The sequence below is a fragment of the Aedes albopictus genome, chromosome 2 (assembly GCF_035046485.1).
Source record: "Aedes albopictus strain Foshan chromosome 2, AalbF5, whole genome shotgun sequence".
Classification (NCBI taxonomy): Eukaryota; Metazoa; Arthropoda; class Insecta; order Diptera; family Culicidae; genus Aedes; species Aedes albopictus.
The window spans coordinates 249,477,101-249,765,458 of record NC_085137.1 but is presented as its reverse complement, the minus strand read 5'-3'; the positions used below and the strand labels follow the sequence as shown (position 1 = coordinate 249,765,458).

Sequence of the window (288,358 nt, the reverse complement as noted above, 5' to 3'; positions counted from 1 at the left end):
TGGGTATTTTTAAAGAAATTCCTGGATTAATTTTTGAATAACCTCTAGTAAAATTTTCTGAAAGCGTTTCTGGGAGAAATTCCTGCCGAATCACTTCGAATAATTCCAAATGGATCTCCTGCGAAATTCTGGAAGGAATATATGAAGAAATCCTCAAAGAAATCTCTGAAGGAATATCTGCAGAAATATCTTAAAGGATCTCTGGAGAAATTCCTGAAGGAAACATCAAAAACAGCACTTCATCAATCACTTGAACAATCACTGGAGGGACCTTTAAAGATATCCCAGGATAAATTCCCGTAGAAATGTCTTGTGAAATCCATAGATGAATTCCTAAAAGAATCTCTGGAATGGAATTTTATATTTTTGAACCGAAAGAAAAATCGTATGTAAAAAATCGATTCGGTCGATTTTGTGGGCCTTTTAACATCGATTCAAAAAATCAATTAATCGAAAAAAAAACATCGATGTTGCGAGCATCGATTTAAAATTGCCCAACGCTACGGCGTACGGCAGTTTCGACCGCACAGAGCTATGGGAAATCATAGACTAGAACAGCTTCTCCGGGAAGCTCAGTAGACTGATGAAAGCAACGATGGACGGTGTAAAATACTGCGTATGGGTTTCGGGTGATCTGTCTAATTCGTTCCAACCTCGCCGGGGACTACGATAAGGTAATGAACTCTGATGCCTGGCTACAAGCCGGGCTCAACAGCCGAGGCACGATTTTCACAATTTGCCAATTTCTCTGTTTGCAGATGATATGAACATTATTGCTAATACATTTGGAACGGTAGCGGAACTAAGTATACAACCGACTGAAAAGTGAATCAACATAGGTCAGAACGGTGTTGATTATAAACTTACCCCAAAAACCCAATTTAAGGCATTGCGCTAAGAATAAGAAGCAAACAAAAAAAATACAATGACGAGAGCTATTTCTTTTGAGAGCTAAACAGTCAAAAACCCCTAATAAATTCATTCCAAAATTTGAGTCATTTCAATCCCATACATTTTCATTTGGATTAGTATGGTTTTGAGAGCTGCCAGCATCGACGGGAAATTTTGCTTCTGAAATAATTATGGATGCCACCCGATAAGCCTAGCTTATGGCAACGGTTTGATACTCCTGTCTGAAGCTTAGCATTGCATTCGTCAGTTTGTTGGCTGGGTGCAGTCGATAAATCTATCGATTCGCTAGCGGAAATGAACAGGCACTAAAATAATGAACACTAAGCTACCGTTCCAACTAATATTCCGGATGGTTTCGAAAAGCCTGCCCTGGAAGTAAAATGTTTCACATTTGAACACCATGGCACAAACTGATTAAAACATACGCAAAGGGTCAAGTACCCATGTATGAATCCGAACGGTAAAACTAGCTAAAATCCAGTCCTGTGGTGCAAATTCGCATCTGTTTCACCCAAAGCAAAATGCTAGCGCTACTGGTTCGACTTATCTGTCTGCCTGCGGTAGATTTTGCTAGCATCAGTGTGTTTTTAATTAATTAATAGTGATGAGCGATAGTACACACACCCCTCTCATGATGGTTCTGAGTTGCTGAAGATGAAACGAGACCGTATTACCACCGACGACCGGCTAAATTCAAACTGCATTGACTGGTTTCCAAATAGATATGTATGTACGTGCTGCTACATGCTGTAAGTTACCTACAAGCTACAAAGTAATCTGCATTCTGGTTACAGCTTACTCGTAGGTACGGCTCAAATACAATGGATCAAAATTGATTGAAATTTGAAATCTCGTATGATTTTATCTGTACGTACATCACCTGTCTTTATGCTACATCTGCAGTAAATGCTGGCTCATGTGTTGCACATTTCCACCATATTATAGGACGGAGTCAACGTCTTCTTTCTCTTCCAGACTCTACATACCTTATGAAACATTGCATTTGCATTAGACTAACGTGTTCTAATGAGTATCTCCACATTTGTCAACTGAAAACCTTGCTTCGGACCATGGATCGAACCCACCATCTTTGGATAGATAATCCGATGTATTCAATCTCATGAGCCTAACGAAAAATCCCGAATACACGTAAATGCATCAGGTATTTGGTTTAAATTTGAGAGAATAGATCGAGCGTTCAAATTACAAGGAAATGAGAATTCTGGCATTGAAGCCTGAAGTCTGAAATCGATGCGGTTGGAATGGTATATGTTCGAACCGAGCATTGAACGTTGTTAAACACCGGAATGCAGAAGAATGATCAAATCCCAGAAATTGAACAAATCAATTTAGAAAGTGAACATTAGTTATTTAGCATAGCACACTCACTTTCACTGTTATTAACTAGAGCCTTATCTGCCGATGACCATTTTACTACATGTGTACATCGTGTGGCAGACACGAAGATACCTTTTTCATTACGAGGAAATGCTGAACCGACCAGAAATCGAACCCGTCACCCTCAACATGATCATGCTGAATACCTGTGCGCTTACTGCATCGGCTACCCGATCAGAAACGCATATCAAAATTATAACCGATTAAGTTATTTATTTCAAAGATTTTTCATAACAGAATGAGTTATAAAATTCGCCGGTTAGGTGTTAAAATAACAAAAATTATAACTATAATTGCTCTAGCCATAACATAATTATAACATATGTGGAGCGGACCTGGTGTGGTGGTTAGAACACTTGACTATCACGCCGAGGACCTGGGATTGAATCCCACTCCCGACATACTCACAAAATGTGGGTTCTTCCTTCGGAAGGGAAGTAAAACGTGGGTCCCGAGATGAACTAGCCTAGGGTTAAAAATCTCGTTAATACAGACAAAAAAATAATTATAACAGGTCTTGATACAATTATAACAAGCTTATAACAAAATGAGATATAAGAATCAAGAAAGAAAAATCATATTATTATTATATTATTGATCATATTATCATATTATATATCACATGTTGTTATAAAGCAGTTATAAATATATTGGGTAAACATTAAGTAGTGTAAAAATTAACTTATTTTTGGGTAATCAATTTCTAAAGTGACATTTTATTTTTAGTAAAAAAGTTACTGGCATCAAAAAACTTCACCACATATTTATTTAATTGTGAATTTTGGTTTGGCAGATGCTTCTACCAGCTTCTACCCTATAGCATGAGCATGAGCATGAGCATGAGCATAGATGACCGCACAATTCGTAGTTGCTACTCCGTGATTGACCAGAGCAATCGAAATTGCACAAGGAACCAATGAATAGGGCTTGGGACTAGCTTACTATTCTCAATGTACACAGGTCGAGAGCTCTCAACTTTAATAAGGTCAATAACGGCGCCGGCCACGTCCTTACGGTCATCGAGGATGGAAGGGAATGTTAGTAAGACAAACGTTGTTAAAAAGACCGCGAATCGCTGCATCTCCACGTTTGTCTCAGGAAGGAATTTTTTGTTAGTAGGGTAAGGTACATTGTCAGTCCGGGAGTCACCTATGGTTGGTGATATGATTTGACAATGGATCAATATACACAAACCGCCGTTAACAACCGACCACTTTTCGACGCAAGAACTAGCCAAAAAGAAAATTCTATCGCGCGTCTCCACTCCACTAGGGAGCAGAAACCTTTAGTCTATTCCACACAGAAATACACTGAACGCGACTCACTTGTCGGCGCCCGGATTTTTTCTCGACCGGCGAACCCGAACTAACATTTTTCACTCTTTTGTGTAAATGCAAAAAAATGAAAGAAAATATTTATTATCAACTGGAAACTAGCGCCGAAGGGAAGCGAAAAATTCGGAACCGACTCAACCACGGCGCGCGCACACTCGTCCCGTCGTCGGAGCCCCGCAGAGAGAAGAGAAAAAAAAAATCGCAAAAATCTAGCAAAGCCAGCGCGCGAAACTTTGCTGCTGCCGAACTACCGCACACTACTGACTGCTTGGCTTCCCGTCGTCGGTGCCCCGCAGAGAAGAAAAACAAATCGCAAAAATCTAGCAAAGCGAGCGCGCGAAGCTTTGCTGCTGCCGAACTACCGCACACTACTGACTGCTTGGCTTCCCGTCGTCGGTGCCCCGCAGAGAAGAAAAACAAATCGCAAAAATCTAGCAAAGCGAGCGCGCGAAGCTTTGCAGCTGCCGAACTACCGCACACTGACACTACTGACTGCTTGGCGTCCCGTCGTCGGTGCCCCGCAGAGAAGAAAAACAAATCGCAAAAATCTAGCAAAGCGAGCGCGCGAAGCTTTGCTGCTGCCGAACTACCGCACACTACTGACTGCTTGGCTTCCCGTCGTCGGTGCCCCGCAGAGAAGAAAAACAAATCGCAAAAATCTAGCAAAGTGAGCGCGCGAAACTTTGCTGCTGCCAAACTACCGCACACTGACACTACTGACTGCTTGGCTTCCCGTCGTCGGTGCCCCGCAGAGAAGAAAAACAAATCGCAAAAATCTAGCAAAGCGAGCGCGCGAAGCTTTGCAGCTGCCGAACTACCGCACACTGACACTACTGACTGCTTGGCGTCCCGTCGTCGGTGCCCCGCAGAGAAGAAAAACAAATCGCAAAAATCTAGCAAAGCGAGCGCGCGAAGCTTTGCAGCTGCCGAACTACCGCACACTGACACTACTGACTGCTTGGCGTCCCGTCGTCGGTGCCCCGCAGAGAAGAAAAACAAATCGCAAAAATCTAGCAAAGCGAGCGCGCGAAGCTTTGCTGCTGCCGAACTACCGCACACTACTGACTGCTTGGCTTCCCGTCGTCGGTGCCCCGCAGAGAAGAAAAACAAATCGCAAAAATCTAGCAAAGTGAGCGCGCGAAACTTTGCTGCTGCCAAACTACCGCACACTGACACTACTCCTTCTACCAGCTTCTACCCTATACACGACAAAGTATGCTATGCTTTCTGTAGTCAATTTGATAAAGCTTCAAACAAGAAGATGTCATACCCAGAGTTGGATTGGCGCACGTCCTTCCAAGAGCAAGTCAAAACGAGAAAAAGTCTCTTTGAAATTGCCTTAGCACCCCGGAAATCAGTGAGACCTTCGCAAGAATCAACCGCTTCAAGTCAAACGGTAGGCTCACGGTAATAGTAGTTGGACAAATTCGCAAACTAAAGCTAGGGTCTCTTTTAGGAAATATGTCTCCCGAAAACATTCAAATTTCAATTTATTCAAGAACTTCACGTTTACCTGCGGGAGCCGAAAGAACTTGAAGCGCTACTTCAGGAGGCTCATATCAAAATTGATCATTTGCACGAGCTTGAATCGCGTCCGCAGCTTATTTCAAGCAAATCCTTCCTACCGCTGGAATGGTTCGACGACTTTGAGTATGATCCAATGTCGCCGGAACGGTGGCTCTCCATTGAAAACCTACAAGGATTTGCGCTGGTTCAGGACAGCGAATCGCTACAATGGGCATGGAGGTTGGTAACAGTGGTTGATTATGACATAAGTGCCTTCCTGTGGACTGTTCAGGGCAGTTTTGAAACCTGGAAGGTTCCACGTATCAGATTGTACATTGTCCATGAGGACCCGGTGTGTTTCTGTGAGCGAATCGGTTCAGCCCTAAACAGTCGGAGTGACGCCGAAAACCGTCTTAGATTCTACTATCTGCGGCAGTTGGTGGATGTGGAAGGGTACTTTGACCTCTCAAGTGACATGGCAGAACGCTTCTCCAAAAAGTCCAGCGAGGATGCTTTGGCAGCATTCAAGTTCCTGTTCCGAAAGTTTCAAATCATGCTGTCGTTGAACATATGCCTGGTACAGAATGAGTGGCTGAATATTAAACCTATTCCGGGTGTAGTGGAGCGGATTCCACCATCACGCGTAGACAACGTTCGCAACCTATACAGCTTCGAGTCGTCGTTCAGCTTAATCAAGAGAATTATCATGTTCAGTCATCCGGCAGTTTCAAACGCGCTCGAACAGGTCCATCGTGAGTGTGAAAAAGTGCGGGAGCTGTCCCTGTTCTCGTTAGATTCCAGTGATCCCATCACCCTTGCTGAGTTCAAAACTACCAATGAAGCCCAGCTGGTGAAGACGATGCGGTATTTAAAGAACAACTGGATCGAAAAAACTACAATGCAGGTTTGTTGGTTTTAAGGTAACATTCGCTCTTGGAAAAATGCGACTTTTCAACTTGTTGAGTTCAAAGACTGCGTGAGAAGGTTCCGTACAATTTGTAACTACCTACTAACCATTATCATTGCATTCATGCTTCGGAAACGGCTAAGCAGTCTCGAGGCTGCTTAGCCATTTCCGTAACATATTTATCTTAGTCGAATTTTCAAACCATTCTCATATTTGCGTAAGGTCCCAGATTTCAAATTGCAAACAATCAGGATTATTCGGCGCGGCGTGTGAGGTTAGACGAGTCGAATGAGGTGACAAAAGTCGACTCGATCCCATTTGATGAGCATCAGTCGTCTCACGTCACGTGAGATAAAACTTATCGTTTCATCTCACCGTCACGCAGAATAAGCCTGAATGACACCAAACATGCCCTTTCGGTCATCGGAAAATAAAAGAAATATTCGTGTGATCATTATTGTTGCTACTAAAATCTTTAAAATTCTAAATCTTCTCATTCCCCTAAAACATTGCGTTATTATTGGACTGTCGTTCAGGCGTTTCAGACGTTTCAGTGCATTTCCATGCGCTTCATGAGGTTTCTGAGGCGTTACATGAGGTTTCAGAGGTCCGAAGGGGTTTCGAGGCTTCAATGGCGTTTTAGGGGTTTCGGAGGCATTTCAGGAATATTCCGAGGATATTCATCAGGTTACATGGTCATTTTGGGGGGTTTCAGAGGGTTTTTCGGAGGGTTTTCGGATGAATTTCAAAAGGATTGAGAGCATTTTCAGTGAGTTTCAAATGCGTTTTTGGGTTTTCGCATGGTCTCCGGTACGTTACAGTGGGCCCCGGCCCAAGGTAGTTTAAGGCGATATTTCAGGAATTCTGAGGATTCTCAGTAAGTTTCAGACAAGGTTTCAGTGGCGTTACTGGGGCATTTTCGGGGTTTTCAGATGCGTAAAAAGGCGTCCGGGGATTTTCGGAAGCATTTCAGAATAATTTATAGCATTTTTAGCGGGTATCGGAGTATTACATGTGCATTGTTGGACGTTTCAGGATTTCAGAGAATTTTTATAGACACATTTCAGGTAGATTCATAAGATTGTCAGTGAGTTTAAGAGGGGTTTTTGGGGTTTCGGAGGGGCTCCAAAGAGTTACAAGGGGGTTTGAATGAATGCAGTGATCATCAGGGGTTTTCAGCAGCGTTTTTAAAATGTTACTTGACCTGCCGGTATTTGATAGTCGTGCAGGATGTTCCACGAATCTTGTGCCGATGCTGCATTCTTGATTAATTGTAGGTGTCTACGTTCCACCAGGTAGCAACATCACCAGGTAGCAACATCACGCTTGTCCTCATCAATTAACGCTTCAGTTCTTTCATCTTTTGGAGAGAGATCGTGGACAACTACATGCCACAGTCCTTCTCGAACAAGAATTTGTTTGGTCCTTTCTTTCCACAGGTCATAGTTACCGAACCGTCTTTAGTCTTCAGTTCCATGTCCATTCTGTTTCTCTTGTGCCGCTGAAGCAAATTATCTTCAAACTGCTACTGTTTCTTTCGGGCATCACACACGCTTTATTTTACTTCGGGGAGATACAAAAATTATGTCATGCAAAAATCGACTTTTTTCAACCCCCCTCCCCTCTATATAACACTTATTGTATGGGACCTCACCATTTTTTATGGGTCGTTTCGTTCTGCAAACAACCCCCCCCCCCCTCCACCACTAAGCGCCACGTAGTTTGTGCACGGCCGCTTCTCTGAGCCCATAACCTGTTGGGCTATTTATCTTGGAAGCGAAGTAAAAATACAAATTTAAGCCATGCGTCTTCATTGGCGGAAATGAAAAACGAAAGTGAACAACAATCTTATGTCGAATTCGTTTTTGAACCTGGGTTGGAACTGGATTGGCGGAAAATGTGTAAACAAACAAACGTCAAACAAACTCAAACAAACTTTAGTACAAGCGAAACCGAAGTCGGGTTGGGGTTGAAACTGTGATCTGATCCAGTTCCAACCCAGGTTGGAACTGGATAATAAAGAAAAACGGCATAAGTGAAACGAGTATCGTAGTACTGTTCCTTTGAATTCCGCTAAGAATTTGCATCCTTTAACAGATTCGTATTTCGACCTCAACTTTTTGAAATGTTTTAAACCATCACAGAAACCATGACTATTTCTTGCCCCCGTAACATGAGTAGATCACCTCAGAATGGTGCGTTGCGGCGTAAGTTCTACCAAATCCAATTTTGATATTGAAATTTTCCTGCCTAAAGTAATCAGGCAGTAGTTTAAAAATATTCCAGGATCAAAGTTTGATGCACTTTTATGATGTTTATGTAATATTTTTGTTTCAATTTTGCTGCTCATCCATATTGTATTTCAGCAGGGTTCAGGTAAATTTATTGAATGATGCAAATTATATTGTAAAAATATATAAACTTTGGCGAACGTATCACTAATATGTAGCTTATTCGACGTCAATGATAACATCATGTAGATTTTCAACCGAAAAATCAAGTGATACAAATAAATGCCATTAAGATGACGAGGAAATCAGGACGTATTCGGAGCAGTCTAATAATGGTGTACCTGAACGTTGACCAACCGCATCCTTTGGAGTACCCTTCCACTAACAACACCTGTTGTGGTGGTTATTGTCTATCTGTGAAACTGGCAACACGGTTCGGCTCCGTAGATCAGATAGGTAAATGTTGTGATAAGAAGTGGAAGCAGTGCGAGAAAGATACCATAACGTAAGTGAATTATTGTAATTTTAATAGTTAAGTGTAATAATAAATAATGGGATTACAGCATTGAAGCTGCTCCAAAAAGCTGCTTTCAATTTGTGTGTATTCGTGCTGCAGAACGTTCCACTCCCCAACAAACTTCAATGGTTATGATAACCGCCTAAACGCCAACAATGGAGAGCAAAGATTGGCGAAAATATTATGAAGATGATGAGCGCCGCATCGAAGATGAGTATCAGCGGGAAATGGCAGCAATTGATGAAGAGTTTAGAAAAGCCAAGGAGAAAATACAGTTGGAGTTTGCTGCCCAGAAAGACGCGGTAATAAAACAGTTTGGTGCTAAAAATGCTCAAAAAGGTTCAACAAAAGAATCGCAATCGATCAATGCAGTATGTTCACCATCTGTTTGCACTACCTCTGGACGCAAAGCAAACGACCAACGGCAGGTCTCTATACGGCAGCCGGACGTTCAATTGCGACAAACTGCAAACAAGCAGAACAATAGCGAAGGGAAAAAAATTAGCTTGTGGTACCATTCCAAACGTATCTGTGGTCGGATGGTGACGACAAAAGTAGAACATTGTTTTCGACAAGATAAGTGCGAAGCCGCTGCAGATCGTTGCAAACTATGCGAGGTGATGATATTAACGGCATTGATGCTTGTATTGTTCGATCCCGGTGGGATACGCTTGAATAAGTACGGTAATCACACGCCAGTGCACAGTGGTCTAGAATGATATTATTCGCAGTGACCAGTTACCAGTTTCACGGGTGGGGGTATGTTGTGGTGGTTATTGTCTATCTGTGAAACTGGCAACACGGTTCGGCTCCGTAGATCAGATAGGTAAATGTTGTGGTAAGAAGTGGAAGCAGTGCGAGAAAGATACGTAAGTGAATTATTGTAATTTTAATAGTTAAGTGTAATAATAAATAATGTGATTACAGCATTGAAGCTGCTCCAAAAAGCTGCTTTCAATTTGTGTGTATTCGTGCTGCAGAAAGTTCCACTCCCCAACAACACCCATATCACCTTGACACCTAGGCCTGAGAGGTCGTAGAACTTTCTACATGTTTCTTTAGGTGTCTAACTAACCATACTTTCATATTCCTCAGCAGTCGCAAGGACGAGGCCAGGACAACTCTCAACTGTTGGAGGATTGCGTCAGTCTTGTCGAGAAGTCAGAGATAAGTCTCCAATCTTTGTGTTTGGGTATCAGACGGGAAATACGCAATCCTCACAACTGTGGTCTATAGCTGTACTACCTACGAAATTTGTGCGACTTGATTAATGCTTACTTTTACTTTTTCAGTGGTAACCAGGTAAATGATTAAACCATGACAACTTCTCGTACGCTTTTTCGCCAAGGAAAGCAGACCAATAAACCCTATCCAATTTCCAACTCCAGATATCTATGAAGTGGGCCAAGTTCTTGGACAAATTCTGAGTAGATATCGAATCAACATTTCCTTCCTACCCCGCTGATCGTAAGGACCTGGCCAGGTGTCGAGAGTTCCTTAAATGAAAGGTTTGTCAAGTCCCAGGCAACTTTTCCGGCGCATTAAACTTCTCTATCGACAGCCACCCCAGGATGTGTACGGTCGGCTATGCTATGCTATGCTATGCTATGCTATCACAGAAACCATCTCTATTCCAATTCCTACATTCTTCATTACACCAACAAAGCTAGTCATGAAAATGTTTGACACTTCTCAGGTCATTTTGCTACACCACATACATGCACGAAAAAGACGGATCATATATTCTACTTTATCGATCTTGTTGTCGTCCTTTTCATGCTCATTTTACATCTATCAAAATGACCTGAGAGTTGTCAGTAATTTTGATGTTAGATTTGTTGGTGTAATAAAGAATACTCAAAGAAGTTCTTGGTTATTCCTTAACAAACACTGTACTCACTTCTTGAAAGCATAAAGTAGCATAAGCCAGTACAAGTAGGGTAGGTAATCAAAATTTGAACCAAATTGCGGCTTTCTGAAGCAGTGCAAATTTTAAGTGATTTTTTCTCCCACATGGAAATAATTTACTACGGCAAAATCGTATGTACATGAAAGCCACGGGTATAAGCTTTCTGTTAAATGGTAAAAAGTTTGTATTTGCACCGAATTTCATTGAAATACAGTGACCCCACACCGATGAATCACCTTAATTTTGTACACTATTTATGAATCACCATGCTGATCAAATGAGAGATCCATGAACTGTGATCATTTTTACCGATTCATAAATTGTGGGGTCACTGTATTTGATGTTTCATCAACAATGGTTTTAATCTTAATTTGAACCATCGTAATCCCTGGGCTTGGATTATATCTTCCTGGAAGCTTTGATTTCAGGCATGTTAGCCGATGTGCTTTGCAGTTATGATTGGAATAGCTGAATGCATAATCAATGGCAAACAATTCTGTAAAAATCAGACCTTCAAGTCATCTGATATTGTTATACTGATCATAATGCTGCATAGTATATCGAACATTTGTCGAAGTCATTTATGTGCCGGGAAAATATAATTCCAAGTTGGTGAGAATATTACAAACTGAGGGAGGGTAATAGGCCCAGTCAGACCCCTGAATGGGCAATGTGGGTTAGTGTATGGGAATGCCATTGAAGGTTTGTAATATTCTCCGAGGCTTTCGAAATCCAACAGGGCGCGTCCCCGGGTTGCGGATAGGGGAAAAAGGGAGATTTTTCGCATTAGTACTGTAATCAGCCAATGTGATATTATCTTCTATGGTGTTGTAGTGCGAATGAATGATCTCATTCTATGGGAATTCGAACCTTGTAATGTATTGTTTATTAACTCCAATTTTCTAAGCTTGACAAGGTTTTGAAGACAAACATGTGATGAGAGAATTGCCTAATAGGAAAGTCACATCAGCAAAGCTTTTACATATGCAAATGCTATCCATGGGGTCATGTCTAGCATTTAATATGTATGGCAATGACTGGTTCTTACCTAGCAGGGGTACTACAAGACCACGCGGACAATTCAATTAAAGGCTTAATTGGGTATAATATATTTTTTGCAATTTCTCATCGTAATAGGCTGTTTTACCTCACGCAAATCTGACAGGAAAAGGCCTACTTTCCCACAACAAATTAACAGTGCTGTAATGGTTCATTACAGCACTGATTTGCGTTGCGTACAATAGCAAATTTATTCTCGCTAAGCGCAACACGGTAAAATTACTGAAGGAATATTTGGATAAGTTCTAAAAAAAATGTTAGAGGAAACTCCCGAGGCATTCCCGGAGGAATTTCTGAAGGAATCCCTTGAAAAATTTTTGGAAGAATCCCTGAAGGACTCTCTAAAGGAACACCCTCTAAACACCCCTGAAAAAGAACCTAGAGGATTCTCTGGTGTAATTTTTGAAGAAATCCATGCATAACATGTTGAAAGATTTCTTGAAGAAATAAACCTCAGGATATATTTCTGAGAGAATTACATGAAGAATCGTTTTTCTAGGGGGTATTCGTGGGTTAATTCCTGTATAAATCTGTGGATGAACTTCTAAAGGATCTCTTGGAGAAAATTTCAGAAAATATTTCTGGATGACTTCTTGTACAACTTCCTACCCATGTATACATTAAAATTATCTAAAAGAATTCCTATACAAATCTCTAGAGTAATTCCTGTAGAAATTCTCGAAGTTAAAAACGGCAGGAATTATGACGAGTGCTGGAAAAATCGTCATTCTGCACCGAGTTGCGTACAACGTTTTTTGCAATTTCATTAATTACCCTTGAGGATAGTTTAAAACAAAACTTTTTTCATCAATGAGCACACTGATGTTCATAGCCATGTTTAAGAAAATCTGAACATAACAGGTTATACTGTGCAGTTGTCACAATTTTTCAAAACTGCGTCCAGAAAGCATCAAGAAGTTGACCAAAACTGAAAACAGTGCTGTAATGGTTCATTACGCAACGCAAATCAGTGCTGTAATGAACCATTACAGCACTGTTAATTTGGTGTGGGAAAGTAGGGCTTTTCCTGTCAGATTTGCGTGAGGTAAAACAGCCTATTACGATGAGAAATTGCAAAAAATATAATTCCAAGTTGGTGAGAATATTACAAACTGAGGGAGGGTAATAGGCCCAGACAGTAGAATAACTAGCCACAGAAGTCCAATGTCGCGACTATTCATGTGACTAAAATCTAGTTTGCCACGCCCTTACAGCGTCAGCAGCGGTACTAGAAGTGTCAAGTTAAGTTTGTTTACCAAAACAAAAGGTCCTCTACAAGATGGCCTCTTAAAAATATGTAGTAAGTTATTGCAATTAAAGTTATTAAAATAATTAAATGAGAAAAGTGACTATAGCACCATTGGAGTTCTAGTGTATTTCTATTGCTCAGTCAGACCCCTAAATGGGCAATGTGGGTTAGTGTGTGGGAATGCCATTGAAGGTTTGTAATATTCTCCGAGGCTTTCGAAATCCAACAGGGCGCGTCCCCGGATGCGGATAGGGGGAAAAGGGAGAATTTTCGCATTAGTACTGTAATCAGCCAATGTGATATTATCTTCTATGGTGTTGTAGTGCGAATGAATGATCTCATTCTATGGGAATTCGAACCTTGTAATGTATTGTTCATTAACTTCAATTTTCTAAGCTTGACAAGGTTTTAAAGACAAACATGAGATGAGAAAATTGCCTGATAGGAAAGTCACATCAGCAAAGCTTTTACATATGCAAATGCTATCCATGGGGTCATGTCTAGCATTTAATATGTATGACAATGACTGGTTTTTACCTAGTAGGGGTACTACAAGACCACGCGGTCTATTCGATTAAAGGCTTAATTGGGGATAATATATTTTCCAGAATTGAAGGGACACTTTTCCGGGGTACAAGTTTCCGTTTGATATATTTCAAAAAATAAACAATCGGGCGCTTTTTCTTTCTATGATTTGCTTGCCATTTTGTGGATTATTGTTTTTTAGTTTTGGAAGGTATGCGATTCACTATTAAGCCTTAAAATTATTTTGCATGGCATTGATATCGTCAAGTCTGTACCAACACCCTAACCCCACACCAAAATACCCCTTTCCTATCCCATGGCGTTTATGTGGTCAGCAAAGACTATTCAGCCATTACCCCTCCTTATCATCGGCTTTGGACTGACTTGCGTTCTCATAAAAAAAAGTTTTTTTTAATATGCGTTTATCCGAACTCCCCACACTGAAATTATACGCCTACCATTGAGCGTCAACAAAATTCAGTTCGATCATTCAAAATTCGTATTTAAAAAAAAATCCTGCTTTTTGCAATATAAATATAATCTTTATATTGATTTACTGTTTATCACTTCCGACAATTCTACAACAGTCCACAATATATCACATAAATATTATAATTTTGAGTTACATTAATATAAACGTTAGAGAAAATATACGCCCTTTTCAAATGTTAGTCCAGATAAATGTTAGATTTTTCAAAGTTGATACATCCATAAAGTTTCATTGGTTGACGAGAGGCTTCTGAGGCTATATATGGCTATTAGACCGGCCCAAATACAAAAATGTCGAAAAATTCCACGGGGCACCCTCTAGAATCGTACCTTTGGATGAGAAGAACAATATGTGAAAGATTCAGCTCAATCGGTTGAAAACTGAGCTGGCGCAAATGAGTTGAAGGTTTGTATGGGATGTTCAGTCCAAATATATGGGAAATTGAATGACCTCCCGTCTCTCATACAGCACGCCGGTTTGGCGAGTTTGATTTGGCTCAGAATTGAAAGAATAACAGTTCATACCCTAATGAACAACTTTGTAGAAGATCATATCATGATAAAACTTAATTTAGTTGCGGTTTTAGCCAAAGAAACCAGGATGAGGATATGTTCCCCCGTTTACTCTCGGTTGTTATATGCAGCACGTGTTGGTCGGCCGTAGCTTGCGCGCTACATCATAGGCAGCTATGTAATTCTACATGGTCTCGAAACTCACCCACATGTGTGAGAAATGAAAATGAAGAACAACATAGCCGCCTATGATGTAGTGAGCCAGTTTCGAACGGCAAGCACGTGCTACATGTAACAACCGAGAGTAAACGGGGGAAGATGGCCTTATCCTGGTTTCGTTGGCTAAAACCGCAACTAAATTAAGTTTTATCATGATATGGTCTTCTACAAAGTTGTTCATTAGGGTATCAACTGCTATTCTTTCAATTCTGGGCCAAATCGAACTCGTTAAACCGGCGTGCTGTATGAGAGACTGGAGGTCATCCAATTTCCCATATATTTGGACTAAACATCCCATACAAACCTTCAACTCATTTGCGCCAGCTCAGTTTTCAACCGATTGAGCTGAATCTTTCACAGATTGTTCTTCTCATCCAAAGGCACGATTCTAGAATTTCGAAAAACAAAGTATGCAAAGTTGCTTAGAAACACGTATTGTTTATGTCCATCAAGTTTCATTCGATTCTGAGAGGGTGCTGTCAACCGTTGATCGAGTTGGCGCGAAATTCGTCAATAGCTCTGTAAAATATTCCGGGAAGTGGTATTCCAGGAAATGTGAACTCACTAGATGTATTCTAAGATGTATTTAGAATAACCCAACTTTTCGCTATTTGACGAAGATTTAATCATTCGCGTAGTCGCTGTCGTCTTTACTTTTGAGCATCATTTATTTGTTCGTTTTCAATAGCAATGTTCTTTAATCATCAACCAGGTCCACCAAAATCTCCTCAAAGCCGGAAGAGGCTGGTTCGACGTTGCAGTGGACGATTGGACAGTCTACCAGTCAATGAAGCTTTATCGGCTCACGGAACAGATAAAGTACAGAATGCAAACCGCTCTACGGGACTTGGTTCTAAGCTCAACCGACGCGTACTTTCATCGCTTGTGTGATCCCTGCGTGTTGGCTCTAACGATTGAGGAAGACTACATTTGGGAGGAGAATTTGATAGATTCTCCGTTTGATTCTGGACTTCGGCCAGTGTTTTACTTGCTGTTGGAGATGGGAGATGACGTTCCTTATTATTCCACGGATCCGGACGAATTCGAACCATGTCTGAAAATACTGTTTGAAGAAGCCGTCGCATGTACCCATGATGTACACCAGATCGAACCGTCTCTTCTTGGATCGTTAATTTTTGATCCGTACATATTCCTATCTTCAATGGGGCTGATGGATCCCGTCATTGAACAACGGAGGGTTTTCCTAACGCTAGCTTATCAGAAAACTATCATTCCATTGAAGGCCTACGCTGCTCGATACCTACAATTCAAGGAACTGTTCTTCACAAATGTAGTGGAGTACGTAGAAGACGTTCGAACGAATAAGACATCACTGCAGGTCAAGGAAGAGATCTCTTTTCAAATACGTATGCGTGAAAGCTTGGAGCGAACTCTACCCTTGAGTATAGTTATTGGATCGTTTTGGATCAATGTACGGCCACTTCGTGAAGCACTCATTCAAAAACGTCAAGATCTTACAGCTGCACTGCTGAAAATGCTCACCGAACGGCTTTGCACCAAAACGTCTGATGTCGTTGGCGAATATAATGAAATTAATGAGAAAATGTGCGAAAAACCTGTTTCCATCGAACATATTTACGATATCCGCGAGTTTATGGAAAATATACCGGATTTGCTGCAAAACCTAGAAGATCGCATGAAGACGATTGTGTTCGAATACGAAATCTTGGAGTTTTTCCGTCACGCTCTTCCCGATGCAGATTTCTATCAAAAGTGGCACGCTTTGGCATTTCCGCAAGCAATTATGAAGCAGATGGTCGCTGTTCAAGAGTTCCATGAAAGCGAAGTGGACCGATTCAGAAAACAGCAAGTCAGCGATGAGGTGGAGTTTGGCGGAAAAGTTGAAGGAGTTAATGTGTACATTTCAAAGTTCACGACAATCTACGACGTTGCTAAGGTGGCGGAAATTTCAATTGAAGTGAAGAAACTTTGGAAAACGATCAATGAATTGATTCAGAACGGAGAAACACTGAACAAACGTCAAGAGCTGTTTGAACTGGCTGCAATTGATTTGTCCAATTTGTTTGAGTTGAAAGAAAGTTTCGAAAGCTACAAAAAATTGTGGACTTTTGCAGCCGAGTATATCAATGTGGAGGAAAGTTGGAGAGAGAATCCATTATCCAGCTTGGAAGTTGGTACTATCGCCAAAACAGTAGATTATTATAGAACATCTTTCCAGAAACTGTTGGATTCATTCAATGAGCAACCCCAAATAGGAGAAGTAGTGCAAATATTCTTGGAAAGAGTTCAAACATTCGAACCACATCTGAAAATTATCGAACTACTGCAACATCCACTATTGGAACCGATTCATTGGGCTCAGCTTGCTAGAGCTGCTGGTATCAAAGTAAAAGTATCACTGGCCACCAATTTTCAATTATTCTTAGAACACAACATCCATCAATATTTGGAAGTACTTTGCGACCTTATCCAGAGGGCCCAGGAGCAAAAAGAAGAAACGGAAAGGATTGAAGCCGAACAAGAGGAAACCAGACGCAAGGAACAAGAATATCAGCGCAACAGGGAGATGAGACGCTTGCTAAGGACGGAAATTTGATTTATTGTTTCACTTCAGTTGAAAATAAAAAAGGCCCAAGTTATGAATAATCGATTCTCTGTCTGATTCTCAAATAACAGCCTCAGGTCAGGTACGTGAACGAACGCAAATATTTGCAAACTTAAGTTCGAAATACTCCTCCAATCGACGAACGCAACAGTTACTTCCCATTCGGCAGAATTCAATTCATAATTGAATCGTTATTTTCTCATAACTCTAGTCAAACTTTGTTCGTTTATCCGGGGCAAAACTTTGCGGCACAAATCGTTCACCGAGCAACGGAACTTAGCCTATTCATGCGAAGCGAGCAACACTGCTGGGGAGCTCGTAATATCTCACAACATTTCTATATCTCTTCATTTCCTATCGAATCGTCGATTTTCGTCGGTCGTATATCCGTTCAGAAATTTCCCCCCTCTTCTGCCTTATCAACTTTTCCATTCATCGATGAGATCCGGGCTTTCATATCTTCATTCTATCTGCTCTGGGCCACGCGCGCTCCATGGGAAAACGAAATGCGTTCTCTCCATCATATCCCATCCTAATACGAGGTAGAGGATCCTAATAGGAGGGTAGAGAGGTACCCTCCGAACAGGATTGGATACCTACCTATGTTGGGTTGTGGATTGTGAATAGAGAAGGAAGCCCATAAATGATATGAGAAAAGTTAATAAAACGAATTTTCCAACTTGAATCGAAAATCTTATCGTTTCTATGGTCGCTCACCCGACGACGATGGTAAACTAGAGATGCTTATGCTAGAAATTTGGACTGCTTTACTAATCTAGTTAATATTTAAAGTATCCTTTAAGGACAAGGTATTTGGAGTACATACCTCAAAATTTCTAGAGCACCGTTTTTTAGAACCGTTGAACGGATTTGGATGAAAATGCATCACGTTAATTGTTCAGTGGTTGTCAACAGCGTGATGCATTTTAATCCAAATCCGTTCAACGGTTCTAAAAAACGGTGCTTTAGAAATCTTGAGCTATGTATTCCAAATACCTTGTCCTTAAGAGCATAGCAGTTTGTTAATTTACAATGGATCAATTCTATAGTCTTACGTATTGATATCTATTGTTTCAATTGTTGACTTAAAAAAAAGGAAAAAATAAACAACTTGTGTAAAGCAAATGATTATGACAGCCTGTTCGCACGACAAGCCATGTTTTGTAGTGCGGGTACTTTCCGCATATGTTTTATTTAGTCCACTTAATACTAATTGGGATTTCAAATTAAATTTTAGAAAATTTATTGAGAGCCTGAAGGATCGCGCGCCGTCGTTTGCCCAAGTTCTGTTGGAGTGAAAAAGTTCTGTGATACCAGCAGCAGCGGCCATCCAGTTTGCATTGGACCTGGAGAATAGGGCACTGCATGAAATTCTCTCCTTCTCTTTCACTTTTACAGAAATTTTGTAAACAACAAGGCCAAGAAACGTCAAAATCCCATACAAGATCAAAACAGTGCAGTGCCCTATAGACGCCCAGTAGGGTGGCCCACGCTTATATGAAAAACAAAAAAATTGAAAAATGCCAAGCCTTACCTGCTGAATCGATTGTTTTGGACTCCCAGTAGCTACGTTCAAAATTTGAGCAAAATCCGTTTAGCCTAAGGGGACGCTCAAAGTGCTTGAAGTTTCTATGGGAAAACGTTGCCAAATGTATGCCAAATCTTAATTTTTCTATTTTTGCCGCTAGGTGTCGCTGTAAGCGTTTAATGATTAAACTCTTTGGTGTTATTTTAGGTGACTAGGGTAATTCGCCAATTGTTGAACGGTTAGTACCGGCATTTTGGTTTTCGTTTGTTTTTCCGTACATAATTCCACTTTAGTTGAAAAATATCCAGTGAACGTGCGTCTAGATCTACTTATTCCTTATACTGCCCATTGAATTTGTATTCCCTTAAATTCCATTTTCTAAGAGAAAATAGAACATTTGTATGGGAAGTCTGTAACCCAAAAGTTGAACGCTTCCTTAAGCTAGCTCATCCTAATGTTGGACGATTCTCGCCAATTGTTGAACGGTTGAAGCTTTGTTCGTAATTGATGACGTATAACCCGACATCAACCTATCATTCACCTGTTTTTATTTTGGCCACCAAACCCAACATAGACACGACAGTTATCCGATGGGGGTCCAACAGTGGTCCAACATTTGATAAAAATTGTTCCGACTTTGACCCGACATCCGATATTTTTTTCACCCTGGCGGATTTTTTCCGGTTTTTTTTTGTGTTTTGTGCCCAGCTAGTCCGAGCTAGTGACAATTCATTTAAATGACAAAGAATCGAACATTTGAGGAGAGCTCTAGTGGACTGAAATCGGTTTAAAGATGACTAGATGCAAAAATGGCTGAAAAGATTTGATTAGAAGCGAAAACGACAGAAGAAAAGTACGCCTTTTAAAGCCCCTGAAACTCTTATGGAAACCCATGGGACCCACTCAACCCCCAAGAACACTCATGGAACAACCCTGAAATCCCTTGAAAACCCTTGGATTGCTCCTGAGCCTCCTGGAACGCCTTGAAATACTCCTGGGACCCCCTAACACTCTGAATTTCTCTTGAACACCTCTGAAACGCCCTTGAAACCCATTGAAAACCACTGGAATCTTTCTGAAGCCCACTGGAACACCCCAAGAACATCCCTGGAACGCCTTTGAAATTCCACGAAATGTACGGTTAGGTAAACTGAAAAAAAATCTAGCAGTCATGCTAACATCGTAGGTTATGCCAGTGTTCAACAATTGGATCATGGATGCATAATGATAGTTTGATAAGAAAAATATTTTTATGCAATTCAGTATCATAATTTACATTTTATTTAACTCATTTCGATATCATAATGGCCATTTTTTCTAAACTTGCTCATTATGCAACTGAAATGAGTTGCATAATGAAAAAATAGTTTTATAATGTTCATAATGCAACTCATTTGAGTTGCATAATGAACATTATGCAACTCAAATGGGTTGCATTATGAAAAAATCATTGCATAAAATTTTGTATGGAACTCGTTGCAAAACTCGAGTTTTTCAGCACTCTTCGTATTTATCCAACTCGGCAAGCCTCGTTGGATAAATGTACGACTCGTGCTGAAAAAATCAACTTTTTGCAACTCGTTACATAAATAACTATTATGCAATTCAGTATCATAATGTACATTTTATATAACTCATTTTGGTATCATAATGGCCATTTTTTCCGAACTGGTCCATTATGCAGCTGAAATGAGTTGCATAATGAAAAAGAGTTGTATAATGCTCATAATGCAACTCATTTGAGTTGCATTATGAACATTATGCAACTCAAATGGGTTGCATTATGAAAAAATCATTACATAAAATTTTGTATGGAACTCGTTGCAAAACTCGATTTTTTCAGCACTCTTCGTATTTATCCAACTCGGCAAGCCTCGTTGGATAAATGTACGACTCGTGCTGAAAAAATCATCTTTTTGCAACTCGTTACATAAATAACTATTTTCAAATTAACTTACAATGAAAATGTAATTTTAAACAATGTTAAACTATGAAATTCAAATAACTCAACTTACATATGTACAGATGGGTAAATTATTGGTTAAATTGGGAAAAAATCCACAGCTCAGGTGAGATTTGAACTCACGACCCTTATTCGCTAGACAAGTGCTTTACCAACTAAGCTACCGAGCCAATTAATGACCCGACAACTTAGTTGTCATAAGGTTCAATTCTAATCTCATCGATCTATATCATCTTCCCCTAAACCGCAAATATAACCATCTCTGTTGTACATATGTACGAGGAGCGAAAGCGATTTGTTTATTGTAAAGCACTTGTCTAGCGAATAAGGGTCGTGAGTTCAAATCTCACCTAAGCTGTGGATTTTTTCCCAATTTAACCAATAATTTACCCATCTGTACATATGTACGTTGAGTTATTTGAATTTCATAATTTGACCACACGGATTGGTATTACCGAAAAATTTGCACTTCAAGTGAATGTTAAACTGTTAGTAACATCCTTCCAGTTCTTGTAACTATGGTGTGCCTTTGATATTTAGGGTCGATTTGCCCGCAAAGCTTAGTTCGTAACAGCAATTTCTTAAAATTAATCTTAAGAATTGTGCAGTTTTCGTGTCACCAGCGGTACACAATTTTCAATCAATTTTTTTGATGAAAAATATGTATAATTTTGTATCTTAATTAGAGCAATATCGTGACCCACATGTATATGCATCTACATCATACGTTTACGTTGGATGAAAATTACTTAAGTAAGATTTGTAATAATATATTCAGAAAGTGTTCAACATTTGGGTAGTGTTCAACAATTAGCCCCTTGGGGCGAAAATCAGGCACAGGGGGGCGAAAATTTGAGAAATCAAAATTGGGGGGCGAAAATACTAAAAAGGGGGGGCGATTTTTTCAATGATTGGAAAACATCAAAAGTATTGAACTAGGGTAATTCGCCAATTGTTGAACGGTTAGTACTGGCATTTTTGTTTTCGTTTGTTTTTCCGTGCATAATTCCACTTTAGTTGAAAAATATCCAGTGAACGTCTAGATCTACTTATTCCTTATACTGCCCATTGGACTTGTATTCCCTTAAGTTCCATTTTCTAAAAGAAAATAGAACATTTGTATGGGAAGTCTGTAACCCAAATGTTGAACGCTTCCTTGAGCTCGCTCATCCTAATGTTGGACGGTTCTCGCTAATTGTTGAACGGTTGAAGCTTTGTTCGTAATTGATGACGTATAACCCGACATAAACCTATCATTCACCTGTTTTTATTTTGGGCACCAAACCCAACATAGACCCTACAGTTATCCGATGTGGGGCCAACAGTGGTCCAACATTTGATAAAATTTGATCCGACATTGACCCGACATCCAATATTTTTTCACTCTGGCGGATTTTTTCCAGTTTTTTTTTCGTGTTTTGCGCCCATTTAGTCATTTGAGTGACAATTCATTAAAATGAGGGAGCGTTCATAAAATACGTCACGCAATAATTGTCCATTTTAACCCCCCCTCCTCCTATGTCACACTTTTTGTATGGGGCCTCTGATTTTTTGTACGGGTCGTCACACTTTGCTGAACTCCTCGAACATTGACTCTCAGTCGTTGAAAAAGTCCTTTTTGCAATTACGTGCTATATTATTGCACTTTTCAATCGCCGCAAGTGTGACGAAATGGCCTACTTTTCTTCACTAGCTCAAAGGTGCCGAAAAGTAGAACTTTTCGGCACTGTTAAGAGTGCCGAAAAGTACTACTTTTCGGCACTGTTAAGAGTGCCGAAAAGTACTACTTTTCGGCACTTTTGCAAGGGTTCACTTTTCACAAGTTTTCTGACGCGCTTATGGTCTTTCCGGGTCTTTCCTGTTTTGGCCAGATTCGATGCCAGCTCTATGGCTATTCGGCAGATCAAATCCGAATAGAAGCTACTTCAAAATCCGATTTGGTCAGCCAGATAAACGTAGAGTTTGAAGCAGCAGCAGAAAAAAACAACAACGCTCGTTGACGACGCGACTCCGAGTACTTGTGACGCTTATAAACAAAGCCTACCTGATTTAAAAAAAATCGGACTGGTGTGCATGGATGCTCGCACGTGGTTTCTCTTGAGATATGTTTGAACAGTCAGAAAAGATCGTACTCAAGTATTTTGTTGTAATCGCAAAAAATGTTGTATGCAACTCGTTGCAAAACTCGATTTTTTCAGCACTCGTCGTATTTATCCAACTCGGCAAGCCTCGTTGGATAAATGTACGACTCGTGCTGAAAAAATCATCATTTTGCAACTTGTTGCATAAATAACTATTTAAGGACAATGATAAAACATCTGGTTGGGAATATCGAATGTTCATATGTGTTCACAGTTTTTTTTCTATTTCGATTAAAAAATGTTCAATTAACAACGGTTTGAGATGTAGGCATATACACGATTTCAATATTTTTGTAAGTACGATTTAAATTCACTATATTTTCAAATGCGGAAAATCAACGCATTTACAAAACAATTTAATGAAAATGAGGGTGACACAGATTTAGATACACTGAATGGCACTGCAAGATTTGCCACAGTAGCGCTTTTAAAGGCATTAGCTAAGCACAGTTTCAGCCTTCTACTATAGAAAAAATAAAATCTCACGTAGGGGGGCGAAAATATTTTTATGAAGCTCTAAGGGGGCGATACTTCCTAAAAGTTTGGGAAACATTGACCTAGACGGACACGGTCGTGTTCGCTTCCACCTACCAGCATCTACTTTGTTTTTGACGCATTCACGAACCTTTGCTGCTTCGCGTTTCAGGCGAGTGTACAGTTCTGCCACCGTTCCAAATGTTCTGGCGATAATGTCCATGTCGTCCGCATAGCACACAAATTGACCAGATTTTGTAAAAAATCGAACCCCGGCTGACGAGCCCGGCTCGTCGCATCAGACCTACCAGAGCGATGTTGAAGAGTAGGCATGAGGTCCGTCATCTTGTCGCAGTCCCTGGCGAGATTCGAATGAACTGGATAGTTTACCCTATACTTTTACGAAGTTTTTCACACCGCCAATCTTTGCTGTAGTCAGCTTCCCAGGAAAGTCGTTTCCGTCCATGATTTTCCATAGCTCTGCGCGGTCGATTATGTAGATGCCGCTCTAAAGTCGATGAGCAGGTGACGCGTTAGGACCTGGTATTCACGGTATTTCTGGAGGATCAGCCGTACGGTGAAGATCTGGTCCGTTTTCGACTAGCCGTCGATGAAGCCGACTTGATAACTTCTCACGAACTCATTCGTTTTAGGTGACAGACGAAGGAAGATGATCTGGGATAGCACTTTGCAAGTAGCATTCAAAGTGGTGATCGCTATGAAGTTCTTACATTCCAAAAGGTCACCTTTTTGTGAATGGGGCAGATTACCCCTTCCACTCCCCGGTAGCTGTTTGGTTTCCCAGATCTTGACTCAGACAGATGGCCAATTTTTTTGGGCCCGTCTTGATGAGTTCAGCTGCGATACCATTCTTACCAGCTGCTTTGTTTGTTTTGAGCTCGTGCATGGCATCCTCAATTTCGCTAAGTGTGGGAGTTGGCTCATTGGCGTAGTCGTTCCCTTGGTTGTCATAGTCTCCCGTGCCATCGTCCTCCACGCCATTAAGGTCCTCGTCAAAGTGCTGCTTCCACCTTTCGATCACCCCACTTCCGTCCGTCAGGAGGCCTCCGTCCTTATCCCTGCATATTTCGGCTCGCGACACGGAGCCGTTGTGAAATGCGTTGAGCTTCTCGTACAACTTACATGTTTCATGGAAACAGCACAACAGCCCCATTTCCACACACTCCACTTCTTCCAGCCGGCGTTTTTTTTTTCCGAAAGAGACGGGTCTGCTGTTTCCGCTTCTGTTTGTAAGGTACCACGTTCTGCCGGGTTCCTTGCTGCAGCATTACCGCCCGTGTTGCATTCTTCTCCTCCAAAATCGCTCTGCTCTTCTCTTTCAAACATTCGTTTCATCGACTTTTTTCACGTAGAGTATTGCGATTTTTTTTTCGACTTAGACTTTGATGCAATAAATTTCGTCGTACTCATATTTCGCTTTCGATTTCGCTGTCACTCTCAGTCGCAGGGTTTTTGCAACTCGCCCGATAATGTGACAGTTTTCGCCGGCCGTCTCAATGTTTACCATTAAGGTCTTTTGTTCTCGGTTCACCAGCTGGTCATGTTTACACAACAAAACCAGCTGGTTCACCGATGTTTACGTTCATCCTTATTGTTCTCGGCTACCAGCTGTTTATGTTTTCATAACAAAATCAGCTGGTTTCGCCTGAATCGGGGAAAGAAAGCGAAAATGTGTCATAAATGTTAGGTTAGTACCGTATTAGGGCGAGTTCAATTTCGTCACCAAAGTCTGATTATTCGTAAAAAATACAATAATGCGGGGCAAAAGTTCGCAGTGGGTCTTTTTCTGAGCACGAGTTAACTGCCGTGAATCGCAAGTCAGTCCCATCTGTATTTTGGACAAAAATGAGTTAATGGCCGTTTTCGACCTTTTTTGGGATGATCTTTCAGCTGCGTGAATAAAAATATATAGTTTGTTCAGTAAAATTAAAAAACAACACCAAGTCAGATTGTCCCATAATGAAATGTAATCGCAAGTCAGTCCCATTACGAACTTGAGTACCCTGCAATACAAAACTTAACACTGTTTTAGCCAGTTTTATATTTTTCACTGTTACGTTTTCACGTTTGAAACAATGTGTGAATGTTTCATGATGATCGCAGAATTTTTCAATTCATGGAGATTTTTTTAAGTTTCACATAGAAATCGAATTTGAAAAATTCAGAGTCCATTTTCTCAATGCCTGCTTTTTGCAGATGGGACTGACTTGCGATTCACGGCAGTTAAGAACCCATACAGATTGGTAATAATCAGGTCAGCTATTCGTCAATAAAATTTGGAACGATTTCATTATGGTTTGGCAGAATTATGCGAAAAAATGTGTTTCTGATAAAATTTTTGGACCTTTTGGAATAAGAATTTGTAGGAACAGGAAGAAGAAGAATCTCATAACCTCTTTATGTCGTAGAATTGTTATTCCATAGTTGTTCTCGAAGTGCACTCGAATAAACAATAAACTACTAGGGGCTGTCCATACGACGTTAACAATAAACTACTAGGGGCTGTCCTACGACGTTATCGCTCTCACCGAAACCTGGCTCAATGACGACATCGGAAACGCCGAACTTTCTTCTGAGTACACTATATTCCGCTGTGACCGCAACAACCTAACAAGCACACTTAAGCGTGGAGGTGGAGTCCTAATTGCGGTTAGAAACAACTTGAAGGCTTCCCAAGTTCAACTAACGAATTGCGAATCACTTGAGCAGGTATGTGTCCGCGTTCAACTGAATTCCCTAGCGATATATATTTGTTGCATCTACTTGCGACCAAATAGCAACCCCTGCCTATACTCAAATCACGCATCGTCAATTCAAGAGATGCTTGAAAGCTCCGATAGCTCAGACAGCATCGTGGTGGTTGGCGACTATAACCTACCTCGTTTGCAATGGCAACTTGACACTGACCTCAACAGTTATATTCCTTTGAACGCTTCTTCTGAACAAGAGATCAGCCTGTGTGAAACTGTCCTGCCATGCAGCCTGCATCAAATCTGTTCTGCATACAACGCAAATGGAAGACTTCTTGATTTAGCGTTTGTGAATGATCCTGTCAACGTCGAACTACTGGAACCCCCAACACCAATCCTGAAAGTTGATATCCATCACAAGCCGTTCATTATTCGTTTAGATTATCTGCCTGCTAAGCAAATTGTGCATCGTGCTAACCGTGGTCTTCCTGATTTTGACTTCCGTCTCTGTGACTTTGACGATCTCTCGACGTCTTTAGAGAGGGTCAACTGGTCTGGCATTCTACAGACCGATAACTTAGACGATGCCGTCACCAATTTTTACGACACAGTATTTTCAATTTTGAATGAAAAAGTGCCATTCAAAAGAAACCTACGACACTCTAAGACGTCTTCTCCATGGTGGACTGCAGAAATACGCCACAGTCGCAACGTTCTCCGCAAGGCCAGGAAAAGATACTTCAAGCAAAGAACGCACATAGCCAAAATGAATCTGCAACAATTGGAATCCAGTTACCAGTCATCCGTGGATTCCGCCTTCAAGGACTACTTAAATCGTACCGAAACTGATTTGCAAGCTAATCCTTCCTCGTTCTGGTCTTATGTCAACTCGAAAAAACGTAATAAGTCTATTCCCAGCGACGTAACCTACAACAACATAAGGTCAAACTCAACCGATGAGGCTGCGAATCTAATTGCTGACTTCTTCAAAGATGTGTATGAAACAAACGATGTCTCCGCAACAGGCCCGTACATCGACAGTATTCCGTCATACAATATGTCCCTAGCACAACCCGCTCTAAGTGAAGTCAACATCCATGCTGCCCTCAGTTCAGTGGATCCTTCGAAAGGGCCAGGCGCGGATATATTGCCTCCAGTTTTTGTTAGATCGTGCGCCGCCCCTCTCGCTGTCCCAATGACGATCATTTTCAACCGATCTCTTACGAGCGGTAAGTTCCCGACCGCCTGGAAAACTGCTGCGATCATCCCGATACACAAATCTGGTAACGTTCATAACGTTGAAAACTACCGAGCTATTTCGCTTCTACCATGCTTAGCTAAGGTATTTGAACGTTTGATTTATGATGTCATGTTTCCTGTCGCGCTTCCAATCATATCGGAGTGCCAGCACGGGTTTGTTAAAAATCGGTCAACACTTACGAATTTGATGAACTACTCCAACTTTCTGTTTCCGTGCATGGACAAGCGCGTGCAAGTTGACTCGATCTATGTGGACTTTGCAAAGGCATTCGATAAAGTTCCTCACAATCTTGCGATTGCGAAACTTCAACACTACGGATTTCCCGCCTGGCTGACCAATTGGTTAAAGGACTACCTCACAAACAGAACGGCATTTGAATCGTTTGGGAACGCTTCTTCAATAGGATTCCACATTCCCTCAGGCGTTCCGCAAGAGAGCCACTTAGGGCCGCTGATTTTCGTGCTGTTTATTAACGACTTGTGTCTTCGTCTCCGCTCTGGAAAGCTCTTCTATGCAGATGACTTGAAAATATTTCGTTCTATCTCGTCTCTGCTGGACTGCGTTGCGTTACAGCATGATATCGACATCCTCAGCGAATGGTGTAACAATAACGGAATGCATGTGAACGTTAAAAAATGCAAAGTAATTAGTTTCAGTCGGGTACAATCGCCAATCTCTTTCGACTACGCATTGAATGGTTCTCCCCTTGAACAAGTGGAATGGATCAAAGACTTGGGTGTGATTTTCGACAAAAAAATTGACGTTTGCTAAGCACATTTCGACGACGATAGCCAAAGCATTTGCCACATTAGGATTCATAAAACGCAACACGCAAGAGTTCAATAATATATATACCTTGAAGACCCTCTACTGTACGCTCGTCCGCAGTATTCTAGAGTACGCCGTTCAAGTTTGGTCACCATACCACGCAACGCACTCTGAACGCATCGAACGTGTTCAACGGTCGTTTCTAAGGTACGCCTTAAGGAAACTTCCTTGGAATGACCCTCTGAGGCTGCCTCCTTATGAAGACAGGTGCAAGCTCATTAATCTTCAACCATTGACAAGTCGCCGTGTAATGCTCCAAAGGTTGCTGATATACGACATTTTATCTGGTAAGACTCACCGTTGCTAGCCGACATTAACATCCATGCACCGTGCCGCCGGTTAAGAAACAGAGGTTTCATCGCTTTACCGTTTCGCAGAACACTATACGGGCAGAACAATCCTTTCAGCCGCTGCTGCCAACACTTCAATGAAGTTTTCGACGTGTATGATTTTGGGATGTCTAGGAATACATTTAAAATAGCTATTAAGGACCTGTGATAGTTTTTAAGAATCAGTCTGTGCAGCATTTGCTGGAGACGTAGTGAAATAAATAAATAAATAAACCACGTGGTCAGGAGGGGGGGGGGGGGTGGGGGGGGTTCGGCCAATGACCATTTTGTATGGACAAATAAAAAAATTTGTATGGGCTAATGACCACGCGGGGGGGTTGAAAAGTCCCAAAAAAATGACCACGTGGTTTATGGACAGCCCCCTAGTGCTTCTTGCAGAAAGGAACATTGTTAAAACCCCGACAGTGGGGCAAAAGTTCGCACTAGATTTCTGAGTCTAGTACATAAATATAATTACATAATCTTTGAAGCAATGATAATTTCGTATAGAAACTACTATATATGCATAATATGAGTAGTATGCACCCTGAAATCGTTGCGACAGAGGGTCTGAACTTAGTTTTGTAGGAAGATTGATTGTAAAGCAAACATTATGTTCACGCATTTAAATCAATAAATGAAAAATGACTAAAAAAACATTTTAAAACATTTTCTTCGTCATCCTCTTCGTGTCTTTTCGGATGTTTCTGAATGTCTTATGTTCATCTACTTTACCGGGGTCTTTCATAGCTTAGTTTTTAAATTCCCAGTTATAATTCATCGCCATACTGGCGGGGATAAGATTCGATAACAGTCCCGTTCAACACTTTTGCTGCATGTTTGATTTTTTTTTTTCATGCATTTTGTGCAACACGTATCTCTATGATTACCCCACAATGAATTTTGACAACTTCAGTAACGCTGTAAAGGACAGCTCTTAGTCAATAGTTGTGGAAGTCTTCATAAAACACAGACTATACAAATGCTGAACACCAGGTCGTATTCCAGTTGGGTCGTAATTCTAAGAGCAGAAAGAAACAGATTTCATGGCTAGAGTGAAAAGATGAACATGAATTAACATGAAATAAATGAACATCACACAAATAAACTACCCTGTACAAGGTGCGAACTTTTGCCCCCACTATGGGGCACAAGTTCGCATTGGAGTACTTGTTTTGAAAATTGTATTACTAAAACTACAAAAGGAACGCGAAAAAATCTAGTACTACGTTTTGAACATGTTGGACCCGTTTAACGAAGAAAAACGATATTACTTTCTATTCGTTCAATAGTTATTTTGTGAAGTCTGTTAAGTGCGAACTTTTGCCCCGCATTAGGGTTCATTCAAATATTACGTAACGCAAAATTTGACCATTTTAGACCCCCTCCCTCCCCCAAGTAACAATTTTTGTATGGGAAATTTTGAAATTTTGTATGAATCGTAACACAGCGCTACACCCCCTCCCTCCCCCTTCAGCGTTACGTAATATTTGAACGAACCCTTACTCTACCCGTTGGTACTCTCGGATGCGTCGTTGTTTGCTGCTATAACTGTTCTCCAGCAGTCCTCCAGCTCAAGCTCATCCTTATCTGGCAACACTGCATCGAGATTCTGCGCGTATGCTGAGGAGACATCCGGTTGCCTTAGTCGCTCTAGGTTGTACCATGGCGGTCGCCGGTACTGTGGCATATCAGTTGAGCACCCTATGGAAAGAGATTTAAGTCGTCAGCATTCGCGCATCATCGAACATCGCGACCCACCGCGACAACCATATCCGCGCTCAATCAGACATCTCGACTCTGCGACGTCGCGACACACGACCGCGAACGGTCGTCGGTGTCACGAACGCACGACAGAGTCGGGCACGAGAGCTTCTCGGTAAGTTGCAGCAGTCGGTCAAAACTGTAGTGCAGAAATTTACAGCTACATTGATGATGACGGAAAGTTTTGGGCGTAGTTTGACAATCACTAGATAGTGGTCGGCAAGGATGGGAACACTCACTTGCAGAGAGTTACACTCACTTGATGTTTTCTCAGCTCAGAAACGTGCAATCATGAAATGATGTACGGACGACTTTTGCCTTGTGGTTTTGTCTAAAAGTTTGCCGAATAGAGTAGGAGTCGTATATGCATACCGAAGTCGTGAAGGAGCTGCGAAGGCAACTCTCCACGAGGTGCACGTAGAAAAATGACGCATGTTTGAAACAATAAAACGCATGGTTGATTTTCAAACTGAGAATTTACTCATTCCAAACTTATATTCCAAATCTATCAAATTTGATTTGATAAAACGATATATTTTGCATAGGTCGTTAATTTAGATGTTAATGGGGAACGTTCGGTGTAGTACTAGATTTGTAGTAATGAGCTGAATTTTAGTATGGTGAGAAGGTCAATTCTCCGTTTCTGCAATGAAATGGTGCAAAAAGCGCGGGTATTATGATTCCTTGCCTAATTTGATGCTGTTTGAGCAAAACTTTGGATAACTATGTTGTTTATGTTGCAAGAAATGGAGAAAATAACAACACTGTTGCCCAAAGTTTTGCTCAAACAGCATTAAATTAGGCAGGGAATCATAATACCCACGCTTTTTGCACCATTTTATTGCAGAAACGGAGAATTGACCATCTCACCATACTAAAATTCAGCTCATTACTACAAATCTAGTACTTCACCGATCTGTCCTATTGACCTTTTATCTTTTGATTGCTTAAAAAAATATGTCCATGCCTAATGGCTTGCAGTCAAAAAAGCCCAAAATCGCATATTTTTCCCTATAATTTGAGGTAAGGACTGTTCATTAAAGAAAGTGGACATCTGTTTACCAATAGTTTAGAGTTAAAACTAAACAAAAAAAATGTGAATTTTTGCACAGTGTGTAAAAATATTGTTCACTTCGGCAATACACTCAAAGAAAACGGAAAAAGTAAGAAATTTCGAGCGATACGTCGTATTAGCTTTGCGACTAGCAAATTAATTCTGCACAAATGGTGTTCCAAAAAGTTGTCGTTTCGAGAATTGACTTAGGTACTAATACACTTCCGGGACCGCAATTTTTTAACACTAAGCAGGGGACAGATGTGCCGGATGATGTAGAGTACATCAGAGCTGAAAAATTTGGGAAAAAGATTTTGGTGTGGCAAGCCGATTGTTCATGTGGCTTAAAGAGTTCTTCGTATTTTACAACGGGAACAATTAACGGTGAAAATAGCAGAAAGAAATGCATCAAAAAACGACTTCTACCCATCTACCGAAAACATACGGATCCTCTTTTGTTCTAGGCGGTTCTAGCATCCGCTTATTACGCTTCTTCTACACTAGAGATGCTCAAGACGGAAAAAGTCGATTTTGTCGAAAATTGGCAAAATCCACAAAACTTCTCTGAACAGCGTCGTGTGGAAAGATACCGGACAATAATTAAGTGGCATCTCAAGAAAGATGGAAGAGAAGCAAGCTCTGCTGATTGCTTCAAAAAAAATTGGTCTGCGGCACAACGAAAAGTTACGGAGAAAGTTGTGCAGAATCTTATGGGAGGTATAAAGAAGAAAGTCGGGGCCCATATAGCCGAGGCGGTAAACGCACGGGTATTCAGCACGACCATGCTGAGGGTGACGGGTTCGATTCCCGGTCGGTCCAGGATCTTTTCGTAAAGGAAATTTACTTGACTTCCTTGGGCATAGAGTATCTTCGTGCCTGCCACACGATATACACATTCAAAATGGTCATTGGCAGAGGAAGCTCTCAGTTAATAACTGTGGAAGTGCTCATAGAACACTAAGCTGAGAAGCAGGCTTTGTCCCATGAGGACATTACGCCAAGAAGAGAGAGAGAGAAAGAAGAAAGTCCGAGCGTTCTTCCGAAAAGCGAAGTAAATGTTCAAACTCACGTGAATTCGGCCACATGTATGTTGATTGTCATTTATAAAAAATAAACTTATCAATTTGTTCAAAAATACATATTTTCTATTGAAAAACAGGTCTCCACTTTCTTTAATGAACAGTCCTTATAGCTCAAAATTGTGACGTGCTGGAGCAAATCTGAGTCCAGATTCAGATTCAGCGGCCCAAAATCTGTCAGAGACACATAAATTTGCTCTTGAGACTAAAAAATGTTGCGCTGTGTTATAGATTATAGAAGCAAAGGACAAACCTCCAAATAGTCAACACACATTTTGCTACCAAGTTATGTAGATATGAGCACCCCGAGCTTCACACATCATCAGTAGATAAGAGACATACAGACGAAGCATTAGAAAAATGTTGGAAAATTTGGAACATAATTGCCATTTTGCTAGTCTAGTAGGTCATTCTATGTATTGCGCTTTCGTATCTTTTAGACCTAGTAATTTCCTCAAGTAGCTAAACATAGTGTTTAATCTATTTGTCAGCCCCTTAACTTTCATCATCACACCCCAAATGATAGTGTCTTGCCACATTTCTAGGCGCCATCAGGCGCACAGCCATTCGACCAAAACCATCAATGGGGAGCAAAGACTTTCCCACCATCCAGTCCAAAGGTATGTAAAACGAAGAAAAGAGAAACATTTGACTGGAAATCTTCCGATTCTTTGAGCAAAACTTTCCCCCTGAGTACTAAAGCGAGAGCAAATCATCACCATCACCGGATCGATTTGTTGGAGATTCCTCCACGGTATGGCAAATAAGTGAGGATATTAGGAAGACCACACAAAAGCCTCACCGTAGCACCACCGCATTGGTTGGTTATCGACTTTGCTATATCAAACCGGAAATACCTTTGCAAAAAGACACCTCCCTTGGGGTTGCTACCATTTCCTTGCTGATGACAGTTTTCGTTCGGTGGTAGGTATCGATTGAATGAGGACACTTCCGCTGCCAATCATTGCCGCAGTTATATCGGCATTACTTTTGGATGGGTCTCAAGTTTATCATTAAGTGAATATGGGCTTGAATGCCATGACTAGATTCAGATTTAAACAGTGGAAAAAGCGTGGCTAGATTCAATGGATTCCGTACCGGGACAAACAAGTGAGTGAAAAGCATAAAAAATGTGATGCGCAATTAGCGAGCAAATGATCTAGGTACTGCTGCTAAATACCTGAGACGAGACTCGCGAAGACGGTCTTCTTTTTCTCCAGTTTGTTATTTTTTTTTTCTTCCTATCTGTGTTGACATTAGTCCTATTCAACGACGTAGGTTGAACTTGCTCGAAGTTGCTGCATCCTACTCCTACCCATTTGTCAACAAACGGGAAAGAGCGGGATGGAGCAATTTCGAGCAAGTTCAACCTACGTCGTTGAACAGGACTATTATGTTCTGGGCTGGTGTTTCAAACACGTACATGACCGCATCATCTCACATGCAGTGTGACAGAATCCCATTCACGCACAAAATCATGTTGAGGTGAAATTTTGCATCGCCAACAATCGCCGAGCAAAGTAATCATTGAAATTGTGGGGTATGAACAAAGCTGAGTAGCATTTCCCATGCGTGTATTTCCCCTAGCAAGCATCAGTGACAGCCAGCACCATGACGGGGTCGCACAGTGGGACCATTCTGAAAAAAGACGATCAAAACCTCTAGATGACATTTTAGCATATAGGTGTCTTTGAAAGATATGTTCAGAAAAATCTTCTCTATTTTTGTGCATATTCACTGTATGGTAAAACTGTAAGGTGAACCCGAGCAAAAAAATATTTTTTCAAAATAATTTTTTAGAGGGTAGATGTCTTCAGCAAAGTTGTAGAACAAGTAATTTCACGTAACTTTGCTGAAGACACCATATAGCTTGGACTTCATTTTTGGGGAGAAAATATGAATGTTTTAAAACATAAGCTCAAAATCAGTTTTTTGAACTTTTCCATGATTATATCGTAAAATTTTAACGTGATATGTTCTACAAGTTTGTAGGTACTACTAAAATACACTATCTTGCCGAAGACACCGACTCTGTAAAATTGAAAACTGCTCCAGTAAACCAATATTTTTGAAAACTTTACACTATTTTCACTATTGAATATTTTTTGAATAGGCACTTTTTGGCAGCCGTGCTGTCAAAATTTCAATACTTCATTATGTCCAGAATAGACCAAAAGTGACTTAACAATCGGGTCTGATAAGGCACTTTGATTTCTGATGCTATTTTAATAGTCATTTTTTAAAGAAAATATTCGTAAATTTCATACAAATCATTCAACACAAACTGAAAACTCACGAAAACTTTTCGACATCATTACTAGTTCATCCAAATAGTATTCTTGTTGAAATAGTCTACATTTCTTACACTGTGGTTGACTTTACATTCAATACACGACAAAAAATATCGCTTATTAAATTTTTAGATGAATTTTTAACACCAATTAAAAACCGTGTTTTTCATCATTTTTTTTTATTGCAATTCTCTTTGTTTATGTTAAAATACGTACATTAATCATTCAACTAAAATAATGATACCATTTTTTTTCCTTTGCTATGTTAACATTACAATTTTGGTTAAAAAAATAAAAAGGTGAAAACATAATGAACGCCTCTAAAAGTTGTGTGTTAAAAATTAAAAATAAAATAAAACGATTGAAACATTGTTAATTTATATTGAAATAGCCCGTATCTGTTAGAGATATTCTAGGTTGTAAATCTTTCGTCATGATGAAAATTCTTTATATTCTATTGAAATTGGTTATGTTGTTTGATACTGTTTAAAAATTTTTTTTTCAGTTTTCAAGAACTGCGTCCGTTAGGTCGATTCCTGTCCTTGATGTTCAAAATTTCTTCGTCGTAGACATGTTACTTTGGCTCATCCCTTGACAAATCCGCATCAAGATCACGGCTCGATTATGGATACTTTTCCAGAGGAGCCATTAGTTTTAAGTTTATATTATAACGATTTTTTGAAAAGATAAAGAGATTTTGTGCCTTTTTGAGAAAGATTTCGTAGTTGAGGAAATCACTAAAAGGGGCTTTTCCCTCTTTAAAAATTTTTAGTTTAAAATTAATAACACTAAGGCCGTTCGCAATGCTGTTTTATTTTGTATGGCGAGTTTTAAAAATTTTAAAACTCGCCATACAAAATAAAACAGCATTGCGAACGGTCTAACAATTCAAATAGCCTGCATTTATTTAACTTGTTTTTCTTATTTAGAATTACTACTCGGATGATTCTAAAATAATATCGAAAAGTTGTATGAGATTCGCGAATATTTTTTTTTTGAAAATGGCTGTTAAAATAGCATCAGAAATTAAAGTGCCTTATCAGACCCGATTGTTAAGTCACTTTCGGTCTATTCTGGACATAATGAAGTATTGAAATTTTGACAGCACGGCTGCCGAAAAGTGCCTATTCAAAAAATATTCAATAGTGAAAATAGTGAAAAATTTTCAAAAAAAATGGTTTGCTGGAGCAATTATCAATTTTACAGAGTTGGTGTCTTCTGCAAAATTGTGTATTTCAGTGGTATTTACAAACTTGTAGAACATATCACGTTAAAATTTTACGATATAATCATGGAAAAGTTCAAAAAACTGATTTTGAGCTTGTGTTTCAAAACTTTCATATTTTCTCCCCAAAAATGAAATCCAAGCTATATGGTGTCTTCAGCAAAGTTACGTGAAATTACTTGTTCTACAACTTTGCTGAAGACATCTACCCGCTAAAAATTATTTTGAAAAAAATAATTTTTTGCTCGGGTTCACCTTACAGTTTTACCATACAGTGAATATGCACAAAAATAGAGAAGATTTTTCTGAACATATCTTCCAAAGACACCTATATGCTAAAATGTCATCTAATGGCTCTTAGAGGTTTTGATCGTCTTTTTTCAGAATGGTCCCACTGTGGGTCGTCGTCAGTATGATGCTGCCTCATTGACGAGTGGACTGTTGGCGGAGGAAGACGCCATCACCGTGAGGTTCCGTATTATGCCAAGTGATTCTACTGCAGTTTGCTAAGATGGCTGGGAACGGATTGTTCCAGTGAGTTGCCCGGTATTCACAGAAATATTTTGTTTTCAATTTATTTTTGACAATACAGGAGAAGAAAATGCTGCTCGGAGTGAATTTTGGCTTCAGAATTTATGTCAGATAGCAATACTTTCCTCGTTTTAGGTAACGTAATCAAACGGGCTACATCTGACAGCTCAGTTGAGCTACACTTGACGTTGCTTTTTTTACTCTTCGCGGGTCTCGTCTCAGCTAAATACCTAGTGCTGTTTTACGTAGAAATGGAAACATCTCGGGGCGAAAGTTGCCATCATCCGACGAAATGGTACTTTGGTGAGATCTTTCCGATTTATTCATTGCACTTTTTATTGTTAAATAGTCATACTTCTTTCGAAGATTCGCTATTGCTGTTTGAATTGTTTCTTAAAGGAAATGCACTCGTCACGGTCTAACGGTATTCGTTAATAAAATAGATGTTATTCTCATTTAATCAAATATTGACCAACAGCTGTTGTTGATAGGATACAATCATTCAAAAAAAAGTCCACAAATTGATGATCAGAATCAGATGTTCACTCACATGCCCTAAAAAAGAGCAGCCAATTTCTATGAAACCTAGTTGACGAGTTGATGACCCGAGTGGTTTCATGATAAATTATGATTTGTGCATAAAAATCCTGTACGCCACATGTGCCACTCTCCGCTGCTCCATTCCGATGCGGTTAGGCATATGGGTGCGCTGTATGGGGCTGCAACTTTCACATATGTAAACCGAGAACGTGGAAATAGGACACATATCGGAAGTAATTTTCATATTCATGACGTCAACGGAATTTATAGCTTATTTTGAATGTCAGCTATTTACATGGAGTGCATGATGGGGTTGACGACTACTAGGCTGAGTGTATCCGTGCGGAGGGCGACTCTGACAACCCCCTTCTTCTGATACTATGTGTGCATTTCGCGAAAAATATGAAAATTAATTTAACATGTTTCGTTGGGGAAATTTATTGCTGGAGGGGGCAAAACCGCTGCAATTCACGAGACATGGAAAGCGGCGGGACTTTCAACCTATCATGGCTCATGAGCTTGAAATAATTTAATGGCGGAAGAAACTTTTCGATGGTTAGGAATGACGTCGAATATACCTAATTAGTGAAAGGCACAAGTTTTGCAGAACAAGGCAAACTGCAGATACTGATACTGTATTACTGCGTTAGTTCGACCAGCAATTGTGTAACTTTATTTAAATTTTCAAAATAAAAAAAAACTCTGAGAAACGTAAGTAACTGTTAATTTTACAATAACAAAAAAAATCAAGCCCAGTTCATAGATATTCTTTAAGAATTGACTGGACATGATATTTCTGCTACTCTAATCATAAAAATAAGCTTATGTCAGTTTATTTGGATACATACAAATCGCTAAAACGCGTGAGGCTGAAATTACGGAAGACAGAAAACATTAGCATGAGCGAGAATGCCGCAACACCGTACGAGAGTGATTACATTATGTTACAGACAGGCACGGAACAGGCAGAACTCAGTCTTCCGGATGAAGAAGCGCCAGCAGGAAGAGCTGTTCCGCGCTAAGAACACACGAAAGTTCTACGAGAAGCTGAACCGCCCGCGCAGAGGCTTTGTGCCACAAGCCGACATGTGCCGAGATAATCACGGGAATATTCTCACGAGCGAGCGTGAGCTGGTCGAGCGGTGGCGGCAGAATTACGATGAGCACTTCAGTGACGACGTAGCAAGCACCGTAGGTGACGTGGTAACAGATCTAGGAGATTCAAGAGGAGGTTAGCCGGATGAAAACAACAAAGCCGCTGGAGCAGATCAACTACCAAGCGAACTACTAAAATACGGTGGAGAAGCACTGGTGAGAGCACTACACTGGGTCATTACCAAGATTTGGGAGGAGGAAGTATTACCGGAGGAGTGGATGGAAGGTATCGTGTGTCCCATCTACAAAACGAGTTGGATTGCAGGAACTGTCGCGCGATCACACTACTGGGCGCTGCCTACAAGGTACTCTCTCAAATTTTATGCCGCCGTCTATCACCGACTGCAAGAGAGTTCGTGGGGCAATATCATGCTGGATTCATGGGTGAACGCGCTACAACGGACTAGGTGTTGCAGAAATGCCGCGAATACAACGTACCCACACATCACTTGTTCAACGATTTCAAATTGGCGTATGATACAATCGATCGAGAACAGCTATGGCAGATAATGCACGAATACGGATACCCGGATAAACTGATACGATTGATCAAGGCGACGATGGATCAAGTGATGTGCGTAGTTAGAGTATCAGGGACACTCTCGAGTCCCTTCGAATCTCGCAGAGGGCTACGGTAAGGTTATGTATTTCGTGCCTGCTGTTCAACATTGCTTTAGAGACATACGTAATGCCTGAAGTTCATAGGCACAATATGTGTTGAAAAATGGACAAATTGAGTGGAAAAATTGCGAAAAAAAATCTTCTGGTGGGATTTGAACTCACGTCTCCCAAGTTCACTAGACAGGGCGCGTTAACTAACTCCGCCACAGAACAAGTAACAATTCTGTGAAATAGAAAGCCAACCTGAATCCAACGCCTACCTCACCTCACGTTCTTTCCTCGCAATTCACCATCTCCTGACACTGACGGTCTCATTCTCAAGTTGTGGATGAGCACGTGCTGTGGATAGGCAATAGTCTCGACACTAAAAATAACATGTTCTCACTGTTGTTCGTAGGCACGCTCAGAGAGTGTTGGAAGTGGACATCTAAGGACCGAAGGAGATGGTGAATTGCGAGGAAAGAACGTGGGGTGAGGTGGGCGTTGGATTCATGTTGGCTTTCTACTTCACAGAATTGTTACTCGTTCTGCGGCGGAGTTGGTTAACGCGTTCTGTCTAGCGAACTTGGGGAGACGTGGGTTCAAATCCCACCAGAACTACGTGGATTTTTTCGCAATTTTTCCACTCAATTTTTCCATTTTTCAACACATATTGTACCTATGAACTTCAGGCACTACGTATGTATGTCTAACATACCATTTCGGTTGGTTATCCGAAAAACAACTACATTCGTGTTGATTGTTTTAGAGGCTGTAATTAGGAGAGCGTGGATAAACACGAGTGGAACGATTTTCACAAAGTCCGTTCAGCTGCTCGGTTTCGCTGATGATATTGATATTATACCTCGTGAATTTGAGACGATGGCAGAAACATCCTCTCTCCTCTTCTTGGCGTAACGCCCTCACTGGGACAGAGCCTGCTTCTCAGCTTAGTGTTCTATGAGCACTTCCACAGTTATTAACTGAGAGCTTCCTCTGCCAATGACCATTTTGCATGTGTATATCGTGTGGCAGCCACGAAGATACTCTATGCCCAAGGAAGTCAAGGAAATTTCCTTTACGAAAAGATCCTGGACCGACCGGGAATCGAACCCGTCTCCCTCAGCATGGTCATGCTGAATACCCGTGCGTTTACCGCCTCGGCTATATGGCAGAAACATACATCCGACTAAATAGTGAAGCAAGGTGAATCGGATTAGTCATTAATGTGTCGAAGACAAAGTACATGATGGCAAAGGGCTGCAGGGAGGAATCACCGCGCCCGCCACCCCGATTTTCTATCGACGGTGATTGTGGCAGGAAATTGAACTTACATTGGACTCCGCAGAACTCTACGATCGAATAAACTTCGTCGTCACACGAAGTTAACTACAGGGGATAGACAAAATGATCGGGACTGGCAAAATTTTCCCCTCCCCGTAAACAAATTTCAAATATTTGTAACATTTTGAAAAGTGCATCAAATATTCTCAAATTTACACTGTAAGTCGTTCAACTATTTGTGTATCAGTGGACAAAATTTGGAAAAGATCGGACTATTCTGCACGAAGTTTTAAAGATTCTAAAAAAAAGTATAATTATCAGATAGCCAACTTTGAGCTGTTATATCTCCGGATTCAATAAACCGAATGCAATGAAATTTTGACCATTTATGACCATTTATGACTATGAGCTTTGAAAAACTTTTAACTTAACTTTACATTCTTAACACGGAAGAGAATTATAACGATTAGATTATTTCTCCACTAAAACACCACATTTCCTTAAATTTCAACGTCGTTTCAAAATTCAAGATGCTAACACAGCGTAACAAAAATTAACTGTTTGTCTGTCTCAAGAGCAAACTTATGTGTCTCCAAAGGATTTTGGGCCGCTGAATCCGAATCCGGGTTCAGATTTGCTCTAACACGTCCTAATTTTGAGCTATACCGCAATTTATAGGGCAAAATATGCGATTTTGGGCTTTTTTTACTGCAAGCCATTAAGGAAGGAAATATTTTTTTCAAGCAATCAAAAGGTTAATTGGTCAATTAACATCTAAATTAACGACTCATGCAAAATATTTCGTTTTACCAAATCGAATTTGATGGTTTTAAGCGATTTTTGTTCGGTACGATATTTCCCATACAAATCATCCTCCAAAAGTTGCATGCAAGTTTTCATACTAACATAAAAATATTTTGCATGAGTCGATAATTTAGATGTTAATTGACCAATTAACCTTTTGATTGCTTAAAAAATATATTTCCTTGATTAATGGCTTGCAGTCAAAAAAGCCCAAAATCGTATATTTTGCCCTATAAATTGAGGTATAGCTCAAAATTGTGACGTGTAAGAGCAAATCTGAGCCCGGATTCGGATTCAGCGGCCCAAAATCCTTCGGAGACACATAAGTTTGCTCTTAAGACAAAAAAATGTTGCGCTGTGTAATTATAGTTCATTTAAATTCCCTCTGATTGTCTTGAATACAGATATGTTTTGAAAGAAAGTAACAACATAGGCGGCAATTCTTTGGAAATGTAATGGGATGCATATTAAAAATAGACCAATTTACTAAAAAAATCATAAAATAATGAAATCGCTATAACTTTTTCTCTTGTTAATAATTTCAAGTTGAGTTACACGTTTTACAGATCTCATTATGTAAATCATAAATGGTCAAAATTTCGTGTCATTCGGTTCATTGAATTCGGAGATATAACAGCTCAAAGTTGGCTATCGGATAATTCTACCTTTTTCTAAAATGCTCATAACTTCGTGCAGAATAGCCCGATCTTTTTCAAATTTTGTCCTCTGATACACAATTAGTTGATCAACATACAGTGAAAATTTGAGAACATTTGATGCACTTTTCGAAAAGTTACAGCTAAATGGACATTTTTTGAAAAGTGAAAATTTGTTGCGTACCATCTACGGCGGAGTGCAGATGGAAGACGGGGCTTGGAGAAGACGAATGAACCACGAACTGTATCAGCTGCTAAGAAACCAACCATCGTCCATACCGCGAAAATCGGGAGGCTGCGGTGGACGGGTCACGTCATCAGGATGTCGGATAGCAACCCGACTAAAATGGTTCTCGAGAGTCATCCGACCGGTACAAGAAGACGTGGAGCGCAGCGAGCTAGGTGGGTCGACCATATGGAGGACGATCGACGGACCGTACGCAGAGTGCAGAACTGGAGACAAGCAGCCATGGACCGAGAGGAATGGAGACGTCTACTATGTTCAGCAGAGGCCACCCCGGCCGTAGCCTGATCGGTAAGGTAAGAAAACATAAACTGAATCTTGTATGGCTAAAACTATCAAAGGCTGACATAAGGTTAATAGTGATTTAAATAGTTTTCAAAAGACTTAAACTTTAAAGCAGTCATTCTTAAAATCATCCCATTACTCTCGATATTCAGCCGCATATTGGTATTCCCAATTATTGACTTATTCTGGTTTTAACACGGTTTGCGAACATATTAACAAATACTACAGAAAAAACTTTTTCAAACAACTGAATGCTAATATGTACATGTAAATAATTAATAGGGTGTTCTGCGAGAATTTTGAAAGTATTTTAATGGAGATCTACGTCTAGGAAAAAAATGTATCTACAACTCAGAACACCTTATGACCGCAGTCCATTAGTATAGTCCGAACATCCGAAGCCCCCGCCAGGAAGTCGCCGACCAACGGTAAAAGCATATTTAAATATTCACCACACACTCATGATGTATTATTACTGCTTTGAAAATCATATACACGGAGTAAGGCCACCTATGCCAGAGCGGAAAGCGAGCAAAATTATTACTTCCAACTGAGAGAGAGATGCGCTACTGCTATTTCCGGCATCGGATACCGCTGTTCAACTGTTGATGGGAAGGGAATATGGGTAAGGCACCCCTGGGCAAGATGGAAAACTCTGAGAGCTTCAATGCAGGCTATTGCAGCGTTGTTAATTAGCCTGAACGGTAAACATGGAATTCATAAATCAATCAAACTTTTAGCGCAGGAAAGCATTTCAAAAATTGTTGGTGCCATTCTGAAAACCATTAGTCCATCATTTGAGTTCAGCCCAAATCGTCTCATTCAATTTACCCCGGTGTACCTTATTTGATGCTGGTTCATACAAATGATAACTGTAAGATCGCGATGGTAACTACACTTTGCTAAGAGCCAACACCGTATTTGGTTGTGATGGGAACTGTTGGCGTGGAACAGACCCATCGAAACACCGAGTTGTGAGCAGCACATTAAAATGCTTGAAGTTGACGATTTCATGCAGCTTTAAACTGCAAAAGGCGATTTATTATCCTTCCTTAGTCCCTAAAAAATTGTTACAAATAAGACCCTGGGGTCATTTTTGACCCCAAACTTTGAACGGCTCTCAAAAATCAGTGGCTGGGCCGATTTTGATTTTCTTTGGCCCAAATGAAAGCCACACATGTCTAGTTTTCAAAACCACCGGAGAGTTCCGGATTTGGTCACTGTGGCCACCGGGAACCTGCTTCAACTGAAAAATGCCGCTTTGAAGACCCTAACTTTGGCAAGCTATAACTTTGCAACCAAACAAGTAATCAGGACCGTTCAAGAATCGTTGGAAAGGTACTCACGTGGACTTTGATTAAAGACATTAATATTGACTAATTCTTAAGAACCGGTTCCGGAAATCCGGAACATCCGGAAAGTAATGTTTTTCACGATAATGTGCTACAAAGCACATTCATATTATTTACAAAATAGAAGTTTTTGCATCAAACTTCTTTAGGCCATAATACAATCTGTCGAGAACTATTTCTGTATGTTTTTGGTTATGTCCCGTCCTTCTGGAACCGGTTCCAGGGATCCCACAAGATGGCCAACGAGTTAACTGTAACGAAATTGAACGGTTTTCCGCGCTAAACACATCTGCGTTGGTTAACTCATGATGAAATCTCAATAATTTCACATGCTCCATATTGTTGTGATAAGTAAAAACATTGTTGGACATTGTGGTCCTATGTGGCCGCCGGAGTGACCACCGGTGAAACCCGTATTGAGGGACTTCCATGTTTTTGCAACAAAGATAGGCATTCGACGGCTCTAACTTCATGATTTTTCATGGCCATGTGGCTTCTGGCATTAAATAGAAGAATTGACCATTCTGGTCTGTTTTGGCCACCGGAGTGACCACCGGAGAAACCCGTATTGAGAGAGTTTCATGTTTTTGCGACCAAGATAGGCATTCGACGGCTCTAACTTCATGATTTTTCATGGCCATGTTACTTCTGGCATTGAAAAGAAAAATTGACCATTCTGGTCCGTTTTGGCCACCGGAATGACCACCGGAGAAATCCGTATTGAGGGAGTTTCATGTTTTTGCAACAAAGAAAGGCATTCGACGGCTCTAACTCAAAGGTTTTTCATGGACATGTTTCTTCTGGTATTAAAAATGACAATTAATTATTTAGTCCACTTTGACCATCGGAGTGACCACCGGAGAAACCCGTATCGAGGGACTTCCATGTTTTTGCAAAAAAGATAGGCAATCGACGACTCTAACTTCATGATTTATCATGGACATGTTGCTTCTGGCATTAAAAAGAACAATTGACTATTCTGGTTCGCTTTGGCCACCGGAGTGACCACCGGAGAAATCCGTATTGCGGGAGTTTCATGTTTTTGCAACAAAGATAGGCATTTGACGGCTCTAACTTCATAATTGGCCATTTTGCTTCTGGCATAAAAAAGAAGAATTGAAATTGACATGTTTCTTCTAGTATTAAAAAGGGCAATTAATTATGTTGGTCCACTTTGGCCATCGGAGTGACCACCGGAGAAACCCGTATTAAGGGACTTCCATGTTTGGAATTAACAATTATCAAGAAGAAACAGCTACAATATCCAAAATAATCTCACAAAAATAGGCAAAAAAGTCCCACATTTTCCCAATTTTTCTTCACATGAATCGGGTTGTTATGTGAATAAAATGTTTATATTTTCTTCTCTAGCCTAATTGAAAGAGCTCATTTTTCTTAGTATACCACATTTTTAGTACGATTAATTTTCTTTATAAACAAAAACAGTTTAAATTTTCGTGAATGAAATAGAGAACAGTTCAATTGATAGAATGACAGCTAAAAAAAATGAATTTTAAAAATTGTTCCACGTGCACCAAAAATGATGAAATATTTTTGGGTTTCCGATTATGAATAATCTGAATCAACTATTTACCCAATTGTACAATGTTCATAAAACTCACTAAATGGATAATATTTGTGACTGAATTCCATTGTTTGTCTTCCTAAAGAAAGCCCTTCTCCTACCAACTAAGACAAATTTTCATTCTGAAAAAGCTGACTTCACGTATAAGGAAATAGAGCCAGCAAGAAAGGTAAAGGAGAAAGCACATCAAGTACTCACAAATAATGTGGACAAATCTAAAAAGATAAAGAAAAGAAACGATGTGATTTTCAAGAACAGTGAACATAGACGACCAAAACGTTAAGTGGTGTTAACCAAAATATACGATGAAAGGTTTGTTTGTAAACCGAAGTAAAACTATCCTCAATTCTCGAACTAACCATATTACCATTGACAGTACAGTATCAGACTACAAGAATCGCAGTATATTTTAACATGAATTGCCTCTACTACAGAATAACCTTGTTGAACAATAAGAATAACAACTGAGCATAAAGATAATATGTCGCGTGTCGAAGCATGAAAATTGAGCCGTCGAAAGACTGCTTCTGGTCATAAATCTAGATAATATGAGCATTTAAAAATAAACATAGAAGTTTCCTAGTATGTGTTTCTCCAGGTGGTCACTCCGATGGCCAAAGCAGACCAGAATAGTCAAAATTGTACAAAATCATGAAGTTATAGCCGTCGAATGCCCATCTTTGTTGCAAAAACATGGAAGTCCCTCAATGCCATTTTTTCCGGTGGTCACTCCGGTGGCCAAAACGGACCAGAATGGTCAATTTTTCTTTTCAATGCCAGAAGCCACAGGGCCATGAAAAATCATGAAGTTAGAGCCGTCGAATGCCTATATTTGTTGCAAAAACATGAAACTCCCTCAATACGGATTTCTCCGGTGGTCACTCCGATGGTCAAAGTGGACCAAATAATTAATTGTCATTTTTAATACCAGAAGAAACATGTCCATGAAAAACCATTGAGTTAGAGCCGTCGAATGCCTTTCTTTGTTGCAAAAACATGAAACTCCCTCAATACGGATTTCTCCGGTGGTCATTCCGGTGGCCAAAACGGACCAGAATGGTCAATTTTTCTTTTCAATGCCAGAAGTAACATGGCCATGAAAAATCATGGCGTTAGAGCCATCGAATGCCTATCTTGGTCGCAAAAACATGAAACTCTCTCAATACGGGTTTCTCCGGTGGTCACTCCGGTGGCCAAAACAGACCAGAATGGTCAATTCTTCTATTTAATGCCAGAAGCCATATGGCCATGAAAAATCATGAAGTTAGAGCCGTCGAATGCCTATCTTTGTTGCAAAAACATGGAAGTCCCTCAATACGGGTTTCTCCGGTGGTCACTCCGGCGGCCACATAGGACCACAATGTCCAACAATGTTTTTACTTATCACAACAATATGGAGCATGTGAAATTATTGAGATTTCATCATGAGTTAACCAACGCAGATGTGTTTAGCGCGGGAAACCGTTCAATTTCGTTACAGTTAACTCGTTGGCCATCTTGTGGGATCCCTGGAACCGGTTCCAGAAGGACGGGACATAACCAAAAACATACAGAAATAGTTCTCGACAGATTGTATTATGGCCTAAAGAAGTTTGATGCAAAAACTTCTATCCTGTAAATAATATGAATGTGCTTTGTAGCACATTATCGTGAAAAACATTACTTTCCGGATGTTCCGGATTTCTGGAACCGGTTCTTAAGAATTAGTCAATATTAATGTCTTTAATCAAAGTCCACGTGAGTACCTTTCCAACGATTCTTGAACGGTCCTGATTACTTGTTTGGTTGCAAAGTTATAGCTTGCCAAAGTTAGGGTCTCTAAAGCGGCATTTTTCAGTTGAAGCAGGTTCCCGGTGGCCACAGTGACCAAATCCGGAACTCTCCGGTGGTTTTGAAAACTAGACATGTGTGGCTTTCATTTGGGCCAAAGAAAATCAAAATCGGCCCAGCCACTGATTTTTGAGAGCCGTTCAAAGTTTGGGGTCAAAAATGACCCCAGGGTCTTATTTGTAACTTTTTTTATGGGAGCTCCCCTAGGGGTCGTCTAATGTTTTGGATGAATGGAAATGATAGATTTCCACAAAAAAATAATTGTCTGAAAATTTCAGATTTCTAGGCCTTTCAAAACAAAAGTTATAGCGAATTGAAATTCGGAAAAGGTCAAAAAAGACCCCAAGACCTTACTAAGGTTAATGAATGTTTGCTTATCATATTGAGAATTCATGTTTCTTACACTTTAGGTGTCATTATGCAGTACCATTGGGGTCTGTTCTACCGACACTACATTTAATCTAATCTTCTGCTCACTGTAAATAATTCAATTTTCATTAGTTCTAAGAGTTCACTAGTATTGAAGATTGTGCCACTTACTCGTATAGTATCTTTAGGTAGAATAACAAATTCAATTAGATATAAGTAGAATAGTAAATTTATGGAACTTGCACTAGCTCCTTCCTCTCTTAGTTCTAACTTTATACTTTGACAAGTGTTCTTCCCTATCAGCTGTTGTTCTAATTCTATGGGGCTACATGTCGGATCGCTGGCAGTCCTCCTAGCGGCAACAGGAACATTCTCACATATTCGTAAAACATATCTTGAATGTAATGTAGTCTCAAACACTCAAACAACATCTCAGATAAGAGCCCACTGCGATGCCAACAACGAGATGCTCGAGGAACAGAAAGGGTGTCGAAAGAATACGCAAGGATGCTAAGATCAGGTCATCATAGATACAGTCATTGCGGGTCAAACCACCGAAAAGCAGAGGAACCTTAGCATGGCGTACATCGACTACAAAAAGGCGTACGACGGTACAACTCAGTACCGCACTCGTACCTTCCTAAGGTACCTACTGCAGTTGTACAAGGTAGAGGGAAACGTCAGCGGGTTGATGCAACACGCGATGGGGATGTGGAGCACGTCCCTGCAAACTACCGATGGAATAGCTGTGTTGCGATCCAGAACTCTTAGCATCAGGAGGGGAATATTTGAAGTCGATACCATTTGTCCGCTATTTGCGGAATCAGTACAGAGGCAACATCAACTGTTACAGTTTGTGACGGTGTTCAGTAACAACACGCAGTAGAAGGAAGAGACGTCACTTATATCCAGGCACTATATGCCTCCCAGATCCAGCAGTTGCGGGCATATTTCGTAGAAAGCCAGAACCGCCATCACATACCACACTGTATGTGAAGCTGACCACGGTTACAGTGCCCTGCATCTGACGCAGGGAGATTACCAGCTGAACTGCGACATCATGACGTGATGATCGTAGCGTTGAAGCCGAAAGAGTTGCATGGGACGCATCCGCATCAACTGGAGCTCCAGCACATCGATAAGGCGGCGTCGAACGCGTGGCTGGTGCGGGGTGACCTCTTCTCGGAATCAGAAGGTTTCATGGTAGCCATCCAGGACCAGATAATTGCGGCGAAGAACTACAGTGACGATTCGCTCGTTGAGAGCTCGTTAGATGGGCTGTCTCGATGGTTGAATGTTCACTGGTTGGGGCAAAACCCAACTAAAAAGCACTGTCAATGTCAAAATAGATGTCAAAACGAGTTTGACGTCTGACCGCCGTCGCATCACAGCTCCTGTATACAGAACGTTTGCGCAAGTATGTGAGTGTTCCGTGACGTATTTCTCGTCACTTGCGTGTGTCTAGAGCATTTCGATCAGTTGTCAGTTGCCCCAACGAACGAACACGATTCGCTAATCGGGGCGCAGTCGTGACCCAACCAGCGAATCCGGACTGTATCGGCGGTTCATATTGCACGAAAACGTGGAGGACTGCTGTAGGAAGTGCAATTCAATAGGGGAAACGATCGAGCATGTCGTTGCAGGCTGTTCAGTGTGAGCTGGATCAGCATACCTCGGTCGTCACAGCAAAGTTACCAAGATTGTGTACCAACAGCTTGCTTTAATGCGCGGTTGACCACCAGCGCTAATGCTTAGTACAAAAAGCAAGATTTTTCCAAAGTGTTGTACAAAATACAATAGCGCGATCGATCGAGGATTAAATCACAACTTGGTCTACAGATTTGTAACCTACTACAAGTACCAGCCGGACCCAGATCTGGAAAATAGTTGCATCAAGCTGTACTGGGATTGCGAGATCATTACGGACATCTTCATTCGTGCCAACCGGCCTGACATTGTGGTTTACGAAAAAAAAATGAAGCGGATACCCTCATCGACATCGCTGTACCTTTAGACCATAATGTCCAATCAAAGTGCTCCAGCAAGATAAAACCAAGTACCACGACCTAGCGGAGGAGTTGAAGCAGATGTGGCACTTGGAGGACGTCCGTATAGTTCCGGTTATCCTCTCGGCAACCGGAGTTGCCCCTAAATCTCTCCTAGGGCCCCTAGACGAGCTGGAATTGAAGAAGGACCTGAACAGCATCCAGATCGGGTAGAGGGTTTGGATGAAGGATAGGGTAGAGGGTAGGATACAGGGTAGGGTATAGGGTAAGGTAGAGAGTTAGAATAGACGGTGGGAGTAGGGTGAGGGTGAAGAAATAAGATGAGATTATTTTGAGATTCCTTCAGGAAATCTTTCCTGGATTTCTTCAGACATTCTTCTCGAGAATATTTCCAGGATTCCACCAGGTATTACTTCCGGAATGCCTGTACCCAACTAACAATTACTCTTTTTACAAGCACCTTTACGACGAATTAATTCAGCATGGTGCTGAATAACATTTGTATAATTTTCAGGCACAACCTTTGTTCGGGTTTTGTTCACACAAATTTGGAGAAACAATAAAGCATAGTGTTGTGTACCAACTGAACTGTTTGTTGTTTAAAACATTTTACAAACTGATAGTAAATCTGTTATTCAGCTACTGCAAAAATGATATAAAAAAATAAAATGCAAAATTTTTCAATTTCTACGAGAGTTTATGATTGACACTTTATGCTGTGAACAACTATTGTGAAATAATAACTACAAATACATTTACTTAAATCAAGATTCGAACTCGAGACCCATCGATTGCCAGCCGCTTGCCTTCCTATCTGCGCCATCCTAGAGATGATGAATGACGCGCTCAAATCAAAACATAAACTTCCCGTGGTTGTATAATGATTACACTTTGACTCCTATTCAGCAGTGGTGAATAATGTTCTGTTTATGGTTAACAACTGAAGAACACGTTAATTCAGCTGCTGTTCAGTAAAAAACACGTGTTTTTCATCATGTACACTGAGTTGAAGTATGATGAAACGAAAGCGCTTATTTGACTTGTGAAAAACACATTGTACAGATACATGTTCTAATTTTTGCATGTACTTAACAAGAAGCAGAAAAAGGTCTTGTTAAACTATTTTGTAAAGAAATAACTGCAAGTCGAATAAAAATATTATTAAACGCTTGAAAAGTGTTTAAATTTATAATTGTTGATACCGATACGAAAGGTTGAACATTGGCTACTTTTTCAATTGAAAAAACATTTGTACAGTAGCAATGTGTACAGCATAATTTTAGTTCAGCTATCATAACTATTATAAAGCAACAATTCAGCATGCATGCTGGTTTGCGGCTTGCGATTGTTAGTTGGGTAGTGAATGCTCCTGAGATGGGATTGCTTTAGAAAATCCTGAAAGGAATCTTTTAAGCATGCCGAATATCATTATTTCAGGGATTCTTGCTGGAATTCCTTCAAATATCCCTTCCGGGATTGGTCCTGTGATTCTTTAAAGGTATTCCTCCCAAAATGGAATATGAAAGAACATAGATTTCTGCCAAGATTTCTTCAGGTAATCCCGGATTTTTTAGGTACTCCTGCCGGAGCCTTCTAAAATTTCTCCCAAGTTATTGTATCGATTTCTTCAAAAAACCTGCTGGGTTTTGTTCTATGGTTTTTTCAGGGATTACTGCTCAGCTGCCAGCCGGGGTTCCTACTTCCCGTAAGGATTTCATTCTGGAATAACTTCCTGAATAATTCCCTGAATGGATTCTTGCAGGAATTCTAGCCGGCATTTCCTCAGGGAATCCAACTTGGATCAAGTCCGTACACAAGGGGGTAAGGGGGTTAAGCCCCCCCCCCCCACACACACACACATTACCGACGCTTTATATACTAGGCGCCCCTCCGCCTTTTGCCGAAATTGTGAAAACCTCTTCCTTGGCGTGCACAGAGGACCTGGCTTGTATTAGGGTAACTCTCGCTGAGACCGTCCCACTATTTACACCATGTCTTCAAAAATGTTTGAGGTGGCGATTTTCTGAAAGTCCCCCGCAAAAAAGCAAGAAAAATGCATTTGGTTAATCAATTTGATGAACCTCCCGTTAGTTTAGAGCCACAACCATTTTTGCGGACCCCTCGATTTTGATCAATTGTTGGCTCATTTAAACCGTTATAACTCAAAAATTTCTCCAAAAACCACCGAATAACAAAATGTTGTTGAAAAGAGGAAAGATAGGGCTACTATTTACAATTACAAAAAGTTGGGTCGGCCATATTGATTTTGGCCGCCATCTTGGATTTTTATACCAAAACTGTTTTTTCACCATGTTGGCAACTACCGATTTTCAAAATTTTCGCGTCAATTGAAAGCGGGACATTTTTACGCAACATATCAAAAATTTAGAGATGTATCTTTTTCCTATCAAAAGTTATCTGCACTTTTGTTAATCATGACACGTTTTCTTCATACATATCCATGCGCACCGGCAACGACACCCAACAGCATCGAAGAGTACGCCTGCGCAGGCACCAAAATTATCTCTATCAATTATCATTATCAGTCCTATCTTTTGATAGTATCAACTGATACTATCAGTAGCGGCACTGATAGAGATACCGTCAAAGCGCCATTCACCGTGGGGGCTCCATTCACCGTGTGCCTTCGAATATTTTTTCATTATTTCCATATTATGATTGAATGATATGACAATTTCCCTTCAATTGCACCAATACAACACTAATGTATTGTTACCATGTCAAAACGCTCATTAAAAACATTTAAAAGTATCATTTTGACACTAAACTGTGTTTACATGAAGCGGGTTTCTGCTCGTTCACTGCATTCATAGTGAAAAATCGAAAACTGCGCTAAGGTGATTTAAGCGATAAACTAAATGTAGTAACGTTTTTATTCCACCAAGAAGCAATTAAATTCACATATCAGGTATGTATTTTGCATTACCGAAGTAAGTTTAACAAGAAAGTACGATTACTCGTACTTTTTAATTGAAACAAAAAGGCACGGTAAATGGGTACCCTAAAAATCAATGGTCTCCATTCACCGTGCCCCATATTGTCCCATATATCTAGAAAAAATCGAAAATTTAAACATTCGTTTTTCTAATAAAATCTTGCAAATTATTACTTGAAATGAATTTAAATGAAGAAAATTCCCTTGGCTGGGTTGTTTTGATCATTTTTAAACAAAGTAGAATAAAATTTCTCATACACGGTGAATGGGTCCCTACTACCACGGTGAATGGTGACCTACCACGGAATTAGGCGACCCTACTACCCTTTACTAATTGTACTATATCACCAAATTTTGTGAAAAATTTTCTACTTCTGTGGATATTGCTTTAATTTTAACCTATAATGAAGGCAATTAAAAGCGGCACCAACAATGTTTATGAGACTGGTGTCAAATGACAGCCCTTATTTGCCCCGAATCCTCGTAGATCCACGGTGAATGGTGCCTTGACGGTACTATCAATTTTTTTAAACTGATGGATAGAAGATAAAATAATTATCTCTATCAGCTGATAGAAGGTTACTGATACTATCAGCATTTTTACTATCAAGGATAGACGTGGTCTATCTCTATCATCTATCTTTAGAAAAAAGATACTATCAGAAAAATTCTATCATTATCTCTATCTATCCTATCATTGATAGCAAATCCGGAACATAAATCTTCCGCATAGTGGGAAAAAATTGAATAGAAAAATATTAACTTTAAATGAAATATTGGTTTTAATCAACAATTTTTATCTTCCGGATACCAAATAACGAGCTCCGCCGCCATTTTGAAATCCAAGATGGCGGCCATTGGATTTCACAAACTGTTGTGAACCCATGCAATATGGGTATTTTCGGAACGGGCTCGAAGAGTAGAAGCCAAAAATCGATGTCCGCCGCCATTTTGAAATCCAAGATGGCGGCCATCGGATTTTGAAAATCGATAGAAACCCATGCAATATGGGTATTTTCGGAACGGGCTCGAAGAGTAGAAGCCAAAAATCGATGTCCGCCGCCATTTTGAAATCCAAGATGGCGGCCATCGGATTTTGAAAATCGATAGAAACCCATGCAATATGGGTATTTTCGGAACGGGCTCGAAGAGTAGAAGCCAAAAATCGATGTCCGCCGCCATTTTGAAATCCAAGATGGCGGCCATAGGATTTCAAAATCTGTTGTAAACCCATGCAATATGGGTATTTTCGGAACGGGCTCGAAGAGTAGAAGCCAAAAATCGATGTCCGCCGCCATTTTGAAATCCAAGATGGCGGCCATCGGATTTTGAAAATCGATAGAAACCCATGCAATATGGGTATTTTCGGAACGGGCTCGAAGAGTAGAAGCCAAAAATCGATGTCCGCCGCCATTTTGAAATCCAAGATGGCGGCCATCGGATTTTGAAAATCGATAGAAACCCATGCAATATGGGTATTTTCGGAACGGGCTCGAAGAGTAGAAGCCAAAAATCGATGTCCGCCGCCATTTTGAAATCCAAGATGGCGGCCATCGGATTTTGAAAATCGATAGAAACCCATGCAATATGGGTATTTTCGGAACGGGCTCGAAGAGTAGAAGCCAAAAATCGATGTCCGCCGCCATTTTGAAATCCAAGATGGCGGCCATCGGATTTTGAAAATCGATAGAAACCCATGCAATATGGGTATTTTCGGAACGGGCTCGAAGAGTAGAAGCCAAAAATCGATGTCCGCCGCCATTTTGAAATCCAAGATGGCGGCCATCGGATTTTGAAAATCGATAGAAACCCATGCAATATGGGTATTTTCGGAACGGGCTCGAAGAGTAGAAGCCAAAAATCGATGTCCGCCGCCATTTTGAAATCCAAGATGGCGGCCATAGGATTTCAAAATCTGTTGTAAACCCATGCAATATGGGTATTTTCGGAACGGGCTCGAAGAGTAGAAGCCAAAAATCGATGTCCGCCGCCATTTTGAAATCCAAGATGGCGGCCATCGGATTTTGAAAATCGATAGAAACCCATGCAATATGGGTATTTTCGGAACGGGCTCGAAGAGTAGAAGCCAAAAATCGATGTCCGCCGCCATTTTGAAATCCAAGATGGCGGCCATCGGATTTTGAAAATCGATAGAAACCCATGCAATATGGGTATTTTCGGAACGGGCTCGAAGAGTAGAAGCCAAAAATCCATGTCTGCCGCCATTTTGAAATCCAAGATGGCGGCCATCGGATTTCAAAATCTGTTGTAAACCCATGCAATATGGGTATTTTCGGAACGGGCTCGAAGAGTAGAAGCCAAAAATCGATGTCCGCCGCCATTTTGAAATCCAAGATGGCGGCCATCGGATTTTGAAAATCGATAGAAACCCATGCAATATTGTGCCTTGCAAGATAAATCCGCGAAACGCGTTAGTCTTCTTCTTTTCCATCAAGTTGCAAAAATATGACCGCACCACTATGAGCGACCTGATGGTCAGAAATTCTACATGCGGCGCTTATATCAAATCCACATGAGGCTGCGGCGATATGGCCGCGAGAAGATGCACGCGATACAGACGCAATGTGGAAATGGAAAAGATGAAGCCGTATCCCCCTGCAGCAACATTAAATAACATCCCGATTATTAAACACAAAACCGACGAGGTGATGCGTGATGCGTGTGCATATAAGTGAATCAATGTCGCGATAAATATTATTACGATTTCTGGCCACCTGAGTTGCCATTGTGTCAACTTTTGTTTTGATATGAACGGCCTGAAGGCTGCTGCGATGCTGCTGGGTGGGTGACAGTATCTGTTCGATTTTGACATTGCGTCTGTATCGCGGGTATCTCCTTGCGGGCATATCGCCGCCGCCCAATGTGGATTTATTATGAGCGCCGCAATATGGGTATTTTCGGAACGGGCTCGAAGAGTAGAAGCCAAAAATCGATGTCCGCCGCCATTTTGAAATCCAAGATGGCGGCCATCGGATTTTGAAAATCGATAGAAACCCATGCAATATGGGTATTTTCGGAACGGGCTCGAAGAGTAGAAGCCAAAAATCGATGTCTGCCGCCATTTTGAAATCCAAGATGGCGGCCATCGGATTTCAAAATCTGTTGTAAACCCATGCAATATGGGTATTTTCGGAACGGGCTCAAAGAGTAGAAGCCAAAAATCGATGTCCGCCGCCATTTTGAAATCCAAGATGGCGGCCATCGGATTTCAAAATCTGTTGTAAACCCATGCAATATGGGTATTTTCGGAACGGGCTCGAAGAGTAGAAGCCAAAAATCGATGTCCGCCGCCATTTTGAAATCCAAGATGGTGGCCATCGGATTTTGAAAATCGATAGAAACCCATGCAATATGGGTATTTTTGGAACGGGCTTGAAGAGTAGATGTCGAAAATCGGTGTCCGCCGCCATTTTGAAATCCAAGATGGCGGCCATTGGATTTCAAAATCTGTTGTAAACCCATGCAATATGGGTATTTTCGGAACGGGCTCGAAGAGTAGAAGCCAAAAATCGATGTCCGCCGCCATTTTGAAATCCAAGATGGCGGCCATCGGATTTTGAAAATCGATAGAAACCCATGCAATATGGGTATTTTCGGAACGGGCTCGAAGAGTAGAAGCCAAAAATCGATGTCTGCCGCCATTTTGAAATCCAAGATGGCGGCCATCGGATTTCAAAATCTGTTGTAAACCCATGCAATATGGGTATTTTCGGAACGGGCTCGAAGAGTAGAGGCCAAAAATCGATGTCCGCCGCCATTTTGAAATCCAAGATGGCGGCCATCGGATTTTGAAAATCGATAGAAACCCATGCAATATGGGTATTTTCGGAACGGGCTCGAAGAGTAGAAGCCAAAAATCGATGTCTGCCGCCATTTTGAAATCCAAGATGGCGGCCATCGGATTTCAAAATCTGTTGTAAACCCATGCAATATGGGTATTTTCGGAACGGGCTCGAAGAGTAGAAGCCAAAAATCGATGTCCGCCGCCATTTTGAAATCCAAGATGGCGGCCATCGGATTTTGAAAATCGATAGAAACCCATGCAATATGGGTATTTTTGGAACGGGCTTGAAGAGTAGATGTCGAAAATCTGTGTCCGCCGCCATTTTGAAATCCAAGATGGCGGCCATTGGATTTCAAAATCTGTTGTAAACCCATGCAATATGGGTATTTTCGGAACGGGCTCGAAGAGTAGAAGCCAAAAATCGATGTCCGCCGCCATTTTGAAATCCAAGATGGCGGCCATCGGATTTTGAAAATCGATAGAAACCCATGCAATATGGGTATTTTCATAACGGGCTCGAAGAGTAGAAGCCAAAAATCGATGTCCGCCGCCATTTTGAAATCCAAGATGGCGGCCATCGGATTTTGAAAATCGATAGAAACCCATGCAATATGGGTATTTTCGGAACGGGCTCGAAGAGTAGAAGCCAAAAATCGATGTCCGCCGCCATTTTGAAATCCAAGATGGCGGCCATCGGATTTCAAAAATGGTTGTAAACCCATGCAATATGGGTATTTTTGGAACGGGCTTGAAGAGTAGATGTCGAAAATCGGTGTCCGCCGCCATTTTGAAATCCAAGATGGCGGCCATTGGATTTCAAAATCTGTTGTAAACCCATGCAATATGGGTATTTTGTACTGCCAATGGATGAAGACCCTTTTTACGGTAAGGGAGCTGCCAGATGAAAATCGGTTTAAAACACCCATACTGAATGCTATGGCTAAGCGCGAGAGTGCTTTAACAGGCAGCAGTGCGTTTAAGGCTTCCATGTTTCTCGATCCAAGGTTCAGTTATGCGGGATCTACGTATTTTAAACCCGAGGAAAGCGATGCAGTTGTGGTAAGTTATATATATGAGGCTTAACACTAAGAGTAACCATATATTTTATTTCCAGAAATTTCTCATGGAAATAACAAAGTCTATCGACCGCCGCTCCACAACAACGCTGGAGTCTAAATCTCCAACTCCAACAAAATCGAGCCTATCTAATTCATTCGCCGAAGAATTTGGAGAATGCAGCTATTCGTCGATTGCAGATCCGAATGTGCCGAAGTTGGAGAAAGCTCTGCGGAATGTTCAGCTGCAGGCGCGGCAGGACCCAATGAAAGAAAACTTCAACATCTTGGAATACTGGAAAATGCTACGACTTCAGTACCCGGAGATCTGGGCTGTTGTAAAGGTTGTATATGCAGCTCCAGCATCTCAATGTACGGTCGAGCGAGATTTCAGCACGTATAATAACCTCTACACATCCAGTCGAACAAATTTGTCTGAGGAAAATCTCAACAATACGCTATTCGTTGCTTTGAATAGCAATTTAATAGACAGGGTTTCGATGCCGGCAACCAAAATTTTGGAGGACGACTGCTAGAACATGAGGTGTATGACAAAACACATGTATAATAAGTTAAATTTCCTTTTTTTTTCAGAAAACCTATCATTCTCTTTTTGAAAAATACAGCATCTACGATTAAAACCAGAAAAAAATGCCGCGATGGCCACCATTTCGGAATTCAAAAAGGCGGCGGACATCTATTTCCTTCTACTAATCGAGTCCATTCCGAAAATATCAATATTGCATGAGTTTTCATCAATTTTCAAAACCAGACGGCCGCCATTTTGGATTTCAAAATGGCGGTGGAATTCGATTTTCGACTTCTACTCCTCGAACCTGTTCCGATAATACCCATATTGCATTAGACTTCATCGATTTTCAAAATCAGACGGCCGCCATCTTGGATTTCAAAATGGCGGCGGACATCGATTTTCGACATCTACTCTTCGAGCCCATTCCGAAAATACCCATATTGCATGACTTTTCATCGATTTTTTAAATCAGACGGCCGCCATCTTGGATTTCAAAATGGCGGCGGACATCGATTTTCGACTTCTACTCTTCGAGCCCATTCCGAAAATACCCATAGTGTATGCGTTTACAACAATACCCGAAAGCCGATGGCCGCCTTCTTGGATTCCAAAATGGCGGCGGACATCGATTTTCGACTTCTTCTCGACGAGCCTGTTCCGAAAATACCCATATTGCATGGGTTTCTATCGATTTTCAAAATCCAATGGCAGCCATCTTGGATTTCAAAATGGCGGCGGACATCGATTTTTGGCTTCTACTCTTTGAGCCCGTTGCGAAAATACCAATGTTGCATGGGTTTCTATCGATTTTAAAAATCCAATGGCCGCCATCTTTGATTTCAAAATGGCGGTGGACACCGATTTTCGACATCTACTCTTCGAGTCCATTCCGAAAATACCCATATTGCATGGGTTTACAGCATTTTTGGAAATCCGATGGCCGCCATCTTGGATTTCAAAATGGCGGCGGACTTCGATTTTTGGCTTCTACTCTTCGAGCCCGTTCCGAAAATACCCATATGGCATGGGTTTCTATCGATTTTCAAAATCCGATGGCCGCCATCTTGGATTTCAAAATGGCGGCGGACATCGATTTATGACTTCTAATCTTCGAGCCCATTCCGAAAATACCCATATTGCATGGGTTTACAACAATTTTTGAAATCCGATGGCCGCCATCTTGGATTTCAAAATGGCGGCGGACATCGATTTATGACTTCTACTCTTCGAGCCCATTCCGAAAATACCCATATTGCATGGGTTTACAACAGATTTTGAAATCCGATGGCCGCCATTTTGGATTTCAAAATGGCGGCGGACATCGATTTATGACTTCTACTCTTCGAGCCCATTCCGAAAATACCCATACAGTCATACCTCGATATAACGTAACCTCGATATAACGTAACCTCGATATAACGTAACTCGATATAACGTAACTTTTACCTCGATATAACGTAACTTTTTTTTGGTTCCAACTTTTCACTATTTAAATAATTAGAGTGATTTACAAAATTTTCTATATGATATTACACCCCTCCTGGAACCCAGCCTGCTATCCAGTTATGGGTTATACGACCAATTTCAAAGTTTTATAAGAATTTTCGGTGTCACTGTTTATGAGAAATGTTATATAGCTCTTCACGGAACAAACATTACATCTTCTACTCATTACTCCAAACGAGATGACAGTAGACAGCATTGGTAGTGAACTCGATTTCGTGTGATACTGCGTGTAAGAACGCCAGTAACGGTCCGCTTTGTCTTAGAGTAAATTTTGCAGAAAATCACTAGAGAAATTCTCTGATAAATCCCTGGAGGAACTTCTTGAGAAATGACTAGAGAAATTCGCGAAGAAATCCTCAGAAGAACTCTTGAAGGAATTTCTAAAGACATTCCTGAATAAATTGTGGAACTGGTGGAGGAATGCCTGGAAAAAATCGTGCTTTATCATCGGAGGAATTTCTATCACAATAAACACAGTTATTCCTGGTAACATTCAGGGGCAATCTTTAATTATATAAGGAACTTCTGTATAAATCTCAGCAGGAACTTCTGGAGAAATTTGTACACTGGTGGAATCCTAGTTGGATTTTCAAGAAGGGTCACAGTGAGAATCTATGGAAAAAAAGAACTCAGGTTGAATTCCTGAAGTAATTTCAAAAAAATCCTCGATGCATTCCAGGAAGAATTTCTGGAAAAATCAAATGAGGAATACCTGGAGGAATCTTTAAAAAAGATTCTAGTGGAATTCTATCTGTTATTCTTGGAGAAATCCTTACAATATTTTTTTAAATAATTACTTCTGCATCTCAGAAGGAAATTTCCAAGAAATCTCTGGAGAAATCACAGAAGTTTTTCTAGCGGAACCTGAAATGGAAATCTTTTGGAAACACCGTCAAATTGTGCTGGATGAGTTGCAGCAAGAATATCTGGGTGAATCTTGGCAAATACCCCAAGTAACACACTTGTCATAGAAGACTAACAGCGGCGCAGGTTTTTATGACGCAGAAGTCACTGCGATTTACTTCTAGCAAGTAAGAATTCATTTGTTGGAAGTAAGTCACAGTGACTCCAGCGCACAGGGTGAGTTGGGTGAGTCTTCTGCGACAAATGTGTTACTTGGGACTCTTCGAACAGGAATAGTTGAAATATTGGAACTTTTTGGAGGATCCTTGCAGGAGTGACTGGAGAAATCCTAGTAGAAATTTTAAGAGGAAGGACAGAATTAAACCTTGGAAAAATCTTGGACAGAATAAATCTTGAAAAGCAAATCTCTTTGGGAAAACAGAAATCTACAGAATCTACAGAATCTACAGAAAAACCTACAGAAATCCCTTGAGAAACCACATGGAAAATTCGTGGAGGAATCATATCAAGAACATCTGGAGCAATTAAGGTAGGCGTTCCTAAAGATATCATAGCAGATATAAAACTCAGTATGAATTTATGGAGGAATCATACACAGATCGAAAAGTGAGTGTAAAATTCTGTGACATATGATGCACATAATTGGAGCGTGGGATATCACGGAAGTTTACATGACATATCATGTAAAGTTCATGAAATATCATGTAAACTTCCATTATATGTCATGTAATTCAGCATGACTCTGAGAGTTTACATGACATATAACACAAATTTACATGATATATCAGGTAAATCATCATAACACTAAGTTTACATGACTAAAATGAAGTTTACATGACGTGTAAATCTCATTATTTTTATCTGTGTAGAAGATTGAAGGATCCTTGGTTAAATATTCTTAAAGAACTTCAGGATTAATCACATGAGGTATTTCATGAGGCACTCAACCAGGAACTCCTGGGTGATTTCCCGAATTATTTCTAGAGGAATCCCGAGAGGAATTCCTGGAGGCATCATCGGATTATAATTTTGCCTGCGTCACATAGATTTCTTACTTATAATCACACCAATAAATAACGCTTGACGTTTGATCAGTTCTAGATGCAAAAGAGGAGAAGAATCTTGATTTATGTGGCATTGGCTTAAATAGTTAAACATAAATAGACATGCTAAGTATTCGACTTATGTATGATCTTACAAACTTTTAAAAATATATAAAATTCAATGATGAAAAAAAAATATAAGAAAGGCTGGAAATCACTGTTGGGTGATTAATATAATCTTTTTGGCAATTTTATTTTCAAAATATGTATGTAAAACGAAATTCGTGAAATTTTTTTTTTGCTTCGATATAACGTAACTTCGATATAACGTAACGAAAATAAAATTGCAGTTACGTTATATCGAGGTATGACTGTATTGCATGGGTTTACAACAATTTTTGAAATCCGATGGCCGCCATCTTGGATTTCAAAATGGCGGCGGACATCGATTTATGATTTCTACTCTTCGAGCCCGTTCCAAAAATACCCATATTGCATGGGTTTCTATCGATTTTAAAAATCCGATGGCCGCCATCTTGGATTTCAAAATGGTGGCGGACATCGATTTTCGACATCTACTCTTCGAGCTCATTCCGAAAATACCCATATTGCATGGGTTTCTATCGATTTTCAAAATCCAATGGCAGCCATCTTGGATTTCAAAATGGCGGCGGACATCGATTTTTGGCTTCTACTCTTCGAGCCCATTCCGAAAATACCCATATTGCATGGGTTTACAACAATTTTTGAAATCCGATGGCCGCCATCTTGGATTTCAAAATGGCGGCGGACATCGATTTATGACTTCTACTCTTCGAGCCCGTTCCAAAAATACCCATATTGCATGGGTTTACAACAATTTTTGAAATCCGATGGCCGCCATCTTGGATTTCAAAATGGCGGCGGACATCGATTTTTGGCTTCTACTCTTCGAGCCCATTCCGAAAATACCCATATTGCATGGGTTTCTATCGATTTTCAAAATCCGATGGCCGCCATCTTGGATTTCGAAATGGCGGCGGACATCGATTTATGACTTCTACTCTTCGAGCCCATTCCGAAAATACCCATATTGCATGGGTTTACAACAATTTTTGAAATCCGATGGCCGCCATCTTGGATTTCAAAATGGCGGCGGACATCGATTTATGACTTCTACTCTTCGAGCCCGTTCCAAAAATACCCATATTGCATGGGTTTCTATCGATTTTCAAAATCCGATGGCCGCCATCTTGGATTTCAAAATGGCGGCGGACATCGATTTTCGACATCTACTCTTCGAGCTCATTCCGAGAATACCCATATTGCATGGGTTTCTATCGATTTTCAAAATCCAATGGCAGCCATCTTGGATTTCAAAATGGGTGGACATCGATTTTTGGCTTCCACTCTTCGAGCTCATTCCGAAAATACCCATATTGCATGGGTTTCTATCGATTTTCAAAATCCGATGGCCGCCATCTTGGATTTCAAAATGGCGGCGGACATCGATTTATGACTTCTACTCTTCGAGCCCATTCCGAAAATACCCATATTGCATGGGTTTACAACAATTTTTGAAATCCGATGGCCGCCATCTTGGATTTCAAAATGGCGGCGGGCATCGATTTTTGGCTTCTACTCTTCGAGCCCATTCCGAAAATACCCATATTGCATGGGTTTCTATCGATTTTCAAAATCCGATGGCCGCCATCTTGGATTTCAAAATGGCGGCGGACATCGATTTTTGGCTTCCACTCTTCGAGCTCATTCCGAAAATACCCATATTGCATGGGTTTCTATCGATTTTCAAAATCCGATGGCCGCCATCTTGGATTTCAAAATGGCGGCGGACATCGATTTATGACTTCTACTTTTCGAGCCCATTCCGAAAATACCCATATTGCATGGGTTTACAACAATTTTTGAAATCCGATGGCCGCCATCTTGGATTTCAAAATGGCGGCGGACATCGATTTTTCGCTTCTACTCTTCGAGCCCATTCCGAAAATACCCATATTGCATGGGTTTCTATCGATTTTCAAAATCCAATGGCAGCCGTCTTGGATTTCAAAATGGCGGCGGACATCGATTTTTGGCTTCCACTCTTCGATCTCATTCATATTGCATGGGTTTCTATCGATTTTCAAAATCCGATGGCCGCCATCTTGGATTTCAAAATGGCGGCGGACATCGATTTATGACTTCTACTCTTCGAGCCCATTCCGAAAATACCCATATTGCATGGGTTTACAACAATTTTTGAAATCCGATGGCCGCCATCTTGGATTTCAAAATGGCGGCGGACATCGATTTTTGGCTTCCACTCTTCGAGCTCATTCCGAAAATACCCATATTGCATGGGTTTCTATCGATTTTCAAAATCCGATGGCCGCCATCTTGGATTTCAAAATGGCGGCGGACATCGATTTATGACTTCTACTCTTCGAGCCCATTCCGAAAATACCCATATTGCATGGGTTTACAACAATTTTTGAAATCCGATGGCCGCCATCTTGGATTTCAAAATGGCGGCGGACATCGATTTTTGGCTTCTACTCTTGGAGCCCATTCCGAAAATACCCATATTGCATGGGTTTCTATCGATTTTCAAAATCCGATGGCCGCCATCTTGGATTTCAAAATGGCGGCGGACATCGATTTATGACTTCTACTCTTCGAGCCCATTCCGAAAATACCCATATTGCATGGGTTTACAACAATTTTTGAAATCCGATGGCCGCCATCTTGGATTTCAAAATGGCGGCGGACTTCGATTTTTGGCTTCTACTCTTCGAGCCCATTCCGAAAATACCCATATTGCATGGGTTTACAACAATTTTTGAAATCCGATGGCCGCCATCTTGGATTTCAAAATGGCGGCGGACTTCGATTTTTGGCTTCTACTCTTCGAGCCCATTCCGAAAATACCTATATTGCATGGGTTTACAACAATTTTTGAAATCCGATGGCCGCCATCTTGGATTTCAAAATGGCGGCGGACATCGATTTTTGGCTTCCACTCTTCGAGCCCGTTCCGAAAATACCCATATTGCATAAGTTTACAACAGTTTTTAAAATCCGATGGCCGCCATCTTGGATTTCAAAATGGCGGCGGACATCGATTTTCGACTTCTACTCTTCGCGCCCATTCCGAAAATACCTATATTGCACGGGTTTACAGCATTTTTTAAAATCCGATGGCCGCCATCTTGGATTTCAAAATGGCGGCGGACATCGATTTTCGACTTCTACTCATCGAGCCCATACCGAAAATACCCATATTGCATGGGTTTCTTAATGTCTATTCAGAACATAACGTAATATTTTATGACGGCTTATGATGCGCCTTGCTCATTGTCCAACAATTTTCTTTCTATCAGTCTATCAATTGATAGAGATAGAACTTCTATCTCTATCAATTGATAGAAGTTTTACTGATAGTATCTCTATCACTATTTTTACTGATAGAGATACTATCTTTATTTTTTCTATCCCTGATAGAACTCGTTCTATCAGTGATACTATCACTGATAGAAAAGAACTGATAGTATCAGTAGCTCAAATTGATAGTATCAGTGGTCTATCAGATAATTGATAGTATCACCTTCTATCAGATAATTTCGGTGCCTGCGCCTGCGTGTACATATACACAACGGCACCTGCAGCCAAATAAGGGAAAATTGGAAGGTTCGTTCCCGTTTTAACTGTTTCTCAATGATGCGGACATTGCTTTTTAAACTTTCTTTGGTGTTTTGAAAAGCTGAAACTTTTAACTTTTCTTTAGTGGATTCAGATTTTAAATAAACAATCGTAAACACTGTGAAATAATGCTGCATTTATGTGTAAACAAGCGACACCTGGCCCAGTGCGCTAAATCGAAAAGGAATTCTTTTAGGTATAAATGCCGAAATACTTGCTGGTATTCCTTGAAATATTCTTTCCGGGATTTTTTCAAGCATTTCTCTCGGAGTTCCTCCCGGGAATGCTCCACTAATTCCTTCCGGGTTCCTTCTGTAATACTTTCAGAGATTCCTGCCGAGCTTCCAGCCGAGAGTCCTCTCAGGATTTTTCCGGATATTTCTCCCATAATTCCTGTAGGAAATCCTCCAGGGATTCTTTCAGGTATTTCTACCGATATTGTTTTAGAAATTTTCTATATTTGAAATTGTATGTGAAGTGTACCACTGCTCCTCAATGGCGTTACGTTGTTTATGAAGTATCTCTTAATGATTTTGACAGAGGAGAAAGAGAAGTATTAGAACAGAGCGTGAGCTAAACAAAGTGGAAGAAGTCAATTTCTTATTCTTCTTGAGTAGCTATCCTCTCTTTCGCTCATTAAGGAGCCATTAGACTGTTTGTCATAATGACAAATATTTGCCATTGTAGTCCGACTTTCATCCGAGGTTGCCATGATTTACGTTGTGTTGGTCATTTCTTGGGCTTGTTTGGCCAAATATTTGTCATGTCTAATGGAACCTTTATAGATACATTGTATCTATACGGATAAGAATACAACGAAAGTATAAAAGTTGGACTAAAATAGATTTTGAAAAAAAAAATCAGATGGTGAGGACCCTCATTTTTTCGGAACAACACAATAGACTTTCATTACACTGTTGAAATTGCTTTGCCATCCATGTGCACAGCAGAACATGTACTCGATGAACAAATTGAGATTTAAATTATGAAAAGAAATCCACGTACTCCGGTGAGACTCGAACTCACGACTCCCCGACTTCGCTAGACGGGCGCTTCTATTCCTTCAAGCTACGGAGTCACTCGACTATTTCCGTCGCCAGCAGGCCTAGAGCTGAACTCGATTCCAAGTCGCACATGGTTATCTTCTTTTCACAATCCAAACCTCCTTCGGATGGGATTAGATGAACATCTAACACATACACTGTTGTGCACATGAATGTCAAAGCGGGAGAGGAAATTATGTTTAGACTTTCATTATTTTTTTCGTGAAATCATGTTTATTTCATTGAGTCTCGACAGTTGATAACACATTTTAAAGATACAGTTTGAGCGTTAGCTGGTTAAAACAACCCGAAATCAGTTTTGACAACTAAAATTTTTTTCATTTTCCGAACATATCATTTCTCTGTAGTTTTACAGTAAAATAGAGGACGCTGTCGCCACCTGTACTTTTACTGTTGCAAAAGAGCAAATATCTCAAAAATACCAGAAAAATTGCTTTCCACATGTTGTTTTTAGCCTAGTTTTGCTTTGTATTTGCTGTAATTTTCTAGTTGCGATTTTTTGCGCATGCGTAGATATTTCAGTATGAAAATTGAACTATTATTATCATTTTTATTTCGTTTCTTCTCTTTGTTTTAATATTGCCTTTAAAAAAAATTGTTTATGACCAACACATCTTAAATTATCATAGTTTCCAGTAAAAATGTTAAAAAATGATAGGCTGTGCAGTAAGGTGGCCCACACTTATATGAAAGACAAAAAATTCGAAAAATGCCATGTCTTACCTCCTCAATCAGTGGTTTTGGACTCCCAGAAGCTACGTTCAAAATTTGAGCAAAATCGGTTGAGCCTAAGAGGGCGCTCAAAACGCTTGAAGTTTGTATGGGAAAACTTGGCCAAATGTATGCAGGAATTTAAAGTTTTCGAATTTTGCCGCTAGGTAGCGCTGTAACCGTTCAATAATCAAACCCTTTGGTATTATTGAAGGTGACTATATGCCAAACAACTTTGTCGAAGACCGCAAAGTGATCCAACGTCTGTGAAAAAAGTTATACCCTAGGAAAAGTGAGGATAAACTTTATTGTTATTTTTCCAATACATGTAAAGGAATAATATCAATAATAAAATCTCAATACCTTGCCTCACTTTGCCTAGGGTATAACTTTTTTCATAGCCGTCGGATCACTTCGCGGTCTTCGACAAAGATCTCTGGCATATAGTCACCTACAATAATACCAAAGGGTTTGATTATTGAACGCTTACAGTGCCACCTAGCGGAAAAATTCGAAAACTTAAAATTTCTGCATACATTTGGCCAAGTTTTCCCATACAAACTTCAAGCGTTTTGAGCGCCCCCTTAGGCTCAACCGATTTTGCTTAAATTTTGAACGTAGCTTCTGGAGTTCCAAAACAACTGATTTAGGAGGTAAGACTTGGTATTTTTCGAAATTTTTGTTTTTCATATAAGTGTGGGCCACCCTACTGTGGAGCTTGGACGCCTAAAAATAGTTAGATATTTTGTCAAAATAAACAACTTTTCCGGAAACGCGTCTCTAGTATGTAAAAATTCAAAGGTGGCACCACCTATGCGAATGAGTTGCGAACTACAATGTTCTTGCCAATGCATGCCCCTGATTGTGTTAAAAAAAACTGCCGTAAACACCACGTATCAGGAATACTTTGTTTCGGAGCACATAATTAATTTTGCAGTGCAGTGCTACATTGTGTAATTATAAATATTGTAATTTCGGCACATTGCTTAAAATTTCATGTGTTATGTACAGAACTACATGATTTGAATCATCCTGGTTGTTCACAGAAGAGTGACAACTTGTCGTGGCAACTTACCGATTTCCATCACAATCCATCAAAAGTGACAAATGCAGATCTCCTGCAAAAAGTTGAGCACGAAAAGCTATTAGAAAATTGAATTTTAAACAGAATTTTGTCAGCAACAACCAACGGAATCCTAATGAAAAAGTCAAACAAAAACTTCAATCCACCTTTCGTAGTCGTTTCCTTTGGAGAGTTCTCGTCCAACTTTGGGACAGGAATCCTCTCCGCCCGCCCAGTTGCGGTCACTTCATTGAAAAACTTGTGCAAATGCAGACGACAACTTCTACAGCAGTGGGTTGTTGCCTTCGTGGAAATTTAAAGATTGTGCAGGTTTCTTCTCCAAAGGCTATAACATTTACAGTTATTTGATTCCTTTTCGAGGAACAACTCCATGCAACTGGATTTCAACGTAGACGATAGAAACTTGTTCCATGGAAATAAAATTCGGAAGTTTGGCGGCACGTTTGTAACTTTTTTTAAGATCTGAAGAAGATGTCAATTAGCAGTGTCAAGAATGCAGGCAACAGAAGAGGGAAATTGAATCGTTAATTTGAGAATACACGTAAGTCTAAACGCAACGCATGGAAATAATGGCTTGTGATTTTTTAAAGAATTCTAGCGCTTGACTTTAGAACAAATATGTATGTTGTTCAATATTGTGCATGAATGCTAACTAATTTTGTTCAGAAATGATAACTTTACGAGGTTCACTTCTGTATTCGCTTATCTTACATTCGTGTATATTTTCTGGCAGGCAATGATACTCTATTCTTTAAATACCGTCGTATTTATCAATTCACTATCATTGCTTATATCATACTCGTATTCCGCCTGGATGTAGGATAATCAGGCAGTGTAAATACCAGTTCCTAGACATTTGATAAATTTCTTCAACTATACATTTATTCCCCTTCTGGACTTAGATTTTCAAAATTAAAACAAAATCTGTCTTGAATCTAAATTTCTTTCAAAAACATCCTTAGAAATTCAATCAGATTTGTTCCGTTTAATTAATATTCAGCTCACACTTATTGATTAATTTATGGAATCACGAATTCTGCCTCTGTCGCGCTAAAGCTGGATCCTTCTTTCACTTATAAATCGGAGCTATTCATTAGAACCCTCCCACACGGAAGGCGACAAATGCTTTTGATATTTATTTTTATTCCATCCACCCAACCACCACTGACGCGATTCCTCCCGAACCACGCGCCGCACCTTTGGAAGATTTCGTTCAATCTGAAACGGAACAAGCAAAGAAATGGCTCGTTTCGTTAACGTAAACTGGGAGGTGGGTGGGGATTGGTATGAACACTTTGGATCGTGACACTTTTGCAGGAGAAATAATTTCACATTTTCTTACAGCAACAGCAGCAGTAGCAGCAGGTCCCTTTTTCAGTTATGGGTGAGCAGCGGTGGAACGAGATTGGAAAGCGCAGTGCGGGAGCGTGATTTCATGATTTTGCCTTGAAATACTTTTGTGCTTTGCAGAAGTGGCCTCTCCGCCCACCGCCGGTACCGGGGACATCATCCGTCCAGAGGGGAAGGCGGGTGAAGTACGACGACGCACGGTGCAAGACGGCAGAGGCATCCTTGCTTTGACAGAGCAAATATTTAATTAGGTTTGACAGAGCAGCTGTTGCGATTATATAATTATATAATTATTGTTACGAGTATGGGAGATTTCCAGCACTTTGTGCGCTTATAGCCATTTTTATTGCAAATGCTGGCTTCGTTCACACTAAGATTTACCCAATGTACTAAAATAGAATAGCCTTCTTGGCATTGGATGCTGGACATTGGCACAGAAGACTTTGGCTATATTAGGCTTTCCATTCAGGAAAATATCTTTGAAATAGTTTTCAAACCAAAAGCTATCCGATTGTCTATATTAGGAAATTGTTAAATCTTAAACATTACTAGATGGTTTTAAGGAGAAACTTCAGAGAATACAAACATGGCTGCCACAATGGCCGACTTGGCCCCCTACTCACGTTTTCAAGAGCACCAATCTTGAAAATTCGTAAAGAAATGCTCTTGGTTTGGAAAAGCTGCCTCTTTTTACAAGTGAGCAAAGCCAGGATTAACAAATGCGGCTTGATTTGATGATTCGTTCGTCAGTTTTGTGCTTTTAAAGTTTGTATGGAAAATTGCAAAGGGATTTCTTGATGTTTCACCTTAATATTCTACCAAAGATTTTTAAGTACTATTACTGCCGTGAATCGCAAGTCATCTGCATTTTGGGAAAAAATGAGTTAATGGCCGTTTTCGAGCTTTCTTTGGATGATCTTTCAGCTGCGTGTAAAAAAATATATAGTTTGTTCAGTAAAATTGAAAAACAACACCAAGTCAGATTGTCCCATAATGAAATGTAATCGCAAGTCAGTCCCATTACGAACTTGTCCACCCTCTAGTACAAAATCTAACACTATTTTAGCCAGTTTTATATTTTTCACGTTACGTTGTCATGTTACTTGAGGGTCAGACGGACCCTCGGCTACCGTTTTTGATCACCGGCGAGCCAGAGCTTGGGACCTATATACTCAAGGTCGGCTAATCGGGAAGCTAATTAAGGAACAACTGCACGGATTTAACTACTAGGTTTTTATTCACGATTACCTTATTATGTGGGTGTGTGTAGGTGTTTGGTGGGCCGGCCGGCTGGAACTGCTGTAGGGACGAAGCCGAGGTTAGGATGACTTGCGACTGCTCCTCGGAGCACATCCACGCTTGGTTGGTCGTACTCGGGGTAACGACAGGCAGATATCTCGGGAGCTCGTCAAGGGCTGGGGTTCTACTGTTGGCTGGGGCTCGTCTCTACACCCAGGAACGGTCGTCTGGGGAGTCGAGTCGTAGCGAGTTTCCTTGAGTCGTCGCTGTCTGCAAGGATTTCTCGACCTTAGGAGGGTTTTTGTGGTCACTCAATCAGGTCCTAAATGTGAACATGGATCCTGAGTCCAAAGGTCTTGGGTCCTGGTTGGAAAGAGTGTTATATTTACATGTTAGGGTATTTGCGTGCTACTGGGTCCAATTTCAATTGAGTTACAGCGTATAGATCAGGCATACCTGGTTCTATCTTAATTCTCGGCGGAACGATTAACTTTTCCACTCACTCGAGGCTTCCACAATGTGGGTAACGTCCGAAAGTAGGCACTAAGTTTTAGCTTTCCGTGTTTGTGACTATGCACTTCGACTGTCGGTGTGGAAAAGAGACCTCTTCTCATCAGAATACCCAGTAGCTTACCCTTTTTCTTCAATTTCCCTTTTTCTCTTTGCTCTGATGGTCCTTTTCGTAGCTCGCGACATCCTCGTTTAATGCCCATGCAGCAGTTAGGTGTGTGTTTTGTGTTATGTTCGAAAAGTGTTTTTACAAACTTTGTTCTTAGAATAGTGTTTTATACAATACTAGCTGTCCCGGGCAAACTTTGTCTTGCCTACTGCGTTTTTTGACGTTTCAACTTTCTATCCAAGACCAAGTCCCCGGTCACAAAATGTATGGATGATCGATTTTCAAAAACTCTAATTTTTTCCATGTTTTTTGCCTCATAAACCTTCCTTGGGTGAAAACTAACAGAACAAAATTTAGACGATCAAAATCGGACCTTCCATTCGCAAGTTATGCGCGGTCCCACGTATGCCACTGCATTTTTATATATATAGATTATTATTATTTTTTAGTATTTAGATGTGCATGCGTATAGGATACTTTTTAAACTAGCTATTTATTTACCTCTAAGGCATGAACTGAACACAATATATACTTTTTACAGACAATTAAGGTTTGACAATAACTGACAGTTTAAATTTTTCTTCTTCGGTATTTTTACTCGGCAAACCAATAAAGGATTTTGTTCCCCAACGGTAACAGTCACGTTTGAAACATTATGTTAAAGTTTCGTGATGATCGCAGAAGTTTTCAATTTATGGCGATTTTTTCGAGTTTCACATAGAAATCGAATTTGAAAACCTTAGAGGCCATTTTCTCAATGCCTACTTTTTACATATGGGACTGACTTGCGATTCACGGCAGTATATACTATATTTAATTCAACGGAACACCTCCAAGACTGAGCCTATGTGTAATAAAAACAAGGAAAGACTTAAAATTGCAGAGATACAGCTACTAACACTCTAACTTACAAATTTGATTAAAATCATGTGAAGATTTCGGTCTATTTTCTTTAATGTTCACGCTTAGTGATCGTAGAGGGCCATCGAAGGAATCAGCGTCGTATATTGTCTATAAAAGAGCGAATTGCATTTGCGTTTGAAAGTTACGGGATCTAAGCTGGTTCGCAAATCCATAAAATACCCTATTCGCAGCTGTAATACATAAGTACGCCTATTTACTTTACGGGAAATGTCAGTACCACGTGTCACAAGTGTTCTAAAATAAGGTCCACCGGAACAAGATGAAAACGCACAGTTTTGATCCCAATACGGATCCCAATACGGTTTAGATAATTTTCCACTTCCAAGAATTGTTTGCTTCAAAAACAATGTGAGGGACGGGGCCCCTGGCGCAGTGGTCACACGTTCATTTTATAAGATGATGGTCATGGGTACGATCCCAGCCCCGGTACTTGCAATATTTCGTCAGCTGCTCTTCCCCCCGAGAGCGGCTGGCTCTGGCCCTCTTCTGAGCTAAGAGCTCTAACGGACCCGGATAGTTGGATATCGGAGAACGGCAACTCATATTGAACCCTCAATCGGACTGGAAAAAGAACACGAGCCACATATCATCGTGCTCATCCTTCTACCTCTATTGACAGAGTTTAAAAGGTGAAAGCAGCACATAGGCAACCAATTCGATATAGTAGAATTGGAATAGAATTCATTTAAACACTATAGAAAGCATAAATGCAGCTGTCAATTATAGAGAGATGGCGGCAGCATTACAATGAGCATCGCGCTACAACGGACCAGATGTTCGTCATCAACCAGGTGTTGCAGAAATGCCGCAAATACAACGTGCCCACATAGCACATCGATTTTCAATCGGCGTATGATACAATCGATCGAGACCAACTGTGCAGATAATGCACGAGTACGGATTCCTGGATAAACTGATACGATTGATCAAGGCGAATAACATCCCGAGTAAACTCTAACAACAAAATGATAGCAAATCGAAAACACGATTTGTAATCAGCAGCAAACTGATATCACATTTTGATATCAGATTGTCTTGATTTAATTTGATTTCAAATTTTGATTTCGTTTTGCTGTCACTTCAACTTATTATAAATATTGAGGTTTTTAAGTAATTTCAAAACTTCTAGGCGACCTTGTATAATACAGCTAATGCTATACCATCAGTGCAATTAACATATTGCATTTTAATTTTCATATGATTCGAAAAACTCTACATTTACGATTTTTCCATTTTTTCGCACTAATAGCAAAAACAGTTATCAATTTGATATCACTGATGGCAGGAATTGTTTTCAACTTGCTGTTACGGGAACATTTTTCTGCTCTCATTTTTGATGTTTTAACCGTTAAAACGACCAAAATGATAACAACCTGAGTTATCATAATTTGCAATATCACAACATCAAAATTAGTTTTCAATTTGCTGTCAAGCTTTGCTCGGGATAGGATAAAATACGACTCGATACAATCGGCAAAGACCCACGCGACGAAATAAGGACTACGATTGGAAACTTGGAACATGGAATTGCAAGTCACTAGGTTTCGCAGGATGTGACAGGATAATCTACGACGAACTACATCCCCGCAACTTCGACATCGTGGCGTTGCAGGAACTTTGTTAGACTGGACAAAAAGTATGGAAAAGCGGGCATCGAGCGGCTACCTTCTACCAAAGCTGTGGCACCACCAATGAACTGGGAACAGGATTTATAGTGTTGGGCAAGATGCGACAACGTGTGATCGGGTGGCAGCCGATCAACGCAAGAATGTGCATGTTGAGAGTTAAGATCCGTTTCTTCAACTACAGCATCATCAACGTCCACTGCCCACACGAAGGGAGACCCGATGACGAGAAAGAAGCGTTCTACGCGCAGTTAGAGCAAACATACGATGGTTGCTCGCCGCGTGACGTGAAAATCGTTGTCGGCGACATGAACGCGCAGGTAGGAAGGGAGGAAATGTACAGACCGGTAATCGGGCGAAACAGCCTGCACGCCGTATCGAATGATAACGGCCAGCGATGCGTAAACTTTGCAGCCTCCCGTGGTATGGTAGTCCGAAGCACCTTCTTCCCCCGCAAAGATATCCACAAAGCCACCTGGAGATCACCCGACCAACAAACAGAAAACCAAATCGACCACGTTCTAATCGACGGTAAATTCTTCTCGGATATAACCAACGTCCGCACATACCGCAGTGCGAATATATATTCGGATCACAACTTAGTCGCTGTATGCATGCGCTCAAAACTTTCGACAGTTATCACCACGCGTCGAAGTCGAACGCCGCGGCTCAACATCGAGCAACTTCGTAACGTAGAAGTGGCTTAGGACTACGCGCAGCAGTTAGCAGTGGCCCTACCAACGGAAGAGCAGCTTGACGCAGCTACACTTGAAGATGGCTGGAGGGACATTCAATCCGCCATAGGTAGTACCTCGGCTACAGCACTAGGCTTCGCGACTCCGAATCACAGAAACGACTCCGACACAGTACGACGGCGAATGTGAACAGTTGAAAAACGAGAAGAATGCAGTATGGGCGAGAATGCTGCAACACCGTACGAGAGCGAATGATGCACGTTACAAACAGGCGCGGAACAGGCAGAACTCAGTCTTCCGGATGAAGAAGCGCCAGCAGGAAGAACGAGATCGCGAAGCGATGGAAGAGCTGAACCGCGCTAAGGACACACGAAAGTTCTACGAGAAGCTGAACCGCTCGCGCAGAGGCTTTGTGCCACAAGCCGACATGTGCTGAGACAATCACGGGAATATTCTCACGAGCGAGCGTGAGGTGGTCGAGAGGTGGCGGCAGCATTACGATGAGCACCTCAATGGCGACGTTGCAAGTACCGAAGGTGGCGCGGTAACAGATCTTGGAGTATGTGCACAGGACGAAAGACTTCCGGCCCCTGACCTCCAAAAGATTGAGGAGGAGGTTGGCCGGTTGAAAAACAACAAAGCCGCTGTAGCAGATCAACTACCAAACAAGCTTCTAAAATACGGTGGAGAAACACTGGTGAGAGCACTACACTGGGTCATTACCAAGATTTGAGAGGAGGAAGTATTACCGGAGGAATGGATGCAAGGTATCGTGTGTCCCATCTATAAAAAGTGCGACAAGTTGGATTGCGGGAACTACCGCGCGATCACACTACTGAGCGCTGCCTACAAGATACTCTCTCAAATTTTATGCCGCCGACTATCACCGATTGCAAGAGAGTTCGTGGGGCAATATCAGGCCGGATTTATGGGTGAACGCGCTACAACGGACCAGATGTTCGCCATCCGCCAGGTGTTGCAGAAATGCCGCGAATACCCGAGCAGAAGAAAATAACAAGAGAATAACATATCAAGGTATTTATCTTAAATACTACCATACCTTGATATGCCCTTCATTAGGTGGTAATAAGAGGCAAAATAACAAAAACGAATACCAAAATTTTGTATAAATAACACCTAGAAAATAACAAGTCTTGTTATTTCAATAATGAATGCATACCTAAAATTTTAAGTGCTGTATTTGTTATCCCAAAGTTATTTAATAACAAACTAATAATATTTCTTGTTATTAAAGTTTCATTTGTTCGATGACTTCATGATGTAATAGCAAATCTTGTTCTTCGGTTATTTTCACTGCTAAACCAACAAATACTACGTCAATACTACACTCTGCTCTAATACCTCCAACTGTTGTTACGGTAAAATTTTACCGTAATCTCAACAGCTGAACGTACGGTAAAAAGTTCGGTGATTTTTCAAACCACCGAACGTACTGCGAATCTCAGGAAAATGCATCTGTCAAAATTACCGGAACGTTCGGTACTTTTTACAAATTTACCGTAAAAATCACAGAACGACGGTAGTTCGGCAGCAGCAAAGTTTCGCGCGCTCGCTTTGCTAGATTTTTGCGATTTTTTTTCCTCTTCCCTCTGCGGGGCTCCGACAACGGGACGCCAAGCAGTCAGTAGTGTGCGGTAGTTCGGCAGCAGCAAAGTTTCGCGCGCTCACTTTGCTAGATTCTTGCGATTTTTTTTTCCTCTTCTCTCTGCGGGGCTCCGACGACGGGACGAGTGTGCGCGCGCCGTGGTTCGAGTTGGTTCCGAATTTTTCGCTTCCCTTCGGCGCTAGTTTCCAATGCACTTTTAGTTGATAATAAATATTTTCTTTAATTTTTGCATTTACACAAAAGAGTGAAAAATGTTACTTCGGGTTCGCCGGTCGAGAAAAAATCCGGGCGCCGACAAGTGAGTCGCGTTCAGTGTATTTCTGTGTGGAATAGACTAAAGGTTTCTGCTCCCTAGTGGAGTGGAGACGCGCGATAGAATTTTCTTTTTGGCTAGTTCTTGCGTCGAAAAGTGGTCGGTTGTTAACGGCGGTTTGTGTATATTGATCCATTGTCAAATCATATCACCAACCATAGGTGACTCCCGGACTGACAATGTACCTTACCCTACTAACAAAAAATTCCTTCCTGAGACAAACGTGGAGATGCAGCGATTCGCGGTCTTTATAACAACGTTTGTCTTACTAACATTCCCTTCCATCCTCGATGACCGTAAGGACGTGGCCGGCGCCGTTATTGACCTTATTAAAGTTGAGAGCTCTCGACCTGTGTACATTGAGAATAGTAAGCTAGTCTCAAGCCCTATTCATTGGTTCCTTGTGCAATTTCGATTGCTCTGGTCAATCACGGAGTAGCAACTACGAATTGTGCGGTCATCTATGCTCATGCTCATGCTCATTTACCGTAAAAATCACAGAACGTTCGGTATGTTTGTTTACAAATGAATTCTCAATATCACTGAACGTACGGTAACAAATTTACGGCGAATTTATGGGAGCACAAAAAAAAACAATCTTCTATATATATAAAAATGCAGTGGCATACGTGGGACCGCGCATAACTTGCGAACGGGTGGTCCAATTTGGGTCGTCTAAGTTTTGTTCTGTTAGTTTTCACCCAAGGAAGGTTTATGAGGCCTAAAACATGGGAAAATTGAGAGTTTTTGAAAATCGGGTTTTCATACATTTTGAACGGGGACTTGGGCGCTTGGCTAGGGACTTGAAACGTCAAAAAACGCAGTAGGCAAGACAAAGTTTGCCGGGTATAGCTAGTATTTTCATAAAAAACGTCAATGATGGGATTGAATACAATGACCTTCTGATCAGGAACCACACTTACTGCCACTGTACAAGAGAGTCTTGCTTGGAGATGATTCGCAAATTCTAATAGAACTGATGCTCGAAGCTGCCGGCGTGGCTGTCAAACGCATTTTACAGTAGTACGGTAAAATAGTCCCATCACCGATCTGTTCGGTGAAATATTCACAGGTCTCCTGTAAACTTGTCTGATTTCACCGGTTCTTCGGTGATATCTTAGATTTCACCGATTTTCTCCTGCAATTTCATCGATTTCGCTGTAATACTGTAGTTCAGCGATTCTCAAACTATGGGTCGCGACCCACTGGTGGGTCGCGTGCTGATTTTTGGTGGGTCGCGATGGCTTGGGCATTATTGTAATGCATGTCATTATTAACTTAAGCCAAATTATATTGCTTGCTATCCATTTTCAAATTTGCAAATTCTCCCTTGGAGAATCGGCAGAGTTATTTCTTGGAATGTGGTTTCTTCTTAAATCTATTCAAAATTCTGTATTATAAGTCTTAGTCTGGAGTAAATTGAACATTGATATACTGTCTGAAACTTTAAGTTTTCAATCATAAGGCTTAAGTTTAGGGTAAAAATTTTGATTTTGCTTGTGTCCTGGGAAAAAATAGTTCAAGTAGTTGCTTACAGTATGCATTGTCAGTTACATTTACACGTCATGTTCTGTAGTTACTATATTACTGGAATTTGACAAGACTTCGACTTAACAGAGCATCAGTAAAGTTAAACGTCGGTAAAATTCTTCTGAATGTCAATTTTTAAAAGTTCAGATTTTAATGGAAATGAGAACAACGGAAAATAGAAATAAATTAAGTATGTATGTAGGATACGACTAAAAATTCCAAGAGGATTCATCTGACCATGCAGCAGTACTGTAGGAGTACTTCTTAAAACTCTTAACTTGATGTCCACCCACTTGTTGTAAACATATATAGTATTTTCAATCCGATATTTTATTTTAAAGTAGATTTTATAGTTCTGTAATTTATTCTTCTGTCATTATATCTTCAAAGGTTTTGTACAAATTGTATGTTTTTTTGTTTATTTTTAAAATATGTGAGAGAATACCTGAAAACTATTCTGTAGTGTTGCATGGAGCCTGTTTAAATAAGTATGTTGGAAACTTGGAAACTTATCTCAAAATCTTCAGATTAACAGTTAACTGAAGCTGAAAACTGGGGCACCTTAACCTTACTAAGACTTTCCCAAAAAAAAAAACGAAAAAAGCACTATCAAAAAATAAAACTATTTTCTATAGTTTGAACACTAAAAGTTTTGTTAAGCCTATGAAAGTGATAAAATGTGCTTATTTAAAAAGTCAGCCAAAATTTGCAAAAAATAACGTATTTTATGTTATTTGGTGGGTCGCCAAATTCTTTAAAAATCGAAAGTGGGTCGCAAGCTGAAAAAGTTTGAGAACCCCTGCTGTAGTTTGCTTATTTACAGACCTGTTACGGTGATTTTTTCACCAAATACTGTAATTTATTCTAAGTGTGTAAGGTATGCCCTTCTACTCGGGTACAACGTGCCCACACATCACTTGTTCATCGATTTCAAATCGGCGAATGATAGGGGTGGTGGGGGTAAAGTAGACAGGTGGGGTAAAATGGACAAGGTACAGTTTTATGGCTTTTATTGTTTTTCAAAATATTTCAACGATTAGAGCTTATGCCAAAGCATGAATCATTATACTTTTGCTGATCTTGAACATTAAAATCAAACAAACCTCTTCAAGATGAAAAAAACTTCAAAAATCACGTGAAAAATCGGAAGTGATGTAAAATCTGCTTATAATTACTAAGGTTTTCTCGTAAGTTATTTTCAAATTATTACAAGTTTTAAACCCCAAATAAATAAAGTTCACGTAGAAGAATATATTTCAGGCCAAACATTTCAGTAGGTCCTATCTGCATTTGAGAGGCTCTCTTTGTTCACTTTCTCTTTCAATTATTCCAATGTAATGGTACACTTTCCAACTATTTTTGCAGTACAAATCAAAAGACGATTGTTTTGACCATTGTTCAATGCAAGGAGACAATCATAATACAAATAAACAGCTGAGATATTAACGAAAGAGAGGGAAACCAAAGAGAGCCTCTCTTCTGCAGATTGGACCTTTAGACATGTTTGGCCAGATTTGACCAAAAAAAATAGGTTTTGTAAAAAAAAAGTTTTGGAAATAATTTTAACAAAATTATACCGTGGTGGTAAAATGGTCAATCGATTCAGATTTCATCAAAATTTCATATATTTTTTTGCAAACTTCAGAATCATCAGCCGTCATTCCTATCGTGAGATAGCTAAAGTAAAAAGTTATAAAAAAATATTTTATATCAACAAAATATAATTTTCAACCAAAACAGTGCTTGTTTTTTACACTATTTTTACAATAATTCGGCACCAACATTTCAAAAGGGCGTAAATGCTTTTTGAAATAATGCCTTCTCTCAAAGCTGTGGATCGTATGTTCAATCTTTTGGACAATCTATAAGCATTAAAAGAAATCTAAAATCCCCCTCTTTCTGATAGTGGGGATGGATTTCATGGGAAATATGAAATACGATCAACAACTTCAAAAGAAGGTACTGTTTTGAAATGCAGTTACGCCCTTTTGAAATGTAGGTGCCGAATTATTGAGTGTGTTTTATAGTTTGTATTAAAAGTTTGAGAACAACAAAATAAAGGTATCGTATGAAATTTGATAGTTTGTATTGAAAAACATAGAAACAAAATGCTGTTATATTACTTTTAACGATTTGTTCATCTTACCCCATCGATTGTCCATTTTACCCCACCAATTTTTTCCACGCTATTTTGATGCACGATTTGGTGAAGAAAATAATCAAAGAAAACAATATTTTTTAAATGCAACCCCTTACAAGATTTCCAGAGTATATCATTACCTTCCATGTTACTCGGAAAAGCAGATGGATTTTGCCACATTTCCGCGGGAAACGACCAAAATGCTTAGGATGTCCACTTTACCCCCACCACCCCTACAATCGATCGAGAACAGCTATGGCAGATTATGCACGAATACGGATTCCCGGATAAACTGATACGGTTGATCAAGGCGACGATGGATCGAGTGATGTGCGTAGTTCGAGTATCAGGGACACTCTCGAGTCCCTTCGAATCTCGCAGAGGGTTACGGCAAGGTGATGGTCTTTCGTGCTTGCTGTTCAACATTGCGTTAGAGGGTGTAATAAGGAGAGCGGGGATAAACACGAGTGGGACGATTTTCACGAAGTCCGTTCAGCTGCTTGGTTTCGCCGATGATATTGATATTATTGCTCGTAAATTTGAGACGATGGCGGAAACGTACATCTGACTAAAGAGTGAAGCCAGGCGAATCGGATTAGTCATTAATGTGTCGAAGACAAAGTACATGATGGCAAAGGGCTCCAGGGAGGAATCACCGCGCCCGCCACCCCGAATTAATATCGACGGTGATGAAATCGAGGCGGTTGAAGAATTCGTGTACTTGGGCTCACTGGTGATCGCCGACAACGACACCAGCAGAGAAATTCAGAGGCGCATTGTGGCAGGAAATCGTGCTTACTTTGGACTCCAAAGAACTCTACGATCGAATGAAGTTCACCGTAACACAAAGTTGACTATCTACAAAACGCTGAGTGCGGAACTGGAGACACACAGCCATGGACCGAATGGAGACGGCTACTACAGGGGATGGCCAAAATGTTTAGGACAGGCAACTTTTTTTCTCCTACAAAAAAAATCAACATGCTGTAACTTTTCATAGAGTGCATCAAAAAATCTCAAATTTTGACTGTTTGTCAACCTATTATATGTGCATCATTGGTACAAATTTGGGCTTGATTGATTGATTTTTCGCGAAGTTGAAACCGTTCGGGTAAAACACTATTATTTAGACAACTAATTTTTGAACTGTCATATCTCGGAAACCAGTGAACCGAATTGAATGAATTTTTGAACGTTTATCAACAATATATTGATGCTTAATATGACATTATAAAATGTAATATTTTCTCACGGCGAATTAAGTTATACCGGATTGAAGTTTTTACTCATATAGAGGAAAATAAGTCACATTTACAATACCACACAAAAATGACTAGATGTGTTCTTCCTTCAATCTAAATAGGCTCTAATATATCTGATTAGAGATAACTTGAGAACAGAAGTGGAAAATCTTTGGATATCAACACTAAAATTTATTGACAATGATGTAAAAAAATTACATTTTTTCGAGAAAAATCCAAAAAGTTGCCATCTATGATAACTTTTTTCAACGTTTATAAAGTACCTATGTTTTAATAGTTTGTGAAGCATTTACATATTGTTAGTATACGTTCAAAATTTCATTCAATTCGGTTCACTGGTTTCCGAGATATGACACCTCAAAAATGAGTTGTCTGAAAAATAGTGTTTTACCCGAATGGTTCTAACTTGGCGAAATATTAATCAATCGAGCCCAAATTTGTACCAATGATGCACACATAATAGTATGACAAACAGTCAAAATTTGAGATTTTTTTATGTGCTCTATGAAAAGTTATAGCTTGTTGAACTTTTTTGTGAGAGAAAAAAAGTTGCCCATCCCAAACATTTTGGCCATCCCCTGTATGTACAGCAGAGGCCTCTCAGGCCTTGGTCTGACCGGTAAAGTAAGTAAGGTTTACGCCGTCACCACCCACCACTCCCGTCCCCCAAGGTGGACGTAAATTAGGGTCGGAGTGTATCAGGAAATTTCTACTCCAAACTTATTGATTGTAAGGTATGCACGTTGATATAGTTTGTTATTGCTTTGGGTGTCGTAATGGTTAATAAACTGATATACGTATTAAAAACATAACATAAAATCTACGATATCCTGATTTCAAAGATGTGAAGCTTCTGTTACATTTTCCCATAGTGAAACAAATAATAATAACGGTATTACACAGAAATAGCAAACAAATACAACGCCATACACTGCAATGATGAAACCTCCATCGACAGGGCAGCATAAAATGTTTCATTAGTTGGTGGCAATTCGAGGATATCAATCAAAGCCTACCTTTTTCAATCAAATCCTAATCATCGAGATTTCAACAAATTCGCCACAAAAGCCCTGGCACCGACATCATTTGGCATGCACTGGGTGTGCCTTCTCATCATTCCATATTAGCAGAATGCACTACACTACTGTGGGATGCGCTTCGGATGCTAAATTCAGTGTGCTCTTCATCGAGGCAAAATTGGACCTGGGCCCATGCAAATATATTTATTTTATTGAAATTTTCCGGCACCTACGTTTCGTGGAAAAACAACACCACAGCTGGCTGGCAGACGATTGAAAATTGAATTCTAATTATCGCAACTTTATTCTCATTGGCATAGTCAAGTTGAACCGTATACGTATTGAATGATTGGCGGGAGTGAAGTAGGAACCGCGCGCGGAGATGTGATGTGGAAGGTCGACATCTAAATATGCACTGCACCTGCACCACAGGCCACACCATCCGACAGGCCAGCAAGTCCAAGTTTGTATTCATGGAAACGGACAAAAATTGTTTCAACTGATATGCATAATTCTTGGTCGGAACTGATTGATTGGATTTTGCACAGGGCACTTTGAATACATTTCATTGCAAAAGCTGGGGAGAATCATTTTGCAATCAGTAGAGGATTAGCTCTAGCGAACGATATGTAGATGGTAGCAGTGGAATCCGTTGTGGTTTTATCTTCTGTAAATGTTCTGCTGAAAATAAAGCACATGATTAAATCTGGCGCATATCATCCTAATGACGTATGTGGAAATAATTATTAATGTAATATGAAGAATTTCGGAGGAGCATATTTGACTGATTTTAAAAGATTACGGTCACATGATAGGGAATGTAACAAAAAATACAATAGATCTCACAAAAGCTTAAGGCGAAACTGGAAGCATTTTCTCATTTTTTCGGTTTTTGATTTTTTATTAAATAACGAAGCAATATTTTCAAAATCGGTTTTCGTGCACATGTAGAGTATAGATCAAGGTATCTTCTGAATTTTTTTGAGGTGGAAAATGTTTTACGTTTTTGCAGAAACCATTTTTTGTTAAATTTTGTTCAAAAATGGTTTCTGCAAAAACGAAAAACATTTTCCACTACAAAAAAAAAAAAATCAGCAGATACCTTGATCTATACTCTACATGTGCACGAAAACCGATTTTGAAAATGTTGCTTCGTTATATAATAAAAAATCAAAAACCAAAAAGTGAGGAAATGCTTCCAGTTTCGCCTTAATGTCCTGCTGAAATTTTGACGAACGCGAGACTGGTGATGGAAAGATAAAAACGGCATCGCAATAAACACCTGATTAGTATGGAAGACTAAAGAATGAATAAGACCAAGGCAGCGGATGAAATACAGGTCGGACTCGGTTATCCGCAGTATTTTTGCGATATTTTTATAAATGTTTTATGCGAAAAATTGTACATTATAATTTTGTATCATGGTATACAATATGATACACTGTACTAATTTTAACAATATTAGACGGAGTTGGCACGGTAAAGGCTGGGTAGGCTGAGCAATTCAGATCCCAATGTGATCCATTAGCCTCTGCCCAGCAACTCCTATCCCTTTCTCCGCCTGGTACCGGCTGGAAACTACGAGCAACCTTAGGGAAGATCGGGTAACCAACCCCGATGGGATCTACGGTCGTGGGCTGACAAGGAAGGGGGTTTGCTTCTGCAAACCTGAGCGTCTGTTCTCCAGGAGGAACGGCTCACAATAGCGTCTGATTCCCATGTTAGGGGCGGCTGATCAAAGTCCGAGAGCCAGGGAAGGACTCTAAGCTGGTCCTCCGGAAAGTAGGGGGTTGGTGTCAGGCCCTACGAGCCAGCCGTAAAAAAAATAATACTAATCGAGACCAACGGCAAGGACCCCAGCGAACAAAAAGGACTTGCTATTGGAAACTCGGTACGTGGAACTGCCGATCTCTCAACTTCATTGGGAGCGCCATCATACTCGCCGATCTACTAAAGGACCGCGGGTTTGGCATCGTAGCGCTGCAGGAGGTGTGTTGAACAGGATCCATGGTGCGAACGTTTAGAGGTAATCATAACATCTACCAGAGCTGCGACAACACACGCGTGCTGAACAGCTTCCATCGTGATGGCTGATACACAGAGGCGCGTGATCGATTGGTGGCCGATTGACGATAGAATGTGCAGGTTGAGGATCAAGGGCCGATTCTTCAACTTCAGCATAATAAATGTGCACAGCCCACACTCCGGAAGTACTGATGATGACAAGGACGCATTTTACGCGCAGCTCGAACGCGAGCACAACCACTACCCAAGCCACGACGTCAAGATCATCATAGGAGATTTAAACGCTTAGGTAGGCCAGAAGGAGGAATTCAGGACAACGATAGGAAAGTTCAGCGCCCACCAGCAGACGAACGAAAACGGCCTACGACTCATTGATTTTACCGTCTCCAAAATCATGGCCATACGTAGCACCTTTTTCCAACACAGCCTCCATTATCGTTACACCTGGAGATCACCACAGCAGACAGAATCCCAAATCGACCACGTTCTGATTGACGGACGGCACTTCTCCGACATTATCGACGTCAGGACCTATCGTGGCGCCAACATCGACTCCGACCACTGTCTGGTGATGGTCAAACTGCGCCCAAAACCATCCGTCATCAACAATGTACGGTACCGGTGACCGCCACGGTTCACCTTAGAGCGACTAAAACAACCGGATGTCGGCTCAGCATACACGCAGAATCGATTCTATATATTCTACATATGTATATATATAATTCTATGTATTCTGAGGACTATAGGGCACTGCATTGTTTTGAACTCATGGGATTTTGACGTTTCTTGGCCTTGTTGTTTACAAAATTTCTGTAAGAGTGAAAGAGAAGGGGAGAATTTCATGCAGTGCCCTATAGTCTGATTTTGCTGCGATGTCCAGTCCATAGTGTGTTGCTGACCTCCTCCGTTTATATGCTCGAATTTCTCTTGATAGCCGATTGATCTATGGAGCTTAGTGTTCGAAATCCAGTTGTGGGGCCACCAAGCTGGAATTATAAACCAAAGACTTCGGTTGCAGAAGCCTGTAGTTTCTGTGTAGTCTCTATTGATTCGTATCATATTGTGGTGTTGTACAATGGCACAGATTTCGCATTGACATTGAAAATTCGAATTTTGGTGCGTTGACTAATCTGTAGATCTTCATGCTAAATATTGCGGATTTTTAGAAAAATTTCCACTCTGCGGTAGCCGCCGAGTTCTACCGCAGCTGTCAAAGTCCTACCGCAGGCTTGAAAATCATCCTATCATTGAAACTGAAGGTCAAATCAAAGCATGCTTACAAGGTGAATTGAACTGAAAACCAACAACAAACAATGATCATCGGCGTCGTATCCAAGGCTATCCTAGGCATCACTAGGGCTCGCTAAGGTAGATCGATGATACCTCAGTGAAAATCAGTAGTCTGACAGCTGCGGTAGCTTTTCGTTCTACCGTAGAACGGAAAGTTTTCTCTAAATTAGCAATACATATATTTCACTAATTCCTAATAGCAGTCCTTGCCTTCTTGATCCGCGCTCCTATGTCGATCATCGTTTAGCCGTTTGGCGTCATCCGGCTGCCGAGGTATTGAAAGTTTGCGACCTTCTCCGCTGCTTGTCCAGCTACGGTATACATACTTGAAGGCATTGTTCATGTTGACATCTAACGATTTGGTCTTGCTGACGTTGATGGTTTGACCCGCCGCAGAGGAGCGATCGTTGATCTACTCTGCATGTCAAAGCACCGCACCGTCCGGCTCGTAGGGCAAACAATCGAAGTCGCTCAGATGTCCCATAGTGATGGGCTATCAAAGTAGCCCACGTTTCAGTTGATGTGCCTAAGAATTTCGCGACTGACGCTGTTGTCAGCCATCATTAAGGATCCGAGGTAGACGAATTCTTCCACCTCCTCGAAGGAATTCCCCGTCTATCGTAACATTACTACTCAGACGGATCCGGTCGTGTTCGGTTCCGCCTACCAGCATGTACTTTATTTTTGAGGCATGCACCACCTGTCCAACCAGACCTTCGCTGCTTCGCGTTTCAGGCGGGCATACATCTCTGCCACCGTTCCAAATGTTCTGGCGATAATGTCCATGTCGTCCGCCAAGTACACAAATTGACTGGATTTTGCGGAAATTGTTCTCTGGCTGTTGAGCCCGGTTAGTTGCATCGCACCTTCCAGAACGATGTTGAAGAGTAGGCATGAGAGTCCATCACCTTATCGTAGTGCCCAGCGAGATTCAAATGAACTGGATTGTTCCCCCGAAATCCTTACGCAGTTTTGCACACCGACCATCGTTGCTTCAATCAGTCTAGTCAGCTTCCCAGGAAAGCCATTTTCGTTCATGATTCTCCATAGCTCTGCGCGGTCGATACTGTCGTATGCAGCTTTGAAGTCGATGAACAGGTGATGCGTAGAGACCTGGTATTCATGGAATTTCTTGAGGATTTGCCGTACGGTGAAGATCTGGTCCGTTGTAGACCGGCCGTCGATGAAGCCGACTTGATTACTTCCCACGAATTCATTCGTTTTAGGTGACAGACGAAGGAAGATGATCTGGGATAGCACTTTGTAGGCAGTAATTCCACCTTTCGATCACCTCGCGTCCGTCCGTCAGGAGGCCTCCGTCCTTATCACTGCACACTTCGGCTCGAGGCACGAAGCTGTTGCGGGATGCATTGAGCTTCTGGTAGAACTTCGGTGTTTCTTGGGAACGGCACAGCAGTTCCATTTCTTCGCACTCCGCTTTTTCCAGGCGACGCTTTTTCCCTCGAAAGAGGCGGGTCTGCTGTTTCCGTTTTTGTTTGTAACGTTGCACGTTATGTCGGGTCCCTTGCTGCAGCATTACCGCCCGCGCTGCTTTATTCTATTTTAAAACCGTTCTGCACTCTTCGTCGAACCATTCGTTCCGTCGATTCCGTTCTACTTACCCGATGGTGATCTGCGTCGTTGATGACTGCTTTCATTGTACTCCAGCAGCCCTCTAGAGGTGCCTCATCGTGATCACCCTCGTCTGGCAACGCGGCCTCGAGATAGGATACATGCGAGAGTGAGTGAGACATAAAACTAATATAGAACATCCAGTGTTTGTACATGCTCGCATAAAACCGGAATAAAACAAATAAATCTTCGAGGCATTCAAACTGCTTCTTGGGAAGGTAGCTGCGTCGTTCATTGAAATCAAATAGATTACTTCAAACTTTATACGAAGTTTATGCGGTTAAAAAAAAACATTGGATAAGATACGCCTTTTCACAAATGTTGAATGTCTTAAATATTTAATTCTACTTCTTTCAACAATACTGTGCACTTCCTTGCTAAAACTTAAATACTTTCCTGATATGTCTTGATGTACACGATAAACTTTTCTTTTAAAGGAAAATCTCCTGCCAGTAAAATATCTTTCCCAATCTCTCGCATAAATGGTTCTGAAATTCATTCTTTTGATCGTCATTACAATCTTGTGCTACCTTCGGTCGTTACTCACCTGTGTTAGTGATTATAGAGATATCAAAGCAGAAGGAGCCCTTCTGTTCTGCCGGCGTTTGGGGCAAAGTTTTGTGACTGAAAGAAGCTTAAAACATTTTATACGACGTCAACCAATTCATAAGCTCTTACTAAAGAGCCATCCACCTCCCGGTCTGGGATGTTGTATGTGGTGGCCGGGTGCTTATAGTGATGTATTCCACGAACCATAGAGCAACAGCGAAAATGCTGCGCAAAGTTTGCAAAGGCTGGGAAAAGGATTAATTGTGTAAAATATTTTTCGTTTCAGAGTATCGTTCGTAAACTTCATTGGCTCCCCCCGGCTACCGACTTGTACCCACACCCTTCTACACTGATGGTACGAGAAAAATTCAGTTTAAAATATCCCCTCCGTCGTCTCGAAACGAAGAGGACCCATGTGATCGCATTTACTGCCACTACTGCACTGGTTGGCTGGTTCTCTGTCCTGATGGCCGCCGTCGTTTCCACGATTCTCTCTTTTCTTCCTGACAGCAGCGAAAATTTTTGAAAACTTTATCCTCGCAATAATGCGGTTGAAGCATTTTCCTGACAAAGCGAAATAAGCGTCATTGTTTTTGGTTTATTTATTGAATACCGGCTATGCTATACATCAAATTTGCTACTCGTCGGAACTTTTCCATGCTCGCCGGCAGAACTCCTCCATACTGACTGCTATAAATTCCGGGTATTTACTTTTAGGGAACATAATTTATTGTGCTGTCAGGTTTGTTACGACTGCTGTCACAATAACTAAATCTTGGGGAACGGGGTTTTCGGAAGACAACTTTGATGGATCCAATAAGCGAAACGGCTTGGATCAGAGTGGCAGCTGAGTACTCAATAAAATACTTAAATTAAATGCCCATTAGAAAACAGAAAAAACGTTAATACTGAAAAACCTTTAAACATAGCACTAAAAATAGATAAATGCAGTACACTTATAAAATATTTTAGTAATACGCCTTGAAATGTATTCAATGTATGGAATAAGAAAGTGCATCTCTCGAAAATAAATCTGTAAAACAGTCATATTATTGAAAAATGCACATAGTCGGTAACTGCTATGGTAACCTATGTATTCATTTTTTTATGTTTCCAAACCTGTTGCAAACCTGTATTGAAAATTTCTCCATAAAGATATGCCTATGATTTTTTGCGACTTCGTACGTGTAAAAAAACTCTGTGATATTGGAACTACATACATCTAGGGATTATTTCAGAAATCTCTCCAAATAAAATGCTATTACAAACTCGATATTTCTTTACAAATTTATTCAATACTATTTCAGGAATTCTGCTACAGGGATTTGTTTTGTTTATTATTTATACGGATTAATTCAGTAGCTCATTTCATTCATTTATTTAGTATTACATCAAAATCAAGATAAAACTGAATCAACAATATTTCTCCATAATACACGGTTCGTGGCTGCCGCTCTCCATCCTCGGTCGCGCCCGGATGCTCGCCAAGTCACGCTCCACCTGGTCCGCCCATCGTGCTCTCTGCGCTCCACGCCTTCTTGTGCCAACCGGATCAGTTGCAAACACCAGCTTTGCAGGGTTGTTGTCCGGCATTCTTGCAACATGCCCTGCCCACCGTATCCTTCCGGCTTTGGCCACCTTCTGGATGCTGGGTTCGCCGTAAAGTGCAGCGAGCTCGTGGTTCATTCTTCTCCGCCACACACCGTTCTCCTGCACACCACCGAAGATCGTCCAGATTGTTCCAGATATATCTACATGGATTTGTTCAGACGTCTGTTGTTACCTTTGGAGATTTCTAGAAGAAATTCTTGAACATTTTCTAGAGAACTTTCCGGACAAAAAAATCCTGAAGCAATTTCTAACGTTATTATCTCTGAGACAATGAGAACACTCTGAGACCTCAAAAACATGAGAAGCTTCTGGTGGAACTCTGGAAGTAAATCCGAGGAAAAATTACTAGAATTTCTAGAGAAATTTCTGAAGAAATCAATAAATTTCTGAGGGATCCCTGTTTTTTGGATAATCTCGGTATCTGGAGGAATTCTTGAAAAAAAATCTTATTCAACTTCTGAGTGGGTTTGCTGCATAAAAACCCCTGAGGTTGTGGAAAACCTGCACAAATAAAAAAAAATCCTGGAATTCTTTAGAGAATCACTGACGAAATTTCTGAAAAAAATTTGTTAAGGAATCTTTGAAAGAACACCAGGTAAAACTATAGAACTCTCTGCAGGTATTCATAAAAAAATAACATGAAAAATCATTGATAAATTCGAACGAATGGATTCTTGAAGCTGAGAATCCCGGGAAAAAAGCTGATAGAATCCCTGAAGAAGGGTTTAGGTAATCTCTGAATAAATACTTAGAGGAACTTCTGAAGAAACATGATTAAGCAGAACTTCCAGAAGAATCCATTGCGATTTTTTAAAGGAAGTTCTAAATAAATGCTTTGGGGGCTCCCTGAATACATGAAGTAATACATGATGGAACCTCTGGAGAAATTCTAACAATAATTTCTGAAAATCTTTTCACTAAAATTTCTGATTTCCTACGGGGAACACAAGATGAACATCTGAAAAAAAAAAAACTCTGAAAGAATGACAAAAATCCGTGGAATTTTTTTAAATCATGTTTAATTGTTTTCTTTGACTTATTCTTTCGAATGAAACCTAGGGTTTTGAAATCGGACGCAAATTGGCGGAGATATGGGCTTAAAAAATGACATATTTTTGAGGGGGTGACCCCAAACTTTTGATCGGGAGTGTATATAGGAACTCATGGAGAAACCTCTCCTGAGCAGAAGAGAATAACAACATCATAACAAAATGCGTTATTTTGGCAAAATAACTGCATAATGGAATTAGTAATTTTCATGTTATTAACATAACATATTGAGTTATAAACTTGTCTGTCGTAAGCGGCAAAATAACAAGTCACATAACAAAAATTTGTTCCTGAAAAATCTATTTAATAACATGTTTTGTTAGTGGCAATAACAACCTAATAACAGTGAATTTGGGAAATATTTCAATAACAAATTTTGATATTAAAGAGTTATTGATAACATTCCGAAAGCAAAATTAGGGTAAAAACTAACTTTTTTTTACTCATTTTTTGGTAATTATTTTATGTGTGTTATTCTATTTTTAGAAAATAATAGGTCACATAAAAAAAATCGAATTCATTATAAAACTTACAAACATGGACGGGATTTGAACCTCCAATCCTGCTATCGTAAATTTTCAGTCGCCTTTACCAATTAGGCTATCACAGCACTTGCAGTGAGGGACGATAGAAGCTTTACTGGTTCTACGTATTGCCAGTTTCCCCATTCCCCCATTTCATGTTTGCCAGTCGCAGGACAAAAATAGACAGAGATTTGAATGCAAGATCAAACAATGAACCTCTCTCTCTTACCAACAGCGCTATCGCGGTGCGCAGACATGTGCACTGTAACACTAATAACAGTGGTGGCGTTCGCATGGCCCGTCGTCGGCTGTTTCGGAACAAAGAGAACGACGAAAAAGTTGCTAGTCGACTATTTATGATTGAGCTTCGTCATGGGGTGCATTTTGGCGGCGACAAAGATTCTTTCCAGACGGAGATGATTTTTGTTTATTTTTTGTTTTGTTCGCGTTGTGAGAACGGCGATTATACACGTACCTACGTGAGCGAAGGTAAAAGGTAATTATATCATATGCCGATATGATTACTTCTGCAGATGCTGTTTAGTTTTATTCTGTTTTAGATTATTTTTAGTAATGAAAAAAGATATTTATGACATAATGTCAAACAATATATGATCGAATAATAATAGATCGAAAGAAAAAAGTTATAATAGACAAATGCAATCATCAATTGAGCAGAATTGTCTGTATAGTTGACATTTTTATTGATTAGAATTATTGAGTAGGTACCATATTTGCTATCTCCACTCTCACTTACATTCATTACTTCGTATTACATAGTCTGTTCGGTACTTTTTGACGTTATAATTAGAGGTTAGAATAGCAGTACTGTTAAAATGACATATAAATTCAACTAAGTTTACTCAATTTTGAGATAAAAAAAACTCATTTGCAGATGTATCACTTTTTGAAGCTAAAATTTTACTTAACCTATAAGAATTGGGAATCGTAGAAAAGTGATAGGAATTTGGCACCGTAACGGGACTGGGATATTGAAAGAAGGAAATTAATACAAAGATAAACATATCAATAGCTATGATGCTATATTTACCCAAAACTCAAATTATAGCAATGAATAAAATAAAAAAATACGGAAGAGTCTGATGAAATTTCTAGATGTTGCAATGCCTTTATTTTTTACTTCATAATATGAAACAGCAGACAATAAAATAAAGAAGGTAAACTATGTAGGTATATGTATGTATGTATAGGTATGTAAACTAATGGTTATATCTGCGCTGAATTTTCTCCGATTTTGACAATATTGATCTCATGTGATCCAGATTTATTTTTTCCATCAAAAACAAATCCGACTGAACCGATCTGGTCATCGTGAGTTAAGAAAAAACCCGAATTACCATACACGTGGAATTTTCCATAGACCAGCTGCAATTGGCTTCTTTAGTGGTGTTGAGATAATTCCATATTCACAATCTACATGCCAAACTGAGCCGAAATCCAAATTTTCATAAACTTTGGTGCCCGGGAACCTATTTGAAAATCGATTTAAAGTTTGTATGGGAGCGATTTGTCGAATCACCCCTCGTCGCATTTCGTACTGGGCGGAGCTGTCAAGCAGTTGCCCAGCTGTCATAAGGTGATTTCAAAAAATCTTTTTGGTAATTGAATTTAGGTATCAAAATAAAGTTTTAAAAATCTGAAAAAAAATCATACTGGCTTAAAAAAAGGTGATCTTTCGAATAAAATCAAAAAATCAATATATTATTCTTAATTTAAAAACCCAATTGGTGATTGGTACAAATTAAGTACCTTACCAAGAAAAAAAATGTTAAATTTAAATTTATACGTTCAATATGTAGTCCGTCCAAAGTCTTACACCGTACATCAAACCGTTTTTAATTAGATTTTGTTTTAGATTTTATAGAGGCATTTTAAAATCTTCTCCTGTGTGGTAGGGATAGGATTTTTCAAAACATCATCGTTCTTCTTCTTCTTCATGCACCATCAAATCACCAATAGCATATCTGCCCAGTCTAGGCCCAAAGTATTGACTTCAAAGTAATCATTACGAAGCATAAATGTCAATTTCTTGATTTTGCTTTGGCTGACCAAGCCAAGGTTGACCGTAGCATTTTCATAATTCAAATCTCAATTTGTTCATCGAGCACATGTTCTGTTGTGCTGCACGTGGATGTCAAAGCGTTTTCAACAGTGTAATTACGAAGCATGTTTCACGAGAGACCATATCTTTTCAATACGCTAACTCCAACAACGCCGATATTAGAATAGAGGAGCTTAGAAGCAAAGGGGTGTAAGTTACAAAAACCCACTTTCGAGTAAATGAGCTTTGAAGTTTTTCATCCCATTCAAAATGTATGGAGTTTCAATATCAATCCAATTTTCTCTGATTTACTAATTTACTCTGGTTTTTCTAATCAAAATAAAAATAATCTTTAAAAAGTTCCTGTGAGCTTGAAATCTGAAGATTTTTTGATATGTTCAGCTCAAACTCGACAAAACGGTCACTTACACCTCTTTGCATCTGGGCCCCTCAATAGCATAAGGATATGTTCTAGAAAATTTGGATCTTTTACCTGCTATCCATCGACCTTTTGCTCTACAAGCAATGAAAAAAACGAATACTTAATCAAATTTCTCATTTTTTGTAATATAGCTAAAAATTAAAATTATTTCATATTCTGATATAATTATGTTATTTTTGCAACTGATTATTTTGTTCAGTTGCAAAAATAACAAAGTTATAACAGAGTTTGTTCTGATTTATTTGTAACAAAACTAGTTACAAAAGATTATAATATATTTTGTTATAATTTAGTTTGAAAAAGTTTGAAACAGTCCATGTCATAACAAAATTATAACATAATTTGTTAGTTATATCACATTAAGATATAATTATGATATATTCTTGTTATGTTCATCTAGTCGGGTATGGCCTTCACTTTAGCATCCTTTTCTACATCATATATGACTTCGTGATGGCTGAGAATTCTATATATTTAGACCAACATGTGAGAATGCGAACTTCAGTTTCTCTCTTCCCTAATAGGTGTATTTTCAACTATTCATGTACCTATCTTTCAAATAGGTAGATCCGACTTCATCCTCTGAAACGACAGGGAAAACATGTGAAATACAAAATATTTCTGAAAAATCCCATTCAAAACCATCTACAATTTTGGATTCAGCTGTCTGTATTAGCTTCGTTTAAACAAGTTTACTCCATAAGTTTGACATTTTTATCATTGACATTCACATGTCAAAGGCGGAATCTGGAACGTCCCTTTGAAAACCTTAAAAACCTTCAATATCGTCTGCTATGTTCTCGTTTAGATGTATGCAGGGTACTGCGCCACTTGGGCAGTGGCTGGTATTTTGGGTACTTTTCAGCTACAACTCAGTCAATTTCAGAAATTTAGCAAAACCTCGCGCCGCCCAGCAGGGACTTTGTTTTGTACACATTACAGCACATTATACCACACCTCTTATCAAATGTGATACCGTAAGCGTACCATACTTTGCGCACCTAGGGCCTAACTTTGCGCACTTTTCAAAAAACCGTTAAACAGTTTTTCTGGTGCACTATTCAAACTTTTTCCCACGGAATACTAGCTAGTGATATGGGGCATGCACTTTGTCTCAGTTTGGATGTAATGATAAATGGAAGAGGAAGACAAATTGATGAGTGAATATGCAGTTGCTTTCCCTCAAATGCTGTAAATAACGTTGTAGAATGACGTAGGTTTTGTTTCAAAATTTGTTTTAGTTTAGATAGCAATACCACAAAGTATGTGTGCACTCTCAATAATACAATAATAACCAAACTTGTTCCACAACAGAATGTAATATTTAAATGTTATTTATGGGCTGCATACCAATTGCTTGGTCATAACAAAATAAGATTGTCCAACAAAACATGTTATGGAAACGTAATGCCTTGATAATTCAATAATAACAAAACAAGATATAAAAACAGGTTTTGTGATTTCGTAGTTATTAATTTAATATTCCCCTTTGCTCGGGCTGTGTAATTGCTAGAAGAAGTTTCTGGAGAAATCCCGAAGAAAACTCTGGGAGAAATCTGATAACATTCCTAGAGGAATTCTTTCAGAAATGTTTGAAAATAGAACATGACGAAATACGTGCATGAAGTTCTGTAGCAATCCTTGAAGGATTTTTTTTTAAAGAATCCTTGAAGGAAGGAATTTCTGAAGCAATTTATTAAGAAATTCGTGGACTAGTTTCAACGAATTAAAGGAGGAATTCCTGAAAGAATCTCTGGAGGAATCTCAAAGACATACATGGACAGGAATGCATTCTAAAGGGATACTTGGAAGAATCTCATGAGAAACTTTGCTGAAATCATTCTAGAAAGTTTTGCGAAAAAAAAAATTCCGGAAAAAAAGTAAATCCTGAAAGTATTCCAGAAGAAATTTCTGGCGACGTCCATGGAGCTATTCATGAAGAATATTCAAAAGAATTCTAAACATTCAAATTCTCGGAGGAAGCTTTAGAAGAATTCTTGCTGAACTCATAAAAGAAACTTTTGCAAAAACGCCCTTTTCGAAAGAATGACAGTGAAAAAATTATTCATGGAGAGGATTTTTGGGAATGATTCTAAACAACACGCTAAGAAATCCGTTCCAGAAATCGTCCACAATCAGTCACGATTTCTGGAACAAGCAGAATTTTCGTTTACGATTATACACCGTGAAATAAGATCACAAGTTCGTGAACTTTGTTCCGCAATATACACGTAACGCCTGATGTCAAACACGTACTCCTCAAAATCGGGAACATAATTCACGGCAAATGGAATTTAGTTCACGTGAATAGAAACTAAAATCACGGAACTTGGAACATAGTTCACGGTCTGCAAACAAAGATCACAGTAACGTGAAGTATGATCTGGTATTTAGGATTTCCGTCATGGCAGCAGGAGCTTTGTTCACGATTTTGGTCTGGTACTTATGAATACAATGATGAACCAGAACGTTCGCCATTTTTGCTGAAGACGAATTTCATCAAATACAATCCATTTAATGGTAAACTTACTTGTTTCGAAAGCAAACAACTCCGTCCACCAATGGCACTATCTGCTGCAGGACTAAAAGCTGCGATAATCCTTTCTTGGGCTGTGTAAAGTCGCTGGCTGGTTAGAACTCCGGGAAGAAACAGCAGATTTTTGCTCCAAACAGCAAAATATCACTATTTATATGACACTCTAGCACTGGGTAGCAAGAGTTTATCACTTTTATCACAAAAAAGGTACAAAACAAGGGAAACCATCGGAAACTAGAAAAAAGATTCGCGGCACTTGTGTTGATATCTGCGAGCGCGTACGTTATTAAAAATGACAGCGCGCGTGAACGGAGTTCTCGTTATGACGAACAAAATCACGAATTTGATTCCATGCCTCATTGATATCGTGATTTGTGTTCTCGTTTCTGGATGCGTTACTGAATAAACAGCCGGGATGGAAAGACGTGAACTGTGTTCCAGAATTTGTGATAGCATTGCATGGAAGTTGGTAATATGAATCACGTTTTTGGGAACTAAATCATGATTACGATCTAGCTTTCAGTTCCTCCATTCGTGATTTTTTGTTCAGGAATATCGGAATGGACTTTTTAGCGTGAAGGCGCAATATTCAAGTAATTTCCCTGGAGGCGTACTAATATGGAAGCGCAATAATTGGGAAATTTTGAGTAACCAGCTCTGATTTTACTATGACAGCACTGACTGGAACGTAAAAGCTTTGAACAACTCCGCAAGTATTAGACTCCTGGTTCGTGAAGTGCAGAATGACGACGTGAATGTGTCAGTAATTCAGGAAATATGTAGACCAAAAACTCAAGAACACAAATTCCGAGCGGTGATGGATTCCATCGTATAAGAAACATTTTTTTTATCTGTATTAACGAGATTTTTAGCCCTAGGCTAGTTCATCTCGGGACCCACGCTTTCTACTTCTCTTCCGAAAGGAAGAACCCACATTTTTGTGAGTTCGTCGGGAGTGGGATTCGATCCCAGGTCCTCGGCTTGATAGTCAACAAATTCTTCAACAACATGCTTATCAGCATATAGTTATCAAACAAAAAAGCCGATGACCCGAAGGTTGAGTTCTGTGACACCTTCATAAAGCCTATGTATAGTGCCCAAAACAAGATGACAAAATAGCCATCGGAGATGCAAATCCTTCATTCCGTTACCAACTTGTGGCTTGTGACATTCACTGTTCCTAGGGGGATGGCAATCAGCAGCATCACTTCGCACTTAAGGTCTATCCATATTCATATCCTATAGAGGTCCGAACACGAGTTCATGAAACAATAGAACCACAAGTTTAAGACAGTATCCATGCCAACTTTAAATCATTGCGGTTTGGTAATGTTTAGACTTCTGTGATAATTTGAAAGTGCACTGAATTATCATTTCCCAGCATTACTAATCAAAGCTATTTTTGTTTACCTGCTGTGCTTGTGCATTCGACGACCCTACTGCCCATATTCGCATAGTTGACGTAAGCGCCACTGTAGTTTTCAGCTCACTTTTCAAATTTTAACAATAGTTAGAAGTTAAAGATTTGCTAGATTTTCTGCTCTATTGAATAAAATTGGTCACAAATATGCCCATGCGTTAAATATTAGCCAGTATATGCTGACTTTGTCAATGGTGGTTACGTCGACTATGCGAACATGGGCAGCCTAGCTTGAACTCAAGCTAACTTGTGTACGCTAGTCGCTGCGAAGTCGTGAGCAAAATTCGACTGTAATAATAATTAATTCGGGTCGAGTCTATAAATGGGTGCAAATGACGCAATACACAATAATCAAAATTTCTTCGAATTCCAAACAAAGTCATCAACAAATCATGTAATTTGCATTCTTACTTTCCAATATGATTTGAAGTACATTGTTTATGCGAGACGATTTTCTTTCATTTGCATCTGTACTTTTATGTCAATTCGAATATTACGACGGTGCGGTGCGGACCTACCTTCATCAACCGTTGGTTACAGGTAAAATGTGCAGACGCCTGTCAGAACTTTACCGAATCTGGGCTGTGGTATAATTGAAAGAATGATTGAAGACGGTTTTTTTCCTTTCGTGCTAATTTATTATCTTAATGTCATTATTATGCTAATGCTTAATTTTTTTAACTGCTTATTGTTTTGTGTTTGTTTAGGTATTTTCTCCGTTTCATTGTTATAGCTTGCACTGTATTTTTTTTCGTTAGTGGGTGCTACTTCCTTAGAATCCTAGTCATTTGTCACTGGTATTCGTCTCATTCGCTACGGTTCTCTACCACACTGGCACTGGGGCACTCTTTTCTCGAGCATAACACAGCCAAATTCTGAATGGACTTTTAGTATCTACACTTCCTCGATTTGGGGCCACACGTTCTGGCTAACAGGTGGCGTCTGCAATGGCCCTCTGCTTTCCCTGCATTCCGTCAGGAAATGTGCTATACCTTGGTAGTAGCTGAAACGAGAGAAGACGAAGAACAGAGGAAAACGCTCTTAAATGGGCGAAATAATCAAGGCACATCATTCATATTTAAATGAGCCCAGGAAAATGAGATGCCATTGACACAGGAGAGGCAGTTGAAACGAGATCCTACCGGCATTGTACCATAGCAAAGAAGCCAACATTTTCCACAGCTTCCGGACGAACGGGTTGCAGAGTTTGAAATTTGACTAACATCTAGACCCGGGTGCCTTCCCGCTCCACCACACGTTGATAGCCAGCCAAACAACAATTACTTAGACTCACTTTGGGTTTTGGCTAAATCTTACGTCTCGGAGGAGGGAAATAATAATTTCCAACAATTAATCATCTCGCGGGGAGATTTTATTAAGCAGCATCTGAAACGGGCGGGCGCTAACGGTTTCCCGTAAGCTTGCTAGGAAAAGTTAATTTTTCAATATAAATCATTTCATAATGAAATTAATTGCGCAATAATTTACCACCGCGCGGGCATCTCAAATGATAATTACTTGGAAATCAAGGAGGCTATTGGAGATTCATTGATTGAGCATCTGTTGTGAATTTTCATTATACCTGCGAATAAAATGCATCGTTACAAAAGTATATTGATTTGTAGTTATGCACATAATTGAAACCCCACAAAAGCTGTTGTATCATCGTTGGTATTTTCGAGTAATTATCCAATAGCATTTGAAACGCCCATCACAAATTATGCGAAAAATGATAGTTCCAAATTTCAAAGTGATAAAACTCTACTCCAAAACAAATATTTGTAAGTATAAATGCCACAAAAATATTTTTGCAATTCCTCATCGTAATAGGCTGTTTTACCTCACGCAAATCTGACAGGAAAAGGCCTACTTTCCCACACCAAATTAACAGTGCTGTAATGGTTCATTACAGCGCTGATTTGCGTTGCGTAATGAACCATTACAGCACTGTTTTCAGTTTTGATCAACTTCTTGATGCTCTCTGGATGCAGTTTTGAAAAATTGTGACAACTGCACAGTATAACCTGCTATGATCAGATTTTCTTAAACATGGCTATGAGCATCAGTATGCAGTTTGATGAAAAATTTTGTTCAAGCGGTAATTTATGAACTTGCAAAAAACGTTGTACGCAACTCGGTGCAGAACTCGATTTTTACAGCACTCGTCGTAATTATCGTTGGACAAATGTACGACTCGTGCTGTAAAACTCGTCATTCTGCGTCTTGTTGCGTAAACTACTATTTTGTAATATCCAGGCGCGTAATTTCTGCAAAGTATCATTTTTGGTATGCAGTATCATACCGGCGGTGGGTCGATGCAGCTTGCTTTTGAAAACATTGGTAAGGTAGAAACGGAAAACATCCCAATTTTGAGCAGTAAGTATACTAATCGATGTAACCATTTTTAGGTAAAAATAAGTAGTTTTTTTTTTCGTTTTCGTTCCGCGGAACAATTCCCAGGATGGACACTATGTCAAGTCTGATCTGCATTGTCATTGTGCAAACGCCATTCCCACATTTCAGTTATACTAAAAACCAATGATGCCAGATAGGTATACAGATTTATCTGTATTATGCAGATTTTTAGAGGTCCATACAAACAGAAGACTAGCATGCAACACCCAGTGGTGAAATCGAGCTCACACTAGTCGCACGACCACAAAACCACACTGCAGGGATCATAAGGGATAATAAATATAGAATAAGAATATAATCCTGTTCAAGGAATTACGGCATAAGAAAATGCATCAAGGAGTAGAGATGAGAATTGTAAAGACCGTCATTATAGAGAAAATATCTAAAAATAATATCTGAACAATGTTGCCGTGTATGAGAAATTTTATTCTACTTTGTTTAAAAATTATCAAAACAATCTAGCCAAGGGAATTCACTTCGTTTAAATTCATTTCAAGTAATAACTTGCAAGATTTTATTAGAAAAACGAATTTTCAAATTTTCGATTTTTCTAGATATATGGGACAATATGGGGCACGGTGAATGGAGACCACTGATTTTTAGGGTACGCATTTACCGTGCCTTTTTGTTTCAATTAAAAAGTACGAGTAATTGTACTTTCTTGTTAAACTTACTTCGGTAATGCAAAATACATACCTGATATGTGAATTTAATTGCTTCTTGGTGGAATAAAAACGTTACTTCATTTAGTTTATCGCTTAAATCACCTTAGCGCAGTTTTCGTTTGTTCACTATGAATGCAGTGAACGAGCAGAAACCCGCTTCATGTAAACACACTTTAGTGTCAAAATGATACTTTTAAATGTTTCTAATGAGCGTTTTGACATGGTATCAATACATTAGTATTCTATTGGTGAAATTGAAGGGAAATTGTCATATCACTCAATCATAATATGGAAATAATGAAAAAATATTCGAAGGCACACTGTGAATGGAGCCCCCACGGTGAATGGCGCCATGACGGTAGTCTCTATATATCTAATTATAGATATCTTGAGAGCAGAAGTAGAAAATCTTTGGATAAAAAACTAAAATTTTATGACATTGATGTAAAGAAATTATATTTTTTCGAGAAAGATCCAAAAAGTGTCAATCCACCACAACTGTTTTCAACGTTAAAAAAGTACCTATGTGTTAAAGTATTTTCTCCATTACTATATTGTTGACAAACGCCCAAAATTTCATTCGATTCGGTTCACTGGTTTCCGAGGTATGACAGTTCAGAAATTGGTTGTCTAAAAATTAGTGTTTTACGAGAGCGGTTCTAGCTTCGCGAAATATTAACCAATTGAGCTCAAATTTGTACCAATGATAAACATATATTAGGTTGTCAAACAGTCAAAATTTGAGAATTTTTGATACATCCTATGAAAAGTTACAGCATGTTGAACTTTTTTGTGAGAGAAACAAATGTTGCCTATGCCAAACATTTTGGCCACCCCCTGTAAGTCCGTGGGAAGTTATCGACAGACTGTCGACAACGGTCCAGATCTTGAAGGTTGAAAGGGATCAACTGCGAATTGAGTTTTGTGGCGTACAATTGTTTACTTAACCCTCCTTTTGCATATCCTTGAGAACAGCTCGCTGACGTAGTGTACGGTTTGGGTCAAAAATGACCCTAATACCACAGGAGGGTTAATGTTATATTTGTAAATATGTTGAATTAAATGCAGGAATGAACAACGCTATTCTCATTAAAAGAGAAAAAAGCAACGGAAGTTAACCAGTTAGCCGGCGAACCATAATCAACCTTCCCAATGACGGCACCAGCCATTCAGTAAACGGTACCAAGTTGACAGTCATGATAAATAATGCCAAACGAACAATCAATTATCCCTGCCAAGAGGTTTGCAGAGAGCTAATAAGAAAATTTTCTGCATTTGTCAGTTCTATTCGTTTGAGTCACTTTCATTCTTCGCTTCTAAAGTTTTTCATTACGCTCAATTGACTCTCACGACAACCAACAACGGACGGCGGCTGCCAGCAAACTACTATTTTTCTCGATTTTTCTTCATTGTGGAAAGCTATTGTTGGGTGGGGTGGAGAATCTATTGGACGAATGGATTTTTTTTTTCTTCGCGCTGTTTGAACGATTTGTATGGGACTTAATTAAAGGATAAAAGCAGCACAGAAAATGCTTGCTTTCGTATTCTTTCCAATCCGTAGCCTGGGAAGCGGTCGAAAACGATGTGCAACAAATGTCAGCTTATTCTGAGCTTAGTCTAACACCAGATCCTTTTCAGAATAGCAACAATGCAAGGCAGAGAAAAGTTCATTAGTTGTTTTGTATTAATTACTATGCTGGAGCAAGCTGAAACTAAATGTTATTTCCTTTTTTTTTGTTTTACATTACGAATATCTCAGAAAGCTTCCACGGTTATCAACTGAAAGCTAATTTTACCAAATCTACCTTTCTATTGTTTTGGTCAAGGTTTTGGTATATCGAGCCCTGAAAGATTAAGGACAAGGTATTTGGAGTACACAGCTTAAATTTTCTCGAGCACAAATCTAGAAACCCATCAAACGGATCTGGCTGAAAATGTATCTCAATGTTTACTGTGCGAAAACAAGCATCAATTTAAATTTTCAGCCAGATACGCTTGACGGTTCCCGAGATTTGTGCTCGAGAAAATTGGAACTATGTACTCCAAAAAGGACAAGGTCTTAAAACAATAAAAAAATGCCACGTTTGAATACAGGTAAAATTGGGGAACGAAAAATAAATGATGCAATAATTTAGCTACGGTAGAACGTGTACATCACTGTGCAAGTACATGCGGATCCCGGAAGGTTTGGGAAACGGCTGTTTGGTAGACGTTCGCATTGGTGAGTGGATTGCCGTTGCCGTGTGGGTTCTGAACATATGAATACATTGAGAAAAGGAGGAAATTAGATAGAAGGATAAAGAGTCAGAAAGGGACGAACCCAGGATCAACCCGTCATGATGATGAACATATCTCTGTGTGAATTCAGGTTAATTAAAAACTTTGATTCGGGGGTTTCATATCCATCACCATAGTACTCTAGATATCTATAAATAGTATTTTCAATGAGTGTGGATGGCTGTGGCAGCTAATGACACGTCTAACATGGGAAATTTCCATCGCTACTGGCTTGGTTTTCACCTGCAAATAGCCCCAGGGATGGCACAATAAAGCGAAAGAAGCACATTTCCTCCGGCAACATTAATCCGATCAACCGTCACCGCCGCGTCAGCCATTAGCAAATCAAGCGTTTCCGACATATTTCCCTTTCCTCCGTTCCCGATGTTGCCCCCTATTCCCCAGGGTAACATGCGGGACGGGGCAATTCAATCGAATCCATTCACGCGGAAAAACGAACAACAACAATCACTTCAATTATGTAAAAGAGGATATCAAGTGGTGTAGAATAATCCTATCAATACGCACGGCTCGTAAAACGATGTCGATCTTTTCGATGGTTGATGGCGATGGCGCCAGAAGCTATAGGATCCCATTTTACCATCGGCTTTTTTCGACATTCAGCATACGTACGCAACGCATGAGTGTATGGAAGCAACAGAATTAGCTTTTAGCCCAACAAACATTCAGTTTGCGGTAACAGAGCCATTCTTGCTTGACGGAATCAACTTTGCCATATTGTGTTGCTGCCAGCCATTAGGCAACGGAACCAGTAAATATGTAAAATCATGAACGCCAATAAAATACCATCCCACTCATCTCACATGCCCAATAATGATTACGTGGTTGTTCACGCGTTTTCTTCCGGCCTAGGCGATGAATAGTGGGGTGGAAGGCAGGCATGCAAATTTTCATCGCTTCTAAGAATTTATTCCCAAAACAGCCACGACATTGAAGCCGGATCACAACCGCAACCATGAATAAATGATAGGTTAGCACATGGGGACCACGACATCCAACGAAGCTTACACTCAGATTTGGAGCTCATTCAGAGACTGGAAATTTGCTAAGCTAATATAACACAACTGAAAGATAACCGAACTATTGGCGTTATCTTTCAGTTTTGAACTGGAGTTTCATGTACATGTGGATTCTGCTTATGGGACTCGGCAACCTCATGTGGGAGGTCCCCACAAAAGACAGATTCCGGGTATCATACCGTACCTTTAGTACGGCACTGTTTTCCTCCTGACTTCAGATAGATCGAGGAGGTACTACCCGAGCGTCACGCCTTGTTATATTCAAGGTGGTCCCATCAGTCGTATTGGTTGCAACGCTAACTGGCACGATGGCCCTCCGGTGAGACAGGAGTGTTGGCGTAGGCCCAATACACTCGTAAAACTTCCCATTACGAATAACATAGAAGAAAATACGACTCGATACAATCGGCAAAGACCCTCGCGATGAAAAAAAAAACTACGATTGGAAACTTGGACATGAAATTGCAAGTCACTTGGTATCGCAGGATGTGACAGGATAATCTACGACGAATTACATCCCCGCAACTTCGACATCGTGGCGTTGCAGGAACTTTGTTGGACTGGACAGAAAGCGATGGAAGAGCTGTACAGCGCTAAGGACACACGGAAGTTTTACGAGAAGATGAACCGCTCACGCAAAGGCTTTGTGCCACGAGGAGCCGACATGTGGCCGAGACAATCACAAGAATCTTCTCACGAGCGAGCGTGAGGTGGTCGAAAGGTGGCGACGGCGACAGCATTACGATGAGCACCTCAATCACGACGTTGCAAGCACCGAAGGTGGCGTGGAAACAAATCTAGGAGTACGTGCGCAGGACGAAAGATTCCCAGCCCTAAACCTCCAAAAGATTGAGGAGTTTGGCCGGTTGAAAAACAACAAAGCCGCTAGAGCAGATCAACTACCAAACGAGCTTCTAAAATACGGTGAGGAGACACTGATGAGAGCACTACACTGGGTCATTTCCAAGATTTGGGAGGAGGAAGTATTACCGGAGGAATGGATGGAAGGCATTGTGTGTCCTAAATTGAATTGTGGGAACTATCATTCGATCACACTTCTGAGCGCTGCCTACAGGAAACTCTCTCAAATTCTATACCACCGTCTATCACCGATTGCAAGAAAGTTCGTGGGGCAATATCAAGCTGAGTTCATGGGCGAACGTGCTACAACGAACCATGTGTTCGCCAACCGCCTGGGGTTGCAGAAATGCCGCGAATACAACGTGCCCACACATCACTTGTTCGTCGATTTTAAATCGGCGTATGATACAATCGATCGAGACCAGCAAAGGCAGATTATGCACGAATACGGATTCCCGGATAAACTGATACGATTGATCAAGGCAACGGTGGATCAAGTCATATGCGTAGTTCGAATATCAGGGACTTTCTCGACTCGCTTCAAATCTCGCAGAGGGTTACGGCATCTCCGCAGAACTCTACGATCGAACAAAGTTCGCCGTCACACGAAGTTAACTATCTATAAAACGCTGATTAGATCGGTAGTCCTCTTGGGCACAAATCATGGATTCTAAGTTCCGAGAACCTACACGCCTTTGGAGTTTTCGAACGGATGGTGTTGCGTACCATCTAAGGCGGAGTGCAGATGGAAGACGGGAATTGGAGAAGGCGAATGAACCACGAACTGCATCAGCTTCTGAGAGAACCAAAGAGAACCGAGTAGAATGGAAATGACTCACCACTCAGAGTTCACTCAGGCTTCAGTCTGACCGGTAAGGTAAGGTAAGTTAGTATATGGTATGGTAAAGACTGGGTATTAACATGGAGTCTTCGGTAAAGATCCTCAGGAGATTAAGAGTAATTTGGCGATGCACCAACTAGCTGGGGATTTTTTTCGCTAGGCGACGCTAGCTAACCAGCAAAACTTTGAACTGCTGTATCTCGGGAGCAAGAGCAGATAGCAACGTGGCCTCGGAGACAATGTTTTTTTCTGGAGGTTAAAAACAGTTTGGTAAAGAGTCAATTAGCTGGTAATTGTTTCGCTACATGGCACTTTTTATAAAGGTTAACTTTGAACTGATGTATCACAGGATTCAGAGCATATAGAAACGTGACGCCTTTGACAAAGTTCTTCGGGAGGTAAGAACAATATGGTGAACCGTTTGTAATGTTAAGAAGTTAGTTGAAATTGTTATTATAAAGAAGACAAGCTTTTTTTACTTATTCGTTTATTTGGAAGGCTAAGACAAGCTTTGTTAAAGAAAATATTATTATAAACATTGAAAACCTTGTGATCTGAAATTCAAGATAATTATTTCGTAAGCTCGCTAATAACACGATTTTCATCAAACTTATGCAAAAACTCAAGTGATCAAATGAAATTATAGATTTTTGTAGATCATCTCACTACCAATTTTGAATTTTGGTCAATTTCATATCTTTAAATAGTGTAGCTCGTTCGTCCAACTTAACAAATTTGAGGCTAAATTATGGAACCAACACGTGATAAGTCAAAATAATTGTATTGAGCATTGCATGGATTTCGCGACGATCATGCAAATGTTCAATCTATGAAAAAACAATGTTCACACATCCAACAACAAAGGAAACAGCGCGTAAGCCGTAAACAAACCGATTTGTCGAAACACCACCCCAAAATGCGCACCCACTGCAAAATTACTGTAGCGGCGACTGCAACGTATGCTGAAACCGGTGTGAACATTTTGTGGTGGGATAATTGTGTTTGCCTGTGCGTCTTATTAGGCGCAAGATCGTCAATAGTAGTTGAAGAAAGTTTAGAAACTTCCTTTTATTTTGTAAACTAGTGTAATCACTCACAGAGACTCACAATCTGCACATATGTCAAAATTTTACTAAAATTATGTTTCAAGCTCTCAAGTCTACTTGTGTCAAACCGAATTCCTAACTCAAGATAACGATTTGCAACACCTTCCTACTTGAGATGACTCTGAACTGAAACGTCTGGTTGACACCTTGCCAGCTTTTCTTTTCCTGCCCCTTTACCTCTTCTGTCTAGAGAGATACATCTTCCACATTTGAGACTGACGTCTCCACCGAAAGGTGAACTAAACCCCCATCAAGCTTGCTATCCATCGTCATCATTCCGTCGCTCCTCAACCGTTAAAGTCAAAAGCTTACCCTCGCTTCCCATTCTGTCCACATACCTAATGTAGCATCTATGCTCTCAGGTCTCGCTCCAGAGGGTCACATTATATTTCGTTTCGATGGTTGCCCGTTTTCGTTTGGTCCCTTCCTATTTCAACAAGACGACTACCAAACAGTACCTACTTATACGAGAGAGCATGACATAGAAACATTCCACTCACATGGCCCGTTTACATATGTGATAATAATGCGTGACAATATTCTGTCGGACAATTTATTCCACGCTAGTATCGTTTACATTGCCGCTAAAAATTTAGCTGCTAAATCTGGGACAATAAATTGTCCGACTGTGTTGGTACCAAACTATCGTAATGTAAACACTCCCCTATCTGCCAATAAAATTGGCGTGATGGCATAATTAGCTGACAGTTCGTCTACAGACCGTTTACATGATGCTAATTGTGTCGGGCAATCTAATATCCTTATAATTGTCCACTAGTTTTAGCACCGAATTCAGAAGCTTCTGATTTTGTCATGCTAATTTTATTGTCTGCTAAAAAGTGTTTACATTGCGCTAAATTGACGCCAATACTGCTCGAAAATGAACTGTCGCGTAGAATTAGCAAATATGTAAACGGGCCAACAAGGATGAAAAGGGGAACATGTTATTATTTATTAAATTCACGGATGTCACATTCCTCAACCCAACAACGATGCTTACACTATTGCAGGTTTGTGGAATCCTATTCCCGAACGCAAAACGCCTAGTCATGGTTTGGCAATAATGACGGAGGAAAAGTTTTGCGGTTTATTGTTATCGTTACCTACTACATGCACATGTACTTACGAAGGAGTTATTTGCAGATGTTTCAACATCTTCTTTCCGCCAAGATTAGTAGCGTTACTGTTACATACAGTAACGTATGGTGAAGATATTTGCAACGTTATCGATTTGTTTTTATAAAAGATGACTTGGAAGTACTGTATTTAAGCCATTTATGAATAGATTTCGGTGTAGAAATGAACTAAATTATGGCTTAAATGAAATATACTACACCTGTTCAACCACAGGTTGTACAGACTGAACAATCACAAATACGAGACAATGGACAGCACACGAAACACCCAAACGACGTCAAATCAAACACCACAGCATAGAAATAGTGGTTTCTGCTCTTAGTAGTGTTGCGTGTACGTACACGCTGCATCACACGAACACCACCTGAGTTACTGGTTGAAAATAGTAAACAAAGATCAGCTGTTCCCAGCAAAATCAAATGGGCATATTTTCAACCAGTAGATTTGCATTAGTGTTCGTGACACCGCGCTGCGAAACCACTATGGATCTGATCAGTTACAACATTGCCACTATTAACATCAACACAATCACAAACGAAACAAAGATTAACGCACTCCGCTTGTTTGTGCGAACCCATGCTCTCGACATTGTATTTCTCCAGGAGGTCGAGAACGGACAATTGACGATACCAGGCTTCAACGTTGTGTGCGTTGATAAGCGGATGGTCATGGTTTAGATTCCCAGCCCCCCCAACAAAAAAAACTCGTCAGCCGCTTGAAGAGACACATGAGCCCACCCGTCCAACACTATGGCCGTCTGGAAGCGGACTGACAACTGACTCGCTCTAATGCTCCACACCCGGATTACGGCAACCGACCAATGGCGATGAACAATGGACCCCACTTTGGACTGATGAAGCAGTATCACGTGCTCTTCGATCTACTGTCGAAGTAGAGAGTGCAAAAGAGGCAACGTCGCAGCAGTTCCAAAAATAGAATTAAGTTGATAAAGTAGTTACACCGCCACTGTTCAAATGGACAGTTGGCAATTGATGTCGCTCTCGTGATGCCCAAGTTGGCGAATAGAGCTTGTAGTGTACGTGTACGTCAGCCTCAACCAATGTAGACAGCTGAGAACTATCAACACACACGTATGTTGTTTTTCTGACCACAAAGCGGTCACTATGCGAATGTGCCTGCCCAACCTCGGTAGAGAACCGGGCCGCGGCTTCTGGAGTCTCCACCGACACCTCCTAACTCATGAAAACTTGGAGGAATTTCGAGTCCAATGGCAATTTTGGACGCGCCAAAAAAGAAACTACTCGTCCTGGATGCAGTGGTGGATCGATCACACAAAACCAAAAATCAAAGCTTTTTCAGACGCAAGGCGAAGATCGTCCACGATGTGTTCCATCGCGAGTTTCAACGCTTATATACAGAGCTCCAACAAGCCTACGAGCGTTATCAACACGATGCGACCGCACTTTTTTGCCTTTCTCGTGCACCAAGGTGTACCGAAAGGCTATATGTTCACTCCAAAAACGAAAATTTGATAGAGCCTCCGGAGAGGTCAAGTCTTATATACCAATCGACTCAGCTCGACGAATTGAGGTGATGTCTGTGTGTGTATGTATGTGTGTGTGTGTGTATGTGTGTATGTGTACAAAAAAACTCACATCGCTTTTTGGCAGTAAACTTCAACCGATTTTAATGACCGACGGTTCATTCGACGCGGAATCTGGTCCCATTGTTTCCTATTGAAAATGGTTCGGATCGGTCCAGCCGTTCCGGAGGTATGGCCATTTAGGTGTTCCGGATCGGTACCCCAGGAAGGGGCCAGATATGAAAACGCTACAAACCCATCCATGCGACACATCAAACTACGGCATTTTCGATAACTTGATGAACGATAAGCAGAAAAATGGTCTCAGACCATATCTGAACCGGTAGTGTCCCGGAACCGGTTGCGGGTGTCCCGCCGGAAGTGGCCAAACATAAAAGTGCACTAAACCCATGCATGCGGCATATCAAACCGCAGCTTTTTCGATACCCTGATGAACAGTAAGAAGGAATACATTCTCAGACCATATCGGAACCGGTAGTATTCCGGAACCGGTTCCAGATGTCCCACTGGAGGTGGCCAAGTATAAAAGTTAACCAAACCCATGCATGCGACATATCAAATAGTGGCTTTTTTGACATCCTGAAGAAAGGTAAGCAGGAAAATATTCTCAGACCATATTTGAACCGGTTGTGTTCCGGAACCGGTTCCGGGTGTTCCGCCGGAAGTGGCCAAATATAAAATTGAACTAAAACCATGCATGCGACATATCAAACCGCGGCTTTTTCGATAACCTGATTAACAGTATGCAGCAAAGCATTCTCAGAGCATATCGGAACCAGTAGTGTTCCAGAACCGGTTCCAGATATCCCGCCAGAGGTTTCCAAGTTTAAAAGTTAACCAAACCCATACATGCGACATATCAAATAGTGGCTTTTTTGATATCCTGATGAACAGTCAGCAGGAAAATATTCTCAGACCATATGTATCTGAACCGGTAGTGATCCGGAACCGGTTCCGGGTGTCCCGCCGGAAATGGCCAAACAAAAAAGTGAATCAAACCCATGCGACAAATCAAATTGCGGATTTTTAGGTATCTTGATTGGCAAAAAAAAAAGTTTCCGGCCATATTTGGAACAATCGGTAGTATTCTTCACCGATTAAGGGTGCCCCATCGGAAGTGGTCAAATGTAAAGGAGAACCAACCCCATAAATAGCTGTTTTGGTAACCTGATGAACGGTTAACAAGAGAAACAATCATAGACCACACTTTGGAAAACCAATACTGTGCCGAAACCGGTTCCAGGTGCTCCGCCGGAAGTGGTCAAATATAGAACGGAACCAAACGCATGCACACCGCGCATTAAATATCGGCTTTTTCGATGACGCGCAGAACGGTCAGCAAGAAAAGTCTCAGGCCACTTTAAGACTACCGGTAGTGTACCGGAACCGAGTGTCTCACCGGAACTGGCGAAATGCACAAATAAGTGTTTGACAGTACATCAAATAGCAGCTTTTTTGAATACACGATGATCGATTCGTAAGAACCTAGCCTCAGACCATATTTTAGACAACCGGTAGTGTCTCGAAACCAGTTCTGGGTGTCCCACTGGAAGTGGTCAAATGTAAAAGTGATCTATACCCACCCATGTATGAGATAAATCCAATCGTGTTTTTTTTTTTTTGGGTAACCTAATGAACGTTAGCAATGAAATAGTCTCAGACTATATTTGGGAGACCCGGTGTGCTCCGGAACCTGTTCCGGTACCGCATCGAAAGTAACCAAATGTACCATGCAACATATTACATCACGGCTTATAAATAACCCGAGGAACGGTTAACTAAAAAATAGGCTCACACCACATTACAGACTACCGGTAGGGTTGCACAACCAGCGTTTGGTGCTTCGCCGGAACTACGAAAATAAATAAAATCAATGCAAGCGATAAATATGTGTAAGAGAACAAAATCTTACAAATTAAACCCACATACAAACAGACGTCGCACTATACTCACTACCTATCGCTCTTGTTTTCAAAGGTCAATAAGATATAGCCCAAATGTTCAGAAAAAAAAATTTGTGATCTGTGATTGTGTAAAGAGTTATAGCTTAGCTTGTTAGTAACGTCTTGATATTGATTAGCCTCCAGTGTTAGTGAAGGTGCTCAGCAAAGTGCTCAAGCAGTCAACTGAGAAGTCTGATATTTTTCAGCCCTGCTTATACGTTGAACATAACGTCGGACTATGTGCAATCAATAAGTTTTAGGTCAATTCAAAGATGTCTTTGATAAAATGCTTGCTTTTCTATAAAAATATTCGGATTCAGAAACACTTTGACTTACGTTGCCGGAAAGATTGTGAGAACATGTTCGATGAGAAAGGCACTATCACCACTAGGTGGATTAAATTGGGTTTTTTATTCTTAATCCTTAACCTAATTTACAGCTCTATTGTCCACTAGGGCACTACGTGAGCGACTTCAATTGACAGCTGCACCTACAGTATTGTATAGCGCCTAAATGTATTCTATTTTTACTTTATTGAACTGGCTGCCTTTCTGCTGCTTTCACTTTTCTACCACATGTTAGAATGATGAGCACAAGGATGATGGATGGCCGTTGTTCCTTTCCAGTCCGATTGGGGGTCCATTATGAGTAGCAGTTCGCCGATTTTCAGGTATCCGGGTCCGTTTGAGCCATGGGGCTCAGAAGAGGGTCAGAGTCAACCGCTCTCGGTGAAGAGCCACTGACGAAAAATTGCAAGTGCCGGGGCTGGGAATCAAACCCATGACCATCCGCATATGAAGCGAACGTGTGACCAACTACGCCACGGGCCCCGACAATGCGACCGCACTTGTCGTTATCAACCAGGGAAGAATGTTTGCACTTCAGCGAGAATTCACGCATACTTTTGTCCGGATCAACGAGCCATGCGTTCCCGGCGAAGCTCTGTCGGTTTTTCACATAGGCGAACGAAGGAAGAAACGAACCATCATCACCCATATTCGTGGCGAACAAAACGAGAGCTACGACACGTCTGAATCGATTGAACGTCATCTCCACGAATATTACTAACGGCTGTACTCTGAAGGGGAAGGAGAAGAACCTCAGACGATCGACAATGCGTTCGAGTGTGATCGAGTCATTCCTGAAAACGACAGAACCAACGAAACGTGCATGGAGAACATCAGTTCGGCCGAAATATTTTCAGCTATACGAGCTGCAGCGCGGAGAAAATCCCCAGGGAGCGACGGAATACCAAACGAGTTCTACCTGAGAACATACGACATCATCCACCGAGAGCTCAACTTAGTGTTGAACGAAGCGTTAGCCGAACGTTTCCCCCGGGAATTCGTAAACGGGACAATCGTGCTCGTTAAGAAATAAGAAGGTGACGAAACCGTGCGAGGCCTATTTCTCTCTAGAACAGTGATTATAAAATGTTCTCACGCATTCTCAAAAACCGCCTCGAGAACGTCATTCGCCCGCATTGCATTTTGAGCAATGCTCAAAAAAGAAAACGCTCGCAGTGGACATCGGCGACACCAGCGAATTAAATACTCTCAACGTCTCGTGGCTGCGAACAGTAAACACCGCCAAAATTCTCGGTATCATTTTCGCCAACTCCATTCGCTTGATGGTCAAGCTAAACTGGACGCAATGGTTAATAAGTTCTCCCACATAGTCTGGCTGCACTCGATTCGTTCTCTTCCGCTCCATGAGAAGGCTTCTCTTCTGAACACGTTTGCCACTTCTAAAGTCTGGTACCTCTCCTCGGTGCTCCCACCCGCAGCAGTACACATAGCAAAGTTAACTAAAACCATGGGTAACTTCCCCCATGAGGGAGGTCCCAGAAAGGATCCCAATGTATCAACTCGCTCGTTCTCGAGAAAAAGGAGGAATAAAGCTACAACTCCCCAGTCTCAAATCCAAAGCGCTGCTACTGAACCGTTGTCTTCTTGAGATTGATGCCACTCACTTCTACAAGTCCATGCTGTTCCCAGCGATCGGTAGCCAGCCCCCATGCCCCGCCGATCTACCTGATGTGAAATTGATTCGACAACAACTGGAGAACGTACCTGCGCACCTGCTGCAAAATCCTTCCACCGAAGTGTTTCATCGCTTCCTCACGGAACAAACCGACCAACCGAGACTACCGATGGGCCAGAATTTGGAGAAACATTGCTTCCAATCGTCTGTCTTCCCAGCAAAAGATAATCAAAGAAAAAGGCAACCATCGGAAACTATACCACACAATTGGACGAGCGGATAGCGATGTTTGCACACACTGTAACCAAGCTGTTGAGACAATCGAGCACAAGTTCAGTGAGTGCCCAAGGGTCGCGCAGGCATGGAGATACCTTCAACGACGGTTCGCAGCGATCGCACCTGGTAGCAGGGATGCCACATATACAGATTTTTCTGTAATCATGCAGATTTTTTTGCAGCTTTTCATACAGAATTCCGTATACCAATATTACAGATTTTTGGAAATTATACAGATAATACAGAATTTTGAGAAACTTACAGAATTTCAAACAGATTTTTTTTGCGAAATATTACAGATTTCATATAGATTTTTGACAAAAAATGATGATACAGATTATAAAGATTTTTGAAAGGCAACATACAGATTTAAATGTGGCAACACTGCCTGGTAGACGTGAGCTACTCATCGGAGACCTACTAAAACCCACTCTCTATGGGATTCCCTACGCAGCGAGAATCTACACTCTAAAATTGTTCATCTCCTACATTAATTTTGTTAATGCTAACGAAAGGATAGATGTAAATGCTTTAGATTTCTATCTCTCATGTGAAGTTTAATTCAATTATGTTCAGATTCATTCAGATATCAGATGTAAATAATTATTTTATAACTTTCACGACCAATAAACATCCGACCTGAAAGCCTCCAAACCAGCCGAACGTCGTCTGTTCAAACTTTTGCTACATTGTTTCCTGACTTTCGCCAGATCAGGGTTCCACCAAGGGATTCCTCTTGTGATCTACACAGATCGTAGAGGCTTCCATGATGAAGGTCATTGTAGTATCAACGGCATCATCTAAATCACTTGGAGTGTCAATGGATGGTAAGTATCCATGTAGGCTGCAACCAAATCAGTAAAGAGATCTTAGTTTGTTTACCGGGAATTCGTTTGCGAAGTAACATTTAAATGTTCAAAAAAGAAGTAGCGAATGTTAGAAAAAGATTCTTCATCTGACACATACAAAATGTGCGTACCAAATGACTAATTCTACTAAAGCAATCACAGATTATTGCGAGATTTTTTATAATAATTCCTTCCTGGGTCGCTCCAGCGATTAATCGCGAAATTCCTCCAGCGATTCCTTCCGGGGATCCCTCCAAGGATTCGTTCCGGGGTTTCCTGTTGCAGTGTAAGAAAGAAGATGAAATAATTGTATAAACAGTTTGAAAACGCCTGATACGTCCCTTGTGATACCAACTTATAATTAACCCGGGTCACCGCCTGAAGACTGAACTATATTCCAACATAAAATCTTATAATCATGTCCACCGATTTGCATTACAACAGTAAGTTGGGATTAATGATTGACACCTTTAAGCAGAACAAAAGCTAACATTACTCCAACAAAATGGAATTTTTAATCAGCCTGAATACAAGTCGTAAAACTTGCCTCACTTCAGAGGGCAAACAACTGCACTGAAGCTCCCATTCTCAGAAAGTGAAGCAGATAATTTGCATACATCATTGAACCGCTCCTGGGAAGGACCAGTGGATGGTGCAATCATCTTTACAGCACGATACAGAGAGTCACCACCGAGAGCTATTGTACTTGTAACGCTATGTCGGTATATCTATGTGTATGCTTTTAATTATGTATAAAAATTTCATTAGCCATCATTTAACCCGTTTTTCGGAAGCAGAGCCCTCATCGCTCATAAACCTTCCTCTGGGGACTTATGCACGAGCTGTGCGGGTTCTACTGCGCTGTGAAAGCAAACCAGTCCTCAGTTGGTCGCTAATGGGAATGAGCAAGAGCTGCTTCTCCATAGGGGGTGTATATTTAACGTCACCAGTTTTATTATTGTTTGACAACCGTAAGTCAACCCCTTTTCACATATGTATGAAAAGATTCTGACTTCGTTAGAAGGGCAGTGTTCCCATGTTGTATATCGTTTGAATGGGTAGCCTATTTTGCCTTTTATTTTAGCAGAACAAAACCGAGTTGCTGTATGAAATTGTAAAAATAAGCATTATCTAAACACAAGTAATTGATACAAAGTTCATATTTCAAACTAAGACTGAAGCAATCCAAGTTGAAGTTAAAATCTCAACTGAAATTGGTATGGAATTACATTTAGGTAATGTTATAAAAGTTATTAGTTCATTAGTTAATAGTCACAAATTTGTATATTGCAGTTGTTTTTTTTTTTTTCTGTTCGGGTGAGCCACTGCGACCAGTATTTTGATCTTTTGTGGCATTACCCGTATCCTTAGTATTTAGTGCATGTCGTACTACTCCATTGTCATTGAGAGGCAATGAAGCATCGATTTCTGTACAGTTCCTGTTTTGTTATCCCAGAGGTACAAGAAATAGATTGCGATAAAAAGGTCCCGTTATCATAGAGATTTAAATCCCAGTGAAAGAGCGCCCCTAATCAAACACAATCTATTTGAATTCTGAGAAGAACAAAACGGTGGTACTGATATTTATCCATGCATCGGAACTCTAGCCCCATCCATGTCTTGCTTCTAGTTTAGTCCCAGGACAACAAAGAAAAACCCGGGACTTTAGGCTAGTTGCAAAACTCTGTCAAATTAGAGAATGTGTTCTGCAATAAGAATGCACGTGAGTCCTTGAATTACCAGAACTTAACAGTCCTTGATAGGTTAGTACGCAATTAGATACGTAAAGCATGTTTGTTTTCCTAACATCAAGTGTAGTCTCGGGTGGGCAAAGTCCGATTCTTTAACTATCAGCAAGGCAGAATAAATGCAATTTTAGAAACTGTCACCAGTAACAAGGACTTTGTACCATGAATCCTTATTACCAAAACACATTACCCCAACTTGACAAACCGGATGTCACTAGGGTTCGGTTTGGTAGATCTTGAACCGTAACGCAACACATAAAGGCGATCTACCTACGTTACGGGCTCCGTTAAAGATCGAGCATATTTTAAACCCCCTCAACCATTCATCCATCAGCACGGGTCGCCTGACACCTTGGATTGGGGTTCCCTGTTTAGTGGACTTTTACCCCCGGAACAGGTGGTCCGTAGTGTTATTCTTAGCCAATTGAGACAACCGCTACCGACACTACACAGCTATCTAGGCTGATCGGGAAAAGAAGGTAATATTGATGATCAACTTCATACGGACCCGAACAGCCGTCATTGCAGTTGTTACTAAATCATATTTGAGACGTGAATCTTCCTTCAAACGCAAACAATTTCGAATGTCCAAGTGATCGCCTATGCGGTGCATGTGGTGGGCTTGCATCAATTTTTCCATCATCTAACTTATAAAATGGCCTTTCAATAATTCATAACGATTAGATTAAAATTAATAAGGTCATTCCATGACGCAGTACTCGAGCAAAGGCGGATAACAAAGTGATATCACTTTGATAACAAACTAAGTTATCGGTGTTATCATTTTGTTATTTTTGTTATCATCTTCTTCAGTTGATGATAACCAAATGATAACAAATTTAGTTATCGATAATTTTAGTCTATCGCGATAACATAAAAATTCTGAATGATAACAAAATATGTTATCAGCTTCCAAACGTATATGTCAAAGCTTTTCCAAAACTGAGAGTCTGATGAACCTCGAATCTAAAAATAGATTCCGCTTTCCACCTTCAATGCGACTGTAGTACGAAAGCGTAGCCTTCAATTACTCTCACTCTCACTGAGTCCCGTTGGTATAGGGGCTATCGACTGCGACTGGCAATCACTCGATCAGGGCTCGAGACCCGCCTCGGCACAATAGTTGAAAACATTGGTAGTAAATTATAAGAAACTTTTTTCAATTGCTGATGATGATTATAAGAAACTTTTTTCAATTGCTGATGATGTCGGTAAAGTAGATTTTATACTATTACGGTCGATAAAATAGCTTTGAATGATAACAAATTGATAACAAAACCAGTTATCAATCAGCTGTATTTTTTCATGTTGATAACTAAATGTAATGTTGAACAAAATATTGTATAACACAATTAGTTATCAACTTGAACTCAATGATAACTTAACGTCTTATCATTTTGGTATTCGCGAAGTAAATGTAAGTTATCATTTTTGTTATGTTGGCTCTTAATTCAACCTAAATGATAACAAACTCAATTATCAAACGAATGATAACCAGGTAACATAACTTATTATTATTTTGTTATCCACCTTTGCTCGGGTATCGACCCATGTTTTATTTTTATACATGTTTGATAATAATATGCTCCTCAAACGTCGATAGCCGTGTGGGTTGAACACGAGCTCAGTGATTCCGACATCCATGGATCGATTCCAATCTGCATAATTTTAAGATTGTTTTTTGCTCTTTCATAAGTTCATCTGACAACACTTCTGGTTTCCCGAGTAGCGGCGTTCGTTCGCTGTTACATTGAGGCATGAAATTTACACTTCTGTTCCGCACCAAAAGTGACAACAGAATGGTTTGGTTTGAACTCGGCGCCGCATGAGTTACCATTATATAGGCATAGCTCCTGTGTTATCTTCCGCGTCTCGTCACGCCAAAAAGTAATGAAGGTAAATTCCCATGTGAGCGATGATATGTTTCACCCTCGTGGAGCGTACACACACATGCGGTTGAAACCGCGAGCCAACCATGCATTGGAGTCAAAGTTAGTTCCAGTCACCAAAACGAATCTCTGACAAATGCCACCACAAGAGATACTTTTTAAGAACCTTTGAATCGTTTGTTTAAATGAATCCATGGTTGCCATAAAGAAAAAAACCTAACAGCATAATGAGAAAATAAAAAAAAATAATGAGGGAATAGGAAGCAATCTATAAAGTACTAGATTGAAAATAGTGAGCTGGATTTCTGCAATGAAATGATGCAAACAGCGTGGGTATTATGATTTCTTGTCTAATTTAATGCTGTTTTAACAAAAGTTTAGGTAACTGTTGTTTAAGTTGCAAGAAGTAAATAATACAACAACACAGTCATCCAAACTTTTGCTCAAACATCATCAAATTAGTCAAGAAATCATAATACCCAGCCACGCTGTTTGCACCATTTTATTGCAGAAACGGAAAATATTTTTGAAAGGAAATTTTATAAGCTATATTCTGTAAAATTTTCACGTTGTGGTTTTTCTCCGTTCCTGAGTTATGACCAATTTTGTGGATTTTTTTTATCTGTCTTAACGAGATTTTTAGCCCTAGGCTAGTTCATCTCGGGACTCACACTTTAGTACCCCTCTCGGAAGGAAGTACTCACATTTTGCGAGTTTTTTGGAAGTGAGATTCGATCCCAGGTCCTCGGCGTGATAGTCAAGTGTTCTAACCATCACACCAGGTCCGCTTTGTGGAAATCGTCCATATGTGCTATACGAGCCATTTGTTTAAAAAAAAAAAACATAACTCAAGAACAAAGAATCAAACGTTTTCATTTTGTACTTTTTTTGAATTTCTGAGAAAATTTGCTTCTGATTTCACAAAAAAAATGTGTCTACGATGCTTCGTTCTTGAGTTATGATCTTTCAAAGTAGGTGGTGGCTGTGGAAAATGTTTGTTTTCCACTGGAGTTTTCCGGAAAATTAGGCGACCCTGATTTTTTTTTCAATTTAGTTTTAGTTCATATGAAAAAAAAATCAATGAATTATGAGAACCTTCGTACCGTAATCCGGGGTAACATTGATCAGAATTTTCGATCTTCTTGAATAATTCTCTTGTTAAAGCAAACGTTACATGTTTTATATTTTTAAAACAAATACTGGTCCTCTGAGTATGTGCTGTTAAGCTACTCAAAAAAGTATTGTAAAACTTTAAAACATGTTTAAATAGTCTTTTTAATTTAATTTTTGATTTTGTTTATTTAGGGTAACATTGACCATGTCAGTGATCAATGTTCGTTTGTGTTGAAAATACCCTTACTTACTAAATTCGGGGTCGCTGATTTCGAATATGTTGTCCTAATTTTTACAAGTTATGTACTTTTTGAGTTATTTTAGGATTAAAATCATTTAAACCGCGAATAACGCCTAAAGGTAGGCAAAAGCTTAAGGAATTGATAGACTACTTTCAATAAATAGTATATTCCATGAAAAAAGTGCGTTTCCATAAAAGTGTTGTTTATTAAATCCAACTCTGGGATATCATATTGAAGTAATACAGTGATGTATTACCTCATATTGTATCTAGTATTCACGCCAAGCATGAATGTTTGACAATGTATCTCATTGGGTTGAGGAACACAGTTCGATCATCAACGATCAACGATCAAATCTGACTATACATGTCAATGGTTGCTACTCCGTGATTAATCTGAGCTGGTACCAATTGCACTGAGATCCAAATGAATAAGGGCTGGGACGCTCCACTTATTCTCAAAGTGCAATTCTAGCAGCTCATACATTTTGGATCAATAACGGCGCCGGCCACGTCCTTATAGTCAGTTGGGAAGGGAGAGGAATGTTAGAGTGTTCTGGTTGTTGCTACTAAAGACCGAGATCACCTCTGCATCCCCACAACGCAGCACGGACTGGGGTATTTGTTAGACGGAAAGGATGGGAGATCTGGGAGTCACCGTTGGGTCGATGATGCGATCCATGGATAGGGGGTTATTTATAGTGTTCGTAAGGTGATAGATTGTGTGGTGCATATGGTGAATATGGTCAAGCGGCACAGCACGCTTTGGTTGCATAACTTGTAGGCGTTATATACACTGTGCTGTGGGTGGAAATTGGAAGGGAGGGAAACGACTTTTTTCCAATTCGTTTCTGGTTCTAGCGATGGCTATGAACATATGAATATACATGAGTTGTATATGTAGAGAAGAGAGAGAGAGAGAGAGAGAGGAAGTGGATAGAAAGGTACAAAGTAGGATGAAAGGGACGGGCCAGGGATTGAACCCATGACCTTCTGCATACGAATCAGAAGCGGTAGCCACTAGACCACCAAGCCCGTATCTCATTGGGTTAAGGAACACAGTTATGGAAAAATCGATTTATTTCAATGCTTATGAAATTGAATTTTCATTAATTGCATGTCATTTAATAGCTAAATGATAGCAGATTACTACACATTCAATCCTGAATTGCTTGTTCAGCATTTTTTTTGACGAAAACAGAACAGCTTAACTATTTCGGTACACTATTCTCAGTACACCAACTGTTAAAACCGGGTGCAAAAGGTAAACAATGCAGTATAGCTGTATTCAGCTGTTCTATTTTCGTCAAAAGTGTACGGTAACACTACCGGTATTCCAAATTAAGTGTGTATATACCATTCAATAGCAGAAGCTGATTCAATGTAAAATGCTTGTTTGAACATTTCATGAGGCTGGTCGGTCAAGTCGATCAATGTTACCCCGCTGATCAATGATACCCCGTTTTACGGTACCAATTTGTACGATAATAAAATAAATTCGCTTTAGCGACTTTTTAAAGCAAAAGATGACTTTTTAGTGACTTGTTACTGAATTCGGTAACAAGGGGAAAAATCTGACCATTTATCAGAGACACAAACGAATCAGACCACTGTGAAACTTCCCATGAAGTACTAGATGTTTGTAAACACTAATGCCCTTGCAAACGCCAAACCCCGATTTTCTCCTTTCGGGCGAAATCCACGATGGGAACACCACGTTTTTTTTTAGGAAAGTTGAGCGCGTTGGAATTGGAGAACGTATTTAATACGATGTGAAAATTCTACAAACAATTCGACCCCATTGAAGACCCTAAAATATTCGGAGTAAATCAAGCTAACCAAATTTTCCCTTGTCAATGAGTGGGATAATGGGTAATGCCTTGTTACGTTTGTTATTTGTTATGAACATGTTGTCAGTTTATTTTTAAAATTACACTGTGGATTGTATATCTGTCCCTGAATTTAATGTGCTTTTGTTGCGCTCCAAGCAACGATTCAGTACAAAACACGCAAGCCGTCCCCTAACACGGACATTAAACGGCAGACGGTGTTATTGCCCGAATTAGAAACTGCTAGATCAAACACAAGCTATGTGGGCAACAAATGTTACGAACTTAAAGCAATCCGCTAGAAGAAATACGATCACAGAGGATTGACTGAAGGACCAAGAAAAATAAGGAAACTGGATCAAGAACAATAAGATAAATGGGTACAATGTATGTTATGTGTTGCATGTTTGTGTTTTGTACATTTGTAATGTTTCATTTTACTTTTCGTATCCCATAAGTTCCCAAATGCAGGGCTCAACGCGGAAAACAAAAGGTGCATTTGTAGGGTTCTGCTAACAGTTGTTCGTATTGTTTCACCCAAACGTAGGGCATTATGCATTTGTAGTGTTCCGCACAACTTTTTATTCGTATCATTGGCACCCAACGTTTGGCGATGTGCATTTATAAGGTTCACATGTATATTGTATTATTGGCCCCCACACACCACGTTTATCCCATCGTTTCCTTTGCTCGATATTAGTGTATTGTTTATTGTTGATCCATCAGGTTTAGATAACTTGAACTTAAAATCTTGTTCGCATCTGGTTTCACTGTTCAGCAGCTCTTCGGAAGACAGGGAATCAGCGGCAACTCCTAAAGAAAAGCGCTGATACATTTCAACAAATTGGTTGCAGAAATCCATGAATAATTTTACTTTCACTTCTGTCAAAGCTAAATCTGAACATAGGGGGCATCTCAATTCGTCCAGATTCCCTGAAACGACGGCGCACTTATGGGCAGGACAACGAAATCCTAAAATCAAGGGATTACTGGTCGGATTGATTGCAAAAAGTACATAACATCATCTAGGCGAAAACATACACTCCAGCTTCCGGAAAGTGCCCTCTTCGACCTGCAGCTTGATGGCGTCCATTTCGTTTAATGGTCTAAATATGCACTCAACTTAATGGTTTTTGTTGAAGGATGCGTTACGCCGGGATGTTCCGAAATTGACGCGTACACAATTCAGCAAACATACATAAAATAACATCAAATACAGCTTGTGCTGAGCATTAACACTAGTGTTAATGTGTTGGTGGTTCATCGATTGTTTTCGGCGAAAAAATAATAAAACTTTTGTTTTGCCAGATTGTCCGGATGTCTATGATAGATAATTCGATAATTTTACAACGCAGCATTTTAAATAATTTACTATTATCACCATATACACTACACAATAGTGAAAAGACGAATAGAAGATTAGTCCGCAGATGATGGTCGAAGGCCAGTAAATCGAACGAAACGTCCGGACAATCTAAAAAAACGTATGAATTTCAAATAACTCAACATACATATGTACAGATGGGTAAATTATTGGTTAAATTGGGAAAAAAATCCACAGCTCAGGTGAGATTTGAACTCACGACCCTTATTCAAATCTCACCTGAGCTGTGGATTTTTCCCAATTTAACCAATAATTTAACCATCTGTACATATGTACGTTGAGTTATTTGAAATTCATAATTGACCACACGGATTGGTATTACCGAAAATTTGCACTTTGAGTGAGTCTAAAAAAACGGTTTTATTATTTTTTCGCCGAAAACAATCGATGAACCACCAACACATCAATGGGGCATGTTCGGTGTAGTACTAGATTTGTAGTAATGAGCTGAATTTTAGTATGGTGAGAAGGTCAGTTCTCTATTTCTGCAATGAAATGGTATAAAAAGCGTGGGTATTATGATTCCTTGCCTAATTTGATGCTGTTTGAGCAAAACTTTGGATAACTATGTTGTTTATGTTGCAAGAAATGGAGAAAACAACAACACTGTTGCCCGAAGTTTTGCTCAAACATCATCAAATTAGGCAAGGAACCATAATACCCACGCTTTTTGCACCATTTCATTGCATATACGGAGAATTGACCTTCTCACCATACTAAAATTCAGCTCATTATGTACTACAAATCTAGTACTTCTCCGATCTGTCCTATTCGCGGCGATTGAACCATCAATATCATCTTAATGTTAATGCAAATTTGAATTGTTTTCTGATCGTTAGAGGTGAAAAAATGATTTCAAAAATTGATCAATAAAACAAAATAAACGTTAAAAAAAGTTGATGATCTTTTTTTTCTCCTGACAGGCAGGGGCACTATTTAATAACGCCAATGAAATTCTGTCTGTCATAATTCCAATGCATTAATATAGAGCGTGTCGGTGTTACCAGTTTATTTTTGTGTTGTATGTTCGATTTTACCTTGTGAATATTTTTCTAATTTTAATGTACATTTATAGGGCTCTTCTATCACTCAGGAGGAATACAGCCCTAGCGACCGGAGTGGTTGCATACTTTCGTGTTATTTCTGGCGACAAATAGCTGCAAGACAGGCAAACCGATCCCTAGCACGGACATCAAAATGCAGCCGTCTTGAATTAAAACCCGATTCGGAATGGCCCATTAGGATTAGTTTTCCTAGACAAAATTAAGCTATAAAAACAAATTATGTTTTAAATGTATGTCAATTTGTGAAGTCTTGCACTATTGTGCATTTGTAGTGTTCTGTCTTATTTTTTCACATGGCCAAGTGAAAAATAAAATACAACATTTATAGGGTTCCATTATTGTTTGTTCATGATATAGCACCCAACGTAGGCCATTAATTATTATATTTTTTTATTTGTTACATACTTTAATAAAGACAAATCAAAAAAATATTTGTTACATCGGGGGCCTAGTTCAACGGGTCTGGTTTATGGTTGTATTCAGTTGATGATGGTAGATGGTGTTTCCCGTTGGCGACTACATTTGTCCTCGCACGTCCTGGACATTTGCTGCCTTTTTCTTGCTCTCTTCTAAGAGCGTACTGCCAATACATTTTATTGTCAACTTGAAATTTAACAAATTTGATAAAAATATTCTGCTGCTTTTTTTATGCCTTACAAACCCTTTTGTTCTGATGGTATTGAGAACCTCTATGCAACAATTTAATGTTTTTCGGACCACACTTTAGAATTTCGACTCCTTCACTGTCTTCGCCTAGTTTTTCTTCGAAATAAATGAACTGAACTGAATAAACGACAAAAAGAATAGTCATTAAAGTTCTCTCTCGAAATGCCCTTCAGCCAGATAACGAATTGCAGTTTGTTACAAATGAAGTTATGCTGAACACTACAAATGCATGGTGCTCCACGCTGGACGACACGATGGGGACAACTATTAGCAGAGCCCTAAAAGTGCTCATTTTATTTTCCGCATTTTGTCCCACATTTAGGAGCTAATGGGATACGAAAAGTAAAATGGAATATTACAAATGTACAAAACACAAACATGTAACACATAACAAAAATTGTGCCCAGTTATCTAAATAGATAACGAAGTCCAATCCCAGGATGACGAAGTTTAACTATTGTTCTTGGTCCATCTGTCAATCCTGTAATCCTTTTTGTTCGCAGCGTTGGTTGCTTACATAGCTCGTGTTTTGTCTAGGAGTTTCTAGTCCTAGGAGGGCATCATGTTTCGGGCTACAATACAAAACTGTTTACATTTTGATGTCCGTGCTAGGGGACGATTTGCGCGTCTTGTATTACCGCCAGTCGGGGTAGCTTTGGGCCAAAAATTAAAGAAAGATGTTTCGCTCAAAATACTAACATTTATCAAAGTGATTACAAAAAAGTGGATAGTATATGGCAATTATAACTTGCGTCGATCACCCGGTGTAGAAAAAAGTCACATTTTGTTTATTTTCCATTACAAAAACGTGATTTGAATATCGTGGTTAAGCATACTGTACATTATCGTTGTTTTAAAATGCCCAGTAGAAAACAGCTGAACGCCGGACATGTAATGAATTGCTGTTTTCTCGATATATTGAGTACCTAGCTGCAAGACAGGCAAACCGATCCCTAGCACGGACATCAAAATGCAGCCGTCTTGCATTAAAACTCTATTCGGAATGGCCCATTAGGATTAGTTTTCCTAGACAAAATTAAGCATTGAAAACAGATTAAAAACTGTTAACAAAAATGCAATCAGCCAAACAAAACACTGCTCCAGAATTGACTGATACATCAAACCAATAAGGGGCCGTTCATAAACCACGTAGACTTTTAGGGTGGAAGGGGGGGGGGGGGTGGTCTGACCAAAGTCTACGCTCCATACAAATTTCAAAATATTTATATGGACAAAAGTCTACGAGGGGGAAGAGGGGTCTGAGATGGGCAAAATTTGGTCTACGTGGTTTATGAACAGCCCCTAAATGAAACCTCGTCATCCTGTGATCGTAAATTGTTACCCATTAGAGTAGCAGGCCAAATTTTATGTTCTGTTGTATTGTATCAAATTTATGTTTTAAGTGTGTGTCAATTTGTGAAGTCGTGCACTATTGTGCATTTGTAGTGTTCTGTCTTAGTTTTCGCGGAGCCAAGTAAAAAATAAAATAGAATATTTATAGGGTTCCATTAGCACCCAACGTAGGCCATTAATTATTCTATTTTTTTATTTGTTTAATCGGGGGCCTAGTGTTGAGGGTCTGGTTTATGGTTGTGTTCAGTTGATGATGGTAGATGGTGTTTCCCGTTGGCAGCTACATTTGTCCTCGCACGTCCTGGACATTTGCTGCCTTTGTCTTGCTCTCTTCTAAGAGCGCACTGCCAATACACTGTCAACTTGAAATTTAACAAATTTAATTTAAATAATTCTGCTGCTTTTTTGATGCCTTACAAACCCTTTTGTTCTGATGGGGCTGGAAACCTTCATGCCACAATTTAATGCTTTTCGGACCACACTTTAGAATTTCGACTCCTTCACTGTCTTCGTCTTGTTCTTCCTCGAAATAAATAAACTGAACTGAATAAACGATAAAAAGAATAGTCATTAAAGTTCTCTCTCATATCGCCTAAACGAAATACCCTCCAGACAGATAACGAATTGCAGTTTGTTACAAATGAAGTTTTGCTGAACACTACAAATGCATGGTGCTCTACGCTGGCCGACACAATACGGACAACTGTTAGTAGAGCCCTACAAGTGCTCATTTTATTTTCCGCATTTCGTCCCACAGGAGCTAATGGGATACGAAAAGTAAAATGGAATGTTACAAATGCACAAAACACAAACATTCATAAATAACATAACATAAATTGTGTCCAGTTATCTAAGTAGATAACGAAGTCCAATCCCAGGATGACGAAGTTAAATTATTGTTCTTGGTCCTCTGGAGGACTGTCTTTTTGTTCGCAGCGTTGGTTGCTTGCATAGCTCGTGTTTTGTCTAGGAGTTTCTAATCTTAAGAGGGCATCATGTTTCGGGCTACAATACAAAACTGTCTACATTTTGATGTCCGTGCTAGGGGACGATTTGCGCGTCTTGTATTACCGCCAGTCAGGGTAACTTTGGGCCAAAAATCAAGAAAGATGTTTCGCTCAAAATACTAACATTTATCAAAGTGATTACCAAAAAGTGGATAGTATATTGCTGACTGCACCCCAAATTGGACTGACACAATAGTGTGCACACACCTTCAAAGTGTGATTGCAGCGCAGGGACAAGTCGGATCGAGTTGAGGTCTTCGGTGCACTTATTCCTTGTAAATGGAGGAATAAGTGCACCGAAGACGTCGAGACGATCCGAGGCAAATGTGCACTTTTATCACACAATAACGACGCCGGCCACGTCCTTGCAGTCAGGTTGGAAGAGGGAAGGAATATTAGTAAGGCGCTGTCCATAAACTACGTAGACTTTTTTTCGGCCATCTCAGAACCCCCTCCCCCCCCCCCCCTCGTAGACTTTTGTTCATACAAAATTTTCGAAATTTGTATGGAGCGTAGACTTTGACCAGACCCCCCCCCCCCGTCAACCCCCTCAGAGTCTACGTAGTTTATGGACAGACCCTAACAACCTTTGTTAAGTGAAGGATCGCGTTTACCGCTGCGACTCCACCAAAGGCTGCAGGGAGGAGTGTTCGTTAGTAGGAAAGGTATCGTTGGGTCTGGATTCACTTTGATAAGTAATACGACCTTCGTGCCATGCTAGTTGCCGCGTTATTGTTTGCTTTACGCGGAAAGCAAACAATCGACCACCCGCATCAGATGGTCGCTTAATATTTACTGCAAACGACGCGACAAAATATGCAATCTAACACGCTATTATTCGCTTCATTCGGAGAGCGAAGGTGGTCACTAAATATTTACTACAATCGACCAACGGTGATTAGTCGCCAAATATTAAACTTCAAATGACACGACCGAACATGCAAGCTGACGCACCATTGTTCACTTCATACGGGAAGCAAACAACTGGATCACCCACGTCAGGTGATCGTTCAGTGTTGCTTCAAAAGACGCGACACAAAATAAAAACTGACAAACTCTTGATCGCTCCACACGGGAAGCAAACAATCGATCACCCGAGTCAGGTGAACGCTATATGTTTATTCTTCAAAAACAATAAAGAACCTATTCAACTGGTTTTCTGTGTGTGCCACTGGCTCTCGAGCTGCTGAGCCACTGAAGATCACCGGATCTCTCGTCTCGCTGACACACTATGTACAAATCCGAAGGCGAAAAAAAAAATCGAAGCACCGAAAGCGAAACGTGCGCGATTCTGGCGCTCGAGCTGCTCTAAACAAGACAGAGTATAATATACAGCATAAACTAGTCAAATGTTTACTAATAAAATATAAATGTATCACACTCCATGCAACAATCGAAGAATTTTACACTGGGCTTGCTGAAGTGGAAATTTCACTATCAAAGCTCTAAAGAGTGAAAGAAAATTCACTAAGTCAATCTGCTTTACAGATCTGGCTACCAAACGATCACTTTTTGGAAAGAAAATTTAATCCTCTTTCGGATGCGCTTAGATCCGGTAGGCACTTACGAACAAATAATTTGATCAATTTGAGGAGCTCTTGCTATGCCTCCGACGGGAATACTTCCGGATTTGTTGTTAGCTGAACAATCCGGTGTCGGCGTGGACATCGAGAGTGATGATAATAGAAACCATTACCAATGGAAAATAGTAACTACCAAGGCAGAATATTAGTTAATTTTGAAGACGAAAATTGAATTTATAGCATATATATATATATAAGGATATAGCACTATGGATTACTGCCCAAATTTATACTGACGTCAAATTTTCTATGAGAGTAAGCAGGCCAGTATTAATTCGTGCAGTGGACCATAGATCTAATATTGGTCGCAGTGATTTATGTTCCGAACAGAGGAAAAAAATGTCCTGTCAATCCCTTATAAACAAAAAAGCCACTTACCCGTTGACGGCCCACGTATCGTTGTGCGAACCTCCGACGATCTGCAACATGTTCTTCCGGGTACTCCCACAGCGCGTGTGCAACATGGTCATCATCTTCGGAGGCACCAAGGTGTCGGCCAGGCCAGAAACGAACAAAATCGGTGCCGAAACGAACTGAATCTTGTGCACCGAGAGAAACTTATTCCTATAGCAAAAGTACGGCAGGTAACGGATGCAAGGGTGGATCAGCTCAACCGCCATATCCGGAATGCTGGTGAAGGTATTCTCCACGATAATTCCCATCAATTTGGAACCATATACGGCATCGGCAGCCACATCGATGGTAACCGCGCCGCCAAGAGACCGTCCAAACAGAATGATCTGACTGTGATCGAGATCGTGGCGACCGCACAGATGGTCTACAACGGTCCTCGCATCGGAGAAGAAGCTCCTTTCACTGGCAGTCCCGTTCGAGAGCCCATAGCCACGGTATTCCACCATTAGGACATTGCACTGAAGCGTATGGTAGAACCCACTGGCATTCTGTAACCGGTGACCCATATTTCCGGCATTTCCATGGAAATACACAATCGTCGGAACGTAGCGGCCCTTGTCTCCCGGATGTCGAATCCAGAACGAATGTAACGTAATTCCGTCTCTTGTTTTGATGTGTAGCGTTTCATAAGGCAATCCGTGCATCGATGGAACCGGAACGAATATCCGCGAGTTTGACGGTAGATCCGGATGGTACAGAAGATTATCCTGGGCGTGGTACAAGATCCCTGAAATGACGAACATCATTCACACTCCGACCTTTACAACTCAATTAAAAGTAACTTACCCGACACGGCAAACAGTAGCAGCAAAAACGCGACAAATCCCCCGTACACTATGTAGATGACGAATGCGGCCAACAGTGCGGCTCCGCTGGCGGCCCAGATTCGCATCGCAATCCCCGTCACAATCCGGACAACTTTCCAATCCCGGAACGGCATCGTTGCGGTGGTCGCTCGATTCCTTTGTACCCAAATATATGGCAATTAAATACGGCGTCTTCTTTGGTGGTGGTTCCGGATGATTCAACTAAACTTCCAAATTGGACACAAGGCTAATCGACCGATCTCGCTTGGAACACTAAACATTCGGAACTTTTTCCCATGGCACGTGGGGATAGCAAATTTATCGGGCTGTACGGAACACGCGAGTACTGGAAATAAATTCACTGATTTAACAACAGCATTTCACGTCGTAATTTTGAATAAAATACACGAGGAATGTAGAAAATAAACTAAAAAATGTTTGCGATCGCCGTATTTTCGATTATTTTCAGTAGTTTTTCTGCCGTTTGTTTTGCTATCGAATTTCTTTTGTCGCCGATAGCTGTCAAAGCGAATGAGTGGAGCACGTTCACGCAAAAATACAGTGGCTTCCATGCTTTACGTCTTTGTGCTTGCGATTGTTTAACTGCCATTAAGGCTGAGTAACCTATCATCAGCATATGCCGCTCTAAGTTTCGAAGTTGTTATAGATCTCAATATAAATCCGGACCAACAATTGAAAAGGCCGCAACAACATTGCGTAAACAAACACGTTTCTGTCGACTTAGGGCCTTCTGGGATCCACCCACGCATCTCACCACCATTAACAGAAAGCTTGATGTTTGCGCTTTCTGTTATGCCTGGTTTAGACAGTGCAAGTGACTGGATTCAAGTCAATGGAAAATGCCCAATTGAATGCGAATTGAACGTGTAAACACCACCATTCATCTCACATGAGCAACTCACTTGACTTGAACGAAAGTTGAACATGTTGAACTTTTTCATTCAAGTCAAACGAAATCGTCTCACTTGCCCCGTCTAAACTCGCGATTCATGTGAGCTGATTTCAAGTCATCTGTCAGTGAGATGAATTCAATTCAGTTTGCTTACGCTCCGCACGAGTTGAACAATGTAAACCCTTGCTTAAACTGAGATGCTTTCAAGAGCATTCAAGTGAACACTCAAGTCATTCGCTCAGTCTAAACACATCATTCCATTGGATTGAACATCTTTGAGAAGTTAGCAAGTGGAATGCTCGTTTCAGTTGAACAATGTAAACCAGGCATTAGTGGTGGTGAGGTGCGTGGGTGGAGTTCAAATTGAGGCCTTTTGACAGAAACATGTTTGTTTACAAAATGTTGATGCGGCCTTTTCAATTGTTGGTCCGGAAATCTCAGCTCCTAAATATACACTCTAAAAAGTTTTCACGTCCGATTTACGTGAAATATCACGTAGCTCATGCTTATCCTTAAAACTTCCAAAGTTACGTGGCGTTAGTCATTGTCACTCGATAACCACGTCGTAGGCACCGCCCTGTTTGGTGAAATCCACCTAGTTTTTCACGTAAACCGCTTTGATGCGTTCGTGTTTGTGTATTTTGACTTGGAACATTCCGCGGACGGAACGAAAGTTACGTGACTTTCAGGTGTGAAAAACAATTCAACATGGCGTCGAGAAGGTTGGTGCAAAACGGCTTCCTAAAGTTTCCGTGCAACTTTTGTTGTAAGTACTGAACGTTAATTTTAATTGTTTAAAGCAAATAATAGTGATTCATTTTATGCAGTTGTGACTTTTTCTATGTTCAATAATTTCAGATCTGGAATGCGTCATAAGTCTCGTGACGGTAGCGGAGGTCCAACAGAGGAGTTCAACGAGTGTTAAAAACGGTTGGACTTCAAAGATTTTGCCTTATCATCCTTGGATTTATTTGGAACTCTGCACTTTTAAAGGATCAGAGGATCCGAAACGTATGTAGAAATGTAAGTGCAAATTTATTAAGTACATACTGTAAAATAAATGACTGATAAAGATGTTTCTGTAATTGTTACATATTAGCACCTGCTTGTAACGTATTTGAGGAAGTAAGATTTCAAATCCCTATAAAATGCAATGATAGATTTATTCTACGGTAGGGTAAAATCTATGAATATTTATTGCATTTTGTAAGGATTCAAATTCTCTTGCCTCTTCAAATACGTTGCAAGCTGGTGAGACTGCTTTATTTTCATCCAAAATTCGTACATAAATTACGTGAAATTCATGTAGCGCTAATCATATTTTCACGTAAAAGTTACCTGAAATTCCAGTGGCTACCTGACATTCCGGTGAAGGTGACGTGAAAAATATGGTGGACGAAAACTACCTATCTTTTCACGTAAATCGGACGTGAAAATTCTTCAGAGTGTATATTAAAGCTAATAATTGCCGACGCGGTTGAAACCCGAAGTTACCACATTCTACATCCAATTTTTCTCCAAATTCATGCGTGAAAGCTAACGTCCGACGTAAATAAATAGTGGGCTGGATTGCGCATCTGGTGCTCTGCAGTCCCATGTTCAGCGCACTATGCTCGACGTACGTCCGACGCTTGGTTAAGGAGAAACATCGATTTTCGCGTGTCAAAAATCCTGATTTTCAACTTCATGATTAATATTCGTATGAAAAAGTACCATCCTATTCATTTTTCATTAATTAATATAAATAAATACCTAATTGCTCAAACATCTGGTTTGTCTCGATCGAATTTCTATTAGTGTAAAAAAACTGCACTCTTTAGGTTCGATTTCTTCACCTCGGCTTACCGGTTAAGCCGAGGTGAAGAAATCGACCCTTAGTTCTTCAACTCTAAGCCCTTGACGTACTCATCATCGAAGAAATCATCTTTCTGAACTTGCAATCTAACTAAGGGGAGTTTTTCACTCAATAACTCACTCATTTAACAACCAACTCACTAACACACCAACTCATTAATTCACGAGCTCACTAACTTGCTTATATGCTTACTCACTCGCTAACTCTCACATATTTAAGGTAAGATCTCACATACACATTACTGTATCAACTCATTAACTAAATTTACTCACAAACTCACTCACCAAATCATTAATTACCTCACTAACTTACTTACATTCACATGGTAGCACTTACTTATTCATTATAACGCTTCTACTCAGTAACTGACTCAATCAATCTTGGTAAAACTCACAGTCATTCACCAACTCACTTATCTACGCGACTCAACTTCAAATTTATATATTAGGAGTTAGCAACTACTCACCAACCAGCTCACTCACCTGGTTTCTACTATCTACTTAGTCGATCAGATTAGGAACGAGTCAAAATAAAAAGTCAGTCTTACGGCTAAATACTTTACGTATCTCGTCACCGTGAACCAAAATTCAATCAAACCAATTGGCATGAATCGGGGTTCTCTGTTGTGAGTTTTCAACATGCGACAACTAGAGGTAGGTATGATTAGAACTGCAGTATATTTCCATTGGAACTCTATCGTAAGGGTGCATTTCTCTTGAATTCAGTTCAGAAAGTAACAACATATTAGCACAATTATTTATGTCGATACTCTCAATAGATCAGAAACCGATCACCTTCGCGGTACAAAGTCCTCGTCCTTATCATCGTCTTCATCGAGGCCGGAATCTTCATTCTCCTTCTCCTCGTCATCATCCTCGTCGCTAACGACTTCTTCGGCCTGTTCCCTTTCGCCATCTTTACCCTTCAACGCTTCCGCCCGTTTCTGTTCTGCAATTTGCTGTTCCACCACGGCACTGTTCGATCGATGGTGGAACACGAACGAAACGCACTTGGTCATATCCCACGCCTTGGACAGGATATCATCCGGGATGCCCTTGTTGTTCGAGCAGTGATACCAGTGCGAGAGGTCCGACGTGCAATCGCTTTCCTCCGGCGGAAGCTTCATCTGGACGTTGTTGACGCATCGTTTGCATTTGAAGCTGCAAGGATCAATTTGAAATTAGTAAGAGGTTTTACATCATAGATATTTGAGAAACACTCACATGGAATGGGTGTCCGAAATAGTGGATTCGTCCAAGCGGAATAAGTCCTTCAGATCATCCTGCGTGAAATGCCGCTCTCCATCCTCATCGTTGTCCACAACGGTGTTGGAGAGAGCCTTTTTGTGAGTTTGACGTTGGAAAATCTTCTCTTCGATGGTTCCTGTCTGAAAGATGAATGAAATATTGTTAAATTGCTGTAGGTTATCTGTCTGATAAAGTTTTGGACGAATGTTTGTTGTAAAAAAGTAACAAAATGTTATGAACGAACGGCTTCTGCCCAACAAAACTTACCGCCAAAAGTCGATAGATGAAGCAAGGTTTCTTCTGTCCATCTCGCCACACTCGGGCCATCGCCTGTTCGTCATTCGCCGGGTTCCAGTCGGGATCGAACATCACGAGCCTGTTGGCCCCAATCAGATTCAGCCCACAGCCACCGGCCTTGGAACTGAGCATGAAGATGAATTCCTTTGAATCCGGTTTGTTGAATTCATCCACGACTTTTCCCCGTTTTTTGATGGTCATCGATCCGTCCAACCGAACGTAGCCATAGCCACGCTTCCGACAAAGTTTCTCAAACATATCCAACGTCTGGGTGTAGTTCGAAACCAGAACAATCTTGTCGTCGGTGTTCATTTTGATAGTGGCCAGCATACAATCCAGTGCCATCAGCTTACCACCGAATTCCGGTCGCAAATCCTTCGAACTGTAATTCCCAGGAAGAATCTTGTGGGCATTCTCGAATCCATCCGCTCGCTCCTGGATTTTATCGTATACCAAATCCGGATGGTTGCACAGTTTCTTCAGCGACGTAATATTCGACAGCGCCGTCAAACTGGCCTTTACTTGAGCCTTCTCCAGCATATTCCGCCGGATCGAATCCGACTGCAGGAAGCTCTTGTACAGTTCGGTTTGGATTTCGGTCATTTTAATGCAAACGACCATCTCGAATTTGACTGGCAGATACTTGGTGAGCAGAGCGCTCGTCCGTCGGATCATACAACGGTTAACCTGGGCGGTCAATTCCTGAAGGCGCTCGGTTGCTTTTTGACGCTCGGACTCGGTGGCATTTGCATCCTGACCCCGAAGGATCGGATTCTCAAATTGACGACGGAATTCCTGAAAACGAATAAAAATTAGAATTTTCAATCGAATGCCCAAGTAGACTTGTTTAAAAGAATCATGGAGGTTTTTGCTAACCGAATTGTAGGTGATACCTAGGCTGAGAATCATAAATTTCGCAAGAAAAATAATTCCAATAAAGCAGTCCGAACTTTTGTCTCATCTCCTCCATCAATATCAATACTTACACTGGTACTACCGAGCATTCCCGGGTTGACAAAATGCAACAAGCTGTAATACTCCGTAAGGTCGTTCTGAATTGGTGTCCCCGACAACAGTACCCTCCGTTTCGTCTTCAGTCCCATCAACGCCTGATAGGTGAGATTCTCGCAGTTCTTTAACCGATGACCCTCATCACACAGTACAGCTCCGACTTCCGAGTTGTTCAAAATGTGCGAGTATAACCGGAACGTTTCGTAGCTGATGATCAGAACCGGTGTCCCGTGGCGCATACTTTGGTTGGCCATGAACTGCTCCAGCTCCTTCGTGGTGTGCTCCTTGGAACCCCCGTCAATGGACAGACAGTTCACTCGACATCCCAGCCACTTCCCGAACTCCTTGTACCAGTTTTTGACCAATGAGCTCGGGCAAACGATGACCGCCTTGTTGATGGTAGGCTTGCAGTCTGGGCTTTGCCGGAGCAAAGTCCACAGAAGCGTAATGCACTGCAAGGTCTTTCCAAGTCTGTAATTAACAGTTTATATATTTTTAAACGTTCTATAACACTGGGTAAAAATCATATGAAAACTTGAAAACTGGTACCAAATTACAACGTATTTAACTCTACATTCCCTAAAGTAAAAACAACGTTTCCAGAACTATCTAGCCGCAAAATCTAAAAATTGTCATTTCGTCATAGTTTGCCTGAGCATGTTTAGATTTTAATGTTTTTCATGTATAAGTGTGGGCTATCTATGAGATTTTTTTTTAAATATTGTTTCCCCCTTACACCAGAATACAAAAAAGCGATAACAAACACGATGTCCTGTTAATCTGTTTAAGGACAAACGTCTTGAAATCCCGCTTCAACAGTGCATCAGAATTTCAGACGAAGCAAGCTTCAAACAACAGTGCATTTTATTATTCTGCTCTTGCTAACTCGTAAGAAGCTTAAAATAAGAAGATGAGGTGCGCTGTTTTTGTTTATGAAGATTTGTGCGTTCAAAATCGTGAGTAGGTGCCAAAGTCGGCCATTGTGGCGGCCATTTTGGGATTACAACAAGTCTGTCCTTAAAGTATCCCCTTGCATTAAATCAAAATCAAATTTTGATATTTAAATGCGCTCAAATAAGGCAGAGCGATCAATCTCTTAGGGCCAATTTCTTCACCTCGGCTTAACCGGTAAGCCAGGCTTACCCATACAGTTAAACCTGGCTTAACGCTTAAGCCAGGGCGAAGAAATCGCCCCTTAGAATTATATTAAATATAAATTTTGTTATATAGCGCATGTAGTTCACCACTGGACTATCGCACGAGTTTTAAATGAAAGTGCGCGATTACAACAAATCAACTCGGTTTATTCAGAACACTTATTCAGCATAAATCAAAGAAATAGTGCGCCGAAGACATCAACTGGATTTGATGCAATCGCGCACTTTTATTAAAGTTTTCGCACTTATGAAGACTGAGTAGTCCAGTGGTGAACTAAATGCGCAATATACACAGCTACATTAATTCTGCGCCTAGCTACTCTAATAATCTAATACTCTAACATATGGCGCCAAGTTCAAGGAAGGTGGACATCCACTTGACAAACAAGTTGAATCCGAGGGTAGATAGTTGGGTTAATGGGCAACAACGATACCATGTTGTTCTCACCGCGGCCACTTCATCTCTGTAAGGGTCGATTTTGACCACATGGCACCGATATGACCTCCGTAGCCGACTCCGAACACTTGAACAAACTCAAGTATAGCGTCTGTAGTAGCCATTCTTCGAGGCCATGTGCCATCACTTCTGTAGCTCCAAGATGATGTGGGTGATAGCCGTTGAAACGGCATTCCAACCAAATACATCCCTACATATCCTCTGGACAAGATTGTCCGCAGTTGTGTCCCCTTTGCATGTGGAAAGCATGCGGTCACGCATTATGCGAAAACGCGGGCACACGAGCAGAACGTGTTCCGTCGTTTCCTCTAAACCAGCACAAACCGGACATTCGAGAGAACGCGCCAGACCGAAACGATGTAGATACTGTCAGAAGCAACCGTGGCATAAAAGGATCTAAGTCAGGTAAAATATTACTTTCCCATGGCGCCTATTAATCCCTCGACTGAAGTCCCACTGCGCACTATGCGCATTAGTGTGGGTCATCGGAACCGTTTTCTCAGATCAAAGCTTTTTTGGTTTCGTTTCGGGTCCTGAGTATCTGTGCAAAATTTGAGCACGATCGGTTGCGCATTGCAATTGAAATTTGTATGGGATTTTGTATGGGAAAACATACTTTTTGCATTTTAGCCATAAGTTGAAAAAGCTTGTCTGTAATTTTTTAACCGATACTGTAAAATGATAGCCTAGGATGTTCTGAAAAACTTTGTTGAAGACCGCAAAGCGATCCGATGCTTGTGAAAAAGTTATAACCAACGAATATTTTTTTTCATAAGAATCAGATCACTTCGAGGTCTTCGACAAAGTTTTTCAGGACACTCTAGGCTATGTTTTCACTTTAACGGTTACACGGTTTTAGAAAAATTCGAGCTTGTTATGAGAGAAATGCAAAAAAGTGTGTTTTCCCATGTAAAACCCCATACAAACTTCAAACGCGATGCGCAAAACGTAGACATAACCGATCGTGCCCAAATTTTGCACACTTATTTGGGTCCTGAAATGGGATCAATAAAGCTTTGATCTGATGGGATACCGTGATATCGGGTGAAATTGATCACTTTTCGCAGTTTTTGGCGCTTAATTTTTCAATGTTTGTCCATATAGTTAAATTCAATGCTTTAAAACAATTACGACCATGGTTTTCATCAGTCAACCAGGTTGAAAATTTTACAGCAAATCATTTTATTATAATAAATATCATTTGAAATTGAAAATCAAATAAATTACTTTCGGGGTGAAATTGATCAGTCAGTGAAATGCCTTTGTAAGTGTTGAAATTATTTTTCCTATCTGAAGTAAACACCCTAGAATGCGAAAAGCTTTGCAAAACTGTTACAAGTTTACTATTTTTTTGATTTTTTAAGTTTAAAGTTAAGTAAATCCAAAGAAAACGCCTGAAGGTATGCAATTTCCTCATTAATTCTAAATATCAATATTGCACTTCTGGAAAAGTACAATTTTATACATAAATTGCAATATTTATAGAACTTTTGATGACGAAATCGGGTTTAGCGAATACTTTGCAGTTATAAACATTCATTCGAATATTCATTACATGTGCGATACAACTACGGTAACAAAAGTTTGAAAGTGTCTATGAAGTTCGCCTAACATGCAGTTTCGAAAAATATTGAATTTCTTACAAAATATGTGACTAATAGGCTGTTAAACATGTAAACTCATCATTCAATAACCCTTGAGCCAGATGATGGCCATTTTCCACAAATTGTTTTGGGTTTAAAACGTTATTTTTAACAAATAAAAATAGACCTCTCGTCGATCAATTTCACCCCACTGATCAATTGCACCCGAAATCACGGTACCCTTGAATTTTTCATTTTTCCATATAAACGATGACCCACTCTAATGCGCATATTTATAGCATAGTGCGCCGCGCGTTCTAGAAAAGTCGCGCGGAGTGCATTCAAGAAAGGTCGCGAACTCGCAATACAATTCTGGAGCGTTGATGATGACGGCAATGATGATCGAACGGGCCACTCACTCCTTCGTGGGGCACTCATTGGAAGTCACCCAGTTTCACTGATGGCACTCGCATGACAGGTCACTGGTGTGTGATGCGGCTGCGGTTGCTGTTGTTATTTATCATTGCTGCCCGCGTCACATACGAAAAATTTTCGTTCGTTAATGTTGATTTCTTTCCCAACACACACTGTTACACTGTAAGATCCTTAAAATCGATTCGTTTGATTGCATATTACTCGAATTACTCCACATCTGATGTATGATTGATTTAAAAATGGTTATAAGAATAAATTTCTGCAATCAAGTTAAACATATTTGTTTAGAATTCCACTTGGTTTCAGCCAAGATTTTTTTTCCCCGTATTCGGGAGAATTTAGAGGAAATTGAGCTGCGTCCAATAAATAAGCACTTCAGTTATATTTCAACCAGTGCGCGGATATAATCGTGTGATAAGTAAGTAGTAGTGATAAATAGTAGTGATAATAGTAGTGATAAATAGCATAAATAGTGATAAATAGAGTGAAGTGTCAAGTCTGAAAACTTGCCTAGTGTGTTTGCCTTCTTACGTTACGAAACGTGTTTTCTGAACAGTGTGAGTAAAGTATACTGTCCACGTACATACTGTAGCTCCTAATACTAATATTTTTTCTGTTGGGAGTGTATTATGCCTCCCAAGAAAAACCAGAATATGGCGATTATCTGGCTCTAGCTTCTGATATTAGCGCGACAGTTACTTATCATATTAGCACGACAGTTACTTATCATCCCGCATAGAAAAATACTATTCTTGGTATCGTGCATATCATACGATGTTTATTGATAGAATGATAACTATATAACTAATCATCGTGATATGATAAAATTATTAGGGTTGAAAAAATACAATTATTCACGACTTTTCATGAATCATAAAACGTATGATAATGATGCATTGAATAATACATGAATCATTTTGAAAAATAATATTCCCAATAAAATTAAGAACAAAACTATGTTTTTGGCAGTTTTGTTTCCACTGTATTCAGGAATTAATAGTAGAAATAGAACGTCATCATCTTGGCTTGCATTGCTACCTTATTAAAACGCCCTAATCCGGAACTTTTAGACAAAAAAAAAACATGCACACTAAATACTGGAACGCGTTTGATACTACGTACCTCACACTGCTGTTACCATCGGAAAGCACTTGCAAACATACCTTCCTTATCCCTTAGGAGCCGGATTGTTTTTGTGCTGCTGTCACAACATCACTGGTGTCGAACACGTTTGTTATGTCCGGTTTCATCGCCGGGGTCATATTGACCCCTCCGGCTTAAAAGGCTTGACTTGAATTCACCATGCATCCTTGGAAATTGTATCTCCCAATTTCTCCTTTGACTTAAAATATCCGACTGATCAGCCACTTCGCTCATCACTGGGTTCTAGACAACCGCGAGCACTTATCGGCTTTGGCCTAGTACACAGCACACCCGCGGAACTACATCGGAACATCGACAACCACCGTTCAAATCTCAAACACACAAGAAATTACAAAAATAAAACTGAAAGTAAACAATTACTCACTGAATTGATTGATGCACCAAGCGAAAAGAAGAAGAAGTTTTGACATCCAAGCGGTGTGCCGTCGATTAGATCCTCGTCGCTGATTGGTCGATGGATGTAAACGGCACACCGCTTGGATGTCAAAACTCTTCTTCTTACCGCTTGGTGCATCAATCAATGGTAGACCAATTTGACAGAATCCGCCGAGAGATCGCAGGAGTGTACACATTTTTTGAAGTCGGTAAAGCAGATTTCATGAAATATTTCCTCTTTATTTTTATGATTCACTGTATCGTCAATTTTATCATAAACTGATTATTTCATGTATGATTTCTCAAAATTTTTGTTCGAGAAAAAGGGCATTTTTGAATGCAGGCCAAACATTTCAATAGGTCCTATCTGCATTTGAGAGGCTCTCTTTGTTCACTTTCTCTTTCAATTATTGCAATGTAATGGTACACTTTTCAACTATTTTTGCAGTACAAATCAAAAGACGATTGTTTTGACCATCGTTCAGTGCAAGGAGACAATCATAATACAAATAAACAGCTGAGATATTAACGAAAGAGAGGGAAACCAAAGAGAGCCTCTCTTCTGCAGATTGGACCTTTAGACATGTTTGGCCTGAATGGTAACGATACTTAACAACCCATTCGGTCTATCATTGAAACTTCGAATATGATTACTGCAATCATTGATATGATTCTTGGTATCATCGATTTATAATCCTGTTTATGATAGCATGAATCATCTGAAAATGATATCCTGTATAATAGTCATATAATACCGTGATTCGGGATAACAGCGTCACCAGATTTAAAAGTATTTAATTCCATTATATGGGGATTGACAGCAAGAACACTCATTCCATTGAGCCACTCTTGCCGTTCGTCACAAATACATTCAAAAACATCTGTCACTTCGCGAAACCCAAGTGCTTTTGTTTTTGGCGGGAACACTTTTTCTTTTGTTTTGCCTTGCGACTGTCATGCGGCGGTATGCCTTGCAAGCGTACGACCGCCGCAGGACTCTAATAAAAGATAAGCGCAACAATATCAAAGAAAAGTGGTGGGAATGCGGTCCTGTTGAAGATTAGGTGAATATTTTCGTGGCATCATAAAGTGAACGTTGAACAGAAAAACCTGGCCGGCTGCTTCTGAATACTTAAATTTTACTTGAACAGCTTTCTGGTAATTTAAGTCTTAAACGGGTCGAAATAAATGTATCCAAATAAAAATATCGATATTTTATAGAAGGCTGAAAACAATTTTGAACTAAAGACGTAGTCACTTGCTTGCTTCCAGAAATAAATGAAGTATTGTCGCGCTTATCTTTTATTAGAGTCCTGCGGCGGTCGTACGCTTGCAAGGCATACCGCCGCATGACAGTCGCAAGGCAAAACAAAAGAAAAAGTGTTCTCGCCAAAAACAAAAGCACTTGGGTTTCGCGAAGTGACAGATGATTTTGAATGTATTTGTGACGAACGGCAAGAGTGGCTCAATGGAATGAGTGTTCTTGCTGTCAATCCCCATATAATGGAATTAAATACTTTTAAATCTGGTGACGCTGTTATGATAAGTAACTGTCGCGCTAATATCAGAAGCTAGAGCCAGATAATCGCCATATTCTGATTTTTCTTGAGAGGCGTAATATTAATCTTTTATTTCTTACGCTTTTGAACAGCCAGGATTTTTTGATAATGGTTCCATTATTTAAACAAGTCTGGGGTTCGATTTGAATAGGTCGAATCTGCATAGGAATAACAGCAAACATACGACCTATTCAAATCGAACGCCAGAAGTAGTTAGTAGTTAACCCAAAATTAATGGAATTACAATAATATTCTAAAAACTATTACATATTCCGTTTGTCTCAAGTTCGTCGAAAATGGTCAATATTCTGCTCGAAAGACACAATTCTTTCTCAGAATTTGAACTTTCAATATTTAACCCCGGTCAGTTTCAATATTTAACCCTCTACTTCTCATGGTTGCTCTAGAGTCTAGAGCATCATCGATGTTCGACGAACTCGAAACAAATGGAATTAAATAAATATGATGCAATAGTTTTTACAGTACAATTGTAATCTTATTAGGTAAACCCAACTACCAACACAAGTTTCAATAGTAGAACCACAGGTAGAACTATTGATAAACAAACAAACATTTAATGATTTACAACTGTAAAACTTTTTCGTTGATTTCGGAAACTTTGGCCAATTTAGAATAAGTTTTGTTCGAGGACTTTTTTTCGGAAACGCTTTCTTTACATAGAAATAGTCGATCAAAATCGTGGGAAGGAAGGGATTAATCCTTTATAAAATTGTTTATGTTTGGAATGATGCTGACGTTCTAAAATTATTCACAAATGCGATAATAAATTAGCAAAATTTCGAGAAAAGAAAGGCTGTACAGGATCTAAATCGATAATTTGAATTTAGCTTGCTTATACAGATTATCGATAAGTTGTATAAAATTCAAATATGTTCACCAAATTTCTCAACAATAATTTTCCCGGTAATCATCTCAAATTCCCGTTTTTTCCCGTTTTTCCCGGTTCGGTGGCCACCCTGCGGTGGTTACATTCCATTATTCCTAATGTTTCCTTTCGAGTGTGGTGGTATGGTTTGGATGTAAGCCGAAACTTCATTCGAGTGATGTCAAGACTTAGTCCAACCATTACTCGCTAGATGCGCATTTACACAAGATAAACCTCGCATTGAGCAATGTTTGTACTAAGTGCGGTTCCGGTTATGATGACATCGACCACGTAGTTTGGCAGTGCCCGGATAATGACACCTCCAGAGCACTACTTTTGCATACCTCTGAGGCCCGAGGTAAACAACCCTTCGTTCTTGCAAGAGATGTGTTGGGGACCCGCGATGTCACATACATGGGGTGTATTTTCAACTTTCTTCGCTCTGCTTGTATAAAAGTTTAATTCTCTTGTGTTGTTCTGTCCTCTTTGTGTCACCAAGCTGCTCCTGGCCATCCGTAAGACCAAGCCCCATAACAAGTTGTGACAACACCACAAGGCACCGAATACGCTAGCAAGATGCCATTCGCCCCCGGATGAGCAGCAGTGAAACCTTTGGTCAAATCCTTACCCTGTCCATCCCTCAAAAAGTGACCTTCTAACCTTCAGCTGCCTGCCACGAGTATCCTAACTTCCTCCCATTACTAACAGATATTATTAAAAAGTTATTATTCTGTATATTGTATACTATTAAGTACAAAAAAAAGATCTTCGGCTCCGTCAAGCGTTATACGCGATTGAGCCCCAAATAAATGAACTAGATAAAAAAGCACTGTGGCCCCGGTCCTCACATTTGTAAAACCGCACATTTGCTCTCTGTGCTCCAAGCATTCTTGTATCAATCAGATCTGTAGCGAATCTCAACTTTGCAGAATCATTGTTCGGCATTCTTGCAACATGCCCTGCCGACCCAATCCTTCCGTAAAATGTAGCGAGCTCGGAACCCATGCTTCTTTACTATACACCGTCGAAGAGTGTCCTTAGCACGCGTCGCTCGAAAACTCCGAGTACTTGCAGGTCCTCCTCGAGCATGGTCCATGTCTCGTGTCCGTAGAGGACCACCGGTCTTAATGCGCTGGTCTTTTTTTTAACCGTAGGTACATCATTTGTACAAGGGAGTAGTAGGCACGACTTCTACTGGTTATGCGCCATCGAATTTAACGACTGACATTGCTGAAACCCCATTCATCAGCGAAAGAGAAGTGGAACCACCTTGGCCTGGCTTAGTTTTTGGGCAGTTTTTGACTCATTTTTTGTACGCGGAAAGTTACGTACTTATAATGTCTACTGCCAAGGTGTTTCAGCATACTATTTACTGATGTTTGCCAAATTTTCATCATTATGTACCCACTGTTCGACCCTACTAAACCGAATCGAATCCAATATGTACTCACCCCATTTCATCGGCCATGATGCAGCCCTGGAAATCCCCTCGTTTACCCGTCACGCACTCGTACATGAACCGGACGCCTTCGCGTTGATGGGGCCGCAGAATATTCCCCAGCAGCGGATCGACCACGACGTGGACCTGAATCTTGCCCGGATCAGTCTTGAGCTTGTCGTGCTCCGTCAGTTCCTCCGGCGTGAACAGCACCAGCGCATTGCACGCAAACGGATCGTGTAGTGCTCGTCGGGCCGCCGGCCGCTTCATTCCCAGACAGCGGGTCGTGTGCTCCGGAACGTAGTTCGCAATCGGCACCTTGAAGGGGCGCGAGAGGATTTTCTGGATCATCAGTTCGAACTCGGACGCGGACAGCTTCGGCGGGGGTGGTCCCGTGTCCTTGATTTTGTCTTTGGCGCGGTCGCGACATTCTCGGGTCCGTTTGTTCGACAGGGAAATCGGACTTTTGAAGGCGGAATTTACCGGGGTGAGGGCGACGCTTTGACTGGGTGCGGTACTTTTACGCTGAAATTTGGGGAATTACTTGAAGATCAATGTGGAATTTTGTATTATATTCAGCTTACCATTGTTATGAACTATTATAGCACAGACTTACTGATAAATAAACTATTTAAATGAAATATATAATAACTATTTAGTTCATTGAAACGATTGAGTGCAACAAATCTGACGGATAGAAATCGTGTTTTGGATTGAAAATTCAAACCACGGCGCCAAACAAATTGGGCTCCGTTCACGAAACTTCTAATGAGAAAGGGTGAAGTTTTCTAAAGTGGTCCGTAATACATATTTTGCTGCATGAAAGAATCGAATTTCAGAAACCTGACCAAAAATTGCAATACAAAAGTTGAATGAAGTACATTGTTTCAAGTGAAGCATAGTTAAATACTTTCGCGTAGGATTTAAATATATCATTAATCGAACTTCAGATTAAACCTGATTAAACTAATGCCAGATTATATCCAAATCATCATTTTCTGACTGCAGTACCTTGAGTACCTTCCTTTTAGACACCTTGCAGCGACATCACACGGTGATTCTGTGAACTAATCCAGCTGGCAGCTGTTGTCATTTCGATCTCTCTTTGCTGAAGTCGACGACGACGACGGCACAAAACAGAGTCGAAGAAAATCAAAGGGAAAAGTGAAGGCTGTGCGAGTGCGAGAAGAAAAACTAGGTGGTTGCTTGCTGGCTGCTGGCACAAAAGTTTTCCTTTCGCCTTTTTCCGTCGCGTCGCGAAAATCTAACGGGAACAGTGTCATCGTATCGGGGTGTCGTCATCGTGGGGAAATGTTTTCGGTTCGCAACGGATTGTCGGAGGCCACCACCAGCTTCTCATCCTGATGATTCGCGGTTCGAAACGGGGAAAAGTCGTACGTAGAGCTCCTCCTGCCGAGCCCGAGCGGAGCGAATCTGTGAGCAGTGTTTTGGGGAAAGCGGAAAAGAATAATAATCGGTTGCTGGTTGACGAGTGTTTTGTCCTCGGCGGATGAAGAGTCGTGGAAAGGCCACGAGAAAGTGCTGTAAGTGGCTGGTGTTGGAGTAGGTCCTTCCTCTTCCGAATATTTTGTGCCGTGAAAGATTGAACGTATTTGGTGGTGTCCGTGTTCCGGAGATCACTCCGAGAGAGTCTTGAGGAAGAGGAAGGGAGTTTTGTTTAGATAGTCGAATAGAATGCGGACATTGAACGGGTTCTGGTGCTTCCTGCTGCAGTATGTGGCCCTGTCGGTGGTTTTGTCCGGCTGCGTTGCTACAGCGGACAATATTCCGTCCGTTCCGACGCATAATATGTCACACAAGGAGCGGAATGAGCTGAAGTACGGATTAACGTCGCCCAAAGAGAATGTCCGGATCTAACAACTTCCCTTTTAAAACTTCCAGGGAAGAAGCCAGGGAAATGTTCTATCATGCCTACCGGGCGTACATGGAGAAGGCCTATCCAGCGGATGAATTGATGCCCCTGAGCTGCACCGGAAGGTACCGAGGAATAACGCCATCTCGAGGGGATCTGGATGACGTTCTGGGCAAGTAAGTCGAAGTTCCATAAAATTCCACATCAAAATAGTAAAATAGAGGAAAAAAAATAAGCTCAATTCTGTTACCTATTATTGCTCATTTACGACTTGCTACGTGTTCGTTTCTGATAAGACAAACGACAAGAAAATAAAAAGTAAACAGATCTTTTGTACAAAGGTGTTGGTAAATAGAGCTAACAATACGACGATTCATTCAATTCGTTCACCTGATAAAATGATGTTTGATTAAGTCAGGCGGATTATGCTAGTCCTGGAATAACATGTATCCCATTTCTTCCAGGTTTTTGAATAAATTCTCCAAGAAAATTGGAATAGGTTGATAAAGGTTTTATCTGCTGTTTCTAACTGTAACTGTATTGCATTCCTAATGCAAATTCAAAATGTTTTTCCTTCACCTGAAAAAATACTACCTACAGGCTTTCGTATGTTCAATAAAATTACAATTTAAAATTAACGACAAAATTCCCTGGGCTTGATTTATATCTTACAGGAAGCATTGATTTTCGGCATATGACCATTGTGCTTTGCAGTGTTGATTAGTTGAGCTGAATGTACATTCAATGGTAAAATTTTAAAATCAAATACCGTGCGAGCACCATATTATAGACAGCACCATATTCTGAACAGTCGGCTAATCCAAAAAATGATTGTTATGTGGGTAAAGAGTAGAGAGAAATTGGGAATCGGAGTTTAGTGTGAAAAACGAGAGGAAGAAAATAAATAGTCGCGTTCGTGATCCGGGATTAAATTCGCATTTTATTACGTAAAACAAATCACAACAATTGGCGTCGGAGGACGGGATCGATAAAAAGTAGTTTTAATCATCCACGATTTGATTCGGTCGAAAGAAGAGCGAAATTGATTAAATTCGTATTCGGTAAAAGTCGCGAGCATTTGGAGAAACATAACCTATATCCGTCAGAATGAATCCAATTGGAACGGGAATGCACCCGTTCGATCCGGACGACACCATCAACGTTAGTTCCCGTTGGAAGAAGTGGAAAAGGTCGTTCGAGATTTTTCTGGACGTGAATAATGTTGCATTGCCGTCTCGCAAAAAGTCCTACCTCTTACACTACGCAGGGGAAGGCGTTCAGGATATCTACGATAGCCTGGTAGGAGACCCTGAGCCGGCGGTACCAGCGGGTTCGGATGCGTACAAAGAGGCTCTTCGTGTGTTGGACAACCACTTCCTGCCGATGAAGTGCCTACCGCAAGAAAGACACATCTTCCGTAATTTGGAGCAAGGGCCGGACGAGAAAATTTCCAAATTCGTTCTTCGTCTAAGAGAGCAAGGCAACTTGTGTGAATACGCAAACTGGCTAGACGAAAACATCAAAGAACAAATCTTTGAGAAAGGACGTTCCGATGAGCTACGAGCTAAAATCCTCACGAAGCCCAACATGACTTTGGACGAAATCATCAAGGAGGGCCGTTCTTTGGAAACAATCGAGAACGTTCGTCAACAGTTGCAGCGATCAGCAGAAGTAAACAAAGTGAATTTTTCCAAGCAAGAATGTTTCCGTTGCGGGCGTACAGGGCATTTTGCAAACAGTGATTCGTGTCCGGCGAAGGATAAACGCTGTGAAAAATGCGAAATCCAGGAGCAGTAAGCAGAAGAAGGTGCACCAAATCGATAGAGAATCGGCTGTAGGAGGTGCGGAAGAGCTCTACGACTCCGATGATTCCACTAGTAATCACCAGGAGGACCACGATCAAGAGGAGCTGAAATACGTGTTTGCTGCTGAAACAGACAACCTGGGTGGCGAAAAGGTGGTTTGCAGTGTTGGTGGCGTAAAAATTAAATGGGTCGTGGATTCTGGAGCCGGGGTCAACGTTATTGACCACGGTACGTGGTCATACCTGAAGCAACAGAATATCAGTATTCTGTCGCAGTCCAAGGAATCCAAAACAACTCTTAAAGCCTATGGAAACAGTAGTCTGAAGGTTGTGGGGCAGTTCACAGCTAGTATTGCCACGAAGAACCACGAAGTTGTTGCTGACGTTTTCGTGGTACAAGAGAAGGGTGCGAGTTTGCTAAGCAAGGACACGGCCACTCAGCTGCAAATCTTGAAAATCAACACGGATGTCTGGACTGTAAGTTCCGGGATCAACAAAATTGGAAAAATCAATGGAATTGAAGTCAGCTTGCAAATTGATCCTACTGTGAAACCGGTCCAGATCACTAAGTGCCACATTCCGATACCATTGCAGGACAAAGTAGAGCAGGAAATCAATCTTTTGTTGGAGCAGGACATCATTGAGGCGGCTCCGATCGATTCGCCTTGGATATCTCGTCTGGTGGTAAGTCCGAAAGCTGGAGATCCTTCGGCCGTTCGTCTCTGTGTGGACATGCGTGCCGCCAACAAGGCCATTGTCCCGCAGCATTTCCCCCTACCTACTTTTGAAGATATTGTTCCACACCTACATGATTGCAAGTGGTTTTCGAAAATAGATTTGAACAAAGCTTTCCATCAAGTGGTTTTGGCTCCGGAGTCCCGCTTCGTTACCACATTTGCTACACATCACGGCTACTACCGTTACAAACGACTAACGTTTGGTATGAACTGCGCCTCAGAAGTGTTCCAGAGCATCATGGAACGAGTGCTGAAAGGAATTCCCGGAGTCAAAGTTTTTGTGGACGACATCCTCATCTTCGCCTCATCTAAGAGAGAACACGACATCGCACTGAAAGCGGTCATGCGCCGTTTGGAGGAGTACGGAATCACTGTCAACCAGAAAAAGTGTTCCTTGGGAAAGCAGGAGGTGGAATTCATGGGTCATATTCTTTCGGTTGATGGCATTCGACCGACCATGGACAAGGTGGAGACAATCAAACGACTGCGAGAACCGAAAACTACTGAAGAATTGCGAAGCTTCTTGGGAATGATTACTTACCTTGGCAGGTTCATTCCGGAGCTGTCGACGCTGACAGCTCCACTGCGTGAGCTGCTCAGAAAGGATGCTGCATTCAACTGGGGCTCCGACCAGGAAGAGGCGTTTCGAAAACTGAAGGATACTTTGAAAAATCCCAAGAATCTCGGCTATTATTCTCCCCATGACAAGACCATCGTAATTGCGGATGCAGGACCAACCGGTCTCGGTGCCGTTTTGCTCCAGGAGAAGGAAGGGCGCAAAAGAGTTATTTGCTACATCAGCAAAGGGCTCTCTGAGGCTGAAAAGTCCTACGCCCAAAACGAAAAGGAAGCGCTTGCGTTAGTGTGGGCCACAGAACGATTGCAAATATATCTACGGGGATTGACATTTCTTCTTCTTACCGATCACGAACGCCATGGTGAAGAAACCATCTACGCGATTGTGCAAAAAGCAATGCCTACTGCACTAACCACAGAAGACGTCATTAGCCATACCAAGTCAGATACAGAGCTTGCAGTTGTGAAGGAGGCTCTTAATACTGGTCGTTGGCATGATGGAGTAAAGAAGTTTGCACCGTTCAAAGACGAGCTGTACTGTTGCAAGGAACTACTGATGCGAGGTGAGAAAATAGTCGTTCCTCAAAGTCTTCAGAAGCGGGTCCTATCCTTGGCGCACATTGGACATCCTGGTATAGAAAGGTCAAAACAGCGACTCCGTTCCAAAGTGTGGTGGCCTTCTATGGATAAAGATGTGGAGGTAGCAGTACGTAAGTGTTTGGATTGTCAAATTGTAGGAAAGGCCGTTCCCCCAGAACCAATGGCGTTAAGAAAGATGCCTGAAAATCCTTGGGAGTTTCTCAGTATGGACATGTTAGGTCCATTACCTTCTGGAGAATCACTGTTGGTGGTCATCGATTGCTACAGTCGCTTCAAAATAGTGGAGGTGTTGCGGCAGACCACTTCAGCGGATATCATCTGCAAACTGAAACCGTTGTTTATGCGAATGGGTCTTCCTTGTGTCCTTATGACCGATAATGCAAGAAACTTCACGAGTAAGGAATTCGAAGATTTTTGCAAGGCATTGGGTATCCAGTTGAAACGCACCACTCCGTATTGGCCGCAAGCGAATGGCGAAGTGGAGCGCCAAAACAGAGCCATTCTGAAAATTCTGAGGATCTCCGAGATGAATAATACGGATTGGAAAACGGATTTGGAGGAGCACAACTACGTGTATGCGTTGACGCCTCATCCATCAACAGGGCGTTCTCCAGCGGAACTAGCGTTTGGTCGTCAATTTCGAGACTGGATACCTCAACTCTCTAGTCTCCGAAACCGCGATGAAGATGTCAAGGATAAAGATACAACCTACAAATACAACGCTAAATGCCAAGTTGATGCAGCAAGGAGGGCTAAGGAATCGATTCTTGAAGAGGGTGACCAGGTTCTAATGAAAAACATGCATCCTTCAAACAAACTTTCTGCCACATTTCTTCGGGAACCAGCGCAAGTGATGAGTAAACAAGGCAACTCAGTCATCGTTCAAACTCCGGAAGGCGTACAATATCGGAGGAACTCATCGCATCTGAAGAAAGTTTACTCTCCGGATCCGGAAAGCAAGAACACCACAATCGAAGACGAGAATGAGTGGGAAACTCCGACGGCAATAGAAATCTCACCTGAGTCTCAAGGTGCTACAGGAAAGGCGACTGACTCGAGGCCTGCACCGCATCAAGCTTCGCCGCGAGGAAGCATTCCCAGACCGGGCAGACATATCAAGCGACCACTTCGATTTGATGACTATGTCATGGATGTTAGCGTCGATGGAGGAGACTAAAGGACCAAGCTGTGAAAAGGGGAAATTGTTATGTGGGTAAAGAGTAGAGAGAAATTGGGAATCGGAGTTTAGTGTGAAAAACGAGAGGAAGAAAATAAATAGTCGCGTTCGTGATCCGGGATTAAATTCGCATTTTATTACGTAAAACAAATCACAACAATGATTTATCTCTTATTAGGGGGCATCCATTTAGTACGTCACGCGAAATTTGGGAATTTTCGACCCCCCCTCCCCCCTTCGTACGGGTTTTTCGTATACCTAATGCATTGCTTGTCACACTTTCCTGGACCCCCCCTCCCCCCTCTGAGCGTGACGTACTTAATGGATGCCCCCTTAAGCAAAATATTGAATCGAGAGTTGAGGTGTTAACTTTATTGTGCCCCTCTATAATCCAATCGTTACAAAGCGTATTGTTTTTGACTCAATTGCGAACGTAGTGCATGTCTTTGTACATAGTAACCCAAGTAACCATTAAGCCGTAAAACTGGCACTAAATAAGCTCTATAGTTGAATATAGAACCGCTGTTACAAAGCCTATAGGAACTATATTCTGCTCAAGTGCTGCATAAAAGCCATTTTTGGCGAATTATTCGGCCGATATACGGCTTGCCCCTACTTTAGAACATTTTCGAACTACCCCCATGGACGAAATGTCAAAACATTTTTACCGCAAGCAAAAAAGGGAAAACAAATTATTTGTATTATGTTCCTCTTCCTTCTTCAACATCAAAGGAGCAAAAAATTGTTTTGTTATTATTTCTTTCTCCTTAACGTCAACTGTATCGCAGCTGTAGATAATCACAGGTGCATATTTTCTTTCGCGATTTGCCTTGCTTTCGACGATTGTTCTTTGTTTTGCCAAGTCGATCGATCCCCGGGTTCGAACAGTGAATAACTGCTCGTAGAAAGTTGCTGAGTAGTGCGTTTTCCGACTGATCCATCCTCTCACCTGGTCAAATTATCATCTGAAAGGCGTTCTTAAAGCAAAAGCGTAGACGCACCAGTAAGTAATCTTCAATTCGATTAGTTTTTTTTTTCTCATAATTTTTATTATTTCATCGTAGTGTCCGCTAAAAAAACAACACAGAAAAAGCCTACAGCAGCAGCATTGATGCGGGCCATTCAACTAAAACACGTTAAGGATGATTCTCCGGCGGTTCCACTGGGAAAGCAGGATGCATCGACGCAAACAGAACCAAACGAGTCTGCGGAGGCGAACGACAATCTCAACGTCAAAATGAACAAATGTCTGTTGATGTTGTCGCACCTAAATACTAAGGTGGATGCGCTGGGTGCAAACCAATACCAGCAGCAAGGAAGTTCCAGTGATCGGTTCAGCGTAAAACTTTCTAAGGTGAATTTTCAACCAGTGAAAAGCTTAGTCGATTTTGAAGCTTTGGAGGATCGCTGCCGAGATGAAGCTTTCGTGAAAGCGACAGTTGCTTCGATTGGACATATTCACGGTCATCACCGATATACTGGCCAAGGTGCAACAGTGAGTCTCCGAATAATCGACCACTTTTTTTCTCGGGATTTCCTCATGAAGTGTTCATGGACAGGCGCCAGCCGTTCTTCAGGTAATGAACCAAGCAAGAGGCAGAAAATCGCTTTCATGAAGTATGAAAGATCAATTGACTTGTTCTATCAGACGGTGCTTTATTCGGACCCAACATATACTATCGACGAATGCAAATCTTTTCTGCATCGCTGCTTGAAAAATGCTAGTCAACGGTTCGCGGAAGTGAGCGGAACAAGGAAACCAGTATCTCGGAAGCGGAAGCGATTGGCAACTGGAGAGGATCGGGAGGAATCAACGGAAGATGATCCGGACGGAGATGAGAGTGGAGATATTGTTATTGAGAATCATAAAATCGAAGAGAGAGAACAAGATTACGACGACGGATCACCAGCAGAAACTTCCGGAAACACGTCGTGGCAGGTGGAGTTTCTGGAAAATAATGCGGACGAAGAAGATGTTCCACTCCAACTGGTGAAAAGCGAAAATTAGTGCGTTGAACAATACATTTGATTGTTTTTTTTGCTGTCTATTTTTCAGTGATGATTTTTTTTTTTAAATAAAACCGAACAATGAATTGACCAGAGATTTTTTTTTATTTATATTTAAAAATACACATAACACATAAAGTTTTTTATTTGTTTAGTTTATCTTATTCGTCTGGAAGAGTGTGATGCAATGGTACAAAGATAGTTTCTTCATGAATCTCTACAACAACAAATTTACAAAAAATGCTTTGAAATGAATATTATCTGCTCGAGCTAAAACTGGTGTTAGAGGTTGTTCTATAGACATAAAAAACATCTGATGGAAATGGACTTTTGATGTAACTTTCAAAATTTTCAAGTTCTGATCCCATAATACCACTTTCATTTGCATAGTTCATAGCAACAACTCTTTTATCACTTGAGAGAAACCATTTGTCTTTAAACTTATTAGTCAATGTGAATCCATCATACAGCATGCAGTTCATGAAATTGGCACTCTTGCTTGGAGAAGGTTGTTTTAAAATAGGGTATGACTGGTCAACCGGGCTATTGTGGTGTTGATTTTTTTCAGATATCCTGTTTATAATTTGATTCAATGGTAAGCGTCCGGATCGTACCATTTTCTTAATTTGATACAAAAAATTCTCAAACGGATATGATGATAGTGTCGGCAATGTTCCAAATCTTCTTACTTCATCTACAATGTGAACCAGATTATGTGTGTTACTCGAAATGCAATGGAAATGTTTGTTATAATTTTCAATGAATGCTTCGAAAAGGTTTTGAGCAACTGGTAAGTATTTGTGATAGTGTTCGCTGGAACAAATAGTGACCGCATAGAATAAATTAATGAAGTTTTCAAATTGTTTTTTATCGACGAATCGTTTAAGAAGAGCTATTCCGATGTAGTTCAGAAACGAGGCACATTCTGATGCCTTCCAGTGACAAAGGAAGCGCAGTCCTCGCACTTTGCGATGTATTTCTGAAGGTAACTGAATGGAATTCAATATGTTGTCAATACTGTCGATAGTGGTTTTAGACCACTTAGCATGGTATTTGTGGCCTTCTTTATAGAGTGTGAGAAGCTTTTTAGTAATTCCCAAATGTAATAAATCGACAATGATTTTTCATAAGGGCCTAACTGACTTGATCGATTTCTCTTCGTCGACTCTCTCTTTCGCTTATAACTTCATGAAATCAAACAAAATCATTATTCTTTTTGTTTCTATAGCAATATGTAGTCGTCTTCTTCGCATTTCAACCAAAAAATCTTTGGAAAACTCAATACACATTCTGTGATAACACAAAGAGAGGATCGATGAAGAGAGCTCAAAAATGTCAGTTAGGCCCAAATGAAAAATCAGTGTCGAAATGTAAGGAATCTGACACTATTATATCTTCGACCATATTGATTGGCAAACGAAGTAGGGGTGATTCAACGAATACCCTTTTAATTTTACCATTTTCTCGAAATTTGTATACTTGATGATGTTCTCCATACAATCGACTACGAAATCCTTCGTCTGTCCTTTTTGGGGCTTCTGTTACAGGATAAACATTGACATGTAGATCATTTGAACGTTCGCCAACAATAGTACATTTCAAGCATCCATGAAACGAATTGAAATTCACCGTTCCTGTAATGGTACATTGATATAACCAAACATCTGTATATTAATGTAAATGAATACCCACCTTTGATGAAGGCCCTTGCTGGGGAATCGCAAATGAATGCTCTTATTTTAACCGTTAGGAGATATCCATTGATCAGGACGCCAGATTGCAAAATCGGCACAGCTTCGTCCGCAAATAGCTTTAGAAAGTCTTCGACAGATGTTGGCTTACTTTTACCATGAAAAATGCCAATGATCATTGGCTTCATGTCTGGCTGTTCGAATATGTTAAACAAAATCGGCCATACTTGATCAGTGCCATTTTTGTAAAGTGGCAATCCATCAATGTTTACATTTAGAGAGATGGTGCGAGGTTGTCCAAGATCCCAGAACGCTCGAAGTAGACATTCACCTGTAGAATTCAAAACGGTCAATTTAGTTGTGTGTAATGCAAAAAGAAAGAGCGATTTTACCTAATCCTTGGTGCCAATATTGACCGCCTCCAATTTGGATCAGCTGGGATTCTTTGCGAGGAGTTCCTAATAGTCTTCGTGGATCTGTGGGAAGGGTTCGATCTGTGGTGGAGAGCCGATTAAGCAACGGTTTCAATGCAGTTTGTGGAATGTTGTGGTTCAGACTCCAGTTTTGGAGGAACGAGGCCAAGGTTTCAGTATCACCGGTGTTGTCATCCTGCTCAGAATCTGACGATCCAGCAGGGCTGTAATGAATCGACACTTCCAGGACCGCTTGAGCATCCTGCCCGACGGAGAATTCTTCAGAAACGCAATCTTCTCCCGCAGCCTCAGCGGAAACATTACAAGCTTGTGGTAGAGTCCCTTCGCTTTCCACTGTTGCTTCCTCGGTTGCTTCGGGCACAAAACTACTAGTTGATGGCTCATTATCCAACACTAATCGCTGATATTTAACTAATTTCCTTCTGTAACTTCCACTTTTGAGAAATTTTTGCCATTTCTTGCTGCCATCCATTGTGGATATTTTTGATGAGAAAATCTAAATTTTGCGAAATGTCATTCTATATTAGGCATTAAATAGGCATTAGTGGTAATGTAACTCGGCTTACGAGCACTGAGCCTAATAGCCCTGTAACACAGCGTTATATACCCATATAGAGCTTGTGTTACAGCTTAAATCCCACAGTGCTTATAAGCTTTTGAAAATATCATATACAGCTTGTAAGCAATCAAAAGCTGATATACGGTCTTGTCTGGCTTATAACAGTGCTTAATGGTTACCTGGGAAGTGAAACTGTGTGTTCAGAATAAGGACCACGGCTTCTTATGGTGTCCATAATTAGGAACATAATATGGAGCATGGTGTATTCTTAACCGTTCAGAATATGGTACGGCACGGTATTTCAATCCTCTGATATACACTGAGGCAAAATAACTTAGGAAGAACATAAAATCCACTTAAGATTTGGCGACACTACGATTATTGTTGAAAGCCATAAATTTCACTTGATTAAGGGGAGAAAAATTTATGTCCAGTTACTTGCCAAAATGAGCCCTGGCCAAGATCACAGGGTTCGACGGTATTAAAGTGAAGAATGTTAATTGTAATTCTTGTAATGAAAATATCACCTTTAACACTTTAATGCGCCTCCAACGGTTCATTGTGAACCGGCTGCTACAGATGGAGTATGGCTGATTTATCAGAAATGCTCGATAAACAGGAGGGACCTGCTGGGGCCTAGTAGTTTCTATACCCAGAAAACAGTTCTGGTCGATTGAGTCTGGGAAGGTTTCGAGAGTCGTTGTGAATCATAATACAATTTTTTGTGTTTTGTGACGAGTCTCGGAATCTTTTTTGAGTCAGCAGACTTTGAACTGTTTCCTGGGCTTCCCACTATTCGGTTAATTTTAACAAATACACTATACAAATACAAATTTAATTCAAATATGAAATAATTAGTAGTATCTCGCGTATTCAATTTGCTAATACATAGTTCTCAACATTTGATGTGCTTTCGTGATTCAATTTTCTCTATAATTTTCAATATCAATTTAAAATAACTAAGAAACTAATAGTGGGAAGTGCAGCATTTAACAGTGCTTGCTTATAGATTCGAAGCTAACGTGTGATCAAGACGAAATCGACAAAAACTGACCCCTTCGACTTTGACTAACGTAGACTATTTATGACAAACTAGATATTTTTACATTTTTCGACTGAGTGTATAAAAGGTTTTCTCTAATATGGACTCGAATATGAACTTATTTGGACCGTTGCTGATAGTGCTAGGGATGTGGACGAAAGACAACTTTCAAAGATAATAAAAACAATACTAAAATGAGGATCAACGAAAATGGACATAACAAACACATCGACTATCTAACAGATCATAGGCACACCAAAGATTACTGAATTATAGGGCACAGCATAAATATGAACAATAACATTCTTTAAACCTTGACATGACAAAAAAAACAAATACAAAATTGACCATATGACAAAACCGAAACTTTCACACCTTCTACCGTAACCTTCTGAGTCAGTACGCAACAGTGTCTTACTGGACGACATGTTCCGTGCACGGCTGGTGAACTGCTTCTGAAGGATTACGTATTCTATCCTATCCAAAGGCCTAGTGAACTGTCGTTGTCCGCGCAAACGCGAGACGCTTGTGTGTACAGAAGTATGGGACACGCTTGTATGGAAAAAATAAATCTTCGCTCCAGTCGACTTTTTTGATTCCATTTAGGTCCCATATGACCTGTACAAAATTTCAGTGCAATCGGTGAAACTATAATTTAGCGCAAGCGGCTCAAAGTTTGCATAGGATTTACTATGGGAAAAGTTACACTTTCAAACAAAAAATCCCAGAGGCCGCCCTTTGTCTTTTTAATTCAAATCAATCAACGTTTCTTGTAGAAAAATCATTTATGAAACTTTCTTTCGAAGACCGCAAAACGATTGGTTGCTTGTGGAAAAAGTTATTGATTTATTACAGATTAGTGATCCAACGAACGGCTTTTTGTTTTGTTTTATCAGCAGCACTGCTGCTGCCGTTGTTGCATGGGGTGGCGGGAGGTATCACCACCCCCAAAAACAGCAGCAGCCAAGGCAGCAACTACAGTGCTGCTAATAAAACAAAACATAAAGCCGTTCGTTGGATCACTAATCGGTAATAAATCAATAACTTTTTCCACAAGCATCCAATCGTTTTCCGGTTTTCGAAGGAAAGTTTCATAAATGATTTTTCTACAAGAAGCGTTGATCGATTTGAATTAAGAAGACAAGGGGCGACCTCTGGGATTTTTTATGTGAAAGTGTAACTTTTTCCATAGTAAATCCTATGAAAACTTTGAACAGCTTGCGCTAAATTATAGTTTCACCGATTGGGCTGAAATTTTGCACAGCTCATATGGAACCTAAATGGAATCAAAAAAGTCGACTGGAGCGAGAATTTGATGTTTGTCCCATACTAGTGTACAGTGATGGGAAAGGTTTCTACGTCCGTCGGCGTGCCGCTAGGAACCTTTCAAAAAAAAAAAAAGTTACTTGCCAAAATCATAAGTTTTGCTTAGCAATATCATTCGGTCAAAATTATAACTAGGTATCGTAAGTTTGCTCTTATTGAAATCAACTAGTAAGACTTATAGAAATCAATATTGGTATTTATGATTTTCGTGTCGTAAGCAAAATGATATTCGTATTCATATATTGTGGGTTGTTGATGAAATAATTCTGCTCTAACTCATGTCCTCTCTCTCTCTCTCTCTCCTCTTCTTGGCGTAACGTCCTCATTGGGACAAAGCCTGCTTCTCAGCTTAGTGTTCTATGAGCACTTCCACAGTTATTAACTGAGAGCTTCCTCTGCCAATGACCATTTTGCATGTGTATATCGTGTGGCAGGCACGAAGATACTCTATGCCCAAGGAAGTCAAGGAAATTTCCTTTACGAAAAGATCCTGGACCGACCGGGAATCGAACCCGTCACCCTCAGCATGGTCATGCTGAATACCCGTGCGTTTACCGCCTCGGCTATATGGGCCCTCGCGCCTAACTCATGTCATGTGTCTTGAATTATCGCGTAAGTAAAATGATCGAATTCTCTTCATCGATCACTTGAAATAAAGGGACAAGGAACGTGTTCAACTGTACTTTCATTTAAGAATACAAATTTGCATGGTTTGTTTTCACCACATAATGCAGTTAAACTTGCTTCTTGTCACTTTTAAAACAATTAAGAGGAATCGATCGTGTTACTTATGTATAATTCCATTGATGTTGTGATTTGGGAGCACAATTTATGGGCACTTAAATAAAATCAATTTGATTTTGAGAGTCCGCTGGTTCACGAAAGCAGATCTGTGAGTAATGAATGTTTGTCTAGGACGTAACTAGCTGGAATCCATACCCTCATTTTGAAGATTTTCATAGATTTCAATTATGGCTTTTTCACAACCATATCGCTTATGCCAATCATAAGTTGTAGATATGGAACGCGTTCTCAAAAACTATGAAATAAATAAGCGAATAATGAAACAGAAAAATCATCCGTTCATAAGTTGCGACTTATTAAATTCCTAAGTGTTTTTGCCTCAGTGTAGTGATTTCAATCATTCTACGGCATATTACAGGTAAAATATAAGTCCAAGCTGGTGAGCATATTACTACTGAGGGGGGTTATGAGCGCAGTTATACCCTTGATGGGACAATAATGTGTGATAGTGTGTGGAAAATACCATTGAAGGTGGTACTACTCCCCGAGGCTCATGAAATCCAACAGGGCGCATGCATTCGGCGGCGGATCTATGCTAAGGGAGATCAGTACACATCAGTACCATCTGTTTGCATGGTGTCGACTACCTGGAAAAACCTGAAAAGTCAGTTAATGTCAGGGAAAGTCAGGGAAATTTTTCACGACATTCATAAAACGATGCTTTAGATCAGTGGTTACCAAAATGCGCCCCCCCCCTAATAAAAATATATTATACACTGATATGGTGAATGATTGTATCATTCCCTGTATGATCAAGATGATAACCGGAAAGGGTTGTTAAGCACGTTGTATCATATTTTTCTATTAAAACCGCGGGCCGAATGCGGCCCTCGATTAGGTTTTATGCGAAAAAATACTTTTCTCCAGATAACCAGATGTCCACTCTTCCCGGGAAGGAAATTTCAGGGAAAATGTCATATATGGAAAATTACAAGCAATTGGAGCAAGAACAATTTAGTCCCAATTAACCAGAAGTGGAAACAACGAGATGTGTGTTGATGTGCGGTTCACAGGAGTTTCCTCTAGTAAACCGAGTACCCATAGACGGTAAGTGCAAGAAAGTGCTTCTTGTTTGAGATGAATGTGTAGTGGAGCAACGTCAAAGAGAACTTCGAGCGCTGCCGTGGGAGTTGAAGAGAACGCTCAAGACATCGCCATTAGGCACATCTTTTGGAGATGGCCTAATTTTGATTGGACCGTTCTCACTTCGCCCTTTTGCCACCACACAAGACATCCATACGCCAATATTGGACGAATAACAGTTGTGTAAATCCATTTGATATACTTGGGTTTAAGATCCCAAGTTGTACCAAAGGTTCGCCGGCATTGCCCGAAGGCCATACAAGCTTTCTTGATTCTGAACTCAATGTGAGGTGTCCAGGAAAGCTTGGAATCAAGAATGACTCCAACGTACTTTACCTGTTCAGTCACATCGATTTCAGAATCAAAGAGACGCAAAGGTCGAACGCCATTACTGTTGCAATTGCGGGAAGGATTCTGAGACATCGACTCTTTCAGCAGAAAATAAGACAACAGAATTTATCTAGGATCAGCTACAAAGCTACAAAATATTTATTAATAAAACACTAAAATAACATTACAGTTTGTACTCACATATTCGGTGATATTAAGAAAGAAATCACAGGTTCCTTCTTGCACACATGTCCTCCATTGCAATGCAAATCTACTTCTGATTGAAGGTCTATTGTGCACCTTGCTTAGGGGTGCTAACATTATTTCAAATGTTTAAATTTAGAGTGCGCTTCTGTGCGCAACACCATTACGGTTTCGTCTTTCCGTAAAATGAACAATAGATGTTTTACTCGGATTGACCGAAAGGCCATATTGGCGACACCAATCCTCAACTACCTGAAGGGCGCTTTGCATCTGGTCGAAAAGGGTGGTGATACACATACCAACTAACAATGCTAGGTAGTCGTCGGCAAAACCATAAGTAGGAAAACCGCTATAATTGAGTTGCTACGAGATTCCACAAAAGCGGTGTCAAGACTCCCCCTTGGGGGCATCCACAAACACTCAACTTCCTAATCCCTGCTAGACGCAATGTCGAGAAGAGATATCGGTTTTGAGCATTTGATGAACCCAATTGGAAATCATTGGAGATATACCATGACTCCGTGCGGCTTCCAATATGGCATCGAAAGGCACATTGTCAAAGGCACCCTCGATATCTAAGAAAACCCCAAACAAGATTGCTTTTGAGCGAATGCTTTCTCGATATCGTAAACAACCTTGTGTAAAAGAGTCACAGTGGACTTACCAGATTGATAGGTGTTACATCCTGGAGTTCGGGGTGGCCGACACACATTGCAGTGTATTGAAACTCCAGATGTAAACGTAAATCATTATAAACGTAACTTTATTAACATTTAACATAACAGATTACATGACTATGACGCGACACGTATACGAGATGACGACTACAATACTTCTAAAACTATGTCTGCTCTTGTGCATCAACCGATCGCATATTGAAATGCTATCGGTGAGCTAGCAGATTGGCGAGAGTCGAGATAATATACAATGGTTCTCAACAATAGGCATGTTGGTTCACATGAAGAGGCACGTTGGCCAGATGAACATCACGGATGTGATGATCCACAATGCGTTCTAAGCATTTCAGAAGAAAAGTGGTCAAACTGATAGGTCTGAAACTCTTTGCTTCTTCATACGACGCACGACCCACTTTCGGAATAAACTTTACAGTAATATCCCGCCAGGATTCGGGAATATACCCTTTAGCAAAACTGCAAACAAGCATTTTTTTTCAAAACATGTTTGAAATGATCAAATCCCTTCTGAAGCAAAATAGGATAAATCCCATCTGCCCCAGGAGATTTGAAAAGAGCAAAGCTATTAAGTGCCCACTCAATCGATTCCATAGTTACAATACTCCGAGCCGAAGCCAGGGAATCGTAACTACAAGAAAAGACATCAGCTTCATCCGAAGATGTAATATCCACACATCCAGGGAAGTGTGTGCTGAATAAGCATTCCAGAACTGCCTCATCAGAGGAAGTCAGATCGCCATTTGGCAAACGAAGTTCGTTCACTCGGAAACTTGCTCGGAAATCCTTACATTTCACAAGGATTTTATTTAACCGACTGACTTCACTCAAACTGGAAACATTTGTACAAAGGTTTTTCCAGCCGGATCGTTCAGCAGATCGGAGAGCTTTCCTGTAAGCCTTGCGAACCGACCTGAAAGCCTCCGAACCAGCCGAACGTCGTCTGTTCCAACTCTTTCTACATTGTTTCCTGAATTCCAGAGTTCCACAAAGTGGTTCCTCTTGTGATCTTCACAGACCGTAAAGGGCATACTTCTTCAAAAGCTTCCATGATGAAGGTCGTTGTAGTATCAACGACATCATCTAAATCACTTGGAGTGTCAATGGATGGTGAGTATCCATGAAATTTGGCCGCAACCAAGTCAGTAAAAAGATCCCAGTTTGCTGACCGGGGATTCCTGAAACGCAATGTTTGCGAAGTAACATTTAAATGTTCAAAAAAGATGTAGCGATGGTCAGATAAAGATTCTTCATCTGACACATGCCAATTCAATTAGTCAGCTTGTGACTAATTCTACTAGAGCAAAGCGTTATGTCTAACACTTCCTCTCTAGCAGATACCATAAAGGTTGGGCGGTTGCCTATGTTAAGTAATGCAAGATCTGTACTACTTAAGTACTCCATCAGACTGGAGCCTCTCAAGTTAATGTCTGAACTGCCCCAGATGATATGGTAAGCATTAGCATCACTGCCAACAATTAGCGGAAGGCCTTTTGAAGTACAGTATGCGATGACTTGTTTGAAAGCATCCGTAGGGGATGGTTCATCATGCGATAAATAATCCGAACAATAGACGTATTTCCTGTTGAGGTTTCCAACAGATACATCAATTGTGATAAGCACATACATCTCTGGTGGTTAGTTCAGAGATGAGTGTAGCAACTATTGCGTTGTTGACAAGCACACAGGCTCGAGGCATGACACGTGAGTTTACCATTTCATGTTAACTGAAAGTAGCAAATACCGGGTTCACAAGGTTTCCTAGATAGAAATTCCCCTTACGGAAGTAAGGTTCTTGGACCAAGGCCACTTGGGCTGAACCATTTTGCATAAGTCTGCAAAGATTGATGGTTGCTGTTCTTTTATGCTGAAGATTGATCTGAGCTATCCTAACCGTAGCCACTACCCAAACTCGGCAAGATTAAACTCTTCGCAGCAACAGCACAACAAAGAACAGCAGCAACAAAACCGGTATCGATTGGAAAACGCCAAAGGCGAGGATACACAGAATACACTGTGTAAATCGCAAAATGCGAAACCATATAGGTGAAAATTTAAACTAATTAACAACATCTTCATAATCTCGCCCTTATTTAGCCTCAAGTGAGACTAAAGAAGGGCAGCCGATTGTCTTGGAGAAACACAAGGTCCACTGCACCATTGCTCCGGTTAGCGCAGTAAGGGCAACATACTGTGGAGGGCGCCCTGGTACTCCACAGGCTCCGTTTGCGGTTAGGTTTTCATTAGACCCCCCTAGCCATTCATTCCTAGGCACGGTAAGCATGAAGCCGCATCACACCATGAGTTAGGGGTCACCTGTTGGTGGACTCTTACCGCCGGAACAGGCGGCCCGTAGTGTTATTCTTAGCCAATTGAGACAATCGCTACCGACACTACACACCAAAAATCGATTTAGGATTTCAGCAAAATGGTTTGCTGAACTCCAATCAGCAAACACGAGATTTACTGAAAAAATCAGTGAACCGGTTGTGTTTGCTGAAAATCAGCGAAGTCGTCTGATTATCTGAAATTTCAGCTAATTTTTCCGACCGCTCGCCGCTTCGACCAACCAGTTGTCAAAATAAAAAAAAAGATGGCTGTGCACATCATTTGTTCTACCGGCACGCAAATCCAGTATTATTCAGAGTATCTTCGTTGACAAAAATATTCACAATACATCATTAAACAATGTCACCCTTTTAAGGTATGTATCAAAGTTTAACACAAATAACTGTTCTATATTTCCGGGAATTTCCTCTTGCAGATGCCACGCAATGCCCGCAAATTGCGAGCCTCCGAGCACTGACGAACCAACATCATCCCCGTGATTTTCTGAAGTATCAGCTCCCATTAGCAACAACCGTTCCATCAAATAGCACAATGTATGATTTATTTTCAATAAAACTTCGAATAAATCTTTGCCTTTTCATCAAACAAGTCAGTTAATTCTAAATAAAATATCGATTTTGTTTATATTTATATTATTTGCTGATATCCACCAGCAAAATATGCTGCCAAATCCCACGCCGGTCCAAATCACTGAGCTTTCAGCAAACCTCAACAATTTGCTGATTTTTTCAGTAAACTTCTGTCATTCACGATGACATTCCACATTGCTGAAATTTTCAGTAATTTTTATTGCTGAACGGATTGCTGAAATTTCAGCTCGGCAAAAATCAGCAAAACTTTGCTGATTTCCAGCGAAAAAAAATTGGTGTGTACACAGCTATCTAGGCTGATCGAGAAAAGAAGTTAATATTGATGATCAACTTCATGCGGGCCCGAACAGCCTCTCAATTTAAACAACTTTGAGTACCGTAGGGCACTGAAAGCCGCGGTTGCTAAAGAAAATATTCTTAGTTTTAGACGTTTCGTGGCTTTGTTGTTTAGTTGTTTACGATTCGGACTTAAAAAAAATCGTCAGCTCAGCATGAGTGGTTGGATTTAATTCAAAAAGGGGGGTATGCGTGCGTGTGCTGTTTTATAACTTGATGGTGGTGGCATGGTGGCTCACCTCATGAAGTTTCTTCTGGGATTCCACATGAATTCCATACGGGACTCCCCTCGTGATTTGTCCACAAATTTGCTCCAGAGCTTTCTCCTGGGGTTCCGTAAACTCTTAATGAGATTCTTCCAGAAGTTTATTTAGAATTCCATCAGAAGTTCCCTCTGGGGTTTTCCAGGAGTTTTTTTTTTCTGAGATACCTTAAGAGGATCCATCTGGAGTTCCGTCAAAAGCTCTTGCCAGGATTGTTCCAGGAGATTCTTCCAGAGATTCCTGGATTTCTGTAGAAATCAAATCTGAGATTCCTTCAGCATTACTCCGTCTAGGATTACCTTAGTAATTTTTCCTGTAACTCTTCCAGGTATTCTTTCCGTGGTTTCTCCACAAACTTATTCTATGTAGAATTCCTTTAGGATTTATGTGATTCTTCAGGGAGCTATAACTAAGTTTTTTTTTCTGTGTTTATTCAAGGAAATCCTACAGGAGCTACATGAGGAATTCCATAAACAAAATACTCCAAAAAGTTCATAATAAACTCCAGGAGGATTTCCATTACAAACATCTGAAAGAATTCCAGAAGGGTCTGCAAGAATTCCTGATGGAGCTCTTGGTGGAAACCAAAAAAAAGTCCCTAGATGATTTCTGGAAAGAGTTCTCGAGGGTATCCCTGAATCAGTTTCTGAAAGAATTCCTAGAAGAAGCTCTAAGAAGTTCTTGAAAAGTAATTCCCCAGAAAAAAAATACCGGAGGAATCCCGGAAGGCATTTTCGAAAGAATCCTGGAAAAATACCAGAAAGATTACCTGTTGAAATTATTGTAGGAATCTCAGAAGGAATACTTGAATCAGAAGAAGCTCCCGAAAAAAAACGGAAGAAGTTCCTGGAGGGATCTTGGAAAAGCATTTAGAGGAACACTGAATGAAGTTCTTGTCAGGGATCTTATAGGATTTCTGGAAGGGTTTCAGTAGTAATTACTAAAGAGTTCTCATAAGATACTTCGGGAAGAATCGCGTATGAAATTCCAGGAATACATAAATCTTTACTGATTGTTGCAAGGAAGTCCAAAAAAATCCAGAGACATCCTAAAATAAACTATTCGGGAATCCCGGATGAAATTCCTGGAAAATGCTAGGGACTCCTAGAGAAATTCTGGAAGAAATCTCTTGAAGTCCGAAACGTGAACAAGAAGGTCACAAAACGTCAAAAACATTGCATTGCCATATAGGCTGTACCAATTCAAATGTTTCCCTTTCTCGCTCCCCAAAGATTTCTTCAAGTTTTTTTTCAGTTCCGAAATTCCTCTAGGTGTTGGTTCCGAGATTTCTCCAGGAATTCTTTCTAGGATTCCTTAGGGATTCTTCCAGGAGTTTCTCCTGCGATTCCTAATGAGATTCCAGGGTCTCTTTTTGAGATTTCTTAAGAGATTTTTTTATCTGTATTAACGAGATTTTTAGCCCTAGGCTAGTTCATCTCGGGACTCACGCTTCACTTCCCTTCCGAAGGAAGAACTCACATTTTTTGCGAGTTTGTCGGGAGTAGGATTCGATCCCAGGTCCTCGGCGTGATAGTCTAGTGTGCTAACCATCACACCAGGCCCGCTCCACTCCTTTTTTTTTTCCTTCTAAACCATAGGGGGAAAAATCTGCTCAACAAACACCCTAACAGGAAGGTTAGGGTAGTGTGGGGTTTAGGCCGTCTTCTACAACAAAAGTAAAAGTCAGGACTACTCTATCCTCGACCCACTAAAACACATTCCTATGGTCGCCAAACCCTTCGTCTCTCCGGAACCACCAAGAAGGCATTGCTTGAGAAAGGGGCTAGTGCACATCGCACCCTCAAGGTTAGCTGCGTAGCCTGCAGCAACGAACATCGATGACTCGCTTTGGAGAGTCCATCACGGTAGCATACTGGCGCTTAGCCAGTTTCCCGAGTGGTCCTCGCCACTCCCTTTGCCCTCGGAAGGCGAGCAGGGTCAACCCCGCCCGCGCCCAACTGCTTTGCAGACATCAAGAACTGATGCCCACGTGCAACCCGATCTGACCTGCTGAAGGCAAGGGTATCACTACCCTTCAGGCCCTATCAGCTGCACCAGAAGGTTGCTGACGGCAGGGTCTCCACCTGCCCCGACCCTTGGCGGGGACCCCTTTCCAACAGCGGGCTCGGATCCAACCCAGTAGACCGACGCCACGACAGCACCGCTACCAGGACTTCCTCTCCGCGGCCACTTAATCGCTGTAAGGGTCGATCTCGACCGCAGGGCACCGGTCACCGGTATGACCTACGAAGCCGACTCCGAACCCCTGGACCACCTCTTGTACTGCATCTGGACTAGCCATTCTCCGAGTCCACGCGCCACCTCCTCTGTAGCTCCCAGACGATAGGGGTGATAGCCGTTGAAACGGCGTTCCAGCCAAACTCATCCCTACACATCCTCTGGACCAAGTTGTCCGGGTTTTTGTCCTCCCCGCATGTGGCAAGCATGCGGTCACGCATTGTGCGAAAACGCGGGCACACGAACAAAACGTGTTCCGCCGTTTCCTCTAAACCATTGCACACTGGGCATTCGGGAGAATCCGCATGCCCGAAACGGTGTAGATACTGTCGGAAGCAACCATGACCTGTAAGGACCTGTGTCAGGTGGAATGTAACTTCCCCATGGCACCTATTAATTCAACTATTTACCCTCGGTATCAACCTATGGGTCCACCTTCCTTTGGTGGAACTGTCCCACGCGCGCTGCCATTTGACCATAGAGGCCATCCTGGCAGTCCTGCGTATGCCTCTTGTGCCGCGTATTTCGAAGCACTCCATGTCCTCACTGATAAGAATGCTGATAGGCACCATACCAGTAATGACGCAGAGAGCGTCGTGTGACACAGTACGGTACGCGCTCGCTACCCTCTGGCACATAAGCCTGTAAGTACTTTCCAAAATCCGTCGGTAGCATTTAGTACTTAGCGCGGTGCACCACGCCGGGCCGCCTTACCTAAGTATGGACGTAGCAACACTAGCCAGAAGCTTGCGCTTACTGGCGTACACCGCTGAGCTATTGGACATCATCCGGGACAGTGCCGCAATAGCTGTCGAGGCTCTTTTACAGGCATAATCGACGTGGCTACCGAAGGTACAGTATGCGGCAGGAAAAAATGCGAAAGTGTTTTTCAACTTCAAACCCCATTTTCGTCCATTTGACATTAACCAATCTATGTTTCAACGTTCCATGATCTATAATAGGCTAGTTTTCTGAAAAGTTAATTAAAAAATTTCCCATTTTGGTCACTTACCTTTACAGGGCGGCGCCTGAAGATGAAGACAACCAGAATTTTCAAACCGCAGAAAATCGCACAGGTCGCTAAATTTCGCATCTGATAAAACAAATTTTTTGATTTTCTCTACAATATCATCAAATATATGTACTTATTTCATCTGGTATGTGAAACTACATGGCTCTGGATCAGTGTGGTCTGGTTGTTCATCGAATTTGAGCTAATTTTGTTACTGTTATAGTCATTTTGTTTAATGACCATTGGGCGCGCAGTTTATTGATATCCGCTTATTAGGCCTACATTATCACATGTTAAACATCAAATATGTTCATTTTTATTTTTCAGTGCAAGAATATAGACATTGACTGATACACTGTCAAGAAAAAATAGTCATATATATCCCATATTTAGCGTGTAATAGTGCCTTGAACTTTTCGCATTTTTTCCTGCCGCACCCTGTAAGCTTATCGTCGATCATCACGCCCAAGTGTTTGACGGAGCGCTTTGACAGGATAGTACACTCTCCTACACTGATCTCCGTCTGCTGCTCCGACTTCAGGTTGTTAACAACCGTCACCTCTGTCTTGTGGTGAGCCAGCTCCAGTTTCCTGGACCGCATCCACGTCTCCACAACCTTGATCGAGTGGTTGGTAGTCAACTTTACCTCCTCGAACGTTTCAACGTAGACTTCGAGCGTAATGTCGTCGGCAAATCCGACAATCACAACTCCCACTGGATACTCTAACCTCAACACCTCGTCGTACATGACATTCCATAACACCGGACCCAGGATGGAACCTTGCGGGACTCCTGAGGTTATGTGAAAGCACTTCCGACCCACCTCCGTGTCGTAGACTAGTACACGATTCTGAAAGTAACTTCCGAGAATCTTGTACAGGTACTCCGGTATCCCCAGACGCAAGAGCGCATCGGCAATAGCAGACCAGCTGGCGCTATTAAACGCATTCCTTACATCCAGAGTCACTACCGCGCAAAAGCGAATTCCCCTCCTCTTAGGCTCGAGTGCTTTCTCGGCGGTTTTTGTAACCGACAAGATAGCGTCTACGGTGGACCTCCCCTTCCGGAAGCTGTACTGGTTGCTCGAAAGACCATTTTCGCCCTCAGTGAACCTCAACACTCTATTGAGGATGATCTTTTCGAGCACCTTCCCCGCCGTGTCAATCAAGCATATTGGTCTATATGCCGACGGGTCTCCGGGTGGTCTCCCCGCCTTTGGCAATAGTATCAGGCTCTGCCTCTTCCAAGCTTCTGGGAAAACTCCCTCGTCCAGGCATTTGTGCATAGCAGACCTGAACATCTCGGGAGCCTCTGCAATAGCTACTTTTAAGGCCAGGTTCGGAACTCCGTCCGGACCTGGGGCCTTACCTACGCTAAGGGACTTAAAGACTGCCCCAGAAAGTATGGACGCACCTAGTCTTCAGTTGTCTGGGCCTGATCGATGGTTCTTGTTTCGGGCTTCGTTTTGGCAGTTTCTGCTTACTATAGGAACGAAAATTCAAACGTTCTTTGCCACGATGAACATTGGAATTCAAAATGGTAACTTTTTTGGTCATACCCCGCTTTGTTTGAGTTAGAAGGTTTTTTCTTGTGCTCGAACACCTTCATTATTTGTTTTCCAAACGAGGATTGGCAAGGTCTTTATTTTTTACCCATTTTTTGCCTATGCTTAAACGTGTTATCCCCACCGTGGTTGATGACTGCTGCTTGCACAATTTTCTCACTTACTCCCACCATATTTTGTTCATTTTCTAAGTGACCTTTCAAACTCTGTACATCGTTTGTGCACATTTTTTCGATGATGTTCCGCTGAGCTGCCCTTCTAAGCATATCTGTCCCATGTTGTTTTGCATTCTTGCCGTGTTTATCTTAGTAACAGAGCCATTTGAAGTTAATTTGATAGTTTTTCCATTTTGCATCACAAATGAATATTCCATGATAACGTTAAGCATCTTTCAGACATCGATTTAAAGATAGAACTTAAGTTAGAGCAGTGGGACACTATGCGTAGAAAAACAACATGGTACAGATATGCTTAGAAAGGCAGTGAAGGTTCATGTATTTTGAAACAAACTGTTGGAATCGCAAAAACCACTATACAAATGTTGAGAAAATAGGTTGACCAACAGGATGTAGCTTTCAAAAAGAATTAGTCATAAATAGTTTTGAAATGCCAGTATTTTCTAACTGCGTCCATACTTTCTGGACTGGTCTTCAGCTATCCCCGCAAGTTCCACATCGGTGACCCTCTCCTCATCGCCAGCCCCAGTCCCGGGCTGTCCTACGAAAGGAGGCCAAGGACTAGGATCATGACGCGGAAAAAGTCCTTCAATGATCCCCTCCAACATCTCTGGAGATTGCTCTGTAGGAGCCATCACACCTCTCGTCTTGGCCATAACGATCCTGTAGGCGTTACCCCACGGGTTCGTATTGGCACTCTGACAGAGACCCTCAAAGCAGGCCTTTTTGTTTGCTCTTATCTCGGTCTTAAGCGCGGCTTTTGCACCACCCGCCGTTCGTTTCACTCTTCCTCTGATCGTGCTCGCTGCATCCGCCGCCTAGCCCGTAGGCAGGCGCGGCGCAGGTCCGCAATCGCGTCGGTCCACCAGTAAGCCGGTGGCCTCCCATTTCTAGGGTGGACTCGCCTAGGCATGGTCGCATCACACGCACGTGAGAGCACCGCTACCAGCTCATCGCCGTCTAAACCGATTAAGTTTCGCTCACGGCGGAGCGCCTCCCTAAATACCCCTTCGTCGAAGTATGATGTCTTCCACCTGCGAGGGCTTGGCCTTGGCCTAGCCGCCTCTTCTTCTATTCGCTGTCAGCTGTTGTTGTAGTCGATACTGTAGCGAACCGCCAGGTGGTCACTGTGAGTGTAGCCATCATCTACTCTCCAGTTCGAACTACTTGTTAGGCCATGACTACAAAAGGTCACGTCAATAATTGACTCCGCTCCGTTTCGACTAAAGGTACTCTTGGTACCGACATTAGCCAAGTCGACATCTATAGACTGTTTCAGAAATTATAAATACACTTTGTTTATTGAATAAAATGAACTGTTCTAATGATTTTTACTAACTTCTTTCAGAATATAGCATATTGTACTCCATATTTTTGTATTTCCTTTCAATTGTCTTGATATTTTGAAGAATGGTAAAGTTCTCTAACAATTAACTTCATTCTCCAAATTTGAATTTGCACAAAGGTGTTTTTTAATGATTTCAACATTATTTATCACTTAATATCAAAAATTATCTAAATTTTTATCACATTCGCTCCCTAACAAGTTTTCTAAGGAATGCCTTGATCAAAATCCTTGAAAAATCGATAAAGGCATTTCCACAACGTTTTTTCTGAGATCATGTTTCTTATTTTTTAAGGTTTTCTACGGAACATAAGAACTACCACACAGTTTCTTAGCTTACCTGAACGCATTTAATTGAAACAAATTTATTTTTTCAGCTCATTCGATCCTCCAGATGGCAAAGCTTGTTATGCCATAAAAACGAATGCAACAAACAGTGATTAAGTCATTCGTTTACTCAACGTTAGTTGCTACTGGTGTTGTTGAGAAATTTGAAACAAAAATTTTTGCATTGAGAAGGCTCGTAATGATGGTTCTTGATCACATATTCCAGTGAAAATTACTCTTACCAATCGAGAAACATCTTTTCTTATCGATTCAGTAATTTTTATTATGTTTGGAAATTAAATATTTTATTTGTGAGATTTTTTTCTTTTCTACTATGCTACAGCTTTTGACCACTTTGTGCAACTTAAAATTTTAATCATCTGGTTTACAGAGCCCTGTTTTTAAACTTTTACAAGAAACATCATCAAAATTGGTATTATTTACTTCGTTAGTATGTTTGCTATACGAGCTAGAAGAAACTTTTTTGGATATTGTGCTCAAATTGAAATGGCAGTCAATCGTTAGTGTATTTATAATTTCTGAAACAGTCTATAAGATGGCCAGTGTTTCTAGCAGGATCTGACCCCGCTGGTTCGTGAAACGGCTTCCCCATTCCACGGCCCAGGCATTAAAGTCACCCGCTATTACCACCGGCCTTCGCCCTGTTAGCACGGTCGTTAAGCGGTCCAGTATTTGCGTGAACTGCTCGATCGGCCACCGCGGAGGCGCATAACAGCTACAGAAGAAGACCCCGTTTACTTTGGCGACCACGAAGCCGTCATAGGTAGTAGACACCAACTCCTGGACGGGGTATTTACCCGTCGTCCATATCGCCGCCATTTTTCTAGTCCCATCCGTGACCCAGTTGCCGTAGCCGGCGGGTACTCGGTATGGGTCCGATATGATGGCGATATCCGTCTCCCACTCAGAAACCGCCTGACAAAGCAGTTGCTGAGCCGCATCACAGTGGTTCAGGTTCAGCTGCGTTACCTGCACTGTGATTTGTTGTTCACTGCGGCTTTCTTGAAGGCCGGGCACCTTGGACCACCCATCGGATGTCTGTTGTTCGAGGATTTCCCGGTACAGATCATGCAGATGGGCGGACTCGTGCAGCTTTGGGCCTTATGACCTTCAGCGCCGCATCGCCTGCACAGTTTGCGCCTGTCGGGGCCTTTGCAGTCCCACGACTTGTGTCCTGGTTCCAGACACCGCTCCACTCTTAAGAGATTCCTTCCGAAACTTCACCAAGAATTTCTTCTGTAATTCTTTCGGGACTTTCAGGATTTCTTCAGGAATTTCTTCCAAAATACCTCCAGGAATTTCGTTCCGGGATTTCTCCATGAATTCATTCCACGATTCCTCCAGAAATTCATTCCGAGATTCCTACAGGAATTGTTTCTAAGATTCATCAAGTAATTTTTCCTTGAATTCCTCCAAGAGTTCCGGGATTCCTCCAAGAGCTCCGGGATACCTCTAGAAATCCCTTCTCGTAAAAAAATTAAACTCTTGGAGGAGTCCTAGAAGGAGTAACGTTCAGAAGATCTAGAATGTTTTTTAACAAGATATAACTGATCTAGATCGATTCAATTTTATTTAGACCAGTTTGGATGGTTCTAAAAAAAACTCAAATAAAATCAATATAAGTTCCCAGAGACGAGATGCCTCTACGAAGCATCCCCAGAGCACAAGAAGATTTTCCCAATAAATATAGCATTCAGCTGAAAACTTTTTGTTATCTTTGAAAAAGTTATCAGCTGAAAAGATAATTTAAAAATATTATGTTGATATACTGGGAATTTGAGGAGACAAACTCTTAAAAGGAACTGGAGCGGTAATTCTAGTTACTATTTCGGGTATTCCAGACTGCTGAGCGAAAATTAAGCTGTTAGTACACAGGGTCAAATATTTGTCCAAAAAGAAAGCATTGCTCAAAGTTAGGAGTTAGGAGTTGTCGGATACGTGGAAGGGAATGAACAAAATGATTTTAAAAAGAAAGAACATTATGCTGCAACATGGGACCCGGCAGAACATGAATAGGGCCAATGCCCTATTCATCTACAAGAATCATCGTTAGCGTATCTAGAGGCAATAGGGGAGGGTTCAGGGTTTTAGGGAGACGTAAGGTTGTAAATACTCAGGGTCAAATATTTGATAGAGAATGAACTAAAGATCAAACATCTTTTTGATACTAATGAAAATCTTGTTTAACTCAATCGAATTTAGTATTGTAAGCCTCGCTTTTTCTCCACGCTCCACGTACTGCCGGGTCCCGTGCTGCAGCATGACCGCCCTTCTTTTCTTCCAAAATCTCTCTACACTCACCGTCGAACCAATCGTTCCTTCGGCTCCGTTCCACATACCCAACGTTTGTCTTTGCTGCGTTGTTGACGTCTGCTTTTATCGTATTCCAGCAGTCCTTTAGATGGGCTTCATTAACCCTCCTTTGGCATTAGGGTAATATTTAATCCAAACCGAACGCTACGATAGCGAGCTGCTGTCAACGTGATACAAAAGGAAGGCTAAGCTCGCGCTTGTCTGGCAACGCTGCCTCGAAATCCTGCGCGTGTGTGGACTTTTTTCAATTATATTCTTCATAATCCTAAATCATAACTTTCTATGGATAATATTTAATGTTTGATTGCAAAAATGTTTTACTAAATTATTTTCTAGCTTCTCGATGACGCTGGTTGACACCCTGGACACTCTGGTCATTTTGGGCGATCTGGAAGAGTTCGAGCGAGCCGTGAGGCTTGTAATCAAGGACGTAAAATTCGACAACGACATTATTGTCTCGGTGTTCGAAACCAACATCAGAATGGTCGGGTAAGTGGATTCTCATTGTCGACTTGTTCATTTAGTTCTATTTGAAAATGATTTCTTTTTTCCTTTGAAGTGGTTTATTGTCGGCACACATTTTGGCCGAGTATGTTCAAAAGCAGGCTGACGTAATGATGTGGTACCGTGGTGAACTGCTCGAAATGGCAAAGGATTTGGGTTATCGATTGTTGCCGGCTTTCAACACGTCGACCGGGATTCCACACGCAAGAGTAAGTCGTGCTTAATATTTAATGAATTTATTACTAATCGTGATTCGTGTTTTGAAGGTCAACCTAAAGCATGGAATGAAGGTGGAAGCGCTGCGTCATTCCAGAGAAACATGCACGGCATGTGCCGGAACGATTTTGCTGGAATTCGCTGCTTTGTCCAGGTTGAGCGGGGAGCCCATTTTCGAAGCCAAGGCACACGCTGCAATGGATGCCCTGTGGAAGATGCGTCACAGGAGTTCGGATCTGATGGGAACGGTTCTGAATGTCCATTCCGGGGATTGGATCCGGCGAGAATCGGGGGTGGGAGCCGGAATCGATTCCTATTACGAGTACTGCCTTAAGTCGTACATTCTGCTGGGAGATGAGCGATACTTGGCTCGCTTCAATCGGCATTACAATGCTATCATGAAGTACATCAGTCAGGGTCCGATGCTGTTGGACGTGCAGATGCATCGTCCCCACACGAAAACGAGGAATTTTATGGATGCCCTGCTGGCATTCTGGCCAGGTTTGCAGGTGCTGTCCGGTGATTTGAAACCAGCGGTGCAAACCCACGAAATGCTGTACCAGGTGATGCAGATGCACACATTCATTCCCGAAGCATTTACTTACGACTTCCAGGTATTGTCCAAGAGTTCAGGTTTGACTGGGATGGATTGAAATTTTTATGTTTGGTATTCTTAAATTTCAGGTCCATTGGGGACAGCATCATTTGCGGCCAGAATTCATCGAATCCACGTATTTCCTTTACCGAGCAACTGGAGATCACTATTATCTTCAGGTAGGTTGAATGCGAAGTAGTTAGCAAATTATTTCTCGACATTCCTTCAAATATTGCCCATACAATTAAGTAGCCGAATAGTAGATGTTTTTATTAAAAATGAGTGTTAAACAATGTGTGTAGTTCAAATAAACAACCCTTCAACCATTCACAGGATCATCATGTTCTAGGGGTCATGCCAAACCTTTCATAAGAATTTTCTTTTTATACATGAATTTCGAACTTCTTTTCTACAGGCTGGGAAAAAAGCGCTAAAAGCACTGCAAAAACATGCCAAAGTTCCTTGCGGCTATGCCGCAGTCAATGACGTCCGTACGGGTAAGCACGAGGACCGAATGGATTCCTACGTGCTGTCGGAAACATTCAAATACTTGTACCTGCTGTTCTCCGATCCTTCTGACCTGCTGCTGAACATTGAAAACTTCATCTTCACTACGGAGGCCCATCTACTGCCATTGACGCTGGGTCAACTGGGGAACCACACTTTCAGTAAGTATAAAATTGAGCACTTGCGTAGACGTATTGTTGCTAATCAACCTTTTGCAGACATCAAAGAGCACGAGGAAGGCAACATGCTGGACTTTATGCGATCCTGTCCGAGTCCGAACAAGTTATTTCCTGAGACGGTCAGGCGCCCCCTTAGAGACCTGGTTACGGGAGTCTGCCCGCGCATATCGAGTGCCAAAAGACTTAGAGCGGCTGACTTTCAGGCAAGCAATGCAGATCATCTACGGACAGTTTATGACATGGGTATTACGATGGTTTCTCTAGGCGAGGGGAAGGTTCAGCTGCTGCATAGTTTCTATAATGTAAGGATTTCAAGACGTTTTAAGTGGCTGAATGGAGATCATCGTCATTTGAACTACTCTTTCCAGGCCAAATCTCCCGAGGATGCCGAACGAGGGTTGATCTTCATGCAGGAGATGGTCGAACTATCCAAATCGAATGCCATTCCGAAGACACAACTGCAAGAAGTATCCTTCCAGAGGAGCGGTGAGGAGTTACAGGTGCTCAAAGCGGGTCCAAGTCACTTCGGACCGGAACTGACGGGGGATATGTCGATCTCCCAGCGAGCGGTGTTTGCCAGTCCGTCCAAGGTTTGCACAAGTGAGTAGATTAAGCTGTGTGAAGCAATTTGAGCTATGATCATCTCTTATGGTTACTGATTTCATCTACATCTCATGTTTCAGGCCTTAAAAACAGCAAAGAGCTTAAGGGTAAGATAGCAATTCTAGAACGAGGTGATTGTACATTTGTGGACAAAGCTCGAAGAGTTCAATCGGCAGGTATGATCTCACTAGAAAATATAGAAAACGAACTAATAACAAATGCATTGACTCCGTTTTTTATAGGTTCCATAGCCGCCATCGTTTACGATAACACGCCAAACACCTCGATCGACAACCAGCAGATGTTTGCCATGTCCGGCGACGGACGGGACGACGTAAAGATTCCAGTGGTGTTTCTCTTCACCAGGGAAGCCGAAGTGCTGCTCGCGGCAGTTAAATCGGATCCTAACCTTGAGGTGAGTAGATACTAGCATGAGTTACCTACATACAAAACTAGTGGTATATACTAGCATGAGTTACATACAAAAGGTTTAATCGCCGAAGGAACCAAGCTTACATAGATTCGACTAGACCGCAAATAGTTTTGTACATCGTCAGTCTCGTCAACGTTCTAGCAAAGCCGATCTCGTCTATGATCATTCATGGCTCGGAGCAGTCGATATTGTAGTATTCCGCCTTGAAGTCAATAAACAGGATTTCTGGAGAATTTGCCGTTCGGTGAATATCTTATCGATTGACGACCGGCCGTTGATGAAGTCGGCTTGAACGTTTCCCACGAACTTATTTGTTTTAGACGACGTAAGACAATGCGGGATAACACTTTATAGACTAGCGTTGGGCAATTTCGAATCGATGTTCGCAACATCCAGGCATACCTGTATATCTCCGGTTTCTTGGGCAATCCCTCCCAGGAGTCTAGGTGAATCTTTGTCAGGATGCTAAAGGAATCCTCCTTATGGCCTAGAGTGACCCTTTTATAGCTCTAGCGCATCCTTCTCAGGAACCTAGGTCAGTCCATTTCTGGATTCCGAACATTTTTGTTAGAATCCCTCGCAGAATTGAATTTCTCTTAGTAATGTGGAGGATCTCTCTCATAGTTCTGGGGCAGGCTCTTTCAGGATTCTAATGGGATGTCTTTCAATACTGCAGGAGAATCCCTCTCAGGATTCTGCAAGAATCCGCCAGGGAGTTTTGGGGATATCCGTCCAAACATTCTGGGAGAATCCTGAGGAAAAACTTCTCTCAGAATTCTGAGGCAATCCGTCACAGGATTCAGGGAGAATCCATCTCGGGAATCTGAGGAAATCCCTCAGGATTCTGGAAGAATTTCTATAAAATATTCCGAGAAAATCCTTTTCAGAAAACTGAAGTAAACCCTCACTATGGATCCCACTCAGAATTCTGAGGAAATCTTTCTCAGCATTCTCAGGAACTCCTCTCAGACTTCTTGAAGAATCATTCTCAGCATTCTCAGAATTGTGGCAAAATTCATCTCAGAATTCTGGGGGAATATTTCTTAGGATTCTGAAGGAATTCCACACAGGGTTCTAGTGGTATCTTTCTCAGGATTCTGCGTTGGATCCTTTTAATATTCTGGGGAATATCACTAAGTATTCTGCGGGTACTCTTCCCAAGATTCTCTGAAAATTCGTCTTTCTGGGGTAATTTCTATAAAATATTCCGAGAAAATCCTTTTCAGAAAACTGAAGTAAACCCTCACTATGGATCCCACTCAGAATTCTGAGGAAATCTTTCTCAGCATTCTCAGGAACTCCTCTCAGACTTCTTGAAGAATCATTCTCAGCATTCTCAGAATTGTGGCAAAATTCATCTCAGAATTCTGGGGGAATATTTCTTAGGATTCTGAAGGAATTCCACACAGGGTTCTAGTGGTATCTTTCTCAGGATTCTGCGTTGGATCCTTTTAAGATTCTGGGGAATATCACTAAGTATTCTGCGGGTACTCTTCCCAAGATTCTCTGAAAATTCGTCTTTCTGGGGTAATACCCGTCAGGATTCTGGGGAAATTTCACTCATGATTCTGGGGAATTTGTCTTATGATTCTAGAAAAAGCATTGATATTCTGGCGCTATATTTTTCAAGATTCAAGGGCACGTTTTTTTAGAATTATTAATTATTGAAGAATCTCTCACGGGATTCTGGGCAAAATTTTCTAGAAAAAATTAGATTTAGGAGAATCCCTCTCATAGATTTTGTGATTCCTCTAAGGGTTCGGAAGAAATCCTTCTACGAGAATTCCAGTTGAATTCTGTTTTCTATAATCTGGAGCAGTTGTTCCCAGAAATCCCTTTCACGATTCTGGGAGAGTTCCTCTTATAGTAATCAGGGAAAAGCCCTGACAAGATTAGGGAAGATTCTCTTGAGATTCTGGTGTAAAGAACTGTTTGCAGATCAGAAGGAATTCCTCAGCCTATCTTGATGCATGAAAAATTCCTTGCCTGAATCGCTCAATAAATCGTTTTTTCTTCTATCGCAGCACGCAGTTGCGAAGAAATGGCAGTCAGTCACCGTAGAAAGTTTTTGCCAGGAATCGGTCAAGAAGTTTCTTGAGCAATTCCTGTAGATATTGGAAACTGGGCTTAATATTTCAAAGTATTCTAGAGGAATCTGAGAAACTCTGAGAGTAGTTCTGGGACAATCTTTTTTAGGAGATTCTGGGGGAGTGTCTTTCAGGAATCTGCGGTATTTTTTTCTGTTTTATGTGGGAATACCTCTCGGAATTCCAGAGAATCCTTCTCAAGATGCTGGGGAAGTCAATTTTAGATATTTTCGTAATCCCTTCCAGGAAGAATCAGATAAGATTTTCGGAAAAATGCTTCTTAGATTTCTACATATATTTCTCTTAAGAAAAACTTGTAATTAGAAGACACGAAATGTTGCTAATTGGCAAAATTGGCATACTAATTAGACACCAGCAAAACAAACTGCCTGGTGGCTAGGTATGCGGAGTGCGAGAGTAAGTCTCGGCTTCATATAAATAATTCGCTCGCACTTGTAGGTCTTGGGCACAAACAGGAGTGTGTTGTGGATTGGCATCTAAGCCGAAAAGATGAGTTTGTGAAATAGGAGTGTTCACGGTGCGGCTTCGGAGTCAGTTTGGCTTTCTATTCCGCAGAACCATTACCTGTTCTGTGGCTTAGTTGGTTAAAGCGCCGGTCTAGCGAATACGGAGTCGTGGGTTCGAATCCCACCAGAACGCGATTTTTTTCACAAATTTCATCTCTCAATTTGCCAATTAGCCTTCTAATTACAAGTTTTTCCAGTATGTTTCAGACATACCAGCAAACCTGGTAAAATGCCAGTTAAATGGGCAATATGTATCATTGTTTCTCTTAAGAATCTGGAAGAACCACTTATATTATTGCGTTTGACGTTTCACAAGCTTTTGCAGCAAGATGAAGTTGGGTAAGGTTTTTTGTGGCACAATTATGAAGCCTTGTCTGGAGTAAAACAAAACGGGCTATTTTCTATGCTATTTATATATAGCAGTGTGGCAGTGAGGACATCATCGGGAGCAGTGGATATGGAGATCGGGAGTTCGATTCCAAAGAGCGGCAAGTACTTTAATTATTCAATTTTAAAAGTGATAATTCCAGTTCCACATGTATTGCGTCACGGTATCCATAACCTAATTATATTTAATCGTTTAATTTGGGGATGCCGTATAACTATTATTTAACAACTGCGAAAAGGCTGAAAAAGCGCCTTCTCAAGATGTTATTCAGTTAGTGGTTACATAGGAGCCGAGAAAAGAGCTATGACTTGGTGGCATAGAAGCTTCTCGCACAGCATATATATGCTGATTAAGTTCGCCAGATTCATTGGTATAGGGCTTGAATAGAAGCTTCCATCTATATGTACAACACAGTAACTCAGCATCAAGCCGTATTGAGGACGCTTTGTTGACGTTTACATTCACAATAAATGTTAGTTGGGATGATCTCTCTCAGGGTTCTTGGGGAATTACTCGTAAAATTCTGAGGAATACCTTTCGAGATTCTGGCAGAATTATTCTCAGCATTCTAAAGGATTTTAGGGGAATTCTGGGAGAATACTTAAAATGATTCTGGAGGAATTCTTCCCAGGATTTTGGGGCAAGACTATCTCCCAGAATTCTTTGAGAGTATATCTCAGGTTTCTTTGGCAATCCTACCCAGTATTTTGAGGTAATCTTTTTCAGGATTCTGGAGTAATCCTTCTTAGGGTTCATAGCTACCCTTTCCAATACTCTGGGTCATTTCTTTTAAGTTTCTTGGGGAATTCATCTTAGAATTCCGAAAATCTTTTTTTTTGTGAGAATCTCTCTCAGTATTCTAGATGAATTTATCTCAAGAATTTGGAAGAACCGCTCTTGGAATTCTTCTCAGGGTTCTGGGAGAATTCATTTTAGGATTCTGGGATAATCCATATTTGGATTCTGGAACATTTTGGAAGAATCCCAAGGGTAAGCTTCTCTTAGGATTCTGAGACAATCTCTCTCTAGGGAAATCTTTAATAGAATTCAGAGAGAATTCCTACCAAGATACCGGAAGAGTTGTTGCTTTTTTTTCTAAATAATGTCGCTCAAGATTCTGGTGTAATCATTTTCAGCATTCTGAAGAAATCTCTCTCATAATTCTAGAGGAACTACATTCAGAATTCTAGAGGAGTCTCTTTAAAGATTCTAGGGGAATTCCTCTCAGCAGTCAGCGGGAATTTATCTCAGTACTATGTGGGAATACTTCTGAGAGTTCTGGGGAATATCAGGATCTCAGGATTTTTCTTTCGATTCAAAAATATTAAATTCCTTTTTTTTTCAGAATACACTGTCCAACGTTATATCCATTTTCGAATCAGAGTTGCGAATTGTTCGATGTGCAACCTCAAATTTTGATGTTGAATTTATTTAGACAAATAAAACATACCATGAACTTGAACTACATGCAGCAAACGAATCATTTTTAAATTCTGTAGTATTTAAAATCGTTTCAAAGCATTCGATTACATCGGTGAATCGATTCTGCTGATCCGATTCGAATCGATTCACAAAAATCGATGTCTCAGCCGGATTTGCCCTATGCTATTATAGACGCCATAGAAATTGGAGATCGCTCGCACTCGTTTTTTTTTTCAGGCGGCGTTTCTTTCTCCCGAAAGTGGCGAGGCTTATATTATCGATTCAGTTAGCATCGTTTCACGTTCTGCCGGGATCAATGCTGCAGCATTGCCACCCGCGCTGCGCTTCTTCAAAATTACTCTGCAGGGCAGAGACGGTACTCCTTTTCGAGCAATGTGTTGTGTTGACTCCGTCCCACGAATCCATTAGCGCTATTGGCTGCGTCGCTTATAGCAGCTCTTTTAACGAGCAGTCTTCTAGTGGTGCCTTCGTCCGGCAACGCTGTCTCAAGATTTGCGACTATGCTATGGCGACGCCCGGTTAGTTCAGTCGTTCAGTCATATCGAGGCAGTTGCCGATACCCTACAATACACTTTTGGTACAATACACTTTTGGGCGCAGTGACTATAATCAGGTAGTAGTCAGAGTCGATGTAAGCACCACGATTCGTCCTCGCGTTCATAATGTCGAAAAAGTGCTGTCCGCCAATGAAAACGTGGTCGATTTGCGATTCCGTCTGCTGCTGGAAAACCGGGAATCCTCAGGAAATTTTATTTAACAGGCAAAATCCGGAAATACTCAGGGAATATCGTGAATACTCAGGAAAATGTTGCACTGTTTGAAAAATAAAACATCGGATCGTATAAAAAATAGCGAATTTTATTACTTGTAGACAGTGCTGAAAAATTCATTTCGTCATATCTAAATACAATCTCATTTCAGAAGCTCAACCTGAGAATATGGTATATGAAAAACTTGTGCGGCTAGACCAGTTCAGCAAGAAAGTCACAGAAAAACTACTATTTTTCTAATATTTGAGGTAAATGTCACGGACTACCTTCGAAAAATGCAAATGATATTCACGGTGAATATCATTTGGCATTTTTCGAATTAAATATTCGAAAAATTGCAGTTTTTCCGTGACTTTCTTGCAGAAATGAACTAGCCGCACAAGTTTTTCATACACCATATTCTTAGGTTCAGCTTCTAAAATGAGCTGTAGGTGGTTGAATTTAGATATGACGAAATGAAATTTTCAGCACTGCTTGTTGATCTATTCAGAAATAGAGTGCACAGAGTTTACTACATCGTGGATATGAATAAAACAATTTCGATTATGTAGTGTTAGTGTGTTCTTTTAGAAAATCGGTTACAACGACTTTTCCCAGAAATTCCGTCAGGGTTTCTTTCTGGAATTTCTTTGGAAATATCTCTTGAAATTCCTCCCAGGGTATTTTACAAGATTCCTTCCGTATTTTTTCACGCCATTACCAAGATTCCTTTTTGAATTCGTTCCAAAGATTCTTCCGGATTCCTGCCAGCATTTTTCAAAGATTCGAATATTTATTTCAAAGATTCTTCCTTGAGAATCTTCCAGGATTTCGGAATTCCGATCGATTTCTTCTGTAATTTATACGGAGATCATACAGAGTTTCTCTAGAGGTTTTTCCAGCACAGCTTAGGCTCGATAACTTGGTTTCTAGCAAGATTTATCCCGAGATCTTCACAAGAGTTTCTCTCAGCATATACCGCAAATGTCGCCGAATTTCTGTTAGAGTTTCTCTCAGGATTCCTCTTGAAGGAGTTATTCCTGGGATTTCTACTAAAGTTCCTCCAAGGGTTTTAAAGAGTTTTCACTAATTTTCTGCAGAAATTCTGTCCGGCATTTCTTCCGAAATTTCTCCTGAGATTTCTTCAAGAAATTTCCGATAACTTTCTTCTAGAGCTTCTACTTGGATTTCTACAGAAGTTTCAGCTGGTGTATTTCTCACGGTTCTGGAGGTTCTTTTGAGATTTTCAGAATTTTTCAGTTTTTTTTTTCAGAAGTTTTGCTGGACTTTTTGTGAGAGTCTTCTGAGATTTCTGCAGGAGCTACTGCTAGTATTTCTCATGAAGTTCGTCCCGCGATGTTTTTTCAGATATTTTTCAAGGCTTTTCTTTTTAGTTGATTATCAAATTGTGATCCATCAGAAATTATTTTCTTTCAAATTTTTCCGGGATTATGCCCAGAGCTCTTTCTGAATTCTCTACAAAAAATTATCCCGAGATTCTGGATGATCCTTTTCGGGATTTCTTTAAAAATTGCTCCCGGAGTTCTGCAGATTTTTTTCACCTGTATAAATCCACGTGTCTTGCTTTTAATGTTTTGCAATTAAAACCCGATTCGATTAAATTTTTAATTGTTTCCTTTCTAACAAATTCCCTCATTGCACCCAACAGATCACCCTGAGGGCCGTGAAGGAGCTGAGTGATCTGCATTCCCCGGAAAGCACGAACGCACATTCACAAAAGAAGACTGAATCAGCCCGGACCTCTAGCAGCAGCAGCAGCAGTAGCAGTAGTAGCAGCAGTGAATCAAAATCAAACAAGCCATAATAGTAATTGTGTGCGGCCTTCGTCGAATGCTGGGGGCGATAAAAGGAAAAGAAAACCGACTATTAGGTAAAAGCTGAGATAACGAAACTAATTGGCATTAGCGAGAAAAACAAACAAAAAAAATGACGAAACAGTGTATAAAAGTTTGTAAATTTTCCATTGAGAAAACACTGTGCGAAGATGATACTAGGAGTTTGAATGAGAGAGTAAGTGAGTAGATAGAGCTGTGCATTTTTTTCCTTTTTCAAAGTGATACATTTGTTGACGAGAAGTATGAAGTGTAATGTGATGCAGTTTAAATGTTGCAGTACTGTGAGCATAGTTAAGACTAGTGTAAACTTTTATAGCATAAGTTAGGTTAAAATAAAAAATGAAAAATGTGAGAATGGCAGCAGGTTGTTACGCAATTTAATGAAAGGAAAATGTTAGCAACATATCAGTTGGATACCAGATTGTTGATAATGAAGCGGATGGGTAGAGTTAAAGTGTTCCAAACCGGTGCTAATCAAAAAGATGTTCACTGTAAAAAAAGAAAAAATAACGAATCGTACTGTACATACCTAAACGGATTTTATAAAATCACGAAAGAGACGTAAACAACTGCTAGCACTGATACGGCGAATTGGAGTGCCGTAAACAGGCCAAAATGCTCCGTCGACTGTTTCCGCTGAGTAGCAGTTTTCATAGAAGACATTCGCTTGTACATAGCAACGAACCGAGGAGAAGATTTCCACATTTCCAAAGAAATCATTTCCTACAGCCAGCAGCAGTCGCTAGTTAGTCACAATCAAGATGCAATATGATGAAGAATTTATCTTAAATTCTAGAAAAAAAGAAATAGTTGTGAATAAAACGATATAAAATTACACTGTTGAAAATGCTTTGACATCCATGTGCACAACAGAACACGTGCTCGATGAACAAATTGAGATTTGAAATTATGAAAAGAAATCCACGTACTCCGGTGAGACTCGAACTCACGACTCCCAATTCGCTAGACGGGCGCTTCTATTCCTTCAAGCTACGGATGACTCCGTAGCTTGAAGGAATAGAAGCGCCCGTCTAGCGAATTGGGAGTCGTGAGTTCGAGTCTCACCGGAGTACGTGGATTTCTTTTCATAATTTCAAATCTCAATTTGTTCATCGAGCACGTGTTCTGTTGTGCACATGGATGTCAAAGCATTTTCAACAGTGTAATTTCCCACATGGCTTGGTCAGCCAAAGCAAAATCAAGAAATTGACAGATATAAAATTGCCTATTAGTGGTAAGTGATTTCTTATATCCCCTTGTTCTAATTTTGTAAATACAAACAAATGTTTTACGATAACTAACGTTTTATTTTTATTTTATTTTTCTGAAGAAAGAATTCCTCCACAAATAAGAGCAATCAACGGTCATAATTTGAGCATTTCATTTTTCAACTTTGCATTAGTCATTTTTGTTGGCTCAAATCATGGGGTTCGCCTATTCAGTAAGACCATACTGAGAGTGACTAGGAGTTAAGCATAATACAGTGCCAAACAAAAAATATAAACAAAATTTCGACCTCAGTTTCTGAAAATATGCACTTGCTTTTACTGCCCATGATCGCATATCAGTCCCATATTTGCTGGGTTTCCTATTCATATGGGACAATTATGCGATCATGGGCAGTATACATGTAACATAATTTTGGAATTTCACTAGTTAACTTCGAAAATTTGATTCAATCCACTTTTAATTTCAAATTTTGCCTTAACCCGCACGGTCTGAGATGGCACACATTTCCCAAATGGAGGAGAACGTGCCTCTAGAGCCGACCTACTGATACGGTCTGAGTCAGTGCAGGGTGCTGGCTGATCGTGGACGCTTGAGCTGGATGGCAGAAGGTACTTGAGGCGGAAGACGCTTTGAGCCAGGAGGAGCTTGATAGCCTTTTTAGTAGCAGACGTAGCTTGGAGCCAGGAGGAGTCTGGTAGCTCGGTTGCAAAGGAAGAGCTCGGTAGGCTGGAGGTGTACGGTGGCCAGGTGGAGCTGAGGACGCGTCGGATCTGAGTGTGTGATGAGGAGGAGTGTTGGATTGTAGGTACCGTAAAACGGGGTAACTTTGATAGTTTATCAGCGAATTTTCTTAATATTTTTCCATGTAACAGTATTTCTCCTAGTTTTATATTTTTACAACAAGTACTGGGTATCAGTTATCACTTGCAATTGGGGTTTTAAATTAAGAAAAATGTATTGATTTTTTGATTTTATACGAAAAAGCACCTTTTTCTGAACCACCATGATTTTTTTTCAGATTTTTAGAACTTCATTTTGGTACCTAAAATCGATTTAGAAGAGATTTTTCGAAATCACCTTTTGACAGCTGGCCAACTGCTTGACAGCTCCGCCTAGTACAAAATGCGACGAGGGGTGATTCGACAAATCGCTCCCATACAAACTTTAAACTGATTTTTAAATAGGTTCCCGGGCATAAAAATTCATGAAAATTTGGATTTCGGCTCAGTTTTGCATACAGATTCTGAATATGGAATTATCTCAACACCGCTAAAGAAGCCAATTGGCAAGTTGAAAGATAAACTATACAACGCCTGTCGCACTATCAAAGTTACCCGCATTATCAAAGATACCCCGTTTTACTCTAGGTTTTACTGTACATCCTTGGAGGTGCATCACATATTGAAGATTGTATACCTAGATGGAATAAAAGAGAGTCACTGAGCTGGTAGCGATATCAGTCAGTGCCTGGGATCGGACAAGAAGTTTCGTCTGTGTTTTTATTTCCAACAAATCTCCGGAGGAACCTGTTACATACCGTATACTGGGGGGTTCATCGGTATGATTTCTTAGAATAATTTGTTCTATATGGGTAACTCTCGCTGAGACCGTCCCACTGTTTGCACATTGTCTTTAAAAATGCTTGAGGTGGCGATTTTCTGTAATTCCTTAAAAAAAAGTAAGGAAAATGCATTTGGTTACTGAAATTTATGGACCCCCCGTTAGTTAGAGTTTTTTGCGGACACCTTGATTTTGGTCAAATGTTGGCTTATTTGAACACGAAAGTTACTTCTAGAACTCCCTCAAAACGAAACGTTGTCGGAAAGTGGAAAGATAGAGCTACTATTTACAATTATAAAAAGTTGGGTCGGCCATATTGATTTTAGCCGCCATCTTGGATTCTTATACCAAAACTTTTTTTTAACCATGTTGGCAACCACAGATTTTCAAAATTTTCACATCAATTGAAAACTGAGACATTTATATATATACAGCCACAGACAAACAGACGTCTCACTCTACTCTCTTCCCATCGTTTCACTACAGACAAACAGACGTAACACTTCGAAAAAATTTCGATTCCAATCATAGTCACCAGGGGCGTTTAATTTCGTTTCAATGAGACACTCAGGCTTATTCTGCGCGGCGTGTGAGGTGAGACGGACGGTTTCGTCTCACGTGACGTGAGACGACTAATGTAAATCAAATGGGGCGAGTCGACTTTTGTCACCTCATTCGACTCGTCTCACCTCACACGCCGCGCAGAATAAGCCTGACTTTCATGCAACATTTGAATGAGTCACTTTATCTGTTTGACACACTATTCGAGTCTTTCTTATCGATTCGGAAAACGTTCTCATTAATCGTAGCACTCGGTAGTCTCTCTTCGGGGTGGCGTTGCTTGTGCTTCATTCGGCAGAGCAGTAGTGCCTCACTCTTGCGCGTTAGTCTCTCAATGGTTACGGGCACCGGTTAATTGGATTTAAGCGGTCGCACTTGTGTTCCGTTTCCATAAAACATAATGATCGTTCTATTGGCGTGCACCACTATTTGAAAAATTGTTTTAAATAATGTTTTTAGCACATTGAAATTTTTCAATGACCCACAATTGAAACGAAAATCCAAAGTGTTTCACTTCAATTTTCAAGCACACTTGTTTCAGTAGCAATAATGAACGAGCGTGTTGCCGTGTGAGTTAGGAAGCATCGCAGCAGTCCCGTCGCATGGGAAACGATTTGCTACAGCTTTCGTGCGTCATGTTTTTCTTTCGAAATTGCACGTCCCTGATAGTCACGGAAACATGTTCGCTCAATGCTAAAAGAACTGAGTTTGGCCATCCATCAAATACGTGGTGATAGTGGGCGAACGTCAAACTCGAACAAAAACTATGCGAGCGCAGTTGTCCAACTATCAAATTTGAAATAGATCGTTATATCAGTGTACGATGGGAATTTTCAGAGTGTTACGTCTGTTTGTCTGTGGTTTCACTTTTTATCGGATAATTCAAATATTCCGTAGTTCGCAAATCGCTCGCTCACGGCGCTCGCATCATTTTTGCTCCTGCTTGACATTTGTTCACTACCGTCATCTACTCATTAATTTAGCGAAACGCAAGGTAATTAGAATTAGGCGATTATGTTTTCGTGACGATAAATTTAATCGCATTTTCTTTCAAGTGATTCGTCTGTTTGTCTGTGCTACAGCATATCAAAAAAATTATAGATATATTTTTCTTCCTATAAAAAGGTATCTGCAGTTCGAATTCAAACGAATTTTGGAAGGAACCCCAGCCAGCAGGCAGCCCTAGAGGAATTCATAGAGAAAATGCTGGAGAAATCTTGAAAAATTATCTTAAAATTACTCCATGATGCGATTCTGCTATGAATTTCTGCTGGAATTCCTTCCTAGATTTCTCCAACTTACCTTACCGATCAGACTAAGGCCTGGGTGGCCTCTGCTGTACATAGTAGCCGTCTCCATTCCACTCGGTCCATGGCTGTAAGTCTCCAGTCCCGCACTCTGCGAAGGGTCGGCAGATCGTCCTCCACTTGGTCGACCCACCTAGCTCGCTGCGCATCACGTCCTCTTGCAGAAGTCGGATGATTCTCGAGAACCATTTTAGTCGGGTTGCTATCCGACATCCTGATGACGTGACCCGCCCACAGTAGCCTCCCGATCTTCGCGGTGTGGACGATATGTTGGTTCACTCAACAGCTGATGCAGTTCGTGGTTCATTCACATTCTCCAAGTACCGCCTTCCATCTGCACTCCGCCATAGATGATACGCAACACCTTTCGTTCGAAAACTCCAAGGGCGCGTTGGTCCTCTGCACTTGGAGTCCATGCTTCGTGTCCATAGAGGACTACCGGTCTAATCAGCCTTTTGTAGATGGTTAACTTCGTGTGATGGTTTGTTCAATCGTATAGTTTTGCGGAGTACAAAGTAAGCTTGATTTCATGCCACAATGCGCCTCTGAATTTCTCTGCTGGTGTCGTTGTCGGCGGTCACTAATGAGCCCAAGTACACGAATTCTTCAACCGGCTCGATTTCATCACCGTCGATAGAAATTCGGGATGGCGGACGTGGTTCGTGGTTCATTCACATTCTCCAAGTACCGCCTTCCATCTGCACTCCGCCATAGATGATACGCAACACCTTTCGTTCGAAAACTCCAAGGGCGCGTTGGTCCTCTGCACTTGGAGTCCATGCTTCGTGTCCATAGAGGACTACCGGTCTAATCAGCCTTTTGTAGATGGTTAACTTCGTGTGATGGTTTGTTCAATCGTATAGTTTTGCGGAGTACAAAGTAAGCTTGATTTCATGCCACAATGCGCCTCTGAATTTCTCTGCTGGTGTCGTTGTCGGCGGTCACTAATGAGCCCAAGTACACGAATTCTTCAACCGGCTCGATTTCATCACCGTCGATAGAAATTCGGGATGGCGGACGCGGTGATTACCCCCTGGAGCCCTTCGACACATTAATGACTAATCCGATTCGTCTGGCTTCACTCTTTAGTCGGATGTACGTTTCCGCAATCGTCTCAAATTTACGAGCAATAATATCAATATCATCGGCGAAACCAAGCAGCTGAACGGACTTCGTGAAAATCGTCCCACTCGTGTTTATCCCCACTCTCCTTATTACACCCTCTAAAGCAATGTTGAACAGCAAGCACGGAAGACCATTACCTTGCCGTAACCCTCTGCGAGATTCGAAGGGACTCGAGAGTGTCCCTGATACTCGAACTACGCACATCTCTCGATCCATCGTCGTCTTGATTAATCGTATCAGTTTATCCGGGAATTCGTATTCGTGCATAATCTGCCATAGCTGTTCTCGGTCGATGATATGATACGCCGATTTGAAATCTATGAACAAGTGATGTGTTTCACTTGTATTCGAGGCATTTCTGCTGGCGGATGGCGAACATGTGGTCCGTTGTACACTCAGAAGCTGGGAAAGTCAGAAAATGACTATATTTTATTCATTTGCCAACTATGTTCAATTCATGCATATCAAATACTACAAATTATGCATTAAGAATCTGAATTTAATGCATGTTATGAATAACTTCCGTTAAGTTTTCAAAAATGAGTATTTTTTAGAACGAATACATAAGCCACCAGCCATTGCGACTTAAGAAGTTTTTTCGTGGAAATAAACTGTTGCAAAGGTAAGTAAGTTTTCTACATTTATAAACTGTTTCAGTAGTTAAATAATAGTTATTTATGCAACAAGTTGCAAAATGATGATTTTTTCAGCACGAGTCGTACATTTATCCAACGAGGCTTGCCGAGTTGGATAAATATGACGAGTGCTGAAAAAATCGAGTTTAGCAACGAGTTGCATACAACTTTTTTTGTAATTACGAAAAATACACATTCAGTATGATCCTTTCTCGGTACACAAACATGCATCAGGAGGAACCACGTGCGACCATCCCTCGACAGTCCTTTTTTTTTCGATCAGGTAGGCTATGGTATGGTGTAGCCTGTGAACGAGACCCCATTGTCAAACAATAGTGTGTGAGGTTTGGCAAAAGTCGGAAAAGTAGCTTCAGCAGCTTCCTTTTCATCCGATTTGCAGTTCGGTTAGGAATAAAAATCGACTAAATTGGGTTTCCAGCTGGTCCATTGATGTGTACGCAAGTAGCTGAATCTACGAAAGACACGGAAGTTTGTTAAAAGTGTGAGCAGGCAAAGGTGCCGAAAAGTGCTACTTTTCAGCACTCTTAAGAGTGCCGAAAAGTAGTACTTTTCGGCACACTTGCATCAGTAGTGAAAAGTAGGCCTTTTTTGCACACTTAAGGCAATTGAAAAGTGAAACTTTTTGCAACGTAATTACAAAAACATATTTTTAATATTCATCTCAGAATGGGGAACCAAGCTGATGTTTGGAGAGTCAACGACGCCGCAATATCCGCTTGAAATGTCTGATGGTTCGTTTTCCCCGACCGGATGGCGCTACCGTGGTCAAAGCAGAGCGCTAGCATCTATGATTGGACCGTGTTATCGTATTTCGTGACAACATTTATTCTCCATTCATTAATTTCAAACCTATGTGATATATGAGAAATAAAAATCCTGGAAATACTATGTAAATAACTATTGTATATGTAAATACTTATTTTACTAGCTTTAAAACAAATCGATCATGAAAACTTCCACATTCTAGAATTTAGTTAGAAAATTCTAAAAAATAGTCATTATCAAACTAAACGGAATTAAGTTTAGCTAAAACTTTTCCCAAATTAGTCATTTTATGCATGAACCCAGTCGAACCGTCATTTTGCATGAAAAATATGCATTAATGACTTCTTTTATTTCTGAGTGTAGCGCGTTTACCCATGAATCCAGCCTGATATTGGCCCACGAGTTATCTTGCAATCGGTGATAGACAGCGGCATAACATTTGGGAGAGTATCTTGTAGGCAGCGTTCAGTAGTGTGATTGCACGATAGTTCCCGCAATCCAACTTGTCGCATTTTTTGTAGATGGGACACACGATACCTTCCATCCACTCCTCCGGTAATACTTCCTCCTCCCAAATCTTGATAATGACCCAGTCTAGTGCTCTCACCAGTGCATCTCCACCGTATTTTAGTAACTCGTTTGGTATTTGATATTCTCCAGCGGCTTTGTTGTTTTTCAACCGTTCCTCTCCAATCTCTTGAGGATTAGTGGCTGAAAATCTTTTGTCATGCGCACGTACTCCTATTTAGATCTGTTACCGCGCCACCTTCGCGTTAATTTCGCCGACAACGTTTTTCACGTCACGTGGCGAGCAACCATCATACGTTTGCTCTAACTGCGTGTAGAACGCTTTTTTATCGTCATCAGGTCTCCTTTTATGTGGGCAGTGGACGTTTATGATGCTGTAATTGAAGAAACGGCTTTAACTCTCTAGATGGACATCCTTGGCTGCCTCCCGATCACACGTTGTCGCATCTTGCCCAACACTATAAATCTTGTTCCCAGTTCATAGAGCTTGCTGACGTGTATTCACCTCTCTCTTTCAAGCATGCAGGCGGGATAGGATTTGTTTTCATCGGGAAACCTTTCCTGATGACAACAAATCCTATTCCGTCTGCATGTTTGAAAGAGAAAGGTGATTAAACGTCAGCAAGCTCTATTGGTGGTGCCACAGCTTAGGTAGAAGGTAGCCGCTCGATCCCCGCTTTTCCACACTTTCTGTCCAGTCCAACAAAGATCCTGCAACGCCACGATGTCGAAGTAGCGGGGATGTAATTCGTCGTAGATTATCCTGTCACATCCTGTGAAACCAAGTGACTTACAATTCCATGTTGCAAGTTTCCAATCATAGTCCTTTTTTCGTCACGTGGGTCTTGGCCGATTGTATCGAGTCGTATTATCTCCTATGTTAATCGTAATAACACTCATACACGCCAACACTCCTGTCTCGCCGCAGAGCCATCGTACCAGTTCTGTTTAGCGTTCCAACCAGGGTTGTTAATAGTCAGCGGAGCTGAAGCAAAATCATTGACAACGGGTAATAAAAAGTTTGCGTCACTGAGTCAGCAGCTCTTGAATATTTTTCTTCAAACACCGTCAGTCAGTTTGATGGTCGCGACGAAAAAGTTTTACCGTTTCTCTTTATTTGCATTTTCGTTGAGTTGCTTGCACCGAACAGGGCAGACGAACGAACAATCAGCCTCACGAGCAGTGAATCAAAATTCAACCATCGCGCAACAATAACGACAATGTCACAACCTGAATTTGTTGCGACATTCTACCCAATGCGACATAAGTTTGTCCCAACTTGAACAGAATAAGACAAAGATCGTGCACCACGAGTTTAGAGATTTTTAAGGCTTGCATTGTGATTTTCGAGCGGTAATTTCGAGTCGGTAAATACTGCAACGCTGCTGAAGATGTATCATCAAAAAGTTTCGATTATGGGTTGGTAATAATTAATTATTCACAAGTTGAAAAGTACGCAACAAATTCAGGCTCCGTTTTGTCTGCAACAAAAATTTTCGAGATCATGTCATTATCTGGTACCAGTTGGGACAAAGAGTAATCGCCGCGTCTCCTTTGTTGCTTGTGTTGTGCCTCTTTTGTCTGACAATTGGCTTCTTTAGCGGTGTTGAGATAATTCCATATTCAGAATCTGCATACAAAACTGAGCCGAAATCCAAATTTTCATGAATTTTGGTGCCCGGGAACCTATTTAAAAATCAGTTTAAAGTTTGTATGGGAGCGATTTGTCGAATCACCCCTCGTCGCATTTTGTACTGGGCGGAGCTGTCAAGCAGTTGGCCAGCTGTCAAAAGGTGATTTCGAAAAATCTCTTCGAAAGCGATTTTAGGTACCAAAATGAAGTTCTAAAAATCTGAAAACAATAAATCATGGTGGTTCAGAAAAAGGTGTTCTTTCGTATAAAATCAAAAAATCAATACATTTTTCTTAATTTAAAAACCCAATTCTCTTCACTGCTCACGAGAATGGCTGATCAGAAAAAAAAATGCAAAAATAAAGCACGCCTTCATTTGGAATCGAACCAAAAACCTTCAGATTGGCAGCAGAACAAGTATACCAACAGAGCCAATTCAACAGCTCAGAAGGATCGAGGCTAAATCGTCAATAAAAGCTTGACTGGTTCGCTTTTCATCTGCAATCGGATGCCATGTGACGAAAGCATGTTCGTTTTTCGTCTTTGCAAAAGGAGACAAAAGAGAATGACGAAAACTATAGCTCCCTGTTTTATTTTCGGTTCATTCTCGTCGTGGTTTCTTTGTCAGTCGCTGATGATGATGCAAGTGACGGAGTTTTATTTGGTGAAGAACTTTTTTAGTTTTTCGTCGTTGGTCGGGGACGAAACAGATGGTTATTACCAACCCTGGTTCCAACCAACACTGGGACGATCACACTGATGGAGCTATCACCATGGATCTAGCTGGGTGTGATGCAGCATTTCTTACTCAGCCGCTGGATACCAGAACAGACACTGTTTGAGCCGCACCTCCTTGGTAAACAGACGCTCAGGTCGTACCTCCTCACTCTAGCTGAAGTCAGAAGGACAACAGTGCCCAGGCTGCACTACCAGCTAAGCACACAGCTCTTAGCTGGTGGTCTTTGTAATTGCTTGAACCGTGGAAGCATGAGGCAGGAACTTGTGAGGACCAGAGCTATATTGGAAATATTGGTTTGGCCAACCGTTGTTTTATTTGCCCAGATTATTCTGTATGGTGCTCAAGAGTACACCCAAAAGGACAATCTCGCTGCACCAGCATCGTCGTTAAAGTATTTGGATTGCGTCCTAATAGATCAACGCTAAACTATAAAGAATCAATTCTCTTTTGGTTCAATAGCCAAGAAGTAATAATCTCGAATCCATATAATAAGCTGCCAAACTGGTGGTAGCTGACTCTGACTCGCTATGATAAAATGGCATAAATTTGAATGTGATTAAAGCAAACGAAAAAAGAGATTATAATGAAACCGCCGCAAGTAAGCAGGTAACTCTCTAGAAAGCAATTTCGAATTGATTGGGCAGATATTAAAATTGTATAGGTCCCTGAGTGGAAATGATTTTGCTTCATTAAAATTTCTTTGGGTATTACGTGTTACGATGCGGATCCCCACCGCGATGTCATTGTGGCCGATGAGGCAATCGCTCGTGGTCCATCAACGAACCATGCCACTGATAGCCGCACACTACAATGACTAGAGGATAACAACAAAACGGTAGATACATAGAGATATAAAAAAGTGAAAGTCATCCCTCGAAACAATCAGGCAGATAATCTGAGAGTTATTTTTCCTTCTTAAAATTATTAAATTATCCCTAAATCCTATTGCTCTTCTAATATTAGCTTAAAATTAGTGCTGAATTTTGCTTATGCTTTATCTAGTACAAGTTACGAATTGTACAAAATCAAACTGTGTATGAAGCAAGGTGAAGGTAAATATGCTGAAACTATATGATTACTTGAAGACTTACAAAAACTATCTTATAGCTAGGCTTACATGCTATTACGTCCAGATAGACAACAACAAACAAACATTAATTAATAACTACTGTGAGTATTAATATGGAAAGGTTAATGTGAAGATTACATAACTAAGTATACTCATGCAGGGGACGTACTACGCAGTGGTCTTAAAGTACCGTAACGTGATCCATTCCAAAAAGTCGTTCACCAAAAATTGTAAGTAGAAAGTTAATAGAGAAATAGTGGAAATACTTATAATAAAATTGAATTGCAGCTAAAAGCTTACCACACCAAAATACTGGTTTGCTTGTAGATTTTGGGAAGCATCCGTACATTTCTTTTAGAATTTTTGTACGTGGATAGGCGCGATGACTGGAGGTCACGATACGACGATGTCGAGCTGCAAAACTTGCAAACGTCCGGACTCGGCCGATGCCCAGATGGTTGCCTGCGACAAGTGCCAGCTATGGGAACACTTCACGTACGCCGGCGTCGATGAAACCGTCAAGGATCGGCAGTACGTATGCAAGGATTGCATGACTAAGGTGAGTGCAGATAAGTCTAAGCGCGGGAAGCAGCTGAAAGCTGACAATCGGTCCGCCAAATCCGGCGGAAGATCAGCTTCGAGAAAAGGCTCGAAAGTCCCTTCAATCCCGGCGAGCCAAACATCCAGTGCTCGCGCGGCTGCCCTGGAAGCCCAAATGAAGCTCATCGAGGAAGAGAAGGCGATGAAGGAGCAGGAGCTGAAAGAACAAGACGAGCTGAAAAGGTGGGAACGGGAAGAAGAACAGCGCCAGCTCGAGGAGAAGAAACAGTTAATGGAAGAACAACGAAGACTTCGCCAGCGAGAGTTGGAAGAGAAACGGGCGTTGTTGGCGAAGCAGCAAAGTATCCGGAGGGAATCAGTGGAGAAAAAGCATGAATTAATCAAACGGATGTCGGAGGCCGGTAGCGGATGCGGCAGCAGTTCGTGCTCGATCCCCGACTCACGAGAGAAAGTGAAGAGCTGGCTAGCAGGTCAAAATCCTGACGGAAGATCTTTGGGAAAGATGGTGGAGGAGCAGAAAGCAAATACAGGCCTTCACCCGATGGTTCCCCAAGACCCGTTGGCATTCCAACTACCCCCATCGCAACACAGGGTTGCACAGCTCACGCAAGCGGATCATTATTTGCAGAAAAGAAGCCTGCCTCAAGGACTGCAGCAAGTTCGCTCCGAAACAATCGTTCAGCCGTTTCAGCAGTTTGTAGCATGTTCCCAGCCTCACCTCCAACTGAAACAACGGACAAACCAGTCCGCGCACCAGCAGCTGTGCCAGCCCATTTGCCGGTCATTGCAGCAAACCCAACCGTCAGTTCAATCACGCCAGCCTTCCCCACTGCAGCTAACGGGCCGACCATTGATACAGCAGCAATCAGACCATCCGTACGGCATGGTTGCCCATGGCACACCGCCCGAGCAGCAGTATGGCGGACATAATCAGCCGGATGCGATACGGCCTTCAGTGGTAATCGAACAACCATTTCGACGCTATGCAGTGATTCCCGAGTCAAGCTGCCCAGTGAACGCTCCTCAGTACCACGGTCACCCGAATCTGCGAGAAGATTGGCAGTCCCATCGACGCCAACAGGACATCGTGCCCTTGCAAGATCTAACTCAGCAAGTGACCATAGCTGAACAGCCCGCCGTTCTTCACTCGCAGCAGCTCGCAGCACGGCAGGTAGTTGGGAAACAGTTGCCCCGATTCGACGGCAACCCAATTGACTGGCCCATGTTCATCAGTAGCTATGAACAGTCTACTACTGCTTGTGGCTACACGAACGCTGAAAATCTAATTCGGCTGCAGCAGTGTCTGACAGGACACGCAAAGGAATCAGTTTGTAGCAAACTTCTGCTACCAGAAAGCGTACCTCATGCTATTGAGACGCTTCGTATACGCTACGGGCGACCGGAGCTGCTGCTCAAATCACTCCTTGAAAAGGTTCGGCGTACATCAGGACCAAGGCAAGACAAGTTGGAGACAGTGATAGAATTTGGATTGGCAGTGGGGAATTTCGTCGACCATCTCCGGGCGGCGCAGTTGCAGCAACATCTCTGCAATCCCATGATGATGCAGGAGTTAGTTGACAAGCTTCCAGGTTCCATGAAAATGGAGTGGGCTACCTTCAAGAGTCAGCAACCGCTGGCTAATTTGGAGACTTTCGGGCTCTTTATGGAAAGACAAGTCAATGCGGCGAGTGCGGTGAGCTTCGAGCTTCCTATGCAGGAGAAGCCGTACAAGAACGAAAAACAAAAAGGGAGAGATAGTGCCGGCATCCATGCACACTCGCAAGGCGATGGTCCAAGTAGTAAGTCTTCGAATCCAGCAGGACAGTCTCGAAAACCGACAAAAACATGTGGCATCTGTACTCGCGAAGGCCACAGAGCGGCGGATTGCTCTCAGCTTAAAGAGCTGAATATCGACGAGCGATGGAAGGCAATTCAACAGAAGGGCCTTTGCAGAACCTGCCTAAACAGTCACGGGAAATGGCCTTGCAAGTCCTGGCAAGGCTGTGCGGTGGATGGATGTCGTCTGAAGCACCATACTTTGCTTCATTCACCTTCGCCGACTCACCACGTTAACTTCTCATCTATCCACTCGTCGCCACCGAAGGCACTTTTCCGTATACTACCAGTCATCCTGTATAACGAAGGAAGAAGCGTTTCAGTGTTTGCCTTCATCGACGAAGGGTCAGAAATCACCCTGCTGGAAGACAACGTCGCGAAGCAATTAGGTGTGAAAGGTCCCGTCAAAGCTCTAACTCTTCAGTGGACGGGCAACATGAAGAGGGACGAGTCCAAATCGCAAGAGGTAGATTTGGGAATATCAGGGAAGAGTGGCTCCAGTAAGTTCGATCTTCGTCACGCCAGGACCGTCAGCTGCATGTTCCTACCCAGCCAACGATTGAACTACGGAGAACTGCAACAGCGTTTCCCACACCTCAGAGGTCTACCGATGGAGAGCTATGAAACCGTTCAGCCGAAGCTTCTGATAGGTCTGGACAACCTTCGCCTCGGCGCACCGTTGAAACTTCGCGAGGGAGGACCGAACGATCCCATTGCAGCTAAGTGTCGTCTAGGGTGGACTGTTTATGGGTGCACCGGTGAAAAAGGGAATAACACCGCTGTCGTGAACTTTCATACGGCAGAGGCCTCCAGCAAAGAACATCTGATGAGCGAGCAATTACGAGACTTCTTCACCATGGAGAATGACGGAATCTCAAATAACATAGAACACATAGATTCGGAAGAAGACAAACGAGCGAAAAGAATACTCAAGGAGACTACACGACGAGTTGGAGACAGATTCGAGACAGGACTTCTGTGGCGAATGGACAATCCAGCTTTTCCCGACAGTTATCAGATGGCGATGCGGCGTGTTGTAAGCCTGGAACGGAAGTTTGCGAAGGAGCCATCGTTGGAAGAACGCGTCCGTGAGCAGATCTACGACTACGAGCGAAAAGGCTACGCACATAGAGCCACGCACACCGAACTCAACAATGCAGATCGGAATCGAATGTGGTTTCTCCCCCTAGGAGTGGTTCAGCATCCGAGAAAGCAGAAGGTTCGACTCATCTGGGACGCCAAAGCTACGGTGCAAGGGGTTTCTCTCAACTCAAGGCTGCTGAAAGGTCCTGACCTACTGACACCTCTATTAGCGGTGCTGAGTTCGTTTCGTCAATTTCCCGTAGCCGTAGCCGGGGACATTAGAGAGATGTTCCATCAAATACAGATCAGGGAACAAGATCGGCTCTCTCAATGCTTCCTTTGGCGAGATCACCCTACCGAGGAGGCACAGATCTACGTTATGGATGTTGCGACGTTCGGCTCCACCTGCTCGCCCGTTTGTGCCCAATTCGTTAAGAACCTTAACGCCGAAGAGTTTTCCGAGCGATATCCACGAGCTGCGACCGCTATTACCAAGCATCACTACGTAGACGACTACCTGGACAGCTTCCAGACGGTTCAGGAAGCGGTAGAAGTCGTGAACGAGGTGAAACACGTCCACTCAAGAGGAGGGTTCGAGCTTCGCAACTTCCTATCCAGCTCCGCAGAAGTACTGACAGCTATCGGTGCAGAATCAGGGGATACAGTGAAGGAATTGGCTTTGGATAGAGGAGAGAATACGGAGTCGGTGCTGGGGATGAAATGGATGCCCAACCTGGATTGTTTCACGTACACGGTGAATCTCCGAGAAGATCTGCGCTTCGTCCTCGACGATGAACACATTCCCACCAAGCGGGAAATACTGAAGGTTGTGATGAGCCTATTCGACCCTTTAGGTCTGATTTCATTCTTCCTCATCCAAGGAAAAGTCATTATCCAAGGAATTTGGGCTTCCGGTTTAGGCTGGGACGATCCAATCGGCGAACCATTTGTTCAACAATGGCGACAATGGGTGGATTGCTTCGATCAACTGGACAAACTAAGAATTCCCCGGTGTTACTTTTCCGCTCCCGTCGCCAGTAGAAAAAGTCGGCTGGAGATCCACGTTTTCGTCGACGCCAGTGAGTCATCATACTGCTGTGTCGTATACTTCCGCTTATTGAGCGAGATCGGCATTCAAGTGGCCCTAGTCGGATCCAAAAGCAAGGTAGCACCACTCAAGACCCTTTCGATTCCACGCCTCGAGCTGAAGGCTGCTGTTCTGGGAGTTCAGTACTTGCAATCTGTCATGAGCAATCATGAGCTACCGGTGGCGAAGAGATACTTGTGGACCGACTCAACTACAGTCTTGGCGTGGATTCTATCAGATCACCGTCGATTCCAGAAGTTCGTGGCAGTTCGTGTGGGCGAAATTTTAAGTTTGAGTGATCCCTACGATTGGAGGTGGGTTCCAACGAAAGTCAACGTAGCGGACAAAGCCACGAAATGGGGCAAAGGCCCTGATTTCCAAGCGCAGAATCCATGGTTTTGTGGTCCAGCCTTCCTTCGTCTCAACGAGGAACACTGGCCGGAACGTCGTCAAAATGTATCCACTCAAGAAGAGCTTCGTCCTGTCCATACTCACTGGCCAGTAGTACCGTTCATTGACGCTAGCAGATTCAGCCGGTACGAGAAAATGCAACGCGTCATGGCCTACGTTCTTCGCTTTGTCGACAACCTGCATCGCAAACAAAGTGGCGCAACTCTACAATTCGGCATGTTGAATCAAGGTGAACTGAAGCGCGCTGAGGAAACCTTGTGGAAAGTAGCCCAGGCAGACAGCTTTCCTGAGAAAGTAAAGCTCCTCTCCACTACGATGGGTTCACCGGACACACGGCATGCCTGCGTGTCCAAGTCCATCCCAATCTACAAAGTGTGGCCATACCTAGACGACCTAGGAATACTTCGGATGCGTAGCCGAATTGGCGCGGCTACATTTGCACCGGTTGAGGCGAAATACCCTGCCGTTCTACCACGGCAACATCCTATCACCAAGCTCATCACCGACTGGTACCATCGCCGGTTCCGACACGCAAACCGAGAAACCGTCGTAAACGAAATCCGGCAGCGGTTTGAAATAGCAAAACTGCGAAGTCTTGTTGAAAAGGTGTCAAAAGAATGCGCTTTCTGCCGTGTGAAGAAAACCCGTCCAGAACCACCACCAATGGCTCCACTCCCTCCAGCACGTTTGCAAGCATTCGTTCGCGCGTTTACGTACGTTGGCGTAGATTATTTCGGCCCAGTTCACGTTAAAGTAGGAAGGAGTCAAGTAAAGCGCTGGGTAGCAGTATTTACTTGCCTAACGGTTCGCGCGGTGCACCTCGAGCTTGTGTATAGCCTTTCCACCGAATCATGCATCATGGCTGTTCGCCGGTTCGTCGCACGCCGCGGTCCTCCAGCTGAAATCTACAGCGATAACGGTACGTGCTTCCAGGGTGCTAGCAGAGACTTGGAACAGCATAAGACGAACGAAGTCCTCGCATCGACCTTCACGAGCGCCCAGACCAAATGGTTGTTCATTCCTCCCGCGGCACCCCACATGGGCGGATCGTGGGAACGTTTGGTGCGATCCGTCAAGGTCGCCATTGAAGCAGTAGCAGACGCCCCTCGAAAGCCAGATGACGAGACGCTGGAAACTATACTAGTCGAAGCAGAGTTCATCATCAACTCCAGGCCTCTCACCTATATTCCTCTGGAGTCGGCAGACCAAGAATCGCTAACGCCTAACCATTTTTTGTTGGGTAACTCGAGCGGCCTCAAAATTCCACCATCAACACCGACACCACTGCTAGGGGCCCTACGGAGTAGTTGGAAATTAGCGCAAGCAATCACCAATGAGTTCTGGCATCGATGGGTGAAAGAATATGCACCTACCATCGCCCGTCGGACCAAATGGTTTGCAGAAGTGCGGGATCTGAAAGTGGGAGATCTCGTTTTGATAGTGGGAGGAACAGCACGTAATCAGTGGATCCGTGGACGTGTGGAAAAAACAGTACCAGGAAAGGATGGACGAGTTCGTCAAGCATTGGTACGAACAGCATCAGGAGTGTTCAGAAGACCTGCGGTGAAGCTGGCTCTACTGGACATCGTAGGGAGTAGTGAACCTGACAGCTCTCAACATGGTGGCTCCACAGAGGAACCAAGACTCCATCCAGGTTCACGGGTGGGGGGATGTTACGATGCGGATCCCCACCGCGATGTCATTGTGGCCGATGAGGCAATCGCTCGTGGTCCATCAACGAACCATGCCACTGATAGCCGCACACTACAATGACTAGAGGATAACAACAAAACGGTAGATACATAGAGATATAAAAAAGTGAAAGTCATCCCTCGAAACAATCAGGCAGATAATCTGAGAGTTATTTTTCCTTCTTAAAATTATTAAATTATCCCTAAATCCTATTGCTCTTCTAATATTAGCTTAAAATTAGTGCTGAATTTTGCTTATGCTTTATCTAGTACAAGTTACGAATTGTACAAAATCAAACTGTGTATGAAGCAAGGTGAAGGTAAATATGCTGAAACTATATGATTACTTGAAGACTTACAAAAACTATCTTATAGCTAGGCTTACATGCTATTACGTCCAGATAGACAACAACAAACAAACATTAATTAATAACTACTGTGAGTATTAATATGGAAAGGTTAATGTGAAGATTACATAACTAAGTATACTCATGCAGGGGACGTACTACGCAGTGGTCTTAAAGTACCGTAACGTGATCCATTCCAAAAAGTCGTTCACCAAAAATTATAAGTAGAAAGTTAATAGAGAAATAGTGGAAATACTTATAATAAAATTGAATTGCAGCTAAAAGCTTACCACACCAAAATACTGGTTTGCTTGTAGATTTTGGGAAGCATCCGTACATTACGTCAAGCACATCAAACTGTTAGATTCTCTATTAATTTGCAACTTTTCAAATTTCTATGAGGTGTTTACCAAGTCTCAACGTTTTCTGTTCTCAATGCAGATTAAAGAAGACAGTGGTAATTTCTATAATGCACCAAGCTAAATCTAGTGTAATAATAAATTATTCAATTTGTTTTCTCTCATCGACAGTGTCAGAGGGCATAATCTGATTGTCATACAAACGTCTAGACGGCATAACATTTAGATCGGAATTGGCGAGCCAAACACGCCGAGACACAACCCCAAGTCTCCTCCTGCAGGATTTGTTCCGGTGCCAAGAGGAAAAGAAACGGCTTCGACAGTCAGAAGAAAGATGTACCCAATGTTTCCGGGAAAAAAGGGAAAGCAAAAAAAACATTGCTTTCGTTTTTGTAGGTGCCACAATTGAAATCCGTTGGTTTATTATATCCGACGAGATATGCTTGACATTGTGCACACCCATTGGATTTGCTTACAGATAGGTGTCGAACTAAAAAAAAAAAGAACCGAGCCAAGAAGGTCGGAAACTCAGCAAAGGGAGGGAGGGCTTGTCGTTGCGATGTGATTTCCTATTCCTAGCATAGCTGCCGTCCTCTTCAAATATTTAAATTTTGAACGAGGAGTTGGTCGTACACTAGGTATACTACCCGGACCTATTCCGCACTACTGTTCAAACCACGTTCACTTTGTCTTGCCATAATTCCGTGGTAAGAAGGCCAACGTACATTGTTGTTTCGAAAAACAGCTCACTTTCGTTCGACAACAGCTTGAATTTATTGTTATAGTCTCTTAAATTTCATTTAATTCCGTTCCATGCAAAACACCCGAGTATCGATTTTATGAGCTGAAACAGGGCACTACGACCCAGAGCTGGTGCTAGTGCTACCTAGTAGATTCTCTCTATTGGGGTTCCACTAGGAAAATTCGCTTCACCGATGTTGTTCCCAATGCCAATGCTTAAATTACCGAGTTCTACTCAGCCAGCGAACAACGCCATGGTGATGATGATGGTGATGATAACGTTAGCACAATGGCTGCCACAGAGTGTGTTGTATATATACAGTGCCAAAAACGATGATAGAGTTGGGCATTCGCATCTATCAGAAAGCCCTGGCAGGCAGACCACCCCATCATGCATCCGTCTATCCGGGACTGCCTCCGCCTCCGGTCTGAAAATTCGATAACAAGCTAGAACAACACAAATCAAACTGCTACTCCACGTGCGCCGGTTCCCACATTAGTTTCGGTTCGATCACATTTTTGTCTATACGCGAGACGACGATGATGATTACGATTCAAATCTGATGCGGAAATCGCGGTTCATAATTGGATTGTGTGCTGTGTAGGGTTTCCTATTTGCGTTGGACAAGGACGTTGATTTGTTTTCCTGGATGAACAATTATAATGTTTTGTTAATGTGCTTTTGCGAAACTAGCTTAATATTAACACAGAGTTGCATAAACATAAACATGGACAGAGACTTCCTTACTGCCATACTGTTTCTGTACTGTTTCAACCTGTTTACGTCATGCAGTGTTGGTGGTTCCTCTACTTGTCATACATTAACTATAATCATGTTCCTTGGCATATCGTCAATGGTAACCATGGTAACATTCAACAAACCTTCAGAGTGTTCCATCCACCTGGATGTCATCATTGTTTTGTCTGTCAGCACATGACGGGCACTATAACGCACTGTTGACGAATGCATTAAACCTTTGCATATTGTCGGGCCGCCACCAAACCGGACTTCGCACAATCAAGTTGCGACGCGACCCAACTCGCGACGTTTTATAATCATGTCAAAAGTAGTGCGCATCCTTCCCGTTGTTATCAGCAACACAGCGCACTAGATGCGAAACAGTTGCGACACTTGTGAACCAAGAAAATTACAATTTTTGATTGAATGTCGGTCTTGATTCCAACCGGATAGACAATATCATTCCGATCCACACTTTCCTGAACTGTAGCAATTGCACTCTTCGTGCTCTCTTTTCTGCGGTAGATTCGTTTCGAGTAAAACAAGATGATAAGGGAGCGTCCATAAATTACGTCACGCAAAAATTGCCCATTTTAGACCCCCCCTCCCCCCTATGTCACACTTTTTGTATGAGACCTCTGAAATTTTTGTAAGGGTTGTCACACTTTACGGAAACCCCCCTCCCCCCTAAAAGCGTGACGTAATTTATGGACGTTCCCTAAGGCAATCCATGACGACATATCGCGATGGGGGTGACAGCTGAAATTGTAAACACAGTGTACGTGCAGCTTACCAAATTTTAGTCGAGTGTTCTCAGTGCTCAACAAATTCCTTTGTGTTCAACTGTCACCCCGATCGACGAATGTCAAAAATACATGGTAAACAAAGAAAATCAGCTGATCGCATCTGTCTCATGGATTGCCTTATTGAGCTTTATTTTTTTTGACAAATATTTGACTATGAGTACTGGGATTTTAAATTCCTTTCGATTCCTGTCGTTTGTCACGTGTTGCTGAACGACAGTGCTTGAAAAATGAAGCGTTTTTTTTATTGTTTATTCGTCAGCAGGTGAAATCCCTACTCACCCCGGTATAACCCGCCAAACTTTTGCGGGTTTTAGCGAGCTTTTCGTCATTTTGTGGCTTTTTTGGGGATATTTCAGTTTTGCAAAACTAGTGTCACCCCAACAAATAAATTCACTGAACAAATAAATTCACTGAAACATTTCCGCATCTTCACACTCGCCGCGGCAAGTGAGGATGAATGATCACCCGTCAGTTTGCTTCACAAGCCAACCGACCCACAGTGGGAAAAAATAGGTATGAAACGCGAATAAATTCAATATCTCTGCTCGGAGTGGATGGATTCGAATGAATTTTTGACACAAACTGCAAAAATCTCTATAGTTTCTGATAAGAAGGGTGTCATTCACAGCACGATGCTGGAAATCAGTGTATTGAGCTCATTTTACCCCACTCTCTCTCACACACACTTTTTTGAGAAAATCATCATTTATTTCCGACTGGCGTGCTAAATAAATGACTTATTTAACTCGTATTTATATAAAAACTGCCATAGTATCGGAAATTTGACATAGGGTTGGTCCTGCTCTTATCGATTACGTTCCACTCCGAGCGAAGATGCATGTGAAATTTCAAAGAAATAGGGGATATCGGGGTTACTTGAAGATATTTCAATTTTTAGGGCTGTGCGGTGAGCCAAACCAGCTCCATTTAATACTATGGAAGTTTTTACACAAACACGAATTAAATAAATTGTTTATTTTGCTTCCCAGGTTTTTTCTAAAATGTTGAAAATGAGTGAGAGTGGGGAAAAACGGGCCCGTTACTCTGATTTCCAGCATCGTGCGGCGAATGACACTCTCCTTATCTGAAACTATAGAGATTTTTGCAGATTGTGTCAAAAATTCATTCAAATCCATGCACTCTGAGCAGAGATATTGAATTTATTCGCGTTTTATACCTATTTTTTCCCATTGTGCAACCGATGAGGAACAGCAGTCGCAGTTGGTTCGGTTTTTCGTTTCTCTCTTTGCGTGTTCTTTTGTAATGGTTGCTGGCGCTGATGACCAGTTGTATTTTTCATATTCACTCAGATTCAAGCACTACTGAGCGGTATTTTACTGATGCCTTACTGATGGCTGACAACCAGGGATTGGCGGCATGCACCGTGCGGTGCGAAAAAAGCGTGTGCTTCACACAATCGCAAGTGCTCGTCTCCCGTTTTGCCGAGAGACAAGAGACGTATGAGTGAGAGCTTTCGTAATTGTGCGAGAGACAATCGCAGCACTAGCTCTACGGCGCAGGGAGTAATGCACGGTGCTTGGGACTGCGCTTGTCTCCAAACAGAAAAAAAAAACAATTAATAAATTAATTGAAGAGTTTGTGTTTTCGGCAAAGTTGTTAATCTTGTCAAGGGTTGACAAGTGATGGGTCGTTTGATTCGAATTTTTTTCCAATCGTGGGTAGTATCAAGCCAAGTGCCAAGCACGGAGACAAGCACCGAGAGAGTGCATACGACAGAGCGTGAGAGACAGGAGAGCTCCAGCGCGCGGCAAAGTAAGCGAGCAACACACAACCGATTGCGCGTACTCGTCTCCTTCTAGTTTGTTGTGCTGTCTCGTAGCAGAGTGTGCGGCACGCAAAGAGTTTTGAGTCGCACCCTATCCCTGCTGACAACAACGTGAGTCATGAAATGCGAAGGCGCATCATCAGCGGAAGTCGGGCCTACTAGAAGAAGCTGCGGTCTAAAAAGATTCACCCTCGCACCAAATGCACCATGTACAAAACGCCAATAAGACCGGTGCTCCTCTACGGACCAACCCCCTGAAGAAAGCGTTAGTTCTTGAAGCCGCCGCCTTTGGTGGGGCGCCACGGGTTTGTTTACGAAATTTCAGTCTGCTGGCCAATCTGCTACGTGCGGAAGCGAACTTTGTCGCGCGAAGATAAATTCGTGATCGAAAAACGATCATTTCCACATATTTTTCAATGAGTCTAGTGTTTTTTTGTTAAATTTACAAGACGCACAAGTATGAAAATACATTTAGCCCATTTAAAACAACACTAAATTCAATTAAATTTGAATGTCGCACCTGCTCCAACAGAAAAAATCACTGTGTTTTCAGCCTTATGCAACCGCCGATTCAAATCAGCACCACGTCCAGCACCATATTTTTGGCTTCAATCCAGTTGTATGTGGATGACAGCCGTTTCATGGGGTTGCTACGGACACGAGATATGGAACTGGACAGAAAGTGGCGTTGTTGGACTGGACAAAAATTGTGGAAAAGCAGGCATCGAGCAGCTACTTTCTACCAAAGCTGTGGCACCATCAATGAACGGGGAACTGGATTTACAGTGTTGGGCAAGATGCGACAACGTGTGATCGGGAGGCAGCTAATCAACGCAAGGATGTGCACGTTGAGAGTTAAGAGCCGTTTCTTCAACTACAGCATCATCAACGAGCACTGCCCATACGAAGGGGAACCTGATTACGAGAAAGAAGCGTTCTACGCGCTCTTAGAGCAAACATACGATGGTCGCTCGCCGCGTGACGTGAAAATCGTTGTCGGCGACATGAACGCGCAGGTAGGAAGGGAGAAAATGTACGCCCGAATACCAATTCGAGCGAAACAGCCTGCACGCCGTATCGAATGATAACGGCCAGCTATGCGTAAACTTTGTAGCCTCCCGTGTTATGGTACCGATGGTACCGTCAAGGTACCATTCACCATGGATCTAATAGGATTCGGGGCAAATAAGGGCTGTCATTTGACACCAGTTTTATAAACATTGTTGGTGCCGCTTTTAATTGCCTTCATTATAGGTTAAAATTAAAGCAATATCCACAGAAGAAGAAAATTTTTCACAAAATTTGGTGATATAGTACAATTAGTAAAGAGTAGTAAGGTCGCCTAATTCCGTGGTAGGTCACCATTCACCGTGGTAGTGGGGACCCATTCACCGTGTATGAGAAATTTTATTCTACTTTGTTTAAAAATGATCAAAACAACCCAGCCAAATGAATTTTCTTCGTTTAAATTAATTTCAAGTAATAACTTGCAAGATTTTATTAGAAAAGTGAATGTTCAAATTTTCGATTTTTGCTAGATATATGGGACAATATGGGGCACGGTGAATGGAGACCATTGATTATTAGGGTACCCATTCACCGTGCCTTTTTGTTTCAATTAAAAAGTACGAGTAATCGTACTTTCTTGTTAAACTTACTTCGGTAATGCAAAATACATACCTGATATGTGAATTTAATCGCTTTTTGGTGGAATAAAAACGTTACTACATTTAGTTTATCGCTTAAATCACCTTTGCGCAGTTTTCGTTTTCTCACTATGAATGCAGTGAACGAGCAGAAACCCGCTTCATGTAAACACACTTTAGTGTCAAAATGATACTTTTAAATGTTTCTAATGAGCGTTTTGACATGGTAACAATACATTAGTGTTGTATTGGTGAAATTGAAGGGGAATTGTCATATCATTCAATCATAATATGGAAATAATGACAAAATATTCGAAGGCACACGGTGAATGGCGCCTTGACGGTAGTCCGAAGCACTTTTCTCCCCCGCAAAAATATCCACAAAGCCACCTGGAGATCACCCGACCATCAAACAGAAAACCAAATCGACCACGTTCTGATCGACGGTAAACTCTTCTTGGATATACCTAATCAATGTCCGTACATACCGCAGTGTGAATATAGATTCGGATTACTACCTAATCGCTGTATGCATGCGCTCAAAACTTTCCACAGTTATTACCATGCGTCGAAGTCGAACGCCGCGGTTCAACATTGAGCAGCTGCGTAACGTAGACGTGGCACAAGACTACGCAGTGCTCTTCCAGCGGAAGAGCAGCTTGACGTAGCTACACTTGAATATGGCTGGAGGGACATCCGATCCGCCATATATGTAGGTACCTCGACTGCAGCACAAGGCTGCGCGACTGCGAATCACAGAAACGACTGGTAAGACGGCGAATGTGAACAGTTGAAAATCGAGAAAAATGCAGCATGGGCGAGAATGCTGCAACACCGTACGATAGCGAATGAGGTACGTTATAGATAAGCGTGGAACAGGCAGAACTCAGTCTTCCGGAGAAAGAAGCAGCAGGAAGAACAAGATCACGAAGCAATGGAAGAGATGTACTGCACTTATGACACACGGAAGTCTTACGAGAAGCTGAACCGCTCGCTCAGATGCTTTGTTACACAAGCCGACATGTGCTACACGCTAACCTGAAACTACCCATCGCCTGGGTCGATTCTACCCGGATTTAGATGTTATTAGCAGTTGTCAAAATCCGGGTAACCCGAAAACCCAGATTGGTTGGATCTGGGTAAAGATCTGGGTAATCGGCACTTTGTCATTTTCCGGCGTGAGAATATGGCAGCGGTCAGGCGAACGCTGGCAATTATGGATGTTTCCACGAAAAATATGAGGATAAATGACGGGAAAACAGTGGGAATCTTCCAGGAAACTGTTTTCCGCATCAGGTAAGTGAAAAGCACATGGGACTTGGGAGCTTTCTATTAAAAATCTAAATTGGAAACAAATTAACAAAATCAAGGTCCCGGAGGAGCTGGGTACCGGTTACCCAGATTGTGCCACCAACATCGGTAACCCAGATTTGAGTAAAGGTGCCTTTACCCAGATTAGAGTAACTGCAGTTTTGCTCAATCTGGGTCGCTTTGACATCAATCTGGGTAGCTGAGGGTTAGCGTGTAAGACAATCACGGGAATTTTCTTACGAGCGAGCGTGAGGTGGCAGTGGCATTACGATGAGCACCTAAATGGCGACGTTGCAAGCACCAAAGGTGGAGTGGTAACAGATCTAGGAGTACGTGCGCATGACGTAAGATTTACAGCCCCTGACCTCCAAGAGATTGAGGAGGAAGTTGGTCGGTTGAAAAACAACAAAGCCGCTGGAGCAGGTAAATTACCATGCGAGTTTATAAAATACAGTGGAGAAGCACTGGTGAGAGCACTATACTGCGTCACTACCAAGATTTGGGAGGAGGAAGTATTACCGGAGGAATGGATGGATGGTATCGTGTGTCCCATCTACAAAAAGGCGACAAGTTGGATTGTGGGAACTATCGTGCGATCACACTACTGAGCACTGTCTGCAAAATACTCTCTCAAATATTATGCCGCTGTCTACCACCCATTGCAAAAGAGTTCCTGGGGCAATATCAGGCTGCATTCATGGGTGAACGCGCTACAATGGACCAGATGGTCGCCATCCACCAGGTGTCCCGATCAGAAAGGCATAACAAAAACATAACATAATTATATCAACGGTTGATATCTATATCAAGGTTTGTAATATTTAGATATATTTGTTGGAATCGGTACGAAAACTAGTTTGTATTATTTCAAGGTTCTAACAAAGTCAGTTACAATAAATGAATATTTGATTTGATCATCATTACATCAACATTATAACAAACTCAGTAATAATTTTTAAAATGCAAATTAATATTTTTTGGTAGTGTTTAGTACGTAAATTAACCGCTGTATGGCGCCATTGTGTTTAAAAAATACAAAATTGTTGATATCCTTTATTATATGAACTACCAAAAATGCTCATGTCTTCATCAAATTTGTACAGAAAGCTTATGACTTTGATAGGTGGAAAATGAGGTAAGCAACTCCACCATTACGTGATGATATTGGGTAATTTTAAATGTTTCTTATCATGATCCAGATCACCTGCACAGTTCGTATGTTCAGCAAAGTTGTTCATGATTCTTGAAATTCTCAAATGGTGTAAAATTTGGTGCACAATTTCACTACTACGAGCTATTTGAAATGTTAAATCTCATCATTCTGTTGTCCTAGCAAGTTCGAATCATCACTCATCAGCGAAGTTGTCGAGAAGTCCTTGGCTCTCAAGTGGAAAATGTTATATGTAATTGAACCGCGGCGCTTCCATTTATTTACAGAATTTTGTACATGTCTTACAGGTCGAATGTTTATTGTGGATGGCTACGGAGTACTTTCAGGGAATATTTTTAGAGATATTAAAAGTATTTCTCTTGTAGGTCTTCTTGGGCGCTCACTAGAAGTTCTTCCAGAGATCTCTCCGAGAGTTTTCTCAACGATTCCTACGTGAATTCTTACTGACGATCCTTCAGTCAAATATTCAAATATTTCTCCAAAAGTTCTTAAAGCGATTTCCTCTAGAGTTCCTCTAGATATTGTGGTTGGAGAATTCTTCAGCAACTTCTCCAAGGATTTCTTAAGAAAGGCTTCCGATGATTCCTACAAAAAATTCTCTAAAGATTCCTACGGTAATTCCTCCAAGGAATTTCTCTAGAGATTTTTTCCAATAATTTTCAAAGGATTCCTCCAGGAATTTCTGCAAAAAATCCATAAGAAATTTCTCCATGTATTCTTCCGGGTAATCCTCTAAGGAATTCTTCAACAATTCCTCCATAACTTTTTCCATAACCTCCTCTTTGAGTTCATCAAAGAACTTTGCTCCAAGGATTTGTTGGAAGATTAGTTCATATACATGTTGGGATCCCAAGTAAACCACTCCTATGAACCATCATCTCTGATCATAGAACACGAAAACACATTCCAATTCACCAATTATATTTCACCGACCAGATCACGTCACCTTTGATCAGTCGGAGCTGTCAACTTAAACTACTAATATGAATTCAATTGTACAGTAAACAAATCATTCGTGATAGGGGATTTCCGCAAGGTTTAACTTAAGTTTAAAATCCAACATACAATTCCTCCCTTGAGAATTTCTTCAGAGAATCCCAAAGAGAGATTCTTTAAGACATTCTTAGCAAATTACTTCAGCCTAAGCATCACAAATTCCTTAAAGGATTCTTCATCAGAAATTCTGAAGGATCTCAGTAATTATTTAAGTTCTAGTTTTAAAGTTAAACTTTTCAATCCAATTCCAATTTCTTCGAAATTTCTTAGTATGTGGTCACTCAGTCTCTGTTGTGAATATCACTACAATAACCTACAGCTTTTTTCCACATAGATAATCTGTGTATGCATATCTGCCGATCGAAATAGTTATGTACTACCAAATGAAGTGTAGCTGTTTTGTTAGAGTTAATAAAAAATTTAGTTCATCAGCGAAACGAAGTGATTTGATATCCCTTTGGATTTGCTGAACGCTCTGTGTTCGAAAACAAATTACTTCAAGTATTTATCGAAAGGTTTCTTTACAAATTTTATCGACTATTACACCAATTACTCATTATGGAAATGCTTCTTCTGTCCTTTTAAAAATTCATTCAAAAATTCCTCCAAGAGAATATTCCTGCAAGAATTTGCGGTGGATATTCCTATCGAAACATTCACCACTTGTGCCATAATACTACTGAACAACTTTTCAGAAGGAATATTATTAAATAATAATGAAATAAAACATGCAAAAAAACGCTTTTAACATTTTAATAAACGCTGGCGCAACTAGTATAGTTCCACACTCTTCACTATTTGAAAGTCATTAGCTATCTGTTCAACTTAGTTAATAACACGAAGATATAATTGCTATCAACTGTATTAAGAACAGTTTCATGTGACGTCCATTCGCGTAGGTACAGCGATGTGGGCTCCAACTCCGAAGTAGTGAACGCTGGCTCTAGTGCACAACGAGCGCTCACGACATTGAAGCTGAGGGACTAAATGGGCTGTAGCTGAGTGTCGCGGACTGACTCAATATGGCTGTAGTAACGTGCATGGTGACGTCATAACTGGGTATGATGACGTCATACTTTCCGTCTTTGGTATATAGGATCAGCGAGTCTATTTATAGAGGAGCTACCAATATGAAGAACCATTTCAGCATATATCGCCCCTCACTTCAAGTGCTGCGATGGCCTCACTGGTAAAAACGACGAGCTCCTGTTCTAGGTTCTAGTCGTCCTAGGTTCGAATCCCTGGGTTTTATGTATACTATGTGGAGAAGTTTTTTGATGTCAGTAACTTTTTAATAAAAATAAAATGTCACTCTAAAAATTGATTACCCAAAAATGAGTTAATTTTTACACTACTTAATTTTTACCCAATATATTTATAACTGCTTTATAACAACATGTGATATAATTTGATTGATTTTTTATATCTCATTTTGTTATAAGCTTGTTATAATTGTATCAAGACCTGTTATAATTATGTTATGACTAGAGCAATTTTAGTTATAATTTTTGTTATTTTAACACCTAACCGGCGAATTTTATAACTCATTCTGTTATGAAAAATCTTTGAAATAAATAACTTAATCGGTTATAATTTTGATATGCCTTTCTGATCGGTGTTGCAGAAATTTCATGAATACAACAACGTGCCCACACATTACTTGTTCGTCGATTTCAAATCGGCGTGCGTACGATACAATCGATCGAGACTAGCTATGGCAGATTATGCACGAATACGGATTCCCGGATAAACTGATACGATTGATCAAGGCGACGATGGATCGAGTGATGTGCGTAGTTCGAGTATCAGGGACACTCTCGCGTCCCTTCTAATCTCGCAGAGGGTTACGGTAAGGTGATTGTCTTTCGTGCTTGCTGTTCAACATTGCTCTAGAGGGTGTAATGTGGAGAGCGGGGATAAACACGAGTGCCATTAGAACAGTAGATACATGAAAGTTCCATCCTCTATAGACGACCCTGTTGATCCCCTAATCCCTGAGCTACAAAGTTACAGCGGTTCACGTCATCAGGATGTCTGATACGTGGTCTGATAGCAACCCACCTAAAATGCTTCTCGAGAGTCATCCGACCGGTACAAGATTACGTGGTGTGCAGTTAGCTAGGTGGCTCGATCAACTGGAAGACGATCTGCGGATCCTTCGCAGAGTGCGGAACTGGGACACACAGCCATGGACCGAGTACAACGGAGACGACTACTAGGGGAACCAACGTATTTTGGGCTTTCATTTGTTTTTGCCGTAAGTATCCAAAAAATATTGGCATTTTGGCCTCAAGAAAGGCTTTCGGGTGTCTGGGCCTTTCAAATTAAGAGATTATAAAAAAGCTGTGGCATCTTTACAATAGGTAGGGTCTGGTACCATTTGGGCAGGGGAGGCGGTGTTTAGCACTTGCTGCTATAACCCAGTTAATTTAGCACCTTGATTGTTCGTGGCCGTGCGGCTAGACCATAAGCCTTTAGTCGCATCCTGCTGGGGAGCGCGGGTTCGATTCCCGCCGCTGCTGTCAGGAAAAGTTATCGGCTGTGCCACTCGGCATTACATGCTATTCCGTTGTCTAGTGTCGTGCTTCCTTCAAAGAGCAAATAGCTCACTGGGAGCATCGAACGTGTCTATTATATTTGGCACATGGCAAGATAAGAACGGTGTTTAGTCAGGATCAAGAATTCAAGCAAATCGGTTGAAAAATTACTGAGTTATGCAGCTAGTGCCCAAAATAGGTTCCCCAGCCCAAATAGTGTTCCCTTCTCAGGTGTCGTAAGTACACTATCAAACAAATCAAATAGTCCCAGACCCTATGAGCAGAAAGGTCAGCAAAAACACATTTTATTTAAAACTGTGGAAGTACGCATGGAACATTAGGTTTCAGAGAACCAAGTTCCAATGTGTCTTCAACTTCGCACTGGAGCAAAAATCAGAAGAAGAAAAACAAGCATAAGAAGAAGCAAAAGAAGAAAACGAAGAAGAAGAATTTATACAATCAAATCAACAGACCGCGCCTATGACGACGTCAGTTTATCAAGCGTTCTCTCCAGTACGCTGATTGTCATAAACCACCATGTGCTGGGTAAAGGAAGTTAATTGAAAATACCGTAAGAGCTCATTAAATTTTATAACGGTCGGGCACACGTGCACGTTACTGTAATCCTCTACATTCGAGTAGGTAACAACTTCATGGCTTGTCCTGTCAAGATTAGAACTTCACTTCACAGGGAAGGATGTCGCCACTCACCTCACCACCACCAATGCCGACGGCGGGTAGTGGATTCAAACTACGGAAACAGTGCCAACCGAGAAGACTTGGCTAGGGCAAGTAGGGCTTGGACGAAACCACAAAATGTGCTGCCTGTGGGGGAAACGAAATTTATGGAAAGGAAAAGATTATAGCTTTTTCGGAATATGCGAAGAATTTCGAGCATCCATTTGAGCGTTGGCCTGTTTCGGTTCAGAATCGTTTACCACACCGACCGTTTGACTGTGGGTTAGGTGAGCAATCTTGCATGATTCAGATGGGGTAGGAACTCATTGTACAAAGGAACCTAGGAAAAAGAGCAAGTGCTTTTTGAGCACAAGTGGAAGTTTTATATTCTGTAGTAAGGCGTTCTGGCTGTTAATTAAAGCTTCAGTTTGCTATGACAAATTAATGAAGAAAGACAATTTATCACCTTTTCCAGACTGTGTTCAGGCAAAAGTTCAACTTAGCCAGTCTTTCGTGCTATTCTACGGCTAAGACCAGTTTATTTCTGTGGTTCGCGTTTTTTTTTACTGCGACTCTGTTTGCAACTCTCAGTGCAAAAAAAAAGTTTTATACGCACAAATGCAAAAAAAATCCCTACAAACTGGCTAATCAAATTTCTCGGTCATAAACAATTATGAATTTTTATTTTTATAGTCCGACTCGCGGGTGGAGAGAATTTTATTTCCGCCAGCACTAGTTCACTAACATAACGTTGAAACTCAATTATAAGTTTTAATTAATATTCCAAGCTGGACCCAGGAATATCACACACTGTAGCGAATCTGCTATTTTACTACCACATAAGTCTGACGCCCCTAATAGAGCTTTCCTCGCCTATCGGTACAATGTATTTTTTCATTGGTTATGCGCTTTCGATCGTGGAGTTCCCTTGTTCGTTTCGGGTCGATAATAGCTGCACTGTAGAGGAAATCTATGAACCAGAAATACCGTGCGTCAGCTTCAACTTTAGGAGCTTATTATGGAAAAAGGTAGTTTAAGACAGGCATTTCTTTAATAATTGAAATGCATTCGTTGCTAAAAGGAGCTAATTAATTACTTAATTTTCAACTTTTTGGGATAAATGCTCCCTAGAGGATACTCCCATGGGAAGATTTGACGTTTTCCTCTAACTTTTAATATCTTGGTGTATTATGTTGAACCGACTTTTCGAACCCTCTCAACAGAATACCCTCTTCGAATAAGTGTAATCAGTTTTGTACCATTTAATTCCTCCCTATTTTGATTATCCTTTGACAGATACGCGAATTTCGACTAGGGTGGGTGGGGGTAAGACGGACATGTTTAGGAAACACTATTTTGACAGTGTAAACAATGCGATAATTAAAATTTTATCTCCATACTATATACTTCAACTAAGGTACTTTACAGTCTGCAAAACGATTTTGCAATTAAATTTGATTTTCCATGACTTTTGGGATAATTAAAAAGTGATCTCCAAATGTATGTTTTTCAACAGTGTGGGTAAGACGGACGAGTAGGGTGGGTAAGATGGACACGTTTGGAGCTAATAAGCCACTAATTGTGTTAAATGATGTTTATGGCCGTTTATATTCGGTAGACCAATCATAGTAGAATCTAAATTTGGCTTTGAATCTCTTAGCGAAACGCGTTTTTGCAAATAAAAATCCATTTCGTAAATTAGAAACCTCCCTACACTGATAAACGCCTAACAGTATGCAATGCTCTGGTAATTTTACGAAGTTTAAACTGTTCCAACAACAAACAATCTAATACCTATAATGAATTTTTAAACAAAAAATCAATATGAAATTATTTACACGGCTTCCACAATTATTTTTGTAGTTCATAGATTTCAATCTGTGAACAATGTGTAGGTTTAATGTGTTTCTCATGGCACTATCAAAGTAACCCCAACATTGTCCGTCTTACCCCCACACAACGCAAAATATTCATTCCACCACCGTTATCCATAATCCATGAAATTGACCTAAATTTCGTTGTGTATAGGACGGAAGAGTTCAAAATAACTGGGAAACTCAAAATAAAAAGCGAAAACTTAGCAATTGAATGTTAAAAAAGCTTATTTATTGCCGCCTCAAAATAAGATCTCATCACAAAAGCATGTATCCAGGTAAATGGTTGTTAATTTTTTGCACTTTTGACATATGTATTCTCTCATGAAGTGGTTCAATAATCATCAGCTGATAAGAAGATTGAGTGAATCGTAAAAGAAAGCCAAATTTCAGCTCTTAAGTGACAGAACTAGTCGGTGGTTCGTCTTACCCACCCGGTCCGTTTTATCCCCACCCCTACCAATTGTAATCTTCCTCAGTGTCAGTTATCCACAGTACAAAACTGATTACACTCATTCGAAGTATCTTAGTGTAACTTGAAAGAACAGCACATTATCTAATTAAAGACAACCTTTGAAGAAAAAAAGGTAAATATCATACCTGGTGGTAGAATTAGCAGTTAAATCATCGATAATTGTTGGCATAATGACGCAGCCGACAGAACCATCAGGTACGTGGAACGGAATCGTTTGACGAAGACTGCAGAACGCAGCGTGGGCTGTAATGCTGCAGCAAGGGACCCGACAGAAGGTGGAACGTTACAAACAGAAGCAGAAACAGTAGACCCGCTTCTTCCGGGATAATAAGCCGAAGAAATGGAACTGCTGTCCCGTTCCCAAGAAACATGGAAGTTCTTCCAGAAGCTCAACGCATCCCGCAACGGCTTCGTGCTGCGAGCCGAAATATGCAGGGATAAGGACGAAGGCCTCTTGACGAACGAACGTGAGGTGATCGAAAGGTGGAAACAGCACTTTGAGGAGCATCTGAATAGCTTGGTTAAACGCGTGGAGAACGTAGGCACGGGAGACCACGGCAACGGAGGTAACGACGGCGCCAGTGCAGCGGAGGACAGAAATGACCCAACTCCCACGCTGATGGAAGTTAAGGATGTCATTCATCAGATCAAAACTATGGTATCGCAGCTGATCTCATCTAGATGGGCCCAGAAAAGTAGGCCACCTGTCTGCACCGGCTGATAGTTAGGATCTGGGAAACCGAACAGCTACCGGAGGAGTGGAAGGAAGGGGTAATCTGTCCCATACACAAGAAAGGCGACCATTTGGAATGTCAGAACTTTAGAGCGATCAGTATTTTGAATACTGTCTACAAAGTGCTATCCCAGATCATCTTCCGTCGTCTGTCACCTAAAACGAATGAGTTCATGGGAAGTTCGACAACGGACAAGATCTTCACCGTACAGCAAATCCTTCAGAAATGCCGTGAATACCAGGCCCCAACGCATCACCTATTCATCGACTTCAAAGCGGCATACGACAGTATCGACCTCGCAGAGCTATGGCGAATCATGGACGAAAACAGCTTTCCTGCAGGAAGCTGACTAGACTGTTTGAAGCAACGATGGATGGTGTTCGAAACTGCGTACGGATTTCGCGTGTATTATCCAGTTCATTCGAATGGGATTTGAATTCGGGGACTGCGACAAGGTGACGGACTTGCATGCCTATTCTTCAACATCCCTGTGGATAGTGTGATGCGACGAGCCGGGCTCAACGACCGGGGAACGTTTTTCACAAAATCCCGTCAATTTGTGTATGTACTTTGCGGACGACATGGACATTATCGCCAAAACATTTGGAACGGTGGCAGAGCTGTACACCCGCCTGAAACGCGACGCATCAAAGGATGGACTGGTGCCTCTAAAAAAAGTACATGCTGGTAGGCGGAACCGAACACGATCGGATAAGTCTGGGTAGTAATGTTGCGATAGACAGAGATACCTTCGAGGTGGTGAAGGAATTCGTCTACCTCGGATCCTTACTGACGGCTGACAACAATGTGAGTCGTGAAATTCGATGGCACACCATCAGCGAAAGTCGGGTCTACTACGGGCTCCAGAAGAAGCTGCGGTCTGGAGAAGCACCCACGAACCAAATGCACCATGAACAAAACGCTAATAAGACCGATGATTCTCTACGGACACGAAACGTGGACCATGCTCGATGAGGACCTACAAGCACTCGGAGATTTCGAGCGATGCGTGCCAAGGACGATCTTCAGCAGTGCGCAGGAGAACCGTGTGTGGCGGGGAAGGAGCTCGCTGCACTTTACGGCGAACCCAGCATCCAGAAGGTTGAAAAAGCCGGATACGGTGGGAAGGGCATGCTGCCAGAATGCCGGATAACAACCCTGAAAAGTTGGTGTTTGCTACTGATCCGGTAGGCACAAGAAGACGTGGAGCACAGAGAGCACGATGGGCGGACCAGGTGGATCGTGACCTAGCGAGCTTTGCGCGACCGAGGATGGAGAGCCGGTAGCCACAAACCGAGTATAGTGGCGTTCTTCTGCTGATTATGTCTTATCTTTATCTTGTCTTGTCTTGTCTTATTCCAGTATCCCTATCAACATACGGCTCGGCGACAGAGAGAGTTCTTGTAAAGCCGAAGCGAGTGAACTATTTGCGTAACATTTTGCGTCTGTATTTGAATCACATCAAGCCAGCGAGTGTGAAATAGAGTCAGCCGTACGTGATGTTCCATTGGACCTGCTGGATTTTTCATCGTTTGTGATTACTGAAGAAATGGTAATAGTAGCGTCCATAATACTGAAAAGTTCTGTTTGTCCGGGCCCGGACGGTATTCTGGCTTCTGTTTGTCCGGTGTGCCTTAAGGTAGTAATTTGGGCCCATTACTCTTCACGCTATTTTTCAATGATGGCACTTCTGGGGGCAAAAGTGAAACTCATATACGCGGATGATTTGAAACTCTATCTTGTTGTTCGCACGATGGAGGATTGTTACCAACGAGCACCGCATGCGCCATCCAAAGTCGTCCATCAAAGAGTCACCCTGCCACGCGCAGTAGGAGGAAGAGGCGTCACCAATATCCAGGCACTATGTGTCTCCCAGATCTAGCAGTTGCGGGAATATTTCATAGAAAGCCAGAACCGTCATGAAATGTATCGCACTGTATGTGAAGCTGACTACGGTTACAGCGCCCTGCATCTGGCGCAGTAGGATTACCAGCTGAACTGCGACATCAAGACCGTAGACGAGATGATCGTAGCGTGGAAGCAGAAGGTGTTGCATGGGACGCACCCCCATCAACTGGAGCTCGAGCACATCGACAATCGCGGGGTGACCTCTTCTCGGAAACAGAAGGTTTCATGGTAGCCATCCAGGACCGGGTAATTGCGACGAAGAACTATCGGCGGTACATATTGCACGAAGACGTGGAGGACCGCTGCAGGAAATGCAATTCAGTAGGAGAAACGATCGAGCATGTTGTTGCAGGCTGTTCAGTGTTAGCTGAATCTGCCTACCTCGATCGTCACAACGAAGTTGCCAAGATTGTGCACCAACAGCTTGCTTTAAAGCACAACTTGGTCGACAGATTTGTACCCTACTACAAGTACCAGCCAGACCCGGTTCTGGAAAATAGATTGATTGATTGATTTGTCTTTATTAGAGAGACTTTCAGCCCTCTGGAAAATAGTTGCATAAAGCTGTACTGGGATCGCGAGATCATTACAGACGTCCTCATTTGTGCCAACCGGCCCGACATTGTGGTTTACGACAAAAGGATGAAGCGGGTAACCCTCATCGACATCGTTGTACCGTTAGATCATAATGTCCAATCAACGTTCTCCGGCAAGATGACCAAGAACCACGACCTAGCGGAGGAGTTGAAGCAGATGTGGCACCTGGAGGACGTCCGTATAGTTCCGGTTGTCCTGTCGGTAACCGGAGTTGTCCCTAAATCTCTCCCAAGGTCCCTAGATGAGCTGGAACTGAAGAAGGACCTGAACAGCATCCTGAAAGCGGTGATTCTTGGAACCTGTAGTACAGTTAGGCGGTTCCTGAATCACCACAACTGAAATCCGAAGTAGACCCATTAGGATAACACAAGCATAACACCGGCTAATGAGATCCACAGATCTTAATCCCCTTCGGCAATCCGATTGCCCGGGGTAGGTGAAAGTTTCTAGCATTTTTTGCTGAGAAGTGCCAAAAATCTATAATAATAATAATAATAATAATAATAATAATAATAATAATAATAATAATAATAATAAAAAGTGTCTTTCGAGTCTGTACAAAGTGCTGTCGTCGGTGATAGCGAGGAGGATACAAACCCACTGCGATGCCAACAACGTGATGACCGAAGAACAAAAAGGGTGTCGCAAAAACACGCAAGGCTGCAAAGATCAGGTCATTATAGATGCAGTCATTGCGGGTCAAGCCACCGATAAGCAGAGGAACCTGAGCATGGCGTACATCGACTACAAGAAGGCGTACGACTCAGTGCCGCACTCGTACCTTCTTAAGGTGCTGCAGTTGTACAAGGTAGACGGGAACATCATCAGGCTGATGCAACACGCGATGGGGATGTGGAGCACGTCCCTACAAATCACCGACGGAACAGCTGTGTTGCGGTCCAGAACTCTCAGCATCAGGAGGGGGATATTTCAAGGCGATACCTTCAGTCCGCTATGGTTCTGCCTTGCAATGAACCCCCTCAGCAGAGCACTCAACCTATGCAACTATGGCTACCAACTGAAAAGTGAGGGAAGGAGTACAAGAATAACCCACACCTTCTTTATGGACGACCTGAAGCTGTTTGCGGAATCAGTACAGAGGCTGCATCAACTGTTGCAGCTTGTGACGGTGTTCAACAACGACATCCGGATGGAGTTTGGAATTGACAAATGTCGGTCAGTCCATCTTCGCCGGGGTCAAGTAGTGGACGCCAGCTGTTTCCGCGTCAACGAACAGGAGGAGATTCGGAATATGGTTGAAGGCGAAGTGTACAAGTACCTCGGCTTCCTGCAACTTAGAGGTATTCGCCACACAGCGATCAAGAAGGAACTGCAGGACAAGTTCTTGCATCGTGTCAACTGTGTTCTGAGGAGCTTTCTGTCAGCCGGCAACAAGGTGAAGGCGATCAACACGTTTGCTGTGCCCCTGTTGACCTACAGCTTTGGGGTGGTAAAGTGGACCAAGACTGACCTCGAGGCGTTAGAACGAGCAGTACGAGTGGCGTTCACCAAGCACCGCATGCGCCATCCAAAGTCGTCCATTGAGAGAGTCACCCTACCACGCGCAGTAGGAGGAAGAGGCGTCACCGATATCCAGGCACTGTGTGTCTCCCAGATCCAGCAGCTGCGGGCATATTTCGTAGAAAGCCAGAACCGTCACGAAATGTACCGCACTGTATGTGAAGCTGACCACGGTTACAGCGCCCTGCATCTGGCGCAGGAGGATTATCAGCTGAACTGCGACATCAAGACCGTCGACGAGATGATCGTAACGTGGAAGCAAAAGGAGTTGCATGGGACGCACCCCCATCAACTGGAACTCGAGCACATCGATAAGGCGGCGTCAAACGCGTGGCTGGTGCGGGGTGACCTCTTCTCAGAAAAAGAAGGTTTCATGGTAGCCATCCAGGACCGGGTAATTGCGACGAAGAACTATCGGCGGTACATATTGCACCAGGACGTGGAGGACCGTTGCAGGAAGTGTAATTCAGTAGGAGAAACGATCGAGCATGTCGTTGCAGGCTGTTCAGTGTTAGCTGGATCAGCTTACCTCGATCGTCACAACGAAGTTGCCAAGATTGTGCACCAACAGCTTGCTTTAAAGCACAACTTGGTCGACAGATTTGTACCCTACTACAAGTACCAGCCGGACCCGGTTCTGGAAAATAGTTGCATAAAGCTGTACTGGGATCGCGAGATCATTACGGACGTCCTCATTCGTGCCAACCGGCCTGACATTGTGGTTTTCGACAAAAGGATGAAGCGAGTAACTCTCATCGACATCGCTGTACCGTTAGACCATAATGTCCAATCAACGTTCTCCGGCAAGATAACCAAGTACCACGACCTAGCGGAGGAGTTGAAGCAGATGTGGCACCTACAGGACGTCCGTATAGTTCCGGTTGTCCTCTCGGCAACCGGAGTTGTCCCTAAATCTCTCCTGAGGTCCCTAGGCGAGCTGGAATTGAAGAAGGACCTGAACAGCATCCTGAAAGCGGTGATTCTTGGAACCTGTAGTATAGTTAGGCGGTTCCTGAATCATCACAACTGAAAGTACTTCCAAAAGCAGACTCATTAGGATAAGCTAAAAAACCGGCTAATGAGATCCACAGAGCCTAATACCCTTTGGCATTCCGATTGCCCGGGGTAGGTGAAAGTTTCCAGCAATTTTTGCTGAGAAGTGCCAAAACTCTATAATAATAATAATAATAATAATAATAATAATAATAATAATAATAATAATAATAATAATAATAATAATAATAATAATAATAATAATAATAATAATAATAATAATAATAATAATAATAATAATAATAATAATAATAATAATAATAATAATAATAATAATAATAATAATAATAATAATAATAATAATAATAATAATAATAATAATAATAATAATAATAATAATAATAATAATAATAATAATAATAATAATAATAATAATAATAATAATAATAATAATAATAATAATAATAATAATAATAATAATAATAATAATAATAATAATAATAATAATAATAATAATAATAATAATAATAATAATAATAATAATAATAATAATAATAATAATAATAATAATAATAATAATAATAATAATAATAATAATAATAATAATAATAATAATAATAATAATAATAATAATAATAATAATAATAATAATAATAATAATAATAATAATAATAATAATAATAATAATAATAATAATAATAATAATAATAATAATAATAATAATAATAATAATAATAATAATAATAATAATAATAATAATAATAATAATAATAATAATAATAATAATAATAATAATAATAATAATAATAATAATAATAATAATAATAATAATAATAATAATAATAATAATAATAATAATAATAATAATAATAATAATAATAATAATAATAATAATAATAATAATAATAATAATAATAATAATAATAATAATAATAATAATAATAATAATAATAATAATAATAATAATAATAATAATAATAATAATAATAATAATAATAATAATAATAATAATAATAATAATAATAATAATAATAATAATAATAATAATAATAATAATAATAATAATAATAATAATAATAATAATAATAATAATAATAATAATAATAATAATAATAATAATAATAATAATAATAATAATAATAATAATAATAATAATAATAATAATAATAATAATAATAATAATAATAATAATAATAATAATAATAATAATAATAATAATAATAATAATAATAATAATAATAATAATAATAATAATAATAATAATAATAATAATAATAATAATAATAATAATAATAATAATAATAATAATAATAATAATAATAATAATAATAATAATAATAATAATAATAATAATAATAATAATAATAATAATAATAATAATAATAATAATAATAATAATAATAATAATAATAATAATAATAATAATAATAATAATAATAATAATAATAATAATAATAATAATAATAATAATAATAATAATAATAATAATAATAATAATAATAATAATAATAATAATAATAATAATAATAATAATAATAATAATAATAATAATAATAATAATAATAATAATAATAATAATAATAATAATAATAATAATAATAATAATAATAATAATAATAATAATAATAATAATAATAATAATAATAATAATAATAATAATAATAATAATAATAATAATAATAATAATAATAATAATAATAATAATAATAATAATAATAATAATAATAATAATAATAATAATAATAATAATAATAATAATAATAATAATAATAATAATAATAATAATAATAATAATAATAATAATAATAATAATAATAATAATAATAATAATAATAATAATAATAATAATAATAATAATAATAATAATAATAATAATAATAATAATAATAATAATAATAATAATAATAATAATAATAATAATAATAATAATAATAATAATAATAATAATAATAATAATAATAATAATAATAATAATAATAATAATAATAATAATAATAATAATAATAATAATAATAATAATAATAATAATAATAATAATAATAATAATAATAATAATAATAATAATAATAATAATAATAATATGTAATAATAATAATAATAATAATAATAATAATAATAATAATAATAATAATAATAATAATAATAATAATAATAATAATAATAATAATAATATGTAATAATAATAATAATAATAATAATAATAATAATAATAATAATAATAATATGTAATAATAATAATAATAATAATAATAATAATAATAATAATAATAATAATAATAATAATAATAATAATAATAATAATAATAATAATAATAATAATAATAATAATAATAATAATAATAATAATAATAATAATAATAATAATAATAATAATAATAATAATAATAATAATAATAATAATAATAATAATAATAATAATAATAATAATAATAATAATAATAATAATAATAATAATAATAATAATAATAATAATAATAATAATAATAATAATAATAATAATAATAATAATAATAATAATAATAATAATAATAATAATAATAATAATAATAATAATAATAATAATAATAATAATAATAATAATAATAATAATAATAATAATAATAATAATAATAATAATAATAATAATAATAATAATAATAATAATAATAATAATAATAATAATAATAATAATAATAATAATAATAATAATAATAATAATAATAATAATAATAATAATAATAATAATAATAATAATAATAATAATAATAATAATAATAATAATAATAATAATAATAATAATAATAATAATAATAATAATAATAATAATAATAATAATAATAATAATAATAATAATAATAATAATAATAATAATAATAATAATAATAATAATAATAATAATAATAATAATAATAATAATAATAATAATAATAATAATAATAATAATAATAATAATAATAATAATAATAATAATAATAATAATAATAATAATAATAATAATAATAATAATAATAATAATAATAATAATAATAATAATAATAATAATAATAATAATAATAATAATAATAATAATAATAATAATAATAATAATAATAATAATAATAATAATAATAATAATAATAATAATAATAATAATAATAATAATAATAATAATAATAATAATAATAATAATAATAATAATAATAATAATAATAATAATAATAATAATAATAATAATAATAATAATAATAATAATAATAATAATAATAATAATAATAATAATAATAATAATAATAATAATAATAATAATAATAATAATAATAATAATAATAATAATAATAATAATAATAATAATAATAATAATAATAATAATAATAATAATAATAATAATAATAATAATAATAATAATAATAATAATAATAATAATAATAATAATAATAATAATAATAATAATAATAATAATAATAATAATAATAATAATAATAATAATAATAATAATAATAATAATAATAATAATAATAATAATAATAATAATAATAATAATAATAATAATAATAATAATAATAATAATAATAATAATAATAATAATAATAATAAAATGTGATGTTGAACAAATAAAACCTTGTAGGGGGATTAGGGGCATAATGGACACCCTAAGCAAATGAGTATGTTAGGCCTGTATAACAGACTAAAACTTAACATATTATCAGTTGGCTTACAACTTTAACTTGTTTCCTACGTATTTCAATCATTTACAGCTGGTAAAATGTCATTATTGAGAAGAAATAAAGAATTGAAAACCGTGTGTTTTTTGGGGCTGGCACGAAAGGTACGGGGCGAAATGGACACCCATAGGGGCATAATGGACACCCCTGCATATTTTATGCTATATCTTTGAGAATATCGATCAGTTAATTAATTTGCCTACGGAGATCAATACCACAGATATAATACTCCATCTTAGACGAGTTTACATAACGTCAAAGTTAATAAAATCAATTTTAGGCTAAAATAATCGGATTGTTTTTTTCCAAATTCTCTAAAACGCCTAACAGTATGCAACGCGCGTACATCCATTCATAATTGTCAGTGTTCATTTCGCCCCGAATCGACTACAACATTGATATTGCTATTTTCAGTAAGTTCTGATAAAAATATAATACTTCATCCATGGCTAAATCTGCGTATACATGTAGATAAGCTAACAATTCACTTGAATGTATGGTGGACACACTCAAACACTCGTAATACCTTATTTGCTGCTGCTTCGAAATTATAAGAAATCCACCATATGAAAAACATACTTCAATTTCAATGATATTTTGGTTATTTTGAAGAAATATAAATGGTGTTTTTGAAAAATAGAACAACGACTTGTTCCTTTACACTTATGCATTAAACGTTTTACATAAAAGTCAACGGTTTCGGCAAAAACAGGGGTGTCCATTTCGCCCCGGGTGTCCATTATGCCCCTAATCCCCCTACCGACTTTTCGAACCCTCTAAGCAGAATACCCTCTTCGAATGAGTGTAATCGGTTTCGTACCTTTTAATTCCGCCCTATGTTGTTTATCCTTTGACAGATACTGTCAAAGGATAAGCAACATAGGGCGGAACAACAACATAGTGGCAAAGCCGAAAACTTTTTCTGAAACCTGTGGCGGGAATCGAACCCGCGCTCCTTAGCACGATGCAACTAAGCGCTCGGGGACACTAGCCACACGACCACGATGCCATACAAAGAAGACGTAGTGCGCAGCGAGCTAGGTGCGTCGATCAAATGGTGGACGATTTACGGTGAGGTAACGTATCAATTTTATATGTAAAAAGAAAATCGTGTTAAGTATTGTTCCATTGAATTCCACTAAGAATTTGCATCTTTTGCCAGATACGTATTTTGACCTCAACTGTAAGGTCGTTTTCAGTGTCTTGTACTTCACTCGACTCAAGTACAAGACACTGAAGACGACCTTACAGTTGAGGTTGAAATACGTATCTGTCAAAGGATGCAAATTCTTTGTGGAATTCAAACGAACAGTACTTAACACGATTTTCTGTTTACTTACAGATATTCCCCTCACAAGCCCAGGTTCATCATCAACAATTTTATAAATTTATAGCTTACTAATCATCCCAAAAAAGCCTCCAAAGCCAATGTTGTATATTTTCGTAGTCTTTTATTATTATAACTGGAGCGTTATCCTCAAATGTGATTCAAATATTCATATGTTTTGTTATAGGAATTGATTGAAATTTATTTTAGAAAATACTTTTTCAGTGTGCACACGCATAATTGGTACAAAAGTATAAAAATATTTGTAGTCGCCGGATAGCATGGAGACCACCCATAGTGCGGAATGTGGAGGAGAAGTGGCCGGGGTTCTGCTAAACCGAACCAAGAGCCAAAAAGTTTGTTCCGAGATATTTAAGGTTAAAGTTCAACCATTCACAAATAAACAACAGCTAAGGTTATTTGAAACTTTTCCGCACACACGTAACTTACAAGCCTTTATTAACCATCAGAAATGAAGAATGTATGAACATTAATTGAAATCATTGATATACCGTAATCCGGGGTAACATTGATCAGAATTTTCGATCTTTCTTGAATAATTCTTTTGTTAAAGCAAATGTTACATGATTTATATTTTTAAAAGAAGTACTGGGCCTCTGAGTATGTGTTAAGCTACCCGAAAAAGTATTGTGAAACTTTAAATCATGTTAAAATAAGCTTTTTAATCTAATTTTTGATTTTGTAGATTTGGGGTAACATTGATCATGCCAGTCATCAATGTTCTTTTGTGTTAAAAATACCCTTTCTTACTAAATTCGGGGTCGCTGATTTCGAATATGTTGTCCAAATTTTTACAAGTTATGTACTTTTTGAGTTATTTGAAATTAAAATCCTCCAAACCGCGAATAACGCCTAAAGGTAGGCAATTGCTTAAGGAATTGATAGCCTACTTTTAATAAATCGTATATTTTATTACAAAAAAGCATTTTCATAAAAGTTTCGTTCATTAAATCCAACTCTAGGATATCATATTGAAGTAGGGTAATTCATGTATTTTGGACAGGCTGAGGACAACGTTAGAAAAATCGTCCCCTAGCTTCCTTAGAAAGGAATTGATTATTTTGCAAAGTTACTATTACGCTTATAATATGATTGTACTTTGCGTTCCTGGTGATAAAAATCTTAAGGAACGCATTTAAAGCTGAGAAAATCACAATTTCCAATCACCTGTTAGAATTGCATTTTGGACACCGAATATATGTTTTGGACACCCTCAGGTATATATAATTTGGACAGTGCAATTATCTCCATGTTTAGCAATGAATACTGCTTTATCATGAAAGTAGCATAAATTAACAAATATTTTCTTGCAAATAATCAAATTTCTCCGCTTAACAGGCATCTATTTTGATAACTATTACAGTTTTTGTTAAAATCGATGAAATATCGCCAGAACCACATAATACGCCTCCAAGTATGCAATCACATAGCATCCCCATGTAGTTCGTCAGATGACCAAGATATATTTACAGTAGAAAACTTGTAATGTATTTTGGACACCACCTATTCCAGGCGTTCTAGATGAGAGATTGGCTGCCCAATGCTTCTTAAATGAACAGTTTTCATTGCAATAAGGCTTTTAAATTTCTTACAATTATCAATTCAACGATTCTGAGGTAAATACCGTATGTGACTGTGAAGTGTATGTCGTCTTGCATACCTGTGCATTTGAGGGGTTTTAGTGAAATATTTTACATTTTCGATAATTTTGAAGTAAATTCTTAATTTTTAAGCATATTTTCAACGTAAGCCATCAGAATTGGGTCTGTTTGATCCAATAATCGATATTCAGAAGTATCTACTTTTATTAGCTCTCCGGAACAAGACATACATCACAGTGCATGTCCAAATTATATACATGTCCAAATTATATTTTTTACCCTAATACAGTGATTTCTATCGTCATATTGTATCTAGTATTCATGCCAAGCATGAATGTTTGACAATGTATCTCATTGCGTTACGAAACACAGTTATGGAAAAATCGATTTATTTCAATGTTTATGAAATTCAATTTTGAAGAATAACATGTCATTTAATAGCTAAATAACAGCAGATTACGATATACCATTCGATAGCAGAAACTGATTCAATGTAAAATATTTGTTTGAACATTTCATGAGGTCGGTCAAGCCGATCAATGTTACCCCGCAGATCAATGTTACCCCGGATTACGGTAATTACATTTAATTTCTCAGTACTTTGCACTCAGTTCACTCTGGCTGAACAAAAACATTGGAATATGGTTAATAGTTCAGTGTGACTGACTGTGTTTCTTTGTTTCACAGAAAACTAGTGGTACAGGGTGCGGCAGGAAAAAATGCGAAAAGTTCAAGGCACTATTACATGCTAAATATGGGATATATATGACTATTTTTCCATGACAGTGTATCAGTCAATGTCTATATTCTAGCACTGCAAAATAAAAATAAACATGTTTGATATTTAACATTTGATAATGCAAGCCTAATAAGCGGGTATCAAAAAACTGCGCGCCCAATGGTCATTAAACAAAATGACTATAACAGTAATAAAATTTGCTTAAATTCGATGAACAACCAGACTGTCGGGATCTTCCGTTATAAAATAAATAAAACTGTAATTACTTTTCAATTATTTACTTTTTTTTCTCAATTATTATTTTTCCACTCACACGTACAGAGGCACAACACTTCTCAATCACATCATTCTTCAAACTGACTTCCCTTCACTATCCTCCCATTCAATGCTGCTCGAAGCTCTCTTTTATCTCTTTCTCGCTGCTTGGCTACATTGCGTCTCACTTCAAGCCAGCTGACGTTATCCAGGCTCATCATCGAAATCATCTCACACGTTCTCTCGCATGTTTGTTTGTCGTTCTGGTCGTTTTTGTTCATTCTGCGAACGCGTTCCAAATCTCAAAATAGGTAGTGCACTCAAGAAAATCGTACAATTGAATATTTTTGATGGAAATTATTTAATTAAGTTTGCTTGAAATCAAGTTTATTACTTATCATTCCTACATCCACCTTCTCCCCTACTCTACATATAATCCAATGGCTAAAAATAGATATGCACTATGGATATCTGACTTCAAAATTACACAATGTTCATTTAAATAGCACGCTTTTTAGTAAAATATTATAATAAAACTTTTTTTTTGTTTAAAATTCTATGTTTCCAATTGATTGCCTTAAATATTTTAATGGGCTATTTTTATAATGTAAATATTTGATTTATTTACATTTAGATGTTAGCTGGGAATAAATTAAATCTATATTTATGGTAAAGTAACGTCCTGGAAGAAAGAAAATATTATTAGCTTTTATATGATAATATACTCACCATGAATAACCGTTTCGACAACATTTGATGAAAAAACTATAATAAAAAAATAACATAACATTGCTAAAATTCTTTAAACAGTATATATATATGATCAAAATTCGTACCGGGTTCCGACGTGTTCGTACGAAAAAATAATTAGGAAAATTGACCGGGAACGCACCGAAAATAAAAAAGTTTGTAATTCCATTTAGCGGTACATTTTTCTACAGAACTGCATGTAAAGAAATACAGTAGGCAGGCAGAACGACGTTTGCGGAGACAGCTAGTTGATAATATAGATATCGATATAAAATTAGGGGTACAATCAGTCTCAAGTAGGCTCAATTGCTCTAATCTAGCTTCAAGCTCAGAAAAAGATTCTAACATTTTATTTGAAAACTTTACTGGCTTTCCTTTAAACCTCATTCTATCAGATTTCTATTTTCAGCGACTCACAATCTCTGCGTTCACTTGGATTGAGGTGTTCAGGCTCAATTGATCCAATATAGCGTCAAGCTCAGCAAAAGATTCTACCATTTCCATCCAAACTTCTTTTATCAGATTTCCATTTCCAGCGACTTACAATCTCTGACCTCACTTACACTATCTTGGATTGAGGTGTTCAGGCTCAATTGTTCCAATCTAGCGTCATGCTCAGCAAAAGATTCTACCATTTCCTTTCAAACTTTTTCTATCAGATTTCAATTTCCAGCGACTTACAATCTCTGACCTCACTTACACTATCTTGAATTGAGGTGTTCAGGCTCAATTGTTCCAATCTAGCGTCAAGCTCAGCAAAAAATTTTACCATTTCCTTCCAAACGTCTTCTATCAGGTCTCCATTTACAGTGACTCACAATCTCTGACCTCACTTACACTATCATGGATTGAGGTGTTCAGGCTCAATTGTTCCAATCTAGCGTCAAGCTCAGCAAAAGATCCTACCATTTCCTTACAAACTTCTTCTATCAGGTCTTCATTTCCAGTGACTTACAATCTCTGACCTCACTTACACTATCTTGAATTGAGGTGTTCAGGCTCAATTGTTCCAATCTAGCGTCAAGCTCAGCAAAAGATTCTACCATTTCCTTTCAGACTTCTAACAGATTTCCATTTCCAGCGACTACTATTTCGTTCCATCTTCTTCTATCAGATTTCCATTTCCAGCGACTTACAATCTCTGACCTCACTTACGCTATCTTGGATTGAGGTGTTCAGGCTTAATTGTTCCAATCTAGCATCAGGCTCAGCACAAGATTCTAACATTTCCTTTCAAACTCCTTCTATCAGATTTCCATTTCCAGCGACTTACAATCTCTGACCTCACTTACACTATCTTGGATTGAGGTTTTCAGGCTCAATAGTCCCAATCTAGCGTCAAGCTCAGCAAAAGATTCTACTATTTCGTTCCAACTTCTTCTATCAGATTTCCATTTCCAGCGACTCACAATCTCTGACCTCACTTACACTATTTTGGATTGAGGTGTTCAGGCTCAAATGTTCCAATCTAGCGTCAAGCTGAGCAAAAGATTCTACCATTTCCTTACAAACTTCTTCTATCAGGTTTCCATTTCCAGCGACTTACAATCTCTGACCTCACTTACACTACCTTGGATTGAGGTGTTCAGGCTCAAGAGTCCCAATCTAGCGTCAAGCTCAGCAAAAGATTCTAACATTACCTTTCAAACTTTTTCTATCAGATTTCCATTTCCAGTGACTTACAATCTCTGACCTCACTTGCACTATCTTGAATTGAGGTGTTCAGGCTCAATTGTTCCAATCTAGCGTCAAGCTCAGCAAAAGATTCTAACATTACCTTTCAAACTTCTTCTATCAGATTTCCATTTCCGGCGACTTACAATCTCTGACCTCACTTCCCGGATAAAAAATTACCATTCTTTACATGGTAAATATTATTAACAAATGACTGGTTTTATTGTTCACAATAAAACACATAGTAGATATATTGTTACTTTTTTTTTAATCAAGCCCATATAGTTCGTACAATAAGTGAACATTAGCTTTATTAGTGACTGATTGATTCGATTGTTTTTCAATAGTTCTATAATAATTTAAAGTTACTATCAGTAAAAATTAATTTAAGTTGTTTTTAAATAGTTGCAAAAGTGCCTGCAAAGTTCTCATGGACTTTTTATTAAAAAAGAGTTTATTTCTCAATTACACTTAAAAACAATTTGTAACAAATGAATAACAATAAGTATTATTGTTGCTTGGATCATGTTTGTATAATCAAATACAAAATCACTTGACACATTTTTTATAGTTTTCGTTTTAAATTTGAGTACAGTAGATGTTTCGGTTATCGAATGTTATTCGCTAAAACTGACTGACGTCAAGCCGTGTTGGCAGAGGAAGCTCTCAATGAATAACTGAGGAAGTACTTATAGAAAACTAGCTGAAAAGCAGGTTTAGCCAAGTGAGGATGTTAAGACAAGAAAAAGATGAACAATGATTTTTCTAATGTTTTCCAATAAATTAAAGGAATCTAGTAAATAGTAAACTGCCATTGATAACAATACAAATACAATTAGTTTGATGGGGTCAATTGAACCGATGTTAAAATAAACATGCAATAATATTTGTTGTTATGTAAACAGATTTCGCCTTTGAAAAACCAAAGAATTCATATTTCTCGGTAACATTTTTCTCCAGCATTTACAGATACTAATGGCCACATGAATTGTGAACGATTTATGGTATGGATCATACGACCTGAGGTCTGACTTGTGATATTTGGCAGTTATTTGAAAAGAATGAAGATAGATCTTATCAACAGCTGCCAAGCAATACATACCAGACATACATCAGAGTGTTTGATTCTTATCATAAAATGTGCATATCATACTGGCGGACGTTAGTGCTCGTAAATGCTGGATATAAATGTTAACGGGAAATATAAATTCTATGGATTTTCAAAAGCGAAAACTGCTTACAAATAACAACAAATATTATTGTATTTTTATTGTAACAACGATTCATTTGACGCCATTCAATTAATTGTATTTGTATTGTAAGAACAATGAAAAAACATTAAGATATATTGTTATCTTTTGAAAATTGCCCTAAAAATGTCTCATAAAAACACAATACATTCTATTGTTTTTCGCGAAAAAGTGTATGAAAATTTTCTCAAAATTTTATGGTTAAGATACATAACGACCACCATTTTTTATTGTAAAAGTGTCATTTACCATTCGCCGAATGGTATAGAACAATAGAGGTGATGGTGAGTGTGTTGTGTAAATTACAATATGTTTAATGGTGAATATTTTTCGAAAAAATGGTGTTGTAACAATAAAATTTATCGTATTTTTATGATACTTTTTATCAGGGTTACATTATCTTGGATTGAGGTGTTCAGGCTCAATAGTCCCAATCTAGCGTCAAGCTCAGCAAAAGATTCTACCGTTTCGTTCCAACTTCTTCTATCAGATTTCCATTTCCAGCGACTTACAATTTCTGACCTCACTTACGCTATCTTGGATTGAGGTGTTCAGGCTCAATTGTTCCAATCTAGCGTCAAGCTCAGCAAAAGATTCTACCATTTCCTTACAAACTTTTTCTATCAGGTTTCCATTTACAGCGACTTACAATCTCTGACCTCACTTACACTATCTTGGATTGAGGTGTTCAGGCTCAATTGTTCCAATCTAGCGTCAAGCTCAGCAAAAGATTCTACTATTTCCTTACAAACTGCTTCTATCAGATTTCCATTTCCAGCGACTCACAATCTCTGACCTCACTTACACTATCTTGGATTGAGGTGTTCAGGCTCAATTGTTTCAATCTAGCATCAAGCTCAGCAAAAGATTCTTCCATTTCCTTTCAAACTTCTTCTATCCGACTTCCAATTTCAGCGTCCTACAATCTCTGACCTCACTTACACTATCTTGGATTGAGGTGTTCAGGTTCATTTGTTCCAATCTAGCGTCAAGCTCAGCAAAAGATTCTACCATTTCCTTTCATACTTCTTCTATCACATTTATATTTCCAGCCTCTTACAATTTCTGACCTCACTTACACTATCTTGGATTGAGGTGTTCAGGCTCAAAAGTCCCAATCTAGCGTCAAGCTCAGCAAAAGATTCTACCATTTCCTTTCAGACTTCTAACAGATTTCCATTTCCAGCGACTTACAATCTCTGACCTCACTTACGCTATCTTGGATTGAGGTGTTCAGGCTCAATTGTTCAAATCTAGCGTCAGGCTCAGCACAAGATTCTACCATTTCCTTTCAAACTTTTTCCATTTCCAGCGACTCACAATCTCTGACCTCACTTACACTATTTTGGATTGAGGTGTTCAGGCTCAAATGTACCAATCTAGCGTCAAGCTCAGCAAAAGATCCTACCATTTCCTTACAAACTTCTTCTATCAGGTTTCCATTTCAAGCGACTTACAATCTCTGACCTCACTTACACTACCTTGGATTGAGGTGTTCAGGCTCAAGAGTCCCAATCTAGCGTCAAGCTCAGCAAAAGATTCTAACATTACCTCTCAACCTATTTTATTTATTTATTTTTTATTTTTTTTTACTTTTCAATTATTTACTTTTTTTCTCAATTATTATTTTTCCACTCACACGTACAGAGGCACAACACTTCTCAATCACCAAGCCAAGCTCAGCAAAAGATTCTACCATTTTCTTTTCAAACTTCTTCTATCAGGTTTCCATTTCCAGCGACTTACAATCTCTGACCTCACTTACACTACCTTGGATTGAGGTGTTCAGGCTCAAGAGTCCCAATCTAGCGTCAAGCTCAGCAAAAGATTCTAACATTACCTTTCAACCTTTTTCTATCAGATTTCCATTTCCGGCGACTTACAATCTCTGACCTCACTTACACTATCTTGGATTGAGGTGTTCAGGCTCAATTGTTCCAATCTAGCGTCAAGCTCAGCAAAAGATTCTAACATTACCTTTCAAACTTTCTCTCTCAGATTTCCATTTCCGGCGACTTACAATCTCTGACCTCACTTACACTATTTTGGATTGAGGTGTTCAGGCTCAATTGTTCCAATCTAGCGTCAAGCTCAGCAAAAGATTCTAACATTACCTTCCAAACTTCTTCTAGCAGATTTCCATTTCCGGCGACTTACAATCTCTGGCCTCACTTACGCTATCTTGGATTGAGGTGTTCAGGCCTAATTGTTCCAATCTAGCGTCAAGCACAGCAAAAGATTCTACCATTTCCTTACAAACTTCTTCTATCAGATTTCCATTTCCAGCGATTCACAATCTCTGACCTCACTTACACTATCATGGATTGAGTTGTTCAGGCTCAATTGTTTCAATCTAGCGTCAAACTCAGCAAAATATTCTAACATTACCTTTCAAACTTCTTCTCTCAGATTTCCATTTCCGGCGACTTACAATCTCTGACCTCACTTACACTATTTTGGATTGAGGTGTTCAGGCTCAATTGTTCCAATCTAGCGTCAAGCTCAGCAAAAGATTCTAACATTACCTTCCAAACTTCTTCTAGCAGATTTCCATTTCCGGCGACTTACAATCTCTGACCTCACTTACACTATCTTGGATTGAGGTGTTCAGGCTCAATTGTTCCAATCTAGCGTCAAGCTCAGCAACAGATTCTAACATTACCTTCCAAACTTCTTCTAGCAGATTTCCATTTCCGGCGACTTACAATCTCTGACCTCACTTACACTATTTTGGATTGAGGTGTTCAGGCTCAATTGTTCCAATCTAGCGTCAAGCTCAGCAAAAGATTCTAACATTACCTTCCAAACTTCTTCTAGCAGATTTCCATTTCCGGCGACTTACAATCTCTGACCTCACTTACACTATCTTGGATTGAGGTGTTCAGGCTCAATTGTTCCAATCTAGCGTCAAGCTCAGCAAAAGATTCTAACATTACCTTTCAAACTTCTTCTCTCAGATTTCCATTTCCGGCGACTTACAATCTCTGGCCTCACTTACGCTATCTTGGATTGAGGTGTTCAGGCCCAATTGTTCCAATCTAGCGTCAAGCACAGCAAAAGATTCTACCATTTCCTTACAAACTTCTTCTATCAGATTTCCATTTCCAGCGATTCACAATCTCTGACCTCACTTACACTATCATGGATTGAGTTGTTCAGGCTCAATTGTTTCAATCTAGCGTCAAACTCAGCAAAATATTCTAACATTACCTTTCAAACTCCTTCTATCAGATTTCCATTTCCAGCGACTTACAATCTCTGACCTCACTTACACTATCTTGGATTGAGGTGTTCAGGCTCAATTGTTCCAATCTAGCGTCAAGCTCAGCAAAAGATTCTACCATTTTCTTTCAGACTTCTAACAGATTTCCATTTCCAGCGACTCACAATCTCTGACCTCACTTACGCTATCTTGGATTGAGGTGTTCAGGCTTAATTGTTCCAATCTAGCATCAGGCTCAGCACAAGATTCTACCATTTCCTTTCAAACTTTTTCTCTCAGACTTCCAATTTCAGCGTCTTACAATCTCTGACCTCACACTATCTTGGATTGAGGTGTTCAGGCTCAATTGTTCCAATCTAGCGTCAGGCTCAGCACAAGATTCTACCATTTCTTTTCAAACTTTTTCCATTTCCAGCGACTCTCAATCTCTGACCTTACTTACACTATCTTGGATTGAGGTGTTCAGGCTCAATTGTTCCAATCTAGCGTCAAGCTCAGCAAAAGATTCTACCATTTCCTTACAAACTTCTTCTATCAGGTTTCCATTTCCAGCGACTTACAATCTCTGACCTCACTTACACTATCTTGGATTGAGGTGTTCAGGCTCAATTGTTCCAATCTAGCGTCAAGCTCAGCAAAAGATTCTACTATTTCCTTACAAACTGCTTCTATCAGATTTCCATTTCCAGTGACTCACAATCTCTGACCTCACTTACACTTTCTTGGATTGAGGTGTTCAGGCTCAATTGTTCCAATCTAGCGTCAGGCTCAGCAAAAGATTCTACCATTTCCTTTCAAACTTTTTCTATCAGACTTCCAATTTCAGCGTCTTACAATCTCTGACCTCACACTATCTTGGATTGAGGTGTTCAGGCTCAATTGTTCCAATCTAGCGTCAGGCTCAGCACAAGATTCTACCATTTCTTTTCAAACTTTTTCCATTTCCAGCGACTCTCAATCTCTGACCTCACTTACACTATCTTGGATTGAGGTGTTCAGGCTCAATTGTTCCAATCTAGCGTCAAGCTCAGCAAAAGATTCTACCATTTCCTTTTAAACTTTTTCTATCAGACTTCCAATTTCAGCGTCTTACAATCTCTGACCTCACACTATCTTGGATTGAGGTGTTCAGGCTCAATTGTTCAAATCTAGCGTCAGGCTCAGCACAAGATTCTACCATTTCTTTTCAAACTTTTTCCATTTCCAGCGACTCTCAATCTCTGACCTCACTTACACTATCTTGGATTGAGGTGTTCAGGCTCAATTGTTCCAATCTAGCGTCAAGCTCAGCAAAAGATTCTACCATTTCCTTACAAACTTCTTCTATCAGGTTTCCATTTCCAGCGACTTACAATCTCTGACCTCACTTACACTATCTTGGATTGAGGTGTTCAGGCTCAATTGTTCCAATCTAGCGTCAAGCTCAGCAAAAGATTCTACTATTTCCTTACAAACTGCTTCTATCAGATTTCCATTTCCAGTGACTCACAATCTCTGACCTCACTTACACTTTCTTGGATTGAGGTGTTCAGGCTCAATTGTTCCAATCTAGCGTCAGGCTCAGCAAAAGATTCTACCATTTCCTTTCAAACTTTTTCTATCAGACTTCCAATTTCAGCGTCTTACAATCTCTGACCTCACACTATCTTGGATTGAGGTGTTCAGGCTCAATTGTTCCAATCTAGCGTCAGGCTCAGCACAAGATTCTACCATTTCTTTTCAAACTTTTTCCATTTCCAGCGACTCTCAATCTCTGACCTCACTTACACTATCTTGGATTGAGGTGTTCAGGCTCAATTGTTCCAATCTAGCGTCAAGCTCAGCAAAAGATTCTACCATTTCCTTCCAAACTTCTTCTATCAGGTTTCCATTTCCAGCGACTTACAATCTCTGACCTCACTTACGCTATCTTGGATTGAGGTGTTCAGGCTCAATTGTTCCAATCTAGCGTCAAGCTCAGCAAAAGATTTTACCATTTCCTTTTAAACTTTTTCTATCAGACTTCCAATTTCAGCGTCTTACAATCTCTGACCTCACACTATCTTGGATTGAGGTGTTCAGGCTCAATTGTTCCAATCTAGCGTCAGGCTCAGCACAAGATTCTACCATTTCTTTTCAAACTTTTTTCCATTTCCAGCGACTCTCAATCTCTGACCTCACTTACACTATCTTGGATTGAGGTGTTCAGGCTCAATTGTTCCAATCTAGCGTCAAGCTCAGCAAAAGATTCTACCATTTCCTTACAAACATCTTCTATCAGGTTTCCATTTCCAGCGACTTACAATCTCTGACCTCACTTACACTATCTTGGATTGAGGTGTTCAGGCTCAATTGTTCCAATCTAGCGTCAAGCTCAGCAAAAGATTCTACTATTTCCTTACAAACTGCTTCTATCAGATTTCCATTTCCAGTGACTCACAATCTCTGACCTCACTTACACTTTCTTGGATTGAGGTGTTCAGGCTCAATTGTTCCAATCTAGCGTCAGGCTCAGCAAAAGATTCTACCATTTCCTTTCAAACTTTTTCTATCAGACTTCCAATTTCAGCGTCTTACAATCTCTGACCTCACACTATCTTGGATTGAGGTGTTCAGGCTCAATTGTTCCAATCTAGCGTCAGGCTCAGCACAAGATTCTACCATTTCTTTTCAAACTTTTTCCATTTCCAGCGACTCTCAATCTCTGACCTCACTTACACTATCTTGGATTGAGGTGTTCAGGCTCAATTGTTCCAATCTAGCGTCAAGCTCAGCAAAAGATTCTACCATTTCCTTCCAAACTTCTTCTATCAGGTTTCCATTTCCAGCGACTTACAATCTCTGACCTCACTTACGCTATCTTGGATTGAGGTGTTCAGGCTCAATTGTTCCAATCTAGCGTCAAGCTCAGCAAAAGATTTTACCATTTCCTTTTAAACTTTTTCTATCAGACTTCCAATTTCAGCGTCTTACAATCTCTGACCTCACACTATCTTGGATTGAGGTGTTCAGGCTCAATTGTTCCAATCTAGCGTCAGGCTCAGCACAAGATTCTACCATTTCTTTTCAAACTTTTTCCATTTCCAGCGACTCACAATCTCTGACCTCACTTACACTATCTTGGATTGAGGTGTTCAGGCTCAATTGTTCCAATCTAGCGTCAAGCTCAGCAAAAGATTCTACCATTTCCTTCCAAACTTCTTCTATCAGGTTTCCATTTCCAGCGACTTACAATCTCTGACCTCACTTACGCTATCTTGGATTGAGGTGTTCAGGCTCAATTGTTCCAATCTAGCGTCAAGCTCAGCAAAAGATTTTACCATTTCCTTTTAAACTTTTTCTATCAGACTTCCAATTTCAGCGTCTTACAATCTCTGACCTCACACTATCTTGGATTAAGGTGTTCAGGCTCAATAGTCCCAATCTAGCGTCAATCTCAGCGCGCATCAATCCGCTCGAGGGTATAGATTTTTTCTTATCAGATCCACCCGGACAAAACGCCTCCTCAGAGACGCATCAACCCGCTCGATGGTATGGTTTTTCTCTCATTAGATCCACCCGGATCAAACGCCTCCTCAGAGACGCACCAACCCGCTCGAGGGTATGGATTTTCTCTCATTAGATCCACCCGGATCAAACGCCTTCTCAGACACGCACTAACCCGCTTGAGAATTGTTTTTTTTTACAATCATTTAATGTTTCTTATTTTGGATTCCTTTTCGCAGCAAGCTCAATTGCTTATCTTAATCAGATAATCTACGAATGAAATATTTAGACTTAATATGTTAATAGTATGTTAAATTAACGATCCATGCATATATAGGGCTCCCCAAGTTTAAATGATTTATTAAAGTCTCTATTATAAAGACAAATCTAAATTCATGTAACAATTTTAGAATGTTTTTGTTCAAGTATTTTTTTTTGCTTTTTTCAAAATCGCTCGTGGCCGAAAACTACAATTTTATTTCAAACTTCAAGCCATATATTGCCAATTGAGATTTTCATGAATGTCTGCGCAAAATGGATCGGCAATTTAACAGTTCAATTAAACAACATATCTCAGGTTTATCGTTGCAAAATAACTTTCTCTTTATTATTCGTATTTATTTTTAAATTCCACGATCTATTAAAATGAAATGTACTTAATTTAAGCTCATGTTATCGACCGCCACCAATTTTTTTAAAAAGAAATATCATGCAAAAAACGAAATTGACCACTAAAGCAGACAGAAATATTGCAACCTTCCAATGAAAAATCTTACCGTGCAATAATACTTCAACTGCAACTTCCATCAACCACAAAAACACTGCTACATACTCATTAATATTTAATTGTTCAAAAAAGTTGATTCCAAATCCAGCCCTCGTTTTCAAAAATCCTGTGACCCTGTGAATACTCTCCGTTCTGCATATACCATTCAAACAAAAGCATCAGCTGCATCATAATCCCAAGTATCAAATCACGACAATGCATATTTGGCAATCATTCCTCTATCAACCCTACACGCTCATTGAAAAAAAAAAACTCGAATTTTTTGTACTCTGCATTAGCGTGGTGGTGACGGTGGTGGCCAACCACGCGAGTTACGGAAGGGTAACTTCAACATCAGCGTGAAAAAATATGCATCCAAGTTGTCATAAACAAAAATATGAACCGAACCATAATAAAAAAAACAGCTTACTTACTTGATCCCTCTTGCAAAATAACGGAAAGCTGCAACCACTCTGTATCAAAGAAAACCCACCTGAATCAATCGCCCGTCAGTGGCAAAAGGCGGCCATTGCTTAAAACTACGGTCGCGATTCACTTACCACCATACACTCACTGAACAGAACTTACATAAACATAATTCACTAAACCAATAATTAATTAATCACTACCGACTGTGCCATTGTCGGGATCTTCCGTTATAAAATAAATAAAACTGTAATTACTTTTCAATTATTTACTTTTTTTTCTCAATTATTATTTTTCCACTCACACGTACAGAGGCACAACACTTCTCAATCACATCATTCTTCAAACTGACTTCCCTTCACTATCCTCCCATTCAATGCTGCTCGAAGCTCTCTTTTATCTCTTTCTCGCTGCTTGGCTACATTGCGTCTCACTTCAAGCCAGCTGACGTTATCCAGGCTCATCATCGAAATCATCTCACACGTTCTCTCGCATGTTTGTTTGTCGTTCTGGTCGTTTTTGTTCATTCTGCGAACGCGTTCCAAATCTCAAAATAGGTAGTGCACTCAAGCAAATCGTACAATTGAATATTTTTGATGGAAATTATTTAATTGAGTTTGCTTGAAATCAAGTTTATTACTTATCATTCCTACACAGACCATACTGATCCAGAGCCATGTAGTTTCACATACTAGATGAAATAAGTACATATATTTGGTGATATTGTAGAGAAAATTAAAAATTTTGTTTTACCAGATACGAAATTCAGCGACCTGTGTACTTTTCTGCGGTTTGAAAATTTTGATTGTCTTCAGCTTCAGGCGCCGCCCTGTAAAGGTTAGTGACCAAAATGGAAAACTTTTTAATTTACTTTTCAGAAAACTAGCCTATTAGAGATCATGGAACGTTGAAACATAGATTGGTTAACGTCAATTGGACGAAAATGAGGTTTGAAGTTGAAAAACACTTTCGCATTTTTTCCTGCCGCATACTGTATGGTGAAACAAATCTCGATTTTTTATCGTCCATGAAGTTTGAAATCGATGTCACTCACAATCCTTTACATGAATCAAAGAGGACGCGTATAGTATGGTTGCACGGAGGTCTCAAAATAGTTTGAAATATGAATGGCGGAAGCCCTCCCAGTTTAGCCCTTCCCACCTATGGTTTTTTTTTTCATAGGCGGTGCATGTGCAGGCACAGAGCGAGAGTGATTATGTAAAATGATGTCCTTGCTTGTCCTGAGATGTGAAAGTGGAGCAATTTGTGTACTGGTCGAAGAAAACCATGAAAATGATCTGCCAAAGTGAACTAAGACAAAAGAAAAAATCGAAAATATTCTTTAATTCGAACTTGGACCATTTAAGTGATAACCAAGCACGTTACCTCTAGGTCATTTTACCTAGCTGAAGGTGAGTCGTTGAGTCTGAATCAAGTTCTAAACATTCTTCTCTAGCATGGTTCTCGTGAAAACGCCATTTTTCGATCAGCCAAAGTGAACCAAGTATTTTTCAAGCTTTATTATTCTTATTAGCCTTGTTGTTCAATGACGGCTTCTGTGTTGAATCATCAGTATGAGGTGTGTCGACATAACGCAGGTATTCAAACCCAGTTGATTTTTGTATTGTTGAGAATAAATAGATTCTAAAATGCAGTGGATTTGGTTCGGTCTGGCTGAATGGGATTTGGATAAATGGCGATCAGCGCCATCGAAACATAATTGTAACCTCCAACATCCGCATTTCTAATAACGTGTTCAATTCTCTCACAGATTGTTATTATGAGTCGGTTAAAAGTCAGAAATTTGACGGCGATGAGCAGAACTTGAAATGTTCTTCATCTGGACCAAAACTAAAACATTTCGCTGATTCTATGAAATAGATCACAGTTCACTCTGGTTGGATGCAATTTTATTTTTGTATGTTCTTCCAAACAGAAATTTTGAATTTACTCCACAAAGAGGAGTCAGAATTACTGCATGTTTACATGGAAGGAGGATGATCAATTTCTTCATCCAATGGTAAAGAATACTCAATTTTTCAAAAAATGGTCTTTGGTTTGCAGGGGTTCCCAACCTTTTTGAAGTGGCGACCCCCTTTAAGAATTGTCGAAACATCCGGGGCCCAATGAAATTTTTTGGAAAAAAATTGAATGAAATGAACGAAACCAAGTTTTTTTTGGGTATAGTGGCGTAGCCAGAAACTTATTGTGGGAGGGGTTTGTAACTAGCTGCCTGTCAACTACTTACCCGTACAAGCTAGCAGCAGCAAGAAACTCCTCGAGCTGGGTCTCAGAGTCGGCTTACTACTGGGTGATCAAGGGGACGCGGACAAAGTATGGAAACTCCGGAATTTTCATGTTCTTTCAACAACATTTATTTGCCCTATTCTGTGGCGTGTGGGTGTGGGGTTCACATTTGGTGTGGAGTGTATGAGAGGCGATCGATCGTTCTTTTACTCACTGTTGTACTCCGACGTTGGCCCACACGGTTACGCACGATTGCGATAGCCCTACCGTGGGGCCGGAATCTCGCCGCGGGGCGGCTCGGGGATGTCCATTGGTCCGAAATGGCATCGGAATCTGTCCAGCGGCTTTGCTGGAGTCGTAGGCGAATGCAGGCGTCTCCTCTCGTTGAAAAAATCGGCACGGCCCAGGACGAGACCGGAGTGACCGTGCCGAGAGAGGCCCTCCTGGGTAATTAGGGCCGGAGGCCCGAGGGATTCGTCCGGAATCGGACGACGGGGTGTCCTTGGCATTTAGACTCGGAAGCCATTTTGACTTCCGAGCCGACCCGTGTGAGGACCGTATTTTAAAATACGGCAAGAGGTCCTGAACGGTAGTAGGCCGTTGCCCCTGGTCCCGCCATCGGAAGGGGGGGGGGGGGGGGTCGTAGAAACACTACGCGGCACTACTTTAACGATCGCGAAGATCGGTGTGTCCCACACGGACGCCTATATATTTCTGCCCCAAAATGCTTCAATTAGAAGATGGCAGCGCCCATGGCAAGAATTTCGGCCATCTCTAAAATAGTCATGCAAAGCCGGATAGCCATACTCTACGCCCTTCAGCAATGCTGAGCTATAAAAGTTTGGTAGCGGAGTAACCCTCTCAGTCGTGTGGGGCCTTCTGATATATACATAAAAAAACATGAAATTTCTGCCAACATTTGGCTCATACAAATAATGAAAATCCTAGGATGTAACCGACAGGTTACAGGTTTTCGACGGTCAGTGATACGTTTTTTTTTAATTCGACACTCACATTTCGTAAACAATGATGTCATGTACATTCAATTCGAGTTATAGTTGAAAAAAAAAAGCGGCGCAGCCAAAAAAAAATCTTCTGAAGGCGTTTTATACTGGAAATTTGTTCCTAAAATTGTGGCTTTTGGGGGTGGCGGTTTACAAAATTAATAATTTGTATAATTTGCACAAAATAGAATAAAAATTTAACACGTTTTCGGTAACTTCGCGGCCCCCTTGGACTGGCTTCACGGCCCCCCCAGAAGGCCGCGGACCACCGGTTGGGAACCCGTGGTTTAGCAGAACCCCGACCAAGTATGAACCACAAGTTCGTTGCATTCTACGGCGAACCCAGTATTCAGAATGTGGACATAGCCGGATAGATATGGCGGGCAGGGCATGATGCAAGAATGCCAATCAACATCCTTGCTAAATTGGCTTTTGCCACCGATCTGGAGAGTACAAGAAACCCAGGAGCGCATTGTGGAAAGGTAGAACGTGGCTTGGCAAGCAAAGGGAGTGATCAAGGGTGAAGATTAGCAGTCGCAAACCGAATACTGAAGCGTACCAGGGTTAATTTTGTGTTATCTTAAATATGATGTAATGTAAATAAATACATGTAAATACATGACATCAGCAACCATGCGCCTCCCTCAATGCGTGTCTAAATTTCCTGGGAAACACATGGCTGGTAATAAAATCACCAGAAAACCTTCATTGCAAGCACAAAAAACCGGAAGTTGTCAATTTTCATTGGGGAATCAAAAGATTTTCCATAGGTTTAGCGGCCTAGCTTCTAAAAGAATATTTTATGCAAACATATATTGACACCATTCTCCTATAATAATGATCAAATCACAATCCGGAATGATTTTATGAGTTGGGCAATTTTACCCCATGAACTTTGTTTCTCTACTTATTTTCGCGATGTAATTTAACATAACTTGTTTACCCCCTAATCTATGAGCCCCTTGCTTGATATTCTTATTTCAATATCCGAAGTTTTCCAATATTCTTTTGAGATATTTCAGACCAACCAAATTAGGAGAACGTAGTGTATTTTCGTGTGTTCGCATTTAAGCTTTCCCAACCAAACTGCAGTAGTCATATCCGCCTCCAAACCTCGAGTCTCGTAATCAATTCTCGAACGACACACCGAATGGTTTGGGTGAACCCCATCAACATGAAACCAAATTTGAGCCTTTTCTCCTGCTTTCCCGGAATGAAATTGCATCAACTAAGGTAGGTATCTGGCGTCAATTTCACGGTCTAATTCGATTAGCATTTTGCGAAACTTTCGCACCACGTTTTGCACTGCGGAGAACGATAGAAATAAAGTGAAACTAGATTCTCGTGTCGCCGTGTGCTTTTAGCATGATAGAATTTTGCACTCATGCATAGCTAGTGGTCGGTGTACTTAGGCACCTGCAGCAGCATCAACTCGGTTGTTTAACTTTCCGTTGGCAGTATTTACCTTTCCTCGTCATCGTAATTTCTGATGACATTTCTGTGAGACAGGGTGGAAATGTATTGAATAAATTCTGAGAAAGGAGTGTGCAAACAGTTTCTGATTTATTCTATGTATAGAGGGAGAAGAGATACGAACTATGTTTCGGAACATTTTTTTTTACTCTCATACCATACCATATCATAGAAAATTTAAAAAATATTGTCTTTAAAAACGAACTTGTGAGGCCAGATATCTATGTATCAATATGATATTCGTTAGGTTATGTGTAAATGCATAGCACAAGCACAAACACGCTAGCAAGCATTGTTGGGCTAAATGCATTGCTATTTTCCGTAAAAGTTATCGCTTGCTTCCAGCAAGCCAGCTAGTGCAGAAATGTGGAGCTCAAACTATATACTGATTCTGTCGGGAAATGTCCCTTGGGGAAACACATTTCTCACTTCATTCTTTCAACATTCATTTTGTTCGTGCCTGAGCTTCAACGCGTCCGCATGTACCTACCAGATACAAGCCCAAGGGTGGTTTGAATACCCAAAGGCAGCATCAGCACATTCGTTCATATAACATTCAATAGATTCTTTGTTTTGCAGTATGTGCAACATATAACCATAAAGTAATGGCTACGAGAAGCTGCTTCCGGCAAATGTTTGTATCATCTTTTGAAGACATGCTTCTCGGCACTACTAGCGCTGGCATCCCCCGTGTGCTCCACTTTGCCCTGTGGGGAAGTGCGAAATGGCAACGTCTCTACATCTGTTGGAACAGCGCAAAGTGTTGAGCGTCTGCAGCACATGTCTGAAATGGTCTCCATGGGGCACAATGATGACATGAAAAGTTTAATAAACAATGCATTACGCATGCCACACGGCAAATGGTCGGAAACGATAAGGATGCGCCTCTGTAGTCATCTGTACGTTATCTCTCGTATCATTCCTAACAAATGGGTTATTTTGGAGATGGAAGCCAAGAGATTTCAGACATCAATCGTATTGTTGCTCCTATAATCAGATTAGATTAGGCCAGTCTACTGTATGTAATTTACTGTTATTGTAAATGAAGTAGACATTTGCCATGTTCTTATGCACTTGGTTCTCCTACTGAATCTTTTATGCATACACTCCTGATCAAAAGTTTGGGGTCACCTCTTCAAAAACATGTCATTTTTTAGGCCCATATCTCCGCCAATTTGCGTTCGATTTCAAAACCCTAGGTTTCATTCAAAAGATAATAAGTCAAAGAAACTTTGAACATGATTTAAAAGAAACTTTTCAAAAAATTTTGTATGTAAACTTAACCCAAACTTGCTAAATTTTCTAAAAAATGAATATAAACTTACGGCAGTGTCGCTGGAAATTGGGTCGACCAAATTTTAAGATGAGAGCGGTAATATAACTCATTTTCTATTAGCTTTCAACTGCTTTTACAAAAATTAGCTAAAAAATCTAGAAAAAAAGTTTTTAAGTAAATTAACTCTTCATGTCATCGACCAAAAGTTTGGGGTCACGCCTCAATATGATGTATTAGCCAAAAGTTTGGGGTCACTTTCGTAAAACATGGAAAAGTGATTTGGTGATATCTTCGTCATCTATAGTTCAATTTTAATTGTTTTTGGCTCATTTAAAAGATAATTAACTATATTTACGTTTGATGTTTTTAACTGAACATATTTAACGTTTTTTGTTTATAAAAATGTTATGTAAAGTTAATACATTTCACCACACTTTAAAAAATGAGGCAACTTTACGTTAAGTTTTCGTATGTAAATTTCAATAAATATGTGTGGTTTATTGTCTATGCAGTTAGTATCATTCATTTTGTTTCAAATAAGCCAAGAAGAATTAAAATTGAATGAAAGATGACAAAGATATCAACAAATCACTTTTCCATGCTTTACGATAGTGCCCCAAACTTTTGGCCGATGATATCAAGGATTAATTTAATTAATATTTTTTTTTCTAGATTTTTTAGCTAAGTTCTGTAAAAAGCAGTTGAAAGCCAATAGAAAATGGGTTACATTACCGCTTTCATCTTAAAATTTGGTCGACCCAATTTCCAGCGACACTGCGGTATGTTTATATTCATTTTTTTTTAGAAAATTTGGCAACTTTAGGTTAAGTTTACATACAAAATTTTTTGAAAAAGTTTCTTTTAAATCATGTTCAAAGTTTCTTTGACTTATTATCTTTTGAATGAAACCTAGGGTTTTGAAATTGGACGCAAATTGGCGGAGATATGGGCCTAAAAAAATAACATGTTTTTGAGGGGGTGACCCCAAACTTTTGATCGGGAGTGTATATCTAGTCTCCCATATTCATAGTATTTGAAAACAAGCGATTACGGCACCGATTGATTTCCGTTATTTTTGTTTTCATGGGTGCTCACTTCTAACAAAAAACACAAAAAAAGAAACAAAACAAACAGCGCTTCAATTCTTTGTTTTTCGTAGGATAAAAATGGGAGCCACATGCTTAATAAGGGAACCAATACCTCAATAAGTTTACAAACCCATATCTATCTTGCCGACCAGCGCACAATGGGATGGGCTCGGATTCAGATTAACGAGGAAAGATGTATTCAACTCCTACAAATGATTTTTGGACAAGTATGGTCTTCTACAACGGTATGCCTAATAGTAAGGCGTGGTTCCGGGCCATCTAGCCGAATGCCGTTTGGCCGAAAAGGGAGAGGTGAACTTAAGTGATCATGCCACTGTTTTCTAAGTCAGTATAACTCAAAAGAATAGCCTATGATTCAAAGAAGAAAAAAAGAGGCAAAAATTCATTCATTCATTTATTTAGAATTAGGTAGGGTATGTGTGCCATCAGTAATCTAACGCTCCCATATTCATCCTATTCGAAAGTAAGCGATTACGGCACCGATTGATTCCGTTCTTTTTGTTTTCATGGGTGTTCACTTCTAACAAAAAATACAAAAAAAAATAAAACAAATATCGCTTAAATCCTTTGTTTTTCGTAGGATGAAAATGAGAGCCACATACTTAGTAAGGGAACCAATACCCTACATCAAATTCAAGATAAAACTAAATCAACTGTTGAGGTAACTTTGAGGCATCGAAACACAGTTTTGCAGTCGTCGAACTAGACAGCTTCAAAGCTGTAAATATATTTGATGATCAGTAAACTTTGCTTACCCAATTCATAAGATACATACATTTCTGTGTTTTTCTGCAATTACTACTGATTCTACTATTCATAACCGAACTATGTTATTGATACTACTGCAATATACATAGGGTTTGTTGACGGCTACTTACTACGTAGACGCAACGGCCCACTGTACAATCCTGACTGATCTAAACCTATTCGTCAAAGGTAGAGCTTTCTTTACATTTCAACTCTTTATTGTGTAACTGCACAAGGAAGCTTTGCTATCGGTCGGTGTGATATATTCGTTGGTTCAATTGTTCTATTTTCGACATAAGAATAGACGGTTGTTTCACTATACTAAAAGAAGGCAGCCTTGCACAGTGGTTGCGGCAACATCAACCATATTTCTTCATAATATGTACACGGTTCGTGGCTGCCGTTCTCCATCCTTGGTCACGCCCAACACTCGCTGTCACGCTCCACCTGATCCGCCCATCGTGCTCTCTGCGCTTCACACCTTCTTGTGCTAACCGGATCAGTAGCAAACACCAACTTTGCAGGGTTGGTGTCCGGCATTCTTGCAACATGTCCTGCCCATCGTTCCAGATTTGGCCACCTTCTGGATGCTGGGTTCGCCGTAAAGTGCAGAGAGCTCGTGGTTCATCCTTTTCCGCCACATACCGTTCTCCTGCATACCGCCAAAGATCCTTAGTACGCGTCGCTCAAAAACTCCGAGTGCTTACAGGTCCTCCTCGAGCATGGCCCATGTCTCGTGTACGTAGAGAACCACCGGTCTAATTCGCGTTTTGTACATAGTGCATTTAGTGTTTGGGTGAATCTGTTTAGATCGCAGATTCTTCTGGAGCCCGTAGTAGGCCCAACTTCCGCTGATGATGCGCTTTTGAATTCCACGACTCACGTTGATGTCAGCCGTCAGTAAGGATCCGAGGTAGACGAATTTCTCCACCATTTCGAAGGTATCCCCGTCTATCGTATCATTACTACCCAGACAGATCCAGTCGTGTTCGGTTCCGCCTACCAGCATGTACTTTGTTTTTGAGGCATTCACCACCAGTCCGACCTTTGCTGCTTCGCGTTTCAGGCGGGTGTACAGCTCTGTCACCGTTCCAAATGTTCCGACGATAATGTCCATGTTGTTCGCAAAGCACACAAATTGGCCGGATTTTGTGAAAATCGTTACCCAACTGTTGAGCTCGGAGCGTCGCCTCACACTTCCAGAGCGATGTTGAAGAGTAGGCATGAGAGTCCATCACCTTGTCGCAATCCCCAGCGAGATTCGAATGAACTAGATAGTTCACGACGACGAAAGATGATCTGGGATAGCACTTTGTAGGTAGCATTCAAATCAGTGATCGCTCTAAAGTTCTAACATTCCAAATTGTCGCTTTTCTTGTGAATGGGGAAGATTACCCCTTCCTTCCATTCCTCCGGTAGCGGCCATTTTTTCTGGGCCCATCTTCAAGAGTTCAGCTGTGATACCATCCTGTCCAGCTGCTTTGTTGGTTTTAAGCTGATGAATGGCATCCTTAACTTCCCTCAGCGTGGGGGTTGGTTAATTTCCGTCCTCCGCTGCAGTGGCGTCGTCGTTTCCCCCGTTGCCGTGGTCTCTCGTGCCTACATTCTCCACGCCATTCAGGTGCTAATCGAAGTGCTGCTTTCACATTTCGATCACCTCACGTCCCTCCGTCAAGAGGCCTCCGTCCTTATCCCTGCACATTTCGGCTCGTGGCACAAAGCCGTTGCGGGATGCGTTGAGCTTCTGGTAGAACCTTCGTGATTATTGGGAACGGTACAATCATTCGTTCCGCCGATTACGTTCCACGTACCCGGTTGTGCTCTCGGCTGCGTTGTTGATGGCTGCTTTCACTGTACTCCAACAGTCCTCTAGAGTGTTGCTCTCGTTTTGCATCGCGGCCTCGAGATTCTGCGCGTATGCTGAGGCGACATCTGGTTGTTTTAGTCGCTCTAGGTTGTACCGTGGCGGTCGCCGGTACCGTACATTGTTGAAGACTGTAAGTTTTGGGCACAGTTTGACCATCACCAGATAGTGATCGGAGTCGATGTTGGCGCCACGATAGGTGCTGACGTCGATAATGTCGGAGAAGTGTCGTCCGTCAATCAGAACGTGGTCGATTTAAGATTCCGTCTGCTGTGGTGATCTCCAGGTTTGACGATAAAGGAGGCTGTGTTGAAAAAAATGGCTACGTATGGCCATGTTTTTGGAGGCAGCGAAATCAATGAGTCGTAGGCTGTTCTCGTTCGTCTGCTGGTAGGCGCTGAAATTTCCAATCGTCGGTTCGAGAATTCCTGGCCTACCTGAGCGTTTCAATTTTCTATGACGATCTTGACGTCGTGGCAGCGGTTGAACTCGCGTTCTAGCTGCGCGTAAAATGCGTCCTTGTCATCATTAGTGCCCTCGGAGTGTGGGCTGCGCACGTTTATTATGCTGAAGTTGAAGAATCGGCCTTTGATCCTCAACCTTCCAACCGATCACGCGCCTCTGCATATCACCCATCACGATGAAAGCTGTTCCCAGCTCGCGTGTGTTGCCGCAGCCCTGGTAGATGGTATGATTACCTCTAAACGTTCGCACCATGGATCCTGTCCAACACACCTCCTGCAGCGCTACGATGCCGAACCCATGGTCCTTCAGTAGATCGGCGAGTATTCGGATGTTGAAGTTGAAAGATCGGCAGTTCCACGTACCGAGTTTCCAATCGGAAGTCCTTTTTATTCGCTGACGTCGTTGCCGTTTGCCTCGGTTAGTGTTATTCTGTTGCTGATTTTCCGTTTCAATGTTTCTTTACGGCTGGCAGTCGTAGGGCCGGATATCAACTATTTCCCGGAGGACCATAGTACTTAAAGCCTGCGCACTTTAGAATCGGTACACTTTCAACCGGCTGCCGCTCAAAAACGGTGTCACTTGTAAAAAGGTGTTGTTAGAAGCAATTGAAGCTTATCTATTGTAGTTTGTAAGAAAAATATAAAATTTGTTGTTTTTATATTTTTAGATGAACTATTGGTCTGAATTCGTAAATAGTGCCAGTTTTTCTGCACACATTGAGCAAAAAGCAATCATTGTCAGATTCACGATATGTGTCGGAATATATAATTGCCAAACCCACCAATTACGCAGTATAGAATAGTTGTTGGTATTATGATTGTCTATTAAGGGATGTAAAATATTCCATGAGTGTTTTAAAATTATAGCTATGATAAGCCTTTGAAGGGTTTTATGGAAAATTAAAGGCTTGCATAGATATTTAAGGTCAAAAAAGTTGTTTTCGCATCAACTTTAGTTCGGCAAATACGCATACGGGAAGGATACTATACGAATAGTGTAGGTATACAAGAAACCATTGATTTGATGCAGAACAATATAAATAATCGTGGCTCGAAAGCTGTATGGACTATTGCTGACGAAATTCATTGGATGTGTTTTGATGGCGTGAAATATCTAACGATTTTTTAAATAAATCTGAATCTACTCAAAAGTTTTTTAATTGTGATCATAGAATCGCACCTGTAGTTCCATAAACTATATGGTTTTCAGTGTTTTATTTATAAAAACTATCTTATTTTAGGCTTATTATGAGGAGTTAGCCTTATGACTGTTAATTTCCGACTACTGTGAGGAAAAACTGCTAATAATGCCAAAAATAGTCACGTGTTCTAACCATCCAGTCGTGTTCGATTGAATTAAGTTGGGCCACTTGAATTAGGGAATTGTAGATCCAAAAAACGATCCCAGGAAATATTTTTTCATAAAAAATTACTTTAAGTAAATGTATGTGTTTCGTCCAGCGGTTGATTAAGGCCCCACGTTGTGTTTATCTTTCTCCCGGGGGACTCGAGGAAGAACGAACTACTTTCCTTGCTATTTACGTTTTATTGCGCACCACAGAGAGGCAGTGCTCCTGCTCTGTGGTGGTATATTGCTTACAACTAATATGACATGAAATCAGCTGCCGCTTTTATAGGCGGCAGTGATAGTACGGACAATACAAATCTAACAAAAACATGAATAGCAGCTGTGCGCTGCTCTGCTGCGTGAAGGGAGCCCAACGCATGATCAGGCTGCTGTGGAGTCGATGTGGTGGCTCTTCAATGGGCTGCTTCTGCACACGCTCTGCATGCTAGAAGCAGCCAACGACGACGCCGACGACGGTGGAGCGAGATGCAACATACTCCCGCCCGAAAACGCATGTTTTCCTATTTACTCTGCACCGCGCGGGCTGCGGCGGTCGTCGATCGATCGGAGACTGTCGGTACGCACAGGCTGAACTACCTGCGAAAGCTGCTTGCTGCTGGTGATGAGATTTGGAGGTGATTCGATTTGCTTGCTCCGGTCTGGCTGACACTGTGGCACACGAGTTGATTGATGCGTATGATGCAAGATGATTTCGGATGACGGAGAAGCTTGTTTGATGACGCTTGGGTCCAACGGGAATGATGATCGTGTCCAATCTTCGGCGCTACGGCCTGGTAGGTTGACGCTGGTGGTCCAATGATGACGCTACGGTCCGGGAATTGGCGCTTTGGCCGGATACAGATGACGCTAAGGTCCAAACGATGACGCAGTCGGTCCGAAAATGCGGCGCTACGGCCATGTGGTGGACGCTGGGGGTCCTACGGGCGGATGCTGAGATCCTTCTGGTGGACGCAGGGGTCCGAACGGTGGACGCTACGGTCCCGCAAGTCGACTCTTCGGCCTTGCTGATGGACTCTCGAGTCCAATGGTGGACGCAGGGGTCCGGATGGACGGCAACGGTCCGACAAATTGACGCAGGGGTCCGAGGGGTGGATGCAGGGATCCAACGGGGACGCGGGGGTCCAACATGAGCGCTGTGGCTTCACACGACGAATGGATTTCGTGGTCCGGCTGGAACGGCAGGCTGTCCGTCTGGGATCCTCGGTGATTCGGCTGGGAAGCACAGGTTCGGCAGGAGCGCTTGACAATCCATTCGTAGCTTGGGGATGAGTGTGCTTCTGATATTTGTCCGATGGAGTTGATCGAACAATCCGACGGGGAATAGCGATTGATCCTTTTCGACGTCCAGGGGTCCACTCCAAGTGCCATCCTGGTCACGGCACCAATGTTTCGGCCAGGATGTCTACGGCCCTACGCTGTGTACTTTTATTAAACCGACGAGACTCCAGACGACGAGAGAAACACGCTGATTCAAATTACTATAACGATTTATTCGCACCACCGTGTGGCAGTGCTCCACACGGTGGTGATATGACGATACACACTATATCTATACAGGTTGTATAGTCGCCTTTTATAGGGCTCCCTATACGCAGCAGAGCAGCGCACGGCTACTATTCACTTTTATTTTATTTGATTTGTATTGTCCGTACTATCACTGCCGCCTATAAAAGCGGCAGCTGATTTCATGTCATATTAGTTGTAAGCAATATACCACCACAGAGCAGGAGCACTGCCTCTCTGTGGTGCGCAATAAAACGTAAATAGCAAGGAAAGTAGTTCGTTCTTCCTCGAGTCCCCCGGGAGAAAGATAAACACAACGTGGGGCCTTAATCAACCGCTGGACGAAACATTGGTGCCGTGACCAGGATGAAGGACACCCCGGAGGACCATCGGACGGACTACGGATTATCTACGCCGCTCTCGACAACTCATTAAGGGCCGAACCGTCGCCCACCGGATCGAAGCATCCGCTCCTTGGACCGTAGCGTCCACTGTTGGACCCCTGCGTCCCCCCTGTCGGACCCCTGCGTCCCCCGTCGGATCCCTGCATCCACCCGTGTCGGACCGTAGCGTCCCCCTGTAGGACCCCAGCGTCCACCCGCCGGACCGTAGCGTCCTCCACCGGATCGTAGCATCCACCGTCGGACATCGAGTGTCCACCCGCAGGCCGCGAGCGCATCATCGCCCTGCCAATTATCCACCCGCCGGACCCCGAGTGTCCACCTGTAGGCCGCGAGCGTATCATCGCCCTACCGAATCCACCGTCGGACCACGAGCGTCCATCCATGGGACCCAGCGTCCAACTGCAGGTCGCGAGCGCACCATCGCCCTGCCGAATTGTCACCCGTCGGACCCCGAGCGTCCACCCTTTGAGACCCCAGCGTCCACTGCAGGCCGCGAGCGTACCATCGCCACCTGTCGAATCATCCACGTCGGACTTCGAGAGTCCTCCTGCAGGTCGCGAGCGCATCATCGCCCTGCCGAATCGTTCACCGTCGGACCCCCAGCGTCCACCAGAAGGATCCCAGCATCCCCCGTAGGACCCCCAGCGTCCACCACCTGGCCGTAGCGCCTCATTATCGGACCGTCCGCGTCATCAATGAACCAAAGCACCAAACCGTAAGCATTCATCTCGACCAGCGTTGAAGCAAATCATCCATTGCCGAGACAGCCAACCGTTCAACCATCCCGTGATAAAGTGAAAAATTGAAGTCAATCAAATGCAAACCGAACCAACCGCACCACCAGAACGACATCGTCAAGCAAGCGAAAACTACCTGGCTCGACTGCGCACATCGTCAATCGTCATCGAAGAGCGAATCATCTTCTGGACCTACATCGGACAGCTTGCGCACCATCGCAGTCTGATCGCAACCCGATCGCAACCAGCCGAATGAGCCCATCCCGATCGTACCTACCTACAGCGCCGTCGTCGTCGTCAGCCTGCCCGGCACAGAAGATAATTTGAAAACGTGCGTTTTCGGGCGGGAGTATGTTGGCGCCACACATGAACGGCGTCATTCAGGCACCCTTAGCCGTAGCAGCGGCGCTGTGGCGCATTCAATTGAGGTAGTATTGCGTTCCCTTTATTTCACTGCTAGCAGCAAGCAGCCCAGCGACTATTGTCACAGTCTCACTGGGCTGCGTGGTGCTAGCCCGTCAGCGCATCGCACATTGTCGCGATATGCATTCTATTGATTCCGTACTATAGCTGCCGCCTATAAAAGCGGCAGCTGAATTCATGTATCGTTAGTTGTAAGCAAAGTACCACCACAGAGCAGGAGCACTGCCTCTCTGTGGTGCGCAATAAATAGTACCTGAAGTAGTGAAGAAGTAGTTCGTTATTCCCCGTGTCCCCCGGGAGAAATATAACACAACGTGGGGCCTTAATCAACCGCTGGACGAAACATTGGTGCCGTGACCAGGACTTCGAACTACAATCTCACGTTTTATTGCGCACCACAGAGAGGCAGTGCTCCTGCTCTGTGGTGGTACTTTGCTTACAACTAACGATACATGAATTCAGCTGCCGCTTTTATAGGCGGCAGCTATAGTACGGAATCAATAGAATGCATATCGCGACAATGTGCGATGCGCTGACGGGCTAGCACCACGCAGCCCAGTGAGACTGTGACAATAGTCGCTGGGCTGCTTGCTGCTAGCAGTGAAATAAAGGGAACGCAATACTACCTCAATTGAATGCGCCACAGCGCCGCTGCTATGGCTAAGGGTGCCTGAATGACGCCGTTCATGTGTGGCGCCAACAGTATGTTTTAAATATAGCGTGAATGGACAATAAGGCTATAAGTTTATTATGGTCTTGTGAACCATATTTGTAAAGAGTTTAATGTCGTAACTTGTTTTGAGCATATCTTTGATGAATATAACTTTGTTTCTTGTGGAAATATCAGCTCGTAAGCTGTGAAATTTGCAAAGGTTGACGATCATTGGTTTGTGCAGAATAAAATGGCATGAATTCCACAATCAGGTCAAAATTTTATCTTGAAGAAATAAAAACTGAATTTTTCATATTTTTCATACAAAATACAATAAATAAGCTTCATTTGCTTCTTACAACATTTTTTTTCTAGATTAAACCGTTTTTGATCTGCAGCCAGTTGAAAGTGTACCGATTCTAAAGTGCGCAGGCTTTAGTTTAGCCTAGAGTCTTTCCCTGGCACTCGGACGTCGGTTAGCTGCTGTTGTGAGCCGCTTCTCCCGGAGAACAGACGCTCAAGTTTGCATGATTACCCTGCCCCTCCTCTGTTATCGTACGAACAAAGTTCCTATCGGAGTTGGTTACCCTATCTTCTCTAAGGTTCATCATTGTCCAGCCGGTGTCACGCGGAGCTAGGGATATGAGTGGCTGGGCAGTGGCTAATGGACCTCAATGGGATCTGATATGTGTGACATTCCCAGCGTTGACCGTACCCCATCAGTACATGTGTACGTTCAGAAAATTGAAAAACAAAATCGTGTCTATGACTCTTAATTGGCATTTTTATTTTGCCAATCTGAATGGATCCTTTTTTGATCATCGATCAGTGTTGTCATCTACACGCATTAATTCGAATAGTTAATGGCAATACGTAAGGCGTTTAATTACTAAATGTTCAATACTCAAACTTGGTTGATTACCTGGAGAAGGTAAACTTGCATCAAGTACTTGTATTTTTACTCAGTAGGAATTTCGATTTGCTTCCCCGGTAATTGACGTAAAAAGAGGTTAGAGTGTACGTTCTGATACGCGGGACCAAGCACGACAGACTGCGCCTACGAAGTAGTGTTATTTACCAAATTAGCCAAAGCTATGATCGCGTGTTCCACTTCATAATGATCTTAGCCTGAGTGACCTCGTACGGTCTCGAAAAAGAGTACAAAACACGTGTCTCATCTCTTTGTCCAGAACATAAGCTGTGAGCGAAATTGTATCAACGCCTTGCCGTTTTTATGACCAAAAACCCAACAAAAACCCAACATTCCAAATGATCCATCTGTTCCATTCACTCTGAAATGTCACACTCATGAAGAATTCCCAGTCTGTTTATTTGAGCTAGATTTAGCCCCTTCAAGCAGCCCAAAAAATGCCTATATCTAAGATGGACCACATCCCACAAGATCATCACTCTCTAAACGATTGTAAGCTATGTAAACATATTTTGCTTCCCGCTTTTTGCGTCTACGTATTAGATAAAAAAAGCCAAAATTGCGCCACTATTATCCACCTTTTGCTCACACTCTCGACTTCTTTCGATGGAAAAGGGCGGTCCACCACTTTCGTTCACATCCGCTTGGCCGTTTGCGTTGTTCTTCACTACTGCCGGCGGACCACTCGATGCCTGCCTACATGGGTTTTTAATGTTTGTTTTGATGAGTTACTGCACATAGTATGATGGACTACACGTCGAACGGTGTTAACCCTATTCACACGACTTTGTAGTGTCACTGTAACGAACGGTACCGACGCTCTTCTTTAATTATTGTACGATGAACCTGAACCCCCACATTACGACTAGATTTTCGCTCGTGTTTTCATTTTCGGCAATGTTTTATTTTCTTTCACCATTTCTCTTTACTGCACCACACCGTCGAAATTGGATTGGATTCGAATGGTAAGGAAATGATGTATATTGTTCATTGCGGGATGGTCCATGATTATGCAAAACGAGGCTTGGCTCGGCTTCGAGCATAGGGAAATGTTTAAAATCGCACTTTGCGATGCGCAATCTGACTTCACGCGTCGGACCTTGTATCAGGCGCTGAGCATAAGAACAAACTCGTCTGGCAGGCTTTCGTCGAAAATTTGGCTATAATGTGTGGCATTTCCTCATGTTGGAGGCAGACGGTGCTGTAGATCAGCGGTTCTCGATTATTTTCTAAGATCCATGGTTAGATGAACACTTACAAGTTTGACTGTCGTTTATAAAGTGAATCTCAGGATTAGGTGAATCAAATGAAATGCAACCAAACAGCTTGTTCGAAGATAACCGGAAACCCCTTCGAAACACTACTAAAATTCCCCTGTCAAACGACGACAAAGACCGCCAGCTAAGAGTTGTGTGTTTAGCTGGTAGTGCTGCCTGGGCACTGTTGTCCTTCTGACTTAAGCTATATTTAGGAGGTACGTGTCAAGCGTCTGATCACCAAGGAGGTGCGGCTCAAACAGCGTCTGTTCTGGCATCCAGCGGCTGAGCATCAAATGCTCCTCCACCGGAAGCTAGATCCAAGGTGGCAGCCCCACCACGGTGGATAGGGAATCTTAGGTCAACAATCTACTGTTTCCAAAACTCAAAAAAAAAAAAAGTTACTGAAGCCGAAAATGAAAGAATACGAACTGATTCAACGGCAACGACTTTTAGCGCGAAACAACGGACAAGAATTGGAACTTGGAATGTATTAACCCTAACCCAGCACTGTGAACTGGTACAACTAGCCAATGAGGCATGCCGTATGAAGCTTGAGATCCTAGGACTGAGCTTTGACCTACGAGGTAAACACGCTCCTCGCCACCGTGGAGTTGTTTTCCTGCTCAGCGCTCACGCCCACGCAGCGCTCATGAAGTGGGAACCTATTAATGAGAGGATAATTAAAGACCTTACCATGATCCAATGTTACGCGCCAACCGATGCTGCCGAATTGCAAGACAAAGAGAACATTTACAGTCAACTGAATGCTGTCGTGGACAAGATTCCGAAAGGTGATATCGAGATCCTCATGGGTGACTTCAACGCGAAGGTTGGTTCCGACAACTCGGACTATGAGCACGTCATGTGATGCCATGGTCTCGGAGAAATGAGCGAAAACAGTGAACTGTTTGCAGAGGTGGCAACAATGACATGGTGATTGGGGGATCGCTCTTTCCTCATCGACCAGTTCACAAATTGACAAGGGTTTTCCGTGATGGCGTCACGGAAAATCAAATCAACCACATCTGCATCAGCCGAAAATGGAGACGGAGCCTACTTGATGTGCAGATCAAAGCATGCGCCGGCATTACGTCCGACCATCATCTCTCAATTGGCGAGATCAGACTGCGCATTGCTAGGATCCATCGACAGGAGGTGAAAATCGGGTGCCGGTTCAGCACACGCCGACTGGAAGACGCTGCGGTGAAATGGTCCTTTGTCGAGGAGCTAGAGAACCGTGCTGGGGATATTCCAGCAGGTGGAAGTGTAGAAGATCAATGGAGCGCCATCAAGAACGCCTTCATCGCCACCTGCGAGAATAATTTGGGTGAGCTACGTACCTGGAGAAGTCAGTGGATCACAGATGATACCAGGAGGAAGATAGAGGAGCGAAGGAACGCCAATGTCGCGATAGAGAGAGCAAAAACACGAGGAGCCACAAGGCTCTCGAGAAGGAAGTGAAACGCTCATGAAGACGGGACAAAAGAGCGTGACGAGAAAGTCGCAATTACCGGCGACATCCGTCTCTTCTACTTTGTGTCACATCGGCTTAGTGGAACTAATATGAATACCACGATGCCCGTGACAGTTACTGATCGACCCGGCTGACCAGTTGAAACGCCGGTTCGAGCAATTTGGAAAGCTTTTTCAAGTGTCGGCCACGACACCAACACCTCAGCATGATCCGCCAAGGGTTTGACGCATTACCCGTTTCAACATCGAAGCTCCATCAGCGCAGGAGATAGAAACAACCATCCGTAGCATAAAATCGAAAATGGCCCCAGGGGTCGATCGCATATCAGCTGAGATGCTGAAAGCTGACCCCGTAGTATCCGCACAACTGCTGCATCAATTATTCTGCAACATACGGGAAACCGTGACATTTCCGGCCGACTGGATGCAAGGCGTCTTAGTAAAGGTATTCAAAAAGGGTGACCTGACTGTATCCGATAATTGGAGGGGCTTCATTGTACTGTATATCGTTCTCAAAGTCCTCTACAAAGTCTTATCCGGATACAGGAGAAGATTGACGCAACTCTCCAACGGCAGCAAGCAGGATTCCGTGCCGGACGATCCTGTGTGGACCATATTGTCGAATCAATGAATTCCAAGTGTCTCTCAACCTGGTGTTTATTGATTACGAAAAAGCTTTCGACCATCTCAATCACGGAAACGTGTGGGAAGTCCTCAGGTGCAAGGGTCTCCCTGAGAAAATCACTACACAACGAGTGTATTACGATCCCTTACCTTACCTTACCGATCAGGCTAAGGTCGGGGTGGCTTCTGCTGTACATAGTAGCCGTCTCCATTCCACTCGGTCCAAGGCTGTTTGTCTCCAGTTCCGCACTCTGCGTAGGGTCCGCAGATCATCCTCCACTTGGTCGACCCACCTAGCTCGCTGCACACCACGTCTTCTTGTACCGGTCGGATGAATCTCGAGAACCGAAATCTTGATGACTTGACCCGCCCACCGTAGTCTCCCGATTTTCGCGGTATGGACGATGGTTGGTTCTCTCAGCAGCTGATGCAGCTCGTGTTTCATTCGCCTTCTCCAAGTCCCGTCTTCCTTCTGCACTCCACCGTAGATGGTACACAATTTCTTCCGTTCGGCGCGTTAGTCCTCTGCACGTAGGGTCCATATTTCGTGACCACATAGGACTATCGGTCTAATCAGCGTTTTGTAGATAGTTAACTTCGTGTTATGGCGAACTTTATTCGATCGTAGAGTTCTACGGAGTACAAAGTAAGCACGATTTCCTGCCACTATGCGCCTCTGAATTTCTCTGCTGGTGTCGTTGTCGGCGGTCACCAGTGAGCCCAAGTACACGAATGCTTCAACCGCCTCGATTTCATCACCGTCGATATACATTCGGGGTGGCGGGCGCGGTGATTCCTCCCTGGAGCCCTTTTCCATCATGTACTTTGTCTTCGACACATTAATGACTAATCCGATTCGCCTGGCTTCACTCTTTAGTCGGATGTACGTTTCCGTATCGTCCCAAATTTACGAGCAATAATATCAATATCATCAACGAAACCAAGCAGCTGAACGGACTTCGTGAAAATCGTTTCACTGGTGTTTATCCCCGCTCTCCTAATTACACCCTCTAAAGCAATGCTGAACAGCAAGCACGAAAGACCATAACCCTCTGCGAGATTCGAAGGGACTCGAGAGTGTCCCTGATACTCGAACTACGCACATCACTCGATCCATCGTCGCCTTGACCAATCGTATCAGTTTATCCGGGAATCCGTATTCGTGCATAATCTTCCATAGCTGTTCTCGATCGATTGTATCATACGCGGATTTGAAATCGATGAACAAGTGATGTGTGGGCACGTTGTATTTGCGGCATTTCTACAACACCTGGCGGATGGCGAATCTGGTCCGTTGTAGCGCGTTCACCCATGAATCGAGCCTGATATTGCCCCACGAACGCTCTTGCAATCGGTGATAGACGGCGGCATAAAATTTGAGAGAGTATCTTGTAGTACGATCCCATCCGGGTCTTTGCTGGAGTGAAGCAAGAGTGTTTACTATCTCCGCTACTATTTCTCATCGTGATCGACGAGATCATGGTAGGTGCGATTGACCGTGAACCGAATCGTGGATTGCTGTGGCAGTTCATTACCATGGAGCACCTAAATGACTTCGAACTGACTGATGACGTTGCTCTTCTAGCTCAACTGCGCTCTGATAAGCAGAGCAAGCTCAATGATCTTGCCAATCACTCCTCAGCGGCAGGTCTTACCATCAACGCCAACAAGACTAAATCGTTGGATGTAAACACGGTAAACCCGTCCAGCTTCGCGGTAGCTGTGCAATCAATGAAGAATGTTGAAAGTTTCCAATATCTTGGTAGCCAAATGGCGGCCGATGGCGGCACCAAGATCAACATAGGTGCACGGATCATGATTTGCGAGTTCAAGAAATGTATAGAGAAGAAGCAGATTAGTCGACGCAACCAAAATCCGAATTTTTAACTCGAACGTGAAATCTGCGCTGCTGTACGCCAGGCTGCAGGTCTTTATCAATAGATGCCTGCGGTATATAATTCGCGCATGGTGGTCTGACCATTGCATTTCCAATACGGAGCTTATCATCGTCGATGTCATCAAAAGCCGATAGCGACAGGAATTAGGGATCGAAAGTGGAGGTGAGTCGGCCACACTCTATGCAGGGGCGGAGAATCTGCAAGCAAGCGTTACATTAGAACACAGCAGGACATTGCCGCAGAGGCACCCAGAGGCTCATGGCAGCGCAGAATCTACAAGGTAATAAAAAAGTCGAGAGAATTTGACCTGGCCACAGGTTAAAGCGATGATAACTGGCAATCGCCCAGGATGGAGATCTTTCTATTCGGCCCTCCGCACAACCATTGTTGCTCAGGATTGAAAGAAAGTAAGTAGTACACTCACCAAATCACTCCTCGACCAAGTCAGCCCATCTTATTAGCTGTGCCTTACGACGCATTGTACCGGATTTCTCGTAAACACAATCTTTGCAGAGTTGTCATTTTTGCAACATCTCCTGCCCATCCTTCTGGTTTTCTAGGATGTCCAGCCCCTGTTCTTTTTTCTCATCCCATAACACGAACTTTTTTAAAATTTTGTCGAGCAGTGTTATTTTTCAATTTTGGTAAACGAAAAACTTGTTAAAATTTGAAGTTCTTCTGAAATGAGCTTTATAATAAATTGAAATTCTTAACCTTGATTGGAAACCACTGCCAGGTCGAGCAAGCCTGTGTGGCAAGTCTGCATGCTGGCTCTTTTCCTTTGCGTATTACGAACCACACAACAGTTGGCGATGGATTGGAGCTCAATCATGCGTTGATGTACTTTAGTCGGCACGAGACCGTAAACCCTAAACATCTTTTTTGGCTCGTCTTTAGATCGACTCATTAACGGAAGGGCAGTGATCGCAGGTGGATCGCAGTTTCAGTCTGAAGTCAGAATCGATCGCGCGTGGCAGTTGGGGGCAAGATGTGGCGAAGTTTGGTGATTTTGGTTGCTTTGGCGGGTGCAGAATTGAGCGCGAGACGGTGTGAGAAGTTTTAGTGTTTGTCGTTGTATCGTTAATAAATTTGTGCTTATTTTAGTATTCCCATGAGAAGCATCAATGCTCCATCTAATGTGCCTTACTGGAAGAATCGCCGCGAGTACTCGATGATTCCGTTGAAACGATACGTGGACCACGATAACGGTGATGAATGCAAGTGTATCAAACAATTGCGCCTTTTGAGGAAGCCGAGTATGAGAGCCGTAATTAGAAGAAGCGATATTACAGCGGCGGAATCTGAAGAAATGATTGAAAACTACATAGAAGACTACCTACTTCGATTGTACCTAAATCGAGAATTGGTAAGGCCGCCACCCTTCACCTCCAAAAAGAGCGCCAAAGCCAAATCTCGCACCGAGAAGCAAGTTCAACGGCTGCCATCCTTTCAGCACGAAAAAGCCGAATATTCCGACGAAGAAAATTTCAGAATGTCACATAACAGTAGATTTTACAGCCAAGAACCTGTTCCAGGACAGCTACTGTACCCACCAGTTTCTCCAAAGTTCCAACCAGTAGCCAAAGCTTATGCCAACCCCTACGTCAGTGGCTTGACGAAACCCCGGTACGTTTCATCGATGTTGATTCCGCATTTCCTGAATCAAACCATTGCGAAACCAAACGAAACGGTACGAAACATTCTCCGACTAAACTCAACGGAAGCGGAAGACCATACGGTGGTGGCGCCGAAGCGAATTCGGTATGGTAAAAATTCGGGTTATATAAATATGCAGAGCTACAATAAAAGTGACGCTGGTTCAGTGTAGGAGGATTCACGAAATACGTGGCTGATAATTTCAATTTCGGGTATATCACAGCATCCGTAAAATAATATCAAAAATGTTTAGCAATGTAGTTTATTCAAATAGCTGCTTTAGGTTTTGTGATTGTGATAACAAAACATGTTTCCATTTTTTTTTTGCGCATTTAGTTCATCACTGGACTGCGCATTCAGTCTTCATAAGTGCGAAAACGTTAATAAAAGTGCGCGATTGCATCAAATCCAGTTGATGTCTTCGGCGCACTATTTCTTTGATTTATGCTGAATAAGTGCTCTGAACACACCGAGTTAATTTGTTGCAATCGCGCACTTTATTTACGTTTTCGCATTCATGAAAACTCGTGCGTTAGTCCAGTGGTGAACTAGCGCTATATTACATGTGCAATGGGAAAAGGTGTAAATCGCGAATACATTTAATATCTCTGCTCGGAGTGGATGGATTTGAATGAAACTGCAAAAATCTATATGGGGCATTTCAGCTTCTATCGGAACATGTTTTTCATGTTTTTAGTTTTGCAATATTGTTCTCCAAACTTTTAAAACAGCGTATAAAAAAACTAAAAATCCTCCCTTAAAAAAAATTTAAACTCGAAATCGGTTTGTTGGGTTAAAATGATGTGAACAAAGCTGTTCAAGGGTATTTGGAGGACTTAAACAAATACACTGTGAGTAATATTCTTAGCGGATCTATGTTAGATGTCATATAATTGCAATTTTCCAAAAACTACACCCTTCCAATTTGATTGTTCTGTAGAAAGCTGACTTGCAGCCTCAAAATGGTAAATGTTTAATGTTTTTTTATTTACTTATTCGTTTATTAAGAAGGCTCGGGCGCCACAAGGGCATAACCGAGCCGAAATCATATATTTTTTTGCATGATTGAACATTTTTAGCATTTTTTAACGGCAACCTATTTATTGCACCCATAAACAAATAGAAACGCTCCATAGAAAATCAAAAAGCGCTCCATAAAGAATGAACATATGTTCCATGAAAAAGTGCAATGTTACCCATAAATAATTGAAAACGTTCCATACTTTATAAAAAATGTACCGGTAAACCATAAAATTTTCTCATTTAAAGTAAAATTTTGCACCAATAAATAATTCTGAAATGCTCCATAATAAAATACGAATGCTCCTTAGAAAAACGCAAATGCTCCATAAAAAATAAAATTGTACCCATAGAAAATTGAATAATGCTCCATAGAAAAATTAAATTGCACCATAAAAAAATGAAATTGCACCATAAAAAACAGATGAATTCTCCATAAGTATTATCTAACTACACCATAGAAAACACGAATTGCTCCATGAAAAATTGAAAATCGTCCATAAATAGCATATTCTCATAATTTAATTCGACAGGGCTGAATTGCTTTACATTCCACTGCTTTAGTGGTGCAAATGTTTAAAGGTATGGAGATTTTTTAATTTTTTATGGAGCAAATTGTATTTTATGTGGTGCAGTTTGATAATACTTATGGAGCATTTGTCTATTTTCTATGGTGCAATTTCAATTTTTTATGGTGCAATTTAATTTTTCTATGGAGCAATATTCACTTTTCTATGGGTGCAATTTTATTTTTTTATGGAGCATTTGTATTTTATTATGGAGCATTTCAGTATTATTTATTGGTGCAAAATTTCACTTTTAATGAGAAAATTTTATGTTTTACCGGTACATTTTTTATTAAGTATGGAACGTTTTCAATTATTTACGGGTGACATTGCACATTTTCATGGAACATATGTTCATTCTTTATGGAGCGCTTTTTGATTTTCGATAGGGTATTTGCAATTTGTTATGGTTGCAATAACCTTTTGCCTTTTTTAACTGCCTTAAATACTATGTTGGTTTGTGAAGCCGAAGTACTCGCGGCTGTTTCGAGGTTAAGAATTAAAAAAAATTGGGAAGGAGGGATTTAGGGGACTTAAATTAATTATTTGCCAATCATTACTAAAAACATTGATGGAACAAATTGTCCTGATCTGTAACGGAACTAAAAAGAAAGGAACTTTATCAGTAGACAACGACAAAAGGAGGACAAACGGAAGGGGGACGACGACAGACAGAGGCAAACAACAAAACCAAATGGCCTACAACGAAAACAAGGAACGTACTACATCAAACTCTGAGATCAACACGTTTTAAAAGCTAATACATCAGTTCCATGTATTCCAAATCAAGGCCTGCCAACACTTCTCTAACGGGAACAACAGAATTCCTCGGACCCGAAGAATTTCATGCTGCTCAGATCTGACCTAAGGATACTCATCGCATCCCCATACGATATCCTGGCAAGCTACGCCACAGACACAGAGATTGCTTTCCGAAAGCAAATGTTAAATGTTATGTGAGACAATCTGAAAATTCACATATCTGAGAAATAATCGATCCTTTCAACAGTAAAAATTCTCGAATAACATTTCATAAGGTCCCATGCATTTTTTTATTTTTGATAAATTTGCTGGAACTTTCATAAAATAAGCTGTTGGAAAAACGGTAAGTTTTTTCATTGAAACTAGCAGGTAGATTTGTTTGAACTCTACGAACTTGTACGTAGAAATAATTTTGAACACAACAACGTCTCAAATTTCGTTTGCTGTTTTACTTTTGAAAATGGATGAAATATAATAATTCGAGAAAAAATAGTAAGAGGCATTTGACCATCCTGGGCAACTTGGAAACTTTTGAGACTTCAAGTCAGTTTTCCACAGAAAAATAATAAATAAATAAATCGAAGGGTAAGATTTTTGGAAAATTGAAATTGTATGACATCTACATAAATCTGAGAGGAATATTACTCTCAGTGTATTTTTTTCTAAAATTCCTTCAAACCGTTCGAGTTTTTTTAAGCAGAAAAAAAAGAACGAAACACAAAAACAACATCTTATTAGATTGTGGTTAGAACACTTGACTATCACGCCGAGGACCTGGGATCGAATCCCACTCCCGACATACTCACAAATTGTGGGTTCTTCCTTCGGAAGGGAAGTTAAACGTGGGTCCCGAGGTGAACTAGCCTAGGGTTAAAAATCTCGTTAATACATACAACAACAACAACAACAACAACAACAACATCTTATTAGATTGAAAAAAACATTGGGTAAAAAATGGCATTTTTTGTGTTTTTCAACTGTAAATGCTCTTTTCTATAATTTCAGATAAAGATTGTGTTCATTCCCGATTGGAGCACGAAAAAAATAATGGATTCAACTCGTATTTGTGTAAAATCCTCCGTAGTATCGAATGAAACTTCTAAATTGTTTTTTTTAATAATCCAGAATTCCCATATTTCTTTTGAAGTTTCACGTGCATCTTAACACAGTGTGGAACGTAATCGATAAGAGCAGGTCCAGGTTTAAATAAAATTGCTCAGAGTATCAAAACAGTCTTTCTGGACACTGGCTTCAAAACTGATATATAGCATAGCTGCTTTACCCCAAGAGGCTTTCCACGCACCAGCACGAGTCGATTTTGATTGATGTTTATTTAATCTACTTGATATTTTTTTTATACCGTTCCTTTTTATGTGTGAAACCATTTTTCACATCAAAATTACGTATTATGTCTCGACTAACTTTTAAATAGAGCCTATGAAAAAATTTAAGACTTCAAAAATTGAAGATTTTTTAATTGCAATTAAAAAAAAATATTACGGAAACGGTTTGTTCGATCGGAAAGGTGTCTTCGGCAAAGATGTTAATATATAGCGGCTTTCAGAAAAATACACATTGAATTTGTTTTTGTTTTTATTTCTTCTATAAAAACTGAATTATGCTACAAAAACAAAATTTACAAAATTTCTGTATTAAACGTTATTTTGTGAACATTTTGTAGTCTTAAAATTAAACATCTCCAGATATTTGTATGCATTATTTTTGCTCTCACAATACGGGTAACTCAACATCAAAATATGTGTAGAAACTGCTTTATATTTGCAATAATTTTCGAAAACATGGTTTATTCATCAAGACGGCAGGAAAAGTTGATTGATTCCAAAATTGTGTAATTCGGACAAAAAATGATCGAGTTATAGCATGCATGGCAGTGGGAATTGATAAGTGTCAGTCGTGAGACCGCATCTCCACATTTCTTGCCGTACAAGAAACTCTCTTTGGGAACTCTTTGCTCAGAAACATTTCATCTTTGCGACGATTTACTAGTCCCATTCACTTATTTAGTTAACATCAAAGTCATGATAATACTGAATCAACAATTTGCCGCCATAATACTCGATTTGCAGCTGCAGCTCTCCAACCTCGGTCATGCCCAACACTCGCCAGATCACGCTCCACCTGGTCCGCCCATCGTGCTCTCTGCGCTCCACGCCTTCTTGTACCAATCGGATGGTTAGCAAACAACAACTTTGCAGGGTTGTTGTCCGGCATTCTTGCAACATGCCCTGCCCATCGTATCCTTCCGGCTTTGGCCACTTTCTGGATGCTGGGTTCGCCGTAAAGTCCAGTGAGTTCGTGGTTCATCCTTCTCCGCCACACACCGTTCTCCTGCACGCCGCAAAAGATCGTCCTTCCCGGGTAGAGCTTAATGACAAAAGAATGGCAAATTTTACCATTAAAACAGAATGTTTGAATGGCAAAATGTGTTATTTGTTTGTTTGAAATAAGAGTTAAAATAACAAAAATAATAACAAAATTTTAGTAGCAGAAAAACTTAAAAATAACTTATTTTGCCATTGTAATAACAAAGTAATGGTAGAGCATGCGGATTAAATTGAAGAACAAAATAAGTTATTATTGAGATATTGATATCAAAATAAGACCCAAATTAACTGTTATCGGTGAATAACAAAATAATACATTCTTGAGTTATTGATAACAGAATAAGAACAAATTTAGCTGTTTATGTGGTGATCAAAATAATGGTAGGTTTAGTTGTTCAAATTCAATTTTAAAATAATGGTGGATTCAGTTATTATTTCAAAGTAGCAGAAGAAAGGTAAAATGAGCTATTTCTATTAATTGTTTGAGTTCTAAATTAACATAAATTGATGTACATCAAATAAAATCCATTGCAAATCAAACACACAGCTGAGAATCCGGATTTGTTTACTTTTTCAAGATACGTCGAATTGAAAAGTTATGCTTGAAATATACAATATAATAGTTAATGGTATATTAAGAGTAAAATATGTTATGGTGCCTAATGTTTATAAATAATTTCTCACAATATCAAAATAATGGCAAATTTAGCTAGGAATGTAAATTATGTTATTGTTTTGATATTTTATACAATTCATTATAAAAGGTGCTAAATTGCAAGTTTTACCATGATAGTAATTTTTGTTATTGATGTGTTATTTAGCAATATTCATGAATAACATATCAATGACTAGATTTGCTATGATTGTATATTTTGCTATTGATTTGCCATTTTAAGTTTTTCATAATAACAGAAGAATGGCAAAACGAGATATGATGGCAAAACTAGTTATTATTTTGTCTTTTGTTTGCCATTAACCTCTACCCGGGTTAGCACCCGTCGCTCAAAAACTCCGAGTGCTTGTAGGTCCTCCTCGAGCATCGTCCATGTCTCGTGTCCGTAGAGAACCACCGGTCTTATTAACGTCTTGTACATGGTACATTTGATGCGTGGGCGAATCTTTTTTGACCGCAGTTTCTTCTGGAGCCCGTAGTATGCACGACTTCCACTGATGATGCGCCTTCGTATTTCACGGCTCACGTTATTGTCAGCCGTTAGCAAGGAACCAAGGTAGACGAATTCTTCTACCACATCGAAAGTATCCCCGTCTATCGTAACATTGCTGCCAAGGCTTCTCCTGTCTCGCTTAGTCCCACCTACCAGCATGTACTTTGTCTTAGCCGCATTCACCACCAGTCCGACCGTTGCTGCTTCGCGTTTCAGGCGGGTGTACAGTTCTGCCACCGTTCCAAATGTTCTAGCAATAATATCCATGTCATCCGCAAAACAGACAAATTGGCCGGATTTCGTGAAGATCGTACCCCGGCTGATGAGCCCGGCTCGTCGCATAACACCTTCCAGGGCGATGTTGAAGAGTAGGCAGGAAAGTCCATCACCTTGTCGTAGTCCCCGTCGAGATTCGAATGAACTGGACAGTTCACCCGAAATTCTTACGCTGTTCTGCACACCGTCCATCGTTGCTCTTATCAGTCTGGTAAGCTTCCCGGGAAAGCTGTTCTCGTCCATGATTTTCCTTAGCTCTGTGCGGTCGATACTGTCGTATGCTTTGAAGTCGATGAACAGGAGGTGCGTTGGGACCTGGTATTCACGGCATTTCTGGAGGATTTGCCGTACGGTGAAGATCTGGTCCGTAATCGACCGGCCGTTGATGAAACCGGCTTGGTACTGGGAAAACTTGTAATTAGAAAGCACGAAATGTTGCTAATTGGCAAATTTCATCTCTCAATTTGCCAATTAGCAACATTTCGTGCTTTCTAATTACAAGTTTTTCCAGTATGTTTTAGACATACCAGCTAATCTGGTAAAATGCCAGTAAAATGGGCAATATGTATCATTGTCCGGCTTGGTAACCTCCCACGAACTCATTTACTTTAGGTGAAAGACGACGGAAGATGATCTGGGATAGCACTTTGTAGGCGGCATTCAATATGGTGATCGCTCGAAAGTTCTCAAACATTAACTTGTCGCCTTTCTTGTGGATGGGACAGATTATCCCTTCCTTCCGCTCCTCCGGTAGCTGTTAGGTTTCCCAGATCTTGACTACTAACTGGTGCAGACAGGTGGCCAACTTTTCCGGGCCCATCTTGATGAGTCTTGCTGCGATACCGTCCTTACCAGCCGCTTTGTTGTTTTTGAGCTGGTGGATGGCATCCTTAACTTCCCTCAGCGTGGGAGTTGGTTCGTTACCGTCCTCTGCTGCACCAACATTGTCATTTGCTCCGCTGCCTTGGTCCTCCGTGCCTACATTCTCTTCGCCGTTCAAGTGCTCGTCGAAGTGCTGCTTCCACCTTTCGATCACCTCACGTTTGTCCGTCAGGAGGCTCCCGTCCTTATCCCTGCAGTTTTCGGCTTGCGGCACGTAGCCTTTGCGGGATGCGTTGAGCTTCTGGTAGAACTTACGTGTTTCTTGTGAACGGCACAGCAGTTCCATTTCCTCGCAATCCGCTTCTTCCAGGTGGCGCTTTTTCTCCCAGAAGAGACGGGTCTGCTGCTTCCGCTTCTGTATGTATCGCTCTACATTCTGCCGGGTTCCATACTGCAGCATTACCGCCCGCGCTGCATCCTTCTCCTCCAGAACCGCTCTGCACTCCTCGTCGAACCAATCGTTTCGTCGACTCCTTTCTACGTACCCGATAGTGCTCTCGGATGCATTGTTGATGGCTGCTTTGACTGTACTCCAGCAGTCCTCTAGAGGGGCCACATTGAGCACACCCTCGTCAGGCAACGCTGCCTCGAGATTCTGCGCGTATGCGGTGGCGACATCCGGTTGCTTCAGTCGCTCTGGATCGTACCGGGGCGGCTGCCGGTACTGTACATTGTTAATAACGGAGAGTTTTGGGCGCAGTTTAACCATCACCAGGTAGTGATCAGAGTCGATATTAGCGCCACGATAGGTCCTGACGACGATAATGTCGGAGAGGTGCATCCATCAATCAGAACGTGGTCGATTTGCGATTCCGTTTGTTGTGGTAATCTCCAGGTGTAACAATACGGGAGGCTGTGCTGGAAAAAGGTGCTACGAATGGCCATGTTCTTGGAGGCGGCGAAATCGATGAGGCGTAGGCCATTTTCGTTCGTCAGCTGGTGGGCGCTGAACTTTCCAATCGTCGGGTTGAATTCCTCCTCCTGGCCTATCTGAGCGTTTAGATCCCCCTTGACGTCGTGGTTTGGGCAGCGGTCATACTCGCGTTCGAGCTGCGCATGAAATGCGTCTTTTTCATTATCAGTGCTTCCGGAGTGAGGGCTGTGCACGTTTATTATGCTGAAGTTGAAGAATCGGCCCTTGATCCTCAACCTGCACATTCTTTCGTCGATCGGCCACCAACCGATCACGCGCCTCTGCATGTCGCCCATCACAGCTGTTCCCAGCTCACGTGTGTTGTCGCAACTCTGTTAGATGATATGATTGCCTATAAACGTTCGTACCATAGATCCTGTCCAACACACCTCCTGCAGCGCTACGATTCCGAACCCGCGGTCCTTCAGTATATCGGCGAGTATGTGGGTGCTCCCAATTAAGTTGAGAGATCTGCAGTTCCACGTACCGAGCTTCCAATCGCAAGTCCATTTTCGTCGCTGTGGTTGTCGCCATTGGTATCGGTTCGCATTCTTCTCTTGTTGATTTTCCGGTGCTATTTTTTTACGGCTGGCTCGCAGGGCCTGACACCAACCCACTAACCCAGGGAGCTGGGCTTACCTTCCCGGAAGCTACGGGTTCTGCATTGGCATTTCCTCCAACTACAGTGCTAAATAGCTAGGCTCAATCGCCAGTCTTCGCCGGGGGTGGTGTTTTTACTAGTCTCAATTTTGTGATATTCAGCACCTTACCCGAGCAAAGTTTCATAATAAACAGATAACATACTGTGTTATCTGATACCTAAAATAATAAACTAAATTTGTGCTCAGTTTGGTTGAATAAGCAGGCAACATAACGAACATGATAACAACTAATTATACCCATGATATCTAGCATGATATCATTAAAATATGCAATTCATTATGTTATCAGGGGCATCTCGATAATAATTTCTGTAAATCAATTGATTTGATCTTATTGAAAACTCAATTTGTAATTGGAGATATATTTTTTCTATCATGGATAACTTACTTCCAATGTTGTTGTCGATTATGATGGGCAGCATTTGACAGGTGTAGTAACATGAATTATCAATGTGATAACACAAAATTGTTAAATATGTTTTGGAGCGAGACCTAGTTATCATTTTGTTATTGGGATGTTTGTTATTCGACTTTGCTTCGGTAGCAATTTAGTCGTGACTTACCGTCACCTGCATTTTTACTCTGTTGTGCAAAATTAGAATGCCAACGCGTTTTTTTATTCCACGCCCTTTTTCAGAGCGAATGAAACTGTAGCCAAACTATGTCTTTATTATTGCACACATAAATATATAGTGGTGTTCAGTAATGCGTACACTAAGAAGACTAAATTAAGGCATTTCCCACGAATACTTTCTGTTGTGAAAATTTTTGAACGTACAGGAAAGTGGGGTAGGATGCCAATTTCAAAATTGTATGGTTTTCTATATCATTGGTTAGGCTTTAAATGTGGTAACAGCAACTAGACAATATTTGCTTGATACTTCAGCGGAAATATTCACGAACTTAATGCATTTTCATCGATATTTAGTGATTTTAAAAATTGATGCGTAACGGAAGTTCTTGGGAAGGTTCCGGCGACAGTTCACTGTTTTGTTTCCGCTTCGGAAGTTTTTATACGAGACGAGGAGCAACTGGAGTTTATTAGCATCTACCCCAATGGGCCACAGCGGTCACGGTTTTCAGTTACTGCTTGTGGTCGTGTGATGCAAAAAGGCCAACTGTCATTTGTTGAGATGCCACTTCATGAAAACATTAAAAAATTAGGGCCATTTTGGGCATTTCCGACCCCCCCCCCCCCCATGTCACGTTTTTTTCGTATACTCAGTGTCACCCATCTCCTCGCTGAACGATGATGGACGTCATTCATATTTGAGAGATCCCTAACATGGATAGCGTAGACAACAACAACCAAGCACCTCCATGTGTTTCTCAATCTTCTTGGAAACACATGGCTGGTACTAAAATCAACAGAAAACCTTAATTGCAAGCACGAAAAAACGGAAGTTGCTATTTTTTTTATTGGAAACTCAAAAGATTTTCCGTGGGTTTGGTGGCCTACACACCGAAAATCGATTGAGGGTTTCAGCAAAATTTTGCTGAATTTTGCCGAGCTGAAGGTTTCAGCAAACATTTTGCTGAAATTCGGCAAAATTTTGCTGATTTGCTCAGTAAACTCTGCTGATCACCAGTAACGTTTTGTTGAAATTCAGCAAACTTTGCTGAAAGTTCAGCAAAAAAATTTGCTGGACGCTTCAGCTCGGCAAAATCCAGCAAAATTTTGCTGAAAGCGTTTGGTGTGTAGCTTCTAGAAGAATGTTCTATGCAAACATATCACTTATAGTAATGACCAAATCACATTCAGGAATGATTTTATGAGTTGGGCTATTTTACCATTTTGGAATTTAATCCCCTACTTATTCCATCGTGTACAACATTGGTCAGTTGTTATGAAATTAACTGAGTTTTTGACGGTAAGTGCTCTACATACGGCATCATGCTCAAATGGTCGCACGTCACATGTGTTTTCAAACTCTCAAACGTTCTAGAAGTTTACAAAGTTACGTGAAATTCCACTTAACATAGATTTGAGTGTTCTCCTTCCATTTGCTTCCTATTAGTACCTGTAATTAAACCCATCATGTAAGGCAAATTCCTTTTCCGGATGAAATCGCATATCAGGTCTCTCAGGTGAACGGCAAACGGCAGCAATCCGTTCAACGATGTATAATGTGATTTCCTCCGCAGCTTCGCAACTCGCCTTCGGTCTAGGTACCTAATCAGTTTTTCCATCGAAGCCCATCCAACAGCTTATCTTTCCGTCTACAGTTGCGTCTGTTGACGTCGGTGTCCAGAGGATGAGTAGAGAAAAACCACTATCCTTCCAGGTACAGCATTTTCCTTTCCTATACAAAGCACGCGTTTCGGAGTTTTCTTTCCACTACTGACCAGTGACCGATTGGTTGATGGGCACCACCTAATTTCAAATCAGGTTTGGTAGAGCCTGATGGGCGAACGATGGACACGGTTCTACTAGGATGTTAAAAGCCTGCTCGCACTACCGCACGGAGCAAAAAAGTACAAGGGCCGTATTTAATCCCTTGTTATAATTGGATTACAAACATTTTTGATGATGGTGAAGGTCTTTTTAGGCTGGCTACTTTTCCACGACCCATTTCCTACTGTAAAAGTGCCTACTAAAAGGGAGAATAGAAATTGTATCCCGTGGGCTTTGAAGTCGAGATACAAGTAAAATACTTAATTGGTTAGGTGGATAAGAAATAGTTCTGCGGTATTGATTACATTCAATATTGAAGTGCTCTTTAGCTTAGCTTATGCCGTTTTTCTTTATTATCCAGTTCCAACCTGGGTTGGAACTGGATCAGATCACAGTTTCAATCCCAAACCGACTTCGGTTTCGCTTGTACTAAACTTTGTTTGACGTTGTTTGTTTACACATTTTCCGCCAATCCAGTTCCAACCCAGGTTAAAAAAAGAAAAACGGCATTAGACTGACGGCACATATCTATGGTTGCTACTCCGTGATTGACCTGAACCATTGACAGTTGAATAATGAATCAGCTGAATGAATGGCTGAGAGTGGGCATAACCATTCTCACTGTGCGCAACCTTCAGAGGCTCTCTAACGGTACAACAACGGCGCCGGACACGTCCTTGCAGGTTTGAAGAGGGAAGGAATATTATTACCAACCTTTGTTATGTGAAAGTTGGCGTTTACCGCTCTGCCCATAACTGCATATTTGTAACATATGTATATTTTGCAGGAATTGTTGTTAACTCAGTAGTTCTATACCGAGCTCGGTATTAATCTTTATGTGACTATTGCTAAACATTATTATCGTCACTATTGGAATTGTGTCGCTTCTTAGAACAGGATAAGCTTGGTTTAAAGCAATAATGTTTTATCAGCGCGTTAGGAAGTTGTAGGCATGATAAACTCTTGGTTCTAACCCTCTAATATCCAAATTTTTGATTTTGATCTAAATATCATTTTTCGAGTTCTAAAATCAATTTAAACATGTTTTGGATCATCCCTTCACTTTATATTTTTCCAGGAAGCCTATTTGGTATATCGATTTTTTAGGACGAAAACATTTTGAGATTTTATGATTATTGTTAAAATATATTTATTTTACTTTTTTTTTTCATGGTAAAGTTGCACAGATTTTCATCAAACGTGTAGCAACTCTGAGAATTGTCACGGTGCACTTGGAAAGGCCTATCTGAAAACCGCTGGCCTAGACGTAGTTTTCGTTTTCACAATTTTCTGTACATTCGTCCCGCTAGAACTAATTGGGGACTTCGAAGGTGATGATTTTGTTTGCGGTTTTCTGTGAGAAAGTGAAGGAGGGAAGATTTTTTGCTTTTTTTTCACTCATACTCCCATAAGAAACCCCGTAGAAAGAAAGAATGTTTCCCGGCTTATCAACCTTCGTAGTCCCCAATTATGGACGAAATGAGCCTTTACAGAGTTTACATCATTGTGGTGCGAAAAACTTAACATCTTAGGAGGGTTAATGAATTGAGCCTATATTACCATGACTTCGAATTGTCTGTAAAATAGCCTGGATGGTGAGGTAACAGCCCCGTAACGTGGGTAGATCACCTTAGAGTGGTGCGTTGCGGTGTAAGATCTACCAAATCAAATTTTGATCTTGATATTTACCGTATTTTTAAATATTCCAAGATCAAAGTTTGATGCTCTTTTCCTTGTGTTTTGTAGTGTTTGTGTTTCAATGTACTGCTAATTAACATTTTATTTCAGCAGGATTCAGGTAAATGTATCGTACGATATAAATAATATTTTAAAAATATGTAACTGTGGCGAGCGTATCACTAATATGTAGCTTATTTGACGTTCGATGTTAATATTATTTTATATTTCAGATTATCAACCGAAGAATCTAGTAATTCAACCAGGAAACAGGATGAATTGGGCAGACAACTGATTCGAAGCAGTCTAACAATGGTGTGCCTGAACGTTAACCAAGTGTATCCTTTGGAGCTTACCCTTCCACTAACAACACCCAAATTCCCGTGACACCTAGGCCTGAGAGATCGTAGAGTTGTCTACATTTTTCATAGGTGTCCAAAACTAACCATCCTTTCCCATTCCTCAGCAGTCGCAAGGACGTGGCCAGGACAGTGCTCGACCATTGGAGGATTGCGTCAGTCTTGTCTAAGAGTCAGAGATTAGTCCCATATCTTTGTGCTTTGGTTCAGACGGGAAGGAGGCAACCCTCATAACAGCGGTCTAGGACTGTACCACCTACGAATTTGTGCGACTCGCTTAATGCTAATGCTAAATATTATTTTTCGTGAAACTTTTAAGAAAATCATTCAAGTGTGTATTCAACTCCCTGAAACTTTTTTAATATAATAAAAAGATTGAGGAAATATTTAAAATACTTCAATAGTTTTGATTAAATACAAAAGAAACAATGGCATATGAAAGGTGACCAAAACATCGATTTTTCAATGATTTTTCATAAATGCTATTACGTTTTAAAAGACGCCAAAGATCATTTGGAGGTATACAGTCCTATATATCAGCTAAAAAATTGAAGTTTTGATTGCCCAGGCAAGAAAAAAAAAACACAAAAATGCTCAAACTATACCCCGTCTTAAGGCGGGGTTGGATATTTGCGGGTTAATTTGTTGCCTGTACTAATTAGTACATGTTTGTTTCTCTCATCTATGGTATGTATCTTTTGAACTGCCCATGATTGCATAGTTGACGTAACCACCATTGACAATGTTAGCATCCACAAGCTAGTATCTATCGCATGTTCATAATTGTAACCAGTTTTATTTAATAGAAGAGCACAAGATCCAATCACTAGCTATATATCTATAGTTGTCATCGTGAAAAAAAGTCTTAAACTTTCCATTATATTCATTGTTGAAATTTCAAAAAAAAAAAAATGAGAAAACTACAGTAGCGCTTCAGTCAACTATGCGAATATGGGCAGTGAAATTCTGTGAAGTTTTCAAAAAGTGTTATTTCTACAGCACATTCTACAAACACATTATACACAGATCATGCTACTAAATATTCAGTGGAAAATGATCTCATTATGCCCGGGTAGAGGTGAATGGCAAACCAAAAACAAAAGAATACCAAATTTTATTGTCATAACTTATTTTGTCATTCATGAGTTGTTCATGAAGAGATTAAAACAACATGTGAATAGCATAATATGATATCATATCAAAATATTCCATTCGCTTGTCATTTTAAAATTTGGAAGAATAACTACTGAATGTCTTATTTTGCTATCATAACAAATTTTGAAATTGGTGAGATATTGTTGACCTTTTGCGAGTTTGATGAACTCGCAGTTTTGTCACTTATCAAGAACAACATAATGACAAAATTTGAATTTTGGTTATTCTAATGGTAAATTTTGATACTTGTTTGCAATTACTTTCCATCCAAAAAACTTATAAGTTTTCATTTTGTTATTGGAATAAACAACTTAATATACCCTTCTTTTGGATGACAAGGGAATAACTAATTTTGATATTGTTCTATTTTCAATAACTCAATAATGGTATATTTTGCAATTCTCTATCTTAATTTTTTTTGTTCTTGGTTTGCCATTGTAATGTCAATATTTGACATTCTTTAGTTATTTTATCGAACAATGTCAGTTATTATTTTTGCCCTTTTGTCAGTTATTTCAAACAAACCAATGACAAATTTTACCATTCAGTAATTCTTTTTGAATGGTAAAATTTGCAATTGTTTTGTAATTGTTTTCTGCCCGGGTGGTGTATAGAAGAATCCACATACCAATGGAGTTTTAAGCAACAAAAACACTATAAAAAGAAAACAAAGCTTTATATGTGTAAAGAGACCTTGTAGTTACCTGATATCCACTCATCTCTAACGGTTTGCATATGATTGCTTTGATTAAAAGGGAAAACATATGTTCAAATATGCGTTTGCTCGTTGTAAGCTTGTTATTGTTGTAGTAATGCACGTTGGTGTCGAAGTTCCGTTTCAATTAGCGTATGACATTTGCTCGATGCAATGCAAATTTGTTGCAACAAGTGAACGGCCGCTGTTGTAGATGGCATCCTATGAAAATATAACAACGGTCCGTTGGTTTTTTGGCTATATCTCTAAAACGGTGAAAGATCCCATTTTGGCGTCAAAGAACGAAAGGAAGAACATTGGTTTTTGCGCTTAGAAAAATTTTGTTGAAAATAATCTATGATTCAGAATTTTGATTTTTTTTCTCTATGGTAAAAAAATATGAGAAATTTTTTTCTTAGTGTACAGCTTCGCACATAAGTTACAGCAAGGCTCATTATTAGCCTCTTAAGCAGTCAAAAAGTTGTATTCGGAACTTTATCTGAACTTTGTGGAACTTAAAAGCTGCTTAAGATGCTACTCGGAACTTTGTTAGAACTTTCTAGTTCCTTGATGTTCATTTGAGTAGCTTGATGTTCTAAGGATTTTTTTTTGTCATTTTAACAAAAACGGCATTATTTGCAAATTTTCATAGACAACTAAATTAAATTCACCAAATCAATGAATATTAAGTGCAAATGAAAAAAAAAATATGACGCCCACCAGATTCGAACCGGTAGTCGTTGCCTCAAAGCCCTTGCAGCACGGGACTCGGCAGAACATGAATAGGGCCAACGCCATAGCTACGAGAATCATAATTAGCGCATCTAGTGGCAACGAGGGAGGGTTCGGGGTGTCAGGAAGTCGTAAGTATTTTTACAGAATAAGACCCATAAAACAAACAAAGTTGCTTTTCAGTATTTAAACACAGCAAACAAATTTGTAATATTCTAGGGAGTGATTTAAGCATGTTTAACAAGTTTAGCATGACGATCTTGTTAAGATAGAATAAAATAATCAGAATTTTAAGATATCAGACCTGAATCACTTCAATCTGAATCACTTGAATGTGGAATTAATTAGACCTGAATCATTTGAATATAAGGGTAATCGGAAATACGTTATAGTCACTTGACTATGAAGTAAACGATGGGGTACAACTCGTAGTGACTAGTCCTCGCCAAATGAAGTAATCGCCTTTACTGGGCTCGGTCTATGAATGAACGGTTCCAGTTGCCCTGAACTTTTAGAGTCCTTATGTCCTCCTCAACTACCAAAAGCCAACGTGTGCGCGGCCTACCACGAAACCCACGGCCCATTCCTTGCTTTCTGCTGAATATAGTTTAGCTTGTCGTTCCTTCGGCATACGAGCTACATGGCCCAGCCCACCGAAGCATGCTGCGCTTGACCGGTTGCCCCTGAGCATTGTTCGCAGCCCTTTAAGTTCGAAGACTCCAAAGGCTCTCCGATGAACTTCTCCCAACGTCCACGATTCATGGCCGTATAAAGCGACCGAAAGAATCAGAGTTCTGTAAAACGCGAGTTTTGTCTTCGTGTACAGCTTACGGGACTTCTAGTGGTTTCGTAGTCCGAAAAAGAACCAATTCGCAGCCACAAACTGTCTTGTCACCTCGCGGGTACCATAATTATCGCACGTAACTAGAGTTCTAAGATTTACAAATTCGATCGCAAAATCAAACTTTTCATCACTTAGTATCATTTTGTCACCATTGCCACGGCCGGACCGACGTTGACCACCAGTAATTATGTACTTGGTCTTTGTGGTGTTAATCGTAAATACAATCCTCACAGTTTCCCTCTTTAAAAATATGAACGCTTTATGGCTGTACGGCTAATTTCACCAAGCTTTTTGCCGCATCGTGCTGAGGAGCGCGGGTTCGATTCCCGCCGCAGTTGTCAGGTAAAGTCTTCGGCTGTGCCACTGGGCGTTACATGCAAGTCCGTTGTCTAGTGTCATCCTTCAATAAGCTAATAGCTCACTGGAATCATTGAACGTGTCCGTGTCTTTAACGGCTCTTCCACGCCTATCAACGATCTTGATATCGTCTGCGAACCCCTGGAACATATGCGACCGTGTGCCAATGGTTCTGTTCCTTTGCACACCAGCTCTCCTCATCGCTCTTTCCAGTGGTATGTTGAACAGTTAGTTCAAAAGAGCATCGCCCTGCTTCAGTCCGTCTAAGGTTACGAACGATGAAGAAATTTCATCCGCAACCCGTACACTTGACTTCGACCATTATCTGCCATCATTCGTTTCTCTTCACTGAATCGTACGTCGTTTTGGGGTTTGCAAGTTGTGTTGTACTCCCAAAATTTATTAAGAATCTGCCGCACAAGAAGCTGCTTGATATTCGCCGATGAAGGTCTTTTCAATCGGTCTCAGCCTGTTAAACAGAACACTGGACATTTTTTTGCGCTGAATTGAGAATCGTCATTTCCCTGTAGTTCGCGTCCCCAGTCGATGCCCTTCCTTGCAAATAAAACTACCCAAAAATCTACCAGCAGGCAGTTATTTTTCTTCTCCTTTCTCCTCCTCTTGATATAAGGGTTTTTTTAGGCGCTCACTACCGTGCTTGAGAAGCTCAACCTTCCCAATAGTCTTGTTGATCTTCAGCTCAGTTGTGACTGCCTTGACTTCATCAAGTGTTGTAGAGGCCACATCTTGTCCGTCGTCGTTGACTTGAATTCGTCTGTCGTTTTTCAATTCAACAACTCCTCGAAGTGCTCTCTCCTCCTTGGAGCCACCATTGTCACCGCTTTTGTGGAATCTCGTATCAGATACAATATTGAGGCAACTCAATAATAACGGTTTTCCTACTTATGGTTTTGTCGACGACTATCCAACATTGTTAGTTGGTATGTGTTTACCTCCCTTTTTAACCTGATGCAAAGCGCCCTTCAGGTAGTTAAGGGTTGGTGTCGCCAATATGGCCTGTCGGTTAATCTGAGTAAAACTTTTTTTTATCTGTATTAACGAGATTTTTAGCCCCAGGCTAGTTCATCTCGGGACCCCCGCTTTACTTCCCTTCCGATGGAAAAACTCACATTTGGCGAGTTTGTCGGGAGTGGGATTTGATCCCAGGTCCTCGGCGTGATAGTCAAGTGTTCTAACCGTCACACCAGGTCCGCTCCACATAAAACATCTATTGTTCTTTTTTACGGAAAGGCGAAACCGTAATGGCGTTCGCCCTTTACGTCTCTTTGATTCTGAAATCAATGTGACTGAACAGGTAAAGTGCGCTGGAGTCATTCTTGATTCCAAGCTTTCTTGGACACCTCATATTGAGTTCAGAATCAAGAAAGCTTGTATGGCCTTCGGGCATTGCCAGCGAACCTTTGGTACAACTTGGGGTCTAAAACCCAAGTACAGTTGACTCTCTACATCTCGATGTTGAAGGGACCATCGAGATAAGGAGATATCGAATTCAAGAACCAATTTGCAATGCACACTAGATTGTAAAATTGTCCGTAACTAGGAAAAACCGTCAACAAACAGATGTCACTTCGCCTTCTCAGACTGTTTTGCACCTGAGAAACAAGATCTAGCAACCTGTAAAAACAAGCATATCGACATATGGAGAGAAAATCTAGAACATAAACGAACGAGATCGCATCGAGATGGAGAGATATCGACATGTAGAAAGGTAAAATGTATGCAGATTGAAGGGACCGACCAAACCATCGAGATATGGAGAGATATCGAGATGTGGAACATCGACATGTGGAGAGTCGACTGTATATCAAATGGATTTACACAACTGTTGTTCGGTCAATATTGGCCTATGGATGTCTTGTGCGGTGGCAAAGGGGAGAAATGAGAATGATCTAATCAAAGTTAGGCCATCTCCAAAGGATGTGCTTAATGGTGATGTATGCAGCGTTCTCTTCAACTCCCACGGCAACGCTCGAAGTTCTCTTTGACGTTGCCTCACTACACATTCATCTCAAACAAAAAGCACTTTCTTGCACTTACCGTCGACGGGTACTCGGTCTACAAGAGAAAACTCATGTGAACCGCACATCAACACACACCTCGTTGTTTCCACTTTTGGTGCATTGGGACAAAATTGTCCTTGTTCCAAGTGATCTTACAATTGCTTGTAATTTCCCATGTAGGGCATTTTCTACGAAATTCCCTTCCCGGGTAGAGTGGACATCTGGATATCTGGAAAGAAGTATTTCAGACGGCATCGCATGTTACACTAATGGCTCCCTTCTCGAAGGTCGAGCAGGTGCTAGTGTTTATTCTCGTGAGTTAAGGCTGTATCAGTCTTACTCACTTGGTAGACACTGCATCGCTTTTCAAGTTGAAATCTTTGCTCTTATGTGCGGATTACAATCAGCACTTTAGCAGCACATAATGGACAAAGTAATATACTTCTGTTCAGGTATCCAGGCTGCTATTAAAGCACTTGCTTCGGCCAACTCTTGGTCAAATATAGTTATCGCTTGTCGAACTCAAATCGAGGAGCTGAATTCAGCAAACGCTGTGAACTTTGTATGGGTACCTGACCATTCTTCCACCGCTGGAATTGAATTGGCTGAAGAGTCAGCTCGCACTGGAGCATCGCATGACTTCATTTGCCCTGAGCCTGCTATTCCGATATCGAAGTGTTGGGTAAAGCTTCAGATTGACACCGGGGCTGCAACTCAACACAGACAATACTGGAATAGTTTGGAGTCATGTCGTCAAACCAAATTGTATTGCACTGAGCCATCTCCAAGGGTGGCGAAGTATCTTACAAATCCGTCAAAGCAGAATTGCAGCATTCTGGTCAAAACATTGACCGGCCACTGCCGACTCAGCTATCACAAGGCGAATATTCAGCAAGCTGATTCATTTGTATGTGATAGCTGTGAATCAGATTATAGATTCGTATCATTTAATATGTAACTGTCCCGTTTTTGCGCAACTGCGTTTCTGAGTATTCGGTAAACACTTATTAAGTGAAACTGACTTCCGAAACCTGAATCTTCAGGATATTCTGTTGTCTCTTTCGCTTTACGCGTTATTACTATGCCCTTTTCAGGGTGCTGTATGAACCCATTGTGGGGCGCTTGTGCGTTAGTACCTTATTCTTATTTCCTTCCTTTTTCCTCAGGCTATTATTGTGGCGATGGCACAAATGTCTCAAATGGAGGAGAACGTGCCTCTGGAGCCGGCCTTCTGATACCTGATACCTGATTCCCACCATTCAACAACTCCTCGAAGTGCTCTCTCCTCCTTGGAGCCACCATTGTTTTGTATATCAGCATGTACCCATTACGGTGGTTGTAGGTACATGACGGTAGAAGCCACTGTTTTTCTCCGCACGTCATTGACAGTTTCGTAAAACCTCCGCACAGTGCAATCTTCATGTACCGTTTTTTTTTTGATAGCATGCTTCTCAACTAAGATGGTAGCAAGTGAGTGTAACTCTTGCGAGTGAGTATTCCCAGCATTGCCTCCGCATATCATTGCATTTAATACTCTTTTGTGCATGAGCAAATTTTCCACATGTTCTTTTTTCTTTTAACGGTGGATTCGTTTTTCGGCTACTATTGCTTCCTTACATTACTCACTGCTCTGCCGGATCCCCGACACCAGCATCCGGCTTCTCATTGATCTGCTGGAAAACACTGGATGTTGAAACGCATCGATCACCGGTTCGTAGAGTCCAATACGGTTCAAATCCAAGCTCGAATCTTAACAACTACGAGAAAGTCATCTGAGTCGATGTTGGGCCCTAAAACATTTTGAATATAGGGCATGATTTTACACTAAAAATGATCATTAGCTTATCGAGTTCGAAAATGCTGTCATCTATTGTATATAACTAGTGTATGAGGTTATGCCTTATACAGAAATCATTCATACTTTTTTTTTGTCTGTATTAACGAGATTTTTAGCCCTAGGCTAGTTCATCTTGGGACCCACGCTTAACTTCTCTTCCGAAGAAAGAACTCACATTTGGCGAGTTTTGTCGGGAGTGGGATTCGATCCCAGGTCCTCGGCGTGAGAGTCACGTGTTTTAATCATCACACCAGGTCCGCTCCCATTCATGCCCTACGTAGAACAGTAGGCCGTCCCTTATTTTGCAAATAATGGAAATCTTTTAAGTTTGTTGTTGGAAAATGATAGCTCAGAAATGATCGTGTCACAATTTGAAGTTCGTATCTCAAGGCTAAGTGGTCCCTCAAGGGGCCTAAAGTAGTCAAAAATTGTATGATACTAAAAAAACATGAATTTTTTTGATAAGAAAATACGATATTCCACTAAAACCGATGATCTCAGAACCATAAAGTGCCGAAAATGTGCTTAGAATAGCGATATCTCCACTCGTTTTCAAATTATTTCGCAAAGTAGGGTAGGTTTCCTTCGGGAACTGTAAAAATGGTCAAAAATGCTGATTTTTCTGCCGTTTTTTGCCGATAACTCAAAAGCGAGAGGAGATATCGCAATTCTGAGCACATTTTCGGAACTTTTGGGTTCTTAAAAAAAAAGGGTTTTTTTAGTCCCATACAAATTTTGACAACTTTAAGTCCTTTGAGGGACCACTTAGCCATGAGATACGAACTTCAAATTTTGACACGATCATTTCTGAGCTATAGGCCGGGCCCGTAGCGTAGTGGCTACACGTTTGCTTCATAAGCAGATGGTCATGGGTTCGATCCCAGCCCCGGCACTTTCGTCAGTTGCTCTTTCCCCCTGAGAGCAGCTGACACTGACCCTCTTCTGAGCCGATGGCTCAAATGAACCCGGATACTTGGACATCGGCGAACGGCAACCCATAATGGACACCCAGTCGGACTGGAAACAGGAACAACCAACAGCCACACATAAACATCCTCGAGCTCATCATTCTACCATGATAGGGTAGAAAGTGAAAGCAGCGCAATGGCGCGGCCACCAGTTCGATGTAGTACAATTAGAAATAGAATACATTTAGGCGCTGTACAAAGCAGTGCAGCTTCCAATAGGAGGCAATCAGTGAAGAACAGCTGTATACAGCTATACTACATTGTTTACCTTTTGCCCCAGGTTTTAACAGTTGGTGTTCTGAACCTCAGTAAAATCGATTACCGAAGCTACCGAAATAGTTCTGCTGTTCTATTTTCGTCAAAAAAGTGCTGAACAGCCAATTCAGGATTGAGTGTGCACATACCTAAATATTGGTAAAATTCTATTACAACTCCCTTAAATATTTTTTTAAACTTGTCTGGGCAGCATTTTGTATGGAAAATTTTGAATACGTTCTTACCCGTTTACTCTATTAATATGATACCTAACTAATGAGCGACCTCATACTAGCCCATTAGGTTACACTCAAGGTTGAAAGGAAGATAGACTTAGGCACATTCCACGCGTTACGTTTTGTGCGAGAATCAAACTTTTGCTTCCAAAAATTGTTATGTTGTCATATACATACCAACCAGCATATCAAACGTTCAGACTGGAAAGAACATTCAGTTTATGCTTTCTAATTGGGAATGGGCCCTTTGTACTTCGAGAGAAAACAAGAAATACAGCGTAACGGGACACCATCGCAAAAAACGACGAATTTTGACCAAACGCCAAGAAATTTGCTACTTTCTAGGAGCAGTTTTCAAAGTTTCAGGTACTATTGGAAGAATATAGGTAATTATCTTCATTTTGGTGCATAAAGAATCAAAATCCACAGCAGGAGCCCGGTAATATCGTTCGATGAAGTATAAAAATCGCGGTGTAGAAGTTCGTGGAATGTGTCTTTATAGTAATAAATAGTTGAAAAAAAATTGTTCTAGGACCGCCGATAGAACTTTCTTGTTTTAGCCTCAAATGAAAGGGGGGACCTTCAGCTTTCGTTTGGTGGATGTTTTGGCGATACCGATTTTTTTAAAATAATTTTGTTCTACCAGACACACCGTGTGTAGATTATCCTGTCACATCCTGCGAAACCTAGTGACTTGCAATTCCATGTTCCAAGTTTCCAATCGTAGTCCTTATTTCGTCGCGTGGGTCTTTGCCGATTGTATCGAGTCGTATTTTCTCCTATGTTATTCGCAATGGGGATTTTTACGGGTGGCTTATTGGGCCTACGCCAACACTCCTGTCTCGCCGGAGGGCCATCGTGCCAGTTCTGTTTAACGTCCCAACCAACACTGGGACGACCACGCTGATGGGGCTACCACCTTGGATCTAGCTGGGCGTGATGCAGCGTTTCTTACTCAGCCGCTGGATGCCAGAACAGACGCTGTTTGAGCCGCACCTCCTTGGTGAACAGACACTCGGATCGTACCTCCTCAATCTAGCTGAAGTCAGAAGGACAACAGTGCCCAGGCTGCGCTACCAGCTAAGCACACAACTCTTAGCTGGCGGTCTTTGTCATCGTTTGACCCGTGGAAGCATGAGGTAGGAACTTGTGAGGACCAGAGCTATATTGCACGCTCTCCTTATCGACTCACCGTTTTGCAGACCAGTGAGTGAGGGCTGTGCACGTTTATTATGCTAATGTTGAAGAATCGGCCCTTGATCCTCAACCTGCACATTCTTTCGTCCATCGGCCACCAACCGATCACGCGCCTCTGCATGTCGCCCACCACTATAAAAGCTGTTCCCAGCTCACGTGTGTTGCCGCAACTCTGGTAGATGGTATGATTACCTCTAAACGTTCGCACCATAGATCCTGTCCAACACACCTCCTGCAGCGCTACGATTCCGAACCCGCGGTCCTTCAGTATATCGGGGAGTATGCGGGTGCTCCCGATGAAGTTGAGAGATCTGCAGTTCCACGTACCGAGCTTCCAATCGCAAGTCCCTTTTCGTCGCTGGGGTCGTCGCCATTGGTATCGGTTCGCATTCTTCTCTTGTTGATTTTCCGGTGCTAGTCTTTTTTACGGCTGGCTCGCAGGGCCTGACACCAACCCACTAACCCAGGGAGCTGGGCTTACCTTCCCGGAAGCTACGGGTTCTGCATTGGCATTTCCTCCAACTACAGTGCTAAATAGCTAGGCTCGAGCGCCAGTCTTCGCCGGGGGTGGTGTTTTTAATGGGCGCCCAGGAGATAATATTTTACCTGAGCTTCCACACCCCCCCCCCCCCTTTGACTTGTATACGGCGGCTGATTATCCATGACAGT

General features: G+C 40.8%; 6 protein-coding genes across 6 annotated transcripts; 4 read left to right on the top strand and 2 right to left on the bottom strand.

Annotated features, from left to right (window-relative positions):
- Positions 1 to 4,877: 4,877 nt before the first annotated feature.
- Positions 4,878 to 17,396, top strand: LOC109424543 (dynein axonemal heavy chain 1). Its single transcript, XM_062848785.1, has 3 exons — positions 4,878 to 5,040; positions 5,101 to 6,054; positions 15,481 to 17,396. Exons 1-3 carry the CDS (start codon positions 4,906 to 4,908, stop codon positions 17,344 to 17,346), a joined length of 2,955 nt encoding a protein of 984 aa, XP_062704769.1. The 5' UTR covers positions 4,878 to 4,905; the 3' UTR covers positions 17,347 to 17,396.
- Positions 17,397 to 97,644: 80,248 nt separating this feature from the next.
- Positions 97,645 to 129,588, bottom strand: LOC109427860 (protein ABHD13). Its single transcript, XM_029859630.2, has 3 exons — positions 129,063 to 129,588; positions 128,241 to 129,003; positions 97,645 to 98,032 (listed from the first exon to the last, which is right to left on the bottom strand). Exons 1-3 carry the CDS (start codon positions 129,214 to 129,216, stop codon positions 97,924 to 97,926), a joined length of 1,026 nt encoding a protein of 341 aa, XP_029715490.1. The 5' UTR covers positions 129,217 to 129,588; the 3' UTR covers positions 97,645 to 97,923.
- A 2,996-nt stretch (positions 129,589 to 132,584) lies between these two features.
- On the bottom strand, positions 132,585 to 144,198 carry LOC109424143 (DNA repair and recombination protein RAD54-like). Its single transcript, XM_029859620.2, has 6 exons — positions 144,044 to 144,198; positions 143,473 to 143,984; positions 134,381 to 134,876; positions 133,365 to 134,189; positions 133,074 to 133,237; positions 132,585 to 133,010 (listed from the first exon to the last, which is right to left on the bottom strand). The coding sequence occupies exons 1-6, from the start codon at positions 144,044 to 144,046 to the stop codon at positions 132,641 to 132,643; spliced, it is 2,370 nt and encodes a 789-aa protein (XP_029715480.2). The 5' UTR covers positions 144,047 to 144,198; the 3' UTR covers positions 132,585 to 132,640.
- Positions 144,199 to 144,591: 393 nt separating this feature from the next.
- LOC109427858 (ER degradation-enhancing alpha-mannosidase-like protein 3) lies at positions 144,592 to 183,853 on the top strand. The gene is made up of 12 exons (XM_019703431.3): positions 144,592 to 145,297; positions 145,362 to 145,508; positions 173,269 to 173,421; positions 173,492 to 173,645; positions 173,703 to 174,266; positions 174,337 to 174,426; positions 174,663 to 174,915; positions 174,973 to 175,235; positions 175,302 to 175,533; positions 175,617 to 175,712; positions 175,779 to 175,951; positions 182,833 to 183,853. The coding sequence occupies exons 1-12, from the start codon at positions 145,155 to 145,157 to the stop codon at positions 182,986 to 182,988; spliced, it is 2,424 nt and encodes an 807-aa protein (XP_019558976.3). The 5' UTR covers positions 144,592 to 145,154; the 3' UTR covers positions 182,989 to 183,853.
- On the top strand, positions 150,717 to 152,276 carry LOC134287081 (uncharacterized). The gene has a single exon (XM_062848784.1). It carries the CDS (start codon positions 151,338 to 151,340, stop codon positions 152,232 to 152,234), a length of 897 nt encoding a protein of 298 aa, XP_062704768.1. The 5' UTR covers positions 150,717 to 151,337; the 3' UTR covers positions 152,235 to 152,276.
- A 79,570-nt stretch (positions 183,854 to 263,423) lies between the features above and the next one.
- Positions 263,424 to 264,547, top strand: LOC109427838 (uncharacterized). Its single transcript, XM_019703423.3, has 2 exons — positions 263,424 to 263,761; positions 263,819 to 264,547. The coding sequence occupies exons 1-2, from the start codon at positions 263,703 to 263,705 to the stop codon at positions 264,540 to 264,542; spliced, it is 783 nt and encodes a 260-aa protein (XP_019558968.2). The 5' UTR covers positions 263,424 to 263,702; the 3' UTR covers positions 264,543 to 264,547.
- Positions 264,548 to 288,358: the final 23,811 nt, after the last annotated feature.

Excerpts from the sequence above, each read along its gene's own strand:
- LOC109424543 (XM_062848785.1), top strand. The coding sequence starts at position 4,906 with ATGTCATACCCAGAGTTGGATTGGCGCACGTCCTTCCAAGAGCAAGTC. Across the intron at positions 5,041-5,100 it reads CAACCGCTTCAAGTCAAACG|GAAATATGTCTCCCGAAAAC; the intron begins GTAGGCTCACGG and ends GGTCTCTTTTAG. Across the intron at positions 6,055-15,480 it reads TCGAAAAAACTACAATGCAG|GTCCACCAAAATCTCCTCAA; the intron begins GTTTGTTGGTTT and ends ATCATCAACCAG.
- LOC109427860 (XM_029859630.2), bottom strand. The coding sequence starts at position 129,216 with ATGCCGTTCCGGGATTGGAAAGTTGTCCGGATTGTGACGGGGATTGCG. Across the intron at positions 129,004-129,062 it reads GCTACTGTTTGCCGTGTCGG|GGATCTTGTACCACGCCCAG; the intron begins GTAAGTTACTTT and ends TCGTCATTTCAG. Across the intron at positions 98,033-128,240 it reads GATACGTGGGCCGTCAACGG|CTACTACCAAGGTATAGCAC; the intron begins GTAAGTGGCTTT and ends CTCTCGTTTCAG.
- LOC109424143 (XM_029859620.2), bottom strand. Across the intron at positions 134,877-143,472 it reads ATCATGGCCGATGAAATGGG|ACTTGGAAAGACCTTGCAGT; the intron begins GTGAGTACATAT and ends TGTTAATTACAG. Across the intron at positions 133,238-133,364 it reads TCATCTATCGACTTTTGGCG|ACAGGAACCATCGAAGAGAA; the intron begins GTAAGTTTTGTT and ends TTCATCTTTCAG.
- LOC109427858 (XM_019703431.3), top strand. The coding sequence starts at position 145,155 with ATGCGGACATTGAACGGGTTCTGGTGCTTCCTGCTGCAGTATGTGGCC. Across the intron at positions 174,267-174,336 it reads CATTTACTTACGACTTCCAG|GTCCATTGGGGACAGCATCA; the intron begins GTATTGTCCAAG and ends CTTAAATTTCAG. Across the intron at positions 175,713-175,778 it reads TCGAAGAGTTCAATCGGCAG|GTTCCATAGCCGCCATCGTT; the intron begins GTATGATCTCAC and ends CGTTTTTTATAG.
- LOC134287081 (XM_062848784.1), top strand. The coding sequence starts at position 151,338 with ATGCGGGCCATTCAACTAAAACACGTTAAGGATGATTCTCCGGCGGTT.
- LOC109427838 (XM_019703423.3), top strand. The coding sequence starts at position 263,703 with ATGTGGCGAAGTTTGGTGATTTTGGTTGCTTTGGCGGGTGCAGAATTG. Across the intron at positions 263,762-263,818 it reads GCAGAATTGAGCGCGAGACG|TATTCCCATGAGAAGCATCA; the intron begins GTGTGAGAAGTT and ends TGCTTATTTTAG.